At 42.4% G+C, this 288358-nt stretch overlaps 1 protein-coding gene across 2 annotated transcripts; it reads right to left on the reverse strand.

Annotated features, from left to right (window-relative positions):
* Window positions 1-7073: 7073 nt before the first annotated feature.
* Window positions 7074-233061, reverse strand: zswim5 (zinc finger, SWIM-type containing 5). 2 transcript variants are annotated; one of them, XM_078408424.1, is made up of 14 exons: window positions 232587-233061; window positions 87958-88314; window positions 64254-64402; window positions 60256-60406; window positions 45538-45717; window positions 26910-27086; window positions 26642-26788; window positions 23611-23748; window positions 18850-19110; window positions 17736-17871; window positions 15799-15956; window positions 11855-12018; window positions 10760-10841; window positions 7074-9698 (listed from the first exon to the last, which is right to left on the reverse strand). In XM_078408424.1, the coding sequence occupies exons 1-14, from the start codon at window positions 232990-232992 to the stop codon at window positions 8836-8838; spliced, it is 3369 nt and encodes a 1122-aa protein (XP_078264550.1). In that variant the 5' UTR covers window positions 232993-233061; the 3' UTR covers window positions 7074-8835. The 2 variants fall into 2 exon arrangements, with proteins under 2 accessions (XP_078264550.1, XP_078264549.1); XM_078408423.1 differs by having other exon boundaries at window positions 87949-88314.
* Window positions 233062-288358: the final 55297 nt, after the last annotated feature.

Raw genomic sequence — 288358 nt, forward strand, 5'->3', positions numbered from 1 at the left:
CATATGATTCTCACTCATTACCTCTTCCCCCTCACCTACCAAAATATTTTCATGAATTTTGTTAATCACATCAATTAAAATGGATTCATCTCACTGAGCTTTTGGAAAATAGTCAATGATTCAAATCAGCAACATTCGTATCAGATACAGGAGGATAGTTAATAAGTTAAACCAACAAAGAATATACAGAAAATAGACACAAAATGCTGGAGTAACTCAGCGGGACAGGCGGCATCTCTGGAGAGGAATGGATGATGTTTCAGGTCGAGACCCTTCTTCAGACTGAAGAGTACCTTCCTACACAAAGAAGATACAGAATGATATGTATCCTTTCTACTGAATAAAGTAAGTATGTGGTGAATAGAACAGTACAGCATGTTGGAGAGAATTACAGATGTTGGTTTATACCAAAGGTAAACACAAAATGCTGGAGTAACTCAGCAGGACAGGCAGCATCTTTGTGGAGAGAAGGAACGGGTGGCATTTCGGGTCGAGACCCTTCTTCAGACTGATGTCAGGGGAGTGGGCAGGACAAAGATAGAATGTCGTCGGAGACAGTAAGACTGGTGGGAGAACTAGGAAGGGGAGGGGATCGAGAGGGAAAGCAGGGACTATTTGAAGTTAGAGAAGTCAATGTTCATATTGCTGGGGTGTAAACTACCCAAGCGAAATATGAGGTGCTGTTCCTCCAATTTGTGCTGGGCTTCGCTCTGACAATGGAGAAGGCCCAGGACAGTAAGGTCAGATTGGGAATGGGAGGGGGAGTTAAAGTGCTGTGCAACCAGGAGATCAGGTAGGTTAAGACGGACTGAGCGGAGGGTTCAGAGGGCCAGGCAGCATCTCTGGATAAAAGGAATAGGTGATGTTTTGAGTCAGAACCCTTCTACAGTGTCTATCTATCTGTCCATAGACAGCACAGGCCCTTCGTCCCACAATGTCTGCACCAAACATGATGTCAACATCGACTCATATATAATCCATATCCCTCCATTCCCTGCATATCCCATGTATTTATCCAAAAGTCTCTTAAATGCCACTCGGCAGTTGAGCTAGCAAAGGAGACTTTCTGGAGGATCTTTGCTTACCAGAATTGCAATATATAAACAAGAGCTTTGGCCACATGTTACAATCCTTAAACAGGTGCACATCTAATATTATCAAACCACACATTACAATAAGGTTGCTTTAAACAAAGGAAAAGCTTACACATGAGGGATGGCATCTTTGTTCTGATTAACTTCCAAACAGGTAAATCAATTCCTCTCAGCTCCACATTGAAACCACAGTGATGGAGAGCAGCTGATCTCATGATACCATTGTTAAAGGGATACACACCCAGCATTACATCAGATGTCTTTCCAATCCCCAAAGTCTGCCATTCCACTGAAATTAGATCACCTTTTAAATAGTAACAGAAAATGTTGGGGATATTCAGCAGGTTAGGCAGCATCTGTGGAGAGAGAAACCGAGTTGAGGCTTCAGATCGATTACCTTTTTGAGGGAACTTTCAGTTCTGACAAAATGCCATTCACCAAAAACAGAAACTCTGTTTCTCTTCCATAGATGCTCTCTGTCTGCCGTGTCTCTAATACTTTCTACTTGTATTTCAGATTTCCAGTATCTGCAGTTGTTTTGCTTACAATATCACCTTTTGCTTAGTGGTATTAGTAGGAAATGTGACATGGCGTTATTCTCCTGTTGATGAATACAGGGCAAACTTTAGTATTCAATCAAAAACCTAGTAGACATCACTTAACTCACCACAGATTCATGGATAAATGCGTAACATTTTGTTTCATTTGCTTCTATTGAGCTATAAAAGAGAACAATCAACATTGGTTAAATTAACTGCGATCAATTTTTGTCTGGTGTATTTTTGTCCACTTACCTCTTTTTCAGTGTCCATGCCAATCACAATGCCTAATGTGCATCAGAGTGTTACTTCTCTCCCGTATACCAAAGATAGATACAAAGTGCTGGAGTAACTCAGCAGGTCAGGCAGCATCTCTTGATGGTGGAAGCAGAGTCTTTGAACAGTCCATGGCAGTGATAGATGGATTATTGAACATCAAATGGTTGAAAGCTTACTGTGCGTGGACACGACTGGGGAGTTTCATCAGAATAACTGTGATATTATTAAAGAGCAGAAAACTTGGTCTACTCCTGCTCTTACTTTATGTATACATAAAGACTAGACCGGAGTGTCCAGCTGGTACAAGATTTAATAACTCACCAGCACTAATGCAAATTATTTTAAATTGTTGCCATTTGCCCCAGGAATGCAAGCATTCCCTTTCAATATCAACGCCAATATTTTATGTAGAAAAATGTACGACAGATGCTGGTTTACAAAAACAGACACAAAGTGCTGGGGTTACTCAGCGGGTCAGGCAGCATCTCTGGAGAATGTGGATAGGTGAGGTTTGGGGTCTGGACCCTTCTTCAGACTGGAGTCGGAAGAAGGGTCCTGAACTAAATCAAAAGACGAGTCCTGACCCCAAAATGTCACCTTTCCATGTTCTCAAGAAATGCTGCCTAACCCGCTGAGCATTTTGTGTCTTTTTTCGCCAATATTTTATGTCAGCGTTCAGATGAAAAATCATTGAGCAGAAATATTAATTCTATTGTTCCCCACAAGTGCGGATAGATTTGTCAAGCAGCCATAGCAAATTCTGATTTCATCTCATCATTTTTAATCTGAAAACCATTCATACCGTCCTTTGGTGACGGAAATGCTGAAAGGTATATGTTTCAGCACCTTAAGATTGATTGTGACCACTATTTGCTGGGGAAATTGTGAAAGAATCCCAACTACTCTTTACATATACCTGGTCCTATTAAAAATAAATCTTCTCCTGTTTTGGGCAATAGTTCGTGTACTATGCAGAGATGTGCACGCGTGTATCTATTTAGTAAAATGCTTTTATCAACTCGTTGAATGCTGGTCGAACAATCTGAAGCAGACTGTTGTTATCTGGTTAAATTAACAATGAGTGCTAAACCTCTTCAGACTTGGGAATACGGTAGATATTGAACCCGGATTAATTGGCCTGCTTGCTGATCCAGCTTTTTAACAGATGACTGAATGCCTGTCAGGTAAGAAGTCAGCGTATCTCTGCCACTAGCTCCAACTGCTTGGTTTGTGCAATGGGCTGACTGATTGGAGCCATTAATTATAACATCAGAATTAGACAGTTCGATGTGCAGAGTACGTGACATGCCTCTGAAAGTGGAGTATAATTGAGAAGACTGACACATGCTGACCAACCGCCTGACAAAGCTGAATTACTTCTTTTTTTGGCACGTTAAATGTGGAATAAATCTAGCAGGGATGTTGAACTCTGACCTCTTCAACGTATTAGAATTTGCTGACGTGTGTAGCTGGGCGTCCCTCAGAGAAAATTCTCTCCGCAAATTCTGGCTGGATTGTGGACGGCACCTGTAACAAGAGTGCTGAGGCATGGCCGAGAGGTGACATCACCTGGCTGGGCCTCACCATTTAATCCAGACAGGGACTGGAAACGGTGCAGGGAAGACTTACGAGAATGTTGCCAGGACTCGAGGGTCTGAGCTATAGAGAGAGATTGAGCAGGCTAGGACTATTCCTCGGAGCGCAGGAGGATGAGGGGTGATCGTTTCAGGGTGTATAAAATCATGGGAGGAACAGATCGGGTAGATGCACAATCTTTTGCCCAGAGTAGGGGAATCAAGAACCAGGGGACATTGCTTTAAGGTGAGGGGGTGGGGGGAAAGATTTAATAGGAACCTGAGGGATAACGTTTTTACATGAAGGGTGGAGGGTGAATGGAATGAGCTGCTTCAGGAGGTAGTTGAGGCAGATACTATTGCAACGTTTAAGAAATATTTAGACAAGTACGTGGATAGGACAGGTTTAGAGGGTTATGGACCAAACGCAGGCAGGTGGTACTAGTGTAGATGGGACATGTTGGTTGGTGTGGGGAAGTTGGGCCGAAGGGCCTGTTTCCACACTGTATGATTCTATGACTCTATGTGTCAAGGAACTGAAAATTGGAGCAAAAGTGAAATGACGAAAGGAAAGGAAAATCGAATAACAACTATGATCCTGCCATGAGCTATTGTAATGGTGCAAGCTTAAAGAGCATCTTCAGTGCCCAAAAACACTCAGGTTCACCCTCAGGGCCACCTGCATCCTGCTCCATTAAAGTGAGCAACAGCTATGTTGCAGCCACATTGGGTGGGTAAAAGGAGCGGCACCAAAAATCAAGAGAGCTAAGAGTGTTTTATTGCTATATGTAGTGAAACGGAATAATAAAATTCTTCCTTGCAACAGCACAACAGGCTTGTAAACACAGTACTCAATAGATGATATAATAAACAGACATAGAAAAACAAGCTCCATGAATAAAAAACTCAATTTCGTGCAAAAAAGTTGTTAAAATTCTCCCTAATGTGTGTAGGCTAGTGTACAGGGTGATTGCTGGTTGGAACGGACTCAGTGGGCTGAAGGGCCTGCTTCCACGCTGTATCTCTAAACTTTAACGTCTAAATCTCTAAAGTCTAAATGTGGAGGGACTTCAGAACTTTGATCTTATCCCTTTGTTGTGAGATTGGTTTAAACTCAACAAGTTGTTTTTCCAGTTTAGACATACAATCTGTGTTACAGCTTCAGTAGTCTGGCACCTCATCATTAGGAATGCCAGGCATTGATCCCCAAATGCTCTTCCACATGCCTTGTTTAATTGTTTTATGCCACATGGATGTCACTATATTTTCATATAAAATATATATTATGAGTCAGACCTGAGATATTACATCAGATAATTTAAATGGCGATTCCAATTTGGCCGGTCCTAAGATACAAGGACGAAAGAAGGGTCTTGACCCCAAACGTCGCCCATCTATGTTCTCCAGAGATATTGACTGTCTCACTGAGTTACTCCAGCACATTGTGTCTTTTTTCCCCCCGAGATTTGAGAGCTCTGATAGAGACCTGATGCCTGAAAGGAATGAGATGAGGAACCAGGTTAAAAAACATTGATAGATATGGATAGGAAAGATTTAGAGAGTTTTGGACCAAATGCAGGCAAATGAGACTTGCTTTGATGGGGCATCGTGGTCGGTATGGATGAGATGCGCCAAAGGGCCGGTTTTGTGCTGTATGACTCTAAATGTACTTTTGAGTGTCCCTGGTTGTGGTAGAGTTGCAAAGGCCTTGCAGTATTGATGGGGTGGAAAAACAAAAGGGAGCAATCCTGGTATCTGTAGCAAAATATCTTTGAAGATTTGAGGCATTGTTATGGGATCAATACAGGGCCAAAGTCTGGAAGTATTGCAGAGGATGGGCCCTGAAATAGGCTGGCTCCTAACTGTGGATCTTAACTGTGCAATTTTCCTTTATCTCAACAATAATGTCTAGCCATTTGTGCCATTAGGACTCTATCTAAAACCATCAAATGGACTATTAGTATGAGCATGGTCTTAAACTACTTGTATAAAGTCTTAGAGGCTGGATAAATAATGTTCTGTGCATTTTTTGACATTGCGAATTATTTGATGAAAATAAGTTCTTCATTTATTTACAGATTGTCAAAAAATGCACGAAAATTGTGTATGCACCCTCCAAACTTTTGTATTAGTAGTTTAAGCAGCAAAGGGCAGCTTGCTTTCTTTTTCATATTTTCTGATACAATTTGGAGATGAAGCTGGAAAGGTAACATTTCAAATAAATTCATTTTGGATAATTAACCTTTGCTTTGGCTCCTACAAACCACTAGAAGAAATAATGTACTATTAATTGCAGGTTTTGTCTGAATCGTAGAAAAGTTGTTAGTTATTTTAATATAAACTTGCCTGTGAAGTTAGTCTAGGTTATTTGGTGGATGGTGGAGCAAATGAGGATGCAAAGGATTTCTGCATCAAGCTTGGTCTATTATTTAATGACGGGGTCTTTGTTCAAAGTTATTGCACATTTGCCTTTTGTAAAAGTTAACTTTATTTAATCCAGCTTGTAAGATTTGGCTTCAAGATGTGGCTTAAGGATTTAATGTTGCAGGAAGGAACAGTGGATGCTGGTTTAAACCAAAGCTAGACACAAAATGCTGGAGTAACTCAGCGGGACAGGCGGCATCTCTGGGTAGAAGGAATAGGTGACGTTTCGACCCGAAACCTCACCCATTCCTTACATCCAGAGATGCTGCCTGTCCCGCTGAGTTACTCCAGCATTTTAGACAACAGACAATAGGTGCAGGAGGAGGCCATTCGGCCCTTTGAGCCAGCACCACCATTCAATGTGATCATGGCTGATCATTCTCAATCAGTACCCCGTTCCTGCCTTCTCCCCATACCCCCTGACTCCACTATCCTTAAGAGCTCTATCCAGCTCTCTCTTGAATGCATTCAGAGAATTGGCCTCCACTGCCTTCTGAGGCAGAGAATTCCACAGATTCACCACTCTGACTGAAAAAGTTTTTCCTCATCTCAGTTCTAAATGGCCTGCCCCATATTCTTAAACTGTGGCCCCTTGTTCCCCCTTGTTTGTGTCTATCTTAAGGATTTAATGTGTGGGGGGACATACTGAGTGCAAGTAAAAATAGAGGACAAATAGTATTACTGACAATATTGACAATCGGGACACTTTCCTTTTCCTCAGATTTTCATTTTAAATCAATCTCAGTTTGAATTTTAACTTCCCATGGAGTTATTTAGACTGGGCTACAATAATGCATGTATGTGAATTCAGTAATTATAGACGAGAATGGGTTGGGAGAATCACCTGCTCGAGATGATGTAACGATGAAAAAATATGAGTGGATAGCCTGTGTTTTGGAGAGATCACCAAACAGATTCAAAACGTACCTTTTGACATTCACACAATGCTGGTGAAGAATCTCACCTTCAGACAACACAGGTGATAGTTCATTAAATTGCTTTTGACAGTGCGAGAGCTGTGTGTAACATGTCGTCTTCATGCAAGGTCAGCCTGTTTCCCGTTCATATCTTTAATATGCGCAGAAGCTGGTCTGGGGCAGGGAGGTGCTGGGAGGATCACTGTCTTTGTCAAATAAGCCCCAGGCAAACAGTGAGCAGGTTAGAGCTGTTGTGTTCCACACTTTATTCATTAAAAAAGCACTGAAATTTCTGACACAGTTATATAAAATGGTAGTAGCATTACATAAATAGTATTAAATTTCGTATTTTTTTGTCTTTTTAAGCATCAGATCAAGGGGTTACACAAAAATGAATTGTTGATGAAATTAGATACTTTGTGGCAACAATACTGAATTAAGTTTTCAGTAGCGCAGAGAGAGGCAACATTTACTAAACACTTTTTTTTTCCATATCTCAACAATAGGTACATCTAGTCAACGTTCTCTATCAGCGCATTTTTCCCCTAAAACTATGACAAACTGACACTGGTACAGTGAACACAAAGACATTCAAAATAAGTTTTTTTTTTGCAATGTAACCGGATCAACAAGATTTACAATTTTTTTTTCAAAACTGTTAACGGGAAGCAGCTATTTGTAAAAAAAGAAAAAAAACATTGGATGCAGGAACACAACAGAGAAGAAAAAAAATTAAAACACTTTCTTTCTTTCTTGAATGACTTGGAAAGGCAACAGCTTTTTAAGTTGAAACACTCCGTTTGATAACTTTTCTTTTGAATTATCTGTGGTATTAGGATATGTTAAGAGTTAAGAAACACGGTTTATTTAGCTTCGAGAGGTTTGCACGCGCAAGATCTAACAAATGAAACTGAGTGCTACCAGCTTAATTACTTCACAGTCACCCATGACTTTTTATCTTTAAATAATATTTTTTGAACCACAAAATATTGTCCCGATAGAGGTATGAGGCAAGTGTAATTAATACCTGCGTGTACTTTCATAAAGTATCAAGACCAAATTATTTTATCTACACCTAATCTTCAGCTCCTAAGAATAAAACTTATTAAAAAGTTATGACCAATTTACTCTTGGGAACCAGTTCATACCCAGGGACAGTACGTGAGTAGCTCTGCATAGAGATGCCATCTCCTTCACTCGTTTACATACATACACACAGCATGGGGGTAACCTGAGAAATGTGCTCTGAAGTCTCCCTCCTGGTAAAACATTTCCAGCCCACAGTGAATTTCAAGTATCCCATTAATGACATAGAATATTAATTATAAATTAATATACTTTACAATTCTTTCAATAATAGACACATATAATATAATATTTACAGTTTTCATAAATGCTTTTGCTACTTTTGTTTAGCATCCCTGAGAATGGTCTCTTCTTTAAGTACCTTCACACACACACAAAAACACACGGCGTATGGTCACGTGCGAGGAAGCCATCTCACTAAACTGATTTGGTGGGCCGCGAGGTTTAGTGTTGCTTTGCTTATACACAATCTTTTCTTTAAAAAAAAATGCATACTCTTTCCTTTGCTTTAAAAACCTGGCAACTCATGGAGGTTAAAGCTGACAATGGGAGACGGGCAAGAGAGATGGTGGGGGGGGGGGGGGGGAAGACAGAACGGGAGAGAGAACTAGTGAGAAATAAGAGAACTTGCTAGAGGTATTTGCCTTGTGTGCTAGGATTTGGTTTAGTGGGTACACTTCTAAAACATAAGAGACTTTGTATAACTTTGTTTTCCACAATCCTTGAGTTTTATGTACCAGAACAGGTTTTTGTTTTCTCTTGTGACTGCTGAGATTACTGAACAATGTGTGCACTGGTTAATGCTCAAATAAATGCAGACTGGCTCCACTGTTGTGCCAAGACACCGAGTACCACTCCTAAGAGACAAGATCACAGTTGAACAAAAAAAAATTGGAAACGACAAAAGTTTATAAATAGTGCATCAGCCAAAGCGTTCTCTGACAAGCATCATTAGTTTTTTCTTTCCCTTATAAATCTGTTTTAAGTTATCTATGAACTGAGCAAATTGTATATGTCCATCCTGTGCCATCAGAAACGTCTCTCTGGCTTTGCTGAGGAATTCGATGAACTCCCCATAGTGCCGCGGGCTGATGTGGGTCAGGCGGGAGTGCGTGGTGTTGATGTAGGCGCCGATCGTGGCGTCCAGGAGCTGGCGCAGAGGAGCCTTGTCAGTTGACATCAGTTTACCAGAATTCCTCCGGCCCGGTATACCCGCGAGACCGGGCGCCGTCATCGTACACCGGCGCAGAATGTCCGATAGCACCGTGGCGCACTGTACGCTCTTCACAACCAAGGGGATAATGGCAGCCAGTTCATTTTTACCCAAAGAGTGGCTCAAAGCACAGGCCCAAAGAACATCGTTGATGGCCGGGTGGGTGTCCTGGTTGTAGGCTAGGTTGAGGTGGGTCATGGCGAGGCTGGCAAGTTTGAAGGCCCGTAACGGGTACCCTCGATGCTCCATATATCGAGCTATGGTAAACAACTGGGAATAGGTCATACCCGTAGAGGCTGCATCGATAACTATTTGATAGGCCGTCTCAAAGGCAATGTGGTCTTTCTCGCACAGTGTTAAAGCAGACAGTGCACAATTCTGCGGATCCTTCATGGCACATTGAAGAGCAAGGGTGCGGGCACAGCTTGCCAGCTCCTCCCTTTGCGTGTAGTCCAGGTTCAGCCGGAGAATGGTGTTGTGCGATGTGATGGTCGCTGCCACAATACTAGTTGCTTCGGTCGGAGTGAAGAGCGTGTACCAGCTCTGCAGGATGCTGACCAAAGCTCGGACACCTAAATGAAACAGAAAGGAATGGAAAGACAGTACAGTAAGTGAACCGTTCCTTCAATCATTCAGAGACCTTTTCCAGAATGCATGGACATCATTTATATATTTTCCTTTTTCCTAAATAGATTAATCTGAAGGCCAGGAGAGGTTCTGACCTTCACAAGTCAACAAGAGGAACACTTGAAAAGAAAATAGAATGATGATAGAAAAGAGTCCGGCTGGCAACAGATACATTATATTAAGCTATTAAATTGTCCCCTGTTGCATTGCCTTCTTCTGTCAGTGTACGTTTATATGCAGCACTCCCTCTCTTCCCTACAAGCAGATCAGCAATTGGAGAGGTGCAATAATGATAGTGCACAGGGATCAAATGCAGTGTCACAAAGATGAAAGGCACATGCATGGGGTAGAGAAGGGTGAACTCTTCTTTTTCTTTCCAACAATTAGAACAGTGGGCAGTTATCTGTTGCCATCCACCAGCCTCTGTCTCGCCCCTCCCTCTCCCTGTTATATTCTAACCCTTTTTCTCTTCACTCTCAGTCCTGAGGCACCTGAAGGTATGTAGGTTAATTGGCTGGGCAAATGCAAAAATTGTCCCTAGTGGGTGTAGGATAGTGTTAATGTGCGGGGATCGCTGGGCGGCACGGACCCGGTGGACCGAAGGGCCTGTTTCTGTGCTGTATCTCTAAATCTAAAATCTAAACATCTACCATCCCTTTGCCTCTTCAGATGCTGCCTGATTTGCCACACAAATTCTTCCAGACATTCATTTCTCATGTGTTTTAACGATTAATGTCATGCTTACTAAAATGGAGCAATTTGGCGCGATAGCCATTTCAGTTGGGAAAGGTTTTTATTGTGGACACGCAGTAAATAATTATAATGCAGACGTTTTTCAGTTTAAAAAAAACCCAATTTAGAATTAGATAAACCTCTTGCAATTTGCAGTATCTTTAAAAAGGAAATCGCTAGTCTTGAAATCAAATGAATGGTGATCCTTGCTTGCAGTGATAAAATTGTTAAATGCAGATTTTGTAAAATCTATTGCAATGATTACATTGCATACCAACTTCTGTAGCACAGGTCACCAACCAGCGCACCATTTCCCTGCGTCGCCAGTTCAGGGTCGATAGGGTCATCCGCATCACCTGTGCAAAAGCAGATACAGTGCATGAGTTCATCTTCTGTTATGTCTCTCCTATTATCCACAATATCTAGTATCAGCCTCAGACCAAGATTGGTTGTCCTGGACAAGTGTGGAAGGACATGAATGAATTGTCACATGTACCTAGGTACAGTGAAATGCTTTGTTTTTCCTACAGCCTAGGCAGTATACAAGTGGCACCACGTGTCTGCTGCTGACAAAGTACCCCTGAACAGTTCTGTCTACTGCCTGCCGCTCCCTATGGCAGCAGGCCTCACCCCCCCTACCCCCCCCCCCACCCACGACGGTTCCCCCTATAGTTTTGGCGCCCCCCACCCCAACCCACCGGGTCCTCCTTTGGTCCTCCTCGCTCTCGACGTCACATGTGAGGGAAATATTTTGACCTAGAGTGCTTTGTGCCTTTTCTTCTCCATAGTGGGATATCTAAATTACGGGGCAGGGTGGGATGAAGGGAGGGGGAAGAGAAGCTCCTGTCAACACGACTCCTCTTCCTCCCTGTTCTTGAAGGCAGGATTTTTAGCAGCAGTTTGTGATCAACTGTCGTTCATCCGTGGGCCAAAAATTATCTCTTCTCTCAAGAGGTGTGCAAATCTTTGGTTCTCTCTCCCAGGGTATTGAGGATGTCTAAATAATTCAGAATATTTAAGACAGTGATGGGTATGTATCAGAACTGTAGGATAGCCAAATATTACAGGGAATGAGCAGAAAAATGAATTGAAAGTTAAAGATCAGATTGCCCATGACTTTGTTGAATGATGGACCAGACCCAAGGGGGGCATATCCCATACCTGATGCCATTTCCTATTTTCCTATTCCGTTCCTGGTCATTTCAAGTTCTCCAGATTTCAGAAAGCTGGTTTAAGACAAATAGTTTGTTCCCAAGTCTCCAGCAATGAATCACCATGGTTAGAAAACTTCCCCTCTTTGCCGCCCTGAGATTTGCTCTCTGGCGTGTGGGCTGGATTGAAAGGGTTTCACTGGGCGTGGCGAACGTACCTGCAAGCCAAGCTCCAGGGCCACATTGAGAAGCGTAATGTCTGGAGGGCTGTCTGCCGGTGTTGCTATTTTAAACGCATCCTGGGCCAGTTTGAATATCAAGGATGAGGAATGAATGTTCTTCCGAATGGCTTCTAGGACCGTCCGCAACCTCAGCATATCCCCTGTAAACAGTCAGAATAAGTTACTTGGACCCTGCCGGTCTGCCACATTGGTGCCATCACTCTGCAGTTCACGAACCGCAGAATGGATATAGACAATAGACAATAGGTGCAGAAGGAGGCCATTCGGCCCTTCGAGCCAGCACCGCCATTCAATGTGATCATGGCTGATCATTCTCAATCAGTACCCCGTTCCTGCCTTCTCCCCATACCCCCTGACTCCGCTATCCTTAAGAGCTCTATCCAGCTCTCTCTTGAATGCAATCAGTACCCCGTTCCTGCCTTCTCCCCATACCCCCTGACTCCGCTATCCTTAAGAGCTCTATCCAGCTCTCTCTTGAATATAGTGCAGAAGGAGGCCACTCGGCCTGTCTTGTTCATACTGGCTCTATGCAATAATAATCCAGACTTGTTACCGCGGCCCTGTAAATTTGTTTCTTTCAGTTTCCCTTTGAACACACCACAATAGAAATTTCCTCCGCGAGGATCGCTGATGCTTTATCCCAGACCTTAACCACTTCTTGTATTAAAAAAACCCCAAGTCACGTTTGATTCTCTTGCCTGTCACCACACTCTCGCATTCTGTGTAGGAAGGAACTGCAGATGCTGGTTTATACCAAAGGTAGACACAAAATGCTGGAGTAACTCAGCGAGTCAGGTTTCATCTCTGGAGATGCTGCCAGACCTGCTGAGTTACTCCAGCACTTCGTGTGTCTCGCGTATTCTGTGCCAGTTTACAAAACCAGGATTCAATTTTTCTTCACCTGTTTACCAACCTGCCCCACCACTTTCAATGATTAAGCACATCTACTCCATTGTTTTTTTCATTTTTATGCAATTTTTTGAACTTTGTCAAAATATTTTATATGAATTATTTTCATTTTTCTCTATCTAAACCTGTTAGTTTACATTTGCCTGCATTAAACTTCACAAATTGACCATTCCAGCAGTGTGTCCATATCTGCATAATGTCTATTTACAACCTCCTCACACCCACCACTCCAAGAAATACTTCGCTGTAATAAAACAGAAAATGACAAATGGCATCAAAAACTGATGAGAAAGAATGAATCACGAAAAGTGGAAAGAGGGAGGAAACTATTTCTGTTGTTCGTAGAATGAACATGTGCATCCACGCCAGACTTAACACTCCAATAATATTATGGGTATAAGAAAATAACTGCAGATGCTGGTACAAATCGATTTATTCACAAAATGCTGGAGTAACTCAGCAGGTCAGGCAGCATCTCGGGAGAGAAGGAATGGGTGACGTTTCGGGTCGAGACCTTTCTTCAGACTGATCACAGTCTGGGAGCTTGTTGTTGTGTAGGCATGTCCTTTCGTTGGTATTCATATTGTGGAGATTGCTTTTCCTTAAACATTTGCTATAATGTCCCCAACAAATTATTTTCCAAAGCTAAATTGCACTCTGGTTATTAATAACATGGATGGACAAAGAGGTTTGAAGATTTACTAAGTTCAATGGTAAGAACCAGCTATATTTACACTTAAAACTATAGAACATGTATCTCAATTATCTTTGGTGTTACAACTGAACCAAGTGGTAACATTAAGCAAAGAGTTAAAGCAAAGAGTGGGCATCACAGTGGCGCAGCGGTAGAGTTGCTGCCTTACAGCGCTTATAGCGCCAGAGACCCAGGTTGGATCCCGACTACGGGTGCTGTCTGTACGGAGTTTGTGTGACCTGCGTGGGTTTTCTCTGAGATCTTTGGTTTCCTCCCACACTCCAAAGACGTGCAATTGGCTCGGTATAAATGTACATTGTCCCTCGCCTGTGTAGGATAGTGTTAATGTGCAGGGGTCGCTGGTCGGCACGGACCCGGTGGGCCGAAGGGCCCGTTCTCCGCACCGTATCTCCAAACTAAACTGAAAAAGTTCTGTGGATTTCAAGCCGGAAATTAACATTGATCTCACCAAGATATTGCCTTTACATACTGACTGTTAAAACTTAATTTTATTTTAATAATCTAGATTGGTGATGCCACCAGAAGTCATTCCTGTTACACAAGAGGATACTTTTGTATCATGCAATCATCTGCGTTAAATATGGACATAGAAAAGGGAGCCTGTCCCTCTTGGGGCCATCACCCAGGTGTTGTTCATCTCTCAGCAGGAGCACCATCACCACAGAGCAGCCAAGACATAAAAGGGGATCTGGGGAACTCGTTTTGATCCAGAAAATGCGGCATAATTTGAACAATCATTCAACAACTTTCATAAGCTCTGTAAGAACTTTAATAATACATAAAATACGACACAGGCCACGTTGAGTGCACGGCGTCAATATAAAACACAAAGTATGAAATAAGGACGTCTTTAAATATATGAAGATATTTTCATATAAATATTCCAACACTCTCGAGGCATAAATAGTTCAACGTTATGAGATTTAGGCAACTTTGCAGATTCCACCCCCTAACTTGAAATATTTGGGCAATATTCTTACATTCCAAACACAAAACCAGCAACATTTTGCTCCTGGGCTTTTGGGTAACCTTGCATGGGCAAATTCAGCTTGGCACTAAATACATTATGTGTGGTAAATGAATGGCACATTTGAGATCTCCCCTTTCTCAAAAAGGTGAATTATTTTATTGTTGTTTCTCTCCCAACACCGACTGGACAGTGAACCCAAATGGCTTGCACCTTTGCAACCGCAGTCTACCATGGAGCAGACCGGTGTGGCATCTGCCCACTTTCCTGTGGGATTTGCCTTAGCTTCCCCAAGATGCCATCCCCATTGTGGCTTGGCTGGGCGGCAGATTTATGTGGAATGGTACACCGCGGACACGTGCCTCCACCTTATCATTACACAGCAAAGATGAGTAATACAGTAACGGACCTCTGCACAGCAGATTCTAGTGAGAGCAGGTCGAGGCTCCCGTTGCACTGCCCATCCCCCACTTCCATCAGTTACCCAATGAGCTGGTCACCGGTTGCGGTAGCGGAGAGAGCGCGCAGCACGAAGACGGTGTGAGTACCGAGCCTCTTCCAGGTGTGCTGAGCCTGTCCTTGGTGTACCCATCCTGTCCCTGGTGTACGCAGCCCGTCCCTGGTGTATCGAGCCTGGTCCTGGCGTACTGAGCCTGTCCCTGGTGTACCGAGCCTGTCCCTGGTGTACCCAACCTGTCCCTGGTGTACGCAGCCCGTCCCTGGTGTACCCAGTCTGTCCCTGGTGTGTACGCAGCCCGTCCCTGGTGTATCGAGCCTGGTCCTGGCATACTAAGCCTGTCCCTAGTGTACCCAGCCTGTCCTTGGTGTACCCAGCCCGTCCCTGGAGTACCGAGCTTGTCTTTGGACCATCCCTGGTGTACGGAGCCTGTCTCTGGCAGACCGAGCCTGTCCCTGGTGTACCCAGCTCATCCCTGGTGTACCCAGCCCGTCCCTGGTGTACCCAGCCTGTCCCTGGCATACCCAGCCTGTCCCTGGTGTACCCAGCCCATCCCGGGCGTACCCAGCCTGTCCCTGGCGTACCCAGCCCATCCCTGGTGTACCAAGCTCATCTGTGGCTCCCTGGCCTGTGAAGTCCCACTTGTTTAAACCCTCCCCCCCCATCTTGCCAATGCCGCATTTCTTCGCTCCTGGCCTGGGGTTAAACCCTACCCCCCTTCACTCGGTTATAATGGACAATTGGCAATAACGGACACAATCCTCCCAAACAACATCCTCCCAAACAACACCCTCCCCACACACCTGAGGTCCGTTATTGCGAGGGTTTGACTGTATTAGCAATAAAGTCCCACCGTGTTTGCACTGACTAACCTTTAGCAGCTGTTAACATTGTAGAGGCCAGCTCACATTGTTGAGACTCCAGGTGCCCGAGGGTAAACCACCGAGGGTAATGGCTGGGTACGACTGAAACAATGTGGTGAGGGTGGGACACGTCGCCTGCATGTGCTGTGGACTCAAGAACAGGTAACCTGCAAGAATAACGGCAGACATGATACAGAGGCCACTGGAAATCCCCACGTGGCAGTTAGTCCCACTAGACTAGACGGATGGCTCAGATGCACACACGTGTAGTATTGGTCAGTTTGTCGTGTCAGTGAAAGATACTTTACAAACTGCTGCATCTCCAAGGTTTCATTCCCCCTCCATCCCCCTCCCCCCCCTCGCTCCCTCCTCCCCTGACCATCGCCGCCACCTTTCTCTCCCGGAGCCGCCGACATACTCCAGAGCAGGCGGGAGAGGAGGGAGCCCTACCGTGACCGAGGGGGGCACACTGAAACGCAAAGGAGCTGGAGTGACTCAGCCAGCTGAATCTGCCTGAGGAAGGGTCCCGATGTCGCCTATCTGCGATCCCCAGAGATCCTGACCCGCTGAATTGCTCCAGTACTTTGTGCCCTTTCAGTGGGTGAAGAAGGGCTCGCTGGTGCACCGTGCGAGTCAGGAGTGGGGTCGGAAACTGGGACTCTAAACGGCCGGGGAGACGGTGTGAGCCAGGGACGGGTCGGCAGGTCATTCCACTCACATGCAGTTTACATTTTATTAAGGGGGCGCAGTGGTAGAGTTGCAGCGCTAGCAGCGCCAGAGACCCAGGTTTGATCCTGACTATGGGTGCTGGCTGTACGGAGTTTGTACGTTCTCCCCGTGACCTGTGTTCCTCCCACACTCCAAAGACGTACAGGTTTGTAGATTAATTGGCCCTAGTGCATGCAGGATAGTGTTAATGCGCGGGGATCGCTGGTTGGCGTGGACTCGGAGGGCCGAAGGGCCTGTTTTCGCGCTGTATCTCTAAAACTAAAAAAATGAACAAAATTTGTTCTGTTGAAGTTTCCGGCACTCTGTGGTGCTTGGGAGACACGGGAGGGGGTGTCATGAGCAGACCAAGGGTGCATTGTCGTATCATTATCACGTGGCTGCAGTTGGTCCAAACGGAAAATCTGTGTTCAACCTCGGTCATTGGAGTTATTCTGCAATGACGACGTATCTTATGCATCTGGTGCAACTGGCTTTGCAGTTATCACCACCCTCTCGTGCTGCCCCGAATGTGGCCAGAGAGTGGCCAATTGGGATCCAGGTAGGAGAGGGAAGCACAGGAAGCATCGGACATATCTCTCCCTCCTAACCCCATTCTCCTGTCTTCTCCCCATAACCTCTGACACCCGTATTAATCCAGAACATATCTATCTCTCTCTTAAAAATATCCACTGACTGGGCCTCCAGAGCCACTAATAGCCATCACATCTTTCCCAACTCTCTTTCAGTCACCACTATCTACTTTTAAGCACTTTCACAAAACAATGTCTATCTCCATACAGCCAATTCGCCTGCATTTAGTTGCAAGATTGATTGGTTGGCATGACAGGTGGCACTGCGGTAGATTTGCTGCCTTACAGCGCCAGAGACCCGGGTTCGATCCTGACTCTGGGTGCTGTCTGTACAGGCTCTTTACATTCGCCATGTAACCGCATGGGTTTTCTCCGAGTGCTCCGGTTTCCTCCCACATTCCAAAGACGTGCAGGTTTGTAGTTTAATTGGCTTTGGTGAAAATTGTAACTTGTCCCTAGTGAGTAGGATAGTGTTAGTGTACGGGGTGATCGCTGGTCGGCGCAGACTCGGTGGGACGAAGTGTCTGTTTCCGCGCTGTATCTCTAGTCTAAAGTATGAATTTGTATCAAAGGGCGCAATAATCTACAGAATTGCATCGCAAGCTGCATGCATCCAATACGAATTTAAAATTGAATAAAATGACAAACCTCATTGCCCTTAAAGCCAGTTTGTATGCGAGGTCAGCATCGTGCAACAGTAAAGCTGAGAAAAGGTACTTTGCAAACGTGTGCATCGGCACGCTTTCCCGATGGATGACTTCGCCCAGGCCACTGAACGGTCCTCCTGTTAATGATCAGAATCGTCATCAACTTGGTTGAAAGGGGAAAGTCCTGTTGAAAATCTTTACATAAAATAGACTTTCACGCAGTGCAATAATTTTATGTACGAGACTTTATATTTTACACATTTGTACCTGTGCACGCATCACGGCAGTTACTTTTATTATTATTTTCTTTCATTTTAGCACAGTTTATTTCTTGAAACTGAAGAGCTGTCTTTGCACACCTTGTCAATGAGCACTGATGTTTATATGAAAGAAAGGTATACTTAAGCTTCCACTTATTTCTTTTCCCACAAATGAGTCTTGCTGCAAACACAGTTTGAAAGATTACATTGCCCCTGGAGATTTTTTCCTTGCCTTTGATAACTTTGATGGAAAAGCTAGAATTTTCACCGATCTTTCCCTGGTGTCAACCTTGCATAGAATTTAACCAAACGGTTTTTTTAAATTTGGAGATTGGAGGTTTTTGAATCCACTGCCTTTATCTGAATCTTGTCAAATGTCATAACAGAAATAAATGCACAGCAGTACTTTGTAGCATATTCCGGAATAATTTACCATGGCAGCTTTATGAAATGACTGTGTTACAAATATAATGGAGTAGAATATATTTTTCGTTGGTAGCATCATGCCCAGGAAAGGTCAAAAGCCAATTAAATAACAGCGTAAATATGGAACAAGTTAACTTGGCCACCCAGCTCTCGATTAAGAGTTTATCAAAGAAATTCAGACTCCTGAAGCAGGTAATTGACTTACAACCTCAAAGAAAGCAAAGCTTTGCACTATTTCTGCCTGACCTTTGAGAGTAACAAAATCAAACCGCAGTGTATGCATCAGCTTTGTTGCCTACGTTACCACTTGTGGAGCTGAAGATGTTGTAATTCACTGCACTCTCCTTTCAAATTTGTGTTCCTCGCAAAACTGTGGCAAGTTTCCTTTCCTTTGCAAAATACTCGACCAATGTGGAATGATTACTTTACCTTCTAATAAGATAATGGACTGTTTACGCAGGACTTGTACAAGCATTTCATCTAGCTCCAGCTCCTGCAGTTTGAAGATTATTTGCTCCTCATTGCGGCAGACCTTGTCTTGCGCATACAGTCCCTCTGGCATTACTCGTTGCTGACCCATGCCCATCAACGCGACCTCCATCGCCAGTGTGAGGTACGATTCATTGCTATCCAGGCACCCAGACACAGCTACATGTTGGTAAATGGCAGGCTTCAGATCGCTGTTGGAATCTAATGAGAGTAAAATGGGCATCAGTCTCACGAAATCCTGAATAAAATGTCACCATCTTCACATTTTGAAACATTGAAAAGAATTTGACATGAATATCATCAGGTCATAAGTGATAGGAGTAGAATTATGCCATCAAGTCCACTCCGCCATTCAATCGTGGCTGATCTATCTTCCCCTCTTAACCCCATTCTCCTGCCTTCTTCCCATAACCTCTGACCCCTGTACTAATCAAGAAATGATACTCCATATTTACTTTCATACGAAAAAAAAATGTTCTTGTCACTTTTTGAAAGATAATCATGGACAGCACCTCGCCAAATGTTCTTACATTTGAATCTGGGATTAAATTTTTTAATATACTAGATGGAACAAAATTTTCTTTAACTTCTGTGATTATTAATTAAGTTAGTCTGAGAGGGACTATGTGTTTTCAAGCAAACTGCAAAGGAACATATTGCTGGAAAAGTCTTTTTTTTTTAAAGTCAAACATGCACATTTTAAAATAATTGTGTAGTTTTCCTGTCTCACTCAGTCCTGTCCTAGTTTAGACAATAGACAATAGACAATAGGTGCAGGAGTAGGCCATTCGGCCCTTCGAGCCAGCACCACCATTCAATGTGATCATGGCTGATCATTCTCAATCAGAGAGTTTAATTATATACCTCCTTCTTCTTTCTTACCAATATTATCAATCCCATGATTTGTCGATATAGAATCCAAGGTTAAGTAGCAAAACTGAGTCTACTTTGCATTATGATAAAATAAAGCAAGGATCAGGGTGACTACAGAAGTCTGGTGGTTACGATACGATAGAACTTTATGCCAGGAGGGAAGTTGGTCTGCCAACAGTCATAAAACACAAGAAACATGAAACATGACCATGTTAGGACCAATCATCATTTTCATTTATTTATGGAATATGGGTCTTGCTGGCAAGGTGGTGTCAGTAAGTTACCTTCTTGAATTACTGCAGTCTATCTGGTGAAAATATTCCAACTATGCTGTCAGGTAATGAGTTTCATTTGTTAAATCCAGTGATGATGAAGGAACAGTTGAAAACAACTGATTCATGTTTGCAACTTGTTTGTAACTTGTTCCAGGCGTACACCTGCCCCATCCCCAAACTCTACCTCCGCTACATTGATGACTGCATTGGTGCTACCTCTTGTACCCATGCAGAACTTACCGACTTCATCAATTTCACCACTAATTTCCATCCTGCTCTTAAATATACTTGGACCATCTCCGACATCTCCCTACCGTTTCAGGATCTCACCATCTCCATCACAGGAGACAGACTAGTGACCGGCATCTACTACAAACCTACTGACTCCCATAGCTATCTTGACTACACTTCTTCCCACCCGGTTTCCTGTAAAAACTCTATCCCCTACTCCCAATTCCTCCGTCTATGCCACATCTGCGCCCAGGATGAGATGTTCCATACCAGGGCATCATTCCTCATTCTTTAGGAAACGGGGGTTCCCCTCTTCCATTTTAGATGAGGCTCTCACTAGGGTCTCCTCAATATCCCGCAGCTCTGCTCTTACTCCCCTTCCCCCTATTCGTAACAAGGATAGAGTCCCCCTTGTCCTCACCTTCCACCCCATCAGCCGTTGCATACAACAAATTATCCTCCAACATTTCCGCCACCTTCAACGGGATCCCACTACTGGCCACATCTTCCCATCTCCACCCCTTTCTGCTTTCCGCAGAGACCATTCCCTCCGTAACTGCCTGGTCCACTCGTCCCTTCCCACCCAAACCACCTCAGGTACTTTCCAATGCAACCGCAGGAGATGCAACACCTGTCCCTTTACCTCCCCCCTCGATTCCATCCAAGGACACAGACAGTCTTTCCAGGTGAGGCAGAGGTTCATCTGCACCTCCTCCAACCTCATCTATTGTATCCGCTGTTCCAGATGCCAACTTCTCTGCATCGGCGATACCAAGTGCAGGCTCGGCAATCATTTTGCTCAACGCCGCCGCTCAGTCCGTCTTAACCAACCTGATCTCCTGGCGGCTCAGCACTTCAACTCCCCCTCCCATTCCCAATCTGACCTTTCTGTCCTGGGCCTCCTCCATTGTCAGAGTGAGGCCCAGCGCAAATTGGAGGAACAGCACCCTCATATTTCGCTTGGGTAGTTTACACCCCAGCGGTATGAACATTGATTTCTCTAACTTCAGATAGTCCCTGCTTCCTCTCTCTATCCCCTCCCCTTTCCCAGTTCCCCCACTAGTCTTCCTGTCTCCGACTACATTCTATCTTTGTCCTGCTCCCTCCCCTGACATCAGTCTGAAGAAGGGTCTCGAACCGAAACGTCACCCATTCCTTCTCTCCAGAGATGCTCCCTGATCCGCTGAGTTACTCCAGCATTTTGTGTCTACCTTCCATTTAAACCAGCATCTCCAGTTTTTTTCCCTACACACGTTTGTAACTTGGAAGATAGCCCCGCGGGAGGCAGGATGTCCACCTGTTCTGTCCATTTTGGCAGTAGCTGTGCAGGTACAGGAGCCTGCAAATGCTGGAGTCCTGAGTAAAAACCAAACTGCTGCGGGCGCTCAGCTGGTCAGCCAGCATCTGTGGAGGAAATGGACAGACAACCTCTCGGGTCAGGGCCCTATGAAGGGGAGCGGGGGGGTTGGAGAAAACTACCTTTCCCAGCATTCCCTCCCCAACTCCGTCAATCTGAAGAAGGGTCCTAACCAGAAATGCCATCTCTCCACTCTCACCACAGATGCTGCCTGACCACTGAGTTCCTCAAGCAGTTTGATGTTTGGCATTTGAGGTCACAAGTTTGGGAGGTGCTGTCAGAATGGCCTGGACCCAGGGCATTTTGTACGGTGCGTATCACAACGATGGTGTGCTGGCGATGGAGGGATTGAAAGAGGGCTGTGGAGGCATGTTTCATCCACAATGGTTTTGAACTCTGAAGCTTCATTAGAGTTCCACTCTTAGAGCCACCCAGCACAAACCAGGCCCTTCTGCCCACCAAATACCCACCAACCATCAAGTAGCTATTCACACTACTGATCCCATTTTATTCTCTGCATATTTCCATTCACTCATTCCCCCCCCCCCCCCCCCTGCCCCCAATTCTACCATCCACCTATTAGGGACAATTTACAGTAGCTAACTAACCCATCAACTGCATATCTTTGGGATGTGGGAGGAAATCAGAGCATTGGGAGGCAACCCATGCAGTCACAGGGAGAACGTGCAAACACCACTCAGGCAGCACCAAAGTCGGGATTGATCCAAAGTCAACGAAGACGCCAGACGCAATTAGCTGTGCTACTGTGTGGCCTCTAAATGAGGAGTTTTATTCAAATTCCTCACTTGTGCCTTGCAGGTGGTGAAAGGGCCGTTGGGGCTCAGGCGGCGAGGTGCTCACAATGCAACACCCTGCCTCTGAGGTGTTCTTTCTGTTATAGCATTTAAACAGCTGGTCCGGTTACATTTGGCGTCAATGGTAATTCCAGGTTGTTGTTGACAGTAGTAAGTGATGTTGATATGGGTGAGTATCAAAGGGTATGTGATCCCTTGTAGGACATACCCTTGTCAAGCAGTTGTATGGCACAAATGTTACTTGCCATTTATCAGTCCAGGCATGTAAGATGCCTTGATCTTACTGCAGGCAGGCACGCATGGGGCTGCCTCATTTTCTGATGGGGTGCAAAGAGAACTGAACAACAGAACTGAAGTATCACACATTTCCTCGACAATCTGCTGCTCCACATGCTGGTAGAGCATTGAAATAAAAAACATGCTTTAATGGGGTTGTTCCAATAATTAAAACATTTAATTAACTGAATTTAAATTCCCAGCTGCTGTAGTTGGATTTGGGATTCTGAAAAAAACAAAACAGGAATGCACAGTTACTGTGGATATAATTGGGACCATTTTAATATTTGACCCCAATCTGACAACAGCAAACCCGATTTCAAAGGAACAAGGCGTCCAAGATTGGAATTGCAGATCTGGTGTTAAGCTGCCCATCTGCCCACGAAAGCAAAAGATTAACAGCTTTCAATTAGGTGCTCCATCTGGTGGTTGCATGTGGATGTTGGTGACAAACCAAGTACAGTAAAGCAAACAGGCAGAAGTAATGAGCACAGGTATTGAGTGCTCCAACTTCAACTCTTACTTTCCCTCTTTCTCCGTCCCCTTCCCCCACCCTAGTTCTCTGACTGGGTTCACTGTCCTGATTAATTTTACTGTTTATATGCCTCGTTGTCACCTTCCCCTCAGCCAACAATGAACCATTCTACATTTCCTTGACCAGTATCTGCTTCGATCTGTCATTTTCACACCTTACCCTTCCATATCTCTAGTCTCCCTCTCCCCTGATTCTCAGTCTGAAGAAGGGTCGCGACCCGAAACGTCACCCATTGCTTCTCTCCAGAGATGCTGCCTGTCCCGCTGAGTTAACTCCAGCATTGTGTGTCTATCTTCGGTGTAAACCAGCGGCAGCTATTCCTTCTGCACCTTCTCTTACCTGCTGTGTCCAAACAGTTTTCGTCCTCCAGTCGACAGGCTTCGGTCAGTGTGATGAAGAGGCATCCAATCGGGTCCAGAGGATGACCCACCCACCCTTCCAGATTTGTAATTGTAGTTACTCCTCTGTGTAATAATTCTGAGAACAGATAATTCAATATAAATCAGTAATAAACTCTGAACCATTACAATCATCGTAAAATCTGGGCAGAACGAGAATTCATCGGGGTCGACCTATCTGAATATTTTAAACATGCCGCTGGAAGACGCATGGTCTTTCCGTGAAGAAGATTCAAATAAAACTCATTCAAAGAACTTGATCAGTACTGGCGTCAGGGGTTATAGGGAGAAGGCAAGAGAATGGGGTTGGGAGGGAAAGGCAGATCAGCCATGTTGGAATGGCGGAGTAGACTTGATGGACTGAATGCCCTAACTCTGCTCCTATAACTTATGAACCCACAATACTCCTTTCAAAGGTACTAAAGATGATACTTTTGCTGCCGGCATGGGCAGTTTGATTTGCTGAGGAAATGCAAGTAGAATTGATTATTGGGCAGCAAACAAACCCATGTTGGATCTCATGACGGGAGCTATATTATTGACAATGCAGCTGAAAATCATTGTGCCGAGGACATTGTCCCAAGAAAATCCTGCAGTGCTGTCCTGGGATTGGGATGATTGATCACCAACAAGCATAAGCACGTTTCATTAAGCAAGATCGGGCCCAGCCAATGTACTGTTTTCCTTTTGATACCTAGAGACTAATTTTATAAAGCCATCATGATGTCAAATGCTGCTCTGTTATCAAGGCCATTTAAGTTTCTTTGGGGCTCAGTTCTTTGATTCCTGTTTACATGAAGGCTGTGATCAGGTCAAGAGCTGAGGTGTGTAGGAAGGAACTACAGTTGCTGGTTTAACCCGAAGATAGACACAAAATGCTGGGTAACTCAGCGGGACAGGCAGCATCTCTGGAGAGAAGGAATGGGTGACGTTTCAGGTCGAGACCCTTCTTCAGACTGAGAGACAGGGGAGGGGAAGATAAAGAGATAAGGAAGTGCAAGGTGTGAGAACGAGACATCAAAGGGGGTGGAGATCAAGGCAAATGTAGAATAGATCATTGTTAGGTAGGAAAATATAACATCAAAGCAAACAGAGATAAAATGTAATCAGGGACAGTTAGACTGGTCGGAGAACTGGGAAGGGGCTGAGAGGTACCGGGCAGCATGGCGGCACAGCGGTAGAGTTGTTGCCTTACAACGTCAGAGACCTGGGGTTCGATCCTGATTGAACTTGTCTATACGGAGTTTGTACGTTCTCCCGGTGACCTACATGGGTTTTCTCCAGGATCCTCCCACGCTCCAAAGACGTTCAGGTTTGTAAGTTAATTTGGTTGGTGTAATTGTAAATTGTCCCTAATGTGTGTAGGATAGTGTTAATGTGCGGAGGTCGCTAGTCGGCATGGACTCAGTGGGCCGAAAAGCCTGTTTCTACACTGTATCTCTAAACGAAACAAAAAAACTCAAACTGATCCATCAGTGAGCTGGTTGCTGGGAAGTAAGTGCTGCTTGACGATCAATGACATCTTGCATCAGTCTACCGATGACTGAGTCGACTGATTAGACAGTAACTGGCCAGAATGGATCGTCCAACTTCTTAGAAAACAGGAGATACTTGGGCAATTTTCCACACGGCTTGGTAAATACGTGTTGAAACTGTACTAGAACGGTTTGGCCAGTAGTACTGCAAGTAATGGTCTCTAATACTACAAGTGGGACATTGGGTCGTCCCTCAGCCTTTACTGTATCCAGTCCTCTCAGCCACTACTTGATATCATGCTGACCAATTCCAAGGTGCAGCTATTATTCCGTGTAATCTTGGAGCAAGAAACAGAAGAAGAATTGTCTATTCTCCAGTGTCTGAAAGCATAAGCCCATAGTGCTCTGAAGCTGGTTCACACAGGAGAACGGCATAATTAACAGCACGAAAGAAGTGAAGAGGTCAAACACAATCAGAGAGAGGTTTGAGCTGCTTCCAGTTGGGTGAAGAGGAATGGTGTTTATTGCTGCTATATCTTCACCAGCAGTAAACACCTCAGGTGGTCACAGTCAGTGAGCAGTTACTGTTCTAATAATTTGTTTTAAGTTAAATGAAGAGGGGGTGGCACAGCAGTTGGGAGTGTTCGCAATCCGGGGTCGATGCTGGCCACTGGTGCTGTCTGTGTGGAGATTGTCCATTCTCCCTGTGGTTGGTAGAATTCCCCTGGGTGCTCGCACTTTCCTCCCACAGACATGCTGACTGGCAGTTTAGTTGGATGCAGTAAATTAACTCCAGTATCAGTGTGTGGCAGGAGAATTGGAGGTGACAGCCTGCCAGACACCATAGATTACTAGGGAAAAAAAGTAGAGGAACTGGAGATTCCTGAGAGTCTGCATAGAATTGATGGGCTGAATGGCCTCCTATATGTCATAAGGAAATATACAGAAATAAAAGTAGACCTGTTCAAAGTACACATTAAAAAAAAACTCGTGAATATTCTGATACGTTTGTGGACTACTCAAATGTTGCACTGCACTTTTAATATGTGATTAATTATAAAAATACTCTCGACAATCATTTTCAATAAAAAAGATGAGAATGCGACACTTGAAAGTTTCAATAGCAATCTTGTGAAGTTAAGCTTAATCTCCATGCTGGTGGCTTCCAATTATGGAAGTTAACTCAACCTTGGATGCCACCATGAAGCGGTTACCCCGAACAGAAGTCCCTGCACACTCTTTGGCCAATTTACATTTGTGAAGAGCATAGAGGAATTAAAAATGTGAGCGCATCCATTAAAATGACTGCACATCCCCGATTTTACACTCAGCTATTCTCCCCGCGGATGCTGGATGACCTGCTGAGCATCCTAATGCTTTGATTTGAACTTAGGTCCACCATTCTCGCGTCATTTGCATTTTGCCCCATCCACAAGTGACCTCTGCTCAAGACGGCTCCGTTCAGTGGCCGCTCGATGGCATAGTCGCAGGGCTCACCTTTCTTCTGATGTTTATAGATTTCCAGCTGGCGTTGCTGCTGCAGACGGAGTGTGTTGATGATTGCCACAGCCAGGCGCAGTGCTTCTTTGGGATAACCATGTGAACGGAGGGCATCCACCCGGGCGCAGGCAGTGGGGACATGCTCTGCACACATTAAAAGAATTCCAAGAAGGAATGGAGGGGTTAGAAAGAAGCCATTTTGTCTTTGAGGGGGCAGGGGATATGGAGAAAGGAAACACTTATAGAAGTACGTTTGAAGTTTTACCTAACCACAGAGGCTGCCCGTGAGAGTTGAAAAGGAGGCTCTCGCCCTCTCTCTGGTACGAGGGCGATGCATAAAAATCACTGCTGATTATACGCTGAAGGTGACTATCCTGCCAGTGTAGATCGCAAGCCTCCATTGCACGTGTGAAAACTGTCCGTCTTGGTCTAGCTAAAGAGTCTGTTAAGAGAAAGATGAGAAAACAAAGTTACCGTTTGTGAGAAATACAGTCTGAAAGAGCTGGAGTAACTGGAGATTTATTTACACATTGCTGATCAGCTGAACTTCACGACTTGTTTAAAAACTTGTGAAATCCTCATTTCACATTCAATATTATCTCCTGTAACTAACTACAGTAGATTTGTAAAAATGTTTTGGCCCACCATGATGACAATGACAAACCAATCATTCACTAACTTTCTCAATTTCATCAAAGAACATTAAACCAAAACATCTCATACAACCTTGAGCAATGTCGATACAATCGAATGGACAAGCAAAGCCTCTCAAAATGGAATATATCTAAGATGATTTTTAACTAGACAGGAGGCACAAGGAACTGCAGATGCTGCTTTACAATTTGAAACACTAAGTGCTGGAGCAACTCTTTACGGGCGGCACGGTGGCATAGCGGTAGAGCTACTGCCCCACGGCGCCAGAGACCCGGGTTCGATCCTGCCTACCGGTACGTTTCTGTACGGACTTTGTACGTTCTCCCCGTGACCTCCGTGGGTTTTCTCCCAGACCTGTTTCCTCCCACACTCCAAAGACAAACAGGTTTGTAAGTTAATTGGCTTGGTATGAATGTAAATTGTCCCCAGTGTGTGTAGGATAGTGTTAGTTTACGGCGATCGCTGGTCGGTGCGGATTCGGTGGGCCGAATGGCTTGTTTCTGTGCTGTATCTCTAAACTGAATTAAACTAAACTCAGCGGGTCAGGTGGCATCTCTGGAGAACATGGATAGGTCGCTTTTCAGGTCGTGATCCTTCTTGAAGACCCGAAAAGTCACCTGTTCATCTTCTCCACAGATGCAGCCTGGCACTTTGTGTCTTTTTTTTATCCATGGCTACTTTCCTTATGTTTCATTGAGATTTCCTGTTCTCGGCCAAGTTAAATGAAAGAAAAACAAACTGTGAGGGGTGAAACTAAGTTAACGTTCAGTTCAATGAACTGAACTCATGGAACTCATGAAAAGTGACCTGAAATGTTAATCCTGGGTTAGAAAATGGGGGTGGTGGCTGAGGATAAACAGAGACTGTTGCTACTCCTAATTCCTCTCTGGCTAATGCTATTGCTATGTTTGGCAAGTATAGGATTGGTGCATCTATCATTCCTTCATAGTTATGCAATTTGCTAGCACTCAGTCTTTAAACTCACAGACAGAGAGTATTTTATACTCAGGCCACCTGAGTATTCATCAACCGATTCTATGCATGATTTAATGGTTTTACGAAAGAAATGAAAACAAAATAGTTGCAGAGCTAAGGGGATTGGATGTCACTGCTAATTAGCCCTGTGCTCTTTCATCATTGGGACCCGATTCAAATCTGTGCTGAACTCATGGTCTGTAAATCCTTTTTTCTCTCTGGCTGTAGAGGTTAATGTGAAATAAGATTAGCTATCTCAACCTAGTTTCTGTCAACGTAGGTCAATAACATTCTGATTTCGGCAATTTTAATCAGACAAACCACAATAAAATGAAAACAAAATCTCAACAGGCAATCATTTTCATAAAATCAACAATATCTATAAGAAATAATTCTTATAGGAGAGAGAAGCACACACACAAATGTGCATCAATATGACTTTATTTTGCTCAATACATCTATTTATACTCAGTCTTTCAGATTGTTTAAATCGTGATCACATGGAAACTGAGTATTTGTGCCTGGGAAAATTGTCCGATCCATTAGTGAGGAACAGGTGAAGCAGATGATTACATCTCTACTGATCTAATCTTGGGTTTATTAGTCTTGATCCACCTCAGCAAGGGAGAACATCAGAGCCTTGACCCTGTCACATCCAGAACTTTCCTTTTGTATTTATGATGATCACTCACGCTGAAACAATTACTTTCATTTTAAGAAATACAACAGAGAAGAAAATTGACATTGCTAATGAAGCCAAGAATTCGATGAAGAAATAAATAAACAGCCTACTCTTAGCAGATAGGTTATATTGCTAAAGTAGGGGCGGTAGGGGCGGGGGGGCAAAGATAACTCCAATCAATGGAAAATTAAATAAAAGTAAAAGGGATGGGGCAGGAAAAGCCACAGAACACAGCAAAGAGCCATCAAATTGGATTGTGATGTGTACATTTGGAATATCATGTTGGGGGAGTCCAGAACCAGGGGCCACAGTCTTAAAATAAAGGGGAGGCTATTTAAAACTGAGGTGAGAAGGAACTTTTTCACCCAGAGAATTGTGAATTTGTGGAATTCTCTGCCACAGAGGGCAGTGGAGGCCAAATCACTGGATGAATTTAAGAGAGAGTTAGATGGAGCTCTGGGGGCTAGTGCAATCAAGAGATATGGGGAGAAGTTGGGCACAGATTACTGTTTGTGGATGATCAGCCATGATCACAATGAATGGCGGTGCTGGCTCGAAGGGTCGAATGGCCTCCTCCTGCACCTATTTTCTATGTTTCTATCTGCGATTGAAGTTCCCAGAAAGGATGGAATGAAAACTTCAATCGGTTCAACATTTGGAGCAACTAACTAAAGTGCAACATGAACAGTTAATCACTTTTAAAGATGGGTAACAGCTCATTTAAAGCACACAACACTATCATTTTCGAAACAATTCTTCCTGGTTACCAAAATTTTTGTTTCAATTCCGAATACCAGCTTAAAACTCCATCAAAAGATTAGCACCCCGATGCATTAATAGTTCCGCACTCATTTTTATTCAAGTAATGTTTACCATTTGGATATTACTGGTTTCAACAAGGAAAAGGTGGATTTTTTGTCAAAGGAAAGGGGAAAAAGCAACAGAGGAGACTCTGGTGTGAATTTCTAAACATTATTTTGGAACTCACGTGTTAAGGGAGAAATGGTTTTTCCAATGGCTTTTTCAAATTTACTCTTTTTAAAATTACATTAAAACTATTTTAATAACTGTCTTGACTCCGGCAGAGGATCCCCAAAGCGTGAATTGTGTATTTGTACTCAGTTTTGCATTCTCTTTACTCTGCATTCATCAATTAGTGACAATTCACCAAAGCAGAGGAATCTCCAAACTGCATCGGACAATTTTGTCATTGGTCTCCACCCTTGTCTCTCAAATTTGATAGTTTCTGAAAAAATCCCCATAAACTTGGAGTACAGTGAAAATATTAAATATATTACAACTACTACTGCATTTCAAAAGTGTTTTATTTGTTAAGGCTCTTTTGGAGACATCATGAAGCATTGTGGGCATTTTAAAAACACATAAAGAAGAAACTGATGGTTTCGTGAACTAAAACCTCAAATCATTTGCCTCTCTTCCAAACTGCCCAGTCAAATTATCAGGAAGACTATTTATCGCAAACAAAGCTGTTCCGCAATTGTCAACAAGTGCAAATAATGCTCCATTGTGGCTACTTACTATTTTCTTTTTCAACTACAATGTAAACGGTGAAATAAAAGCCCAGCACCTAATCTCTGGTCGTTTTAAAGGCAGTACAGTGATTTTCAGTTCAACATCGGTATGTACACGTCTAAATCATTTTACAACAGCAGCTCATCTCGCATGTTAAAGTTTTGCATGAGGTATGTTGGGACCAGCAGACAATCATTTACCGTATTTAGAAAACAGCCCTGCATCATGATAATTAAAGACAGGAATGCATATCACAATACACGCATCAATCATATTAACGTGCACATATCTCCTGAGCCAAATGAGTCCATAGCCAAACGCTGCTAAGTAATAAGCATTATAAAATGAAAGCTTGCCAATACTGTTGCATTATACTGTGGAGCTAGATGCAAACAAGTTTTATACGTGAAGCCAATGTGATGGTTATTTTCAGAGAGACTGAAAACCAAGTTAACTCTGCTGGAAAGCATTTTAACTGTTCAGTGGCCTGCAATAGTTATTCTTTATTCGTTAACTGTTCCCCAAGCTGAATAGGTTTGGAGCAAAAGGATTTTATCAGTGACAACTGGGCCTCTACTGCATCTGACTAAATGAATATGTGCTCCCATCTTTTATCTACGTAAAATTGGTTTAGCACAACAATTGTGTTCTTGGGGATATGCACCCACATCTCAAAATTTCATCTGAATATGCAAGCTGAGAAACAAGTAAAAAATAGACACATAAAGCTGGAGTAACTCAGCGGGACAGGCAGCATTTCTGGAGCGAAGGGATGGGTGACATTTCCCATTCCTTCTTTCCAGAGATGCTACCTGTCCTGCTGGGTTACTCCAGCTTTTTATGTCTATCTTCGGTTTAAACCCGCATCTGCAGTTCCTTCCTACACAAGCAAATAACAAATGTTCCTTAAAAGAAGCAATCATTTCTGGTTGGGGAAATAAGACAGAAATGTAATTTCAATGTTGTACATAATCGTTTTCATCATTCAGATTGCACAAAAGGTAGCTTTACTATATAGTCGTATTGTGATAGCCTTTTATCACTTGGACTAGACCAAGTGGACCTGTTGGGCCCAAACCTCTCCTGCATTGGTGCAGCACCCTCTCCTCCCCCTCCCCCATCCCCCCTCTCCTATCCCCTCCCCCTCCCTCACCCCCCTCCCCTTCCCCACTTCCCTCCCTCCCCCCCCCTTAACCCCCCCTTATCCTCATCCCCTCTCCCTCCCTCCTGAAGATAGACACAAGAAGCTGGAGTAACTCAGCGGGAGATGCAGCATCTCTGGAGTGAAGGAATGGGTGACGTTTCAGGTCGAGACCCTTCTTCAGACTGGTTAGGGATAAGGGAAACGAGAGATATAGACGGTGATGTGGAGAGATAAAGAACAATGAATAAAAGGTATGCAAAAAGGTTATGATGATAACGGAAACAGGCCATTGTTAGCCCTTTGTCGGGTGAAAATGAGAAGCTAGTGCGATTTGGGTGGGGGAGGGATAGAGAGAGAGGGAATGCCAGGGCTACCTGAAGTGAGAGAAATCAATATTCATACCACTGGGCTGTAAGCTGCCCAAGCGAAATATGAGATGCTGTTCCAATTTGCGTTTAGCCTCACTGCCAATGGAGGAGACCAAGGACAGAAAGGTCCTATATATTTATGTATTGCCTATTAATAAAGTGCGGTACACATGTATCTCGGAGGAGCAATATCAAAATAAAGTTCGACACCAGGCCACAGAGATAAGTGTAGGTCACCAATATTTTGGTTAAAAAGGTAGATTTTAAATACTATTTAATGGACAAAAAATAGGTGCAGAGAGGTTTGAGGGCAACGATTAAGGTGAAAATCAAAATAACGGAAGATACAGGGAGTTTAAAATAAAAACACAAAATGATGGAAATACTCAGCAGGTCAGGCTGCGTCCATGGAAGAGAAACAGAGACAACATTCAGATCAAAAACCCTTTGTCTGCACAATGGAGGGTGTCTCCAATAGTACCAAAACTGGGATGAGGCTGGGGATGTGCTGTAAACTAGGTCACCCGGTTAATGAGTGAATGGAAGCAGTTGGAAAGCAGAACAATAGGCAAAAGAATGTAGGAGTTGCAAAGTGCAGAGTAGGAAAAGAAGCCTAGCAGGTCAGGCTGAGCATTTCCCCCATTTCCAGAGAAAAAAAAAAAGAAACACAGAATAAGGAGCAAACAAGCTAGCCAATATGGATCGGCCTTGATGATGGATGACTAATACCAGAGAAATCAGGAGACCTGAAGTTATGGAATTGAATGTTGAGTCCAGAAGTCTGCAATGTGGTCAGACATTTCTTCCTCCTTCTGGAACTGTGGCTTCCTCTCTACCATTGACCAAGCCATTGACCATATCTCATGTATTTCCTCTGATCCCACCTCCTTTCCTCCGAGACAGAACAAGGATAGTATCCCTGGTCTTGGCTCTCCAGCCCTCGAGCCTCTGCATCCAACAGATCATATACTCCGGGAATGGAGGACAAACTCAACCTGACCTGCTATGCATGTATTCCTCGTCTACAACTAGGAGCGGCACAGTGATGCAGTGGTAGACGTACTGCCACAGACCTGGGTTCGATCCTGACTATGGGTTAGTATGGAGTTTGGACGTTCTCTCTGTGACCATGTGGGTTTACTCCAGGGGCTCTGGTTTCGTACCGCATTCCAAAGACGTTAAGGTTTGTGGGTTAATTGGCTTCTATAATTTGTACCTAGTGTGAAGCAGAGAACAAGTGTATGGGTGATCGTTGGTTGGCACGGACTCAATGGATTGAAGGGCCTGTTTCCTTGCTGTATCTCTTGACTAAACTAAACTAAACTCTTGTATTCTTCTCTCCGATTTTTTTGTGTGCATGTTCTCACTCTCTAAATGCTCCCATTCACTCTTTGGCCAGAAAATCTTGTTTATAGTTTCTCCGCCATGGTCACTAAAGTTTTACATTAATAAGATTTCCTCTTCCCCCTTCCCTTACTGCAGCTTAGTGGACTTATTTTTTCTGCTTCCCAGATCTCTAACCTGAAACACTAGCCCCATTTCTCTTCCCATTGATGCAAGTTGGCCTGTTAAGAATTTCCAGCATTTTCTCATTTTACTGTTGAAGAGGGTTGGCCATCAATTCTGAAATGATTTCATTTGGGAATGATTAAGAACTTAGAATTAAAGGCTTTAAATTCCCAGGGACTTTCGCGGTGGAAGGCATCAGTGAAAGGGGCGTGGCTGTGTTCTGCAGCTGCGGCTCACCGGCAGTCTCTCTGTCTTTTTTTTGTTTTTTGTCTATTGTCATTGTTTAATGTACGTTTTGTTCTATTTTTAACTCTGTGTATGTGGGGGGGTGGTGGGGGGGTTGGGGGAAACCTTTTTTCTAATCTCTTCCTCAACGGAGATGCGACCTTTACCGTGTCGTATCTCCGTTCGCGCTACGGCCTAACATCGTGGAGTCGGCGGCCTCCAGCTGGGATCGACCTTGAAGACTCCGGTCGCAGGGCCTGGACTTACCATCTCGGAGGCTTCGGCCGTGGGCCCTGCAGACCGCAACATCGGGAGTTCGCAGGTCCCTGGCTGGCGACCGGTTTTTGGGAGCTCCAGCCGTAGCAGCTTCGACCGCCCCGAAGCGCGAGGTACGATCGACCCGCTCGCAGGCCCTTCATTGCCCTGCGTGGCCCGGCCGCAGCACTTTCCATCACCCGGTGGGGGCTCAGGACTTTCATCGGCCTGCTCGGCTCGGCCCTGGAACTTTCCATCGCCCAGTGGGGGCTCAGGACTTTCATCGGCCTGCTCGGCTCGGCCCTGGGACTTTCCATCACCCAGTGGGGGCTCAGGACCTTCATCGGCCTGCTCGGCTCAGCCCTGGGACTTTCCATCGCCCGGTGGGGGCTTCAAAAAGTTGGGAGCCTCGATCACCTCGTGGCACCACGGGAGAAGAATGAGGAGGAGATAAGACTTTTCTTTGCCTTCCATCACAGTGAGGGTATGCCTGGAGCAATCGCTGTGATGACTGTTTGTGTAAAAATTGTATCTGTGTGTCCTGTGCTTTTTTGTTGTCTACTGCCGGACCCTGACGTGAGAGGACGCTGGCGTTGTTTATTCGCCGCTTTTCCGTTAGGATAGTTTGTCTGTTTGTTTTTATGTTGATTGTTTTTGTAAAGCGCTTTGAGCACCCGATAAGGCGCTATATAAAATAAATGCTTATTATTATTATTATTATTATCATGAAACATTGGGAAATATTACAGCAGTAGAAGCAGTCTGTGCTTGTAATGGCACGGGCATGTGGTTCTGAAATCTGCTGGGACCAGGGCTGTGAACTCTTTGGTTAAGTTTCAGTTAGCTGTGAGGGACAGGGGGGTGCCTGTGGAATGGAGTTTGTGGCAGGGACTGAGAACCTTTTTGATTAGATCGGGTGTCAGAGGTTATGGGGAGAAGGTATGAGAATGGGGTTAGGAGGGAGAGATAGATCAGCCATGATTGAATGGCGGAGTAGACTTGATGGGCCGAGTGGCCTAATTCCACTCCTATTCCTTATGACCTTATGAATCTTGCGTCAATCTTCTCAAGCGTTTCTTGAAGGAAATTTCTGTACAGCCCGAATGATTTAAAAACTATAAATTTTGGTGAGGTCGAGTTTGCTCTCAGCTGCCCACAAAGATTCAAAAGGAGTTCCACAAAATGTGATGATGGATTTGGCTACAGCGAAGAGCGGATGGAGACGAGGCGGTAGACTCTATGGAAATCAGAATAGACACAAAATGCTGGAGTAACTCAGCAGGTCAGGCAGCATCTCTGGAGAAAAGGAATAGGTGACGTTTCGAATCAAGACCCTTCTTCAGTCTGAGAGTCAGGGGAAGGGGAAACAAGAGATATAGACAGTGATGCAGACATAGAACAAATGAATGAAAGATATGCAAAAAAGTAACGATGATAAAGGAAACAGGCGATTGTTAGCTGTGAGCTAGGTGAAAACCGGTCTCACCCACTGAGTTACTCCAGCTTCATGTGTCTATCTTCGTTTTAAACCAGCATCTGCAGTTCCGTCCTATACTTTTTGAAGATTAGGGCCTGGTATTGGGCTGGCTGGTGATGGTAATTTTTTTAAGGAGAGGGAACTAATGCCTAAGAAGGGAAAGCAGTTAAAGTAGTTGCATTTTGGGAAGTCAAATGGAGGAGGAAAGTATGCAGTTAACGGTAGAACCATTAACAACATTGATGTATAGAGGGCTCGAGTCCAAGTCCATAGTTTCTTGAAAGCAGCACGCAGGTAGACAGAGCAGTAAAGAAGGTAAATGGTATGCTTGCCTTCATTGGTCAGGGCATCAAGTATGAGGGTCAGGAAGTCACATTGCAGCTGTATAAAAGTTTGGTTAAGTCGCATTTGGAGTATCGTGTACAGCTCTGGTTGACCCATTACAGGAAGGATGCAGAGGCTTTGTTTGGAGAGATTGCAGAAGAGGTTTACCTGGCTGTTTCCTGGATTAAAGGGTAAACAAATTGGACAAACTTGGATTGCTTTCTCTGGAGCGTCGGAAGTTGAGTGGAGGGAGACCTGATAGAAGTTCACAAAATTTCGAAAGGCATGGAAAGGATAGACAGTTAGAACCCTTTCCCCCAAACTGCAAACGTCAAATGTTAGAGAGCATAAGGTTAGGACGAGAGGGGGTAAAGTTTAAAGGAGACGTGCGAGGCAAATTAAAAAAAACCCAGTGAGTGTTAAATGCATGGAAAGTGCTTGCTGGGTGGTGGTGTTGGAGGCAGATACAATAGTGGCATTTAAGTGGCCTTTAGATAGGCACATGGATATCAAGGAATGGAGGGAAATGGATCATCTGCAAGCAGGATGGATTAGTTTGACTTTGTATCATGCTCAGCAGAAAGTTTAAGGTTAAGGGGGAAGTCTTTTAGGACCGAGATGAGAAAGTTTTTTTTCACACAGAGAGTGGTGAATCTGTGGAATTCTCTGCCACAGAAGGTAGTTGAGGCCAGTTCATTGGCTATATTTAAGAGGAAGTCAGATATGGCCCTTGTGGCTAAAGGGATCAGGGGGTATGGAGAGAAGGCAGGTACAGGATACTGAGTTGGATGATCAGCCATGATCATATTGAATGGCGGTGCAGGCTCGAAGGGCCGAATGGCCTATTCCTGCACCTATTTAAATTTAAAAAATAAAAATAAAAAATAAAATATCGTGTCTATGTTCTAACAATATCAATTAACTGGCGGTCAGGGTGGGAAGATGGGTGGTCAGCAGTTTAGTGCAAATCGAGTCATGGGAGCAAGAAGGGAGTTGCATGAACAAAATATATTTTCACTGACCAAAGGAACAAAACCAGATTTCGTTCTTGAATATGCTCAGCCTTTGAACCTCCAATACCATTCTTGGTAGACAACGTCAAAAATTCAGCATCAACTTGGCAAAAAGATCATTCACATCTCTGTCCTGAATGGCAGGCCCCTTGTTTTGAGACTGTAATCTCTGTTCCAGACAACCCAGCCAAGGGAAAGGTTATGCCTGTATCTACCCTGACAAGTCCTCTTAAGAATTTTCTGTGTTTCAATGAGTCACAAAGGCTTTTGTGGCCCATGTGCTTTGGGCCTAAATCTGGTGATGAACATCTGCCATATTCATTCAAAGTTTGTCTCATCTCTGCAGACCTAAGACAAGGGGAGCAGCCAGAGTAAGAGAGAGAAAAAATTGTTCTCACAGGAACTTTGGTCAAAGATAGAAAATACAGTGTTTGCTGAGAAACGTTAATGGCACAAACTGAGATGAAGGCTGAACTTAGAGATATAATAAGTATAAGAAAATAACTGCAGATGCTGGTACAAATCGATTTATTCACAAAATGCTGGAGTAACTCAGCAGATCAGGCAGCATCTCGGGAGAGAAGGAATGGGTGACGTTTCGGGTCGAGACCCTTCTTCAATCTGAAGAATCAGATTGAAGAAGGGTCTCGACCCGAAACGTCACCCATTCCTTCTCTCCCGAGATGCTGCCTGACCTGCTGAGTTACTCCAGCATTTTCTGAACTAGAGATGGTATAAATGCATGAATAAACTAGATTAACATTAAGTTATGTGTCCTCAGGTTAATGCTTGGTGATGAAATCATTGTTGGTGCAGTAATACACGCAAAAAAAATATCCTGGGCATTTAATCCAAACCCAGATTTAACAGATTGGCATGCATTGACTGACAAAGAGAGGAACAGAACAGATGGATGAATCTAATAGATTTTACATTTTTCCTCTGCTTACTGGTTATTCTCTGCAATATCTTTTTGAAATGAATGGAAACCAGGCTGTTGTATAACACATCATCAGTTCCTTCACTTTTTTGGTTTGCCGAACATATTATTTCATCAACTATTTATTAATAGCAAATGATTACTGACACTGCTTTAATAAATTCACAGAAAGGGTTTAACCTTAACTGGGTGCGCTGTGTGTCTCTCAAGCAGAATCTATTAGAAATGGATGATTCTGCAATCATTTGTGATATTCAATTAATCTCAAAATTAGAATTCTTCGCTTTCACAGCGTGAACTCTGAAAATAAATTGATGGTGAGCATTGGAATCACCCGTAACTGAAATGAAATACCTCCTGCGGTTTACGGTAGCACAAATAATGTTCATTAAATGATCAGCATAACTCCTTTATTTTGTACAATTAAATCAAAAAAGCATTCGGATTTTATAACTTTACTAGACCAAGTGGACTCGTTGGGCCCAAACCACTTCTGCTTTGGTGTAGCACCCTCTCCTCCCGCACTACCCCCACCCCCCCTCCCCTCTCCCCCCATCTCCTTCACTCCCCTCCCTCCCCCTCTCAATAGACAATAGACAATAGGTGCAGGAGTAGGCCATTCAGCCCTTCGAGCCAGCACCGCCATTCAATGCGATCATGGCTGATCACTCTCAATCAGTACCCCGTTCCTGCCTTCTCCCCATACCCCCTCACTCCGCTATCCTTAAGAGCTCTATCCAGCTCTCTCTTGAAAGCATCCAACGAACTGGCCTCCACTGCCTTCTGAGGCAGAGAATTCCACACCTTCACCACTCTCCCCCACACCCCCCCTCCCCTCTCCTCCCCCCTCCTCCTCCTCCTCTCTCCCTCCCTCACTTCCCTCCCTCCCCACCTTCCTCCTCCTCTCTCCCTCCCTCACTTCCCTCCCTCCCCACCCTCCCCCTCCCCCTCCCTCCCCCCCTCCCCCTCCCTCCCCCCCTCCTACCTGGGAGCAACCCGTCTCCTGGCCCGGGCAGCCGCCATTGGTGGAGCGGGGGGGGGGGGGGGGGGGGTGGTGGGTGGGGGGAGGGGGTGGGGGGAGAGTCCTGTCCCGGTGCGGTGATGTTCAGTGGTAGACGGCGGCGGCTCTCCCACTGTTGCTGGGCCGCTGGACTTTGGCTCTGGGCGTCATGGGGAAGGCGCTGAGCCGGCCGCAGAGAGGAGGGAGGACGCGGGAGCCGAGGGCGGGCCCAGCGCCAGGCCCAAGCCTCGGCCTCCACCTCCACAACGCCCAGCTTCACCACTGCTGCTGCTGCTGCCTTTCCCCTTGACCCACCTCAGGCTCGCAGTTATTCGGTCACGTCCAGGCCCAGGTTCCGGCTGCTTCCCTCAGGCACCAGGCCTGGCTCTCCCGCCCCCAAGAGACCTGCTCAACGGGCCCCAACTGCACAGGCGTGGATGCGTTTGTTCTGCGCATGCGCGGATGCGGTGGCCATCTTCCATTAGTACCAGATCAACGGAAGCCCAACTGTGCATGCGTGGTTTATTAAACTTTAAAATGTGAATAACTTTAAAAATATAACACCGATTTCAATTAAACTTCTTGCAATAGGACCGCGGGTCGACCATGAGTAAGGTAGTCCTAAAATTGTCACGCTATCGTGTACCGTTTTGGCTGCAGTTCAGGAACAAGCGAACAAATGAGAGTTTTAATATATAGATTACAAGCTGCATTTCCCAAGGTGCAGTAAATCAATATTTATGTCTATGAAAATTAAACTGAAAGCAACAGTTAATGCCTGTTTCTTCCATCCACTAGAAATTAAAAATGACATACACAGCAGAATTTTCAAAACGAAATAACATCTTTAATAAATATACTTAAACACATCTTCAATTTGCTCTTTATATCATCAGTCTGTGGTCCTGAATTAGCAAAGATTGAAAGTTTACATCCCATGCAGGTAGTGAATTATTAATTAAATAGATCTATTAATATATAGACGAGAATCATTGAGTCATACAGTATGGAAACAGGTCCTTCGGCCCAACTTGCCCAGGTCGACCAAACTTGCACCATCTACATTAGTTTCACCTGCCTGCGTTTGGCCTATATCCTTATACACCTATCCTATCCATGTACCTGTCCAAATGTTTTTTCAAACATTGTGAAAGTACTTGCCTCAACTACTTCCTCTGGCAGCTAGTTCCATACATTTTTGTGCACAACCCGCAGGCATTGCCACTTTCATTTCACTGCACATCGAGTATGTGTATGTGACAAATAAATTTGACTTGACTTGACTTGACCACCACCTTTTTTGTAAAAAAAAATGTTGCCCCTCAAGTGCCTAGTAGGTTGTCAGGGGTTATGGGGAGAAGGCAGGAGAAGGGGGTAAGGCAGGAGATAGATCAGTCATGATTGAATGATGGAGTAGACTTGATGGGATGAATGGCCTAATTCTACTCCTATCTCTTATGATCTTATTAAATCTTTCCGCCCTCACCTTAAACCTGTTTAAGATTAAATAATCATGGGACTTATCTGACTGTCCTAGACATCCATCTGGCTCATGTATCTCTTTCGAGGAAGGGAATCAACTACACCAGGCATATAGTTCACCACAAATAATGTTTCCTCACCACCCTAGTATGCTTGTAACCCTCTTAACTATCCATTCTGTTTTAGAAATAACCATCACATGGAAGAACATCTCGCGCAACCTCCTCAGAATCCAAGGGATGGGGAATAAATGACCCTGGCCTTTATTGTCCTTATCCAAGAACAAAACAAACCACCGACAAATCTTAAGAAGATTGTACTAAATATTTTTCATGAATTAATTAGTTTCTAAACTGTTTAGTGGTAAATCTGACCAGTAAGTTACAAAAAGGAATTATACTAACAGAATGCGTAACCCCATTCGTAACAAGGACAGAATCTCCCTCGTTCTCACCTTCCACCCCACCAGCCAGCGTATCCAACGTCATCCGCCAATATTTCCGTCACCTACAACGAGACCCCACCACTGGCCACACCTTCCCATCCCCTCCCCTTTCTGCGTTCCGCAGAGACCGTTCCCTCCGTAACTCCCAGGTCCACTCGTCCCTTCCTACCCAAACCACCCCATCCCCGGGGACTTTCCCCTGCAACCGCAGGAGATGCAACACCTGTCCCTTTACCTCCCCCCTCAACTTCATCCATGGACCCAAAAAAGAGATGCCGCCTGTCCTGCTGAGTTACTCCAGCATTTTGTGAATAAACAGAATGCTGATCATATATTTAGGTGAAGTTGGTCTATTGAAAGTTATTTCTACAAGGTGAATAACCAACTGAGTAACTCCAATGGGACTGTTATTACCCAGCTGGCCCCCACTACTCTGGATAGAGTGGATGTGGAGAGGATGTTTCCACTAGTGGGAGAGTCTATGCCCAGAGGCCACAGCCTCCGAATAAAAGGGCCTACCTTTAGAAAGGAGATGAAGAGGAATTTCTCTAATCATGGGGTCATGAATCCGTAGAATTCATTGCTACAGGTGGCTGTGGAGGCCAAGGCATTGGGCATTTTTATTGCACAGACTGATGGATTCTTGATTAGTTAAGGAATTATGAGGAGAAGGCAGGAGGATGGGGTTGAGAGGGAAAGATAGATCAGCCATGATTAAACGGTGGAGTAGACTTGAAGGGCCGAATGTCCTAATTCTGCTTCTATTACTTATGAACTACTCTCCAGATATGCTGAACCAGAACCACATTTGCAACAAGGTAATTTACCTTTTTCAATACGCAAAAGGGGCACAACGTATCTTGACTCTAAAAGATACCATCCACAAAAGGGCACAATATGATTTCAGAAGCTGTCCATCCTTTCTTACGACATGGAAGGAGGCCATTTTGGCTCATCAACTCTATGCTGTTTTACAAAGCTATTCCATTAGCCCACTAATTTCTCCTGTATTTGATTCTCCTCACATCCCTAATTCTACCACTCACCGATAGACTAAGGGCATTTTACAGCAGCCAATTAACCTACTAATCACATGCCTTTGGGACAAGGGAAGACAATGGAATACCTGATGGAGACTCCCACAGGAAGTCACAAGGAAAACATGCAAACTCCACCCAAACAGCACCAGAGGTCAGGGTTGTACCTGATCATGGAATAATGGAGCTGTGAGGCAGCAGCTCTCGGGGGGGAAGGGGGAAGGGACAAAATTGTTCGCACATTTAGGAAGGTACATTGAGAAGCACCTGAATGCTGAAACGCAAAAGGATTCGGGATAAAGAGTTAGAATGTGGGATTACCCAAAACAGTTCCTTTTTGGTGGATATTGACAAAATGGTACTTCCAATCTACAAGTTTCCAAGATTCTATGCACAATTAGAATTAAAATCAGGTGAATAAACAAGGTTACAATTACAGACATGTCCTTATAATAATCATCTTAGATTATGAAAGAATGACTTGTTTCAGACCAGTGGAGATGTCAACCTTCACAATTACCTATTCTTAGGATGGACAATACAGAAGACGATATTTCCACGTGCACTCTGTAAATCTGCAAAGCACTTGCTTCAAATCCTTGTCACAATGTTTTTCTGGTCAGGTCTATTTCCTGCTAGATCTTGGTTGGTTAAGTGAAGATTTCCTGATTCTCACAGCAGAAATATCGATGAAAATGGGGCACAGTTCATGTAGCTCAATTTGAAAAGTATGCAACATGCCTATATTTCTCCCCATAAAATATTTAACATACAGTGCCCTCCATAATGTTTGGAACAAAGACCCATCATTTATTTATTTGCCTCTGTACTCCACAATTTGTGATTTGTAATAGGAAAAAAACCATGTGGGTGAAGTGCACATTGTCAGATTTTAATTAAGGCCATTTTTATACATTTTGGTTTCACCATGTAGAAATTACAGCAGTATTTATACATAATCACCCCCATTTCAGGGCACCATAATGTTTGGGACACATGGCTTCACAGCATTTATAATTGCTCAGGTGTGTTTAATTGCCTCCTTAATGCAGGTATAAGAGAGCTCTCAGCACCTAGTCTTTCCTCCAGTCTTTCCATCACCTTTGGAAACTTTTATTGCTGTTTATCAACATGAGGACCAAAGTTGTGCCAATGAAAGTCAAAGAAGCCATTATGAGACTGAGAAACAAGAATAAAACTGTTAGGGTCATCAGTCAAACCTTAGGCTTACCAAATTCAACTGCTTGGAACATCATTAAGATGAAAGAGAGCACTGGTGAGCTTACTAATCGCAAAGGGACTGGCAGGCCAAGGAAGACCTCCACAGCTGATGACAGAAGAATTCTCTCTATAATAAAGAAAAATCCCCAAACACCTGTCCGACAGATCAGAAACACTCTTCAGGAGTCAGGTGTAGATTTGTCAATGACCACTGTCTGCAGAAGACCATGAACAGAAATACAGAGGCTACACTGCAAGATGCAAAACACTGGTTAGCAGTAAAAATAGGATGGCCAGGTTACAGTTTGCCAAGAAGTACTTAAAAGAGCAACCACAGTTCTGGAAAAAGGTCTTGTGGACAGATGAGACGAAGATTAACTTATATCAGAGTGATGGCAAGAGCAAAGTAAGGAAGAGAGAAGGGACTGCCAAGATACAAAGCATTCCACCTCATCTGTGAAACACAGTGGTGGGGGTGTTATGGCCTGGGCACATTTGGCTGCTGAAGGTGCTGGCTCACTTATCTTCATTGATGATACAATGCTGATGAATTCTGCATAATGAATTCTGAAGTGTATAGACACATCCTATCAGCTCAAGTTCAAACAAATGCCTCAAAACCCATTGGCCGGAGGTTCATTCTACAGCAAGACAATGATTCCAAACATACTGCTAAAGCAACAAAGGAGTTTTTCAAAGCTCCTTCTTGTCAATTCTTGAGTGGCCAAGTCAATCACCCGATCTGAACCCAATTGAGCATGCCTTTTATATGCTGAAAAAACTGAAGGGGACTAGCCCCCAAAACAAGCATAAGCTAAAGATGGCTGCAATACAGACCTGGCAGATCATCACCAGAGAAGACACCCAGCAACTGGTGATGTCCATGAATCACAGACTTCAAGCAGTCATTGCATGCAAAGGATATGCAACAAAACACTAAACATGACTACTTTCATTTACATGACATTGCTGTGTCCCAAACATTATGGTGCCCTGAAATGGGGGGACTATGTACAAACACTGCTGTAATTTCAACGTGGTGAAACCAAAATGTATAAAAATGGCCTTTATTAAAATCTGACAATGTGCACGTTAACCACATGTGATTTTTTTTCTTTTCCAAATCTCAAATTGTGGAGTACAGAGGCAAATAAATAAACGATGGGTCTTTGTCCCAAACATTTATGGAGGGCACTGTAGATGCAGATTATGATTCTCCCCGCATATGGGAGGAAACTGACATTCTTCACTTGTGATCTGAATATTTATTCCAATACATGATAATGAGAATAATTGTCTCAGTGAAAATAGATATTCAGAGGGAGAAAACAAAAAAAATAGGTTAACTGAAAAAGGAAAGTAATCAAAATTCATCGTAGTTGTCAAAAATTTCTAAAGGTCGCCAAGACTTTCCCCATGAGTTTTATTGATTGCATTTGTTCGTGAAAATGTATTCAAAATTTTCACCTTGAGCGTTTTATAAAAACATAACTGACAATGCACTGGACAGCTAAAACCGTGAATTAATTTTTCTGTGAATTTGCAACTATATCCTCCGAACCATTATTTCAATGTTGAGATATTTTATAGGACATACAACATAAATCAGCGACATTTTATATAATCTCATTTCCTCTGGCTGAAGTAACTACTTTTCTGAAATAATTACGAGTTATGTTTTTTGTTACCAAGACATAAAATGCGATTTGGTCACAAGGCTGTGAAAATTGGCAGTAACGCCTTGAGCTGCTACTGAGAGCACAAGGGCTGCTACCTAATTTCTGCATTAAAATCTGTACCTTATACCCAAACTGAAGAGGAACTCAAAATCTGATCATCATAAAATCAGTCATACAGGGTGGAAACAGGCCCTTCAACCCAACTTACCCACACTGGTCAGCATGTCCCAGCTACATTAGTCCCACCTGCCTGTGTTTGGCCCATATCCCTGCAACCCTGTTCTATCCATGTACCTGTCTAACTGTTTCCTAAATGTTGGGATAGTACCTGCCTTAACTATCTCCTCTAGCAGCTCGTTCCATACACCCAACAACATTTGTGTGAAAATGTTACCTCTCATATTCCTATTAAATCTTTTCCCCTTCACCTTAAACCTTTGTCCTCTGGTCCCCTACTCTGGGCAGCAGAATCTGTGCATCTACCTGTTCTATTTCTCTCATGATTTTATACACCTCTGTAAGATCACCCCTGACCCTCCTGCACTCCAAGGAATAAGAGTCCCAGCCTACTCTACCTCTCACTGTAGCTCGGACCCTCGAGTCCTAGCAAAATCCTTGTAAAAAAATATTCCTGGCCCAATGGGCTAATCAAATAAACGTGCCTCAAAAAACAAACCAAGGCATGGTCTGGGAAGAATTCTCATCAGTGATGTGTAAAACATAAGTTTAAATTTTATTACAGAGTTAAGAACTATGTTGCAGTTTTCCACCCCGATATTATCAAAGTTCTCTGACTAATAGTCTCATAGTTGCTTCCAGCTATCCACTGTCATATATTATTGTTTATGTAAATTGACATTCATCAGAGAAATAAACTAATCTCTTCAATTTCCCCCAACATTCAAAGACTCCCTTATAATCTGCACTCACCTGGGTTCTGGTTGGAACTCTGAGGAAGGGCATTGGTGATGTTGGGTAACTCGTTGCCATAGTTTCCATCTTCGAGAGGACAGACATCCATGTCGCTCCACTTCTTCAGTTGTCGGAGCCAGGACACTTTCTCATCTGGTTTGCAGTGAGGGTTCAGCACAATGCACACCCACAGTGCACCTGAAAAGGAAGGAGATAACTCCCAGTGATGAGGCATTTCAATCATTGCTGTGTCAAACAATGTACGCTGTAACCTAGGAATTAGACAGAATGTGGAATGTGGCCCATCGGCACAGGGGATGGAAGAAAGCAAGCAATATCAAGCATTATGGTTGAAATGTGCACAGCTAACAGCTCGTGAGACATTCATTCTTGTAGAACAGTTATCTCTAAAATTGTATCGTGGTAATTATTCCACATCCCATCCCATAACTTTCTAGGCCTATCAAAGGTATTCTTGCCACAATTTGTTTCCCCAGATTGGCAGCTCAAAATTAGTTTTATTTGCTCTGAGAAAGGCTGTTAAATGTCAACCTTCCATACTTCCACTACTTAGTCAGAGGGTGGTGAATCTGTGGAATTCACTGCCACAGAAGGCTGTGGAGGCCAAGTCAATGGATATTTTTAAGGTGGAGATTGAAAGATTCTTGATTAGTATGGGTGTCAGGGGTTGTGGGGAGAAGGCAAGAGAATGGAGTTGAGAGGGAAAGATAGATCAGCCATGATTGAATGGCGGAGTAGACTCGATGGGCTGAATGGCCTAATTCTGCTCCTATAACTTACGAATACTTTAATACCCATTGGGTCTTGGAGATACAATATGGAAGCACGCAATCTGAACAACTGAGAGCCCATTGTTCATCAAAAGGCTATTTTTCCTATGGATCCTATCCTAACCCATTTTATTTCACTTTATTCAGTCCAAGTCTTCCTATTCTCAGTGAGAATGTGCTCTTCAAGACCACATTCTTTAACATTTCACTCAATCGTCCTTCCTAATTCTCAAATACATTTTTAAATACCGGCATTGGAAGTGTAAGCAAGGATACCATTTCTTAGAGCAGAGAACAAACTGTTGGAGGAACTGCAGCAGGTCAAGTAACATTGAGGAGACAGCCGAACAGTTGACATTTTGAGCAGAGGGGTTGCAACAGGAATGAGAGGAGGGGAGATAGCACATATAAGTAGGTGAGTCCGAACCTATTGGTCTGCAATTCAAGTACCTCTACCGAGGCATTAGAGTAATCAGATAATCCCAACACTTTATTAATTCCCAATGCCTACCTTCAATATTAAAGAGATCCAAAACATCTTTGATTTGCGGCATTGCGTATCTGTTCAGCAATGAAGAAAATGCCTACTATGTCACAAAGCTTCTATTTTGATCATCTTTGCTTGCATTTAAAATTGTCCAATGTCTTTTTTTTGGGAGTCCTCAATTTAATCTACCCTTGGAGGCTACCCTTTAGCTGTCAAGGTTTAAAACTCTGGATTGCCTGTCATGATCTTATCAGATCTCCAGGTTTCTTTCTGTCTGTGGAAGCTCTTTAAAGCCTAGGTCATCTGTTCAACCTAATATGGTTGTGCGTTAATATTTGTTGGATAACTGTTAGAAGGATTCCCCTGGGTGGATTTGATGCCAGAGAAATACAATGTAAATGGTCATTTCATAGAAAAACAGATCCAAAATCTGTACCCCATTCCTGCATGATTCCGTTAGCCCTAAGGGCTATATCTAACTCTCTCTTGAATACATCTGTTCAAGTTTCTGTTGGACAATCTGCATGAAGGCAGAAGTGTGCCGATTGCAACATTGAAAACCGTGAAGGGATTTTTAATTGCCTTATTTCCATTTCTAAACGGTTTTAGCAGAAGAGCTAGGTGTGTCATGAGAAACGCTTCGCATTCAGTGAACAGTCGGGCGTTGGAATTCACTGCCGAAAACGTTGATGGTCGCGGATTCCACAATGCTTTCAAGAGACAATTAGATGCTGAGGGGCGGAGGCTCTGCAAGGCTACAGCAAGTTTCTGATGAATGAGGCTTATTAGTACAATGCCCGTGCAAAACCTCAACCTAGTCTCACAGAACTGAATGGTTCTTTCCATGCCGTAACTTTTTAATTGCATTATTATTGGTGCTTTTTTGTTGTTCCTATCAGCTACAAATTCAATATTTTAACATCTTCATCAAAATATATTATTGTATATGAGTCTCTTTAGACAGTGTAAATAGCACCATTGTTCCTGAACCTGAACGCTTATGTTTTCTGAAACACCATATATGCACATTAACGTTAGCCAATTGTCCTCCATTCATGTTAACATTTCATAGTCATTATGATTATCTGATTACTCTAATGCCTCGGTAGAGGTACTTGAATTGCAGACCAATGAAGGTATCACAAAATGCTGGAGTAACTCAGCAGGTCAGGCAGCATCTAGAAGAGAGGGAATGGGTGACGTTTCAGGTCGAGACCCTTCTTTAGACTGATGTCAAGGGGGTGGGACAAAGAAAGGATATAGGTGGAGACAGGAAGACAGTGGGAGAACTGGGAAGGGGGAGGGGGGGAAAGAGAGAGACAGAGGAACTATCTAAAGTTGGAGAAGTCATACCGTTAGGCTGCAACAGTAATTGATTTGTCCTAAAATTAATTATGCCGACAATTTTCTTGAATTCTTATCTGGCATCAGCCTTGAGAGGCGCAGAATAGACTGCAGTGTTTAATGTACTGGGAGCTAACACAATTTGTACCACTCTAATCCAGCTACAATGAATGAAAAGAATAGAATGTATAAGTACACCAAAAGTATGGAATTACATGGCAGTAGATCTTGGGGCAGCCAAGACTCATTGTATACATAACGATATAATTAAACAGATTGCATCACTAAGAGCGGTGAATTTATTAAGCCCTCATGCAATAGTAAATGCAAATAATAATGTACTTTAGTTATAATGGACGACTGAAAAGTGAACATTATTCAAGGAAATATCTGAAGCCTTGAAGTCATTGACAGAGAAGGGGGTGAAACCTAATCTTTGAATCCACGTGACTTTTAAGCAGGTTTGTTCCCAAGGACTGGATGCCTTGAGGCTGCCGGCTGCAACTCTCAAAACTTCCACGTGCTGCCCTGACAATAAAAACATGTTATTTTCACCTGGTTACTCCTGTGTCATGATGGGGTTAAACCTTTACAGTGCATTTCTGCACTGGCTGGACAATCAAATGTACAGCTGTTTTTAGTTGGCAAAATATCAAATATGAGTTTTGCCAAATTGGAACAACAATAGCCTGTATAGAAAAGATTGTACACCGAAGATAGACACAAAATGCTGGAGTAACTCAGCGGGACAGGCAGCATCTCTGCATGGAAGGAATGGGTGATGTTTCGGGTTGAGACCGTTCTCCACCAGTTCCTTCCTACACATAGAAAAGATTTAAATTCTACTCTCCTCCACAGTTGCAGAAACCCTCATCCACGCCTTCATCACCTCCCGTCTGGACTACTGCAACAGCCTATGGCGCACCCTCAAAAATCATCAGTAAACTTCAATACATTCAAAACTCCGCTGCCCGTCTACTCACCCACACCCCGATCCGTGACCATATCACCCCCGTCCTTTACAAACTCCACTGGCTCCCCATCCCCCAGAGAATCCAGTACAAAATCCTCCTCATGACCTACAAAGCCCTCCATAACCTGGCCCCATCTTACCTGACCGACCTCCTGCACAGGCACACTCCCACCTGCACCCTCCGCTCTGCTGCTGCCAATCTCCTATCCCCCCACATCCGGACCAAACTCAGATCCTGGGGGGACAGGGCTTTCTCCATCGCTGCTCCCACCCTATGGAACTCACTACCCCAAACCGTCAGAGACTCCTCCACACTCACCACATTCAAAACATCACTGAAGTCTCACCTGTTCAGTACTGCCTTCAACCACTGAAGGTCACCTCACCTTCTGTCTCCTTTCTCTGTTCGTTTACTTATTTATCTATTTATTCACTTCCCTATGTTCTCTAAATCCCTGTAAAGCGTCTTTGAGTATATGAAAAGCGCTATATAAATGTAATGCATTATTATTATTATTATTATTATAATAAAATTGATAGCAAAGACTCAGTCGGCAATATACATCAAAAGATAGCTGCTAATGAATGTTCCAGCCCTTTTTAATTACTTTTGTGATCATCTTAAATTTGTGTTCACTTATTACCATCGCACCAGTCTGTGAAAGTAATCCATCACCATTTAGTTCATTGGAACCAGTTAAAATCTTGGATATTACAATCAGGTAACGTTTAACCCTATAAACTGTAGTTAAAAAGTTCATCTTCTCAAGTCTTTGTTCATAAGTGTTACACCCAATTCTGGTGCGATGTAACTGGCCTTAGATCATTCCAATTTTGTGACAAGAAAGTATAGACAATATTCAAACAGAGGCCAAAATAAATTCTGTATATGTTTAACATTTTATGTTGTTACATTCAGTGTCATGGGACACAAGTTCGAAGATTCCTAGTACCAATTCTGTGGCCAATGTCCCTCAACATAAACAAACTACTGGAAGAAACCTGCATGTCAGTCCTACTTGCAGGGCCTTGATGCAAAGCGTCAACCATTCCATTGTCTCCGCAGATATTGCTTGACCCACTGAGTTTTACTAGCAATTTGTTTTTGCTCCCGGGTCCAGCATCTGCAATCTTTTGTGTCTTTGGTCAATTCCCCAAACCTGGGGATATAGACATCAAGATTCAACACCTCTGAATTAAATCCCTACCTGCTTCAAAAGAATATTTCCTTCTTATATTCTTCATAAGTTCGTAAGTTATAGGAGCAGAATTAGGCCATTCAGCCCATCAAGTCTTCTCTGCCATTCAATCACGAATGATCTATCTTTCCCTCTCAACCCCATTCTCCTGCCTTCTCCAAAATTCTTGACTCCAAAATCTGCTATTTTACACCTTTCAACTGCACATTATATTCCTCACCTTGATCAGTCCATTACATCAGGCTTTTCTTGATCTTTCACACACATAGTCCCTGGGTTACAGAAAAGAGCTAACATGCAAAGATCCAATTTTATAAATTACCCCCATATCCAAAATAAGTTTGGCAGCTGTTGTTCCTTTTGAAAAAAATCCATGAACTAAAAAGGACACTGAGCTTTTTTCTCTCAAACCAGAAATGGAGTGATTTCTTCTCAGATCAATAATCCACACCTGTGAAAGGAGCTCAGTGATCGTGTGTCAAAGAGCTAAACAGCACGGAAACAGATCCTTCGGCTCAACCTGCCCATGCCCACCAATTAGCTAACCAAATGAGTTCAATTTCTCTGCACCCAGCCAAGTATTTTTTGAATGTCATAATTGTTCCCACCTCTACCCTCTAAACCTTTCCTATCCTTGGACCTGCCCAGGTATCTTTTAAATATCAGAGTTGGAGCCACCTCCACCACTTCCTCTGGCAGCTCAATCTAAATGCACCAGCCTCTGTGTGAAAAAAATACCTGTCAGCTCCCTTTCAAATCTTCCCCCTTTCATCTTAAACCAACACCCTCTAATTTTAGACTCCCCTATCCCTGGGAAACAATGGTGGCTATTAACCTTAACTATACCCCTCATGATGTTCTAAACCTCTGGAAGCTCACCCCTCAGCCTCCTGCACTGCAGGGAAAAAGTTGCAGCCGATGAAGCCCCGCCATTAACTCAAACCTTCCAGACAAATAACATCCTCCTCCATTTTGTTTGCAGCCTTTTCTAGTTTGATGACATCCTTCTTACGGCAGGATGACCAGGTCTGTACACAGGACTCCAATTGTTGCCCTACCAACATCTTGTACAGCTACATAGTTTCCCAACACCTACACTCAGTACACTGACCGGTAAGGGCAAGAGTACCAAGTATCTTCACCATTATTCATAGAGTGTATCCGCACTCAGATGCTTCTCAGGACCCTATCATTTATTGTGCACATCCTGCCCTGACCTGCCTTCCCAAAATGTAACAGCCCTTATTTATCTGATTGAAACTCAATCTGCCCTGCAGCGGCCCATTGGCACGATTAATCAACGTACTGTTGTAACCCTTCCATGCTATATATAATTCTTTTATTATCAAAAATTGTACTCAATTATTTGAAAAACAATATTTACAATACAATAAAACAAAACATAACCCACCACCAGAATACAATACAAACAGATATACCAAATGAAACTATTATACAATTATATTACAATCCCCATCCAGGATACATCCAATCCCCCGCGGTGCCCAGTGGTCCCGGAAATCATTCAGGGTGCCCGTGGACAGCGCGTAGTCCCTCTCCAACACTACCTGGGCGCGGATGTAACCCCGGAAAAGGGGTAGGCAGCTGGCTCGGGCAGAGCCCTCTTCCGCCTGGCGCCGTGAGTCGCGGATGGCCAGCTTGGCCCATTCCATGCTATTGGGGGGGGGATAAGGGATTTCATTGGCATGGAAAGGTGAGAACTGTTCTTCATTGAATGCAGAGTGTTATGAAGTGACCTTTTCAAGAAGAGGAGAGGCACTGACAGGGAAAGGTTACTCATTCTGGACAGTGGCCATTGGCCAAAGAACTAAAGGGGAGACGGGTAGATTTATTTTCCCACTGACGGTTGTCAGGATCGGCACCTTTCTACGTCAAATGCTGCTGGTGCAAAATCTTGTTCCAAAAATAACTTTAAAAGGGCGGTGGCTAAATATTTAAGGATGAGAAACTCAGAGCGATATAGATAAGAGAATATGGTGTGAAACTAAACAAGGGTTACTGATTCAAATAGCCAGAACCAGCACACACGACTGATTTAGCTTCAACGACTATCCCACATTCATTGAAAGAGTTGGTGTGTATGATATACTCCAAAAAGGAGGTACTCCACTAACTAGCTACTCATGATTTAACTGACTTAAAGTTTTCCTGCTTCATTACACACTCCACTAGAACATAGAACTCAGGAATGGGCCCCTTAGCCCACAATGTTTGTGCTGATCACAATATCAAGTTAAACTGATCTCATCTGCCTTTATTCATTGCTCTTCCATGTGCCTATCTTGAAGACTCTTACATGCGACTATCGTATCTGCCTCCACCACCTCCCCTGGCCCCCACTATTCTCTGTACCCAGCAGTTTGAGATTTGATTTATCTAATTTCAATTAACCCTTACATCCCCTTTCTCTCCGTCCCTGCTTGTTTCACTGTAGTCCTGCTAGTCTCACTGTTCGTATCCCTTCATTTTTGCCTCGTTCACAGCCAACAATGGACAAATGTGGGCTCCATCTTTCCTTGGTCATTGGTGCCAGCTCTGATTTGTTCTTTTCATACCTTTCATTCATTTGTTCTTTGCATTTTTTCATACCTCTAGTTTCCCTCACCCCTGACTCTCGGTCTGAAGAAGGGTCCAGACCCGAAACGTCACCTACTCTTTTACTCCAGAGATGCTGCCTGACCCGCTGAGTTACTCCAGCATTTTGTGTCCATCTTCGGTGTAAACCAGCATCTGCAGTTTCTTCCTGTACAGAAATTCTGCCCTTTATACTGGCTGAAAGATCCATGTAATCACAGGTTCCATGGGCACACAAGGATACAGATGTATTCTCTATTTATCCCCTTGCCCAATGATTTTTTCAGCTCTATTCTATTCAGAGATGAATACTAAATAAAAGAGGAGACAGTGTGTCTGCATCAGGTTTGAGCTCACAAATGCTCTGTACATAGTGATAATAAGTCAATAGGACTCTGAAGAAGCAGGAGTAATTTTTTAAAAAAGCAGAAAGATAGACACAAAAAGCTGGAGTAACTCAGCAGGACAGGCAGCATCTCTGGAGAGAAGGAATGGGTGATTTTTCGGGTCGAGACCCTTCATTAGATTCAGGTTTAAACCGGCATCTGCAGTTCCTTCCTACACACGTCAAGATCAGAATGCTTTAGTTCAGGTTTTTTTTTAAAGGGGATGTATTCTCAGTAAAATTTACTGCAGTTTTTGGAGATTGTGCCATGCAATCCGTGGGATCAATTCCTCTGTGATTAAGAATAGAATTACTCAGAGACATAACACATCTTATTTTTCACCAACAACCTCTGACAAACGTACATAAAGTACTAAGTGGTTGGAGTTGTCTACCACTACAGCCAAGGCCAAGGTCCTCTAACTGAACCCTGCGTGACAACTCTACCAACTTCACAGGAGCCTCTTTCAACTCCTAATTCCCACATTCTCCATTGCAGGCAGCGGCTAATCTATTATCGTATTCTCGCAAAGTTCAGGAAGAATCCCAGAATGGAATGTAAGACAATATTTTGAAAAAAAAATCAAACTACTCCTTTAAATAATGTACATTTCCAAGAATATATTCATTGTAATAAATGGTCCAAAATGATTCACCCATTTCAGCTTGCACCCAACTCCAGGGATTACAGGTGAATCTATCAGCCCCGTAAGAGTCAGACTGGTCAGTGTCCATAACATTGGATGTGCATTTGCCAGAATACCTTTTCAAAATACAACCCACAAAATACCTTTTAGCCACTCAGTACTTGATTCAAATTAACACTAAATCTTTGAACTCTGTTTGATAACAGAAACTCGGTTCTGAGACTGCTTTCGAGTCTCATTATTTATTAGGTTGGTTTAGTTTAGAGCTACAGTGCAGAAACAGGCCTTTCGGCCCACCGAGTCCATGCCAACCAGTGATGCCCCACACACGAACACTATCCTACACAATAGGGACAATTTTACAATTTTGTTTACCCAGGCCAATTAACCTACAAATCTGCACGTCTTTGGAGTGTGGGAGGAAACTGGAGCACCCAAAGAAACGGTCATGGGGAGAATGTACAAACTCTGTACAGACAGCACCCGTAGTCAGGATCGAACCCGGGTCTCTGGGGCTGTACGGCAGAAACCCTACTGCTGAGCCAATGTGTTGCCAAAGGTTCCACAGAAGCAGAAGGTTCCACAGAAATCCAACAGAATACCATTATTTAGACATGCAAGATAATGACAAGAATGTGAAATGAGAGACCAAAAAATACATGTGCAGGAAGGAACTGCAGATGCTGGTTTAAACCGAAGATAGACACAAAATGTTGGAGTCACTCAGCGGGACGGGCAGCATCTGTGGAGAGAAGGAATGGGTGACGTTGCTGGTCGAGACCCTTCTTCAGACTGCCTGTCCCGCTGAGTTACTCCAGCATTTTATGTCTATCTTTGACCAAAAAATACATGTCAGGCTTTTATCATCATATCATATCATATCATATATATACAGCCGGAAACAGGCCTTTTCGGCCCTCCAAGTCCGTGCCGCCCAGCGATCCCCGTACATTAACACTATCCTACACCCACTAGGGACAATTTTTACATTTACCCAGCCAATTAACCTACATACCTGTACGTCTTTGGAGTGTGGGAGGAAACCGAAGATCTCGGAGAAAACCCACGCAGGTCACGGGGAGAACGTACAAACTCCTTACAGTGCAGCACCCGTAGTCAGGATCGAACCTGAGTCTCCGGCGCTGCATTCGCTGTAAAGCAGCAACTCTACCGCTGCGCTACCGTGCCGCCCTTTTGAAATTACTCTGTTCAATGTGAAAACAATTACTCTGTTCAATAGAGAAAATACATGTTGTTCACTTCTGCAGGAATCACATGGATATAAGTCTGTGTAAATTTAACAAATCCCAACCTTTGCAGCAATTGGGACACTATTTTGCTAGATTAGACAAATAATTTGTTTTCCAAAAAAATCAACCTAAGGTATTGGCTATTATTAATGTTTAATGAACCCAGATGGAATGTATAAGTAGAGGCGATGTGTGAACAATTATCATGTTGAATGCCAGGCAGCTTCTGCTGTTGCTTCACCTGAATCTGAGTCGTGTCAGCTGTAGGAAACATGCAAAGCTAGGGGACAGAGCGCTGTGTATTGAAGTGTCCTTTCAGATTGTTGAGTAGATCGACAGACGAGCTTGAAATTGTCGTGCCGTACCCGAGGACCGTTACACTTTCAAAAGTGCAGTTGTTCAGGATTTTATATAAAAGTGTGGTCACATCTGATCACTCCGGCGGCGATTCAGTCCTATGGAATGACATGAAGAATGATGGAGATTCCTCCCTGTTCCGTACCACCCCCTCCACACCAGCCAACATCTATCTCACAAAGTACAAAGTTTGCTGTTTGAAGGAGCGTTGCAGCAGGATGAATACTGGAGTCTCTAGGTCAATTGAAAATTGGCCATTCTTCGGTGCATTTCCTTGTTGCACAAACATTTATTTAATGACAAATGGAATGAACTGCACTTCGTGATTGATAGATGAATGTCAGAATTTATCCACAATAAAAAGTCCAAAGACGTACAGGTGTGTAGACTCATTGGCTTAAAAAAAATGCTAAACTGTCTCTAGTGTGTGTAGGATAGTGTCATTGTACGGGGATCGCCGGTCGGCGCGGACTCGGCGGGCCGAAGGACCCCGTTTCCATGCTGTATCTCTGAACTAAACTAAACTAAAACTGGAAGCTAAAGCAATGGATTGAATGTCCCCAGATTTTGAAAGGTGGGATAGGGATGGGAATCGTGGATTGTGCAGGCAAATTGTGAAGGCAGTCAATTTAATACAAGGCATCTTCCTAAAATATGGCTTGAAAACTGAAATCAGACCCCTCCAGTTTATTTCATGTAAAGCCAGACTTGAGCATGAAGTTGCACACACCATCATTTGTAATACTTTCTCCAACTTGCATGCAACTCGAGCGCAGTCATCTTGATTCAATCACTGAAATGAATGGTGGAGGGCAGGCCACTGCATCCCATTTACGTACTGGGATTACAGTAAAAGGTGACTACAAATCAAAGGCAAGTAGATTCAAGTTCTTAAAGAACATGTGCGTACAGTAGAATTCTTCCATAAATAATAAAACAGAGAGCTGCTGTGAAGCATTCCATTAAGCAAATGAAAAAAAGGGCCAAATTATCACCAGCCCGCAGACAACAGATGCAATTCGACTCTGTCCTGTTGGAACTGTAAATCCTTCAGCCCTGGCCAATGGATTCATCATATTTATGCCACAGTAAAGCTGTGTCTGCTTTAACAGAGTCTGCTGTCGGTGAATAATCACCATCTCGTCAAACTGGGTTATGGTATTAATTTTTTGCCTCTCCTTTCCCTTTGCTTGCTGACAGCTTATTCAAAAGACATTCTGAATTGAATGCGCTGCCACAGCAGAAGATTAAGGTCAGCGTTTGGGTTCATATTGAATATAGATGCCATTTTTCTCCTGTTACATGTAATTAGGTTTTAATCTTGAGCCACAATACTGCATCGACAGAAATAGGAGCTATTGGTTTCTAATCTTCACCACGAAAAATCTGGGCTGAATGAAAGGCACTTAATCCTCTTCCACAGATCTCATTTGCATTGAAGTATTATTTTATGATGAAGGTACAAGTAAATTCAATTTTCAGCTGCACAGTAATTTATGAGGATTTGGATACATTTCCCCAGCTGTACAACACAAGTGGAGTTTTATTTATTTTTGAACTCATACAGAGATATCTGGTAAGTTAACGTGTAAAGTGGTGATGGAACACTTTTTTCTGGGGTCCTTTGTGTTAATCTTTGACTGGTTTTAAAATCTCAGCTTCAAATTCATGCCTGTCCCTCCCGTTCTCACATCCTCACCCTATTACATGGATTGCCAGTGTCCCAATGAAGTCCCTCTGCACTCTCCTCAAAACCGTAATAGTAGTTTAGTTTGTTGTCACGTCCACGGAGGTACCATGGGAAGCTTTTTGTGGTCTGCTATCCAGTCAGTGGAAAGACTATACGTAATTAAAATCAAGCCACGCACAGTGTGCAGATACAGGATAATGGGAATGATGTATAGTGCAAGATAAAGTCAATTAAAGTCGGATTAAAGTCAATCTCCGATTAAAGATAGTCCAACGGTCTCCGATGATGGTAGCTCAGGACCGCTCTCTCGTTGTTGATAGGACGGTTCATCTGCCTGATCACAGCTGGGAAGAAACTGTCCCTGAATCTGGAGGGTATGCGTTTTCACACTTCAGTACCTCTTGTCTGATGGGAGAGGGGGGTAGAGGGAGGGACCGTGGTGAGACTCCTCCTTGATTATTCTGGTGGCCTTGCCGATGCAGCACAAAGTGCCACCAAGCTTTTTATCAACAAGAAGCTTGATTTTGTTACACTTGGTCCCCTTATCCAAATCATTGAGATGGATTATGAACAGCCACCACTGATTACTTCAATACTCCCCCTGTCACAGCCCCCAACCAGTAAATAACTCATTTACTCCTTCTCCTCTGCTACCTAGTTCCCGACGAATGGCCCTGGGCCAAAGATGTGAACTGTTTCTTTCCATATATGTTGCCTGGCTTATTGAGTTTTTCCAGCATTTTCAGCTTTTTTTTCCGCCCAGATTTCCAGCATTTGCTAAAATTTTGATTTTCCTATTTTCCACTCTATTTACTGTCCAAAAACCAATATTCAATCCCAAGTGCTCTAATTCTGTTCAGTGACCTCTTGTGTTGCACCTTCTCAAAGACCTTCTGAAAACCAAATACAACTCATCCACTCATTCACCTTTATCTATTCTGCTTTTATTTTATTAGATGAAAGGAATTGTATTGATCTATTCTTCCTCAAGAAGGATTTTACTGACTTTACTTTGCCCTAAACATTTTTCCCTTATCGTGTACCTGTACACTGTGAACGGCTCGCTTGTAATTATGTATTGTCCCTCTGCTGGCTGGTTTTCACAAAAGATTTTCACTGTACCTCAGTACACGTGACAATAAACTAACCGGAAACTGAGGTTATTCTTTCACAACATTGAATCATATGGATAGCATTACCTATAGATCACCATTCAATTATAACACTACTGGAATAGATCATTGCCATGTTATTTGGACACTGGACTGGTTCATGGATAGGAATGCTTTAGGGGGAAATGAGTGCAAATGGACCAAGCATACATGGGCATCTTGCTCTGCATGGACATGTTGGCCACAAGGACCTGTTCCATAGTCTCGGATGACTGAAAATGCTGGATAACATCTCACCATTCAGGTGGACTCCAGCCAACAGTTTTAAAATAGATGCCTTCGTTGAAGATATACGAATACGATTGGTGGAAATGACCACAATTTTATCTTCATAGAATGAATAATACGCCGTATTTTGTTATGGATTGTTTCTATTAACGTGACTGGTCATGCATGTTCCCTAGTGCACAAATGGGAAATAAATAGAGCATATCACATCAGCAAGGATGCGGTATGACATTTAGAAGCTTTTGACTCACATTATGTACTCTCACATTTTAGTACCGGATCTTCTTTTTCTATCAGCTTCCTTCCTACTTATGTAAATTATTTCTGTGAATTTATTATTTTTTTAAATATTAAAGAAGGATTTAAAAATCTACATTTACCCATTTCAAGAAAGCACAAAGAGCATTTTGAGAACCCCTTATCTTTCTGCTGGGCATTCTCCAAACTTTTGTTTAAACAGTCACTTTAGCATCTACAAATGGTAACCTTTCTTCTTTTCCTTTGCAGTCTTAGTTTAGTTTATTTCAGAGATACAGCTCGGAAACAGACCTTTCGGCCAACTGAGACTGCGCCAACCAGCAATCTCCCCAAACACTAGCACTATCCTACACAATAGGGACAATTTACAATTTTACTGAAGCCAATTAACTTGCAAACCTGTACGTCTTTGGAGTGTGGAAGGAAACCAGAGCACCCGGGGAAAACCCACGCGGTCACAGGGATAACGTACAAACTCCGTACAGACAGCATCGGTAGCCAGGATCGAACCAGGATCGGGTCTCTGGCGTTGTAAGGCAGCAATACCGCTGCCACCCTCGTCCTGTGATCATCTGAGGGAGATACCTGACAGCATGTGGGAGAAGAGGCTGATGTTTGGACTGAAGAACTTTCTTTCAAGTTAGGTCCTGATCGAACCCAGAGAATAGTTATGCCTTTCTTTTGTTTGTAGTAAATACATTACTTTTCACTTGGATTTTATCATTTAGTTTCATAGCAGATACGAAAGGATCTTAAAACAAACTGCCGGAGGAACTCAGCGGATCAAGCAGCATCCGTGTCAGGAAAGGAACGGCCGATGTTTCGTGTCGAGACCCTCCTTGCTTTTTCATCCATTTGCTTAATTTTCCTAGGATCTATAATCAAATGTTTGCATGCTTTTATCATCCACATGAATATTCTTTCTCCCCCCCTATTACATCCCTGGTGTTTCCACTGATTATCTTATATCATCAAGTAGATTACACGAAGTGGTCAGCTGCCTATCACCCCTTACCTCTGTGTCACTGTGCCTGTTCACTTTCTTTCCTTCCTTTCTCCTAATTTCTCTCCAATGTTATAAAAATGCATGGCTTCTGGTCTTCAGAGCTGAAGAGTCCAAACCTAAAATATGCCGCCGGGCTTTTAAAGTTAAAGTTGGTGCAGATCTCCAAAAACAAAAAGTCGGAGTTGCTTCATATCCGATTTTATACATTATCTTTTCTGAATGACTAATGCACTTTGATACCCGATCAGCTGTGTGATCAATGAGAGCAGTTTGGAGAAAGGTCAACATTCGTTTCCGAGGCAGGGGTTAAAGTACTGCATTGATCGCCCTCAGCCTTCTCCTCAAAACACTTACCCAGCTCATCCCAAAGCTGCCGGCATTTGTCTGTCATGCCTGTGCCTTGTTGCCTCCAGAGAGAAAGCCGTGGGTCAGCCATGAATTGCTCTGTTATTAATGTCAACATCCTGGCACCATTTGAATCCCTCATCTTCAGCATTTCTCGTACCTACACCAATCAGAAAGGAAATGTGAGGTTGATCCAGAGAACCAGCAGTGCACCCGGGGATATCTCCCGTCCTCTTTGCAGCTAATTATTTAAAGAAAAGTCCACTTTTTCGAAGAACTTGCAAAAACGCTGGATAGCAAGAATGTTTAAGCGACAGAATTAATGTGAAAAAATAAACGCTTAGAGATAAAGCATTGAAACAGATTCTTCAGCCCATTGAGTCCACGTCAAACATCGATCACTCATTCACTGTCTCAATGTTATCTCGCTGTCCCGTCCACTTGCTATGCACTAGGGGCAATTTACAGAGGCCTATTAACCTATTGATTTGGGTATCGGAGTAAAGAGGTCCTTCTGCAGTTGTTCAGGGCCCTGGTGAGACCACATCTGGAATATTGTGTGCATTTTTGGTCTCCTCATTTGAGGAAGGACATCCTTGCTATTGAGGCAGTGCAGCATAGGTTCACGAGGATAATTCCCGGGAAGGCGGGACTATCATATGAGGAAAGATTGGAAAGACTGGGCTTGAATTTTTGGAATTTGGAAGGATGAGAGGGGATCTTATAGAAACATATAAAATTATAAAAGGACTGGACAAGCTAGATGCAGGAAAAATGTTTCCAATATTGGGGGAGCCCAGAACCAGGGGCCACAGTCTAAGAATAAAGGAGACCCCATTTGAAACTGAAATGAGAAAAAACTCACCCAGAGAGTTGCGAATTTGTGGAATTCTCTGCCACAGCAGGGAGTAGAGGCCAATTCACTGGATGAATTTAAAAGAAAGTTAGATAGAGCTCCAGGGGCTAGCAGAATCAAGAGATATGGGGAGAAGGCAGGCACGGGTTACTGATTGTGGATGATCAGCCATGATCACAATGAATGGCGGTGCTGGCTCGAAGGGCCAAATGGCCTCCTCCTGCACCTATTTTCTATGTTTCTAACCCTCAAACCTGCACATCTTTGGGATGTGGGAGGAAAACAGCGCACCCGGATTAAATCCATGCCGTCACAAGGAGAACGTGCAAACTCCACAGACAGCACCCGAGGTCGGATTTGAACCTGGGTCTCTGGCACTGTGATGCAGCAGCTTAATCAGCAGTGCCACTGTGCTATCGACTGTGTAATAGAGGGCGGCACAGTGATGCAACTGGTAGAACTGCTGCATAATGGTACTCCTATAATAGTAGTTAACACAAAACCAACATGGTACAGGATACTCTGCTAAATCATTATGCAATATAATCTGTTTGTTTTTAACATCGACACACTGGGTGGCTACTTTCAGAAGTAAACAAATCAAACATGGAATGCAAGATAATGAGTGAACCCAGAAGAAAACTAAAAGGACTAAAAAAAAAAATTGCTTCCATTCTTTAAAGACTGAAAAAACATAATTTCTTCTCTCTATAGGCACAGAGGAAATAGTGGAAAAGACAAATCTTGATAGTCTTCCCAAAATTTAGCTGCAGATGTTACAACTAATTCAAAATGGATGTTGGCCAGGATAAAAGTCACATAACGGGGTGAATGAAGAGAGATGTCATTGGAACAGATGTGAAAGCAAACATATTTTCCAGCAGGTCATAAAGATAAAGTTACAGACCTCCTGACGTGACAACGTAGGAGGTGAGGAGAAATTAAAAATACCATGCCATCAGTGGAAGGATCAAATGGAACAACACAAGAAGGTTTATGGTGGTGTGGCACTGGAGATGATTATATAATCAATTATGTCAAAGGCTGTATTTTTGAAGGAGAATGAAAACAAGTTTTCATTATGAAATTTCTCCCCCAGCAGCGACATTTAGTTGCACCAGTCAACAAGTTTTCATTCTAACCCTGCACGCCAAGATTATTGGATTGCATTTATGACCTTAGATTGTTGTTTCGCATTATTTCAATGTTAATTAATCTCAAAAAATAAAGTCTAAGTTCCAGAGTTAATGAATGCTAGTGGGCATCAAAAATAATAAAAGCAGATTTGTAAGAATGCTACTCTTTCACAGCTATGGGCCTTACTGAGTCCCTTACTGAGGAGCGCTTACCAATTTTCATATAAACAACAAAATATATATTTTTAAAAAGAATTTCCTGGAAAGCTTGGATCGGGCGCGCGCGGCGGGAATGTCCCGCGCGGGCCTAATCCACCCGCCGAGCAAACGCAGCACCGCCGACCGGAGCGCCGACCGGAACATGCCCGTTAGGCCCGGCTCGCCCCAGAGGCCTCCTAGGGAACTGCGGAGGGGCCGGGCAGCGAGGCCTGTCTGGGCTGAAGGTGCCTCAGGGGCGGCGGCGGCGTTGGGCGTCTTGGCGGTAGCTTGAGACTCAACGGCAACAGGACCCTCGGTGGTGGTGGGGCCTCAGCGGCAACGGGGGGCCTCGGCTGCAGCGGAGCATCAGTGGTGGCAGCGGGGACCTCGGTGGAGGTGGAGACAATGGGGACCTGGCTTGGGGGGAACCGCTGTGAAGAACAATGGAGGACCCGGTATGGGGGGAACCGCTGTGAGGGACGGTGGGAGAACAAATGGGAACCCGGTGAGGGGGAGGGGGCACTCTAGTTTAGAATCCTCTGTCCAGGGGACAGGCCTGGTTCATTTGTTTGTTTGTTCATTTGTTCCGGTGAAGGCGCTGTACACACGGCAGCCAGCCAACAGTCGCTTGTCCTTTTCTTTTTTTTTTCACTTTTAATTTCAAGTTGGCAGACCAATTTCCCTCTGGGGATGAATAAAGTTTATCGTTTCGTATCGTAAAGGCTGCTTTTGAAACTTTAAGTCTCCCTGTGTGACTGAGTAGCTTTCATGTTAACTTGGATTCAATGATTCACAAATGCCTCCTTCTAAGCAAAAATGCTGTGGAAATTTAAACTGGCCAGCTCTACAGTAGATGTTTTTAATGGAAATTGGGAAGCTGCTGGAACGTAGAACCGTAGCTGAGATCAGTTGACCTTCGTGAACTGCTTTGAACACAGTTCTTGTAAATGTGATTCATGTCTCGAGGGGTTGTTGCCTGGAACAAACTTTCAGATGAATCTTTTATTTTACTGTTCCGCACTGCTCATCTTTCAGGAAATGTAGTTACTGCAGTTTTATTGAAGATGTGTCTTCCATTACTGTCACAGTAATAGTTGTTGAGGTTTTGACATGGTCAACGGGAAAACGTGCTATGATGCTATTTAAGGGAAGATCAGGCTTTACGGAAACAAAACAAAATGTAAATATGTCATGTGGAAATCTACATTTCTGTAGTTGTCAGCAATTGGTTTTTTGAGCAACAAAAAGTCTGGCCTGGTTGGAATTCTACATTTGAAATGAGGTTGCCCTAATCTTTTGTACAAACAAGCCACCTTGCTATGTTCAATAGCAAACAGCCTCACCTGTTTAAAGTACAAGCAATGTGAAGAATTACCGGCATTGCCAAGAGATAGAGTCATAGAGTCATACAGCATGGAAACAGGCCCAACTCTCCCATGCCGATTAAGATGCTCCATCTACACTAGTCCCATCTGCCTGCATTTGGCCCATATTGATCTAAAACTTTCCTATCCTAATGTTTTTTAAATGTTACCTCAACTACTTCTTCTAGCTGCACGTTCCATATACTCACAACCCTCTGTGTGGAAAAAGTAACTCCTCAGGACACTATTAAATCCTTCCCCTCTCACCTTAAACCTATGTCCTCTGGTTCTTGATTCCCCTACTCTGTAAATGTCTCTGTGTATCTGCTCTATCTATTTCCCTCATGACCTTATTTCTGCACCCCTGACCTCGCGACCCTTCAGATAGTGGTGGCTTGACACAATAACCAAACATCAGGGAAAGAAAAGTTGTATTAATGCAGACATTATCACCTTAGCAAACATGGAATTTAGCTGCTTGCCAGACCCGTAGTATCCGCCCTGCGATAGGAACTGCTTGACTTGCTCTCGGACTTGCTCTTCGTCGAGATGCCAGCAATTCTCATCATCAATGCTGGCACCTGCCGTTGGATCAGGGGCACCTAAGCAAAAGAGAAAGTAGGTCAACAAAAAAAGACTGCCCCTTCAGAATGGATTTCGCATGTCAAGGAATTTCGAAACATGGTCATGAAGCTTCAAAAAGATTCAGCGGATAAAAGTTTAAGATGAGCTAATAATAACTTGCCTGCAACAATATTGTGTCTACAATATCTTAAAACATTTCACAGCAGTATTATCAGACACAATTTGAAATTGTAACACATACATTTGGCCAGGTAACCAAAAACTTGGTGAAAGGGTGTTTTGGACCAAAAAGGCCTCAGTGCTGGAGAAACACAGCAGGTCAGACGGCATCTCTGGAGAACATGAAGAGGTGATGTTTTGATCGAGACGCTTCTTCATTTTGGACCATCTTTACAAGAGAAATGGAAGCGAGATGAGGAAGGAATAGCAACTCCATTCCTTCTCTCCCGAGATGCTGCCTGACCTGCTGAGTTACTCCAGCATTTTGTGAATTAATAGCAACACAATTGATCTCTATGCAAAAGAACAAGAAGTAGATATACAGAGTTCCTGCTCCTGAATACAATACCGTGAACTTTGATGGAAAATGAACTCCTGTGGGTGTCAAGAAATAACAGGACAATAGCCAGCTTGGAAGCTTTCCTCTGTACCTCAGTACACGTGACAATAAACTAAACTGAACTGGACAACACGCACTCTTGAATCACAGTCCAGCACTTACTGTCAAGGGTGACAAGGTTCGAGAGGATTGCCGAATCAGCGGAAATTCAAGTCTAGATCAGTATTGATAGATTAAAAAGGGTCAAGAATAGTTGTAACCTAAGAATGAATGTGATTTGTTTATTAAATCACCCGTAAAATGTGCAATTTTACTATTAAAATATCCAGTTTTCTTCAAGAACCACCATTTTAAACTACTTGACAGGCTGGCAAAGCTGCTCAGTAAAGCAAGACACCCAGGGAAAGCCCCAGGAATCAGATTTGGAAATATTTTACGCAGGGATTTTCCTTTTACACTTTTATGATCAGGTTACTGCGAGCAGGACCAACATTCATTGACCATCACCTTGAGAAAGCTGGGGGCGAGTAGTCTTTTTATACTACTGTAGACCTCCTGGTAAAAGTGCTACTCTGGCACTGTGAACAGATAATTCCAGGAATTAGGCCCAGCGAGATTAAGGACTGATGATATATTTTGAAGTCAGGAAGAGGTGCAATTTGGAGGGGACGTGCAGGTTAGTGGCAAACCCATGTGCTTGCTGCTTTTATACTTATTGGTGGTAAAGGTTGTGGGGTTGGGAGGAGCTGTTTGAATATCCTGAGCAATAATGGCAGTGCAATTTTGTAGATGATGTCCAGTGATGGTGGAGCAAATGAATCAGGGTGATTAATGGTGTGTCAATTAAATGGGGTGCTTTATTCTGTATGGTATCAAGTTTCCTGAGAGTTCTTGGCATTTTTGCATTCAGGCATGTGCTTACATGCAGGCAAATGAAGAGCATTGCACTCTGCTCTTGGCTAATGTCATGTCAATGATGGAGAAGCTTTGGGCTATCAGGATGCAAATCACTGTCCACCGGATACCCAACTTTGGACCTGCTCTTTTCACTGCAGTATGCGGCATGTCTAGTTGAAGGTCTGGTCAATGGTGACCTCCTAGATATCGGTGATGCATGATGGTAGTGCAATTGAATGTCAAGTGCAGAGGTTTTGATTCGCCTTTGTTGGAAATGGCCAGTGGCTGGTACTTTTATGGTGTTGCTATCATTTGCCACTTACGAGCCCATGCCAGAATGTGTAGCTGTTGCTGGATGCAGGCACCCGCTCGTTCACTTGCCGAGAAGTTGTAAATGGGCTTGAACATTAGCACGCATCAGTGAACATCCCTTCTTGTGACCTTAAAATAGCAGATAGATGGTTGGGAATAGGTGACTGCTCTGAGGAATTCCTGCAGTGATGCCCTAAGGAGTTGACTGATTAACCTCTGGCCACCACTGTGTGTGAGTATTACCATTCTTGACCACACAAGTTGTAAATTTACACAATTGGCACTACATGAGCATACAAGTAATCTGGCGCTTATACAGATCTTGGGTATATTCCAGTCACTTTTCTTCTTTTGCTTTGAACTCTACCTCTAACACTGATGCCAATCTTGAGTCTGCACCAAGGTGTCTTAAGGTTACAAAAATATACAAGTGCAAGAAAGTGCCCCTGACAAGTATCCAGACAAGTAGCAATGGCTTCTTTCAAATACAGTCCAACTGGTCACCTATCATGGAGAAAGTAACACCAAAACTGTTCTGTTCATGATCAATGTTGCCATTCAATTTCTCAATTTAAAGATTTATAACATTTAGTACTACTGAAGGGGCTGTGGCTTTCTTGAACTACTGCAGTCTATGTGGTGAATATTGATATAACTGAGTGGATTGCCAGGCAATCTCAAAGGGCAGTTTTTGAACTCTGCACATTAATTTGTAATTATACTTTAATAATTTGTGCAAGGCAATCTTTAGAGTACTAATGTATTTTTTTTTCTCCAGTAATGCATGAGTGAGTGCGGACTTGCTGCCTGGTTTGGAGTCATGTAAAATGCAGGCCAGCTAAAAGCAACAGTTTGCTGCCCTGCAGAACCAGGTTTACTTTTTATAACCATCCAATGGTTTCATGGTTTTCATTAGTGATAACAGTCCTCTAATTCCAGATTTAATTAATTCATTTTACTTGCCCCAGCTGCTGTGAAGGAATTTGAGTGTGTTCCTCCATTTCAGGCTCTGAGTTATTAATTCAGTAACATGACCACAATGCTGCTGCTATTGTTGTGGGAAGCGCCAACTGAACTCACTTGAGTAGAAATTGGGAAATTTAGCAGCAAGTGTAAGTGCAGGGTTTCCTCTCCAAACTAAGGTCATTTCATTATGGGTCCTAAAGCTGCAATATTCCCTTCCTCTCAGAATTATCAGTGGAGCAATTCTGCAGCCAACGCATTAGGGTGGCATAAGGTGCAGCAGTAGAGCTACTGCCTTACAGTGCCAGAGACCTGGGTTTGATCCTGACTACCAGTGCTTGTCTGTTCGGAGTTTGTACGTTTCCCCCGTGACCTGCGTGGGTTTCCTCCTACAGTCCAAAAGACATACAGGTTTATAGGTTGTAGACTGGGCGATTGTTTCGCGGAACACCTTCACTCAGCCCGCGTGAACCAGCCTGGTTGCTGGACACTTTAATTCTCCTACCCATTCCCACACAGACATTTCTGTCCTCTGTCTCCTCCATTGTCAGAGTGAGGTTAAACGCAAATTGGTGGAACAGCATCTCATATTTCACTTGGGCAGCTTACAGCCCAGTGATATATTGATTATTATCACTTCAGGTAGCCCCGGCATTCCCTCTCTCTCTGTCCCCCCCCCCCCCCCGTCCCCCCCCCACCCAAGTCACACTAGCTCCTCATTTTCACCCTACAAACAGCTTACAATGGCCTGTTTCCTTTATAATCATCACTTTTTTGCATATCTTTCATTCATTGTTCTTTATCTCTCCACACCACCGTCTATATTTCTCGTTTCCCTTATCCCTAACCATTCTGAAGAAGGGTCTCGACCTGAAATGTCACCCATTCCTTCTCTCCAGAGATGCTGCCTGTCCCGCTGAGTTACTCCAAATTTTTGTGTCCATCTTCGGTTTAAACCAGCATCTGCAGTTCCTTCTTACACAGGTTTATAGGTTAATTAGCTTGGTATAATTGTCCCTAGTGTGTAGGATAGTGTTGCTGTATGGGGATCGCTGGTCGGTGCAGACTCGGTGCCTGATTCCACGATGTATCACTAAACTAAACTAAAAAATATATTAACACACATCTTTACAAGAATCATTTGTTACTCTGGCTAATGTTTGGAGTAGCAATGCATGTATCTTTTAATTCTCATATTCATTTTAATAATATGCAGAAGCTAATATTTAGAGTACCAGTGTACTTTTTCCAGCTAAGGTTCAATATTTGTTTTATGAAATAAGTGGCAGAAGAATCATTTACCAGTATCATAAAACCATAACGTCATAAGACATAGGAGCAGAATTAGGCCATTCAGCCCATCGAGTCTGCTCTGCCATTCGATCATGGCTGATCTATTTTTCTGTCAATCTCATTCTCCTGCCTGCTTCCTGTAACCTTTGATGCCCTTACTAATCAAGAACCTATCAATCTCCACCTTAAAAATACTCCCTAGCGTTTGAGGCCCTCTGAGGGGCACTGTAAACTGTTTATGTATATGTTGTTAGGTTTGTATGTTCTTGTATGTTCTTTTTTATTACCTGCACTGATGTACAGCACTTTGGTCAAGGTGGGTTGTGTTTAAATGTGCTATACAAATAAAATTGACTTGACTTGACTTGAATGAATGCCACAGATTCACCTACTTCAATGAGGGTCTGGTTGGATAGGTATTTTCAAGTGGTCCACAGAATAGGATGGTTCTTAAAGTAGATGGGATCTGTAAAGAGTCTCCCACAATTCTATCTCAATGTGTCATAGACTTTAACTTGGAGGTTTAGCTTTTGAAGAGCTTATTGGGATAGAAATTAACATCACTGTTGCTAGGTCTAATTTATGGGATTTCCAAGCCAACAGCTGTATGCGAGTAGTTTTAACAGGACAAAAAGGCTCACAATCACCTTGCAAAGCAATGAAGGATAAGTGATAAATGCTGGTTGTGTCAGTGAAGCATCAATCCCAAAATATAAAAACACCGCTGGAAATCTGAAATTAAAACGGGAAATGATTCATAAGTTCTAGGAGCAGAATTAGGCTATTTGACCCATCAAATCTACTCCGCCATTAAGTCATGGCCGGTCAATCTTTCCCTCTCAACCCTGTCCTCCTGCCTCCGCCCCATAAGCCCTGATGTGATGTTGATACTCAGAAGGCCAAGCAGCACCTGTGGTGTAGGAAACACAATTAACTTTCCAGGTCAATGATTCTTCAACAGAACACATCCAATGAAAAGGTCATCAACCTGTTTTTCTTCGGCCTGCGGTATATCTCCGCCTTTTAAATTTTTTTAACTTAATAACCACTTCCATTGCCTCGAACAGTTCCAATAACTTTGCCAAAAGGGATGGAATATTGCTACAAACGTACAGCATCTTGGGTGGGACTGAAACCAGGAATAAATAAAAACAATTCATGCTGGAAAGAGTTACACAGCATGTGTGAAAAGTGAGTTAATGTTTTAGGTCAAAGAACTATATTCAATGTGTCATAGACTTTAACTTGGAGGTTTAGCCAAGTTATGCCTTTAGTCTCTTCATTTAAGGAGGGATATACTTGTGTTCAGAAAAGGTTTACAGGGCTGATCGCCGAGATGAAGACGTTGCCTTCAGCAGAATGATTAGAGTCAAGCCTGAACTCATTCTAGTTCGAAGAATAAGAGCTGATTTTCCTGAAAGTGTAGATGCTGCGATGATGTTTCCTATGTGGTAAGATCTGGAACTGGAAAGGATAGATCCAGTGTAAGTGTCTGACCCGAAACGTCACCCATTCCTTCTCTCCTGAGATGCTGCCTGACCTGCTGAGTTACTCCAGCATTTTGTGAATAAATCGATCCAGTGTAAGTGTTGTCCGTTTAAGATGAAGATGAATTTCTTCTCTTAGACGGGTGTGAATCTTTGGAATTCTTAACTCCACATCTGTGGAAGCCAAGTTGTTAAGCAAAATCAAGGCTGAGAAAGACAGATTTTTATTCTGAGGAGTCGAGGGTCAGACGATATTTTGGAAGACAAATAGTATGCCAACTATTTCACAAACGGACCCGAGTACCGGAGTAAAGAGGTCATCCTGCAATCATAGATGGCTTTAGTGAGGCTGCACTTGGAATACAGTGTTCTGGTCTGGTCTGCCTGTTCAAACATTTACTTGTGGCGGCATGGTGGCGCAGCGGTAGAGCTACTGCCTTACAGTGCCAGAGACCCGGGTTTGATCCTGACTACGGGTGCTGTCTGTGTGGAGTTTGTATGTTCTCCTCGTGACCTGTGTGGGTATTCGCTGAGATCTTTGGTTTCCTCCCACACTCCAAAGATGTGCAGGTTTGTAGGTTAATTGGCTTCGGTAAAAGTATATAAATGTAAAATTGCCCCTAGTGTGTTCTGGTCTGGTCTTCCTGTCCAATGTGTGTGGTGTTAATGTGCGGGGATTGCGGGTCGGTGCGGACTCGGTGGGCTGAAGAGCCTGTTTCTGCGCTGTATCTCTAAACTAAACTAAAAATAGGAGAGAACGCAGCGGAAGTACATCAGACTGATTCCTGGGATGGGAGTATTGTCCTTAGAGGAGAGATTAGGCAGACTGGACCTATACAGACTGGAGTTTACATTACAGGGAAAAGGCAGGAAAGTGAAGCATAGCCAATATCAGATCAGTCGTGATCTTATTGAATGGCAGAGCATTCTCGAGGGGCCATATGGCCGACTCCTGTTCCTGTTTATTTTCTCCATATGTTCTTTAATTAGGTTGTTTCCTGAGTAAACTGACTTTGCTTTTTAGTAGACTTTTTTTTTGCTGTGTACCAAGGGCCCACCCCACATACAATTCATTAGCTGATACGATGCCATCAAGGAATACTGTAAATTTTAATTTGCCTTTAGTTAGCAAATAATTTGTTGCACACAGTCTTTGGGAAGCTTTTGTGATTTTTATGTATTTCATACCACCATGGTAAAAGTTTTCCAGACGTTTTTACAGAAGCTTTACAAATTTCTGTCAGCACTTACGAGACGACATCCTTTTCAATGCGAGGCTGTCAGTAATACTTGAAGAGCTGCTGATTTGTAATTTCTCATCATTGCACATCCTTGGCAGGTTTTTAATAGCAGGTCAAAAAATGGACCAGGAGACTCAAATACGGCATATTAATTCATTTGAGCATGGAAAATTAAACATAATCAGTGTCTGCTGTGGTTTTCCACTGAGCTTGATGACTGCTGAATTTGAGTCCAGACATTATAAGCACTCCTCTCTGGATGCCGGTGCAATCCTCCATTTGACTTGAGAGAGTATTGTGAATTGCTGAGATGGGCTGGTACCACAAACCACTCGTACACTGTGCTGTAAACTACCTTTTCAATAACCTTGGGGATGTGCAAGAATTAGCTTCTGTGAGTAGGAAAGAAATGGAGATGCTGGTTTAAACTGAAGATAAGACACAAAAAGCTGGAGTAACTCGGCGGGACAGGTAGCATCTCTGGAGTTTTGGGTCGAGACCCTTCTTCGGACCCGGAGGGGAAGGGATGGGTAACATTTCGGGTCGACTCCCTTCTTCAGATTGGAGAGAAGGAATGAGTGACGTTTCGGGTCAAGACCCTTTGTCTGAAGACCCTTCTCTCCAGAGATGCTGCCTGTCCCGCTGAGTTACCCCAGCTGTTTGTGTCTAGCTTCTGTGAGTAACCTGGATAAGGAAACAGATTGGTCACCCGTAACCCTCTCAGCAAAATAACAATGAGAAAATATTGCACAACGCGCTGGTTTTAATCACACAATCTTCCAAGTTACGCAGAAACTCAAAATGAACTTTTCTTTTGTACCATTTTGTCCTTACCTCTGAACCTCGCTAGCTATATATATTTGAGAAATTATTAGGACGCTGCAGCATTAATGGAATTACTGTACAAATATATTTTATGTTTTTGAAATACAGCTGTTTCAGCCGAATGCAAGGGGATGTGCTCAAATCAAACTGACAGCATCTCACCATGCACAATCACACTAAATTACCCTGTTTATATTCTGCAAGGAATGCCTCATTGCTTGCTGAATATCTGCTGATACTGTAAAATTCAGACTGCATTTCACAGTTTTGTTTTGATGTTTCCCCTCTTGGAACAGAACATGACTTCCAATTACCATGCTTTGTGAAGAATCTAGTGCTCACACACCACACAAAAAGCACGGTGTCCGTCCGGTACAGAGAGTCACACACTGCTGATCTGAGGAAGCAGATGAGCTCCCATGTGACTGCATGGAGTCAGTGGACGGGTCCATCACCAAGAACTTGGGCACCAAGCTAAACCAGTGCAGCACTGCTGTCACAGACTCCATCAGTAATCGGGTCTGAAGAAGGGTCTCGACCCGAAACGTCACCCATTCCTTCTCTCCCGAGATGCTGCCTGACCTGCTGAGTTACTCCAGCATTTTGTGAATAGACTCCATCAGTAATGTGTGTAGAGCATTGCGTGCCAAAGAGGTGAATCTGAGTGTTCCCCAACCGAAAAACTATGAGATTCAATAGACAATAGGTGCAGGAGTAGGCCATTCGGCCCTTCGAGCCAGCACCACCATTCAATGTGATCATGGGTGATCATTCTCAATCAGTACCCCGTTCCTGCCTTCTCCCCATTCATTCTCGGCTGAAGACACGAAATCTAGGTATGACCTTAGCAACTCTATTGGGGACGTCAATAATTAATTCCAGAACTAACCACACCGACATCCGTCAAATACACTTCTGACTCCATTTACTAGCTTGCAGATTACACCACCAGAGCGGGCTGCATCTTAAACAATGGCAAGACGACTTGCAGGACGGTAATTTAAAGCTTAGAACAATGTCCCCCTCAATGTCGACAAAATGAAGCATCTACTCATCAACCAGAAAGCAGGATAGTCTGTACCAATGGTGTTGAAGCAGATTTCATATGTGTAAACTCCAGGAAAGCACTCCGATGCTTCTACATCCTTAGAAGGCTCAGGAAATCTGGCATGTCACAAAGTCACACAGTGTGGAAACAGGCCCTTCGGCCCAATTTGCCCACACCAATCAACATGTCCCATCTATACTAGTCCCACCGGCCAGAGTCTGTCCAATATCCCTCTATACCTATCCTATCCATGTACCTGTGTAAATGTTTCTTAAACGTTGCGATAGTACCTGCCTAAAGTACCTCCTCCAGCAGCTCATTCCATTCACCCACCACCCTTTGGGTGAAAAAAGTTACCCGTAAGGTTCCTATTAAATCTATCTCTCCTCATCTTAAACCTATGTCTTCAGGTTCTCAATTCCAGATTTTCCAATATACCACTCCAATACCTCTACACCCTTAGAAGGCTAAGGAAATTTGGCATGTCTCCAATTTACCAATCTTACAGATGCACCGTGGGAAGCATTCTATCTAGATGCTTCACAGCTTGGTAACTGCTCTGTCCAAGACTGCATAAAATTGCAGAGAGCCCAGAAACAGCCCAGTCCATCATGTCAACCAGCTTCCCCCCATTAAACCCGCCCTCCTCCACCCACTCGATTCTATCTATACTTCATGCTATCTTTGGAAAATGGACCATTTAGACCCTTGTCATTATCTCTTCTCCCCTTTCTCATTGAGTAGATACAAAAGCTTGAAAGCATACCACCAGATTCAAGATCAGCTTCTTCCATGCTGTTATCAGCCTTTTGAACAGACCTCTCTAATGTTAAGGATTAATTTCCAATCTTCCATTCCATCTCTTTTTTTAAAGGGATATACTTTGTTTGTAGACATAAAGGTGCCAGTACGTACATCAATTAAAAATTAAGCTAAAATTATCAACAATTATTTTCAATCAAAAAATCTTCTTTGATTTTCTTACAAATCATCTTCTAATTTAATAAACAAATAATTAGAATGTTTAAGATCAACGTGTTGACAAATAAACATATTAAACTTAATCTAATGTTTTACTTTTTAGTGGTGCCATTATGCTGTACTGGCACATTCCATCACAAGAAAAAGCACTGGATGTTCTGATATTGGAGAAACCCTTCAAACACAAGCTGCTAAAAAAAGATCTAAGACAAAGGTGGGCTTGAAATGTTTCCACTAGTGAGAGATTCTCCAACAAAGGGATGCAGTTGAAAGATTAGGGGATGGTCATTTAAAACTGAGATGGGTAGGACCATTTTCTCACAGAGAGTGAAGAATCTTTGGAACTGTCTACTCTAGAGATTTTTGGAGGCGAGATCTCTGGGGGGGGGTATTCAAGGAGCAATCAGATACTTGTGATGCAATCTGATCACCCAGCACAGGGGAGCTGAGATCCCCCCGATGCAGGAGCTTAATCGCCTGGATGCGGAGGGCCCGACTGCCGGCTAAGGGAGCCAAGATCGTCCTGTCAACGGAAGCTCGAGGCCATCGACCGCGGGAGAACAAAGAAGGGTAGAGATTGAACTTTTTTTTCGCCTTTCATCACAGTGAGGAATGTGGAGGAGTCACTGTGGTGGATGTTAATGTTAAAATGTATTTTGTGTGTCTTGTTGCTTTTTGTTGGTATGACTGTATGGCAAATCAAATTTCTCACATGTTGCAAAACATACTTGGCTAATAAAGTATGATTATGATTATTATGATTATGATTTTTGAAACATTAGGGAATTAGGGAGCTATGGGGAACTCGCACAGAATAGGAGATCAGGCCTCTGTCAGATCAGCCATGATCTCATGAAATGGTGGGGCAGGCATGAGGGGCTGCTCAATCTTCATATGCTCTAATGTTCTCAGCTGGCCTTCACAATCCACTTAAAGCCCTATCATCAAAATAAACATACACGTTTGCAGATTATAGTAGAATTAAGCCATTCGGCCCATCAAGTCTACTCCGTCATTCAATAATGGCTGATCTCTGTCTCAGGATTCAATCCTGCCTTCTCCCCATAACCCTTGACACACTAATTCTTCTAATCAAGAATTTGTCTATCTCTGCCTTAAAAATATCCACTGACTTGGCCTCCACAGCCCTCTGTGGCAACGAGTTCCACAGATTAACTACCCTCTGACCAAAGAAGTACCTCCTCACCTCCTTTCTAAAAAAGCACCCTTTAATTCTGAGGGTATGACCTCTGGTCCTCGACTCTCCCACCAATGGAAACATCCTTTCCACATCCACTCGATCGAATGAAATGTTATTCTAATGGGAGTTGAAACAAAGCCCAATAACATTGGCACATGAGTTAATAAATCCAGGATTCAGTGCTGTCACCCCTTCTTCCCATTTATCTAAATGTACCGCAGGAAAAAACAAGCACCTATTTAAATTGCCAGGAGCCACACAATGACAGTAAATAGAGCTCCCCATGACAGTGGGTATTGTTGTTCTGGTTATGTCCATCTACAGCATGCATTTCATACAAGTTCCAGGGGCTTAAGTGCACATCACACAATAAAAATAGGAACTGATCAGAAGGTATTGTCCAAAGTGATTTTTGTATCCAACGGAGATGAAAAACTGGGGTAAACTTCTGCTTGAATAGAACTGATACGATGGAACCGCAACTGATTAGATTGCCGACCAACCAACTCCCACAGTCCAAGGCAGTCAAAAGTAATTTCAGATTGTCCAGTCGGTAACTACTAGTAACATTATGATCAATCATCGTGGTTCTTCATAAGTTCATAAGTGATAGGAGCAAAAGTTGGCGATTCGGCCCATCAAGTCTATTCTGCCATTAAAGCATGGCTGATCTATCTTTCTCTCTCAGCCCCATTTTCCTGCCTTCCCCCCGTTATCCCAGACACCTGTACTACCTGCTCTTCTTTGTCCCTGCTGTTTTAATATTTTTCTGGCATCAAAATTTGTTCCTAGCCTCTCTTCCCCCCCTCTACTTTGGGCAATATAATGTGACTTCACAGAAATTCCCATGTACCAATGGCCAATTGGACAGAAAGAGGACGCCAGAGTACGCTCAATGCTTACATGTGGTGGTGGATGGAGGAAAACTACCACTGAGTTATTACCGCTAAACCCAAACATGCTAGTCCACACACAATTGGGATGAAAATTCTGCAAATTCAAGGCCACTGTGCTCAATTTTTCCATTCTGTTATTATGATCTTGTTCCAGTGGGAGTGACATAATTTAGTTCATGTGTCCTCCCCCATTCCCGTGATTCTCTGCAGCAAACTGCACTGTGGCATCCAAATTTCATTCACTGATCACCATTATACTTTGAATTTAGTTTCGAGATACAGCACGGAAACAGGCCCTTCGGACCACCGAGTCCGCACCGACCAGTGATCCCCGCACATTAACACCATCCTACACACACTAGGGATAATTTTACATTCATACCAAGCCAATTAATCTACAAACCTGTACGTCGTTGGAGGGTGGGAGGAAACCGAAGAACTTGGAGAAAACCCATGCGGTCATGGGGAGAACGTACATACTCCACACAAACAGCACCCGTGGTTGGGATCGAACTTGAGTCTCTGACGCTGTATGCATTGTAAGGCAGCAATTCTACCGCTGCGCAACCGTGCCGCCGAGCCTTAATCTTGCAGATCAATTAATGGTAGCACAATGACAACCATGAAAACAACAGGGCTACAGAAGTAAATATCTGGTACGGAACATTAGTATAAGACAATAACTGCAGATGCTGGTACAAATCGAAGGTATTTATTCACAAAATGCTGGAGTAACTCAGCAGGTCAGGCAGCATCTCAGGAGAGAAGGAATGGGTGACGTTTCGGGTCCGCGTTGGCCAAACTGGTCTCCCAGTGGCCAAGCACTTCAACTCCCCCTCCCATTCCCAGTCTGACCTTTCTGTCATGGGCCTCCTCCAGTGCCATAGTGAGGCCCACCGGAAATTGGAGGAACAGCACCTCATATTTCGTCTGGGCAGCTTGCAGCCCAGTGGTATGAACATCGACTTCACCCACTTTGGATAGTTCCTCTGTCCCTCTCTTCCCCTCCCCCTTCCCAGATCTCCCTCTATCTTCCTGTCTCCACCTATATCCTTCCTTTGTCCCGCACCCCTGACATCAGTCTGAAGAAGGGTCTCGACCCGAAACTTCACCCATTCCTTCTCTCCTGAGATGCTGCCTGACCTGCTGAGTTACTCCAGCATTTTGTGAATAAATATGGTACGGAACATTTGTTAATTAAAACTACTCAAACCTAACCGCACAATTTGATGTGACCTTGACCAGGGTGCATAACAGACAAGCTCAACCTACACCAATTTTAGTAGTTTTCTCTAAAAACTCAAAACTCATCAGCCCGATTTAGGTCCAAATTACTCTAATTTACAATGTAATTCAATTTTACATAAAGCCTGGTTTAGATGTGGATTTTTGTATAAGAAATAATTTTAAAAATACCAAAATTAGAAGATAAAATACCTGGAGCTATAAATAGCACGTGTCAAGAGCTACATGAAACCACGGCATCCTGGTGTGCATAGGGAAAAATATGAAAGCTGAAGATGTAGTAGATTATTTAACGGCAGAGAGATGGTGCAAAACTGTCACAACACATTTAAAACCATTCCCATTAGTATACTGGGTTACTCAATCTCATCCAAAGCAAAGGGCGGCACAGTGGCATCGCTGTAGAGCTGTTGCCTTACAGTGCCGGAGACCTGGGTTCGATCCTGATTGTCGGTGCTGTCTGCACGGAGTTTGCACATTCATCCTGTGACCACGTGGATTTTCTCCGGGTGCTCCGCTTTTCTCTCCCAGACGTACAGGTTTGTAGGTTAACTGGCTTCAGTAAAATTGTCCCTAGTGTGTAGGATAGTGCTAGTGTATGGGGTGGTCGGCACGGACTCGGTGGGCCTGTTTCCGCGCTGTAAGGCTAAAGTCAAAGATCCGAGCTCCGGAGCCAGCAAAGCTGTTCCGATCTAGCAACAACATTGGCACCCACCCAACAGTGCAGAAGATATCCACATTTTTCTTGCGTAAAAAACCCAGGGCAAAAACAACACAGCCAGTTAGAGCCTGATCCTCGTCTTCTCAATCACCAGTGGCATGTTGCTGACAATGCTATTACCCAGCGGTTATTCATCAATAGGCTGCTCACTCCGTGTTCTGTCTGAAGCACTCAACACCAATCTTTAGAGTTTTGGTTCAGCCATAAATAAAGGTGAAAGTCAAGGAAAATGTCCAATTCGAATTCCTAATCAGGAAAAGTGGAAAGTGCAGATGCTCTGAAGAAAATGCTGCATAGGGTTTTTTTTCGGAACTAGCTGGTAATTTCAGCTGTTTCTCATCCTCACCCTTCACTGATGGATGCACAAGTCTGAGAGTGCATGGGAGGGGTAGGGAGTGAGAGAGCGAGAGGGAGGCGGGGGATGGGTGGGTGGAGGAGGGTGTTGAGAGGGGGGGGTGGCGGGGGGAGGTTGAGAGAGGCAGGGGGGAGGGGGGTTGAGTGAGGGAGAGGAGGAGGTTGAAGGAGGCAGGGGGGTTGAGAGGGAGGGACGAAAGGAAAGATACCATGAGGGTTCATGACTGACCGAAATAAAAGGAAAGGATTTGCATTTATCTGGCGCCAGCAATATTCAACATATTTAGTGGCATATCATTTGCCAGAAAAAGTGGACCAGAAAATAATTTAAGCCACCTGGAAAATTCCACCATTCCCATTGTTGTTGATATTGTCTGACCACTTTCATTTATCTGCGTCATCTGGATTCTGACAAGATCATGTCCAATCAAGCAACTCTACATTGACTATTAAGTAAATGAGACAGCTCAGATTCCAGCTTCAACATCACCAGCAGTACAACAAAATGCATTACAGCAAATTTACCAGTCTCAGGAAGAATAGGTTCGGAATGATTGAAGAGAAAGATTTTTACAATGGAATGTTTATTTGCGTAACGGTATTATTTAACACTACTGAAGTCGTCTTCTCTATCTGAAACATAGACTTTTGTCACATGGATCAAAGCAAAGGACCAACGGCAACATTTAACAGGAAATTCAGTGAGCATTTAAATTGAAAGTGTACAAAATGTTATAGGGCAAGAGCTGGAAATGGTAGGAGAGTAGATATTGCCAGATGTAAAGCTCCAGTAACATAATAAAAAGGGACTGATAATCTCCTTGTGTTCCAGGATTTTCTTCAATTTATATATTCAAGTATTTTGAGGTGGGTCTTGTACAGTTTAGTCATGTGATGAGCCATGATCACAACGAATGGCGGTGCTGGCTCGAAGGGCCAAATGGCCTCCTCCTGCACCTATTTCTATGTTTCTATGTTTCTATGTGATGAAGTCAATAAATATTACCGGAATACCACAGTTAATATAAATGGGTCAGAAAGTTCTGCAGAAATCATCTTCAGAACCAGGAATCTGCTCAAATCCTGACCATTTAATAATTTTAAAATTTAATCAGCGAGTATTTCAATGCAGTGTGCCAATCTTGAAAATTGATGCAAAAGATGTGAAGTTATAACGGGAGCTCGAACGGCAAAGATGCTCAGACTCCAAACTGAAGGAACGTGTAAGAAGGAACTGCAGATGCTGGTGTAAACCGAAGATAGACACAAAAAGCTGGAGTAACTCAGCGGGACAGGCAGCATCTCTGGAGAGAAGGAACCGGTGACTTTTTGGGTCGAGACCCTTCTTCAGACTGAGAGTCAGCGGAGAGGGAAACTAGAGATATGGAAGGGCAAGTTGTGAAAACAACAGATCAAAGCAAACGATGATCAAGGAAATGTAGAATGGTTCATTGATGACTGAGTGGAAGGTGACAACGAGGCATACAGACAGTAAAATGAATCAGGAAGACACTGAAACTAGTAGGAGAACTAGGGTGGGGGAGTAGGAAAAAACTGCAGACGCTGGTTTAAATCGAAGGTAGACACAAATTGCTGGAGTAACTCAGCGGGTCAGGCAGCATCTCTGGAGAGAACGAACGGGTGACGTTTCGGGTCGAGACCCTTCTTCAGACTGATATCAGGGGAGGGGGCGGGACAATGTATTCGGAGACAGGAAGACTAGTGGGAGAACTGGGAACAGGAGAGGATAGAGGGAAAGCAGGGACTATCTGAAGTTAGAAAAGTCAACGTTGATATCGCTGGGGTGTAAACTACACAAGCGAAATATAAGGTGCTGTTCCTCCAATTTGCGCTGAGCCTCACTCTGACAATGGAGGATGCCCAGGAAAGAAAGGTCAGATTAGGAATGGGAGGGGGAGTTGAAGTGCTCAGCCACCGGGAGAACAGGTTGGTTAGGACGGTCTGAGCGGAGGTGTTGAGCGAAACCATTGCCGAGCCTGCGTTTGGTCTCGCCGATGTAGAGTAGTTGACATCTGGAACAGCGGATACAATAGATGAGGTTGGAGGAGGTGCTGGTGAACCTCTGCCTCACCTGGAAAGACTGTTTCGGTCCTTGGATGGAGTCGAGGGGGGAGGTAAAGGGACAGGTGTTGCATCTCCTGCAGTTGCAGGGGAAAGTACTGGGGAGGGGGTGGTTTGGGTGGGAAGGGACGAGTGGACCTGGGAGTTACGGAGGGAACGGGTCTCTGCGGAAAGCAGAAAGGGGTGGAGATGGGAAGATGTGGCCAGGAGTGGGATCCCGTTGGAGGTGGCGGAAATGTTGGAGGATAACTTGTGGTATGTAATGGCTGATGGGGTGGAAGGTGAGGACAAGGGGGACTCTATCCTTGTTACGAATAGAGGGAGGGGGAGGGGTAGCAAGACAGGAGCTGCGGGATATTGAGGAGACCCTAGTGAGAGCCTCATCTATAAAGAGTCACTCCAGCATTTTGAGTCTATCTTCAGTGTAAACCAGCATCTGCAGTTCCTTCCGACACTGAAAGACAAGCCTTTGTCATGCTTTGAGCAGTGCGGATTAACGAGAGGTGTGGGCGTTGATCGGCAGAGGTAGCATTATTTTGGCTTCCCTTCTCCTAGCTCTTTCACTGTAGCCACATCCATGGCACTTACTCAAGGATAAAAGCTGTCTCATACTCAGTAGCTGCCTTGGTTTTGGGAATTTCCTAGTGTAAATGCATGCAGGGGATTAATAATTCAATGTCCCCAGCAGTCTCCCATTTTTGTAAATAATTACTTGCCCTCAATTTTACTTCAGCAACACTAATGGGCAGTCCCCAGGCCCACAGACAAGAGATTTGTTTGCAGCTGAATGCACATCATATGTGTTAAGTGGTAGATTCTCAATTACTAAAAGGTGTCACTGGCACAGTTACACATAAATGGTCATGTTGTCTACTTCCAGTATGTCCTATCAGCTACAAGATAAATGTGAAGGCAAAGATGAGAGAAAAAAATCCAATTTTTATTATTTCTTAATGCAGTATATGGTTTTTAAATTTCTTAAGGTACTGTGTACTATACTGATTTAAAAGGAAGAGTTAGAAAAAATACTGTATGAACTGTTTAAATCTGCCTATTCTATTTTTAAAAAGCCATCGTGACTTTACATCTTCGGTTTACAATGAACCTTTGCAATTGCAGAAATACTTACTGTGTTGTGCCTCACCCAAACAAACAAGGCTTATAATATTATATTCAAGCACCCCTGTCTGCAGTGATCACAAAATCTGAATTTTTCTTTCTCGCACATGCATGCACTCCACCGATTTAAATATCAAGAGGGAAATGATGCACTGTACATGAGAACTATCAAACATTACAAGTTTAGTTTACTGTAAAGACGTTTAGAGCAGCTAATGCAGTTCCTTTATTTAAGAAGGGAGGTACAGAGAATCCAGGGCATTATGGGCCAATGAGCGTCACTTCAGTAGGAAGCTATTGGAGAGGATTCTTTGGGGTACGATCTACTCCCATTTGAAAGAGAATTGGTTAATTATGGACAGTCAGCATGGCTTTGTACACGGCAAATTACTCGATCGAGCTTTTTGCAGAGGTGACACAGGTGATCAATGAAGGTAGGGCGGTGGATGGTGTCTATATAGATTTTAGTCAGGCATTTGATAAATATCCCCAAGGTAGGCTGATCCAGATGATTAATATGCATGGGATATCAGTGACGGTCACATGGATTCAGAACAGGCTTACTGATAGAATATATATATATATATATATATATATATATATATATATATATATACACACTGTATATATATATATTTGCAGATGCCGCCAAGATTGCTGGTTTACAGACTGTGAGGAAGGCTGTCAAAGTATACAGTGGGATATCGATCAGCTACAGAAATGGGCAGAGAAATGGCAGATCTGCCCAATTGTCAGCCGCTGCACCCTGGAAGGTCAAATGTAAGGGGAAAATATACAACTAATGGCATAAACCTCAACAGTATTGATGTTCAGAGTGATCTTGTTTTGCAAGTCCATAACTCTTTGAAAGTCAATAGTCAATAGTCGTTTATTTGTTACATACACATAAATGTGTAGTAAAATGAAACATTACCCGCAGTTGAACAATAAGACCAATAAGATTAATCAATAAAAATGCAATAACACATACAATCACAACTAACACCAAACAAAAAGAAACATCCATCACAGTGAGTCTCCTCCAGTCCCTCCTCACTGTGATGGAAGGCCAGAATGTCTTTTTCTCTTCCCTGCCGTCTTGTCCCGCGGTCAGGCTGTTGGAGTTGCCACGTCGGGGCGGTCGGGGCTCCCGATATTGAAGCCCCCGCTGGGCGGTGAAAAAAAATCCCGCGGCCTATTTCAGGCCGCGCCGGATGGTGAAAGGTCCGTGGCGGGCCGACCCAAGCCCCGCGATTCGGGGCGGGCGGACACGTTGCCTCTGCCGCTGCCGGAGCTCCCGATGTCGGCCCCCATCCAGGGGCCTGCGGGCTTCCGACGTCCACGCGGCCCGCGCCGGAGCCTCCGGAGACGAGTCGCAGCCGTTCCCGCAGCATTCGCAGGCAGCCAGCGCCGCAGGTGGTGAGTCCGGACCGCGGGCTCTGCGGACCAGAGACCCAGGTGGTCCCAGGTGCATGGCCGGTGGTAGGCCGCAACGGGAACGGAGACACGATACAGAACACAGGTCGCGTCTCCGTTCTGGAGAGAGAATGTTACAGTTACAGTTCCCGTTCCCTCCCACCCCCCCCAAAACATAACATACAACACTACATCATATTAACACTACAATTGAGACAAAAACAACAAAAAAACACAAAAGACAGACGGACTGCAGGCAAGCAGAGGTAGAGTGGTAAAGAACAGCATGCTTGCCTTCATTGGTCTGGACATTCATAAGATCATAGGTGATAGGAGCAGAATTAGGCCATTCGGCCCATCAATTCTACTCCGCCATTCAATCATGGCTGATCTATTTCTCCCTCCTAACCCCATTCTCCTGCCTTCTCCCCATAACCTCTGACACGGGTACATATCAAGAATCTATCTATCTCTGCCTAAAATATATCCACTGACGGCCGCCACAGCCTTCAGTGGCAAATAATTTCACAGATTCACCATCCATGACATTGAGTATAAGAGTCAGGAAGGCATGATGTAGCATGGATATATTTTAGGCAGAGATAGATAGATCTGGATCAAGGGTATTAGCTACAGGCAGCAGCTGAACAGGCTTGAATTGTTTTTTCTGGAGGTTGCAGGGAAACCTGAGAGAAGTATATAAAATTATGAGAGGCATAGATAGGATAGACAGTCAGAACATTTTTCCCAGGATGGAAGAATGTAATATTAGAGGGCACAGCTATAAGCTAAGAGGAGCAAAGTTTAAAGGAGATGTGCGAGGCAAGTTTTTATTTAAACACAGATGGTGGTGAGTGCCTGGATCGCTTTGCCAGGGACAGCGGTTGAGGCATATATGGTAGTGGCAATTAAGAGACTTTTGGAAAGGCATATGGATATGTGGGGAATGGAGGGATATGGATGATGTGCAGGCAGATAAGGGCATCATGTTTGGCACAGACATTGTGGGCTGAAGGGCCTGTTCTTGTGCTGTACTGTTTCTAGTGTGTAAGAAAGAACTGCAGATGCTGGTTTAAATCGAAGGTAGACACAAAATGCTGGAGTAACTCAGAGGGTCAGGCAGCATCTCTGGAGAGAAGGAATGGGTGACGTTTTGGGTCGAGACCCTTCTTCAGACTGAAGGGTCTCGACCTGAAATGTCACCCATTCCTCTCCAGAGATGCTGCCTGTCCCTCTGAGTTACTCCAGCATTTTGTGTCTACCTTCATTGTTTTTTTAACTTGATCAGATTGTACACAAAACTGCCGAATTAGTTTTGACAGAAAACCAATGAACTATATGTAACAACGTGGAAGCAAACAAACCTTTGTTTTTTTGGATTTTGGGCCCAAATCACCCCGTTTTTCATCTTTGATACGAGAAAATAATTTTGATACTATATTGTTTTGGCCTGAGTTCTTTTACACAAAAAGGCTTGTTTTATTCAAAGGAAGGAAAATGTTTAGGAAGGAACTGCAGATGCTGGTTTAAATCGTAGACACAAAATGCTGGAGTAACTCAGACTGAAGGGTCTCGACCCAAAACGTCACCCATTCCTTCTCTCCGGAGATGCTGCCTGTCCCGCTGAGTTACTCCAGCATTTTGTGTCTACCTTCGAAGGAAAATGTCACCAGGTACCGAAAGGAGAAATGTCTGATGCTGTCCAGATCTATGACTTGGATTAGTGAAAAGGACTGCTCACTAACCTGAGACGTGTGTTCAACCCTGGCCCTAGGTCTAGAATTGATAACGCACTTCCTTATTTTGCAATCCTCACCTTTGTAAATGTAAAATCACTCTGTAAAATGGAACGCTTATGAAACAGACAATTCTCATCACAACAGACTTTGGCACCTCTCTTTCACTCCCTTCGCCTACTTGATATCCGGAACTGGTATGCAAGATGTCAAAAACCATCAGCTACTCCTACAGATCTGCTAATGATTTCTGACACCTATAATGACAAATATATTAAGCTACACAGCACAATCTAATATGATCACCTCTTTATTAGCCGCAGTGTCATCCCACACTATCGGGCTCCCCACCCCCATCGCATTCTCCTGAAATCCATTCATCCTCAGTGAATGGCCACCTAGGCAAACAAAGCCAACCGTAGGAGACAGTTGTGCTGCCAAAATCAGACAGCACCTTCTTACAACAACAGCTAGGAGGCTCACCGCGGAACGCTACATCAAAACAAAGCCTGATCAAATCAAGAAATAAAGAAATAAATCTTAACCAAGTGTGCAGATCTTACTATATTATACCGACAAGGTAAAAATGTATTTATTCACAAAATGCTGGAGTAACTCAGCAGGTCATGCTGCCTGACCTGCTGAGTTACTCCAGCATTTTGTGAATAAATACCTTCGATTTGTACCAGCATCTGCAGTTATTTTCTTACAGGTGAAAATGTATGGCACTGCGGAGAAAAATTAAAATCAACCTAACTTTCACTGAATGTAAGATAGACACAAAATGCCGGAATAACTCAGCAGGGCAGGCAGCATCTCTGAAGAGAAGGAATGGGTGATGTTACAAGTCAAGTCAAGTCAAGTCAATTTATTTGTATAGCACATTTAAAAACAACCCACGTTGACCAAAGTGCTGCACATCTGACTAGGAAAAAAAAGAAACCGAGACCCTTCTTCAGACTGAAAGTCACGAGAAACGGAAACGAGAGATATAGACGATGATGTGGAGATATAGAACAAATGAATGAAAGATATGCATGAAAGTAACAATGATAATGGAAACAGACCATTGTTCACTGTTTGCTAGATGAGAATGAAAAGCTGGTGTGACTTGGGTGGGGGAGGGACAGAGAGAGAGGGGATGCAGGGCTTACTTGATGTTTCACTGAATGTATCTGTAACATGCAAACAAGCTAATATTCCATATCAGTCTAAAAGCCTGATTAGTTTGTTTGACAGACTAGAACTTGGGAGCTTTTCCTTGTAGATTTCAAAGCTTTCACTAGAAGATCAAAATCGTCACCTCTCAGAAGATGGGGCATGAGGTTACTTTTGAACAGGGGAGTGTTATAGTAGAGTCAAGAGTGTTTAATTGGCATATGTACTCACAAAGGAACAATGAAATTGTTACTTGCGGCCGCCTTACAGGCCTGTAAACATAAGGTAACATAAGGTAACAATTTAACTACTGTTTATAATGTATTTAATGCAGACTTTACTGGTGTGAAATAATTTTCCTGTAGAAATATACAAAATCTCATTCCACTAACGGTATTATGTATTGTGTTTCAAGCCCATTATTTTCCCAAAATTGGAGGTCCTTCCACTTTGGGTGACGGTGCTTGGATTGAGACTGCTCGACTTCCTATCAAACCGTACAAATAAAACCTGCAGGTGGAAGGGATGGGTGTGTCACCTGCTCTTTTGCTTATATCTTCTGTGTCGATGTCATGGCCAGGTTTTTCTGAACAGTGATTGTAAACGTCTACAGTGACACAACTTGCAAGCAACCTCAATCACAACTCCACGGCATCGAAGAGCTCATGTCTTTCAGGACACCTCTGCAAGACTGGCCAAATTAAATTTTTGTTTATTTAGTTTAGTTCAGAGATACAGCGCGGAAACAAGCCCTTCGGGGCCCTGAGCAGCGAGCACCGCACATTAACACTACCCTACACAAACTAGGGACAATTTTACATTTGATACCGAGTCAATTAACCAACAAACCTGTACGTCTTTGGAGTGTGGGAGGAAACCGAAGATCTCGGAGAAAACTCGCGCATCACGGGGAGAACGTACAAACTCCATACAGACAAGCACCCATAGTCGGGATCGAACCCAGCTCTCTGGTGCTGTAAGACAGTAGCTCTACTGCTGTGCCACCGTGACACCCTTCATACTTTCATCTCTGCAAAGCAACATTTATCACAGACCAACTCTCTGAAAAGCAACTGCAAGAGCAGAGAAAATTGGTGCCATTGCATTACTATTTTTCCATCTTAAATGAGGCTGCATGCACCAGGTTACATGATTAAAACTAACAGAATTGTGTAATACATGCCCATATAAATATAGGGAAAATTCAATGTCAACTTTAAAAACAAAGTAAGGGAGATTAATTCAACTTTGATTTTTACATCTATTTTGGAACAATTCCACCGTAGCAACAAAAAAAAGAACTGAAAAAGGCATAGAATAGATTCCTGCTTTAAGATGCAAGTGATCTGCCACTGCTTTGTGCATTCAAAACTGTACTGGTTAAACAATGACACCACTATTGGACTCTATTGGTCATGATCCTAGTTGCAGCCAGGTTTTAGCACAGTGGAACTATTCCTGCCATGTGCACTTTGCATTCAAGAGCAAACTAACATTGGTATAATTGCAGTCTTCATTGGCTTTGTGCTGCTCGTCAAATCCCAGCTAACAGAAGAATGAAATCGGTTCAACGTCTCTTCTCAAGATACCAGGTGACAAGTGCTTGTGGTACTGTAGGAATCAATACCTTGCAGAGGAATGAGAATTGTCAAAAATCTGAAATACATTGCATTGCGCTTATACTTTCCAATAATTGTAACCAAGAATGAATTAAATTGCATCAACTCAAATCATGTTAGAATTGGACATAATAAATAATACTTCTTAAAAATGAATTGGACTGTATAGTAAGTGCAAATTTAATAGAAATGTATTTCCAAAGACATTATTTTCTTCTTCAGAAATTCAAATCGTCTTTTAATTTTCATTATGTCTTGCATATATTTTGTGTGCATCAGCAATTTACTTCGACATGATCACATGAAGTATTAGGAATGGAGTTCCGATCCCGCATTTGGTACCAAATGCAGATATCAACACATCAAAATACAACGAGGTTCATTAACGGGGGAAGGGAAAGGACCCTTACAATAGTTACCATGTACTTGGTTGATCTCCGAATTGGACGAAAGGATCTCATCAGCCAATTTCTGTGCTGTGGGGAGTACTTCTGTGTGGTGAGCAGTGATCAAATACTGGATAAATTTCTGGAGCTGGTCTCTGTTCATTTGGAAAAGTGTCTCAGAGATGGGAAGACGCAGTTTGACCTGCTCCGCTTTCCGGATTCTGTACAGAGAAAGTGCCACTACATGGGCGCAGTAAAAAATGTCTTTGTTGCCGCAGCCACACGTCACGGAGGTGATCTTGCAACGGTCAAAACTGATGGCCACTCTGTAGATCATTTCAGGTTCCGACTGGGTGCCTGGTTCGGTTACAGTTCCACTCAGATGAAATCCTGCCCAGGAAGAGAAAAGAAGAGTGTATTGATTAACACCAGAGGCAATATTCAAATGAATCTCTCTCCAACTAACTACCAGTGACAATACTGTGCACTGCCATAGCTCAGTCCCCACCATACAACCGTGCCTCACCAGTCATCAGTTGTTTGTTTTGTTATCCACCTGGGACCCATCTTTTATGAACGGGTTTTAATGAATGTGCTGGTTTGTTATTTGTCATTATGTCTAGATCTTTACTTTAGCTGCCCTAACTGAAAAGTTGGACACAATTCCCTTGGGTTTGATGAAGTTTTATTTTAAGGATTAACTGACAAGGCAGTTGACAGTCTCCTTTACATCTTTCTAGTTCCTTTCTTCAAAATAGACGTGTGGTATCTGTTGGCCTCTTTTACAAGAGCATAATTGCCAAGGAAGTTTCATTTACTTGCAATCACCATCTATCTTTGTCTTTCAACTAAGAGGCTGCATCATCAATTTCTGACCATTGCACCTTCATAAGGCATCTCGCCAGGGGAATTCAAATGAGCATTTCTTTTTGGATTCTGGACCTCAAAACTCTTCTTTCCCCTTTTTAAATGAGTACTTCAGTTCGCTCTTTACGCAGCAACCTGCACAGAACAATTATTCTGATGTATGAAAAAAAAAAACTCAATGCAGAAATTCTACTCTTAATGCTCAAGGCGCATCAGAAAAATAGCCGATGCCCACTCTGGTGGAATAACACTGGTGCTCAGTTTTGGCTGCAAAGGTTTAGCTGTGGCAGAGTTCTGTGGCTCAACCAAAGTAGGAACTCAATGGACAGCTGGGCCTTGCAAAGGGGAACTGGGGATGTGAGGAACAAGCGAGAGAAAGAGAATTGAAGGTAAGGATGGCACGCAATGCAGATCAGCAATTGTGTTAAAATGGGCTTAACACTGAACAGATGCACTCTTACTCTCCTGCCTCCAGGAGAACACATGTATTTAATACAGACAATAACAGGACCAAAAGCAACAGTAAGCTCCTGCATTTATATACATAAGATGCTGGCATTAATTTAGTTCTTTCCAACTTGTATGCAAAAAGAAATGCAACCAATCTAGTGCTAGATCAACTTTGGCAATTTCAAGACTCAAAATATTAATCCCTGTAAACTGGGGATCTGTGCCTTTGTTTTGTGGCCATTGCACTGACACAAGCAGATTCAATTCTTTCTCATGAATCCTCTTATGCTTCCAAGCCTTATTCCCACTTCCCAAAAGGAACTATTATTTTTTCTCACCTGCAAGGATATTTTTCTTCCCTTTATTGATAAAGAGGACGTGTGCATTGTACAAGTATGAATCACTCCAATTTATCTGGAATTTTTGTGCAAATGTTATGCTGAGATCTGCTTTTCATTCAGGTGCAGGTAATGCCCATAAGAAGCAATTTCCTTGTGGAGATAGATACAAAGTGCTGGAGTAACTCAGCGGGTCAGGCAGCATCTCTGGAGAAAATGAATAATGACGTTTTGGGTCGGAACCCTTCTTCAGACTGAAAATAGAGGGTGGGGAGGGGACACTTTCAGCCTGAAGAAGGGTTCTGACCCAAGTCATCAGCTATTCCTTTTCTCCGGAGATGCCCCGCTGAGTTACTCCAGCACTTTGTGTCTATCTTTGGTATAGCTCAGCATCTGCAGTTCCTTCCCTACACAATTTCCTAGTGGAGGCTACAGCACAGCCTTGCAAGAACACAACGCCGCTTCAGAACTAAGGCATTATCTGCTTGGACTTCTTACAGGATCAATAAGGACAGGTTGAATTTCCGCAGATCTCCCAGCTCTTGACTGGCACATCTATTTACTGAACCTGTACCAGGCTCATCTGGTGCAAGTACAGCCATTCCATTGAACTCAAATGTTAAAAAAATGGCTGCTCGGAGGAAAGAGAACAAAGGTTTTTATTTGATTTAACTAAGTTAGCTTAAATGCTTTAATTGCCTTGTGTGTGCTTTCTTTTTGCTTGTCTCTTTTTCAGTAACTAAATTTCTTAACATTATTTTTCAATTTTGACAGGACCTGAATAGAAGACATTCAGAAGTCTGACAGCAAGTGAGCTGAGGGCAAAGCTTCACCATTGTCAGAAGTCATACACAATGGAATCAGGCCCTTTGGCTCACATAGTCGACGTCGACCAAGTATCTATTTACACTAATCCTTTACTAATCCCATTTTATTCTCCCTATATTCCCATTGACTCGCACAGATTCTACCACTCAAGTGCACAATGGGGCCATTTACAATGGCCAATTAACTTACTGACCCACGCATCTTGAGGACGGACGTGGGAAGAAGCGAGAACACCCAGAGAAACCCCAATGAAACAGTCACGGCGAGAGCATATAAATTCTACACATTCAGCATCAGAGGTCAGGATTGTAGCCAAGATATAGGTGCAGTGAGGCAGCCATTTTACTAGCAGTGACACTGACAATGTCATGCTCCACACTGCACCCCTTCACCTGCGCTGGTTTGCCAGCGCCTCCCCAACATTGGGGGGGACCAGGTTCCCAGCGGACGTGGAAGACTGGTTCCCACTGGAAGAAACGGCAATGAGCCAGGCCACAAGGTGAACCCAATGAACACATATCTGCCCGACATGCCGTGACAGAATGTGATAAAGTGACCACATTATAAAAGGTTCATAATCACACTCATTCACGAAGGCTTTAGCCAGGTTTGAAAATTGTTCCGATGTACAGAAACTCGCATCTGTACAGAGTGCAACGTTATAAGCCGTAGGTCAATTAAGAAGAAAACAATGTTCATATGCACATTAGCGTTTCTCTTTATTATTAAAATAACACATTAAATCAGGCCATTGCAGTAAACAGACATACTTCCAGCAAATTTTCAATTTCAGTCAAAGTGGATGTTTAATTTAAGATAATGCATTGCACATTCCCAGTTACCCAGAGATTGGTTTGATGTAACTGAATGCCCTGCTTGACTACTTCAATAGAAGTTCAGAATGGAAAAATATTGGTGTGGTACAATCGGTGTGCAGATTGGATCAGGCAAGGATAGGATACTTTATTTCATGACCAACGCCAACTTGACATAGGATACATTTGCTGTTATTGATAAAACATCAAATGGTGGGCAATATTACGTAATTGTATTGACAATTGATAACTGCACTTGCTGAAAACCTTAAATAAATACAGAAAACACAAGAAACCCTCAGCAGTCAAGGAGTACTATCTGTTGAAAGAAATGCAGTGTTTCACACAGAGTGGTGAATCTGTGGAATTCTCTGCCACAGAAGGTAGTTGAGGCCAGTTCATTGGCTATATTTAAGAGGGAGTTAGATGTGGCCCTTGTGGCTAAAGGGATCAGCGGGTATGGAGAGAAGGCAGGTACAGGATACTGAGTTGGATGATCAGCCATGATCATATTGAATGGCGGTGCAGGCTCAAAGGGCCGAATGGCCTACTCCTGCACCTATTTTCTATGTTTTTCTATGTTTCTATGTTAACATTTCAGCTCAAAGCCTGTTCTTCGAACTGAAATGTTACCTTAATTTCTGTTTCATTTGCATACACTTTTTTTTTAGGGCCCCCTTGGTCATGGCTGACCATAGGTGATGCATCCTAGTTGGCTGCTTGTTTTTTGCGGTGATGTGTGGTCGGATGCAAGCCTGGGCGAGGTCATATGAAGGACAGGCTGTTGTCCATGCAGCACGTCCCCCCTCTCCACGTTGCTGATCGATCCAAAGGAACAGCAGAGCCGTTACAGTTTGGCACCAGCGCCGTCGCAGGAGCTGCCAGAACGAGGTTGTAGGCAACGACGAACTGCCTTAGGGACTCCGACTCCGGATTTTTCTTGAGGTTTACTCCTGGAGCCTTTTCCATGACTGGATATGGCCACAAGGCAGTGGAGGTTTCAGATCAGAGATTTCCCTCTCCTAGATGGACTGCCTTCCCAGGCTGATGAGCCTCATCTGCCCTCTTCAAGTTGGGGACATTGGCTTTGGGGTGAAGATGAAGTCGGCTATAATACGTCGGAAGGGGCTGCAGATGCCAGGTTTTTAATTTATTAAAAAAATTTTTTTTTTTTTAGAGATACAGGCCCTTCGGCCCACCAAGTCCGCTCCGCCCAGCGATCCCCGCACACTAACACTATCCTACACACACTAGGGACAATTTTTACATTTACCCAGTCAATTAACCTACATACCTGTACGTCTTTGGAGTGTGGGAGGAAACCGAAGATCTCGGAGAAAACCCACGCAGGTCACGGGGAGAACGTACAAACTCCGTACAGACGGCGCCCGTAGTCAGGATCGAACCCGAGTCTCCGGCGCTGCATTCGCAGTAAGGCAGCAACTCTACCGCTGCGCCACCGTGCCGCCGTTTAAACCGAAGATAGACACAACTCAGCGGGTCAGACAGCATCTCTGGAGAAGAGGAATAGGTGACCAAAGCGTCACCCATTCCTTGTCACCAGAGATGTTATCTGACCCGCTGAGTTACTCCAGCTTTCTGTGTCTATCTTTGATGTAGGTTGGACAAATTCCCATTTTGGCCTGTAGATCAGTGCCACTCCAGCAGAAAGCTTGGCGAGATGGAGCTTTGCAGTGCGAAAAGATTGAAGAGCACTGGACTGCACTGACATTGTCCTTGTGTGGGGCCCACTGGTTGTGATCATGACTTGCAGCGCCATTATGCAGCAGACACAAGATAGAAATTAATGTTTGTAGAGCAATCAAATTGGAGAATGTTCCTTAGTCCCTCTTCATTGGTGAGGTCATGATCTTTAGTGTGTTGAAGAAAGATCATGTATAGTGGTTGATGTTACACTCTCCATTGCCCTTGGAGGGTGGCTACACGGCCCTCCATAATGTTTGGGACAAAGACCCATCATTTATTTATTTGCCTCTGTACACCACAATTTGAGATTGGTAATTAAAAAAACACAGGTGGTTAAAGTGCACATTGTCAGATTTTATTAAAGGGTATTTTTTATACATTTTGGTTTCACCATGTAGAAATTACAGCAGTGTTTATACATAATCCCCCCCATTTCAGGGCATCACAATGTTTGGGACACATGGTTCACAGGCATTTGCAATTGTGTTTAATTGCCTCCCCAATGCAGGTATAAGAGAGCTCTCAGCACATAGTTTTTCCTCCAGTCTTTCCATCACCTTTGGAAACTTTTATTGCTGTATATCAACACGAGGACCAAAGCTGTGCCAATGAAAGTCAAAGAAGCCATTATGAAAATGAGAAACAAGAATAAAATTGTTCGAGACATCAGCCAAACCTTAGGCTTACCAAAATCAACTATTTGCAACATCATTAAGAAGAAAAAGAGCACTGGTGAGCTCATTCTCTCTATAATAAAGAAAAATCCCCAAACACCTGTCCGACAGATCAGAAACACTCTCCAGGAGTCAGGTGTAGATTTGTCAATGACCACTGTCCGCAGAAGACTTCATGAACAGAAATACAGAGGCTACACTGTAAGATGCAAACCACTGGTTAGCCACAAAAATAGGAAGGCCGGGTTACAGTTTGCTAAGAAGTACTTAAAAGAGCAACCACAGTTCTGGAAAAGGGTCTTGTGGACAGATGAGACGAAGATTAAGTGGTGGCATGTGCAAAGTATGGAGGAGAGAAGGAACTGCCAAGATCCAAAGCATACCACCTCATCTGTGAAACACGGTGGTGGGGGTGTTATGGCCTGGGCATGTATGGCTACTGAAGGTACTGGCTCACTTATCTTCATCGATGAGACAACTGCTGATGGTAGTAGCATAATGAATTCTGAAGTGTATAGACACATCCTATCTGCTCAAGTTCAAACAAATGCCTCAAAAGTCATTGGCCGGCGGTTCATTCTCCAACAAGACAATGATCCCAAACATACTGCTAAAGCAACAAAGGAGTTTTTCAAAGCTAAAAAATGGTCAATTCTTGAGTGGCCATTTCAATCACCTGATCTGAACCCAATTGAGCATGCCTTTTATATGCTGAAGGGAAAACTGAAGGGGACGAGCCCCGAAAACAAGCATATCCTAAAGATGGCTGCAATACAGGCCTGGCAGAGCATCACCAGAGAAGACACCCAGCAACTGGTGATGTCCATGAATCGCAGACTTCAAACAGTCATTGCATGCAAAGGATATGCAACAAAATACTAAACATGACTACTTTCATTTACATGACATTGCTGTGCCCCAAACATTATGGTGCCCTGAAATGGGGGGGACTATGTATAAATACTGCTGTAATTTCTACATGGTGAAACCAAAATGTATAAAAATGACCTTAATTAAAATCTGACAATGTGCACCACATGTGATTTTTTCTATTATAAATCTCACATTGTGGAGTACAGAGGCAAATAAATAAATGATGGGTCTTTGTCCCAAACATTATGGAGGGTTCAGTGTCTTTAGATGGACAGAATCCTCATTCCAATATGAGGAGCAGATCTTCATCCATTTGGATGGATTATTTGTTGAGATTCCTGATAATGACTTTCCCTATGGTAAACATCAGGGACAACCGTCCTTTCCTGAAAACAGTCACAATGATAGCATCTGTGATGTCCTCTTGAGGTTGTGAATTTGTGACTGAAGTCTCTACCCGCCAAGTTTCAGACCTTCAGCGAGAAGATCACCTATTCCCAAGGTGTTGTTGTTTTTCAGATGAAATACTCAGGTCAAGCACAGGCACATCACAGCAGAGGAATTTTTCAAGGCACCCCTTCCAGCCTGTACTGACTGACTGGTTTTCAATCTCAAAAAGTGCACCTCCAATTATTGCTGTTGGAGGGGTGGTCCGTTGAGTATTTGGGTCATATTGAGTTCCATTTGAACCTTGAAAATGCAGAAGAATCAGCACAGGTCATGATTATCAGAAAGCTGTGGAACTCTTTCACACTTTACTTATTCTTCAGGTTATGAGTTTTCGATTGGATTTTGGCCTGCAAGTGCCTGTATAACGGTTTCTTTTCTCCCATGGCATGGTGAAATTGGCAATCCAAGAGCATTTTGCATCTGCGATTAATTAGCTGCTGAATCCCCTCATCCCTTATCAACCCAGTCCTTGTGATAGGGAAATCAGGGGCTTTTGTTCATGGGTGCCAATTATGTTGGGCATCGGGGCATCCCAAGTTCCGTGGATACTCTATGGCTTCTGTGGGATTGGGGTGATCACAGTTTGTTGCTTGAGATTAGTACATTTAGAGGTTCCTTGAGACCTTCAACTTTGTTAGGCGTGACCAGAATCAAGGGCAAGAATGGGGCCAGGAGCAGGGGAAAGTGTATGGCAAGAGTTGGGGGAAAGACCACGATGCTGCAATTTAATTGACTCTTACTTGCCATCTGAAATGGCCTACCAATCATTTGGCGAGGAAGTAATTGGGGGTAGGCAGTAAATGCTAAATGTCATGAGCAAATAAATGAAAGCACAAGAAATCTTAACTTGCCTATTAAATGTCGATGTAAAGAATGTTGAGACTGTAGCTTGTAAATGATGTTTGATTCCCAGCAGATAAAATATTGCGAATGGGAATGCATGAATTACTGTGATGTTCGCTTCTATATTTTTGCTACCAACCACATCATATCGAATCTTGCTGTCACATTATAAAGGTGGCAGGCAAGATTATTAATCCATTTCTTAAGTTAATTTTCATGTTTAAAGTTCTCTGGAGCAGGTTTTTTTTCCTGTTGTAGCTTGATCTTAAGTTAATTAATTATTTGTTCTCTGCTGTACAGAAGATATAAAGAAAGTGAGCAATTCGTCATTGATATTGAAGGAGAACACCACATTTTCCCTGTGCTTTTTGTAGGATTTCTGCATGAACAACATACATGGAAATCTGTAAGCAATTAACTGCTGCATACTGCTTTTTTTTAAATGGCCATGTGCACAACAGGCATCCAATAATACTCTGTTGGCATAAAATTCAGGTGGCAGGTACATAAGAAAATACATTTTGTTATCACTCATTCTTTTGAATGAGAAAGATTCTGGTTTACTTGATAAATAAAACAGAAACCGTAAGTCTACATTAATCCACATTCAGCAAAATATCGTCAAAAGCTGCAAGGCACACATCATCCTGTAAAATGCTGAGATGTCAATAAAAATTTACCAGGCCAAAGAATTGAAGGAGCAATTCTGTCAGCAACGTAACATTTTTAATAAAACTTTTATATATTTTGTTCATTACGAAGATTATCATATATATAGGGCAAAAATGGTCCTACTGTTCTTTGCAAAAATCGGGTAATAAATTAATTGCTCTGCTAATCACTATTAAAACCATTGGCTCCATCAAGATTACCACAGTGCTTCACAGAGCCATGACAAATCTAGTATGATGACAAATCTATTACTTAAATGGAAAGAAAAAGATATGCAAAATGAAAGAGAGGTAGTTGAGGGAAAGGTTGGGCTTTGCTAATATTACTGTTGCAATAATGTTGGATGACAAATAAAGGAAAGTTTCAAGATGATAACAGGTATTAAAGAATTAATGTTGCGCTGCAGTAATGAGATAACTCTGCCGTTTTATAAATTAAGTGTGAAACCACACTTTGGAATAGTGTGCGGTTTTGGCTGCTACAAGCAGAAATGCTGTGGCAGCTTTTAAAAGCATAGAGAAGAGAGCAACCAGAAAGACTGAGGGTATGGACGCTTCTGTTCAAGAGAATTGCAAGGTTTGAAAGTCATTAACGCATCTCTAAACAAGATGCAGGGCTGTGAAAATAACCTGACTTGCTGTGGAACAATTTTGTACGCATTTCCTGCTGTTTTACCCACTGGCAAACTCTGCGTCTTGCGTTTTAGATTTTTGTCTTCTCAGCACCTTTCTTCAAATATAAAACTCTTCCCTAATGCCACTAAACGTAACATACAATGATCATCTCCAATTAAATTTTAGGGTCTGGAAAACAATAGTTCCTACTTACACAAAGTACAACCAGTTTTTACTAATCCCATTTCCCATGACACTAAAGAGTCAATGTTCAAGTTGCATCCTTTGCACAGAGGCTTCCTGTGAACTCTGATACAATCTCACAGGTGTGCCTTAAGTACTTAGCCCAGTGTGGTCAGGGTCACAGTAACTCTGATTTCAAGGCTGTTAATGCTGCTCTCCACATCTTACTACTGTACCCAAACCCACTCATGAATTGCATTTACCTCCAGTGTAGCCTTCCCTAAAGAGACTGCTCTCACATCCTCAGAGATATCTCTGCACGATCCCGCCAGGAATACTTGGCTGTCGACCTGTAGGGTCTCCATGACATCACCGCCCCTTGTCCCACGTGACCTCACCCAGCCAGCGGCCATGTGCTCCCGCTCCACCAATGGCAGTCACCCGGGCCTCCGGCCTACAGCGGCCCCCAGGCCTACAGTGTCCGGGCCTATAGTGCCCCCCGGGCCTACAGTGTCCGGGCCTACAGCGCACCCCGGGCCTAATACGGGACAAGGGCGGTCCCATACGGGACAAACCAATTTAGCCCAATATACGGGATGTCCCGGCTAATACGGGACAGTTGGCGACCCTATTCGCAAACGACATGCCAACTGCAGGGACTGTTCCTTACCAGCCCTGGTGTAGACCCCATTCAGCTCCCTTCCCCAGCATTGCTGCATCTTTTTGTTCTCCGGGAGCTGGAAGAATGCTGCTTGTGTTGTGTTGGTCTTGTTAAAACCTAGCTGCAAAGATTGTATCTGGTGTTCGAAATACAGAGACTGTAAGGATTTGCAAAACATATTCATTGGCCACACCACAGTGAAAGCAACAATGTCTGTTCCAGAGTGGCCTTTTGCAGGGGAATGCTTACAAAAACACTTAAGAGCCACTTCACAATTAAAATTGCTATCATTTTTGACTTTCACAAATAGCATTTTGCATGACCCATAATGCTGTTTAATTTTAAAAAACTGACATGAAGAAAAGACTAGACAACTAAACCACAGAAGTGCAAGGCTGGAGGCCATTCAGCCCATTGACTCTGTGACACCTGTAGGACCAAATGGAAAGGCCAAGTGGAGGTGATGTTCGAAGTAACGGGCGATTGATTAAAACTGGTGCACAGCAGGAGACCGGTCAAAGCTGATCTCCTGAGCGCGACTTTGGTACAGCTTTTACATTCTCAGCTGACAAGATAACACAGCAACAGTAAAACTAGGCCTTGATCGCAGAATGGATGTTACAGAAAGACATTAGATAACAAAGTAGGTCTTGATGACAGAATAAACTGATCATCCACATCTACCTTAGTTGGCAGCAGATCAAGTTTTCTGTTACAACGACGAGTGCAAGCTATAACATAATCAATAAAGGTTCTGAAACTTGGGTGTTATCAATGTTGGATTTCATGTCTCTACCTTCAAGCTTGGTCTGCGGTTCCCTATTACCACATTAGCACCATCCACATCATTAATTACTGGTTATTAGCCCTCACTATACTTTCCCCTACAACACAGCCAAACAAGACTTATCCCATTTCTATATCTGTTGCTTTGTGGTTATGACAAATCAAATACATCTTCAGCTACTGTAACCATCTTTTCAAAGAGTGATGTTTGAACACCATCACCCTGTAAATGAAAATAAATTCTCATCTCTCCTCTATTCCTTCCCTCAACTACTTTCAATAGATATTGTTGATTATTGACCTTCCTGCTAAGGAAAATAAATATCTCGCTCCTTATAAATTTAACATGTTCCATGAAATCAACTTTTGACCTCCTCTGCTCTTAAGAAAGCAATCCCTGCAAATTAAATATTGTTCATAAGTAAATTCCTCCAGCCCTGGCGACATTCTTGTACATCTCCCCTGTCAAATTTGATATAATCATTTCCTTCTATAATGCGATGGCCAAAACTGTACAACATTCGTTAAGTGTGGCCTAACTTTATATAGTGCTCATAATACCTCTCTGCTCTTGTATTCAAAGTCGCAACCTACTCTTTGCCTAAATGGAGATAACAAGACCAGAGGTTATAGCGAACGGTAGGTTCCAGAGAGGCCCATAAATGTACAAAGGAGAGTTTTATCTGAAGAGGCTGTTAGAAACAGTATCTCATTGCTGTCATTTTCAGCTCCAACAGCATCTCTGACACAAGCATCTCTCAAGTTGTGGCAGATTCTCAACCTGGATTGTGTGTGTAATTATCTGACAGTGGCGCATGATTTTACAACCTTCTGAAAGGCAAGAAAGCAAAACCTACAAAGCCATTGTTGCCCTAGTTGGCAGAAAACGGGTGTGAAATATTTAGTTTCTCAAAACTCCTTCTAGAATGAGAATGTTACAACTGGGGCTTCATTGTATGCTGTCTACTAGTAGCCAACAAAAAAAATGATACATAATTAATTGCATTAGACATACACACCCAATAAAATATGTTACAATCAGAAAAGTAAATGCCAATCATTTCTGAACAGAAGTTTACTGGTCAGGTTTTACAGAGGCCAGATTTTAACTTCCATAATTTGCATTATTTATCCATATGTGCATGTGTAATTATTGTATGAATGTGTAATATATATTTATTATATAAAGTGTGTGTCTGTCTGTGTGTGTCTGTCTGTGTGTGTCTGTCTGTGTGTGTGTGTGTCTATGTGTGTGTCTATGTGCGTGTCTCTGCGTGTGTGTCTGTGTGTGCGTGTCTGTGTGTGTGTGTGTCTCTGTGCGTGTGTGTGTGCGCACATGCGAGTGTGAGTGTGTGCGTGGATCACAATAAATCCCTGGTCAATCATTGCAAATCAGTGCACCATAGAGGTTACAATTCAATTTGTTGGTTACATTAAAATATTCTGAAGTACACACAGATTTTGACGGTCATATGGCAGTTCCCCCTATTGCGACCTTGTTACCTGTGTAACTTACAGATCGGTGCTGATCACATAATTACATTCCACAGGGGCACCAGAAGACGGTTATAATGCATTTTCTCCTGAATTTGTAATTGCTGCAGTTAATGACCCATCACAGTGAAACAAGTGAAAGCAGAAAGCCGAAGCAATATTTGTCCCTGCAATTTTTACAACTGCACTAGTTGACATCAGTGGGAAGAGCAACTCTTGGGAAAATAAATGCCTGTAAATCAAAGCTCAGATTGTTTCATTAAATGGCACCTTTTGATTTTCCCGCCCTTCTGAGAACTTGAAGTTGATTTTTTTTAAATTACATCTGCATAAGGAAGGAATACTGATACAGGTAGTTCAAACATAAATGGAAGATTTCCTACATCAGCAAAAGATAAATCAAAACGAACACAAGCGTCAAATAAAGTCCAACTAAAATTATATATGAAAATCAGTGCACTTCTTTCTCAGCTTAATACACTTTTGAGTACAGAAGGGGACATAGATTTAAGGTGAGAGGGGGGAAGATTTACTAGGAATCTGAGGGGTAATTTTTTTACACAAAGGGCCGTGGGTATATGGAATGAGCTGTCGGAGGAGGTAGTTGTGGCAGGTACAATCATAGACACAAAAGATGCTAGAGTAACTCAGCCGGATAGGTAGCATCTCTGGGTAGAAAGAATGGGTGACATTTTGGGTCGGGACCCTTCTTCAGAATGAGAGTCAGGAGAGAGGGAGACACAGAGATAATGAAGGATTAGGTGTGAAAAGACATAATATTTTAGAGACCTTTGGACAGGTACATGGACAGGATAGGTTTAGAGGGTTTGGGGCCAGATGGGACTGTTGTAGATGGGGCAAGTTGGTTGGCGTGGGCAGGTTTGGCTGAAGGGCCTGTTTACACACTATATATGTCTCGATGACAATTTGCAGCAGGGAGCAGAAACCTACTGTGAAACAATCAACTGTATATTTGGTCTAGGATTAGTGGGAATAAGTTATGTTTAGTTAAGAAGTACAGAAGTAATTCTGACACAGCAGTGCTCTTTGCATACTTTGAGAAAACCCAAATTTAATGTTCTCCTGCTGCCAATGCAAATTAAAGCCGGGGAGTGGAAAAAACAACGCAGCTGAAAGAGGAGAATGAGACTGGTGAAAGTGACTCTGATATCATCCTGTGAAAAGGCACTTATTTCTATCAAAGTGGAAGTATAATGATCTGCCATTGCCATCCCAGCATTTCTATATAACAATCTACCAGGTAGATATCATAAAATGCCAGATTGTCTGTACACCTTGGGCATATTAGCAGTGGCTGCTCACTTCCCACATTCTGCAGATCTTAATAACTAGAAGTGTTTTCCTCTATACCAATATTTGAATTATCCCATTTCAAAACATCAATTTGAGCTTTTACAGTGTCAGTCTCTTCCTAGCGGCCACACGGTGGCACAGCGGTAGAGTTGCTGCCTTACAGCGCTTGCAGCGCCGGAGACCCGGGTTCGATCCCGACTACGGGTGCTGGTACGTTCTCCCCGTGACCGCGTGGATTTTCTCAGAGATCTTCGGTTTCCTCCCACAGTCCAAAGACGTACAGGTATGTAGGTTAATTGGCTTGGTGTACGTGTAAATTGTCCCTAGTGTGTGTAGGATAGTGTTAATGTGCGGGGATCGCTGGTCGGTGCAGACTCGGTGGGCCGAAGGGCCTGTTTCCACGCTGTATCTCTAAACTAAACTAAACTAAACTAGGTTGCCCAAGGCTCTACTAATTTAAAAAGAATGTGTCCATTTTTCTCTGATGCTTTGCACTCAATGTGGTCTAATATCCACAAGGGTTTACTCAACTAAATTACACTCTGTAAATTACCAACTCTGAAAAAGAGATAAAGTGTTAACCAGTAGCTTCCAAATTTGAAAATCTACTCAGCAATGAGTCACCATATAAAATCACATAAATAGCTTTCGCCAAAAAAGCTATCACACTGTACCAAGGCCTCGGTGGGGCCCAAATCACCAACACCTTCTAACACTAAAGACAGAAAAATAAATTACTTCATCAAATCACTGAACAAATCTATAAAACGTTATGTTTTTAAAAGCTCATAAGCCTGCTGTTTCCTCTAGGGCCTAAAGGCAGGAGTTCTAATGTGTAGGAAAGAACTGCAGATGCTGTTTTAAATCAAAGATAGACACAAAATGCTGGAGCAACTCAGCGGGTCAGGCAGCATCTCTGGAGAGAAGGAATGGGTGCCGTTTCGGGTCGAGACCTTTCTTCAGACTGAGGGACAGAAGGGTCTCGACCCGAAATTTCACCCATTCCTTCTCTCCTGAGATGCTGCCTGTCCCGCTGAGTTACTCCAGCATTTTGTGTCTATCTTCGGCAGGAGTTCTAACATGCATTTATGCATTACCATGGCTTTTCTCTAATATAGCCTGCTAATATAACCCAACCTGACCTTGACTGATCCAAGTTCAACCAGAGGCTGAACACTTAGAATTAGAAGAGCAGTGGACACATTCAGTGATTCAATTCCAATCATCTTGACCTGGATAAAGTACAGCATTGAGCTCCACAGTATAGCACAGCCTGATCTGACCTGAAGGTTTTGTCAGGATGCACACGATCCCGGATCAATGTAGGAAAGTGGCGTTAAAGTAAAAAATTACCCATGATCTTATTGAACTGCACAGTAATTGCAAAGGTACAAATCGTCTTCACCTATTTCTTACTTAGAGTTAGATCTGGTGGTCTTCAATCATTTGGGGCATGAAGTAGAAGAGTCAGGAAGTCACACTGCAGCTTTGTTGGACTTTGGTAAATTGGAATTTGGAGTCTTCAATGCAATTCTGGTTGGCCCATTGCAGGAACGATGTGGAAGCTTTGGAGATGGTGCAGGTTTACTGGAACGTTGCCCTGGATTAGAGGTTATTAACTATAAGGAGAGATTGGATGAACTGGGCAGAATCCTGATATTGTGAGAGGCATAGACAGGTAGACAATCAGACCCTTTTTCCCAGCATGGAAATGTCAAAGACTAGTGGGCTTAGTTTTAAGGCGGGTGGGAAACGTTCAAAGGTGATATACAAGGCAAGTTATTTTACACAGCGGTATGTGCCTGGAACTCGCTGCAAGGGGTGGTGGTGGAGGCAGATACAATAGTGGCATTGAAGAGGCTGTTGGAAAGCCCCATGGAAATGCAGGAAATAGAGGAATATGGGTCATGATCAGGCAGAGGAGATTAGTTTAACTTCATCATGTTCGGCTCAGACACTGTGGGACAAAGGGACTGCTCCAGTTCTATGTTGCATAAGACACTATCCATTTCCAAACAAGGTGCAAGCTTGTATAGGAAAAAAAAGGTAGACGCTTAATCTACTCATTTAATCCATCCCCCTTTCACCATCATCGGCATTAAAGCACATTTCCAAAACTCTATCCTCCTCTCTTAGCAAGCACACGTGGCAGTAAACTCATCTTGCATCATTATTTCACTTGTAGTCTCCAACTACCTGCTTCCAAACTACTGAAGGACTGTTACCATTTGGTTGTGAACCACTACTTATAGCAGCAATGCATAATTTAAATTGTGTGTGCGAAATATGAAGTAAATACAGGCAAGAAATACAGAAGATGGAAGACACTTAAATAAAATGAGGAAGATAGACAAAAAGGAATACATTGGAAAAATTATATTTTAGTCAGTAAGGTTTCAAGGTTGCAAGGTCAGTTTATTGTCACATGTACCAATTAAGGTACAGTGAAATTTGAATTACCATACAGCCATACTAAGAAAAAGCAACAAAGCACACAACTACATAAAAGTTAACATAAACATCCACCACAGCGGATTCTCCATGTTCCCCACTGTGATGGAAGGCAATAATGCCCAAGAAGGAAAAGTTTAGGGAGCATTTGATAAGACCACACTTGAGTTCTGTGTGCAATTTTGGACACCCTGGAGGTATGTCATTACGTTGGAGATTCACCAGGATGTTACCAGGCCCTGTGGGCTTGAGTTGTAGGGAGAGGCTGGATAGGCTGGGCCTTTTTTAGTCGGAGTGTAGGAGACTGAGGGGATGACCTTATTGAAGTATACAAAACTATAAGGGACATGGATAATGCTATATTTTTTCCCAGGGTAGAGGATATAAAACCAGAGGGCATCGGCTTTAAGTGGGATGGGAGAGATTTAAGTGGAACACCGGGGCAAATGTTTTACTCACGGGGAATTTTGCAACTGGACCAAGCTACCGGAGGAAGCTATAGAAGGGGATACAATTATGACTTAAAAAAAACATTTAGACAGATATATGATAAAATCAAGAGTGTTTAAGTATCATTTATACCAGCAACAGAGCAATGAAATTCTTACTTGTTGCAGCTTAATAGGCCTATAAATCCAATACCCAGATAAATATACAATAATGAATAATATAATAAATTATTAAGCATAATGATAGGTAACCATAATAGTGCAAAACCCGAATCCATAGTGCAACCAAAGACAAAGTCCATTGAAGATCATAGTTGCTGTGGTTAGTGTGTGTAGTGTTCAAGAGCCTGATGTTTGCTGGGAAGAAGCCGCTCCTGAATTTGTGGCCACAGTTTTCAGGCTCCAGTAACTTCTTCTGAAGGTAGTTGTGAAATTAAGGGGTGGACAGGCTGGTATGGGTCTTAGGTGATATTGCCTGCCTTTTTGAAAAAGAGTTTCTGGGGTATGGGCCAAATGCAGGAATGGCAACTTGGTCAGCATGGACAGATTGGGCCTGTTTTCATGCTGTGTGTGTTTATGACTCTCGCTCTAAAAGCTGATGAAGTAAAGTAGTTGTCGGGTTTTTACAGCAGCTGATAGAAATAAAGAATAGGTGTATTTGTACATTAAATAATGCCCTACAGCAATGCTCTCAGAATCTCTTTAACTATTTTATAAACACAGGAGTATTTACCATGTACACATCATGTGACATTCTACTGCAAAGGTGAAATTGTGCCACCTCAACATGGCAACCAATTGCCAATGAGCACTGGTTCTGACTAATCAAAGTTTTTTTTTGCTGCTTGAGGTCTTTGCAGATTTGGAAACTGCTGGTAAATTTTAGCTTGATAAAGCAAAGTTTAGATGTTAAAAAAGAACTGCTCTTACCATCTCAATTTTTAACAAGAATGAAAACAGCCATGTTAACTCTCCTGTTTGATATTGCAACCATTAATTCCATGTGTTTTCGTGATCAACTTTCATTTCTAATTTGAAATACATGCGACAAGTGAAAAAAAGCAAAGTCTATACTTTCCAAAGTAATTAAAATAAATAAAACTGAAATCTGTATTTTTTTTTGTTGATACATTCATTATTACAGATTACATGAATAGCTTACATTGTAGAGAACAACAAAAAGCAAACGTCACAAAGTGGTTTATTGACTGTCCCAAGAACATATTCTGAGAACCAGCAGTTACTGAAGCCATTATATATTTTTTTGTGATGACAGGCTGTTCTACTTGACATTGTGTGACATATATACTTCCCAACTCAAGAAATTGAATCCATTTGTGCTTATTTTAAATGCACAAAGCATACCAGAAACAGGTTTATCTGGGATTAATTGTATCATTGTCATGTCCAATCATACCATGGTACTGTGTGGATGATTCACCTTAGCATCAATAACGTCTTCATGGCATTAGTCAGCACCTAATAACCGAATAACATTACTTGACATACAGAACATAGTTTCACGAACTGCCAGCAGAAATTGGAGCTCCACACGGCAACCTTTGACTTTCATTAATCATACAAGGAAAATGTTGGAGCACAGTATTGGCAATGAGTTGGCAATGAAAGACTGTGGCATTGATGTCGTACACACAGCCTCAGTTCTCAATGGGTAGGATGATAACTCAATCTGCATGTCTTTTTGTACAATCACTTCTGAGGTGTGTGTTGCAAGCACTGTCCCCTACATCAGTCTGCATCTCGCACTGACGTGAGGCCACGTGTGGTTACTGGACTTGATTGGGGCACACAACATCTTGATGTGCTGCTGAAGCAGCACCCAGGAGATTGCAGGATCTTTCTTCCCCCCCCCCCCCCCCCCTGGCTTTTCCTTCATTTTCATGGCGATCTTTTCTACAGCTATTCTGTGACTGCCATGGGATGATTAAACGCAGACTCATTTACCATTGATCAGCATGGCAGTAATTTGGCAATTACAAATGCCTCACGCAGCTCCTAATGGGAACCTATATAGGATGTGTTTAAGTTCATCGCTCCTCGTGCAGACACCATTGCGCTGCTTTTGAAGTATTTTTGTTCAATTTTTCAATTTTAAAGGTTACATGTGAGCAACATCGAAGCGATGGCCAAGAAAGCACAATGGCTCTACTTTTTTGGAAGACGTGGGAAGTTCCAACTTCTGCAGATGTGCCATTGAAAGCCGATTATCGGGAGGCATCACAACCTGGTTTGGGAACAGCTCCATCCAAGACCACCATGAATTGCAGAGATTTGTGGACGCAGTCCAGACCATCACACTAACCAGCCTCCCTTCCATTGACACTTCACACTGTCTCAGCAAGGCCGCCAGCATAATCAAGGACCAATCTCACCCCGGTCACTCCCTCTTCTCCCTCTCCTATCAGGCAAGAGGTACAGAGATTTGAAAACAAATATCTCCAGTTTCAGGAACAGTTTCATCCCAGGTCTTATTAGGTAATTGGATGCCCCCCATCAGCTAGAGTGTGGTCTTGACCTCCCATCTATCTCATCTGGATTGTTAAATGTAGTCCTCTGGATTAAACGTCTGGTAACTTAACCATGCACCATCATAATATCCACAGACGCTCTTAAGAAGGTAGTAGTACAATTTAGAAACTCATTCAATGTTTTCCCCTTTTTTCACACTCTTAAGTTCTTGGTTTGAAGTATCTCTTACTGGGAAATATAAGTTAAGGTGCCACATAACGGTTAGAGGTTGTGAATGAAAAGTCAAATATCCAAAATGGATCTTTTGATGGTTCACACCGGAAATATGAAAACTAATCTATGGAGTCCTATAAAATATTAATCACCTCTCTCGCCTGTAAAGTTAAAGCGGTGGGTTAGTTTTTTTTCCATCCAATCTCTTGTGAGATTTATAAATGTTTAGAGTTTGAACAAAGGAACGATAAAACAATTCTAAAAATATAATAAATGTGATAAGCACATTCAAGCAAGCAGAATGACAATGAATGGAAAACTAAGAATTACTATGATGAGGTTCAGCTTTTCGCTGTGGTACAGGCATGAAGAGGAATCTATTTATGGTATTTGGTTTTATTTTCGTCAGGAGGAAGAGCATTATGTCACTACTCAGGATTCTAAAAATATGAAGTCTGATTTCAAATTAAGTCTGAAAGATTGTGAGGTCAATGATTTTTGTCAATTCTTGAAAGATAAGACCGTAATTTCTCCTTGTGGGCTTCTTGAATGTTACACTCATCTCAAATGGGGTGGGGGGGGGGGAAGCTCATCCTTCATTTCTTTGCTCTCGTGTACTAATCATGTACTTCTATCCAACTTAATCTTGTCCAATTGTTCAGTTCTTTAACTCAGTTAATAATAATAATAATAATAATGCATTACATTTATATAGCGCTTTTCAAACACTCAAAGACGCTTTACAGGGATTTCTAGAACATAGAGAAGTGAATAAATAGATAAATAAGTAAACGAAGAGAGAAAGGAGACAGTCTTCTCTTTTCACATTCTAAAATTAGAACTTAAGAGAAAAGATCTATACTGAGGGTCCAATGTCAAACAGAGAGATAAGTTGAAGTACCAGGTTTCAGATATTGAACAGAGACTATCTTCTGACGTGAATGCAAAAGAGCCCATGTCACTATTTTTAAAATAGATACAAAGTGCTGGAGTAACTCAACAAGCAGGTCAGGAAGCATCTCTGGGGAAAAAGTATGGGTGACGTTTCGGATCGGGACTCTTCTTCAGCCCATTATTTTAAAGAATGGCTGGTGGAGGCGAGTGAGGAAGGTTGAAGGGAAGGTGAACCCCAGTATCCAGATCAGCATTTATTCGTCTATTGACAATACCAAAAACTAATTATCAAGTTGTTATAGCATTGCATTTTGTGAGAGCCCGTGTGTGCCTGTTCGCTGTTGTGTTGATATATTACTACAGTAAACATCTTTCAAAGAGAAGTATGTCATTAATTGCAAAGTGCTTGGAGACAAGTTGTTGCCACAAAAGGTACTGTATGGATAAATCATCAGGCATCTTAAAGGCAAAATCATCAACACATAAACACTGCTTGATGCAGGTTTTGCTTCTGCACCCCTTCAACTGAGTTTTCCAAGTACAATTTTCTAAAGTACATATTCTGAAGTATCAAAAGGTTCCCATTTTTCTCAGGCAAGAATTCCAAGATTATTGTGAAAAAGTTTACATTATTTCCGTTTACTTATCAAATTGGTATTAACCACGGAAATCTTACTTCCAGGAAAAGGGAACAGAGAAGTGAAGATCAAAGTTAAAAGGCAAGGAAGGGGAGGCAATGTTAACAGAAGGCAGTGGCACTTCAAAGGACAGAAATTGTGGCTCTGTTAGATCATCGTTCTTAACTGTTCGTGACAGGTTTACATTTGGCTTGCAGCAGCATCCCAACAATTGTACATCAGGAAGTGTGCAAAAGCAGCACCAGTCTCACTCTCAGCACAGTTTGGGCTCAACAGCGCACATTAAACAGCCCCCCAGAGGAAGTTATCAACACAAAACAAAATGACAAAAATAACTTACGGGGAGCATGGTGGTGACAGCGTAGGCATTACAAACTGCTTCACTCGTTGCAATCACACTATTTCTGCACCAACAGCTCAGACAGCAGGGTTGTTATGACCTCTCTGCCTAGAAAGTTTAATGCAGTCACACAACAGAAGCTTACAAACAAGTTGCAGTTCAGAATACTAAACGATTTTCATAGCATGAAGTAGCTTAATGAGGCTTTATTCCAAAGAATGCAAATGAAGGAAATTAGGAGAGTCATCCTTAGCTGCTGTCATGCACCTTCATGTTACATGATGTGAATAGCAAAGCCCAAGGTCTCGACCCGCAACGTCATCTATTCCTTTTCTCCTGAGGTGCTACCTGACCCACTGAGTTACACCAGCAATTTGTGTCTATCTAAGGCCCTGGACAGCCTCCTTTAGTGTGGTTTATGAATGGAATAAGGGAGAGATTTTACATACTGCCTGTCATCACAAAAGAGGCTTTTGTCAAAAGGTGAAAGTAGCAATTAAAAAAAAAAAAATCCACTGTTTCAATAAGACCAAGCATATATCTATATACTATATAGGATATCCACTTGACTGAGAATTGCTTCATGACCTTTCCATGACATGACATGACATGACATTATGGTTCATCCTAAAGCCGTTTGTGAAAGTCCCATAAAAACAGAAACAGAAACATAAAAGCACAATTTAGAGTTTCATAGACGATGTTCTGAATTTTCGTGTGTTACGCCGCATTGTGTCAGTTTTGGAAAATGCGCATTCAATTAATCAATACCAAGTTCCCACAACAATCCCAAGGTCATAGGTTTGATCTCTGCTGTCAGTATTCAGAGACATCTTTGAACAAGAAAGCATGTCCAGTCGTGGAATATTTTGTTATTAAAGGGGCATGTACTCCCAAGGAGTAAAGCTGATCCGGATAAACTGGTGAAGAATCTTTTGTACCTGGGAGCCTCGGAGATCTTCCTGAATTATAGTCATGTCCTCTGAAATTTTATTTTCTCATTTTGATTTTAAGAAACCAAAGTACATTGCTTCAACATTTCTCTCCAAGTTAGAAGGACTTATTTATGACAAAGTTTTCACTATCCACTCAGTTCTACATATACACTCTGGCCATTCTTCATGCAGATCAGGTACCATCATATCATTACCAAGTGCAGGGCAGGGTTAGCGGGTGGATAGATGATGTGATCAAGGTGGAAAAGAGAAGCAAAGGAAAGATGAAGGTGGGTGGAATGAAGGGGAGGAGAAATAGCGGGATGAAGAATTTGAGAAATAAAAATGAAGATAGGAATGGGGGTTGAGAGAGGACGAGACAAAGGAGAATGATGAGATAGAGGTAAAGAGCAATGAAGGATAAAGAGCAATCAGTCGGATATGAGAAGAAAGAACAGTGGCCAAATGTATAAAGATGTACAAGGAAAAAAGTGACATGAAAAAACACAAAAGGAAAAATAGTACGAATGGATTTACAGAAATAAAAAAAAGGACAGGTTAAATAACAAGTTTGAATCCCAACAAAGAAAAAAGGGAATCAATAAGAAAGATGCAGAGAAACTATTTCCATGAGTCAGGGAAACCAAAACAAGAAGGTTAAAAACTTAAAATGTTTGTCAGGCCATTCATGAAGCACATTTTCTACACAAATGTGGATCGACGTATGGATCTGAAAATAGGCAAATTGTTCACGAATGGGTAGATATTATTTGCCCCTCAGTGCCTTTACCAGGAGGCCTCTCTCTTATGCTTCTTCAAACTCCTCAAGGCAGTCACTTCCAGCTCTAATAGTGGTGAACTTTGTTAAATGATCAAATAAATGTCTTTAACATCAGCTAACTGGTAGTTATGTGGAATGAAGTATGACCCCAGTGTGGCCAATGTACCTGGTATTAATCATGCTGAAAGTAACTCGGAGATCACACATGATTTTCTATGTACAACATAAAGATGTATATATGTACATAAACACATCGCTCTTGTGACATAGTCCCTGGTGTTTTGTGATAATTGTTTGTATTAAAACAACAAGGCACAACATTGCACTATTAATTTATGTGGACTGGTTTTCAAGGTTATTTAATTGTAACTGATGCTTAGGACATTCAACCTCATAATTTGTCGAGAACCATTAATTAGCTCATAAAAATCAAAGAACCGCAGATGTTAGAACTCTAAAACAAAAACAGAAAACGCTGGAAACATTCAGCAGGCTGGGCAACATCTGCATAAAAAGGAAAAGCGGTAATGTTTCTGATCAAAGATCCTTTATCAGAACAGGAAAAGAGAGAAAACAAATTAGTCACCGACCTGCTATGTGTTTCCCACATGTTCTCTCCCTTTGTTCAGATTTTCTATTGTTCAAAGATGGTTTTCTTAATGGTTGCTTATTAAAAAAAATCTTGCTCTCGGGGTTTTTCCATCGTGAAGAACGCACTGAACACACTCATACATTGAGGCTCAAGAAAAACATGGGCCAACAACCAACTGTAAGGCGTATAGATGATTAACGTATTAGAGAGGCTTGCTCGGGACAAAGGAGAGCATTTTGACAATATTTGTGTTACCTCCGAAGATCAGACACAAAAATCTGGAGTAACTCAGCGGGTCAGGCCGCATCTCTGGAGAAAAGGAATGGGTGACGTTTCGGGTTGAGACCCTTCTTCAGACTGAGAGTAGGGGAGGGGGAAAACGAGAGAGGTGGGGGCAGAGGGGCCCCTATTCTTCTTTTCTAATTCCTATGTCGGCTTCTGCTTTCTCCTTTCTCCTCCGCTGGCCCTTTCCCTTCCATGCCTTATATAGATGCCACATTTTTTAAATAGTAAGATGAAGTGGGAACGAGAGTCAAAACAGAACATCTTCTGGTAGAGCACAGCCGTAAGCTGAAACAAAAGACAAACTGCTGAGGGACTTAGCGGGTCAGGCAACATTGATGGAGGCAGAGGGACGGTTGTCGCTTCAGGTCGAGATCCTTGCATCAAGGCATGAACGATAAGCTGAATCTGTTTGCAAGGAAAGACCAGGGCACTTAAATTTACCTTAAAGTAGCTAAAATGGAGGCTCTTTGTCAGAGGGGAAAAAGCAGTGCAATCTCTTTAACAGGTGCTCTTCCAGGGCAGATATGGTGCAAACAAGAGACAGCTTCGCTGGTCCAACAGATATGACAGTAACTGGGCTTATTAGGCCAGACGTACTTCACAAGGAAGCAGCATGGAAAGACAAAGAAGGTGGCATGAGCAGACTTGGGAAAATCGTCAAAATTTTGGTGGCAGTTAGCGGCAACCCACACAAAGACAACAAAGAGGAACATGTTGCAGGTTGATTTTTCAAATGTAGTAGAAATAGTAGAAAGAGATGCAAGGCACAAAACTGCACCAACGTGGCTATGAGGAACAATTTTTGTTTTCCAAGGGAACAATCCCAATGCAGAGCAAGTTTAACTGTTGAAGATCAACTCAGCAAGAAGCAATTAAATATAAAGCTGTGTACTGTTCCGGTCACTCAGCTATACGAAGGACAGCTTATCAAAACATATAAAATCAGGAGGGACGTAGATAGTCACAGTCTTTTTCCCAGGGAGGGGAGTCCAAAACTAGAGGGCATAGGTTTAAGATTTAAAAGCAATCTGATGGGCAACTTTGTAAATGCAGATGGCGGGTATATGGAATGCTTAATTTATAATTATAATGCTTAAAAGACATTTAGATAGGTAATGGATTGGAAAGATTTAGAGGGATGTGTACAGAGGGATCTTGGCTTCCAAGTTCATAGCTCGCTGAAAGTGACAACACAAGTAGATAGAGTGGTATAGATGGCGTATGGTATACTTGACTTCATCAATCGGCCACTGAGTGTATGGGTCATGAAGCAATTTTGCAGCTTAATGGGACTTTGGTTAGGCTGCATTTGGAGCACTGTGTGCCACTATGGTTGTCCTATTACCAAAAGGATGTGGAGGCTTTGAAGAGGCTGCAGAAGAGGTTGACCAGAATGCTGCCTGGAGTAGACAGTGTTAGCTTCAAGGGTAACTTGGACAAACTAGATTGTCTCCTCTATCCATCCATCCATCTGCAAAAAGCTAATCTCATCATGAGCAACTCCACTACCTAAGGTGCTCCATTGCTGAAGAGGTGTTTCAAGGAGTGGAGACACAGTACCTCATCCAGCAAAGGAGAATGGGAAGGTCAGTCCCACAAAAAGAGAAATATAAGCTTATTCCACATAAAGAGTCCTATCAAAACTGGAATCTCTGTAGCCCTGATAAAATGCTGGAGGCTCCAAGGCAAATCTGGAGAGTTCTGAGGCCTGGCCACATTCTCATTAAACCCATCCCATGGCGATAAAAAGTCAGGGTTTAGTAAAGCTTTGCACTTGAAAACCATCTGGGAAATAGCTATTAACACAAAAAAAATGTCACCAGCACTCACATCGCACCTTCGCTGTTATCAAAAACATGGCCATTGTGGTATTTTTGAAAAGCAGCCTCAGTGTAATGAGATAACATGGCAGCTACTTTGTGCACAGCAGGCACTAACAAACAGAAATTTGACAATGTTCAAATAATCTGATGTTATTAAATAATACTAATAATATGCTTAGTACTGGACACGACTGTCTGCATACATCTGTACCCAGCGGAGCTGGAAACAAGTGTTACAGATTCAGATCGTGAACTCTAAACCATCTATTTTGAGATAGCACTGCTGCCAATTGTACCATTGTCATCATAACTCCATGGCTGTGATTATTATACTGGTTGGATCTGACCCTAACATTGCTAAATCCTAAACACAGTGGGCTTTCATCAGTCAGCGATGTTATGGATGGTGGTGCTGGCTCGAAGGGCCTCCTCCTGCACCTATTTTCTATGTTTTTATGTTTCTATGTTGTGCCGGCCCCCACATCATCGATCCAGTGCCACCAGGACACTAGGCCTTGTGGTGAAGCAAAGAAGAAATGCATATCTCTTTGGGCTAAGATCAGACTTGATCTCAGAGGCTTGAAAGTTGAAAGATAGCACTGGACGTGATGACTCTTTGCCACTATTATCCACTACAATCGTTCCACTCTTATACTTGTGTACGATTGTACTCATGGTATGATTTGACTGAACAGCATGCTAAACAAAGCTTTTCACTGTCTTTCGGTACGTGTGACAATTGTAAACTAAGCTCAACTAAAATATTAATCAGGTCCATTCTAACTGCTGGTGTGCATAAGTCCAAGAGGCCTGGCAATTTATTGCAAGTTCTTCCTCTGGTCACCACATTTTGAAAGAATAGCTGCAAAGTTTTCTTCCGAAGATCCTCGAGAGGAATGACATTTTCAAAGTGTATTGGAGTGCTTAGCACCACTGGAACGGTCGGTTTCCAAAATTAATCCACCTTCATCTTCCACTCACTGAGATCCAATCACACCACAAGTGCCTCAATGAAAACAAACATTACGCAGACTACCTTGGCTAACTGAATAGGGAACTTCTCTGCAGGCTGCAACAGCAGCTTTCATCTCTTCTGTGGGAAAACACAACAAACATGCTGAATGGAACACCAGTGCTTCTTAACCTCTCAGAAAAGACACTGCAAATATTAACCTATCTCGCAACGGTGACCTGGGTTCGATCCTGACTATGGGTGCTGTCTGTACGGAGTTGTACGTTCTCCCCATGACCACGTGGGTTTTCTCCGAGATGTTCAGTTTCCTCCCACGCTCCAAAGCTGTACAGGTTTGTAGATTAATTGGCTTGGTATAACTGTAAAGTTGTCCCAAATGTGTGTAGGATAGTGTTAATGTGCGGGAATCGCTGGCCGGTGTAGACTTGGTGGGCCGAAGGGGCTGTTTCCGCGCTGTATCTCTAAACTAAACTAAACTCTACAGGTAATCCATCCTATCTTCCAAAAGACAGTATCAATTATAATCATGTAACGGTGATAACAAAAAAACTGGTATTAACGCTGGGATCTGAGGATGTAGAAAATCCAGACTGATAATTTATAAACCTAAAATTACTTCATATAAAAAAAACAATTTTGTCTACTGAAGTAAATGTCAATCATATTGAAATTGCCTTTGTTCCTGTTCCCCACTATAATAAATGCCATCATTTAAGAACTTGTCAGCATCGAGACGCATGGGATATAATTTCATTAAACTGACACCTTTTAATCAGAATACCCTTATAGGCCATTTTCTGGGGCTTCATGTTTTTCCAAAATTAAATAACCTAAAGGAAGGAATCATGCTTTATGCAATAATGTTTCCCCTACACTGTCTATAAAAAATACACACCACTCTAATTCCTCCCTTGCAGCTCACCAAGACTGATACGTTCCTGCAAGTGCCGTTACAGACGTTATTTTCATGCACAAATGCTTGAACCTGCTTCAAATACATATGATCAACAATATAATGTATTAATTCATGATATACCAATATCAATATGGTACCAATGTCACATTTAGTTTGCAACAGTGGCAGTGTTGGCAACCCTAACTCCGATGGCAGCACTATAACATGCGGGGATGTAGAGGTGAGGGAAGGCCATTAAATGGTGGCCATACTTGCTACATTCACATGACATAAGGGAATGAGGGCAAACAACTGTGAATGGGGTTCAATGCATCTGACCTAAACACCATCGCGTAAGATAACACAGAGCACCCTTTCAGCACAACGGTGCATTTTCCATTTTCCACCCAAGTTGCCTTCCCTGTCCAACCATCAGGGAAGGTCCAGAAACAGGCTTATACAAATTATTAACTTCTCATTAACTCACTGTTGCTCCAGAGTTGGGGAATGGAGTAACTACAAATAGGCAGCTTCCTCAGCTCCATAGTCTGATATTGTGTCTTTGTGAAGTTCTGCAATGTAAAGAGAACATATAATTGTGGTCCAAGTGGATGGGAGCATCTAAACCAGCATCATGATTCAAATTTTGCAAACGTTTAGCTTTAGAAAATAAGTGACTAAGACCGAATTTCCTGTGGAATTTTCTCATACTGAGTTAGATAGAGCCAGTGCTGATTAATGACAGTAGTATCATCTCTTGCAGGCCTAGAAACAGGCCTAGTTGTCCACTGTGAGTCATTTGGATACTAACCACTGTTTGGTGGTTGGTTCAAGGCTATTAATGGATCTCCATTTCATATTTCCTTTGTGCTGCCCAAAAATCTAGGTGGAGATGGGTTTGGTGCAGGGGAGGCTGGGGTGCAAAGCGGGCCAGTATTCAGAGGGCTGGATGGAGGGGGCAGGAGTTAGTGATTGAGCAGGTAACTGACGGTAATTACTTGGAGTCGCAGTTCGAGAGAGTCAAGAGTGTTTTTATTGTCATATGTCCTGAAACAGAATAATAAAATGCTTACTTGCAACAGCAATGAAATGCAATGGCAACATGTCTTTTGCCCGAGGATATTGTATGATCCATGTGGTGAATTGATAAACCCTCGGGTTGTGTGGCACAGGAATCTGAAGCATTCAACCCTCTCCACTCAGCACCATTCGTACAGAGCGTGTCCCCACCCTGCTGCTTCATGATGACCAGCTCCTTTGTTTTGCTGACATTGAGAGAGGAGTTGACAACGGTATAACCTCAGTTCGGTTGCATAATCCTGCTTACTTTCTTGCTGTGCTTTTGAAGTTGGGCTTTTCTTGGAGGGAAACATGCTGCAAAGACGATTTCCGGGTTGTTTCACCCACCCACACCGCTTGCATGATATAATGGGCGACAAACGAAGCTGGGCGGTATCGCTGCCAATGGCGCATTCTTCCCAGGCGAGTTCAATGCATTCTACGCTCGTTTTAAACAGAAAGCCAGTGCAATAACATCACCTGCACCAACTGCCTCGGCTGCACCTGTGCCCATAGGCACCATCATAGATATCAGATTGGCCTTCCTAGGAGTGAGCCCGCAGTAAATGACCAGCATGTGCGGAGTCCCTGGCCACGTCCTCAGAATCTGTGTGGACCAATTGGTAGTGGTAATCGCGGACATCTTTAACCTCTCCCCACTCCAGTCTAAAGTTTTCACCTGCGTCAATACCATAAATATCCTGGTGCCAAAGAAAAACGAGGTTATGTGCCTTAATGATTACCGTTTGGTGGCTCTGACATCCACCATCATGAAGTGCTCTGAGAGGCTGGTTATCCTGCACATTAACACTAGCCTCCTTCAGCCTTGATCCACTGCAACTTGTCTACCCACGTAAAAACGTCAAAAGCAGTTGACATCTCCCTGGTCCTATATTCATCCCTGCACACCTGGGTGGCAAAGGCACTCTAGTCAGACTATAGTTATGCCTTTAACACCATAACGTCAACTAAACTTATCTCTAAATCCCAGCATCTCCCTCTGCAACTGGATCCTGCAGGCCGCAATCGGAAATAATAACAATGAAACCTCAATGATAATCCATGATCACATTGAATGGTGGTGCTGGTTCGAAGGGCCGAATGGCCTACTCCCGCACCTATTGTCTATTATCTATTGTCTATCCTCAACACCAGTGCTCCACAAGGCTGTATGATCAGCCACTTACTGTACTCTCTACAGGCACATAACTGTGTGGTTGATTTTTACTCCCAACTCCATGCACCAGTTTCCAGATGACACCACCATAGTGGGCCAGATATCAACAATGATGAGACAGATTGCAGGAAAGATATAGAGAACGTAATGGCATGGCATCAGGACGACAACCTCTCCCTCAACGCCAGCAAAACAATGGAGCTGGTCCTTGACTTCAGGATAGAGTAAAAGCCCCTGTCTGGATCAATGGTGCTTCAGTGTGAGATGGTCATGTTCTTCAAGCTCCTGGTTGTGAACATTTCCAACAATTTGTCCTTGTCCAACCACATTGATGTCATGGGCAAGAAAGCATACCGGCATCTCCACTTTCTTGGGTGAGGAAATTCAGCATGTTCCCCATGATTTTTACCTACTATTATAGATGCACCGTGGAAAACATCCTATCTGCACAGATCACAGCTTGGTACGGCAGCTATTCTGCCCAAGGCCACAAGAAACTGCAGAATTGCAAGTGCTGCCCAATCCATCACTTAGATGAGCCTTGCCTCTGTTGACTCCGTCTACAACTCCTGCTGTCTTGGAAAAGCAGCCAACACAATCAAGGATCCCTCCCAAACCGGTCATTCTCTCTTTCTCTCCTGTCAGGGGAAGATATAAAAGCTTGAAAACATGTACCACCAGGCTCACAAACAGCTTCTTTCCTGCTGTTATCAGACCTTTGAGTTGTCCTCTCACACGCTAAGAGGAAATCCCAACCCACCTCTTTTCATCCCTTGCGCTTTTTAATCTGCACATGAGTATGGGATAATCTGCCTGGCTCTCATGCAAAACAAAGTTTTCCAACTTTTCTTGGTACACATGGTAATAAAAATAAACCTAAACCAGTAAATGTCTTACGGCATTATCTAAAGATTATTTAACAGCATGTAACATGCTAAAGTGGGCATTCGGCTTAATTGTTACTCAGTTAGATACAGCAGTTTATTCAGTCTGCCTAAATTGGTGGCATAGAAAATTTATGAAGGGAAAAGTTGAGTACTTAACTGAAGTAACCTGGACAACTCCTTGTATCTAGATCTCTTAACTGTGCCACAGGTAATGATACTCCAATTCAAGTAACGTTATTTATCTGGTCTGTTTTCTGTGAACTGAAAAACTTTCTCTTCATGCTTCCACATTTCTTCTTAAAATTTATGTCAAGATTTATTTTAAGCTCACCTTTTATTGATACACCTTATTGGACTTCTGAAGACTATAAAATAAGTTTAGTTTAGTTTAGTTTAGAGATACAGCACAGAAACTGGCCCTTCAGCCCACCGAGTCCGCACCGACCAGCGATCCCCACACATTAACACTACCCTAGACACACCAGGGACAATTTTTTAAAAACATTTCTACCAACCCTATTAACCTGCAAACCTGTCCGTCTTTGAAGTGTGGGAGGAAACTGAAGATTTTGAAGAAAACTCACGCTGGTCATGGGGAGAACGTACAAACTCCGTACAGACAAGCACCCTTACTCAGGATCGAACCTGGGTCTCTGGCGCTGTAAGGCAGCAACTCTACCGCTATGCCACAGTATGTGTAATAATTTAAAGTCACCATATCCAAGAATGAGATGATGAATACCTCTCGCATTTGATTTGGAAAGAAACCGCTGGTCTGAATAAAATTTGGCTGGATGGAAGTATTCCTCTCCAAATAACTCCCACAACACTTTCACCAGTTTTTGTGGAGAGCACCACCAGTGGGAGCTATGTCACTCGAAATTCTATTATGAGAAAAGGTGGAGTCAAATTAAACCACCACTTTGTTCTACTTATGAAAAGTTTAAACTATAAGCTTCTATGGGTATTTTAACTTGGTGTGTACACACAAACTCTTAAATCAACAGCTCATTCATTCAAATATCAACTTTACTATAATGATAAATCCAGGTGCTACAATAAAACATTTGTTCATTTCCAGGGATCAAGCCACGAAACCAAGTCTGCAACATTAAAAAATGCATCGCAGTCCCAGATGCAGGAAATTTGCAAGCTCTTTCTCAGCTAAAATAATTATTTAAAGGAAATTCAGTTTAGATCATCAGCTGAAAGTAGCATGTCTTTGTTGAGCTTCATGTACCAAAGGGAAGGGATACGCAAACTATTGAATTCTTTGATCAACAATTCAATTTAGTTCACAAGACTCATCAAGGTGGTGCAGCAGTAGACTTGCTGCCTGAGAGTGCCAGAGACCCGGGTTCGATCCTGACTACGGGTGCTGTCCGTATGGAGTTTGTACATTCGCCCCGTGACCTGAGTGGGTTTTCTCCGGGAGCTCTGGTTCCCTCCCGCACTCCAAAGACGTACAGGTTTGTAGGTTAATTAGCTTGCTAAATTGCCCCTATTGTGTGTAGGATCGTGTTCATATGCGAGGGTCGCTGGTCTGCATGGACTCGGTGGACTGAAGGGCCTGTTTCTGCGCTGTATCTCTCAACTAAACTAAACTAACATGTTTAGTGCTAAAATATATATTTCTGGCACAGAATAAAAGGGCCGCCGAGACTACTGCAAACTCAACACAAACAGTAAACATTAATTGCCCGGTTACTATCAGTGGATGCAAAGGATTGCAATATCAAAAATTGAATAAGTAATGATTTCCTCTTGCAACCCTCCCAGTTTTCATGATTTATACCACATTAATCACATTAGGGTAAACAAAAAACAAATAGGGGGAAGCCAAATTGCCCACATACTTAATCAGACAAATATTGTGCACAGGTTTCATGAACACTAGAAAATAGGAACAGAAGCCACTCAAGTCTGCCCTGCCATTCAATATTATGTGCAGGAAGGAACTGCAGATGCTGGTTTACACCAAAGATGGATGCAAAATGCTGGAGTAACTCAGCTTATCGGGCAGCATCTCTGGAGAAAAGGAATAAGTGACGCTTTGGGTCGAGACCCTTCTTCAGACAGATCTATGAAGAAGGGTCTCAACTCAAAATATTATTCCTTTTCTATTCCTTTTCTCCAGAGAGGCTGCCTGACCCGCAGCATTTTGTGTCTATGTTCAATATTATCATGGCTGATTCAACCAAAGGCTTCAACTCCCATTTTGTCCTAGTTCCCCGCAGCCCTCAATCCCCACATCTTTCAAAAAACAATCTACCTCCACTCGAAATACTTCTAGCAAACACAACTCTTTGAAGTCACGAACTCCAGTCTGAGAAGACATTACTATGCCCCTCAATTTTAAATGACCAATCGCTTATCTTAAAACTATGTGCTGTCGTTTGAGATTTCCAAAAGTGAAAACATCTCAATAACTATCCAGCCATGCCCCTTAAGTTTCAGCAAGATCATCTTCTTCAAAGAACACTGCGCCAACATGTGCAGTTAATTTTCTGGTCAACAGCGACGCGCTGAGATCCACTACGATTCTCCTCACGATCATGCCCGCGACACCCCGGCGAACTGTCGGCGACAGCCTAGTCGCCGGCAGTCGCCTTAAAATCGCCTGTGGGACAGGCCCTTAAGTCAATGAAAATTCCGTAATCAAAAAGATTTAACTGGACTAAAACCATTATTTTGGAGGCGTGTATGTATTTGGAGGCCACAAATTTTATCCTATTTTACAGAAGTGACTGTACCTCACAAGTGCTAATTGCCTATGAAACGTATAAGATTAATAAGATTATTAAGGGGATGGACACGTTAGAGGCAGGAAACATGTTCCCAATGTTGGGGGAGCCCAGAACAAGGGGCCACAGTTTAAGAATAAGAGGTAGGCCATTTATAACTGAGATGAGGAAAAACTTTTTCAGTCAGAGAGTTGTGAATCTGTGGAACTCTCTGCCTCAGAAGGCAGTGGAGGCCAATTCTCTGAATGCATTCAAGAGAGAGCTGGATAGAGCTCTTAAGGTTAGCGGAGTCAGTGAGGGGGTATGGGGAGAAGGCAGGAACAGGGTACTGATTGAGAATGATCAGCCATGATCACATTGAATGGCGGTGCTGGCTCGAAGGGCCGAATGGCCTCCTCCTGCACCTATTGTCTATTGAAACACTGTGGGATGCCCAAGGCACTATACATACACATGCACAATTTTACTTGAATTACATGCTAAGAAACTAAATACCACATGCATTTTCTCTTTTGAATTCCAAAAAGGAAAAAAATATATATGTTAAAGGGGCAAATAATGTGCACATTCTGGAATGCAGTTGGCAGCATAATAATTTTGCTGCAGATCAACAAGTCAAGTCCAGTTGAACTTCAATCAACCTTTCCAGTTTGTTGCTTGACATTTTCCCGCTGTGATCATGAAACTGTAATACTTGGCTCAATTTCTGTGAAATTTTATGGTGTGCAGGAGAACGAAAAGTTAATCAGATCTCACTGCCCAACTCATCATTTAACGAAGCTGGCAAGAATCAGACAGAAAAGAGGCTGAAACCTCCTGTTTAAGACTTCTCCAGAGGAGCACATGCTTCGCAAGCTCAACCTCCTTTTGAGTATTTGACAATGAGTAACTCATTAATGCAATACCGAGGGGCAGTTATATTGTCTAATATACAATCTTTTACATGTGTTAACAAAACTGAAGAAAAATCGAAAGACTCAATGACCATAATTTAGTTTACACACGAAAAATAATTTAACCCTTGCTGACATTAATAGTCTATACTTGCGACACATTTAACTTCAAGGGATCATTTTGCTTAATAACAAAGAAAACTAAAATGCTGAGAACATTTTGCTTAATAACAAAGAAAACAAAAATGCTTGAAGGATGTTTCCTTCACACAACTCACAGTCTTTCTCTACCATTCCCCCCTCCCCGAAGCACTGCGACCTTTGTCACAATTCGTGCACCACGCAAGCTAGATAATCATTTTTTTTTTTCAACTTGCACAGATGTACCTTTAAAACAAAAAGCCGAGGCAGAGCAGCGGTATCGTTAATGCTGCCAACAGTGAGAGCAGATGGGGAGTGGGGCAGCAAAATAGCTTGGAGGTCCTTCCTGAACCCCAGAGTGTGAAGAAGATAAATTAAAACACAGTTGGAGTGACAAGATCACTGAATCACCCTCAGGATACGAGCAGAATTCATCAGTGCTCTGATTCAGCTCACTCGCACAGTTCGGCTCAACGAATCATTTATGCCAGTCCCTCCAATGAGATTAACACCCTCATGTATTTTTGTTTGAAGAAAAAAGTAGTATTCTATTTTTGACAAAAGGAAAATAAATCAGATACCATGAGCTCTCTAATGGGGTCAGCACAGGGTTTCCAAGACATTATTTTGTGGCGACATTATTTTGTTTTTAAAGCCCTACTGCACACAAACAAGGGTGAGGTATGACAATAAATCAAACAGTACACTGGCACTTAATCCTCGTGCAGTCAGCTGGAAACTAGTCACTTTAGCCACGTGCCAAACACAAAGGACGCATTGCGCAGCCTCACTCAGATGTCAACACACAAAAATGCAGTCACATTCCAGATACTCTCACCAGCCTTGCCATGACAGTCGGGAATGATCTATGGCAGCTTGCACAAAGAAACTCAAAGGAAAATACACAAAAGGCACTGTGTACATCATGTGCCCTCACACCCAACACACACTGGCAAATTATCCGATGATCACTGAAATGTCATCGAGGAAATAAAGTGCGAATCTAACGTGCATATATCCCAGAACACCCCAGTTGCACGTGTTCCAGGTCAAAATCGCATCGTGTTAAGGTCGAGGGCAACATCGGTAAAGTTGTATTTGTTGCCAACCTGAATTACTCTCCTCAGAAATCAGTGCTGAACTGTCCCAGCCCACCATTCCATTGTGATACATGCCCAATAATATTGAGGCATGATTTTCAGAATACTGTCTCAACAACTGTCTCTGTCTCAGGGCGGCACGGTGGTGCAGCGAAGTTGCTGCCTTACAGCGCTTGCAGCACCGCGGACACGGGTTCGATCCTGTATGGACTCTGTATGGAGTTTGTACGTTCTCCCCGTGACCACGTGGGTCTTCTCCGATATCTTCAGTTTCGTCCCACACTCCAAAGACAGACAGGTATGTAGATAAATTGGCTTGGGAAATGTAAAAATTGTCCCTAGTACGTGTCGGATAGTGTTAATATGCGGGGTTCGCTGATCCGAGCGGACCCGGTGGGTCGAAGGGCCTGTTTCCTCACCATATCTCCAAACTAAACTGCGAAGGAACAGTTTATATACACAAGTCAAGACAGGAACCTAGGGTGCTGCTCCTCCCTCATATCTGTTTGTTGCTCATATCTTTCATGTCCATTGAAGTTTCAGAGAAAGCTATCACTAATATAGCTTAGCCAGTTGGTGAAATGCATCCTGTAGATTATATGCAATTTATCACAGTTTGCCAGTAATGGATGGGCTTGATGCTCAGTCCAGCGCCAGGAATACTGACTGAGCAAACTAACTTTGATAGAGTTATTGCAGTGAGGCTTGAAGCAAGTATTGTAAAACATTGCTTGAGCATTATGGATGCTGCAGAACCTCTATAGAGTCAATAGATGGATAAAACGATCCAGAATACCAGGGCTATGCCCTATTCTTGAAGTTACAATATTGATACACCCGGTGCAGTTAATTTTCTGGTCAATGCTGGCCTTTCTTTCAAGAATAATGGGTGACTCAGTGATAAGTGTTGCCTTTGAATATCAAGGTGACTGACTTGGATGTTATTGTGCCAGGTTGTCATGACCCACTTTTACATAATGTGAACATTTCCTGTCACTTTTCAGGCCAATCTAGATCCTTGATTGTTGAAAAGAGTTGCTAATCCTATCATAATGCGGATGAAATGTCAGTTATGAAGATGCGAAAGCTTGGGCCAAAAATACATTCCTGATGAAATCCTAGAAATTTGTGAACAGTCTCCTATTTGCCAAGTATAGCCCCACTCGTTGCAAGGTTCACCATTAGTCACAAATGGCCTCTAATGTATGCAGGAAATTTAACATTAAAAAATCAGTTTCCTTTTGTCACCCTTCTTTTCAAAAACCCTTCAAACTATGCTGCCTAGCTTGGAGCATTTCACTTATGAAGAGAGTTTGGATAGGCTGGAGACACAAGAAACTGCTGATGCTGAAATCTGGAATAAAAAATAAACCCAGTGGGTCAAGCAGTATGTGTGGAGGCAAACCATTTGGGCCATAATGGCACATAATGAGGCCCTTCAGGCTACTCTGGCACTATATCCAACCCGTGTCTACTTTCTTCAAAAGACATTCGGACAGGTAAACGCACAGAGTCTCTTGCCCAGAGTAGGGGAATCGAGAACTAGAGAACATAGATACATAGAAAATAGGTGCAGGAATAGGCCATTCAGTCCTTCGAGCCAGCACCTCCATTCAATGTGATCATGACTGATCATCCACAATCAGTACCCCGTTCCTGCCTTCTAACAATATCCCTTGATTCCACTAGCCCTAAGAGCGCTATCTAACTCTCGTTTGAATGCATCCAGAGTTGCCTGAATGGCCTCAATATGAGGCAGAAAATTCCACAAATTCACAACTCTCTGGGTGAAAACATTTTTCCTCATCTCAGTTCTAAATGGCCTACCCCTTATTCTTAAACTGTGGCCCCTGTTTCTGACTCCCCCAACATCGGAACATGTTTCCTGCATCTAGTGTGTCCAATCCCTCAACAGGACATAGGTTTAAGGTGAGGGGGGGGGGATTTAAAAGGGACCCGAGGGGTAAATTTTCTACGCAAAGGGTGGTGGGTGCAAGGAACCAGCTGCCGGAGGAGGTAGTTGAGGCAGGTACTATCGCAAAGTTTGAGAAACATTTAGACAGGTACATAGAGAGGGTAGGGTTAGAGGGGAATGGGCCAAATGCAGGCATGTGGGACTAATGTAGATGGGACATTTTGGTCAGTATGGGCAAATTGGGCCGCTGGGCCTGTTGCTATGCTGTTTGACCCAAGATACACGGATAGGAAAGGTTTAGAAGGCGGGCAGGTGCGACTAGCATAGACGGGTGATCTTAGTCGCCATAGACGGGTGATCTTGGGCAGTACAGTGCCGCAGCGGTAGAGTTGCTGCCCTACAGTGCCAGAGACCCAGGTGTCGATCCTGACTATGGGTGCTGCCTGTATGGAGTTTCTATGTTCTCCTTGTGACCGTGTGGGTTTCGTCCGGGAGCTCCGGTTTCCTCCCATATCCCAAAGACGTGTGGGTTTGTAGGTTAATTGGCTTCTGTAAATTGCCCTAGTGTGGAGGTTAGAACTAGTGTACGGGTGATCGATGATCGGCGCGGACACGGTGGGCCGAAGATCCTGTTTCCACGCTGTATCTCTAAACTAAACTAAACTAAAGCCATAATCAAGTTGGGCTGAAGGATCTGTGCTGTCTGGCTCTTTCTCTCCGGGGGAAAAGAGCAGTGGAAAAGAACAGGTGTCTAGGCGATAAACCATCTTTCAACTTCAATTTACAATGCATGACCTCGGAGAGCAGCATCCTATGTGAACAAGGGCAGCGTGGATGAAGTGTGTGGAGGGGCTTGTATCTGGGCTCTGTGACTCTACCACTCGATGGAGTCATTTTGAAGGTTTGCTCTATTTTCTGAATCTTAAACGGGACATAATTTTGGTATAATAGATTTATGTATAAGCATGACCTACAAAACACACATGATTAAAACAAAATTCAGAATTTTGGAGCATCCATGCTCCAGAATCTAAGCAGGCCAAACCATTATGCAGAAACAAGGAACTGCAGATACTGGTTCACAAATAGGGAAACAAAGTGCTGAAGTGACTCAGCAGGTCAGGCAGCACTCCTGGAGAAGATGGATTGGTGATGGATCTGAAGAAGGGAAACAGCCCTAAACCTCACCTATCCATGTTCTCCAGAGATGCTGCCTGACCCGTGAGTTACTTCAGCACGTTATGTCCTTGTGCCTAGTCCAACAAACCATTTCACAATCACTCACACTGCTGAAACCCACTAGGCTAAAGCTCTGTTGTATAATATTACGGTTTAAATAAAAGGCTGCACCTCAACTGGACCAAGACCAATATCTTGTGTTGGAAGGAACTGCCGATGCTGGTTTAAACCAAAGATAGACACAAAAGGCTGGAGTAACTCAGCGGGACAGGCAGCATCTCTGGAGAGAAGGAATGAGTGATGTTTCAGGTCGAGACCCTTCCTCAAACTCAGGAAAAAGTCTTGAAGAAAGGTCTCGACCCGAAACATCACCCATTCCTTCTCTCCAGAGATGCTGCCTGTCCTGCTGGGTTACTCCAGTTTTTTGTGTCTATCCAAGACCAATATTTTTTCAGGTAGGTTTGCAAGTGATGCAAGAGAGTGTTTAAACTATTTTGGTAGGGCATTGGAAGTTGTATTAAGATTCAGAAGCAGAAAGAAATGTTTACGCAAATGAATGTGTAATACTAACAGGAGAGTTTAGAGAGCAAAGAAAACAAAAGTTAGGAAAGAGACAGAATATGGTGTCCAATTAGGATTGCCAACTGTCCCGTATTAGTCGGGACATCCCGTACTTTGGGCTAAATTGATTTGTCCCATATGGGACCACGCTTGTCCCGTATTAGGCCCGGGGGGCACTGTAGGCCCGGACACTGGAGGTCCGAACAGTGTAGGTCCAGACAGTGTAGGTCCAGACAGTGTAGGTCCAGACAGTGTAGGTCCAGACAGTGTAGGTCCAGACAGTGTAGGTCCAGACAGTGTAGGTCCAGACAGCGTAGGTCCAGACAGTGTAGGTCCAGACAGTATAGTGGGAAAAAAACTGCAGGTGCTGGTTAAAATCTGTGTCTACCTTCCGGACAGTGTAGGTTCGGACAGTGTAGGACAGGGAGAAGATGAAAAATAAAGAGGCACTGATAATCTTCAATCTTCTCATGCCACAGGAGTGTTGTCAGACTGGGGATTTGCTAACATTGTACTGTCATTTAAAATGGAAAGCAGAGACAAATCAAGTCACAAGTCGGTTAGTTTAACTTGACTGAATTATTTATGAGAGTAATGATGAGGGCCAATGACAGCAAAGTGTGAGATATATCTACATGGATTTTACAAGGTTTGTGACAAGGTCCTGCAAAAAGACTGGCTAAAAAAAGTAAAAAAATCATGGGATCCAAGGGAAACATAAATTAGACCTACAGCTGGTTCTGGAAGCATTGGTTTTGTTGTGTGTGGTTTTGTGGCTGTAAGGCTGTTTCCAATGGAGTTCTGTTGGATTCCATGCTTTCTATAATAATGATGCAGGCTGAAGTGTAGGAGATATTGTAAAGAAGTTTGTAGTTGTCACCTATATTATCATTGTGAATGACAGCAAAGACAAAGTCTTTAGGTTGCAAAAATATATAGATAGGCAAAAAGCACAAAGTGCTGGAGGAACTCAGCGGGTCAAGCAACATCTGTGGAGGAAATGGAGAGGCAATGGTTCGGGTCAGGACCCTTCAGTCTGAAGAAGGGTCCGGACCCGAAACATTGCCTCTTCAGACTGAAGGGCCCTGACCCGAAATGTCTCCTGTCCATTTCCTCCACAGATGTTGCTTGACACTCTGAGTTCCTTTAGCACTTTGTGTTTTGCGCAAGATTCCAACATCGGCAGTTCCTTGTGTTTCCAAGATGTAGATAGTCTTGACAGATGGGCAAAAATACATAGCAATTGGAATGTAATTCAGCAGAATATGAGATGATATATCCAGATGTAAGGTTATAAAAATGCAAGAACAGTGAAGTTATGCCATAACTGTGTAAAGCTCTTTGAGAGTACAGCTTGAGTACGGCACAGTTCTGGTCACCACATTTCAGAAAGGTTGCAATTGCATCATAAAAATTGCCAAGCAGACTTACAAAGATGTGTACAGGATTAGAAAAAACTGAGCACAGATTGGCTAAGGGAGGATAGTAACACAGAACCGCAGATGCTGGTTTACCACAGAAAGGCACAAAGTGCTGGAGTAACTCAGCAGGTCAGGCAGCATCTCTGGAGAACAAAGATTCTGGTCGGGACCCTTCTTCTAAAGTGAAGTTGCTTCCACTGAGTTACTCCGGCACTTAGTGTCTATCTCTGGATAAGATAGGCTTGTTTTCTTCAGTAAAGGATAAGGAGATGTGGAATTGAGGTATAAAATGTTTATAAGGGACCATTTCCCTTAGCAGTGGGGTCAAAATCAAGGGGTAGTAACTCGTGGAAGGGAGATGAGGAAAATCAGTTTCACCCGCAGGATAGTAGAGGAATGGAACATAGAGTCATCGAGTGATAGTGTGAAAACAGGCCCTTCGGCCCAACTTTCCCACACCGGCCAACAATGTCCCAGCTACACGAGTCCCACCTGCCTGCGTTTGGTCCATATCCCGCCAAACCTGTCCTATCCATGTACCTGTCTCACTGTTTCTTAAATGTTGCGATGGTCCCAGCCTTCACTGGCAGCATGTCTCATACACCCACCGCCCTTTGTGTGAAAAAGTTACCCCTCAGATTCCTATTATATTTTTTCCCCTTCACCTTAAACCTATGTCCTCTGGTCCTCGAGTCACCTACTCTGGGCAAGAGACTGTACATCCACCCGATCTATTCCTCTCATGATTTTATACACATAGAACATATTACCTAAAAGTGAATTAGAAGAAGAACAGTACCTGGATGGGCACTTGAAATACTGTGACCAAGTGGCGATTTGGTGAGCAGCTCTTTTGTGCATCACCACACGTTCAATAAACAAAATACCCTCCTCAGCAATATTATTTCATTATTCTACAAAGTCAGATTATTTAGTACTTGTACAACACTCTGAGCATGGCAATAATGTCAGGAACCCTCTCTTGCATGGAACAAAATAGGCTCATAACAAATGATCTGAAGCAGTGTTTGTCAATTGGTTTCATGAATTTCACGGTCGACAATCGGTCCATCGATGATACCTTGAATGGCAAACTTTCTTCAAGGACTAATTTTCCTGTTACAAATTCACATTTCATTTCAAAGTTAATGTCATGCCAAAATTACTCATAGCCTCTTAAAATTTACAAGTCAAACAGCTCTATTTAATGGCCCAGAACCAGTGATTTCACCATTGGAATTGCAGCTGGCATTTCTTGCGATGAGAGATAATTCCGTGCAAGCTGCATAACTCGCTGTCCACCTTTTACTTTGCTCGTGACTTTATTTTATTCATTTAGAACAGCTCTTCACTGTTCCCTTTCCACTTTGATATTTTCTCTTTGGTTCTTTTATTGCCGGGTCTATTTTGATGAGTGTCAGCAACTATCATTCTTCATGTGCAAATTTAGACGGTATGTATCGGCCAGGGGAGTTGACGAGTGAATAACAAAATTATAGTCAAGCCCACTCCTGCTCCTCAACCTATACGTGCGTCTTTTTCAACAGGACTGTTAGACAGCAATGTAGATAGGAATCTTCAATGATTTATTTTCTCCCTGGATGAGGGTTACAACAGCCAAATGTAATCACGATGCTGTTACACAGAATGAGTCTTTCAGTACCTCACTCACAATGCATTTACAAAGTCAGTTATCAGAATAAATTTACCTATATCTATCTAGCTGGTTTGACCTGCCTGAATTTTGTGCATCCGAAGGTGTGAAAAGAACATTTACTTTTAATGCTGCTTTCGCTGCGGCGGTTAAATTAGTGTCAGTTTGGTTTAGCCGACAGTGTTTATCCATCTGGATTTAAGCCCAACCACAGATTGTTAGATGGCAAGGCTGGTGGGGATGGGGGTAGGGGTGGGGGAGGGGGAGGAGGGTGCAGTTATCTTTTAGGTAAGAGGGTCTGTCTGCCTTTTTAGGAGGCGGTAAATTGCAAATCTACTGGACGACTCAAAGACAAGCTGCAAAGCCTCGGTGTCCTGTGCAAGCATTCCCACTCGCAACCATTGCCATTGCGTAGGAAGCAAATGCAGATGCTGGTTTAAACCAAAGGTAGACACACAAAGCTGGAGTAACTCGGCGGGTCAGACAGCATCTCTGGAGAAAAGGAATAGTTGGCTTTTCGGGTCGAGACCCTTCTTCAGACTCAGTCAGGGGAAGGGGAACAAGAGATATAGATGGCAATACAGAGAGATACAGTCTAGAACAAATGAATGAAAGATATGCAAAAAAGTAATGATGATACAGGAAACAGGCCATTGTTAGCTGTGGGCTAGGTGAAAACAGGTTACAGACAATGACAAGCCGACTGAAGTTAGTACAAAGATTTGGGCGTGGGAGGGACGAAGAGAGAAGGGATGCAGGGGTTACTTGAAATTAGAGAAATCAATAATCATACCACTGCATTGTAAGCTGCCCAAGTAAAGCCAAGACTTCTTATGGAACTTACGGCCACGTTTTCAATAATTTAGGACTATCTTGATCATGTGGCACTAAATAAATGCAAATTCTTCCTTTCTTAATTTCAACTTGTTTGTCGTACTGTATTACATTAAAAAAAACTGAAGGAAACATAGTATATCATGGAGGTATTCTCTCTTCAACCTATACTAGTCTGGAGAATAGTCCACACATCGGGACATAATAGAAGCACATTTCCTTGGTATTAATAAGATTTACCCAGAAATTTGGCTAGGATACAAAATATTTCAACTACAATGCAAAATGTCATTAAATACGCTCACAAACCTTTGATGAATTGACTCTCCTCTTTCAGCTCATCTCTTTGTATTTTTAATGCAATCCAACCCCATAGAATAATTGGCACAAGTGTGACATCATTTTAACTGTCAAAAACATTGTTAAAATGTCACATTTTCGATCTAAACAACTTAGCGAGTAACTTTTGCTTAAAGTATGCTTGCATCAAAATCTTATCAGCAAAATACCTTAACAAATATCACAAGCATGCTATTCTGACAAATGTCCCTCTCCTCTTATCATTTTAATAAATATCACGTGATGTTAAACAACATGATGCAAAACTGTGGACATTCAGTGGACAGCAGGCGTCTAAAGAATGAGTTTTTCAAAATGGAGGAAAATACAAAGGGAAAGAAAGATATTGCAACTGTGCTCAAAATGTAGTTGATTAATGCCAAAACCTTCACAGGTCAGATAGTGCTTTCCCAATACTACCACCAAAATTAAAAATTCACTATTGTATCAACATTTTATTCATCGTTATCCCAAGAGAGTCTCAAAGGGCGAGTGGTTTAATCAGTACCTGACAGCAAATCCATCAGATATGCTAATAAGGCATCTTACCTGAGCAAACACCCTCAAGAGCAGATTAATTTATCGTAATTGCTAAATGCTTCATTAATAATGTATCTAAGCCCTACAAAACACAGTCTCCAAATATCTAATCTTTGTCTCAGTAATGCTGCTCTGCCATTTCCAGAACCTCTGGTAACGCTGCTCTTTGGAGGCTTCCTTCAAACATTTTATTGATGCGTGGCACAGCCACGGTCAAAGTGGGTTTGTTGATATTTTAAAAAAAGAAGCTTAAAAAAAAAAGCGTAAGTAGCAAATTCACCCCAGAATAGGGAGTTCAGCACAAGCACAAATACAGGGCTTTCTTCAAATGGAGAGCTACCCATCCATGTTTCCTGTGGGAGACGGCACAGATACGTATTTCTGGAGTACAACAAATCCCACTTTTGCAATTCCTTTGCATCCTGGCATTGGTCTTAAGTCCAGGTATTCTGACATTTAAATAGCACGCATTTCAATTCTTATTTCCGCGGTGGCTTGCAAAATCCACTTGGTTAAAAGCCAAGAATGCGACCAACACACCATGCAGTATGGTGCAGTATGGTAGCTGCATCTGTGCGGTCATTTGCTGCAAGGTTCCCCACCAAGGTTACCCACCAAATTATAGACCTCTTAAGTAACCAGTTGTGCTGGGACTTCAAATTTATTCCAGATCATAGAAATAAATATTCAAGAATGACAATGTAAACGAGCTATTGAGAAGTCCCTTGAGGGTCTAATGGTTCCTGGTCCAAAACTCATCTGTTCTTTTCCCTCAAGAGATGCTGCCTGACCCATAGCAGTTTGTTTTTTTGCTTTAGAAGTCCCCATTCAGCAAATGCCAGAGAATGATGAGGCTCGTGGGGCATTTCTGCTACCTCTAACGTGATCTCACCACCCATCACATTTTCCCATCTGTACCCCTTCCTACCTTCTGCACAGACCGCACCCTCCTTGGTTCACTCATCCCTTCCCACCCAAACCACCCCCTCCCCAAGTACATTACCCGGCAACCACAGGACATCTGTCTCTTTACCACCTCCCTCACAACCATCCAGGGACATAGCAGCCCTTCCAAGTGAGACAATGGTTCACGTGCACCTTGTCTAACCTCATCTACTACATCCGGTGTGCCCAACGTGGCCTCCTTTACATTGGCGATACCAAGTGTAGACTAGGCGATCTTTTCACCGAACATTTGTGCTCGGTCTGCCAATCCCTCTGGATCTCCTGGTTGCTAACCACTTTACCTCTGCTTCCCATTCCCATACTGACCTTTCTGTTCTGGGTCTCCTCTATTGCCAGTGAGGCCACATACAAACTGGAGAAACAGCATCTCGTATTCTGCTTGGGTACCTTACAACCTAATGGCACGAACATTGAATTCTTCAATTTTAGCCAACTAGGCTACAAACAACCCCCCCCCCTTTATTAAATCCCCTTGCTTCCCTATGTCCCACCAGAATTTGTACCCACTTCTTCCCGGCCCCTTCCCACTGCCTCCTTCCACCTAGATTCCTTCCCCTGGCTTTACGACGTGCACCTCTTCTATCCTTATCTCGCACTTTTTATCATTTGCCCAATCATTTGCCTATCTACCCCCCCCCCCCATTTATATATACCTTATCACTTGCTAGGCTTTGACCTGCCCGCACCTCTCTTCCAGCTTTCTCCCCTCCCTCCCCCACCAAAATCATTCTGAAGAAGGAACACAACCTGAAACGTCACCTATCCATGTTCCCCAGAGATGCTGCCAGACCCACTGAGCTACTTCTGCACTTTTGTGTCTTTATTTTTAAACCAGCATCTGCAGTTCTTTGTGTCTCTCTTTATTTATGAGCCCTCATTACCTGAGAAGGTATTGGTGAGCTGCCTTCTTCAATCACCGCCACCCTTTTTCTGCGGGTGTACATGCAGTGCGAATGAGCAGGAAGCCCCAGTGATAACGAAAGATGATATGCATCTTGGAGGGGACTGTGCCTTGTTCTTCTTGAGTATGGCTTTGATAGGTGATAGCACAGCAGAGCTCACAAATGAGTATCTCATTTACCTCACAACCCATCCAAAAACCTCACCATTGCTACCCTCTCCCTCTGTAGTTCTGCAGGGAAAATTCAGAGTTGAGAGGACCTAGGGATCAAATTCACCAAATTGTCATTTGCTGAATACTCTCTGAAAACCAAGAGATGGTCTTGACATCATGTTCGGCACAGGCATTGTAGGCCAAAGAGCCTGTTCCTGTTCGGTATGGTTCTATGTCTATGTTCTATGTCTAAGTAAAGTTTATTTGGCAATGTTGGTTTATCTTGGACAACATTATTTAAAGGCTTCATTGGACAAGCCTCAGATCCAATTCAGATAAGAGCCCTTTATTTTATGTACACAACTGCTTTCCTTGGGAGGCTCTTCTTAACTGGGCAGCCCCTCACCCCACAATAACTCCAAATCTTTGCTACCACCCAACTCACAGCCTCAATACTCTAACATTACCCTCCTCCCACATAAGGTTCCTGAAATGCCGATCTAATCCCATATCCATCCCCATCCCTACGATGCTTGAATCCTTCACCCATCACAACTCTGATCCTCTCAGTTCATACCAACTTCCAATCTTTACCCTTGATTCTCCAATGAATCCCAACCACAGATCCAGGTCCCAACTTGATGATCCAATGCCTGACCGTTGGTCCTCTCTCATCTCAGCACCGGACTCAGGGCTGGCCTGGTCCAGACATGAACTTTACTTCATATACTCTGCAGTGGCGCAAGGTACTCCATCCAATGGCTATTATCTCTTCCTTTTTGAGCACATATATTTTTTAGACCTTTAATTATATCTACAGAAATTAAATCCTTGTACTATTTTAAGAACAATCAAACAGAGCCTGCTGAAAGACATTAACGAACACAAAATACAATAATTTAAACTTTTCAGTTTAAGGGAAAGAAAGCAGAAGCAAAGCAGCTTTGTTTGTGAAGGTGGCATTTTATAAAAGTGAACAATACAAAAAAAAATTTTCATTGATTAATTTTTCTAAAAGTAATTGAATTAAAGTTAAACTGGGTAGATGATAATCTCCTTGAACTCCATGTTAAAAAGACCTTAGAACACTGTGGTTACTCGTTATCTTTATCAGATATTCAGTTTCCTTTGTTGTCAGATTGTCGCCCAATCCGATTCCTGCTCAGCTACTGTGCTCAGTTCTAAAATTCTTCTCAATTTCATCCCTTGTGGTCACCACCACCTCTTCAATCCTCACTCAGATCGCTGTGATTTCCCTATTTAGAACATTTGGATATCTATAATTTACATCACTCCACCACCTTGCATTCAGTTTGCAAAAAAAGTGCAAGTTCAAAAAACCATTCTTGAATCCTATCCCCATCTAGTCCTCTCACAGACAATCCCCAAAACCTCTGACAATGCCTCTGCTCCCCTGCCCTAATATACACTTGCAGAGCTTGATGTCCTCCTTACAGTTACACAAGATACCCAAACTATAAGATAGACACAAAAAGCTGGTGTAACTCAGCGGGACAGGCAGCATCTCTGGAGAGAAGGAGTGGGTGATGCTTCGGGTCGAGAAAGAAGGGCCTGGAGCAGAAACATCACCTATTCCTTCTCTCCGAGAGATGCTGCCTGTGCCGCTGAGTTACTCCAGCTTTTTGTGTCTATCTTCGGTTTAAACCAGCATCTGCAGTCCCTTCCTGTCCAAACTATAAAATGTTCTCTCTACCATGGGGGGAGCGGGAAGTCAATAAACATCAGCATTAGAATATCCCAGAAGTGTACAAAAATAGGAAAACTGAACACCAGTTTGCAGTTGCTTTGAGCAGTGCTCCAAAACAAATGTTATTAAAAAAACATTCTAAATAATTGGTAGTTAAAATGACGACAAGCTAAATAAATGCCCCAGTATAATCTATTCCATTCCTCCTCCCACCCAAGAAAAATAAAATAGCAAAGCAGGAAAAGAGAATAGAATAAAATAAACTAAAGGAATTACTAAGAACTGCTAGACAGCTTAATACACAGGGAATTACTGAAAATATAAACAATAAAGAAAGCAATCAAGTGCAAATACAGCTCGAGGCTACTAAGGGGGAGGGGAACAAAGGTACATAGGCAGTGTGTCTGCACATCAAAGCTGAAGTCCAATGGCTAGCAGGACAGCTGTGAGACTGGCATCTTTTGAAGGGACATTGTTCTATCATTCACCCTGATTGAATAATAGCATATTCATTTAGATGCACAGTGTAGAGAAATGAAGATTAGAGAACATAGTTTTTTATATTGTATGGTCAGCACTAAATTTGTGCAGGGATATATATAACTGTTCAATATAACTGTACCTTGGAATAGATGGATGCTCTCTACCAAAGGCAGCAAAGCAAAGCTTTATCAGAAGTCACAGGCACAAACTGAATACAAAGCGAATTACAACAATGACATTCATTTATACGGCGACATTAACATGGAATCGTTTCACAAGAGCACAGCGAGACAAAAACAAAAGTAAACATTAGGGAATAGACACAAAATACTGGAGTAACTCAGCGGGACAGGCAGCATCTCTGGAGAGAAACAATGGGTGACGTTTCGGGTTGAGACCCTTCTTCGACTCAAAATGTCACCCATTCCTTGTCTCCAGAGATGCTGCCTGTCTTGCTGAGTTACTCCAGCATTTTGTGTCAATCTTCGGTTCAAACCAGCATCTGCAGTTCCTTCCTAAACATTGTGGGAGTCAGGAAGTAGGATTAGTCAGGAGGAAGGCAGAAGGGTTCGGGTGGGGGGGGGGGGGGAAATTCTAGAGGCAAGCGCAAAGATAGTTGACTATACAGCACATAATGTGATGAGAGATATTGAAGAGACAGAATCTTGAAGGAATATTGAGTTCTTCATAGAGACTTATCGTACAGAAAAGGCCTTTCAGCTCACCGAGTCTGCACCAACCATCAAGGATACTCAAATCCCATTTTATTCTTTCCACCTTCCAACTCACCCAGATTCCACCTACACACAAAAAGCAATTTACGCTAACCAATTAACCTACCAACCATGGCGACGTCTTTCCTTTCATTTTCTCCAATCAGGGATTTAAACCCAAGAATAATCATATTAAAACTGAGCTGCTGGTGGGCAGAGAGCAAATGAAGGTAAGGAAGTATTGAAGTTAGTATGTGAATAATTGAAGCTGAGAGCATACTACCATGTAGGCTGCAGAATTTATGTGAGGTCTTTAGCGAGGGGCCGTTGGCCTGTAGAAGAATAAATAGTTGAGTTTGGAGATTTCAATGGGTTTCAGCAGTAAGTACAACAAGGCTAGGGAGGAGATGGGTGACCCTTGATGTTGAAAAATGCAAGGAATAAGAAGCAGAAGCAAGGAACTGCAGATGCTGGTTTATTTTTTTAAATGACACAAAGTGCTGGAGCAACTTAGCGGGTAAGGTAGCATCTCTGAAGACCTTCAGACTGATTGGGGGGTGGGGAGGGGTAGGAAATAGAAAGTTGGAAGAGAGGTGGGACGAGACAAGCCTGGCCAGTCATAGAGTCAGACAGCGTGAAAACAGGCCCTTCGGCCCAACTTGCCCACACCGATCAACATGTCCCATCTACACGAGTCCCACCTGCCTGCGTTTGGCCCATATCCCTCCAAACCTGTACCTTTCCATATACCTCTTTAATTGTCTCTCAAAAATTGCAACAGTCCCTGCCTCAACTACCACCTCTTGAAGCTCGTTTCATACACCCACCACGCTTTGTGGAGGCAGAGACAGGTGAGGGGGTTTGTGTGTCCACCTATTACTTGCCAGGCTTTGTCCTGCCTCTCCTAGCTTTCTCCCACCCCATTCCCCTTCAGACCCCCCACCATAATCAGTCTGAAGGAGGGTCCCAATCCAAAGCATCACCTGTCCATGTTACCCATGATTCTGCCTGATATGCTGAGTTACTCCAGCACTTTGTATCTTTTTTTTAAGGAGTAAGAAGCACAGTTTTGTTTTAGTTCTAAGATGGTGGTGAAGCAGAGAATGAAGCCAGTCAGTGTTTAAGAAAAGTACAATTTAAGAGAGGGTAAAGGAGATACAAGATTGAAGCTCATTCGGCTTTTACCATTCCTGCAGGCTGGCTTCATTGGTGATTAAACAAGTCTTGACCTGGCTTGTGCAGACAAAGCAATTGAGAGCAAGATTCTTCTAGCTGCAGTGCCCTCCATAATGTTTGGGACAAAGACCCATCATTTATTTATTTGCCTCTGTGCTCCACAATTTGAGTTTTGTAATAGAAAAAAATCACATGTGGTTAAAGTGCACATTGTCAGATTTTAATACAGGCCATTATTATACATTTTGGTTTCACCATGTCGAAATTACAGCTGTGTTACACATAGTCCCCCCATTTCAGGGCACCATAATGTTTGGAACACATGGATTCACAGATGTTTGTAATTGCTCAGGTACGTAATAATTGCTTCCTTAATGCAGGTATAAGAGAGCTCTCAGCACCTGGTCTTTCCTCCAATCTTTCCATCACCTTTGGAAACTTTTATTGCTGTTTACCAACATGATGACCAAAGTTGAGCCAATGAAAGTCAAAGAAGCCATTATGAGACTGAGAAACAAGAATAAAACTGATAGAGACATCAGCCAAAGCTTAAGCTTACCAAAATCAACATTGAGAAGAAAGAGAGCACTGACTGGTGAGCTTATTAATCGCAAAGGGATTGGCAGGCCAAGGAAGACCTCCACAGCTGATGACAGAAGAATTCTCTCTATAATAAAGAAAAATCCCCAAACATCTGTCCGACAGATCAGAAACACTCTTCAGGAGTCAGTTAATGTGGATTTGTTAATGACCACTGTTTGCAGAAGACTACATGAACAGAAATACTGAGGCTACACTGCAAGATGCAAACCACTGTTTAGCCGCAAAAATACGATGACCAGGTTACAGTTTGCCAAGAAGTACTTAAAAGAGCAACCACAGTTCTGGAAAAAGGTCTTGTGGCCAGATGAGGTGAAGATTAACTTATATCAGAGTGATCGCAAGAGCAAAGTACAGAGGAGCGAAGGAACTGCCCAAGATCCAAAGCATACCACATCATTTGTGAAACACGAAGATGGGGGTGTTATGGCCTGGGCATGTATGGCTGCTGAAGGAACTGGCTCACTTATCTTCATTGATGATACAACTGCTGATGGTAGTAGCGTAATGAATTCTGAAGTGTGTAGACACATCCAATCTGCTCAAGTTCAAACAAATGCCTCAAAACGCATTGGCCGGCGGTTCATTCTACAGCAAGACAATGATCCCAAACATACTGCTAAAGCAACAAAAACGTTTTTCAAAGCTAAAAAATTGTAATTTCTGGAGTGGCCAAGTCAATCACCTGATCTGAACCCAATTGAGCATGCCTTTTATATGCTGAAGAGAAAACTGAAGGGGGCTAGCCCCCAAAACAAGGATAAGCTAAAAGTCACTGCGTTACAGGCCTGGCAGAGCATCACCAGAGAAGACACCCAGCAACTGGTGATGTCCATGAATCGCAGACCTCAAGCAGTCATTGCATGCAAAGGATATGCAACAAAATACTAAACATGACTACTTTCATTTACATGACAAATTTGCAGATGATACAAAGCTGGGTGGCAGTGTGAACTGTGAGGAAGATGCTATGAGGTTGCAGGGTGACTTGGACAGATTGAGTGAGTGCATGGCAGATGCAGTTTAATGTGGATAAGTGTGAGGTTATCCACTTTGGTGGTAAGAATAGGAAGGCAGATTATTATCTGAATGGTGTCCAGTTAGGAAAAGGGGACGTACAACGTGATCTGGGTGTCCTAGTGCATCTGCACTGAAAGGAAGCATGCAGGTACAGCAGGCAGTGAAGAAAGCCAATGGAATGTTGGCCTTCATAACAAGAGGAGTTGAGTATAGGAGCAAAGAGGTCCTTCTGCAGTTGTACAGGGCCCTAGTGAGACCGCACCTGGAGTACTGTGTGCAGTTTTGGTCTCCAAATTTGAGGAAGGATATTCTTGCTATTGAGGGCATGCAGCGTAGGTTTACTAGGTTAATTCCCGGAATGGCGGACCTGTCATATGTTGAAAGACTGGAGCGACTAGGCTTGTATACACTGGAATTTAGAAGGATGAGAGGGGATCTTATCGAAACGTATAAGATTATTAAGGGGTTGGACACGTTAGAGGCAGGAAACATGTTCCCAATGTTGGGGAAGTCCAGAACCAGGGGCCACAGTATAAGAATAAGGGGTAGGCCATTTAGAACAGAGATGAGGAAAAACTTTTTTAGTCAGAGAGCTGTAAATCTGTGGAATTCTCTGCCTCAGAGGGCAGTGGAGGCCAATTCTCTGAATACATTCAAGAGAGAGCTAGATAGAGCTCTTAAGGATAGCGGAGTCAGGGGGTATGGGGAGAAAGCAGGAACGGGGTATTGATTGAGAATGATCAGCCATGATCACATTGAATGGCGGTGCTGGCTCGAAGGGCCGAATGGCCTACTCCTGCACCTATTGTCTATTGTCTATTGACATTCCCATGTCCCAAACATTATGGTGCCCTGAAATGGGGGGGACTATGTATAAATACACCTGTAATTTCTACAAAATGTATAAAAATGGCCTTTATTAAAATTGGACAATGTGCACTTTAACCACATGTGATTTTTTCTTTTACAGATCTCAAATTGTGGAGTACAGAGGCAAATAAATAAATGATGGGTCTTTGTCCCAAACATTATGGAGAGCACTGTATCAATGGGAATGCAGAATTTCTTGAGACCTTTCTTGTCTATAGCATTTCTCGGCATTTTGCATGGTTCATATTAGGCCCCAAGTACAGCCTTAGACAAACATATTGAAGCGTACATTGCACCTAACGCAACCACCAAGGCTTGAATGAATCAATAGACCATAGGCTGTTTCTCTTAAGGATTTAATTGCTGGTGATCTATTAGTTTCAAATGACTGCAAAATGTTTATTGCAGGAGCAGATCAAATTCCAGTTCAGTTCAGGGTACGTGACTCACCTTTCAGAGTCACAAAGAAAGGGTAGTCTGGCCAGAAGTCTGACATATGGATACCTCTGCGTTTGGGGTTTCAGCTTGTTATTCCAAACATGTGAAGTCAAGTTTGTTAAAGATATCAGAGGTTTTGCTGATTCTCGAATCAGGTTCTCTATCAAGGTGAAATGGGCCGTTAAGTGAAGCAGAGATACAAGCTATTGATGTAAAAATTATTAATTAACTACATTGTAACCAATTCACTTTACAGCCCATCTTAGAAGTATGTGTTTTCAGATTACTCCTAATTTTTAATAATGCATGGCTGTACAAGCTTTTATTATGCTTTTTTCCCAGCAACATTAAGATTTTGAATGACTTCCATGTGGCTGGTGCACAATGACACTCACACTGAGGAACTCTTGACAAGAAATGCTTTATTTTATGTAAAAAGTTGTTTTTTAAAGGTATTAAGGAATATCTTTTGAATAAGGTGCCAAATCCTACCTTCCCCTGCGATGGACATGTAGTCCAAGGTTTCAACTGTTCATCGAGTTACCTGACCAAAGTCACTACACCACAGCAGTAATTGGAGTCGTAGAGACGAGAGTCAAGAGTGTTTTATTGTCATATGTCCCAGATAAAACAATGAAATTCTTACTTGCTGCAGCACAACAGAATATGTCATACAGCACAGAATCAGGCCCTTGAGCCCAACTTGCCCACGTCAACCAACTTGTGCCATCCACACTAGGCCTGCGCTAGGCCTATAACCCTCTAAACCTATCCTACCCATGTACCTCTCCAAATGTCTCTTAAATGTTATGATAGTACCTGCCTCAGCTACCTCCTCTGGCAGCTCGTTCCATATATCCGCCACCCTCTGCATAAAAAAGTAAATACTCAGGTTCCTACTAACTATGTCCTCTGGTTCTCGATTCCCCTACTCAGGGCAAAAGACTGCATTTACCCAATCTATTGCTCTCATAATTTTGTACACCTCTATGAGGCCTCCTGTGTTCCTAGTTATAATTAATTAATTAATTAATTAGTTGTGGGACATCTTAGGGGATCCCCAAGACATTGAAAGCACAAAAGAAGAACATAAGGACAGTAATAGGCTGTATGGCCTCATGAAATTACTACCCTGCCATTCAATATGTTTACGGCCAACCTGATCTTAGCCTCAGTTCCACTTTCCTGTTAAATCCCAATAACTCTCAAAGTCCATATAGGCCCAAACTCTGTCCATCTCAGCCTTGGATATATTTAATAACCAGAGTCCACAATTTTCCAAGGATTCATGATCCTCAGAGGAGAAATTCCTCTTCAACTCTGTCTTAACTAGATGACCCCCCCTTTTCTGGAATTGTGCCGCTTAGATCTAGATTCCCTGAGGCGGGGAAACTTCCCCTCAATAATACCTCACAGAATCATAAACGTTACAACATTTCATATTCTATTGAACTCCAATGAATATAGGCCCATTTACCCAACATTTCCATTACAAGACAAATCCTTCATTGCTGGTAAGAAAGTAACCGAGCAAATCTTCTTTGAAATGCCAGCAATGGGAGTATATAACTTCCCTTAAATAAGGACACCAAACCTGAAAAATACTCCTGGTGTGGCCACACCAATGTCCTGTACAGATATAATAAGACTTCTTGACATGCCCAGGCTCCCCCCCCCCCCCCCCCATAATCACCCAATTTATGGACAGCGTACATATGAATAGTTAAATTCATAATATTGTTAAATTCAAGAGTCTAATGTATGGAAATTTGTTCCTTCCTACAGAGAACTGGTGCTCCTCTCTCTCTACTTTTAGTGACTGCTCTTTCAAATGCTTTTGATATCAGTCATTAAAATCAAATGATATATGTGTCATTTCCAACCTATGTACAAAGTTGTCTTATGCACATCTGAGGAAATGGAAACTGTTATCCAGACTCGGTACTCCAATTACTTTGCAATATGGGCCTTCATTGCATTTGCCTTCCTGGTTCCTTGGCGTACCTTCGTACTGAATTCATGGTCCAGGTCATTCTGTGCCTCAGGATTTTGTGGCCTATTTTGCTTTATTTCTCTTTAAGCAAGGAGTACAATCTCATATTTCCCCACAATATTCTTCATCTGCCATCTTTTTTGCTCACTGGCTTAACCTATCTAAACAGTTTGGTATTGTTCAGAGATACAGCATGGAAACAGGCCTTCCGGAGTCAAAGCCAACCATCAATCACCCGTATAGACTAGTTATGTGTTATCCCGCTTTCTTATCCACTCCCTACACAATTGCAATTTACAAAGGCCAATTAACCTACAAGCCGGCACGTCCTGGGGATGTGATAGGAGGAAACCCATGCGGTCACAAGAATGTACGAACTCCGCACTGACAGCACCAGAAGTCAGGATCAAACCCGGGTCTGTGGCACTGTGTTTTTTGAAATTTCTTAACCTATTTTTCTATCCATCTTTGTCCCATTACTAAATTTGGCTATAATACAGTCAGTCGCTACATCCAAATCGTTAATATATAATGTAAATAGATAAAGCTCGAGCAATGATCCCTGCACAAACCAATTAATTATCGCTTACTAACATGAAAATGAATCATTCATTATGATTCTCTATTTTTATTTGTCAATTCTCTACTTGTATCATTACATTATCCCTAATGCCATAAACTCGTATGTAGTGCTGTAAAAAAACTTTTTTAGATACTCTCTTCAAATCCAAATATACTTTTATTTGCCCCATTTAATACATCGACAAAATATTTCAGCAAATTTGTCAAAAGCACTTTCCCTTGCATGAAACATTCCAGCACAATGGTGCACCTGGTTGAGCTGCTGCTTCACAGCACCAGACACCTGGGCTTGATCCTGACCTCAGGTGCTGTCTGTGTAAAGTTTGCACGGTTTGGCTGTGAATATGCGAGTTTCCCCCAAGTGCTCCATTTTTCCCCTCATCCCAAAGCACTGTGGCATCGAGGGCAGCACAGTGGCGCAACGTTAGAGCTGCTGTTTCGCAGCGCCAGAGATCTGGGTTTGATCCCGACTATGGATGCTGTCTGTACGGAGTTTGTACGTTCACCCGGTTTTCTCCGGGTGCTCCAGTTTCCTCCAACGCTCCAAAGACAAACAGATTTGTAGGTTAATTGGCTTCAATAAATTGTCCCTAGTGCGCAGGGTAGACCCGTTGTTAGGGTGATCCTTGCCTGTGCCTCCACTTTCTAAGAAATGTAAAGAAGTTCGGCATGTCACTGAATACTCTACCAAACGTCAACACATGTACTGAAGAAAGTATCCTCACTGCATCATTGACCTGGTACAGGAATTCTAATGCACACATAGTGGTAGATTCGGCCAGGGCCATCACAAGCATAGCCCTTCCTACCATCAAGAGCATATACATGAGGCACTGCTTCAAGAAGGTGGGATGGTTCATCAAGGACCCCACCATTCACCAAGGATCCAGAGCCATGCCCTCTTATCGCTGCTGGAGGAGTTAAGAGGTACATAAGCCATAAATCTCACACTACTGGGTTCAGGAACAGCTATTTTCCTACAAACATTTGGTTACTGAACTGACCTGCATAATCCTAGTCCTACCACAGTAACGGATCACCACAGACCACCTCCAAATCTACTATGGACTTGTTTTCCAATTGTGTACCAGGCACTAATGTCTCATTTTTTGCAGTCTTTTTTCTCTTCATTGCCTTGTGTAATTTAAGTATAATTTATGTTAAGACATGTTGTCCAAGTCTGTGTGCCCGCAATGCTGCCACGGACAACATTTTCAATGTACCTGTACTTCACCGTACATGCACAAATGACAATAAACTTGACTTGCTGGCAGTGGATGGAATGATCTTCTTTTGCCTATTTTTTGGAAATAAATTAAATAAAAACAATGAACAAAGACATTTAACTTTGGCACAGTGAATTTATAAGATAATATAGAAAATAATGAGAAAATTGTGTGTTGAAAAGTGTACATTGTACCATGAAAAGTGTACATTGTACTTCATGGAATCTGGAGTGCAAAGCTTTCCATTCCAGAAGTCATTTAAGAATTAACAAACATGACTATTGAGTTCAACTTGGTGAACATCAGTGCCTTTAACATTATTTAAATACAGAAGAATATTTTAATAAAACATTTTACCTTAGTTAAATGGAAACCGGGATGGTTTTGCACTACGAACAATGGCAATGATTTATGAATAGTCAAGGCTTCAAAATAACTTCCACTATTTAAAAACATTCATGAAGCATTTTTAATTAAGATACAAATATACAGTGCCCTCCATAATGTTTGGGACAAAGACCCAGCATTTATTTATTTTCTTCTGTACACCACAATTTGAGATTTGTAATAGAAAAAAAAAATCACATGTGGTTAAAGTGCACATTGTCAGATTTTAATAAAGGCCATTTTTATACATTTTGGTTTCACCATGTAGAAATTACAGCTGTGTTTATGCATAGTCCCCCCATTTCAGGGCAACACATGGCTTCACAGGCATTTGTAATTGCTCAGGTGTGTTTAATTGTCTCCTTAATGCAGGTACAAGAGAGCTCTCGGCACCTAGTCTTTCCTCCAGTCTTTCCATCACCGTTGGAAACTTTTATTGCTGTTTATCAACATGAGGACCAAAGTTGAGCCAATGAAAGTTAAAGAAGCCATTATGAGACTGAGAAACAAGAATAAAACTATTAGAGACATCAGCCAAACCTTAGGCTTACCAAAATCAACTGTTTGGAACATCATTAAGAAGAGAGCACTGGTGAGCTTACTAATCGCAAAGGGACTGGCAGGCCAAGGAAGACCTCCACAGCTGATGACTGAAGAATTCTCTCTGTCATAAAGAAAAATCCCCAAACACCTGTCCGACAGATCAGAAACACTCTTCAGGAATCAGGTGTGGATTTGTCAATGACCACTGTCCACAGAAGACTACATGAACAGAAATATAGAGGCTACACTGCAAGATTCAAACCACTGGTTAGCCACAAAAATAGGATGGCCAGGTTACAGTTTGCCAAGAAGTACTTAAAAGAGCAACCACAGTTCTGGAAAGTCTTGTGGACAGATGAGACGAAGATTAACTTATATTAACTTTCCTGGAGACCGGCCCGGTGCTTCAAGCTGCGGGCACGGCACGGACCTTAACATCATGGAGCTTGCGATCCTTTGCCGAGGATCGACTGTGGTGAGCTCCAACCGCGGGGCCCGTGGACTTTAACATCGTGAAGCCCGTGGTCTCTGGTAAGAAGCGGCCGACTCGGGAGCTCCAATGTCGCGGAGTGTTTCAACTGTCCCGACACGGGAGTTTTGATCATTCCGACGCAAGGGCTTCGGACAGTCGGCAGCAGCGACTGTGGATGGTTTAACAGCCCCGACCGCGGGTGAACAAAGAGGAAGATGTTTGAACTTTACTACCTTCCATCACAGTGAGGAATGTGGAGTCCGCTGTGGTGGACGTTTATGTTACATTTTATTTTATGTGGCTGTGTGTCTTGTTGCATTTTACTTAGTATGGCTGTATGGTAACAAATTTCACTGTACATTAATTAGTACATGTGACAATAAATTGATCTTGAAATCTTAATATGGAATATTTAGAGCTTTTAGGTCCTTTTATTTAATACAGAACTATTTACCGAACAAAGTTAGGGTCCTAGCTTAGCTGCCCTACATTGTTGTTTTTGGTGACTCTCATCAACAAATGCCAAAGCATTTATCGTTTAGAATACTTCATGACTATTCCCTTCAACTAGTGTAAGAAAATAACTGCAGACCCTGGTACAAATCGAAGGTATTTCAGTCTGAAGAAGGGTCTCGACCCGAAACGTCACCCATTCCTTCTCTCTTGAGATGCTGCCTGACCTGCTGAGTTACTCCAGCATTTTGTGAATAAATTCCCTTCAACTATGTGAGTTTACTTCCTTTGTTTCATTTAAGTAATTTTTAGACTGAATTGCAACCAAAACTATCTGTTTCTTCTTAAAAGATCAGCCCCTTCTCATGGGGTGGTTATTGAGACAAATTTGGAAAGTATGTAGTGAGTTCCAACAGCCAAATCATTTATAAATAACAAAACAAGCAACACTGGACTGTTGCAACAATAACCTCTTTCCATTGTTGAAAAGTTTCCATGAACATGATGACCTATCCAATGCTGTAGACATTGCAAACAGATTCTTATGAAGCTCACCATCACACAACAGAACTTGTTTTCTCTGTTTCCTTCAATGTCTTGTTAACAAATTAATCACATTTCAAATGGTACACTATGTACATGAAAGCATTACTGAAAGATATGTAAATATTTGCTCCAATGTTAATTGTAATCATTGTTAATATTTTTTTTTCCAAAAGTGCTTTAGTACACAGTCTGCTCAAATTAAATTTCAAATGCATGCTTTACCTATAAGAGCAATATAGGGCTGGATCTCACCGCACATGGATTACCAGCTACTGCAGTAGTTCCAATGATGTATCTTCATTTTCAGTTTTAATACAGCCAGATTAACAGAATGGTTTGTTGATGGCCAAATTGTCTGCCTCCTCTCAGACAAAGCCAGTTCCTCACTACATTGTTGGGAAGTGCTTCTCTCGACCTTCATGTTGCTGGCAGCCCCTGCCATTGAGCAAACCAGCTCCCTGGGATAGTTTCAGTTCAGTTTGGTTTATTGTCACATATACCGAGGTACAGTCAAAAGCTTTTGTTGTATGCTAACCAGTCAGCAGAAAGACAATACATGATTGCAATCGAGCCATTCACAGTGCACAGATACATGATTCGGCAATAACTTTTAGTGCATGATAAAGCCAGTAAAGACCAATCAAAGATAGTCCGAGGGTCACCAATGAAGTAGATAGCAGTTCAGGACTGCTTTCTATTTGTGGTAGGATGGTTCAATTGCCTGATAACAGTTTTGAAGAAACTGTCCCTGGGTCTAGAGGTGTACATTCTCACACTTCTATCCCTTTTGCCCGGTGGGAGAGAGGAGTGGCCAAGGTGAGACTCATCCTTGATTATGCTGCTGGCCTTGCCGAGGCAGCGCGAGGTATAAATGGAGTCAATGGAAGGGAGGATGGTTTGTGTGATGGCCTGGGCTGCGTCCACTATTTCTTGCTGTAATTTCTTGCGGTCTTGGATGGAGCTGTTACCAAACTAAGCTGTGATGCATCCCAATAAAATGCTTAATGCATAGTTTAATGCAAGTGAACTGCTGAATGTCGAGCAAATCCAGCCAAGTAAAACTCCAACCTTTCCCAGAATCTCTGGTTCTGTTAGGGATTCCTGAGTGATTGAGTGAAATTGGTGAACTTTGCTTTTCTATCTTTTTTGTGTCTAAAATACTAGCTGACAAGGAAGAGGTGTTTTGGACAGATAATAAAATGAAGGTGGGAGCAGGTCCTACTATATTGTGGTTTATATACAAAAAGACATTTGAAGCATTTTTCAAATTCTCACTTGTCTCAGATTACGGATATGGAATCAGCAGACAAAAAGCATCAACGTTTTGCATGTCTATCACCTGCCAAAGGAAGGAAGCAGTATCATCAGCTCAGTTGGGAGTTAAGCAGGCTCATTGTCTGACAGCCATTCATGTGCATTGCAACCGCAAACTATCAGGGACTTTGGCAGATGTTCAATCAGATGATCCAGCCCATTGTAGAGATGGATTCCTTCCACACAGATTATAAAACGATTACGAATGCAATGGAAGCCCTGGGCACGTTAATCTAGCACCATCGTCTAATGGGTTAGTTGCTGATCACCAACACTGCCCACAGTGAGAACATAAAGCATTGATTGCATATTACAGGTTTTTGTTTAACTATGCTCATTAGGGGAGGAAAATCAACTTTGGTGATCTGCTCAGAAATACGTGTATGCTGCAAATAGCCAATGTTTTTAAGTCTGGGTCGTCACCTGTTTTAAAATAAAGAAAATTAGATATTTGGTGGTGATCACACTGCGATTATCTAATTGTGGGGTTTATTTGATGACAAACTATGAAAGAAATTCAAAGGTATTTGCATCCAAAATGGATTAAATGTCAATTTTTCTTTAAAAAAACCCTCAATTTCATTATTGCAAGTCAAAAAACATTTTTGTTGATATCCTGACATTTTTTAAATTCATAGTTTTCTATTCAGTTTACAACTGCACAATTGTTGCAAAAACAATAATCGACAAATGCAGAATGAGTCGAGAACAAAGTGTCACTCTTTACTAATTGCTTGTTACACTTCCTGCCATCTAAACAGAGGACACTCAGTAAGCAATATCAAGAAGGTGTCGACCTGAAAAGTCACCCATTCCTTCTCTCCTGAGATGTTGCCTGACCCGTTGAATTACTCCAGCATTTTGTGTCTACGTTCAATTTGAACCAGCATCTGCAGTTATTTTCCTACACTCAGGAATGATAATTTTATTACTCAGAAGGTTCATAAGTTTGAATGCAGAGTTTTAACTCGTAAATAAACTCATGTCCTACGCACAGAGTGTACTCTACTGTACTCCTGTTTGGCAATGTTGCATCATTTGGGATTTTTATCACCCATGTTTAGCAATGACCTAACTTCGCTTACACACAAAACATCTAGTAGCGTTAAACACTGGGGATCTGATTTTATTCAAAAGAACTAAAAATAAAACCTGACATGAACCTCAGAGGCATGCTGCACACTTCCACAGTTCACAGGCTACACAATATATTGTCTTGCTGCAAACGGCATCCTCTGACCAGTGCCCTGACAATAGATTTGGAAGGCAGAATTTTGCCACAAAATCGTAGTTTTACATGAAAGGAAAAGCCTATTTCAGCCATCATACCCGTGGGCTTCAGCTCCCCCCCCCCCCCCCCCACTTAATGAACAAACCAGTAACGCCCTCCTCCTCTTGAAAATAATTACACCCGTTAATATTCCTTTCTTGGAAGCAACTCGTCTCTAATTTTGAAGTTTATTTTGCATATGTACCTTACCAATGCCGTCCTATTTTTAACTCAACAAAAAACCATGGCATTTGCTCAGGCAATGACATTTTGACATATTGAATCTTGTAAACAATGGAAATTAGTCTAATGTGAAGATGCTTTTGGAAATTAATAGATTTTCTTTGAATAGACTGTGCAATTATTCGACAAATAAGGTGCTATAATGCATGTGGGTGAAGTCCTCGCCCTGACCTGAACGAAAAGAACAGACAAGCACTTAATTTTATAAATAAAGTTTTCTGAAAATTGCTACTTTCTGTGTCCTTTTTATTTTTAGGGGAAGACATTCAAGTTTCCAGTTGCATCACACAGGATTCACATGACATATTACACTGCTTGATGTCATTCTATCCTTGCTTTTAAATGTTCCTCAATATCTATCTGCTCATCTCCAGCTAATTCTCGACTGGATCAGCTGCTACGTCACTTGCAGTGCAGAGCAGAGAGAAAGAGGCTCATTCAAATGGATAAAGTATGGTAACCAGCGGGAACATAATAGTTGTGCCAATATTAAGCCAAGTCCTCTCCACTTTGTGAAGCAGTTAAATCTCCTCAAAATATCACTTCTTCACTCAGGATTCAACTCATTACAACCTTTCTTACTTGAAAGAAGGTGTCACAGTAGCCCTAACCTGAATGTAAAGAACTGACAAGCACATCATAAAGTTCTCTGAAAATTGCTACTTTACATATCCTGTGCCGAAGACCCGGGTTCGATCCCGACTACGGGTGTTGTCTGTATGGAATTTATATGTTCTCCCTGTGACCGGGTGGGTTTTCTCCGAGTCTTCAGTTTCCTCCCACACTCCAAGGACGTACGGGTATGTAGGTAAATTGGCTTGGTAAAGGTAAAAAATCGTACCTAGTGTGTGTAGGATAGTGTTAAGCCCCCCTGACATCAGTCTGAAGAAGGGTCTCGACCCGAAACGTCACCCATTCCTTCTCTCCCGAGATGCTGCCTGACCTGCTGAGTTACTCCAGCATTTTGTGAATTAATATGCGGGGATCACTGATCAGCGCGGACACAGTGGGCCGAAGGGCCTGTTTCTACCCTGATCCTACCTAAACAAACATGATTGAAGGTAGAAACACGGAACTGCAGATGCTGATTTATACAAAAGGACACCAAATAACAGCATCTCTGGAGAACAGGGATAGGTGACATTTTGGGTCAGGAGCCTTCTTCAGACTGAGTGCATGCTCTTAGTGTTAAGAGCTTCCAATGAACCACTAATGCAGAACCTGTTACCAGGCCATGTATTTCAAGACAGTAAACGCTCGTTATAACGGACCATAAGGGGGCTGCCACAAGGTCCGGTTGACACAGCTGTTGTTACGGCTCATGTTGTAGCCCCTGGCCAGGAGCTCTTTCTTCAGGCCGCTGCCACTGACAGAATGCGCTCGGTCATGGTGGGGCTCCCTCCCCCCTCACCAGCTTCTTCCTGTCGGCCGTCGCTTTGTCTGCTCTGCTCCACGGCCGTCTCCTCATCCTCCTTCCCCTTCGCTTTCTCCACTCTGCCCCTCCTTTCTCCACCGTCACATCATCTCCTCCGGAGTCCATGACATCTTCGAAGGTGAGGTATGTTGGTGGTTCCAAGGGAGAAGGCGGAGGAGGAGGGGCGGTGGGGGGAGGGGTAGAGGCCCAGTGGACAGAGTGATGGGAGAAGGAGGAGGAGGAGGCGGCGGTGGAGTGGACAAAGCAACGGCTGACTAGAAGGAGATGGTTGTGGGAGGGAGCTCCACGTTTACTGACCATATCTGGTCGGTGGCGGCTGACCGAAGAAAGCGCAACTCCTAGGGGCCAAAATGTGAGCAGCAGCACCACCTGTCACGTGAGCCAGTCCGTGCAGTGGGCTGGAGGTGCACCTTGCAAACTGGGGATGGCATAATGTGCAGGAAGGAACTGCAGATGCAGGTTTAAACGGAAGCTTAGCGGGACAGGCAGCGTCTCTGGAGAGAAGGAATAGGTGACTTTTTGGGTTGAGACCCTTCTTCAGTCGCCAGAGATGTTGCCTATATATATATACTAGATACTAGATATATATACTAGACCAAGATGACCCGTTGGGCCCAAACCTCTCCTGCATTGGTGCAGCACTCTCTCCTCCCCCCCTCCCCTCTCCCTCCCTTTTCCCTCCCCCCCCCCCTCCGTCCTCCCTCCTCTGCCTCCCCTCTTCCCCTCCCTACCCCCTTCCTCCCGAGGAGATAGATTTAAACTGTAAAATGTGAATAACTAAAAGTATAACACCGATTTCAATGAAACTTCTTCCATTAGCACCAAAGAGGCGACGGCGAGAAAGGTGGGCCTAAAATTGTCGCGCTATCTGGCACCTTTTTGACTATAGTTCAGGAACAATCAAACAAACAAACGAGAGTGTTAGTATATAGATATCTACATATATATATATATATATATATATATAGTTCTGAATAAAATAAAAATACAAATAATCTTTCCTCAGCTACAACTTGCTGTCAAGACCATCAGGAAACCTGAACTGTAATTTTATTGCAATGAACGGGCTGTGCCAAAGAGGAAGCCTTAGACAAACGGCCAGTGATAATGGATATGCATGCTGCAGACCAAACTGAGAAAGTAAGAAAAAAAACAAAAGTTTGTCTTAAATTTATTATTTTTCCTTCAAAATTTCATCCAAATACCACATAATCAACATTAATACTCTGCTCAGAGCGTCAAGATGCTCCTCTCCAAATAAATCTTTTAGAATACATTGCTATATTAAGTCCAACTGTGCTCACATTTGGAACAAATGCACTCAGGCAATTACCCATGAAAGATCTAAATCACTCAAACAGGATGGGAAAACACACAACCCTTCAAGCAGTTTTAAATATGTAAATGAAATTCCTTCCAGACAAAATAAACTCATTATAATGAAAGAAAAACTAATAATCTGGCTTTGTATTTGCAGCGCAAGGAAGAGACGAATTAGAATGAAACGCGTGATGAATGTACAAGTTTAAAGCCATAAATCTGGTTGTAGAATAACAGGAAGTGCACAATGCTAATCAAGTATAGTGCAACCAAGCACTTTGCAGCCCCAATTTACATTTTCCTATTGTCCTGTTGGAAAAGAAGGCAACACTCGCTCTCGCTGCAGTTAATCACTGTGTGGAAGGGAAGTTTATGTCCATAACTGTGATACAATTGAAATCAAGAATAAAAATTGGTTGACTGAAAAAGTGGATCTACACATCAACTTGAACAGATTGAGATTTGCTGTAAACGGGCCAGTCTAAATAACATAAAACAATGAGTGGGGATTAATGGGTCCCTATAGAACCGAGTATTTAAACAACGGTGGAGCATTCAGAAAGTTTACACGGTTTTGCAATATGGAATGAATGTTATCAACTAATAACATGCAGACAAATAATCTAGTTTAGTTTAGAGCTACTGTACCGAAACAGGCCCTTTGGTCTGACAAGTCCGCAATAACCCAAAGTTAAGTAGTTCTATGTTATCCCACTTTCCCATTCATTCCCTACACATTAGTGGCAATTTACAATTATCCTACAAATCCGCATGTCTTTGGGAAGTGGAAGGAAACCGGAGCACGCAGAAAAAACCCACGGGATCACAGGGAGAATGTAAAAACAGGCAGACAGTTCCCGAGGTCGGGATTGAACCCGGGTCTCTGGTACTGTGTGGCAGTAGCTCTACCAGCTGCGCCACCATGCAACCTAACCTAATGATATAATATACTATTGTGTAGGGTTAAGCAGTTGAACAGACAAAATATTTGGAATTTGCAGATATGAATAACATTGAAAATTTTATATGTGACCCTTAAAATATATATATTCCTTTATTCGTCCCACACCGGGGAAATTTAGTTTTGTTTTTTAAAAGCCTTTTTGAATTTTCATGGAATTAAGTCTTCTCAAATCATCCCACGTTTCTTTTGCAAAGAAGTGTAAATACACCGATAAGCCAAAACATTATGACCATTGACAAGCGAAGTGAATAACATTGATTATCTTATTACAATGGCACCTATCAAGGGGTGGAATATATTAGGCAGCAAGTGAACAGTCAGTTCTTGAAGTTGATGTGTTGGATGCAGGAGAAATGGGCAGGAGTGACCTGAGCGACTTTGACAAGGGCCAAATTGTTATTGCCAGATGACTGGGTCAGAGCATCTCTGAAACGACAAGGCTTGTGGGGTGCTCCCGGTCAGCAATGGTGAGAACCTGCCGACAGTGGTCCGAGGAGGGACAAACCACAAACCGGCGACAGGGTGTTGGGCGCCCAAGGCTCATCGCTGCGCGAGGACAACGAAGGCTATCCCCTCTGGTCCGAACCAACAGAAGGTCTACTGTGGCACAAATCACAGAAAATTTTAATGGTGGTCACGTGAGGAATGTGTCACAATACACAGTGCATCACACCCTGCTGCGTATGGGGCTGCACACGGAGGACCAACAGCATATTAAGCTGTGGTCACAATGTTTTGGCTCATCGGGTCATAATGTTTTGGCTGATCGGTGCATATTGAGTTTCAGGGTTTATGTAGGACTGCACATGCAGACTACATTTGCAGAGTGGATTGGGAAAATCAGGGCAAAATGAACAGGGTGTGGTCAGGGTATGGGAGCATGTAAACACTAAGAATGTTGAAAATCTACCCAAAATCCTGCTCAGATCCCTCCTCCACCGATCATCACAAGGCCCTTGTAGAACAACAGCATAACTGGCTGAATAATTACATTTTGATCTGTGCGTCTACCAAATATCTTATCAACAGCATGAATTGGTTAATAAAAGAAACTGTGAACTGATCAGTGTCCCAGTCTGAAGAAGGGTCTCGACCCAAACCTTCACCCATTCTTTCTCTCCAGAGATGCTGCCTGGCCCACTGAGTTACTCCAGCTTTTTGTGTGTCTCCCCCTGTTCCCTATCTGGTATACATCTAGTACTGCAAATTGTGGCCTTTAGCTTGATCGATATCATCCAAAGATAGAATTGTTGATACCTGTCCAATGCTTCTCAGATTCAAACCAGACACACAAATCCTATCCAGACAGGATTTGAATGAGACCGCATCACCGATGCAATGATTTTCTCTGTCCTTCTCAGAAATCAATATTTCTGGGGGACCAATATTAAGATAAGAGAGACAGAGGGGTGGGAAGTAGAGCAGTAGGTCAGAAATTGGACAGAGTAATGGGAAGATGGGGGTTTGGACCAGTAAGTTTCAACGGAAGAACTATGGTGACGTTGATGGGTTTATGTGTGTTTATTTCTATGCAAGGAGTACTGTGGAGAAAGCAGGCGAATTTAGAGCCTGTATCAGTGGTTGGGATTATGACGTAGTGGGCATTGCGGAAATGTGGTTGCAACAGGAACCGCACTAGCACCTCCTGCAACCTCATCTACTGTATCCGCTGTTCCAGGTGTGGACTCCTGCATATCGGCGAGACCAAGCACAGGCTTGGCGATCATTTCGCTGAACACCTCCACTCAGTGCGCCGAAACCGACCTAATCTCCCGGTTGCTAAACACTTTAACTCCCCCTCCCAATCCCACACTGACCTTTCTGTCCTGGGCCTCCTCCATTGTCAGGGTGCGGCCCAGTGCAAATTGGAGGAACAACACCTCATATTTCACTTTAAACCAGCATCTGCAGTTTTTTCCTAAGAAACTTTTACAGTCAGTTTTTATATTCCCCGCAAGCTTTCTTTCGTGCTCTCCCCCCCCCCCCCCCCCCCCCCCCCCTCTTACATAACCCTTTTGTCCTCTGTTGAGTTCTAAATTTCTCCCAGTCCTCTGGTTTGCCGCTTCTTCTGGCCAATTTATATGCCTCTTCCTTGGATTTAACACTATCCTTGACTTCCCTCGTCTGCCACGGTTGAGCCTCCTTCCCAGTTTTATTTTTTCGCCAGACAGGGATGAACAATTTTTGGAGTTCATCCAGGAAGTCTTTAAATCTTTGCCATTGCATCTCCACTGTCAACCCTTTAAATATAATTTGCCAGTCTATCCTAGCCAATTCCCGTCTCATACCTTCAAAGTCTCCCTTATTCAAGTTCTGGACCCTAGTCTCTGAATTAACCGTGTCACTTTCCATCCTAATGCAGAATTCCACCATATTATGGTCACTGTTGCACTGTTGCCCAAGGGGCATTGCACAACAAGATCACTAACTAATCCTTCCTCATTTCACAATACCCAGTCTAGGATGACCGGCCCTCTAGTCGGTTCCTCTACATATTGGTTTAAAAACCCATCCCGTATACACTCCAGGAAATCCTCCTCCTCAGCACTGTTACCAATAACACTGTTACCACAGACATTGTGGGCCAAAGAACCTATTCGTGTGCTATATTGTTCTATGTTCTAATATTGCACCTCACTCAAACAAACTTCCCACTGGTGTTGAATTAAGCCACATGACATAAAAACTCTTTAATCTATATCACCTCCTTTACCCTCCTCCCACTGGCACACAGTGTTACAAGCATGATCTCGCTCTTCTGTGGCATTCTGCAAATTACACGTTAAGCTCAGTAAGTCACTTCTGAACCCCCAAACTGGAGCTGTTGAGTATAGGAATAAAGAGGATGCATCGGGATAGTGGAGAAGGGAGGGCTTTAATTTTATGGATCACTAAGACAATTTCAGGGGAAAGTAAGGCCTATACAAGTTGGACATTTGTGCTTGAAGCAGAATGAATTCAATGCTTTTGCGGGGTTTGCTACGGCTCTTGGGAAGGGATTAAACTAATTTCCCTTTTAACAGTTAGCAAGAGATAGACGAACAGATGCAAGTGTAATAGGGCTATGGTAATTGTGGATTTCAATTTGCTCAATATTATCTGAGATCAATTTAATGTTACAAGCAGAGAGGATGTGGAATTTCTAAAGTGCATCAAGGAGAGTGCTTCAAACTCCTGTGCAAATAGTCCTACCAGAGTGGGGGTAATCTTAGGGAATATGATGATACGTAATTTTAGTGAATAGTTGAAATGCCAATGGAATTATCATTTTGGAGATAGTGACTGTAACTCTGCAAGTTTCCAGGTAGCTACGGAAAGCGATGACGATCCAGAAATTAAGGCCTTTAATCGGGGAAAAGGGCAGATTTCAACATCATAAGTTGGGACCCAGCAAAAATAAACTGGGTGAAGCTATTTACAGTGTCTGCAGCCTGCAAATGGGAGACATTCAAAGTGAATTAAAGGGAATTCAGGGCCAATGTAGTGCTAGAAGAATGAAGTCCAAGGAAGCATGGATGCCAAGAGACATCAAGGGCTGAAAAAAACCCCAAAACATGTGGCAGGTGCAGAGAACTGAAAATAGGGGGAGGCCATACAATGTCCATCGGTACATGATGGACAAGATTATGGAAAATGCCAAAGCATTATATAAGCATATTAAGATAAGTGGGGAAACAGAGATAAACATGGATAAAACAGAACCCATTGGAAATCAAAATGCCCATCTCTGGGAGTGTGTTGGTGCTTTGAAACAGTGCAGCTGAAAATCAGTTACAGAGATTTTCTATAGAGTGTGTAAATGCAGTCAATGGGAAATGTGGCTTTTAGGCAGGATTTTCATTATCCCTTGCATTATTTTTCGACGTGAAAGTTTCCCCAAATTGCGCGGACTGGTTAGCACACAACAAAAGCTTTTCAATGTACCTCACTCAGTACACGTGACAATAAACTAAACCAGAAAAATACAGTTGTGCAGCATGTAAAATTAATCTACAATTAGATGTTCAACTTCTTTGATCTGGAAAGCAAAAGCTCATTTATTCACAGAACAACTGGGTTTTACTAATCCAATTTCCCCCCCCAAACCATATTATTTTTAACAGTCAATGATTAAACTGTATTCATTGTCCTGGCTGGGATCATTGATGTGTGTTCAGAAAAAATTGCTCCCATGTGTGTATGAACCATGAAGGCAAGGCCGCAGTCAATCTTTGCTTCCGAGCCTCATGTGTGTACATTCCAGGGCCCTGCCTCTGATCTCAGCCACATTTCACAGTTTGCAACTTTCAGCTACGTTCAAATGTTCAACCAGATTCTATACCCCAGGAAACAAGGTTCCACCTGCTTTGTTTTCAGTCCACTGCAGTCAGTCTGAACATGGCAATTGTCTGCATTACGGGCTTCCCCAAAGTTCGGGCATTCAGGTACATCATTCGTATCCTCAAAGTCATCCCCAGTAACCGGGAACATATGGATGTAGCTCAAGTGGACCTCCAGAACTCCTTTGGACAAAGAACATATCCCGTGGAGGCACTGTTCTTCAGCAGCTTGGCCTGGTCTAACTCCCAACCTCACCAGCACTTTTATTTCTCAAAAGAGCTTTCCCTTCAGTATTCTGCATATCTCCGTCAGCAATTTAGCATGTCAAATGCTCTAGATTATCATCCCCTGCTACTAAATAACATCGCCTAGAAATGCGAGATGCCTGGTGTCTCAATAGAACACAACTGAACAATCCCTGATTAGCAGAGGAGCATGCAATTGCAACAATTTTTGGAGTCTCATTCCATTCTAGAAATAAGGCTTGAAACTTTTAGTTGAAAATTATCATCTTCTTCAGCTTAAGGAGTTTTTCCAGAATCAATTTGCTCCATTTTGCAGATTCTGAGGTCAAAGTGGGAAATGCAGATTCTTCCACAAATGTGACAGATGATGGCAATGGGTGGCTGTGTAGTTTGTGAGGGGATGCACTCATTCTGTGTCTTACGCAGAGCATCTGTGCAATCCTAACATACATTCTCAAGGTTCTCAATGTCATTCTGAATGCCACCTCTCCAATTTGAATGATCATGGGCCAGAGGTGTTATTTTTTCTCTCTCTGTCTGCTTGGTAATCTCCTTCCACAGAAGAGCTTGGAATTGAGCATCAGGTTTTCGACCCGAAACGTCTCCCATTCCTTCCCTCCAGAGATGCTGCCTGTCCCGCTGAGTTACTCCAGCATTTTGTGTCTATCTTCAATTTAAACCAGCATCTGCAGTTCCTTCCTACACATCAGGTTTTAGACGTCTGGTAACTGGCTTGCCTACAATATGTAGAAAGAAAATGCAGATGGTGGTTTATATGAAAGATGGACAGAGTGCTGGAGTAACTCAGCGGGTCGGGCGGCATCTCTGGATTTTTTGTTTAATTAAGTTTAGAGATACAGCGCGGAAACAGGCCCTTTGGCCCACCGAGTCCGCGCTGACCAGCGATCCTTGCACATTAACACTACACTAGGGACAATTTACACTTATATCTAGCCAATTAACCTACATTTGCGTACGTCTTTGGGGTGTGGGAGGAAACCGAAGATCTCGGAGAAAACCCACGTGGTCATTGGCAGAACGTACAAACTCCGTACAGACAGCACCCGTAGTTGGGAGCAAACCTGGGTCTCCAGCGCTGCAAGCGCTGTAGGGCAGCAACTACCGCTGTGCCACTTTGCCGCCCTTTTTCTCCGAAGATGCTGTCTGACCCACTAAGTTACTCCAGCACCTCGTGTCTTGCCTACAACGTGGCCTGCCCAATATAACCAGAGGACAGCAACTAGGTGTCTTAATGCTGCGCAAGTTGGTTTGGGAAAGATGGAGAAGATCGTTCTGGTGAATTTCACCCATGTAGTCACAAGAAGTAGGTCACAAACGGGTTGATTGTTGCCCAGTAAAAGAGTACAGATTGGGATGACTCAAGCGGGATTTCCATCAGCCTACATGATCCCAGGCGAGCCACACTTCTCTACGCAAAGAGAGGGTAGGATGAGCTGACAATTGCCTCCCTCACACCATCCCAGCCACCTTACCATACCCAGGATAATGGCAAGTCTTCAGGCTGCATAGTTTGGCTACTCTCCATGCCACTTTGCAAACCACCCCCTGCCACCAGTGTGCCTTCTCCATTCCATCACCAACCCAGTAGCATCCCGCTCTCGCCAGTCCTGATCTTTGAACTCACATCATGATGTTCAGAGACCCCTTGCACACTCCATGGTCACATTACCAACTAGCCATGCACCACATATTTCGACTGGGCAGCTTACAGCCCAGTGGTATGAATATTGATTTCTCCCAACTTCAAGTAACCCCGGCATTCCCCCTCTCTCTATCCCTCCCCCACCCAAGTCGCACTAGCTTCTTGTTTTCACCCTACAAACAACTAACAATGTCCTGTTTCTTTTATCAACGTTACTTTTTTTGCATATCTTTCATTCGTTGTTCTTTATCTCTCTACATCATCGTCTCTATCTCCCGTTTTCCTTATCCCTAACCAGTCTGAGGAAGGGTCTCGGCCTGAAACGTCACCCATTCCTTCATTCCAGAGATGCTGCCTGTCCCGCTGAGTTACTCCAGCTTTTTGGGTCTATCTACTGTTCTTCTCCAGACCCTGATCTCTGACCTCCTATACCTCCAGCAGCACGTCGACTCATTGATGTGCTGCACACCATACAAGGATTAATGTCAATGATTAACACTCAGCATCCCTCTCCCCATCAGAACTGCCCTCTCCATCGACTCCTTTAAAGTCCAGGCTCAAAACCTATTTCTACTCCCTAGCGTTTGAGGCCCTCTGAGGGGGTGCTGTGAACTGTTTATGTATGTGCTGTTATGTTTGTGTGCCTTTGTATGTTCGTTTCTTAGTACCAGAACTGATGTACAGCACTTTGGTCAATGTGGGTTGTTTTTAAATGTGCTATATAAATAAAATTGACTTGACTTGACTTGACTAGCCTAAAAATACCACAAATACTTTCATAGAATTTATAACAAGAGTATGATTTTTCAGTTCAATTTTGTACAAAATTCCCTTCATACATTGTACCACATGCTACTAAATAGCACTTCATTTCCCCCAAATCACCAGCAAAGTCACAATTTTGAAAGCCCGCTTCCCCCTTGCCCACCCCACGGCTTCTGCATTCAGCACCACTGAAGGAAATACAGGCCATTATTGCATGCTTTGTTCTGCCAGTTAACCCACAACCAGAAACAGAATGTAGAAAGGAACTGCAGATGCTGGTTTAAACTGAAGATTGACACAAAAAGCTGGAGTAACTCAATGGGTCAGGCAGCCTCTCTGGGGAAAAGGAATAGGTGACGTTTCAGGTTGAGACCCTTTCCCCATTCACAAACGAACTAATGATTTTGAAAGACCTACTCCCCAGAATAGCAGGTTTCCCTTTCTGTTAAAATCACAGTAACCTGCATTTCGCGAGCTCGACCCAATGTTTCTGTACTGGAGGCTTTTTGAATTAACTTGCCATGTAATGTTTCTCTGCCCTCTTCCAATATTCCTGCGGCATTTAGAAAATCACTTAACTAATTGGTCAAAACAGAATGTTCTTCTGCTGCCCTTTCAGGTCTCAATTCACAGCATTAAAGACATTAATATTTTGCCAGTCTTCTCCTTCTTTATAATCAACATCATCTCCTATGATGAACTGTGGCCTTAAACCTTAGAATTTAGAGATATCATGCAGAAACATACCTTTTGGTCCACCGAACCATGCCAACTAGCGATCATCCTGTCCACTAGCACTTTCCTACCCACTAGGGACAATTTACAATTTTTACCAGAGCCAATTAACCTATAAATCTGTACATCTTTGGAGTGCAGGAGGAAACCAGAGCATCTAGAGAAAACCTACGCAGTCACAGGGAGATCGTACAAACTCTGTACTGACAGCACCCATAGTCAGGATTGAACCCAGATGTCTAGGTTTGTAAGGCTGCAACTCTACTGCTGCACCACTGTGCCACAGTTGCCAGCTCTTAATCTCTAATTAGTCTGAAACAAGGTGTCGACCCAAAACATCGCCTATCCATGTTCTCCAGAGAGGCTACCTGACCCGCTGCCTAACTCCAACACTTTGCGTTTCTTTTTGTAAACCAGCATCTGCAGCTCCCCATTGTACAGCTCGAAATGTCCCGCAGGACATAGATTCAAGGTGAAGGGGAAAAGATTTAATAGGAACCCGAGGGGTAACTTTTTCACACAAAGTGTGGTGGGTGTATGGAACAAGCTGCCAGAGGATGCAGTTGAGGCGGGGCTATCCCATTTAAGAAACCGTTAGACGGGTACATGGATAGGACAGGTTTGGAGGGATATGGACCAAACGCAGGCAGGTGGGACTAGTGTAGCTGGGACATGGTTGGCCGGTGTGGGCAAGTTGGGCCAAAGGGCCTATTTCCACACTGGATCACTCTATGACTGCAACTTTAAATGCATCCTGAGTGCTGGTTGCTTCACCGACTTGGATCCTTCAATAGACAATAGACAATAGACAATAGACAATAGGTGCAGGAGTAGGCCATTCAGCCCTTCGAGCCAGCACCGCCATTCAATGCGATCATGGCTGATCACTATCAATCAGTACCCCGTTCCTGCCTTCTCCCCATACCCCCTCACTCCGCTATCCTTAAGAGCTCTATCCAGCTCTCTCTTGAAAGCATCCAACGAACTGGCCTCCACTGCCTTCTGAGGCAGAGAATTCCACACCTTCACCACCCTCTGACTGAAAAAGTTCTTCCTCATCTCCGTTCTAAATGGCCTACCCCTTATTCTCAAACTGTGGCCCCTTGTTCTGGACTCCCCCAACATTGGGAACATGTTATCTGCCTCTAATGTGTCCAATCCCCTAATTATCTTATATGTTTCAATAAGATCCCCCCTCATCCTTCTAAATTCCAGTGTATACAAGCCCAATCGCTCCAGCCTTTCAACATACGACAGTCCCGCCATTCCGGGAATTAATCTAGTGAACCTACGCTGCACGCCCTCCATAGCAAGAATATCCTTCCTCAAATTTGGAGACCAAAACTGCACACAGTACTCCAGGTGCGGTCTCACCAGGGCCCGGTACAACTGTAGAAGGACCTCTTTGCTCCTATACTCAACTCCTCTTGTTACGAAGGCCAACATTCCATTGGCTTTCTTCACTGCCTGCTGAACCTGCATGCTTCCTTTCATTGACTGATGCACTAGGACACCCAGATCTCGTTGAACTCCCCCTCCTCCTAACTTGACACCATTCAGATAATAATCTGCCTTTCTATTCTTACTTCCAAAGTGAATAACCTCACACTTATCTACATTAAACTGCATCTGCCATGTATCCGCCCACTCACACAACCTGTCCAGGTCACCCCGCAGCCTTATTGCATCTTCCTCACAATTCACACTACCCCCCAACTTAGTATCATATGCAAATTTGCTAATGGTACTTTTAATCCCTTCGTCTAAGTCATTAATGTATATCGTAAATAGCTGGGGTCCCAGCACCGAACCTTGCGGTACCCCACTGGTCACTGCCTGCCATTCCGAAAGGGACCCATTTATCCCCACTCTTTGCTTTCTGTCTGTTAACCAATTTTCTATCCATGTCAGTACCCTACCCCCAATACCATGTGCCCTAATTTTGCCCACTAATCTCCTATGTGGGACCTTGTCGAAGGCTTTCTGAAAGTCGAGGTACACCACATCCACTGACTCTCCCTTGTCAATTTTCCTAGTTACATCCTCAAAAAATTCCAGTAGATTTGTCAAGCATGATTTCCCCTTCGTAAATCCATGCTGACTCGGAATGATCCCGTTACTGCTATCCAAATGCTCAGCAATTTCGTGTTTTATAATTGACTCCAGCATTTTCCCCACCACTGATGTCAGACTAACTGGTCTATAATTACCCGTTTTCTCTCTCCCTCCTTTCTTAAAAAGTGGGATAACATTTGCTATTCTCCAATCCACAGGAACTGATCCTGAATCTATAGAACATTGAAAAATGATCTCCAATGCTTCCACTATTTCTAGAGCCACCTCCTTAAGTACTCTGGGATGCAGACCATCAGGCCCTGGGGATTTATCAGCCTTCAGTCCCATCAGTCTACCCAAAACCATTTCCTGCCTAATGTGGATTTCCTTCAGTTCCTCCATCACCCTATGTTCTCCAGCCCCTAGAACATTTGGGAGATTGTGTGTATCTTCCTCAGTGAAGACAGATCCAAAGTAACGGTTTAACTCGTCTGCCATTTCTTTGTTCCCCATAATAAATTGCCCTGCTTCTGTCTTCAAGGGACCCACATTTGCCTTGACTATTTTTTTCCTCTTCACGTACCTAAAAAAACTTTTGCTATCCTCCTTTATATTATTGGCTAGTTTACCCTCGTACCTCATCTTTTCTCCTCGTATTGCCTTTTTAGTTAACTTTTGTTGCTCTTTAAAAGAGTCCCAATCCTCTGTCTTCCCACTCTTCTTTGCTATGTTATACTTCCTCTCCTTAATTTTTATGCTGTCCCTGACTTCCCTTGTCAGCCACAGGTGTCTCTTACTCCCCTTAGAGTCTTTCCACCTCTTTGGAATAAATTGATCCTGCAACCTCTGCATTATTCCCAGGAATACCTGCCATTGCTGTTCTACCGTCTTCCCTGCTAGGGCCTCCTTCCAATCAATTTTGGCCAGCTCCCGCCTCATGCCTCTGTAATCCCCTTTGCTATACTGTAATACCGACACTTCCGATTTTCCCTTCTGCCTTTCCATTTGCAGAGTAAAACTTATCATGTTGTGATCACTGCCTCCTAATGGCTCTTTTACCTCTAGTCCCCTTATCAGATCAGGATCATTACACAACACTAAATCCAGAATTGCCTTCTCCCTGGTAGGCTCCAGTACAAGCTGTTCTAAGAATCCATCTCGAAGGCACTCTACAAACTCTCTTTCCTGGGGTCCATTTCCAACCTGATTTTCCCAGTCTACCTGCATGTTGAAATCTCCCATAACCACCGTAGCATTACATTTTTGACACGCCAATTTTATCTCCTGATTTAACTTGCACCCTAAGTCGAGGCTACTGTTTGGGGGCCTATAGATAACTCCCATTAGGGTCTTTTTACCCTTACAATTTCTCATTTCTATCCATACTGATTCAACATCTCCTGATTCTATGTCACCCCTTGCAAGGGAATGAATATCATTCCTTACCATCAGAGCAACCCCACCCCCTCTGCCCACCTGTCTGTCTTTTCTATACGTTGTGTACCCCTGAATATTCAGTTCCCAGCCCTGGTCCTCTTGTAGCCATGTCTCAGTGATCCCTACAACATCATACTTGCCCATGACTAACTGAGCCTCAAGCTCATCCACTTTATTTTTTATACTACGCGCATTTAAGTACAACACTTTAACTTCTGTATTTACCTCCCCTCTCACATCGTTCACAATTGGCCCTGCCCTTAATTTCTTTTCCGCTCTAGAACTTCTGTTCCCATTCTTCCGAGAGTCTTTTGCAATATCTCCTGTATTCCCTTTTACCTCATCTTCATATTCACAATTTGTTAACCCCTCCCCCCCACTACTTAGTTTAAAGCCACAGGTGTCACACTAGCAAACCTGCCTGCCAGAATGTTTGTCCCCCTGCTGTTAAGATGCAACCCGTCCCTTTTGTACAAGTCACCCCTAGCCCAGAAGAGATCCCAGTGGTCCAGAAATCTAAATCCCTGCTCTCTGCACCAGTCCCTCAGCCATAAATTCATACCCTCTATCTCTCTGTTCCTGGCCTCACCAGCACGAGGTACCGGTAGCAGTCCAGAGATAACTACCTTCGACGTCCTACTTCTCAGCGTTTTTCCCAACTCTCTAAACTCCCGCTGTAGCACCTCCTTCCTCTTCCGCCCGACGTCATTCGTGCCCACGTGCACAACGACTTCAGGTTGATCGCCTTCCCTCGCTAGGATTTTCTGAAGCCGGTCTGTGATGTGTTGAACCCTGGCACCAGGGAGGCAACAGACATATCCTAAATTCTGTGACTAAAAAGTAGAAGCAGTTGTTTGTAAACAGCGTAGGGAAATGAGTCATGGTGATGGGCTTGGATTAGTTTAGTCTATTATCATACAAACTCTGGTGCAATAAAATTCCTTGTTCAAATGAAGCTCAGAGTAAACAGTATGCATACAGCAATGATAAATACAACAATAAATACAATGACGAGTGCAAACGATAGATTGCTTCAAAGATTGCAGTGCAAGGCATAGAAATATTGAAGCTCAATAACAATTAGATACAGTTGAGAGGATGTGGCAGCACCTCTGGGAAAGGGATGTGAAAGAAATGATTGGGTCTGGAGTCTGACAGCAGTGGGGATGAAGCTGCTCCAGTCTAGACATTAGTGCTTTCAAGCTCCTGCACCTTCTCAGAAAGTAGAAGAGAGAAAGGGAACGGTCAGGCTGGTGGGATTCTGGAATTGTGTTCTTGCAGGAATTACTGAAATAGAACAAAATGGCTCCTGCCCCCTATCAAACCCCCAGCACCACCACCTTGTAAAATTCAAATACCTAATAAGTATCGCTACAAAATGTGCAAAGCTTAAACCTAATTTTTTTTAAATCAGATTCTTCACAAATGGAGAAAAGCTGAATCTAATAGACACAAAGACCATGAAAGACCATGAAAGACCATCAACATATATGAACAACATGACAATTTGTTATTAGAAAATTCTACGTTAGAGCGTTTTATAGATTTCATCCATTTCTGTGTGCAGTCATGAATGGGTTACATTAAATAGAATACTATCAATCAGAGCTGGACAATTCCGTTTACATTGCCGTCTACCTATTCTAAATGCTTTGTTGAGCATTGTATTATGCCTCCTTTGTTTTGCAAGGTACAAGTGCAGATTATAACTTTTGGGCCAGTACATTTAATGCTTTTGTCACAGTTAAAAGTGAGTTGAAACAGCAGACAAAAACCTTTCATGAAGTGTATTGCAATCCACTTCTGTGGCTTTCAGTAACATTCATCTCCACACTACAATAGCTCTCCATCCACGACAAGAAGAGCTGTTATATCGTTTTATATACACAGAAAAGAGAAAGTCTCTCATTCACTCCGCAGCCTGCATTTATTTTGTTCTTTTCATGACATTGAAAATCCACACTGATTCAATATTAAAAGGAATGTGGAATAGAAGAGTGGTTTTTTTCTAAATAGAAGGTTATTCCAGAAGACAATCGCTGCAAAGGTTTAGGTTTACCGCAGTACGCAAGCTTCTGCCCACTTTAGATGAAAGTGTTCAGTTTGGTCGTAAAGATGCAACCTTGGCTTAAAGTCAAGGCATTATCACTTCAAGAGAATAACCCATTTCAACAGGCAGCTCGAGATTTTCAAAAGGTCTCAGAGAGATAAACAGTTCATTTCACAAAAAGTCAGCATGGAACACTACTTTCAACCAGGCAGTTTACAATTAGAATAAAGCACTACCATTCAATTTAAACTTAAGTTGGAATTACGGCTTTAAAAAAAAGAACAATAAAAAGAAACTTTTTGCAGGAACAGTAAGAAACTAAATGATGCTGAGATATTAGCATATGGATGTTTAGCATTTTAGCATGAAAATGCATTATTTACTTTTTTACAGTTGTTCGGATACAACTTCCCAAAGGAAGTTCCCAAAGAGGATTTACGATCCTCTTCGGATCGTTCACCTGGTCGTGGTGAAGAGGCTTGCGTGCCCCCATGATTCTGAGAGCGATGCTGTCGGAAGCACTAGCTTCTGGTAGGGTCACCCATGGCGGTAAGGTCGAGGATGAGGCTCCAGACTAAGAACGATCCAACCTACAAGACCTCAACGGCGGACCAGGTGGACAAAGTTATTTCGAACTCAACGGCTGTGAAGGCGGATGAAGGCTGCAACAGATCTATCAGCTCCAATCGTCTTGGCTCCATTGCCATTGGAATTAGTTGATTGATTTGTGAAGGACCGTGTGCTTCTTGGAGTGCAACATAGTACACGTTAAACAAACGCACGCACAGGCAATCTTCGTTCTGTGAGCAGCACAAAACTTCATCCAAGACTTTTGGCGATGGGGGAAGGGCGACAGGAGCAGGCTACGTGATGGCTGGAAGCTCCTAGTCAAGAACCGGCACGGAAACGGTGTACACTTGTTTCAATCGCTCAACTTTGGACTCGTAAGCCACCTGAGAGTTCATAAAAACAACGGAACGTAGACCATCATCCTCGACCCCGAGGGATAGCCACGACGACAGTTGTTATCCCATTTCAAAATGATATAATGTCGGATTTTTTACTCCAGAAAGTTTATCTCTAAAACCAACAATGAGGACCATTCTCTCCAACCAGCACAAGCACCACGTATTTTGGGAAATCTAGCACCAAATGCGTGCAGGTTAGGATTATTATGACAAATCACATTAAAGTCTACAAAGACACAGCGCCGGAGACCCGGGTTCGATCCCGACTACGGGTGCTGTATGTATGGAGTTTGGACTTTCTCCCCGTGACCTGCGTGGGTTTTGTCCAGGATCTTCGGTTTCCTTCCACACTCTAAAGACTTACAGGTATGTAGGTTAATTAGCTTGGTGTATGTGTACATTGTCCCGAGTGTGTGTAGGATAGTGTTATTGTGCAGGGAAGGACCCGTTTCCCTGCTGTATCTCAAACTAAACTAAACTCCATTATCACATCAAGAACTTCTACCTCTCACTTATTGCTCTCTTTCCTAACTTGCTCATTAAATTGTCCACACTGAATTGGCTTCTCTCCAGTCCTTCAGTCCTCACCTGTGGCTAGAGAAGATGCAAAGATCTTCATCAATGCTCCTGCAATCTCCTGTCTTCCCTGTCTCAAAATCAGGGATAGATCGCATCAGGCCCCGAGGACTTCAAGAACCCCAGCACCTCCTCCTTAATCTCCACTGCCCTTCCATATAAGTATTCGCCACACAGATCTCACTGTCCGCCATGTCCTACATAAATACAGAAATACATTCTCCCTCATATTTTTGGATTATGGAGTTAACAAATTAACTGCAAATCATTCATGATATCATTTGCAATAACAATGTTAAATTACCTACCTATCTCTCTTCTGGATAATAACATACTTCTGAAAATTAAAAAAAAGTGAACAAAGTGTAATCTCTGGCTGATTGGGGTTGCCAGTTCTGATTGTCACATCTTTGAGATTTCATCACACGACCTCCCACTTCTATCCACACAAATAAAACAAGTACAATAGTTTTATGCATACTTGATATCTTCAAGTACCACTCTTTTCATATGCAAAACTAGCTAATTAAAAAGTTACATGCAAAAATTGGTACAAAACCAAATATTATTGTTGATCTCAAAATCCCATGCCACCATTTCTTAAGCAAGCTTCACACATCTGTTTCCCCAGGGTTACGGGCTCCTCTTTCACTTGGAAACCTTGGTGGCATCTTACTACAGCCCATGGCATTACATCTTAACTTCCCTTCCAGTTGAAATATGAAACTGTACAGCAGACGAACAATGCAGCTTTGACTACAAAAGAAAATTCATTTCAGCGGGGTTATAAACATAGAGCACGGCAGCACAGGATCAGGCCCTTCAGCCCATACTGAACATTATGGTGTTAGTCTAAACTCCTCTACCTGCACGTGATCCATATCCCTGCATATCCATATGCCTATCATAAAACCTCTTGCACACCACGATCATACCTGCCTTCACCACCACCACGTTCCCAGCACACTATGGGTAAAAAAATTGTCCCGTTATATCTCCTTTAAACTTTGCCCCTCTCACCATAAAGCCCCCGGTCTTTGATATTTTTACCCTGTGAAAAATGGTTCTCACTTGTTTACTCTATCAATGCTGTATTCAACATCTGTATATTAACTGACTGACAAAAACCAACAGGTAGGTTCATGGCCAAAGGTGTAAATGATACATTACACATGGGATCCAGGGAGAGCTACAAAACTGAATACAGATTGGGCTTCATGGAAGGAAGCAGAGGATGGTGGTGGAAAGGAGTTACTATGACTGGAGGTCTGTGCCAAGTGGCATGTCTCAGGGATCGGCCCTATGCCCATTGCTGTTTGTGGTTTCTATCAATGATTTGGATGAGAATGTACAAAGGATGATTAGTAAATTAGCAGATAACATTAAAGGGTGGCATCGTAGGTAGGAAAGTAGAGCGAGGAATGGCTAATGGGAGTTTAATGCCAGGGCAGTCAAACCAGGACAGGACCTTCATCGTAGGTCCCCGGGGAGTGTGATAGAGCAGAGTGATCTTGGAGTACAGGTACATAGTTCCCTGAAAGTGGCATCACAGGTAGATAGGGTGGTCAAGGTGCTTTTTTTTGGTACATTGGTCTTCATTAGTCAGGGTATTGAGTATAGAAGTTGGGACATTATGTTGCAGTTGTACAAGACACACTTGCAGTACGGTGTTCAGTTTTGGTCACCCTACGACAGGAATGATGCCATTAAGCTGGAAAGAGTGCAGAGAAAATTACAAGGAAGCTGCTAAGGCTTGAGGGCTGAGCTATAGGGAGAGTTTGGGCAGGCTAGGACTTTATTTCTTGGAGGCAGGAGGCTGAGAGGTGATCTTATAGCGGTATGATACGATACAAAACTATACGATAGAACTTTATTTATCCCAGGAGGGAAATTAATCTGGCAACAGTCATAAAAAACACAAAATACATGAAACATGTTTATATAATCATGAGGGGAATAGATAGGGTGAATGCACAGTATTTTACCCAGGATACCCAAAAAGGACACATGTTTAAAGTGAGAGGCGCAAGATTTAATACAACCCAAAGGGACAACTTTTTCCACTCGGAGAGTGATGGGTATATGCAACGAACTGCCAGAGGAGGTATATAAGGCAGATACTATCACGGCATTTAAAAGACACTTGGACAGGAACATGGATAAGAAAGGTTTGGAGGGAGATGGACCAAAGGGGATTAGTTTAGAAGAGGAATCTTGGTTATCATGGCCGAAGGGCCTGTTTCTGTGCTGCATGACTCTATGAATCTATAATACACATGTTTGATTTTACATTCTTACTCCACTCCAAAAATGTAGGCAAGAATCAAAGCTTCATTACAATGTACAGCACTAGAGCATCAGATTGACTGTAATGCCTGACCCGAATGAAACACTTAAATATTAAAAGTGATTCACAATAAACATCATATGTAGCAGTATCATAAGTGAGTAAAACATAAATAGTTTCTATTTCTTTTGCCTCCCGAACCAGAAGGAAGAAATACTGTGCACTCCAAACAGCTGAACAGGTGGTATTGAGCTGCTTGGTTAGTGGGCAATTTGTGGCATCAACTTTAAATCCGAGCTGAGGAAAGAAAATCCAATTCTTATAATTTTTCATAATAGATACTAATTGCTTTGGTTCTTCTCATCTATTCACCACATCACTTTGATAAACTATTTAAATTATAAAGACTTTGAATCAAAATAGCTTTCAGGTGGGGAGAAAGGGAAGAATGGTTCACTGCAAAGTAATCTGAGGGTAAAGATACATTAAGGATCAGTTTAATTGAAAGAGCAAACTGTTTTACTATGTTGCCAAAAAGAAAGCTTTTCAAAATCTTCAAATCGTTTCTTCACTGATGACTCAAATTAAAAAGGTTAAGGTTAATTCAATTTATGTCCAAAACATGCTTGATAAAGATGAAAGAACTATAAATTAAAGAAATACTGAAATTAATTCCCATCCAATCTGATGGATTGCTTTTCTACATTCTCAAAAAGCGTTGACTCGTGGTGAAAGCTTACAGTTTAATCCAAGCTCTTCTTGACATTCTCCCTATTGAAATGACAATCATTATTCCTTCCCACTAAATCTAAAACTAAAGGAGGAGTTTGAAAAACGTATAACTCAACACTGCAACTGTAAAGCACTTTCAATCAGAAACAAGGAATGTGTACAGGCTTCTTGCAAACCAAACCATGCTTACTTCATCACTACAGGATAATTTTACGAACATATGCAGATAAAATATTCTGAGCAAAATACGACTGTTGGAGGATCTCAAAGTCAGTGGATCAGGTATCTTCTCTAGAGGGAATGCACAGGTGACGTTTTGGATAGACAATAGACAATAGGTGCAGGAGTAGGCCATTCAATGTGATCATGGCTGATCATTCTCAATCAGTACCCCGTTCCTGCTTTCTCCCCATACCCCCTGACTCCGCTATCCTTAAGAGCTCTATCTAGCTCTCTCTTGAATGTATTCAGAGAATTGGCCTCCACTGCCCTCTGAGGCAGAGAATTCCACAGATTCACAACTCTCTGACTGAAAAAGTTTTTCCTCATCTCTGTTCTAAATGGCCTACCCCTTATTCTTAAACTGTGGCCCCTGGTTCTGGACTCCCCCAACATTGGGAACATGTTTCCTGCCTCTAACATGTCCAACCCCTTAATAATCTTATACGTTTCGATAAGATCCCCTCTCATCCTTCTAAATTCCAGTGTATACAAACCTAGTCGCTCCAGTCTTTCAACATATGACAGTCCCGCCATTCCGGGAATTAACTTAGTAAACCTACGCTGCATGCCCTCAATAGCAAGAATATCCTTCCTCAAATTTGGAGACCAAAACTGCACACAGTACTCCAGGTGCGGCCTCACTAGGGCCCTGTACAACTGCAGAAGGACCTCTTTGCTCCTATACTCAACTCCTCTTGTTATGAAGGCCAACATTCCATTGGCTTTCTTCACTGCCTGCTGTACCTGCATGCTTCCTTTCAGTGACTGATGCACTAAGACACCCAGATCACTTTTCCTAACTTGACACCATTCAAATAATAATCTGCCTTCCTATTCTTACCACCAAAGTGGATAACCTCACACTTATCCACATTAAACTGCATCTGCCGTGCATCCGCCCACTCACACAACCTGTCCAAGTCACCCTGCAACCTCATAGCATCTTCCTCACAGTTCACACTGCCACCTAGCTTTGTATCATCGGCAAATTTGCTAATGGTACTTTTAATCGCTTCATCCAAGTCATTGATGTATATTGTAAATAGCTGCGGTTCCAACACCGAGCCTTGCGGTACCCCACTAGTCACTGCCTGCCATTCTGAAAGGGACCCATTTATCCCCACTCTTTGCTTTCTGTCTGTCAACCAACTTTCTATCCATGTCAGTACCCTACCTCCAATACCATGTGCTCTAATTTTGCCCACCAATCTCCTATGTGGGACCTTGTCGAAGGCTTTCTGAAAGTCGAGGTACACCACATCCACCGGCTCTCCCCTGTCAATTTTCCTAGTTACATCCTCAAAAAATTCCAGTAGATTAGTCAAGCACGATTTCCCCTTCGTAAATCCATGCTGACTTGGAACGATCCTGTTACTGCTATCCAAATGCTCCGCAATTTCGTCTTTTATAATTGACTCCAGCATCTTCCGCACCACTGATGTCAGACTAACTGGTCTATAATTTCCCGTTTTCTCTCTCCCTCCTTTCTTGAAAAGTGGGATAACATTAGGGTATGGACCCTTCAGGATCCCGAGAAGGGTCCTAACCTGAATTGTTGACCATCCACTCCCTCTACAGATGCTGCCTGACCCGCTGAGTTACTCCAGCACTTTGTGTGAGATTCCAACATCTGATGTCCCTTGTGTCTTGTTGGAGGCACTTGGTGGGTCAGGCAGCAATTGTGCAGAGACATGGACAGACATTTCTGGTCAGTCCCCCTTATCAGACTGATGGAGTAGAGGGCAAGAGGTGGAACAGGAGCTGGCAAGTGACCGTAATATTTTCCAGCTCTCACCCCACCCCTTCCCCTCACCTCTTTCTATTAGCTGTCTGTACAGAGTTTGTACATTCTCCCCGTGACTTATGTGGGTTTTCGGGTGCTCCCACACTCGAAAGACGTCCAGATCTTAAGGCTAATTGCCGTGGTAAAATTGTAAAGTATCCCTAGTGTGTGTAGGGTAGTGTTAGTGTGTGGGGATCGCTGGTCGCCACGGACTCAGTGGGCCGAAGGGTCTGTTTCCATGCTGTATCACTAAACTATCTCCACGCCACTCCATCAGTCTGAAGAAGGTTTCTACCCAGAAAAGTCACTATCCACCCGCCACAGATGCTGCATGACCTGTTGAGTTTCGCCAGCACTTTGTTTTTTTGCTCAAGATTCCAGCATTTCGCAGTCTCTTACATCTCCACTGATGGAGAACTTGGTGATGATAAGGTTATTGAATGTCAAGTGGGGGGGGGAAGAGTGCAACTAGCCCGTGGCTGGCACTCATGCTACAGATGTTGATGACATTTTGCACCTCGTGTTTGAATGTTGCCCAGTGATTCTGCATGCAGGTACAGACTATTTGAGGTGTAAGTTTATTGTGGCCAAAGACACTTTCCCCATTAAATTATCTCCATTATGCGAGAGAAATAATGAAATGAGAGAATTGCCTTTGGTTGGTTATTTTAAATTAGAAGTGCAGCTGAGGAAGGTTTAGGGAATGGAATTCATTGCCATCTCATTCCAGTAAATGCATCTAGAATTTGTTGCATAAGTATATTTGTTCTGAACAAAACATCAACTCTACTCAGAAAATCCTGCTTCCCTGTGGCTAATTCAGTATCATACGATGCACCTTGTGAACAATAATCATCATCTTCCATTTCCTGCAATCTACATCTGATTAATCTATTTGACTTCGTTGAGCCTTTGCATGAGGGATTATTAGCAAAACAAAAACGAGAGCACAATTGGAATTAACCTTGCAATGCCTTAGGAGGTAGATGTTGCACAATGGAAATAAAAAGACATTTTCAGATTGCCGGGATGCAACAAGTACTATTTATTCTCTGAGCATCTTAATTGTGGTCACAGCTTTTTAACTAAATATTTATATATATATATATATTTGAATGAAAGCATAGAGTTGCCTGTCCACGCTTGGAACCAATACTAAACTAAATGATAAGAATGGGAGGTTATAAAGGACCACCGACAGATTGTATGGGTAACTTTTGGCACCAGGAGTAATACTTGAAGGGCTAAATTATGGGGATATGTTGCATAATTGTACTGGCATTCACAAGATGAGATGGATGGTACGCCAAATAGTTAAGCGATTTAACTAAGGTAGATGTTGTCACTGATGGGAAAACCTGAAAAGGGTATTCAATTTTAAAATAGCTAGGTCTTTTAGGATAAACCTGTCGTGTTTTTCAAGAATCTTAGCCAGCATTTTGAACATCACATTAACAAGTTCTGTCCAGTCTGTTAAGAGTCATAGAGTCATTCAACATGGAACCAGGCTCTTCGGCCCAACTTGCCCATGCCAATCAAGATGCCCCACATATGCTGGCCGCACTTGCCATGGTTTGGCCCATGTCCCACACACCTTTCCTATCCACTTACCTGTTCAAACATCTTATAAATATTGCTATAGTATCTACCTCAACTACCTCCTCTGGCAGGTCGTACCACATACCCACCACCTTCTGTGTGAAAAACTTTTCCCCTCAGGTTCCTATAAAATCTTTCTGCTCTCATCTTAAACCTATGTCCCCTGGTTTTTGATTGCCCCATTCTGGGTAAATTCAAAGCTGGGCCTTCGCAAAAGGTTTTTAGGTGGGAAGGAAGCAAGATCGCAATACTGAATCACACAAAACGTCTTTTAAAACTTGTTTATTAAGTTATTTTTTTAAACGCACCAGCAAATGGAATAAGATGTCATCTATATACTAAAACACTTGTTTGTTTGTTTGTTTGATCCTGAACTACAGCCAACATGGTACACGATAGCGCGACAATTTTAGGCCCACCTTATTCATCGTCTTCCCTTTGGTACTAATGGAAGAAGTTTCATTGAAATCGGTGTTATATTTTTTAAGTTATCCACATTTTAAAGTTTAAATTTATCTCTTAGGGGGGAGGCAGGAGGGACGGGGTTGGAGGGAGGGGGGATAAGGGAGATTGAGGGGAATGGGGAATGGTGAAGGGGGATGGTGAAGGGGAGGGGGAAGGTGGGATGGTGAAGGGGAGGGGGAAGGGGGCAGGGAGGGGGAAGGGGAAGGGGAAGAGGGAGGGGGAGGGAGGGGGGAAGGAGGCTGCACCAATGCAGGAGAGGTTTGGGCCCAATGGGTCAACTTGGTCTAGTGCATATTTAAAATGGTTATAAAAAAATATCAGTGTCAACTGTCATGCATATGAACTTTAGTAGCAAAGGTAAAAATATGAAATGAATGATCAAATACATCGTGACAACTTGAAAATGAGAGATGACTTCAAGTGCCAAACTGGTCAGCTCTCCGAGATCCTCCAAATATGATTAATGGAAAACAGAACAATCTGCAAAGTATAATCTTTTAACTGTTACTGAGAGAGCTCTGCCCACACAGCAACCCACCCTTAATGAACATCGAACAACACAACACAGGAACAGAGATAGATAGAGATAGAGCTATATACATCCTTATAGAGATGTATAAAATCATAAAAGGACTGGACAAGCTAGATGCAGGAATAATGTTCCCAATGTTGGGAGAGTCCAGAACCAGGGGACACAGTCTAAGAATAAAGGGGAGGCCATTTAAAACTGAGGTGTGAAGAAACTTTTTCACTCAGAGAGTTGTGAATTTGTGGAATTCTCTGCCACAGAAGGCAGTGGAGGCCAATTCACTGGATGAATTTAAAAGAGAGTTAGATAGAGCTCTAGGGGCTAGTGGAAGCAAGGGATATGGTGAGAAAGCAGGCACAGGTTACTGATTGTGGATGATTAGCCATGAGCACAATGAATGGCGGTGCTGGCTCAAAGGGCCAAATGGCCTCCTCCTGCACCTATTTTCTATGTTTCTATGTAGATTCTTGATTAGTGCAGGTGTCAAAGGTTATGGTGAGAAGGCAGGAGAATGGGGTTAGGAGAAAGAGATAGATCAGCCAATGGAATGGCAGAGTAGACTTGATGGGCCTAATGGCCTAATTCTACTCCTATTCCTTATGACCTTATGAACAGGCCCTTCAGCCTGCAATGTCTGTGCCAAACATGATGCCAATACCAACGCTTATCCACGAGCACATAATCCATATCCTTCCATTCGCTGTATATTCATGTGCCTATCCAGTAGTCCCTTAAATACCCCTTAGTTCAGTCCAGAGATACAGCATGTACTTGCCTCCACCATTGCTCCTGACAGCACATTCCAGGCACTCACTCCTCTCTATGTAAAAAAAATGCCCTGCACTTAAACCTTGTACCTCTAAACATTTTGTGGCCGACTACAAATCTAACCTGAAGTAACATTTTATTGCTCTGATCATTCAACACAAGCAGAATGGCTCTGAATAGGTTGCAAGCAAGCAGATGCAAAGGTGAAGCCACCAATGATTTCAACCATTTATTCACAAAGTGCAGGAGTAACTCAGCAGGTCGGGCAGCATCTCGGGAGAGAAGGAATGGGTGACGTTTCGACCCAAAACGTCACCCATTCCTTCTCTCCCGAGATGCTGCTCGACCTGCTGAGTTACTCCAGCACTTTGTGAATAAATACCTTCGATTTGTACCAGCATCTGCAGTTATTTTCTTATAATGATTTGAACCAAGTTTGTGCAGATTATCATGTATAACTACACTATTTGGACATTAATTAATATGATGTAATTTTCCCAGCACAATTTAATCCATTTTTCAACAAACTCTACCATTTAGGTGAAACAAAATTACATTTGGCTGCAGCTCTTTTGCATTCCCACGGTGTGGATCTTGACAACACTGAATATTTTTTGGACTACATTGAATATCAAGTCCCAGAAAGTTTAATGGTTAATGTAAAAAGGAATAAGAAAAAGACAAAAACGCCACAGCTCTATTTTACTCACCACTCAAACCTCAAGCTCCACAGATGGAGGCACACCATTTTCCTGCATGAAATGCAAGACAGTTTCATTTCACTAGAAAACTTCCTTTTATGCCAAACCATAACTCAATTGGCCAACGGATCAACATACACAGTGTTGTTGCTGTTAGTGGCAACTGATCCAAGAAGTGCGGTTTGCCAGTTCCCTTCTCTCTGGCTTTGTCAAACTGTTTAAAATCTTAGCTGACCACAGCTCAAACGCTGCAATTTCAAACCCTGCTTCAGACCTCATCGCTTACAGAGGGAGTTTCTTCTGGTACAAATTTACCGTACAAAATTAGCAATTTCATCACAACCTACTGCTTTCACATTATGCAGCTCAGCAATTCAACTCAAAATGCATGGCTGAACTTTAACAGGAAGCCCAAATCTGCAAACTCGGCACCTGCCAGATAAGCACAGGTAGCTAATGAAAAGCGAGTAATCACTGAAGCAAGTACTTCCTCCTCCCTTTTATCCTGGAGGCAGGGATTCACATCAAGATATGGTTCCACAAATGGTATCAATCCATCAGCAATTTACCAAAGCAATAATTAATTTGTGAGCACAGTTATTAGTAAACTGTCAAATTGGGGAGCCTTATACATAGAAACATGGAAAATAGGTGCAGGAGTATGCCATTCAGCCCTTCGAGCCAGAACCGCCATTCAATATGATCGTGGCTGATCATCCAAAATCAGTACCCCGTTCCTGCTTTTTCCCCATATCCCTTGATTCCTTTAGCCCCAAGAACTAAATCTAACTCCCTCTTGAAAACATCCAGTGAATTGGCCTCCACTGTCTTCTGTGACAAAGAATTCCACAGATTCACAACTCTGGGTGAAAAAGTTTATCCTCATCTCAGCCTAAATGGCCTACCCCTTATTCTTAAACTGTGACCCCTGGTTCTGGACTACCCCAACATTGGGAATATTTTATCTGCATCTACCTTGTCCAATCCTTTAAGAATTTTATGTTTGTATAAGATCCCCTCTCATCCTTCTAAATTCCTGCGAATACAAGCCCAGTTGACCCATTCTTTCATCATATGTCAGTCCCGCCATCCCGGGAATTAACCTGGTGAACCTACGCTGTACTCCCTCAAGAGCAATAATGTTCTTCCTCAAATTAGGAGACCAAAATTGCACACAATACTCTAGGTGCAATCTCACCAGGGCCCTGTACAACTGCAGTAGGACCTCCTTGCTCCTAAACTCAAATCTTCTCGCAATGAAGGCCAACATGCCATGAGCTTTCTTCACTGCCTCCTGTACCTGCATGCTTACTTTCAGTGACTGATGTACAAGCGCACCCAGGTCTCATTGAACCTCCCTTTCTCCTTATCTGACACCATTCAGATAATAATCTGCCTTCCTGTTCTTGCCACCTCACATTTATCCACATTATACTGCATCTGCCATGCTTCTGCCCACTCACCCAACCTCTCCAAGTCACCCTGCAGCCTCATAGCATCCTCCTCGCAGCTCACACTGCCACCCAGCTGTGTGTCATCTGCAAACTGTTACATTTAATTCCCTCGTTTAAATCGTTAATATATATAGTAAACAACTGGGGTCCCAGCACCGAGCCTTACGGCACCCCACTAGTCACTGCCTGCCATTCTGAAAAGGACCCGTTAATTCCTACTCTTTGCTTCCTGTCTTCCCCACTACCGATGTACGGCTAACTGGTCAATAATTCCTTGTTTTCTCTCTCCCTCCTTTCTTAAAAAGTGGAGTTACATTGGATCAGTTCCTGTGGAATGTAGGGCAGCCAGAGTCAAGAGAACATTGGAAAATGATCACCAATGCATCCACAATGTCTGGGGCCACCTTTTTGAGTACTTTGGGATGCAGACCATCAGGCCCTGGGCATTTATCTGCCTTCAGTCCCAATAGTTTACCTAACACCGTTTCCTGACTAATGTGAATTCCCTTCAGTTACTCCCTCCCACTAGATCCTCAGTTCCCTGGTATTTCCGGGAGATTGTTTGTGTCTTCCTTAGTGAAGACAGAACCAAAGTATTTGTTTAACTGTTCTGCCATTCCCCATTAATTGTTTCCCATTATAAATTCACCTGTCTCTGACTGTAAGGGACCTACATTCGTCTTCACTAATCTTTTCCTTTTTACACACCTAAAAAAACTTTTAGTCAGTTTTTATATTCTCCGCAAGCTTTCTTTCATGCTCTTTTTTTCCCCTCTTAATTAACCCCTTTGTCCTCCTCTGTTGAGCTCTAAATTTCTCCCAGTCCTCTGGTTTGCTGCTTCTTCTGGCCAATTTGTAAGACTCTTCCTTGGATTTAACACTATCCTTCACTTCCCTCGTCTGCCACGGTTGAGCCGCCTTCCCAGTTTTATTTTTTCGCCAGACAGCGATGAACAATTTCTGGAGTTCATCCATGCAGTGTTTAAATCTTTGCCATTGCATCTCCACTGTCAACCCTTTAAGTATAATTTGCCAGTCTATCCTAGCCAATTCCCATCTCATACCTTCAAAGTCTCCTTTATTCAAGTTCAGGACCCTAGTCTCTGAATTAACCGTGTCACTCTCCATCCTAATGCAGAATTCCACCATATTATGGTCACTGTTGCACTGTTGCCCAAGGGGCCTTGCACAACAATAGACAATAGACAATAGGTGCAGGAGTAGGCCATTCAGCCCTTCGAGCCAGCACCGCCATTCAATGCGATCATGGCTGATCACTCTCAATCAGTACCCCGTTACTGCCTTCTCCCCATACCCCCTCACTCCGCTATCCTTAAGAGCTCTATCCAGCTCTCTCTTGAAAGCATCCAACGAACTGGCCTCCACTGCCTTCTGAGGCAGAGAATTCCACACCTTCACCACTCTCTGACTGAAAAAGTTCTTCCTCATCTCCGTTCTAAATGGCCTACCCCTTATTCTTAAACTGTGGCCCCTTGTTCTGGACTCCCCCCACATTGGGAACATGTTTCCTGCCTCTAATGTGTCCAATCCCCTAGTTATCTTATATGTTTCAATAAGATCCCCCCTCATCCTTCTAAATTCCAGTGTATACAAGCCCAATCGCTCCAGCCTTTCAACATACGAGTCCCGCCATTCCGGGAATTAACCTAGTGAACCTATGCTGCACGCCCTCCATAGCAAGAATATCCTTCCTCAAATTTGGAGACCAAAACTGCACACAGTACTCCAGGTGCGGTCTCACCAGGGCCCGGTACAACTGTAGAAGGACCTCTTTGCTCCTATACTCAACTCCTCTTGTTATGAAGGCCAACATTCCATTGGCTTTCTTCACTGCCTGCTGTACCTGCATGCTTCTTTTCATTGACTGATGCACTAGGACACCCAGATCTCGTTGAACTCCCCCTCCTCCTAACTTGACACCATTCAGATAATAATCTGCCTTTCTATTCTTACTTCCAAAGTGAATAACCTCACACTTATCTACATTAAACTGCATCTGCCATGTATCCGCCCACTCACACAACCTGTCCAAGTCACCCTGCAGCCTTATTGCATCTTCCTCACAATTCACACTACCCCCCAGCTTAGTATCATCTGCAAATTTGCTAATGGTACTTTTAATCCCTTCGTCTAAGTCATTAATGTATATCGTAAATAGCTGGGGTCCCAGCACCGAACCTTGCGGTACCCCACTGGTCACTGCCTCCCATTCCGAAAGGGACCCATTTATCCCCACTCTTTGCTTTCTGTCTGTCAACCAATTTTCTATCCATGTCAGTACCCTACCCCCAATACCATGTGCCCTAATTTTGCCCACTAATCTCCTATGTGGGACCTTGTCGAAGGCTTTCTGAAAGTCGAGGTACACCACATCCCCTGTCAATTTTCCTAGATCACTAACTAATCCTTCCTCTTTACACAATACCCAGTCTAGGATGACCGGCCCTCTAGTCGGTTCTTCTACATATTTACAACCCATCCCGTATACACTCCAAGAAATCCTCCTCCTCAGCACTGTTACCAATGACACTGTTAGAACAGACATTGTGGGCCAAAGAACCTATTCGTGTGCTGTACTGTTCTATGTTCTAATATTGCACTTCACGCAAACAAAATTCCCACGGGTGTTGAATTGAGCCACATGACATAAAAAAACTCTTTAATCTATATCACCTCCTTTACCCTCCTCCCACTGGCACACAGCGTTACAAGCATGATCTCGCTCTTCTGTGGCATTCTGCAAATTACACGTTAAGCTCAGTAAGTCATCTCTGAAGCCCAAAATTGGAGCTGAAGCACAATCTCCAAGGTTGAAATATTAGGATTATTTCTGGTATAAAGTGCTGTTGAGTGTAGGAATAAAGACGCATCGAGATAGTGGAGAAGGGAGAGCCTTAAATTTTTGGATTACTGGGACAATTTCGTGGGAACTATGGCAATTGCTTTGTTATGGACAACACATCCATACAAATGATCCAACAGGGGCACTGTCCAGTGAAGGCAAGTTGTTAATCTCCAGCAGTGCAGAATTTGGCCGTTCCAACTGAGACAACGCATCATTCAGCAAACACGAGAACCATGCAGACAGTGCAGCTCGATATCAAGACGGCAAAGTGTTAAACCACTGAACAACCAAGGCAATTGAAAAGTACACTGATTTTAATTTTAGAAACCTGGAGCAGTAGCTTTTGTTTTTTTATGTGGTCATTTAAAACAAACGAGCAGGTGCTTTCTACTTGGCAGCACGAACAACCTTCTCAAATTTTAATGCTGCTGGTTCCAGGTTTGTACTTATTGATTTATTGTTTTGGGGGAGAGGTGCTGGTGGGGAATTTAAAGGTTGGGAGTAAAGACATTTTTTGAATGAGACACATTTTAAGAATAGAAATAAGCAAAGTAGAAAACCAGTTATTTGCTATATTTCCCCTGCAGGAAGATACATTGCAGCACACTCAGGACTTTGGTGGTGACGGGTTAGCAGATTTTCCAGATTATTGAATGTTATTCACGTTAATACTTCAATACAATTTTAATTAGTTGTGTGACATTACACAGTATTATAATGAGCTTCACCATGAACCAGAAAGCTTCAGGAAAGTGTTGGGAACTGGGAAACCAGTGAGACTAAGGGTGGGGGGGGGGGGGGGGGGGGGGAGCGGGGGAGTGGTCAACATTACCTGGTGAGCTAGATAATGAGCCATCAGGATTTCTGAATGGTCAGAGAGCAGATTGCCAGCTCTTTGCTGTATTAGGTTTCATTGCACACAACACATTCACGAGATCTCTGTATTGGGAGGCATCCTTCATTCAGCCTCAGCAACACATTTACCATGTTACAACTTGCATGTGCATAACTAAGAATAAAAGCATAATGACAGAGAAGGTGGTTGGAATGGTGAAATGCAAGAGCAAGGCATTTTTCAATGTGATTACTGGAGAATCAAATTATGTTCAGATTGCAAGAATAAAATGTACTACTCCCTGTTTGCTACAAGAGCCAAATGTCTTTCCTTGTCTCATCCTAGTTTTCAATGCACATCAACTTGAGACAAAACAGATCTAGAAATCTCACTCTCCAGCCTTCAAAAGCAAATTGTGAAAAATGGAAAAAAATTACACACAATTGTTTTTCTTTTGAATATTCCATGGGAGGAGGTCACATCAGAGGGATGGAAAGGCTTTACATAATTATGAAACAAAAGGAAGTCACTTGGTTTATGCCAACTCCCAGCAAAACAATCCATCAACTCCATTCATATTTCTTCATGCAGTCCTGCAATTTACTCTCTCACACGCCCATGAACTTGATTCTTTTGTTACTAATCTCTACTGGGGATAATTTTTTTAAATAATGGCCAAATAATCTTTGGAACAAGGAAGGAAATGGACATCCGAGGCAAACTGTTATGGTTTCGGGGAGATTGTGCAAACTCAACACAGACAGAACCTTAGGTCAGGGTTGAACCCAGATCATTGGCGTTAAGAGGCAGCAGCACTCATTGCCGTGCCAATGCGCCAACCCCCTGGCTTTAGTGACTTAATTAACATGAGAATGTTCATAGCTAGGAATTGGGGTGGAAGTGGAACGCAAGTGGAAAATAGTGAATAATAAAATACTGGTACTTTATAATGCCTTTCAAAAAGAGCGATGCAACCATTGAAACATCTGAAGAAGGGTCTTGACCCGAAACGTCACCCATTCCTATCCAGAGATGGTGCCAGGCCCGCTGAGTTACTCCAGCATTTTGTGTCTATCTTTTGAATATAATGTCCAGGGTCAAAATAGGACAAGTTTTTCATTACACGGTATGTATAACAGAAAATTAATCTATGCTTCTGAAATGAATTTACAATGACCGTACATGTAGTGTACGAAATTGTACCTCATGAAGTGTTCTGCTGGAAATGTCTCATTCTGTAGTCTGACATGTGACTGGGAGGGTGGGGGTAGAAAAGAGTGCAATTTTATTTTCACCTTTACCTGCTACACCTGCAATCCAATAAGTAATCACCACCCCAATTTGTAACTTCCTGACTTATTTGTAAATCATGGAGATTCTACATCGAGAGACTGAATACAATTAAGTGAATATCACTTTAGTCAAGAGTAATATAAGAAAATAACTGCAGATGCTGGTACAAATCGAAGGTATTTATTCACAAAATGCTGGAGTAACGCAGCAGGTCAGGCAGCATCTCGGGAGAGAAGGAATGGGCGACGTTTCGGGTCGAGACCCTTCTTCAGACTGATGTCAGGGGGGCGGGACAAAGGAAGGATATAGGTGGAGACACGAAGATAGAGAGAGATCTGGGAAGGGGGAGGGGAAGAGAGGGACAGAGGAACTATCTAAATTTGGAGAAGTCGATGTTCATACCACTGGGCTGCAAGCTGCCCAGGCGAAATATGAGGTGCTGTTCCTCCAATTTCCGGTGGGCCTCACTATGGCACTGGAGGAGGCCCATGACAGAAAGGTCAGACTGGGAATGGGAGGGGGGGTTAAAGTGCTCGGCCACCGGGAGATCAGTTTGGTCAAAGGGACAGGTGTTGCATCTCGTGCGGTTGCAGGGGAAAGTGCCCGGGGTTGGGGTGGTTTGGGTAGGAAGGGACGAGTGGACCAGGGAGTTACGGGGGGAAAGGTCTCTGCGGAACGCAGAGAGGGGAGGGGATGGGAAGATATGGCCTGTGGTGAGGTCCCGTTGTCGGTGACGGAAATGTTGGCAGATGATTTGTTGGATACGCTGGCTGGTGGGGTGGAAGGTGAAAACGAGGGGGATTCTGTCCTTGTTACGAGTGGGGGGAGGGGGATAGTCCCCACTTTAGTCAAGATAAACAATGGTAGGATTAGTTTTCCAACAATCAAATGTCAATGTTTTTAAGGTTACTCTATAAATGCAAATTTAAGAGCATGGAAGAAACACAACTTTAAAAAAAATTGCTTTGAATCTTTCAAGTATAATAAAAGCTTAAGCTACAAAGAATACATAACATATTGGCAAAACTACTGAGAATCAAATAAAAGATTGTGGGAAGAATCTGGGGAAAAAAGTGATATCAGATTTTGCACAATGCCTGTTTAACTAATACGTCTGGTTAAAATTGTTTCATTGGTGTTTATTTTAAGAGGCAATTATAATGGTATTCTTAATGTTCAAGGGCCTTATTGTATTATTTATGTAATTTTCAGCACCAGAGCATACAAGCCATTTGACCCAGGGTGACAGGAATCTTTTTGCATTTAAAACAAGAATTATTATGCCTGACTAACAACTACAAGATTTTGTTTTAGAGATCTTCTCAGCAAACCTATTTTATTTGAATGGTCTGTTAATTTGAATTAAAATAATGCAAAAATACTCTCCACTGAAACCATGTTTAATTCAGACATCTTAATTTGAATTACTGGTTAATTCATATTCGAATTCCCACTGCAAGTGGGCCCTGACAAGTAAAAGTCAATGTTGGAGGCAACACTTCCCCATCCCCTGAGAGAAATCATGAACCAGTGACCGATGAAGACAATTTTATAATACAGGACCCTGGAATTACATAATCTGACATAAAAGCAGAAATGATGCAAAAATGTAACATGTCATGCTCAAACCATCCATCTGCCCCCAAAGCAGGAAAGGAACAACCATTAATTACTAGAACTATTGAAGAGAAATAATACACAAGTAGGTCTCACTGAACTTGCCACGTCAAGCTGGAACAGGTAACCTTCCCCAGTTCTCTGGCTTCATCGCCCTCAAAAAGGTAAATTAATTCAGTAAAAGAATTAGAATTGTTCCTGAATTTGCATAGTGGATCAGTTGCACAAATAGCAAGACAAATATCAAACTGAGATACACAAGCAGGGAGACAAACAACAGCAGGTTGGCGGCAAGTGACAACATTGCTGATATTTCTGGAATTTCTTTTCTTTCGTGAGCCAGCGGCATTTTTAATTCTGAAAGGAAAATGACCCTTTGACAAGCTGCACTGCAAGCAGAAAGTTAACATTCAATGCAAAATAATCAGGGAGACATAATTCTAAGTTGCATATGGTCTGTGCCTGTATAACTCGGTGAGGAAAAAGTCAATTGTGATTTGAAATTCTGTAAAGAATGTACTGTTACTTTGCCTGTTGGCAGCTGCTGTTGGCAATGTAAACTGGCTGCACTAGCACAGCAAGAGGCTACAGAAGACACAAATCAAAGATACACAAAGGCACCATGACCAACTCCGAAGCAATAAACCCACTTGAGTGTTCGTCTTCTGTTCCAAAAAATCAGCAGACCATTGTACAATAGAAAGCGTTCTCCCTGATTGCTGATCAACTTGGAAATTGCTGAGGTATGTGAAAGGGTTCGAAAGCTAGTTAGCACGTGAGTAAGAGATCCAAGTGACGTGGGCTCGTCCAGCTATCAGACGGAGGTAAAAAAAAACAACTCTCCATCAGTGCCAAGGTATAAAATTACACGTAATTGCCAAAGCATTGGTCAAAAACTCAGTCAGATGTCCCAATGGAATTTAAGATGTGGTGGATGGAATTACAATTCATTTGGCCAAATACACCATTGGCAGGGACAATCATGAGCATTTTATGTAATGGCTGAACCTACCACTTCACTAAAATTATCAGAGAGACCAAAATGACTACAGATGCTGAAATCAGGAGCAAAAAAAAACTCCAAACTGCAGGTGGAACTGGGGGAAAATGGACAGTTGATGTTCTGGGTCACTATGCTTCTCTGGATGCCCTGAGGAAGGCTATCGATCTGAAACAATGACTGTCCATTGGCCTTCAATGGATTCAGCCTGATCTACAGAGTTTCCTCAAGAACTTTGTTTTTGCTTAATTTATTATCGTATAGCGTTGCTGTGATCCTTGGAGGTGCTGCTTCAATAATAATGCTTAATCCACACCGATGGATAAATCAGTTTTTTTATTTGCAAATGTCACAATTAGAAATTTACATTTATTCAATAGCTTTAACACTATTTCCTAAAGTTTTACATGCTGTGACTCGGCTTGCTCTTGTCATTCAGGATTCAAAAGGTTTCTATTAATTCAAATACAAAATGAATCAATTAACAAGGAGTATGTAGTGTCCATCACTAAACACATTATTGTGTCTCATCACAGTTTGACGTGGCTTTAATTCAGGTACTAAAATGATTTTTCTGAAAGCATTGGTATGTTCTGCTTCATTTCAAGTTTAAGATGACTAAAACACAGCAAGCTGTACTAAAAATGTTTTAAATCTGCCCACATCATCAGGACATAAAAGACTGAAAAATGCAAAAGAACTAGCTTATACAAATCCATGAAAGACTTTGGCAACCACCAGAGGATTTTGCAGTCATGTTCAATACAGTAGCATTTTGATAATCTGGCACCCTTTTGTTCGTCCTCTTAATATCCAAACAGTTAGATATTAATAGTGCAATACATTTTTCAGTGACCCCAGCACATTGAAAGGGAGCTGCAAATCACAAATACTCGAGATTTCAGCTCCAGCTGCAATTCTACCCCTCTTCCTGATGCTTGGTGATCCCGAACACAGCCCTTGTGCTCACTGCACTGCACAGCTCAGCCACACTCCAGACCCCAGGCTCACATTCAGGATTAATGTTCAAACCAAACATTAAGCGGTTAAGCAGATGCCAGATTATCGTTGCTTTATTGCGAATGAATACGTTCAGTTCAAACATTTCATTTTCTTTGTTTTCAAGGGACTTCTGTAACCATACAAAAGGATAATAGTTTTGATCGTATATACTGCATAGCAATTGAAGCTCAATCGGTGACACACCTCTAGATTTTGAATGTTTGAAAATTGAACGAGCTTTTATCACCCTAAAATGTTCAAGTGAAATCTGATGCATGTACAACACTTGTCCATTAAATAAATAAGGAGTTAATTCTTTGCATTGTCCACAAGGTTTTGCATTGGGTGGAAAATAAACCATGTGGAGTTCATGCCTACCCTTTCTATTAAATCTTGCTTTATAAGGTCATAAGTGATAGGAGCAGAATTAGGCCATTTGGCCCATCAAGTCTACTCCTCCATTCAATCATGGCTGATCTATCTCTCCCTCGCAACCCCATTCTCCTGCCTTCTCCCCATAACCTTTGACACCCATCACCTTCACCTACCATCAACATACCCAGCTTCATGATAACACTATTTATCCATCAAACTAAATTTATTCGGGTCACAGTGTTGCCACCCTTTGCTTTCTAAATTCAATATCAGCAGATGCAATCACAGTGAAACAAAGAGATGTTTGATTCGGTGGTGGTGATGTTATGGGTTGAAGTCACATGCATCTTTTGAGCATCTGGGCCTGATCAAAATACCAAAAACAATAAAAAAATTAAAAAAGCTAAGACGGCATGTGCTATATCAGCCATTCTTCACATAACCTATCCAGTATGGACGAATTACACAACATGCATAAACAATGCATCATCATTTTAAACTCTCTCTCCATCCCTCCTTGCTCAATCCCACCTCTTATTTGAGATGAATTGCCGATTCTATTTGTTTGTTGGTTTATCACCAATGATCACTTTGGCCAAATTAACCTCTGTTTTAGCATCATTAAAAAATAAACAATGCTAAACAATTGGATAATGGAAAATGTTGCACCTTTATTCAAAGAGGAAAAGACATGGCATAAAACGGGGAAAAGTTACACAGATATAAAGACAAACAAACAGTGTCAGGCATTTGGGTCAATGGCTTTCTATCAAAACTGGGAATCGTTAGAGAGTAAGCATGTCTTTAAGATGCATAGCATAAGGCATCTGGTCCTACTGTGAATCTAGATAAGCCCGAAATGTTCCATAACACAAAATGAATTGAAAGGAATTAATGGAACATGTAGAAATGCATGGGCTAAATAGAAACACCATAAATTGGTTTGCCACGGTTAATTTGTGTATTTTCCACAAAAATAATGGAACTACCAACATACTAGAATAGGGTAGATTGTTATATGTGGCTTTTTTTAAAAAACCGTTTAAGATGATTATTATATGCATGACATACAAAGGGAATGTAATGGAAGAGATAGCAAGAGAAGAGAGTAATGACCTGGGGCACATTAATGTTTTTAGATGGGTGGAATATAGGCAAAAATATTCTAAAATCCCCAAGATCGAGACATGACATAAGAACAATGAAAGTCAAGTTCAATTATGGTGCCACTTTAGACTAGATAGCACCTGTGAAGAAAAATGCAGAAGGACTTGGATTAACTAAAAAATAAATGACTACATAAATGTTAAACCTACATTATTCATAGAACAGGTGAGCAACTCAAGTATATTGAGTTGTGATGAATAACTTGTGCATATTGTGCAATGCTTATGCATTATAATTCAGAAGAATGAGGGGAGGTTTAATTAAAACAAGACTCTGATGGTGCTTGACAGGGTAGGACTGTGATAACAATCCAAGGGGATAACCAAAATTTGAAATGTGGGACCTATTCTTAAGATAATGTCACACATTTAGAAATGAGATAGAGGGATTACTTCAGAGGCAACATTGAATGTCTACCCCAGGGAACTGTGAATGCCAAACAAGATAAATTATGGTTTAAGAATATTTGGAAGGAGTGGAGGCCAAAAATCAGAACAGTCATAACCCGATTAAATGGCAGATCAGGATGCTATCCCCATTTATCATGTTCTGAGGAAGGCCATCTATTTAATTTCACTTCATTCTTTTTTTCAGCTGATGTGATTTCATAAGGCACCCACCTCCTTCTATCATATTTATTCCCTACATTTTGCAAGAAGAAATTTCTAGGGACTTTGGTAGTGTATTGGAAGCCAGATCGTAATAGGTATTTAAAGGGGATAAATGTAATAGATCATGAAATAGAGGGGCCTGGATAAATGGCCAGATCACCCATACTTATGTTAAGTGGCAGGACAGGCTTGAAGGGCCTAGACGCCTAACTCTGCTCCTATTTTCATGTCTTCTTTTTTTTTTTTTAGATTTAGATTCTACAGCGCGGAAACAGGCCCTTTCGGCCCACCAAGTCCGCGCCGCCCAGCGATCCCCGCACATTAACACCATCCTACACACACTAGGGACAATTTTTACATTTACCCAGTCAATTAACCTACAAACCTGCACGTCTTTGGAGTGGTGCTGAGATAATTTCCTTGCCCTCATTCTAACATTTTACTTTGATTACCACCAGGTTTGCAACAAACGTACACAATAAGTGGTGATCTCAGTTCCCTCCTTAAACTGTAATTTACAGAAATGGAAATCAAATCAGGAATATCACCCACAATTCCAAGCCATGCAGGCACAGGAAACAGAACAATGTAAAAAACAGCAGAACACACAAACTTTTTTTCAATACTTCTCATTTACAATCTATGATGCAGCGATCTATTTTGTAGTGCAGTATTTCATCTTATTTACGAGCATTAAGTGCACTGCAGAAATAACACTGGAGGAAATACCCATATAAATTTCATCCTCAACTTCTGTCATGTTATCTATTCTCAAGCAGTCAATGATCGATGCTCTTCAACGAATGTCATCTGACATTCCAATTGGGTAGGCGAAGCCCAGGTCTACCATCCATACTACTCTGCTTGGATTGGATTCCGCCATGTATTCTCTTGACAAAACAGCTTACAGGCATTTACAAAGGCGATTTGAGCGAGCTAGCCAAAAGTGACTGATTGTAATAAACCTGTATGATATAAAGAAATCAAGAGTTATTTGGGCACCAGGTTAAACTAGTGGTATGCACAAGGAAAAATCCTATATATATTAATATTAATACCTAAATGTCAACCATATGCATTCTTTACAATCAGAACAGTAAAGGGGATTGTGTCATTTTTACTTACCTTGTCTTTGAGGCAGTGAAGAGTGATGCTTAAAGGCTTGGTACATCAAAAAGACAGGGCACTGGGGCTCAAATTCTAGGTCTTAAAATATTGTATGCAAATAATTTTGAGCGGCGAGTCTTACGAGAAAACAATACTCTGCTGAAGAATAGTGGTATTAGGTCTAAGCCCTATCATTGTATTTACAGCCAAAATATTATTAGTTTACCAATGATTCACTGACCAACTTTTTCATTTTAGTCAAAACTTATCTCAAGTCTTTTTGAAAAATTATATGATAAAAATTCAGATTATGAACTGCAGTGGCCAAGAGGTGGCAGTTATTAGCTAACCACAACCATCTCTAGTTGAATGCAAAACTGAGACTGACTCAAACTTTCCACTCAAGTTTAACAGTAGCTGAAGGACTAATAGCGTCTGGCTTTTAACTGTGTTAAAACCACAGCCGAGTTATTGATGAACACTGCTGTTGCAATTCATAACCAAAGCGCAAGAGTTTTGGACAAGTTTAAACACTACAGAGTATTCTTGGCACAACTGTACTTTCTTCTACATTGTGTTTACAAAACAGCCTTAATTGGGGTACAAAGTTTGGATGATGTGATCGTTTTTTCTGAACCTAGTATGAAGGGTGTATTTTGCATAAGTTGCTATGCTGCAAGAAAACTGGAATTTAAACAGTACCTGGGTTCTAATCCTTATCAACCAAAGTTCACTTTTATTATCTTCAAATGTAGTTCGGTGCAGCGGTAGACTTGCTGCCTTACAGCGAATGCAGCACCGGAGGCCCGGGTTCGATCCCGACTACGGGTGCTGTCTGTACGGAGTTTGTACGTTCTCCCCGTGACCGGCGTGGGTTTTCTCCAAGATCTTCGGTTCCCTCCCACGCTCCAAAGACGTACAGGTTTGTAGGTTAATTGGCTTGGTAAATGTTAAAATTGTCCCTAGTGGGTGTGGGATAGTGTTAATGTGCGGGGATCGCTGGTCTGCGCGGACCAGGTGGGCCGAAGGGCCTGTTTCCGCACTGTATCTCTAACCTAAACTAGTTTTCTGTTATCCTAAATAAAATCTTCCCAAGAATAGTTTCATTGAGGGCCCTATTGCTTCATGTTCTAAAAATGAACCTTTGTGAAATAAAGTTAGGTGTGAAACACATTAGTGGAAAAGAAGATGATATTTAAAACACCTTCTATAAACCCGTTAAACACCAGTCATTATCTACTCTTTTCTCTCTCAGTTTCCTGCCACATTTCAGCAGTTCATAACTAGAAGCTTAAACAAAAACAACATTTATGGAGCATCAAGATATGTCTGAAGAAGAGTCCTGATGTGAAACGTCATCTATCCTTTACCTTTGACAGATGTTGCCTGGCCTGCTGAATCCAGCAACTTCTGTTTTGCACAATGTTTATGATTTCTACAATGTACGAAAAAAAGAACTGTAATGTGTTTTCATGACAGTCACAGCATTTCTTTGTGAAATGTCAAAAGGAAGTTATACTCTGATAAGACTTCAAAGTGAACCTCAAAAGAGTCCCATTAACATTGCTCACCAAAAAATAGGTTGAACCAGGTTTATTCTGAAATTTAACAGAGTAAGAGGTGGTTTCACTGAAGCTTATAAAAATCTAATGGAGCGGGATGCAGGGCGGATATTTCCCCGGCAGAGAAGTCCAGAATGCGGGATTAACATCTCTGAATTTGGGATAGGTTGTTGAAGACTGAGATGAGTAATGCGAGGAGAAATTTTCTCAAGGAGGGTGAATCTTTGTAATTCTCCGTCCCAAAGGGCTGAGAGTTATTTCAAAGCAGAGATCAATAGATTTCTGCATATTAAGAAAATGAAGGGATATTGGGATACTGTAAGAAAATAACAATGAGCATGAAATGAAAGATCAGCCATGCATCTTTTTGAATGATGAAGTAGGCAAGAGCAGCTAAATGCTCTAATCCTGGCCCTATGCTGAAGATAATGAAGGCATCTGTATGGACGTTCAATACAGGGAGGATGTTCCCTCTGACTGAGGATCTAAGGTTGAGGGCACAGTTAAACCACTGTCCCACTTAGGCAATTTCTTAGACGACTACAAGCGATTAGGCTGTCGCCACACAGTCGCCAGGGTGTCGCCTATATGGTCGTGAGTAGTCTCCAAAGAGTCGTAACGTTTTTTCCTGGTCGCAGCTGGATTTTGAAATGTTAAAAAAAATTTGGGCGACTGTTCGTTTGACGCCAATGATCATAGCTTGACGTCTCCTGACGTAGGCACTGTCGTAGGTTGTTGCTAGGTGACCTAGGTTGTCACCGGTGCTAACTTCGTTGAATTCCATTGGCGACTACCTACGTCAACCGGCGACAGGTACCGGCGTCAAAACCGGAGGCCAAAATGACGTGAATTGTCTTCAGTTGTTGCCGACACGGTCGTAGCTTGTTGACTTCGGTTGTCGCAGGTTGCCGCCTGTGTGGTTGTAGGTTGTCGTAGGTGCGGTCGTAGGTGGACGTCCTAAGTCACGATGATAGGGTCGCCGGTTGTCAGTAGCTTGCCGTAGCTTGACGTCGACTAGGTGGTAGGTTGTTGTAGCTTGTTGTAGACATTGCCGTAGGGGGGTCCAGTCGCCGTTTTTTCAGCGAACTGCGACGACTGTTGCAGTCGCCTCAAAAAACGCCCAAGTGGGACAGGCCCCTTAGAGTCATACAACATGGAATCAGGCCCTTTGGCCCAACTTGCCCATACCAACCAAGATGCCCCATCTACACTCGTCCCACCTGACAGCGTTTGGCCTGTATCCCTCTAAACCTTTCCTATCCATGTACCTGTTCAAATCTCTTTTAAATGTTTTATAGCACCTGCCTCAACGACCTAACACAAGTCAATCTGTATCATTTTGTAGATATTACAGGTGAAACGTTGCTGCCTTTCTTTCATGAAATCTATCACTTAATTAAAATAACTCCATTGCAGATATCATCAATAGCTTTGGTTATGGTGGGATTGAAGCACAATATTGTGGGTGTATGTTAAAGACAGATTATGCAAATATTTACAATAACCAGTCACTGTTTTGGCCCCAAGAGGAACCAGTGAGAGAAAAAATGCAGTTGCAAAATCAACCACACAATAATTTAAGCTCGTAATACGAATAACACTAAAGCAGATAACAAAGAACAATTTTTTTTAAATCCAAGTTATAAGGTCATAAGTGATAGTAGAATTAGGCCATTCGGCCCATCAAGTCTACTCCTCTATTCAATCATGGCTGAGCTATCTCTCCCTCCTAACCCCATTCTCCTGCCTTTTCCCCATAACCTGACACCTGTACTAATCAAAAACCTATCTATATCTGCCTTAAATATATCCACTGACTTGGCCTCTACAGCCTTCCATGCAGATTCACCACCCTCTGACAAAAGAAATTCCTTCTCATCTCCTTCCTAAAAGAACGTCCTTTAATTCTGAGGCTATGACCTCTAGTCCTAGACTCTCCCACTAGTGGAAATATCCTCCCCACATCAACTCTATCCAAGCCTTTCACCATTCGGTGTGTTTCAATGAGGTCCCCCCTCATTCTTCTAAACTCCAGCGAGTACAGGCCCAGTGCCGACAAACACTCATCATTGGTTAACCTACTCATTCCTGGGATCATTCTTGTAAACCTCCTGGACCCTCTCCAGAGCCAGCCAGGTTTGATTAGTACAGGTGTCAGATATGGTGCCTAAAATTGCTCACAATATTCCAAATGTGACCTTATCAACGCCTTATAGAGCCTCAACATTACATCCCTGTTTTTGTATACAAGCACTCTCAAAATAAATGCTAGCATTGAGTTTGCTTTCTTTACTACCGATAGTCGATGGGAAAAGGAACTTTTCTCAGGATTTAAAATAGTGCCATATATTTATCACCATTTATACTGACCTTATTCATTCCGTCTGTATTTCTCACTAGAACAATAGTTCTGTAATTGTTGCAAAACTGTACAAAACATTATTTATACATTAAAAAAGGATGCTTGAAACACTCAGCACATCTGGAACACAATCTGTCGAGGGATTCATGAATTCAGTCTTTTATCAAAATCAGAAAATGTTACAAATAAACTGGCGAAGGAGCAAAGGAGAGAAAAGAAAACAAGTACAAGCAAACAGGACGAGGTGATGGTTAACAGAAGCGATAATCGCAGGAGACAAAAGCCATGATGAGAGGTAGCATGAAATTAAAGCATGCATCACACACTCTTCCAACCTGCTGCACTGGTAAGCAACGGATGCATTTGTTTAATAAAATATGGTTTTAACACTCAAAAACCTACAAATGTTCATGGCATTACTTACAGAAAATTTGTCTTATATCATCAAGAAAAGGTATTCAGATTAGGAATGGTTCAAATATCTAACATTCAGGAAATAACCCACAATGACAAATTAACCTTGAAAGATATGCAATTTGAGGCTAATGTAAGTCATTTGAATGAGGTTTTAGAAGTAACTAGATGACCCGTTGGGTCCAAACCTCTCTTGCAGGCCCGGCAACACTCCCCCAACTGACGACCTGTGAACCCGTGCCCAGCTGGGGAGTCTCCGGGGGAGGGCGTGGGGGGAGAGGAAAGGAGAGAGGGAGCCACTCTCCCAGACTCCAGACGGCCACCACAGCGGCCAGCAGCAGGAGAGCGGCCGCAAGGCACTGCCACATGTTCGTCCTGCCGGTGGCCATCTTCTTTGGTCTTCTCTCTGACGCCGTACTGCACCATGGGAGGAAGGTCCGTGCTGCACCATGGGAGGAAGGTCAGGCATGGGGCACGCCAGGACGTGCGCCGGTCCTCCCCGGCAACCCTCCCACAACTGCGCACACGTGGATTCAGTGGCCATCTTACCGTTGTGACGCAAGATGAACACGTAAGTATTAGGTCAACAGGCCCCAACTGCACAGGCGCGGCTGCCAGGCCCATTCACAGTATAAAGTGAATAACTTTTAAAATAACTCAACAATTTGAACGAAACTTGCTACTGCACACTGCAGGCCAATGATGAGTAAGGTGCCCCTAAAATTGTTGTGCTATCGTGTACCCATTTGGCTGTATTTCGGGAACATACATACAAGATGAGTTTTGGTAATATATAGATATCAAGAATACGTTCACCAATCTCGATACAAAAAGCAAGCAATTTCACATTTCCTAAGACTACAATGATTTTGAGTGATCTTCAAGCAGTTAACGTCCTTGTTAGACTCACCGATGCGAACACAAATAATAGGTCCTTTGATACATCCAATTCTCATTTCACACTACTATTACGTACTCAGTAACTTAAAACAAAAGCTTCAATGTTAGAATATTTCTTCTATTAAAAATAAGTTCAAACACGCGTTGTGCATCATTAACATCATGGGGAAACAGGAGAAAACTAAATATCAGCAGACATACAATCAAGAATCGAGAGGTGAGGGCGTTTAATTGTCAATTGAAAAAGAAACAACAAAATTCTTACAGTGGCATAACAGTATTCATAATAAACAAAAAATAAGTCAGCTATCTTGGGTTCCCTTATAATACATTTATTAATTCATGACTTAGATGAAGGGATTAAAAGTACCATTAGCAAATTTGCAGATGATACTAAGCTGGGGGGTAGTGTGAATTGTGAGGAAGATGCAATAAGGCTGCAGGGTGACTTGGACAGGTTGTGTGAGTTGGCGGATACATGGCAGATGCAGTTTAATGTAGATAAGTGTGAGGTTATTCACTTTGGAAGTAAGAATAGAAAGGCAGATTATTATCTGAATGGTGTCAAGTTAGGAAGAGGGGATGTTCAACGAGATCTGGGTGTCCTAGTGCATCAGTCACTGAAAGGAAGCATGCAGGTACAGCAGGCAGTGAAGAAAGCCAATGGAATGTTGGCCTTCGTAACAAGAGGAGTTGAGTATAGGAGCAAAGAGGTCCTTCTACAGTTGTACCGGGCCCTGGTGAGAAAGCACCTGGAGTACTGTGTGCAGTTTTGGTCTCCAAATTTGAGGAAGGATATTCTTGCTATTGAGGGCGTGCAGCGTAGGTTCACTAGGTTGATTCCCGGAATGGCGGGACTGTCGTATGTTGAAAGGCTGGAGCAATTAGGCTTGTATACACTGGAATTTAGAAGGATGAGGGGGGATCTTATTGAAACGTATAAGATAATTAGGGGATTGGACACATTAGAGGCAGGAAACATGTTCCCAATGTTGGGGGAGTCCAGAACAAGGGGCCACAGTTTAAGAATAAGGGGTAGGCCATTTAGAACGGAGATGAGGAAGAACTTTTTCAGTCAGAGAGTGGTGAAGGTGTGGAATTCTCTGCCTCAGAAGGCAGTGGAGGCCAGTTCGTTGGATGCTTTCAAGAGAGAGCTGGATAGAGCTCTTAAGGATAGCGGAGTGAGGGGGTATGGGGAGAAGGCAGGAACGGGGTACTGATTGAGAGTGATCAGCCATGATCGCATTGAATGGCGGTGCTGGCTCGAAGGGCTGAATGGCCTACTCCTGCACCTATTGTCTATTGTCTATTGTCTATTGACTTATTTCAACCCTGGGTTCGTTTTCCCCCAGTAGCTAATTCCTTGTCCCAATAGATGCAAAATACTTCTGAAAACAAATCATCCTATAGCATTTATTAAAAGAGAAAATTGAGAATATTATAATGTTGACAGTAAATATAAAATGGGATTTTTTTTTTTTAAGGTTGAGTCCCATCATTTATTAAATGTTGGGACTCAACCTTTAAAAAAAATTATCCAAGAGCACTCATTAAAAGTGGATATTAAATGCTGGGACTCGACCTTAAAGCAGAAGTTGTCAATATTGAGAATATTATAATGTTGACGGTAAATATAAAATGGGATTTTTCTTTTTAAGGTTGTGTCCCAACATTTATTAAATGTTGGGACTCAACCTTAAAAAAAATCATCCAAGAGCACTCATTAAAAGAGGATATTAAATGTTGGGACTCGACCTTAAAAAAAAAAAATCCCATTTTATATTTACCATCAACATTATAATATTCTCAATATTGACAACTTCTGCGTGTAGAATTAAAAATTAAGGCAAGGGTACATTTAAATTGTTCAATCTATAAAATCATAAATAAGCAGAATTAAAAGAGGTATTTCAAATAGCAAAAAGGAATAAAAACAAATTTTAAGTACAGCCGATGGTAAAAAGGCATGGAGAAATTTGAAACAATTTATGATAGATGCTAGGATTTCTGAACAGGAATTGTTTATCCATAATTTTTTAGTTACACCAGCAACGCCATAATGCATTAAACGCAAGTGTTTTCATGGTGTTCAAGGAGTTTCATGTGAACTATTTTCCATTTGGCACCTGAAATTATCTCTGTGACATATTTCTCCCATCAGTAGAAATCATATTTTAACTCGGGGCCTTCCATCGCCCGGTGCGGCTCGGCCGCAGGGCCTAACATCGCCCGGCACGGCTCGGCCGTGGGACTTAGCTGCGCACGGCTTGGTCGCGGGGCCTTCCATCGCCCGGTTCGGCCGCGAGACGTCTCATCGCCCGGTGCGACTCGGCCGCGGGGACTTCCATCCCCTTGCGGGGACTGTGCGGGTCGGTCGGGGACGAGCTGTCTGTCCGTGGGCGTGGGGAAGAGAGTGGAAGTTTTGTTGCCTCCATCACAGTGAGGGGGTGTTTGGAGTCACTGTGATGGACGTTTGTGTTGGGGTCATGTGTCTTGTGTTCTTTTTTGTGTGTGACTGCTATGTAGTTTCGTTCGGTACCTTGGTACCGAATGACAAATAAAGCTCTGTTGAACTGTTGAACTGTATGTAAATTTAAAGTTAGCTTTTAAATTTGAAAGGACAAAATCTAAGTAACACAAAATGCATTTCCACACAACCCCATTTCAGATTTCTTAATTCCCAAGCAACTACACTGGTCAAGATTGACTATGCGATGGAGTTCAATCGTAATGTCTTAGTCACATTTATGCCTCCATTCACGTCCGCAGGATGTTCCAAGGTGCTTGACTGCACATAATTTATTTTCTATTGTGGAAATATTCTTACTATAAAGGTAAATAATACAAAACTATGAAACAATGATGGATTTCTAGTCCACACAGTCTAGACTGCAAAACTATGATATTTTGTGTCACATATAAACATAGCACAAAAAGTAAGGAAATTTGTGTTTGGTAGATTATTTCTTTGTTGTAACAATGCTTCTTGGCAATAAATCTTATACCGTTGGAAAGCCTGTTTATTTCCCTTTTAAATGGTGCCACATTTGTAAGGAACATGCATTTGTGGGATGAGCAGCAGAGCTGAGTATGTGGGTTGCGCCCATGAAAAATCTGCCAAATCTTCTCTGCCAATGCCAAACAGCTTATTCTGCCATTAACTCTTGTTCGGTGTTGTTTGGTGGATTGGATGATTGAAGTCTGAAGAAACAAGACATATTGGCAATTTAACAATTTATTCATTTAATAAACAGGAGCCTCAGTAGCGTGTGGAAGAACCATACACAGCCACAACAGCCTGGCACCTCCTCCTCATGCTGGTCACCAGCCTGGTCACACACTGTTGTGGGATGGCATCCCATTCTTCAACCAGCATTTGTCGCAAGTCAGCCAACGTGGTTGTGTTGGTCACTGGCACAAACAGCACGCCCAAGCTGATCCCACAAGTGTTCAATGGGGTTGAGGTCAGGACTGCTGGCAGGCCATTCCATCCTCTCCACTCCCAAATTCTGGAGGTAGTCTCTGAGAAACCCTGCTCTGTGGGGGCGAGCATTGTCATCTTGGAGGATAGAGTTCGGTCCCAGACTGTGGAGATATGGGATTGCCACTGGTTGCAGAATCTCATCTCGATATCTCTCTGCATTGAGATTGCCTCCAATGATGACAAGCCTCTTTTTTCCAGTGAGGGAGATGCCACCCCACACCTCTTTTATGCATGCCTGCAACCAGCTTGAAGTTGCCCTATCGCACGGGCCCTATCCAGATCAGTCAAACGTGGCATGCCGATTCTTGGAGCAGACACCTACTGACCACTGTAGCAGGGCCCATGCTCACAGATGCTGCCAATCAGGTGCCAATCAGGCACCTGATTGTCAGCACCTGGGGGTACCAGAAGCTCAAAACAAGAGTCAATAGCAACAGCAGAATAAGCTGTTTGGCATTGGCAGAGAAGATTTGGCAAATTTTTCATGGGCGCAACCCATATACTCAGCTCTGCTGCTCATCCCACAAATGCATGTTCCTTACAAATGTGGCACCATTTAAAAGGGAAATAAACAGGCTTTCCAACAGTATAAGATTTATTGCCAAGAAGCATTGTTACAACAAAGAAATAATCTACCAAACACAAATTTCCTTACTTTTTGTGCTATGTTTATATACCGCATCCGCATCCGCATCCAACACTAAAATTTTGGTGAAAGGGGCAAAACAAAATTGAAATTGCAATTAATTGCTGCCCAAAAATAATCTAGAAAAAAAAAACACTGAATTTTCTGACATGCCTATCTTTTCATAACATGTGATTCCCACAACAGACAGGTCGATATCCAACTTGGAAGGAATTTAGTGATTTTGTTTCTCTTGCAACCAGTTCCACGTACTAAGGTCACTTGAACAACAAGATGTTTGAAAACTCAATTATTTTGGTAATGTTAGTTGAAGAATAACCATTGACCTGGACATGAGAAGATCCACCCTTTCTTTTCCCCAAACAGCACCTTATGGCTTTTGCTTGCATCAGATAACGTCCTATCTGAAGAAAACCATCTTTATTAATGTAATACTTCCTCAGGGTTTTTCCATAAAATGGCTGACACAAGTAGCTGCTCAGATACTACTGAATCGATAAGCATTTATTCCATCTTTAGCTTTACTTAAGAGTTTCACTTAAAGTAAGATAATAATATTTTTTTAAATCTCTATCCATTTGTGAATTTTGCCTCAAATTGCCAGAGCAAACAATTGCTAAAAGAAATTTTATACAGTGCAAATTTACATAAGAGACTACATGTCTGCCCAGGAATTAAAACACAGGAAACCAACAAAATATGCTTTGAAAACTATTATTGCAGCCATCAAAAGAAGTATTGCATTCTGGCATTCATTGCCATACAGGTAGATCAACATTTAAACTTTTACCTTGTATAATAGAAAACATTTTCGAATGTATCCACATTCCCTTGGAGTATTTTCACAAATATCATCTAGAAATATTTCTAGTCACTTACTCAAGGAAACAAAAACTGTGAAAGATGGGGGGGGGGGGGGGAATGCAATATTAAATTGAACATGGATCAATAATTGCAGTTTTTTTTTAATGTAAATCAAATTTCACAATCAACATAAATAAATCCTTACTAATTCCTTATTTTGTTTCAAGGATCACATGTAGTTCATACTTGTATCAACTTCCTGGTGTTAGAGCAAGTTCCATTTTCTGAACAGATATCCCCTTGGTATTCTTGCTATTTAATTTAACGGTTTACATGCTATTGCCAAACTAAGATCTCAATTATTTGATTTTGTTTTTAGAAAGACTTGCCAATTTGATAGAGGAGTGAACAATGGAGCACAGGAAATAGAAATACAAGAGAGGAAATGGCATCCGGCCCAGAAGCCTTCTCCACAACTAAAAGGTTGCAACACAGAAAGCTAATCCACCCAGCATTCTGTGTTTTAGAAAAAGAGCAGTGCCATTTAATCCCATCTCCAGCATTTGATCTGTAGCCCTGTTGTCATGGTTCTTCAAATATAAATCCAGGTACTGCTTAAATGAAACAAAGATTCGTTGACTTCCAGATCCTCCCACCTACCACGTGAAAATATTTTTTATATCCATAATTGTTTCCTTTGATAAGTAAGATTATAATCTCATTTTGCTCATATAATCTCATTGTCTATTTTGCAACCATAATTCCTAAAAAAATGTTGTGACAATTTAACCGGGCTAGAGTCCTACACTGAGTAGAGGAAGGAACAAGTTGTTTCCTACTCTGAGCACAAAAGGGAGACTGAGGAAAATAAAATGACTCAATGATAATGTCTGAGTGAGACACAAAATTGTTAGCTGTGGCTGGAATACAATTTGGCTATCGTTGTTAATGCCTGATAATGTCTCAAGGATGTTCAGTTCTGTAATCTTTTCAAAATCCAAGGCTAGTTGACATGGTTGCAGGGCCATCTAGTAACACTGAACTACAAGAGTGCTGCTAGTGCCTATAAAAATACACAACGGTCAGTATCTACAGTTCATTTAATGTCAACATCAGAATTTAAGGAAGCACAAGAGCCTGCAGATGCTGAGACCTGATGCCAAAAAGCAAGTTGCTGGAGGAGCCAAGCATATTGGACAGCATCTGTGGACAGTTGATGTTTAAGGGATGTTCCCAAATATACAATTCAATAAATTTTGCAATGAATACAAGAAGAAGAATTAGAGGAATAGATAGATCCCAGATGTTTGAATGATGTATCTTGGTGAGGCCTTTTGGATGTGCTGCGTGGGTCTGTGTGGGTGCTGGGAGAGAAATCCCTCTCCACAGAAGGAAGATGCAGCAAAGGTACATCAAGGAGATCAGCCTTATTCATGGAGTCAATGCTAAAAGCAGGACAGAAAAGGCAAATACAATAAATAGTACATTGCATACACATCTATGAATACTTAAATCTGCTTTCTTGTGCCTTTTCCAGTATGCCACTTCTCACGGCTTCTTATCTTGCAGGTATTCTTCCATTTTTGTACTCCCTCACATCTACCACTCTTCATCACATATGCTCGCTCATGTTTATCTAACGTCATGCTTTTCCCTCACTCTCAACAAATGCTCACCACCCACCATCATACATTGTAACTATCATTCCTTGAATCTACCTTTTCCCTTCTTTGCAGAGAACAAAGTATAAAGAGCAACAGAGAACTGGAAAGGGCCCTCCAGCCATCTGGTGATTACCTATGGATAAGAATGTTTTAGAAAGCAATGGGATTTTATTTTGCTTGGCCATTTGAGAAGGGGAGCATCTCACGGTTACCTAATGACAAAACCAAATATAATATCAGTCGGTAACGTGCTACCATGTAGATATTATGCTGGCAGTGTTTGAAATATGATCATATGAATGCTGATCACTTAAAAATATCAAATGCCATCGGCAAATGACTGATCACAGGCTTTCACCAAACGCTAAACAGCTACGAAAGCCAACTTGAGGATAGCCTGACTTTGGCTGTTTGTTTCATCGCTGGACTGTGGGAAAGTGCTGAAAATATCACATCTGCATCACCTAACCTCACAAATCCAGCCACATACATTCCAGTGGCGAAGTTTCCCCGGCACAGCGTTTTGCCAAGAAACACAGGAGACTGCAGATGCTGCAAGCTGAAACACAAAATTGGAGAAACTCAGCAGGTCAGGCAGCAACTGTGGAGGCAGAGAGATGGTCATTGAATTGAATGGAATCAATTTTATTGGCCAAGTATGTATACATACAAGGAATTTCCCTTGGTGCTTTGCTTGCAAGTAACAACATGATATACAGTAAACAATTGAGAACAAAACATTATAATTTACACATGTGAAGAATGAAATAAAATACCAGAGCAAAAGGAGGCTACAGACTTTTGGTTGTTGAGTAGAGCTACTGCTCATGGAAAAAAGTTGTTTTTATGTCTGGCTGTGGCGGCTTTGACAGTCTGGAATCACCTTCCAGAGGGAAGTGCTTCAAAGAGTTTGTGGCCAGGACGAGAGGAGTCAGAGATGATCTTACCCGCTCGCTTCCTGGCCCTTGCAGTGTACAGTTCATCGATCATCGATGGGGCGGGGGGGGCAGCCAACAACCTTCTCGGCTGATCGAACGATGCACTGCAGCCTCCGGATGTCATGCGTGGTGGCTGAGCCAAACCAGACCATGATGGAGAAGGTGAGGACAGACTCTACAATGGCAGTATAAAACTGGACCATCTTTGCCTGCGGCAGATTTTGTTTTCTCAGCTGCCGCAGGAAGTACATCCTCTGTTGAGCCTTTTTGACGGTGGAGTCGATGGTGGCCTCCCATTTAAGATGTCTTAGATATTGGGATCTTGACCCAAAACCTCCACCATCCCTCCGCCTCCATGGTTGTTGTCTGACCCACTAAGTTCCAATTCAGATGGTAATACTCTAAATGCTCTTCATCACTTCAAATATATTTAGTGATTTTTAATACTTAGTTTTTTCCTGCATGTCAAACCAGTCAAAGGTTGGTCACAAATTTATTCCAAACCACAATTCAAACAGCAGGGAATATAGAAATTACACCGCAGTGAAAAGAAAGTATGAAAACAGTGAATCCCACTGCAGATAACAAGTTTGTTCCTTGCACAGACCGGATGGTTGTGTATCAGCAGTGCTGTAGTGAACCCTCACTGTGCTCAGTCTTGGCAGAGGCTAAACACCTTTTTGTATTCTTGAATAACGAAAACCAATCTAGTTGGGTGCCAACACCCAGTTATAGAGCAAGGCACAAAAAGAACAATATACTCTCTTTATCTTATCTTTTAAAAATTCTGACAGCCAACTCTGTAAAAAATCACCATGGATGCCATTTGATTTGTTGAGAGCTTCAGCATTTTCCATTTTGGTTTCAGATTTTATTCTTTTTTTCTGTACATCTATTCCTTACACTGTTTGGAGCCTTAGAGGGAGTACAGAGAAGGTTCACCAGATTGATCCCTGGAATGGCAGGACTTTCATATGAAGAAAGACTGGATAGACTAGGCTTATACTCGCTGGAATTTAGAAGACTGAGGGGGGATCTTATTGAAACATATAAAATTCTTAAGGGGTTGGAGAGGCTAGATGCGGGAAGATTGTTCCCGATGTTGGGGAAGTCCAGAACCAGGGGTCACAGCTTAAGGATAAGGGGAAATCTTTTAGGGCCGAGATGAGAAAACATTTCTTCACACAGAGAGTGGTGAGTCTGTGGAATTCTCTGTCACAGAAGGTAGTTGAGGCCAGTTCATTGGCTATATTTAAGAGGGAGTTAGATGTGGCCCTTGTGGCTAAAGGGATCAGGGGGTATGGAGAGAAGGCAGGTACAGGTTACTGAGCTGGATGATCAGCCATGATCATATTGAATGACGGTGCAGGCTCGAAGGGCCGAATGGCCTACTCCTGCACCTATTTTCTATGTCTATGTTTCTATGTTTCTACAATATCCTTCAACCCCAACAGTCAACAACATCCTGATACCTGCCAATAGTTTCTTCCGCAAATGATTCATCTTATCCTTGGACCACCTCAGAGAAGTTTCATGGAATCAAACTCTTTCTCTCTCTCTGGAATAAAATGCCTGGTCTTGTTAATGTTTACAGAGTACTTACTCCTTTCTTTGCTAATGCTTGGGAATTAAAAACATATTCTGATCTCCAACCTTTCTTGGAAACTTCGTAATATTAAGCTTCTGTCTTTTGGTTTTTGTGCTCACGTACACTAAAGAACATAAATGAACTGGAGAAGCCTGCACAGCTGGAGGTTTATATACAGATTTATCTTCTAATGTTACATGGGTTTTCTTGCTTGGCAGAACAAAAGTGGATATACACTCATCTAAGGCTGCAGAATATCATTCTAAAATAATGAACGGAGAGTTAAAAAATTGATCCTCATCCGTTTTTGTTTCTACCGTGAGCGCCAATGACAATGGGGAGGGGGAGAATCGCACTTGGAAAGAATTACCAATATTATTATGTGAGAGTTAAACTAGCTGCAGAAATATCCAGTTCTCAGAATGATTCTACTCTGTTCCATATCACTTAATAAAGAGAACAAGCAGAAAGCTTTTTTTGTCAGAGAACAGGAGACAATGCAATAAGACACACTAATGAATGAAAAGGAAAGAGAACAAAAATCACACTTTGTTCAATGTTGCAATGGTGCAAAATGAGCCACTCAAATCATTCAGATTCCTCTCTGAAAACCCACAACTTGACCAATAATGAGAGTGGAATGAATATGCTTAATTCTTAATTGGTCTTGTAACTGATTTCCTCTAACCAGACCACCGTTTGAAAACATTGCTGATAAAAAGAGAGAGGAAGAGCTTCATGAACAAGCATGAACTTCCACAAATGTATTGAAACACTGGACCGTGTTGGGCCCAAACCTCTCCTGCATTGGTGCAGCACCCTCTCCTCCCCCCTCGCCCCCTCGCCCCCCCCCCCTCCACCCACCCCCTTCCCCCTCCGTCCCTAGGAGATAGATTTAAAGTTTAATATAAGAAAATAACTGCAGATGCTGGTACAAATCTGTTTATTCACAAAATGCTGGAGTAACTCAGCAGGTCAGGCAGCATCTCGGGAGAGAAGGAATGGGTGACGTTTCGGGTCGAGACCCTTCTTCAGACTGAAGTTTAAAATGTGAATAACTTCAAAAATATAACACCGATTTCAATGAAACTTCTTCCATTAGTACCAAAGGGATGACGGTGACTAATGTGGGCCTAAAATTGTCACGCTATCGTGTACCGTTTTGCTGTAGTTCAGGAACAAACAAGCAAACGAGTTTTAATATATAGATTGCAACATTTATATCTATGTAAATGATGGAAGCATGTGGACATGATGACGGTTTACAAATGTTCCTCTCATATCCCAGCATCTTTTCTCTTAGGTTAATTCTTTCACTTGCAGAAAATTGGAAGAGTAACCACAATGGTAGATACTTTATTGCAAATACTTTATTCACAAAAGAAAATTCAACCACCAGAAATCATACAAGTAATGAAAACAAAACCTGTTGCCTTTTCTTCTCCTAATTGTATGCACAGCTCCCATTCACAGCATCGTTATACTCAATTCTATGTCGCAGGCCAGGGAAGCAGGGTGCCAAGAAGCACAACAAAAAAAACATGCTTTCAGTAAATGTAGGAAGGAACTGCAGATGCTGGTTTAAATTGAAGATAGACTCAAAATGCTGGAGTAACTCAGCAGGACAGGCAGCATCTCTGAAGAGAAGGAATGGGTGACGTTTCACGTCGAGGCCCTCCTTCAGACTGATCTGTCTGAGGTCTGACAGTCTGAAGAAGGGCCTCGACCCGAAACATCATCCATTCCTCTCCAGAGATGCTGCCTGTCCCGCTGAGTTACTCCAGCATTTTGTGTCTATCTTTGCTTTCAGTAAGACTGTTGGCATTTTTTTATTATTCCTTGCATTTCCAAATCCCAACTAATTTGATCTATAACATTTGATCTTGGAATAAGAGGTTGCTCACAAATAACACGTTCGGATAGGCACAGGAAGAGGAAAGGTTTTGAGGGATATGGGCCAAACGCTGGCAGGAGGGACTAGTTTAGATGGAACATCTTGGCCAGCGTGGACACGGTGGGTCAAAGGGCCCGTTTCCGTGCTGTACGAGTCAAAATAACATATGACTAACGTATACATACTTTTCTCAATTCCTGAACAATTGTGCAACACTGACCAAAATTACAGATTTGTGGAAGAGGAACTGAATGACTGTCATTGAAAACTGGGATAGTAAGAGTTAGAGGGGGAGGGAGAGAGGCAGAGGGGGAGGGAGAGGCAGAGGGGGAGGGAGAGGCAGAGGGGGAGGGAGAGAAGCAGAGGGGGAGGGAGAGAAGCAGAGGGGGAGGGAGAGAGGCAGAGGGGGAGGGAGAGAGGCAGAGGGGGAGGGAGAGAGGCAGAGGGGGAGGGAGAGAGGCAGAGGGGAGGGAGAGAGGCAGAGGGGGAGGGAGAGAGGTAGAGGGGGAGGGAGAGAGGCAGAGGGGGAGGGAGAAACAGAGGGTGAGACAGAGAGAGAGGGAGGGACAGAGAAGGAGGGAGACACAGAGAGGGAGTAGGAAATTGAGAAACTAGTTTCTACATACAGGAGGAAAAGAATTCCTTAAATGCTTGTGCTAGGGAGCATGCACAATGTATAAGAGAATGATTCCATGCAGAGGGATTTAAACATGAAAGAAAAGGCAGGCAGAAAATTGCATACACAGAAAATACAATATCAAAACAGTACCAAAGAAACAGAGAAAGATAACACAGAGTAAAAGGAAACAAAGAACTCCTTTCCCTTGAAACGAAGGAGAGCGGCTCAGAATGCAAATCTATGGGAAATTGTGGGTGATAAACGAGGAAAAGAATAAGGATTAATAGGAAGACCAAACAAAAGAGCAAAACACAAAGCAAAATCAGGCCCGCTTTTCACAATTTTAATTAGGCGTTAACACGGTCTAATTGGGGATAGAGGGGCGAGTGGAATACTGGGATGCTGAATTGGATGAGGAAGAGACATTTTTGGAGCGATTCCTGACTTTTCCCCCAATAGTTTTTATTTATTGATAAGCTGGGCTTCATAACAATGCCACGCATATACAGCTCAGCACAAATATCTGCCAACCATCTTTATTGATGAGCTTTCAGCACAGCTTCCTTTGTGAAACGCTTTTCATCCACTAATTTTCGTCTGACACAAATCTAAATGTTAAGCATGTCTGCATACCATTGAACTCAAAGCTTCTTCGAAGATTCAAGTGGCTATATTGTATATTTAATTTCAAGTTAATAATTGAAAGAGTGCATGGTGTTTAATTTATGTATACTTTATGTACAATGTGTGTTTTTGTGTGTTTGTCTGAGTCTTTGTGCTTGTGATGCTGCTGCAAGCAAGATTTTCATTGTACCTGTACCTCATCGTACTTGTGCACATGACAATAAAGACAACTTGACATGATTTGAAATTTAAATTGTGAAATTAGATTGGTCCTCAGAAAATTTAACGGGCAATTCAGTTTTACGTCCCAAATGGCTGACAGACGTGCTAATTAATCTGCATAAATCTGCCTGAAACTGGATGGTGAAATAGGGGGGAGGGAGAGGAAAGAAAAATGTCTTAATCAAAAACACAACCGCTAATCAGTTTGCGAACTGCATGTAGAGCAGTGTGTGCTGCTAATTAAGGTTAAACAAGCAGCGTTTTGAGCCCATAAATATATTCATTTTGTTCCATTGCCTCGAAGCATTATTTCATACAGCAAACATTAATGACAACCAAAATGGGAGAAAATAGCTGTCCAATCCTCAAAACACAAATATCCAGAGATGGAGGGTATGAACAAGGTCCCCACAGTAGGTTAGATTAGGTACACTTTTTTTTTTTTTTAAACACCTTTGAAAAGAGTTGATATTCACTAATCCAGCATATTAAAAGAAAGATTTTTTTTTAAGTCTTTTGTACGGAAACTAGAAATTTATGCTTCAGCTATTTACACCAGATGAACTTTCAATCATGTGAGCATAATAATGACAGGGGCATGCTATCAGAGCCATGCCACATAATGGACTGTCACAACTAAAAACCATTATGCCAAGAGAGAAATTTTCCCCATGGCTCACTGTGTGAATGAATCATGTGGGCTGAGCCCCACAGGCCAGGATGGTTCCATCTGTTAAATCCATATTGGCTTCAGCCTCCGCCAGCTAGAAGCAGGGCACTATGACCAAGGCTTCTGGTCCTTTTCATTATTCATTGTATTCAGCTGTAAAAATGAACATGTAGGTAGGTGGCAGCTTCGCATAGGACTGAACTCGGTTTCAAAGAGACACACACACACACACACACACAGTAAATATCGGAAACATTCTTCATTTCGGTACACGGACAACTCCTAGTTTCTGAATTTCTGCGCTAACTAACATCGCTTGTTCAGGCCGAATGCAGCCGTTCATGATGTCAGGGGAAGAAAAGAAAATCCCCAAAATAAACAGTCTCACATAGGGCTTTAAAAAAGGTTTGTTGAATACAAAGAATAATCTGAACAAAATACAAGGGAAACATTCTGCCATCACTCAGTGATACTGCAATCTGATTGCATTAGTTATCTACGCCTCCTGCTATTGCAGCCCCTATGCAGGTTCCCGGCAGCAATACAATGTGGAATATCTGTAGAGGTACAGAAAAAGGGAGAACTAAACTGCACAGGTATTGAATGACATAACTAGTAAAACCAGGCAGATACAAGCATAGACCCGACAACTATTTTGCCAAGCACTCGCACTTGGCCCACCAAGACCTTCTGGGCCTCCTGATTGCTAAATCGTTTTAATTCCTCGTCCTATTCCCATAGTGACCTTTCTGTCCTCTGCTTTGTCCATTGCCTCATGCAAACTGGATAAACAACACCTCATATTCTGCATGGATACCTTACAACCCGATGATCCGAACATTGAATTCTTAAATTATGGGTAACTACAAACTACCCTCTCTTCCCCTACACCCCACCCCTCTCCCCTCCTCTCCCCTCCGCCCCCTCTCTCCAGTGCCCTACATCACACATGTTTCTCCCCTCACCCTCCCTTTCCACCTACATTCATTTCTCTAGCTTTGTAACTCGCAAGTCTTCAATCTTTTTGCCTCACACCCTTTGTCTTTCCATCTCTGACCTTTGTCCAACCATCTGCCTATCAAAACCCCACCTCACCTGTAACAACCTATCTCCTGCCAGGCTTTGTTCTGCCTGTTGTCTCTTTCAGCTTTCTACACCACCCGCCACCCCACCCCCCACTCACCCTCCACAATCAGTTTGAAGAAGGGTCCCAACCCCAAAAGTTATCTATCCATGTTCTCCAAAGATGCTGCCCGATCCAATGTGTTACCCCAGCACTTTGTGTCTTTTTTTTTGTTGCAGTTCCTTGTTTCTAGCACAAGATAACTAATCTCAGGTATTGATTGGCATAACTAGTAAAAACAGACAACACAAGATATTTAATCTATTCGGGTACTGAATGACACAATTACTAAAGGTTGACAGCCCAACTTCAAGTTCTACAGTTGTTTTAAAGAGATTCACCACAGTGATTCACATGCAAATTGTCTAAAGTTCAGAAGAATGAGGCAGGAATCTCATTGAAACTTCAAATTTTTACAGAGCTTGGCAGCAGGATACAGGGGGAATGTTTCTTCTAGCTGAGTTATCTATATCAAAGTTAGCATTACAGAGGGTATTGATCAAGGGGTGTCATTCTAAATAGATATCTATGACCAGTGGTGTTCCACAGGGAAAAGTGCTGGCATTTCTGTTCTTCAAGATTCAAGATTCAAGATATCTTTATTTGTCATCCAAAAAACAAGTCACCTATGTCAAATTATCTAGATGAAAATATGTGGGCTGATTGGGAAGTTTGCAGACAATACAAAGAAGGTTGTCAAAATAAACAGCAGGATATAGATCAGCTAGAAACATGGACAAAGAAGTGGCAGATAGAGTTTAATCCGAACATTTTGCATCCGAACAGTAAATGGCAAGGAATGGGTGACGTTTCGGGTCGAGACCCTTCTTCAGACTGAAGAAGGGTCTCGACCCGAAACGTCACCCATTCCTTCTCTCCTGAGATGCTGCCTGACCTGCTGAGTTACTCCAGCATTTTGTGAATAAATACCTTTGTTTTGTACCGGCATCTGCAGTTATTGTCTTATAGTAAATGGCAAGGCACTTAGGACCATTGATGCACAGAAGGATCGTGGAGTGCAATACCAACTGAGAGAGGGTGTTTAGTTTAGAGATACCACATGGTAACAGGACTTTTGGCCCACTAAATCCATGCCGACCATTGATCATCCTTACAGTAGTTCTATCCTGCACACTAGGGACAATTTACAGAAGCCAATTAGCCTACAAACCTGCTCATCTTTGGAATTTGGGAGGAAAACAGAGCACCCAGAGAAAACCCATGTGGTCACAGGGAGAAAGTACAAACTCCGCACAGACAGCATCTGTAGTCAGGATCAAACCCGGGTTTCTGGGCCAGTAAGGCAGCAGCTCTACCGCTTCGCCATTGTGCCACAATGGTAGCGACAGAATGTGGCATGCTTTTTTTCATCACTTGGGACATTGGATATACAAGGTGGGATGTCATGTTGCAGCTGCATAAGACTTTGGTTAGGCCACATGTGGAATTATTTTCAAATAAATAGAAAGTCGATGAGGATAAGGTGCAATACTAAGCGAGACTCTGCAAAGCACCATTTAAACTTGCTGGATAAGTTACTAGACTAGCTGCTGGGGTAAAGGTAGTTCTGCTAAAAATACTTTTTCATAACTAAATTGGATATAATGCCAGTTGTACACCAGTTGTAATTTGCAGGCCAAATTGGTTAAAATGCGATTTCAATCGAAAACTAGAGAACTACTTCAATAAAACAAAAATAATCGAATGAAAATAAACTGTTCTGATGTAACTACCCCCAAGTAGCAAGGCACTGTTGTCTTTTGAGAACACAGTTTGTCAGTTTCACCACAGGTGGTCATTGAAATTGACCAGCAATTGTTTCGATTATACTTGTACAATAATGTTTTATTAAACAATGTAACATACAGTCCTTAGACACAAAATGCTGGAGTAACTCAGCGGGTCAGACAGCATTTCAGGAGAGAAGGAATGGGTGACGTTTCGGGTCGAGACCCTTCTTCAGACCCTCCTACTCTCCACAACATGCTCTCCTTAACATACAGTCTTTAGTATTTTTAGCTTGCAGTAACAAAAATAAACACAGCTCTTAAAGAGACCTTTAGTTTTGAAACTCCTGTGGGAGAAATAAGTTTGTTATTGCTAGCCTGAGACGCAATGGTTCCCTTTTCCACATTGCACAATTGCTTTCGTATTGCGATTTTCTACAATACAAGGATTTTTAGGAACATGACTTTTGTGTACTAGTAGAACTGCCTTTACTGCACCATTGATCCAGAAACCATATTCAAATAGTTGAACTTTAATTCAAGTAAATATATGAATACTCTGGAAGTTTAAGTAAGAGTCACTGTGAAAATGATGGTTTGTCGTAAGAAATGGACCAGCTTACTAATGATTTCCAGGGGAGGAAATCTGCCATCCTCACTCAGTCGGATCTTTATGCAACTCCAGAGCCACCAGTGCAATTGGCTCATAACTGCCTCCTTATGTCAGGGGAAATTAGGGATAAATATTAGCATTGTCTACAATGTCCACGTCCCATTCTCCCGGCGACACCATCTCCATGATATATGCTCTGATGACAAGACTTTCCACACTCGTGTTCAAAATATCTTCCGCGGCTTTCCATCATTAAAAAGGTTCTTAATTGTGCCTCCTCCATTTCTGGCACTTCTGCTCTCAGCCCAGAATACAGATCATCTCCATCAACTTCAACAGAATTCCACCAATAGACAGTGTTTACCCTTCTCTCCCCTTTCAGCTGTACAAAGGGGCCGCACTTTCCATGGCCCCCCGGTACATTCTTTCACCTCAAGCAACTGCTCCACCTCTCAGAGCATTTTCCAAAACAATCATGGAACACGTTGGCCTTTTAAAATCCATTTTCTGCCCACCATCTGGTGACTCAATCAGTTTTTGCCAAGCAAAGCAGCAATTTTCCAATGCAGTGTCAAAATAAAAACACAAATTACCAGAAAAGCTCAGCAAGTCAGGCCACATCTGTGGGGAAGAGAACCAGAGACAACATTTCAGGTTGGAGATCCTCTGTCATTTCTGGTTTCCAACCTCTGCAGTTTTGTTTTCATTTTGAGTCTTGTCTACTACATACACTGCTCATCAGCAATTCCTCAACATTGGAAAGCCAAATGCAAATTAGGTGACCACTTTTCATGTGGCTATCCCTCAGCTTCCATTCATCCCACTCCCATTTTGTTTTAATGTAAGATCGAGAAACAGCACCTCTTCAGTCTATGGATGTTGAAACCTTTGGGAAATGTAACAATTTCAGATAACCACTATATTTATTTTTTTCTCTCCCCACAAATGTGGTTGTATCTCTGTTTCAATTTTTGTTTCTCTTTTCTTTGCTATCTCCAACTGCGCATTTAAAAAAGTATTTGACAATAGACAGTAGACAATAGGTGCAGGAGTAGGCCATTTGGCCCTTCGAGCCAGCACCGACATTCAATGTGATCATTGCTGATCATTCACAAACAGTACCCTGATAAAACTTATCATTTTATGATAACTACCTCCTAATGGTTCTTTTACCTTGAGTGCCCTTATTAAATCCGGTTCATTATGCACTAAATCCAGAATTGCCTTCTCCCTGGTAGGCTCCAGTACAAGCTGCTCTAAGAATCCATCTCGGAGGCACTCCACAAACTCCCTTTCTTGGGGTCCAGTTTGTTACCTTGATGACTCTAGTAAGCACAGATATCCTCTTCAGTCCTCTCCTCCTCTTCTCTGCAAACGACCAGGCTTGTCTCAATATGACATCTGATGAAGGATTGTAGGCACAAAAGGTTGTCTGTTTCTCTCCCCAAGAACACTGTTGAGAGTTCTGAACAGGTTTTGTTTCCATTTTTTTTAAAGGTAACAGGTGCCCTCATTTTGGAGATTAGTTTCTGGTCAGGAAGACCAGACAAAGGTATTGGAGAAGCATTGTGAGAAAGGCATGGAGGAAGGGTTTGAAGTTCAATCAACACATTATCAAACACTTTGAATTAGTTGATACCTGTCCAAATAGCCAAAAGGCCATTTGAGGCAAAATGCAGGAAGAAAAAAAGGAATTGCTATGTAAAAAGCTGCAATTTTAAAAGAAAATCAGTGACTAGAGATCTTACCAGTGTTATTTCTTTCACCAGATGGTTCCTGACCATGTACATTTTATTTTGCATCTGCACACTTTTCTTTTGTGACAATTGTATTGTGCTTTAAAAATATATGCGAAGCATTTCAGCAGATATAGTACATTAGTAGGTAACAAAGCAAAGATGAAATATTAGAATGCAAGAACTAGAAACGAGAAGGGGAAAGAATGTCAGAATCAAGCTGATTAGAACTGTACCCAATTGGCTTTACCGCAGTGTCTGGCTATAGAGGCAATTAGATACATCAGCTAAAAATCAGCGAGTTCAAAAGTCCCCGATTTGTCCATCAGATTCAAGACACTGAATCTGTCAGTTTGATCTACTGCTGAACTCTTTCAAGAATTCAGAGAGTTCTAAATTCATGGGGTGGAACACTCTCCAAGACAGACGTAAAGCCCACCTTTTGACCTGTTTTTACAAAATGTTAAATGGTCAGCTCGACATAGATTACCACATCTACACCAAACCTATCAGGAGTAGACGAGGGGATTAGATTCAATATGAGATAGCAGCTATCAAGACAGATGTGTATAGCAATTCATTCTTCCCTCGCACAATTAAAGCATGGAATAGTCTTCACCCCACTATAGTTATTCAACCAGACGCAACTAAATTTAAGGCAGCTCTTCTCCAAGAAGCCCTTCTTGCTTAAGTCCATACTCTGCCACTTACAGTTTAAATTCCATTTGGAATATTTTGGAGTACCAAGAACCAATAGTTTTAGTGAACCTCACAGCATTTCGTTGGTGTGGGGAGAAAAATTCCTTCTCATACACCATGCCAGGTAAGACCTCCAAGACTTTACGACTTTCAATGAGGATTGCAGAATTTCACGTGAGTAGACAAAGCGAAAGGCAAATAAAAATTAGTCTGCATTTGTTAAAACCCGTTTGTATAATTGGTAAACTCAAAATCTGACTAATTCCATGATCGGTTTTCCCCTTAAACAGTTTCTACAGGAGTTTTTCCATCACCTTTTAAAATTTAGATTTTAGAATTCAATTGTTTCAAGTCTCCCCAAATGTCTACAACCTTTTTAAAAGTTGAAAAACACAACTTTTGCATTCAGAGCGGCTGGAGGCAAGGTTTGAGCATCAGAGCTTCCTCGTAGCAGCACTTTAAGCCCCTTTGCAGCAGGACTCTGGGATGCTTTAAAATGAGGAAGGTTGGCCATCCTCATCTGAATAGCTCAGCATTGGCATGGGAACCTACGTGTGGAGATTCTAGGCAGGCGACAGAAAGATCCAGCTTGTTAGTGTTTGTAGCATAAACAAGAAGCCGCAAAATATGACCAATTCAAGAAAATGCCAATGAGCAGCTTTGTCCTGCTAAATCGACTCCTCTTAATAAATAGGTCCAACAGCACCAAAGCGAAACTCTCTAAAGTCCACCGATTGAGAGAATCCCAACTTCAAATCAGCTTTCACAGTTGTTAGCCGCAAAGATATTTTGATTTCAATGCCCAAAAGAAAATTATTTTCCCATAACTTGCACTTTTTTTCTGATTTTCCTGAAGCCAGTGCCAGCTTGCTGCAAAATGATTTTGCAGACAATACGAGCCACAGCTACTTACCCCAACAATGATATTAATGTGCAAGTCTCAATAAGGAGCATCTGCGGGCTATTTGGCCCCAGGTTCTACACATCCAAGCCTTCTCTGCCAGGCTCCCCATTGTGCAGGGGTATCTAGTTTTCCCATGCTAACCCAGAGGCACTGCAGTAATTGTGACATTATCATCCTGCTCCAATGGAATTCAGCTAAAACTGCACACAAAAAAAGGGGCAGGTTTTGTCCTGGTTTGGATACCACAGCTATTCTTCTAGAGTACTAAATTAGCCAACTGTTAAGTAATATCAGAACAATAAAGTATAAATATTAAATACTGTAAAGTTTTGCGTCAGATTTCAAAAACAATGCTTAAATAGTGTACAAACGGAAAAGGGGGAGGGGTGGGGAAGGATGCTGCACCAATGCAGGAGAGGTTTGGGGCCAACAGGTCCACTTGGTCTAGTTTATACTAAAAGCACGACATAATGTTGAAAACTATACTGTAAAGTTTGGAAGAATATTTGGATTGCAAAAGAATTCCATGCCAACATCCTAAAAAGAATGTAACAAGGTGGTATATTGCACTTTCTCCTCTCTGTCAATAGGTTTTAATGAAATGCCCATTCAACATCAGAACTAACAAGTCTTACTTGCACACAAGTTAAATTGTAAAGAGGATGATATGCTGACCAACAAGTATTCATCCATACTCATCCCATTTACGAGCACTTGGTCCATAGCCTTCAATGCTTTTGCAATTCAAGTTCTCATTCAGATACTTACTAAATGTAGCGCGAGTTTCTGCTTCCCCTGCTCGATCAAGCTGTACAATGCAAATTCCAACCACCTTCTGAGTAAAAAAAATCTTCCTAACATCACTTCTAAGTCTCTAACTGGTTACCTTAAACCGATGCCCTTTATTTTTACACATATTTGCTATGGGGAAAGTTTGCTGCTGTCTACCATATCTATACCCCTAAAGTTCTGTTGCAAAAGTAGAACACATCTCAAATAAATAGTGTGGCTTCAGTAGGAATTTACAAGCACAAAAGTCATCCAAAACAAAATACCTGTGGGTTAAATTGGACGGTGTTAAAAAACAGATGCAGATATCACAATCAATTATTAACACATTCAATAAAACACAGGCACCTTGCCAACTAGTTTCATTAAAATATCCACAACATTCTGTCAGTAGTATTTAATTCATAATTCATTGTCAGAACTGGCCAGCAACTGTTAAGCTAAACAACTAACCTACATCACTTCATAGTCTACAACATCCCCACTGCAACATTCCCATGACCAGCTAGGATATTTTGCAGGCATGTCCTCCGGCTTGGGAAAAAAACAACACAAAAGTTAATGGCCACCATCACCTCAATAGTCACTGGCCGAGTGAACCTCATATGACTCGAGCATGTGGCATATTTAAGCGAGAGGATACTTATTGAATCACATGCGGCTCATAAATTGGAAGTGCAATAATTGCTCCGTCAATCATTCACAAGTTCACGTTATAGGAGTAGAATTAGGCCATTCAGCCCATTGAGTCTACTCTGCCATTCAATCATGCCTGATCTCTGCCACCTAATCCCATTTTCCTGCCTTCTCCCCATAACCCTTGACACCCGTTCTAATCAAGAACTTGTCTATCTCTGCCTTAAAAATATCCACTGACTTGGCCTCCACAGCCCTCTGTGGCAATGAGCTCCAAAGATTAACTACCATTGAAAGGTACACCCTCCTGCCAAGAACATTTTTCACCTTCCCCTACTTGCAGTTTGTCTTGCTCTGCATTCCCTCTTTGTTAATGCTGCCACACACAAACTATGGCTACTAAAGCTTTCGTTTCTGGGAAGGTTCGGGTAAATGAAAAGGCTTAGCTCCTGGCTAACCACACCCTTTTCAAACTTGGAAATCATCCAGAAGCTCAAATTCTAATCCTACCTGGACCATACATCACAACCATAATCAAAAGCTAACCTGCAAATTATTCACGATCCCTTTTCATTGACCTGACGTCCAACATTAAATCTTTGATCATTTGTACTTCACATGTGGCATTAACTGCAACACTGAGATCCAGTTTAGCAGTTCTGTCATGAAGACAAATTTCTACACTGATCAAGCCCACAAGTTGACTACTCTCCATAAATGGGAAGGAACATTCTACACTCTTGCACTTTTCCCCATATGATGGGCAACATGACTTCATTTACATCACATGCCAAACAAAGAACAAATCAGGTTTCACAAAATGCTGGATTAATTCAGCGGGTCAGGCAACATCTCAGGAGGGAAGGAATGGGTGACGTTTCGGGTCGAGACCCTTCTTCAGACTGATTTGTACCAGCATCAGCAGTTATTTTCATACCTAAAGAACAAATCAGCAACCATAGTGCTAAAGCAAGATGGACGCTTGTTGCCACTCAATTAATCTCCCATACGCAGTGTTAATTGCATGACTAAGCACCATGAAGCTTTGGAAACTTGGTTTAAAAATGAGTTTCCACTCTCCAGTATACATTGCTGGAAAGGACACGAGGATTTGGATATTGAACAGAATAAACATCAGACCTGCACTTAATGCCATAGACAGAGATCCTCATTCTCTCTGTGCAGAAAATATATATATTTTACAAAGATGCTCAAATATGTGGAACACCCCTACAAAGACTAGCACCTTCACAAAACACTTGAGTTTACATGAAGAAAAAAGTAATACTGTGAGATAGAGGTTATTTTACAACAATGAACTGGAGAAACATTTTTGGAAAGAGAGAGCACTAAGGGAGATCCTATTAGATTGTCTGAAAGAGGTAACAGCTACTATTATTTTTCTCTACTTCCGAGAGGAGTTATGCACTGTAGCTAAACGAGAAAATCTCTTCTGAAGATCCCGCCGCCCCCCCCCCCCCAGCATTGTTTATTAAATCCATATTAATGTACATCATATTTAACATGTCAATTTATCAAAGGGCAAAGACGTAATATAATTGTTGAAATTTAAATGGGGCATAAAAGGGATGTACCTTATTTTCCAGGACTCCATTATTTATAAATATATATAGCCAACAATAAAGATGACCTCCTATACAATTCACATGCTGATTCTTTAATTTGTGTATGGCCAAATCATCCATCTCTCGGTCACTTGAAACAATACTTTACCCTCCACAGGATTTGGGTCAGCCCCGCCAAAATCCCATTGAAATGCTGCAATGAGCCTACTCATTGGTCGTTGTCAGGACTCATTAATAGACCACTGCAGACCGAAGATCAAATGCATGCTGTATGTGACAGCTGATCCGCTGTGGATTATTCACATAATTTAATGGCCATACACAGCATGGGGTGCAGCTGTCATGCATGAGAACAAGAATCTGTTTTAGAAAGCCAACCCAAGTTAAAACATACATAAAATATCAATATCTAAGAACATGGCATCATTAAAACAGAGCCATGGAGAGAGTGAATCAGTCCATTCCTAGCAATAGTTCTGCTCATATATCGCCGTGCTTAAAAAGAAAAACACAAAGCAAAACAAGGATGAGACAAAGCTACATTCCCAACTATCTCTCACTTTTTTACTGTATAAAAGACCTCCATGGCACAACGTTCCATTATCTATGAAAACAGGAGAAACCTACACCCAAACTCTGCATATATTTGGTATTAAAATATGCATTTAATCACAATGAAAAATAGTATAACTGAATCAAAATGTTGCCACACTTTCTCATACTGTCCCCAATAGGAATTTTAGCAAGACCAGGCCATTCTACTGGTGTGTCAAATCACACCAACTATAACCAACAGTTCCAAAGAGAACAACTAGAGTTCAGTTTAACAAAGTCATTGACTCGGGTAAGTCTGGGATGTTTTGAGTGAGACAGATATTGTTGGTCTCTATCCAATCAAATATGGAATTGCCCTGAAGATAAGAGGTAAATGTGTATTTTTTTAAACCTAAATCTGTTTGATTATTCCTTAGTATTTTAATTGTTCCTTAGTTAGTTATACTTTAGAAACATAGAAAACATAGCAAATAGGTGCAGGAGTAGGCCATTCGGCCCTTCACCGCCATTCAATATGATCATGGCTGATCATCCAGCTCAGTAACCTGTACTGCTTTCTCTCCATACCCCCTGATCCCTTTAGCCACAAGAGCCACATCTAACTCCCTCTTAAATATAGCCAATGAACTGGCCTCAACTACCTTCTGTGGCAGAGAATTCCACACTCTCTGTGTGAAGAAATGTTTTCTCATCTCGGTCCTAAAAGACTTCCCCCTTTGAAGCTATTTTTCGTTACAGATCTTTTAATGGTATCTAAAGATTTCTATTGGCAGTTTGTTAGAACAGGGATATGGTTCTTGCTTAAGGTAGCAAGTGTTGTGGAGTACAGCCCATGGATGTAAAAAATATATACATATTTAAAGGCAAGGTTGATAAATTTGGAAAGATTTGAGAACTGGCACAGGGGAGTTGAGGGCTGGGGCTGATCAATCATAATCATATTGAATGGTGGTATAGGCTTGAGGGGCCACGTGACCTACTTCTGCTCTTATATCCTTGTGATGTAGGATGCTACCAGAAACCTATCTGCCACCAAGGCCTCAGTACGTTCCATGGATGCCTCCTAAGTGCAGAGAGCGAGGTCACTCTGCATAAGCCCAGGTTTAATAAGCATAAGCTTAAGGTTAAGTGCAGATTGAATGGGACCGTAGATGGCAAACCAATTCCAGATCTCCTGTCCCAACAGCACCAGGCACCCGGCAGAGATCTTTCAACAGCTAGGACCCACTGTAAACCTTCATCAAAATACAAGAATGGTATAATGGTGAAATTTACTGCGAAAGATTGTGGAAATTCAGGCATTTGTGACTTGCCCATTTTAGTACAACCAAATTTTCTCTCTATACGTGGACACTGTACAACTTCCAAATCAATTTAACTTTAAAATTACCTCTTGTTATTTCTTCCAATGGAAAACTTATATACTCTATTATCTGCACTAAAGTTTATAGCATTAAGATTATGGATTCATTATTGAAATAGTTCCACAAATACATATTAAGTAATCCATATCTAATTTGCATTAACAGCGGCTTTGATTCTTTACAACGGACAACTTGAAGAAGGAATGTGGCACACCACTTGACACTTTTTTGTTTCATCTTCCTGTGAAAATTATTAACATGAATATTGGTGTGACTCTACGTGTAAATGTTGATGTCATTCAAGAAGTTTCAGGATCTGCAAATTTAAAATTCCTAGAAAGTGAAAATATTTTCCATAAGTGGTGCAATACAATCAGATTAATTTCGAAATAGTTATTTCATCTTCCCGACTCAACACAGATTCTGATACCCAAGTCCAATTCTCACTTTCAAAAATACAGGGGGAGTGCTTTGTGGGGGATGCGGAAACAAATGTTGAATATGTCAACTAAACCACTTGACAGCCAAATTAAAACAAGTTTTTACAAAAAGTAAACTTGATAAATCACAATGTTTCAAATAAATCTTGTTCCATATATGTAGCACCCTCGGGGTGCAAAAATTGCCCCTCATGTTCCCACTGAAGCATTCTCCTATCACCTTAAACCTATGCCCGACAGTTCTTGATATACTATCCTGGGAAAAAAAAGACTGTACATCCACCTTTTCTGTGCCCCTCTTGATTTTATACACCTCTACATGATTACTCCTCAGGCTGCTTTACTCCAAGGAATAAGGTCCCAGGCAGCCCAACCTCTTCCTCTCACTCAGCCCTTCAAGTCCAGGCAACCTTCTTGTAAATCTTTTCTCCACCAGCCAATTAGAAAGGAATAAGACTTAATTATCACCCAGATTGTTCATTCCGTATTGAAGGAGGTAGTGCAAAAATTAATTCCTTTCTAATCATTATTCTCCTCCATTAAAAACTAAAAATCAGCATTTATTTACAGTCCTCATCACCAGTCTTCTGCTTCAAGTACTCACCAATTCAGTCTTCATGGACTTACTAGGGTATCCAAGACGTGGAACTCTAACATTCTTTCCCTCGATATTGCTTTACGTTCAACAAGACATTGACAGCCAAATAGAATTATTAATGGTTTTGAAATTTCAAGAATAGTATCCCAACATTAATCTAATTCAGTATGGAAGGCAGGAAGGGAGAACTGTCAGTATTTGGTGAGAATGTGATTAATTCAATAATTACTCCGAGTGGAGTTAAACCCATTTCATCCAAACAAAAAGATGGCACAAATATTAACACAGGACTTTGTCTCCATTGCGAAAAGCTAAAAATTACCTGCAACAAGACATATTAATCCTGTAGCTCAAACTTAGCAGGCATCAGCACCATGTTGACCATAGTTATTTTGAAGTCCATCCCAAAATTGGATTTTATTGAATAAGTAAATTGCCTTCCTGTCAAACATTGACCTAATCAAGGAATTCAAAAGATGATAAATCATTTGAATTGTGCCAGAAACTTGAATGGATGATACAGTTTTTACGTACAGCAATGATTCAACGGTGCTTTCGTTGTCACATGCGCCAAGTGCTAACACGGTGAAATACTTTTCCTTACAAACAGTTCAGTACAGTATTTCCATACCCGTATCCCCGATTAGCTTGTGTACAGAAAGAGTCTCCTGGGCCCGCTTGCAAGAAGCATCATGTTTTGACGCCAATTTCTAAAGTCCACGTTCCAGTTCTTAAGAGCAGTGCCTGTTCCAGGCAAGTCCCAGGGTGTTGCGGGCTTCCAGCCATCTCCTTCCTCAGACGCCATGTCCCTCTCTTTGCCAATCCACATTTCCTGCTTTTCGCCAGGGGTGCCTCCTGCAGCTGGCCACAAGGGCACGGTTGGCCAGATCCCAGTTCCCTCTCCTACCGGCTGTGCTCCCACCCAAACGTCACTGGCTCCATCCTCCTGCTCCCCATCGAATTAGGTTAAAAGTGACCTGCAATTCAATGCCATTTTGCACCCCATTGCTTCCTAACTCTTAATACCCATCTAAACAAAAAAAAATCTAAGTAGTTCTTCCTCCTCCCAATCTCATCTTCCATTCACTTGAGCAAGCTTCAAGTTGCCCTTCACTCCAATTTTCCAAGCTACTTGCATTTTTTCGATCTCCTACATTATTTCAACAAAGATCAACTCAAGCTTGAGAAATAGCACATATCTTCCGATGAGGCACATTAATCTTCCTGACTCAGCTATTTCATAAAATCTCGTTTCCAGGCTTGCATCTCAATTTTTCAGCACTCATAGTGTTTTCCTCCTTCAGATTTCATTCATCTTCTCCAATTTGCCGACAGGTTCAAGGTGCACCTTTTATTATTCACAAACCTTTGCCACCTTCCTGCAAAAAGCTCCACAGCAATTTTTCATGCAGTCTCCTGTCCTCCCACCCAAACCTTACCTTTAACCCTCTCCTCCCTGCCTCCTTCCCATCACTTTCTCTGCAACTTTGAACTTTTCCCATTCTGCTGCAAGGTCATTTACCCAAAATGTTAATTCTATTTCTCTCTTCAGAGATGCTGCCTGCCTTGAGTACTTCAAACATTTTGTGTTTCATGTAAAATATTTATCTAACAACATTGAAAGTTGCAATTAAATCAGTATCCTCAAGCTTTTGGCAGGAGAGACCCAAATTTCAAACACTGCACGAAAAGGAACATCAAGTAGATACCGACCAACATTAAAAACAAACACCATCAACCAGGCTGTATAACAGAGAAAATCATTTACAATTATAATCTGTTTGTTAATATTTTGAACAAGAAGATTCATTGCAACAGCAACATTACACCATTCCTTGAAAAGTGCAATAATTGATTTGGTACATTGCAATAGCTCGTCAGCAAAAATGAATTGAATAAGTTACTGCGGAGTAAGTCAAGTTTGAACCGTGGTGAATTAGTCCTCATCTGGACTGCTTAACAGGTATGATAACAGTCCTCAGCAAACCCCCCCCCACATTGGATGAAATAAAAGCAACTAAACAAGCGACCATTCCTTGTGGCTAACCAGTGACCCCTGCTGGGAGTCCATGTGCAGACAAACTTACATTTGGCTGCAATTCCCAATCACAAACACAACCAAAGATACTACTCATATTCACATGTGGAAAATTAACCACACGATGCAATTTTTCTTTTCTTAACAAAAGCTTCCTCAGTTGCGGCTTAAGATTTAAAATAAATTTACTTTGAAATTAAGCTTTTATATATGAAGATCTGCAATGCACAATTATATGCAATTCTTTTTAAATGCCATAGGCTTTTATTAGCTTTGAAAGAGTAGCACAAAAGACACCTATTTACTTGCACAAAACAACTGCCTGGTTAAATTCAACTGTTAAATTCCTTATGCGAACACCAAGCGCCACCATCCCAAAAGAAAACAATTTAGTCACAAGCTTTGTCATTTTGCCTCTTCCCTTTACTTAAGTGGAATTCAGTTTGAATGATGCTGCTTGATCCTATCCCTATTGTTTGTTCACTCTTACCTCCAGCTGCAAGTTTGATTTGATTTCCCAGTTTTTATTTCTTTTTCCTTCCCCCACACTTTGCATTTTTACGCAATTACAATGTAATGATGCATTGCACAGAGGCTCTCGAGTTTAAATAACCATTTCTGCTATTCTACTGGTTCAAAGAAAAATGCAGCATTTCTCCCCCCCCACCCCCCACCCCACCAATGCAGTGCGTTGCTGCTTAGGGTAAACTGTATAATTCTTCTCCTCAGATGTCCACCTCCCACTGCAAAAATAGAACGACCCCCTCATTTGTCCAGATACCAATCACATTCAGAAATCACTCGTATTTGGAAATGAAAATAAAGACACAGCAAATGGATCACCAATTCATGATTTACACTATTTGCAACAATCAAGATAATTAATTCAGCAGAGATGCCCCTCCCACACAAGTTATTTTTGCCCCACTCTGAATTAATTTGGTGTCTTTCATTTTTATTTAGATAACAGTAAAACTATTGCACTACCTTACCATTCTTAGTATGATAATAAACACAAATTGGCTCAATAGGGTGGTGATTTTTAAAAAATCAAGATACAATATGTTGAGTGGTTTCACTCAGAATGTTAACTGAATTTCTACTTTCAAATATCAGATGATCCATTATATTTTTCCATGTTTTAAACAATCGAGGCCATTTATCAAAGCTCTAAGGTAATGGGGGTAGCTTTCATTTGGGCTCTGTTGTAAATCCACATCCAACACACAAATTGAAGTCAAAACTGTACCATTTGAGGGAGTAGATGATTTCTTTTTGCTCCAGTTTCCACTTATTGATGACTAATTTTGTACCAGGCAATAGACAATTTATTTGCCAGTTACCAAATGCCAAATTTTCACGCAAACATGAAAGTACAATTATCCCTCTAAATTACAAATTCTACGGCACGGTAGCGCAGTGGTAGAGTTGCTGCTTTACAGCGAATGCAGCGCCGGAGACTCAGGTTCGATCCTGACTACGGGTGCTGCACTGTAAGGAGTTTGTACGTTCTCCCCGTGACCTGCGTGGGTTTTCTCCGAGATCTTCGGTTTCCTCCCACACTCCAAAGACGTACAGGTATGTAGGTTAATTGGCTGGGTAAATGTAAAAATTGTCCCTAGTGGGTGTAGGATAGTGTTAATGTATGGGGATCGCTGGGCGGCATGGACTTGGAGGGCCGAAAAGGCCTGTTTCCGGCTGTATATATATGATATGATATATAATATTTGGCAAGCGATATAGCTTTATAATTCCGTAGAAATAGGCACATCATACAAAGAAACAAAAGCAGCATTTATGTGGCAAATGCACCATCCAGGAGCAACATTATTTTACATTGTAGAAAATGAATTGAAGGAATTGAAAATTCTTGATATGTTATGATTTTCAAATGTACTCAAATTTGTTCTACTTTTTTTAAAGTTTAAAAATAATTGCCTTGCACCCAAAAATAAAACATTAAAAAATTTCCTCAAAAGCTCACAAAATAAGCACATTGTGCCAAAACTTGCCATGGTATATAATATGATCTAATTGTGCATCCTTCTTGTTTTTAGGCAGAACTGGCTTCCAATACAATTTTAAACATAAAGGCACCAGAGATTCGTATTACATTTGAAAATTCTTTCATCTTTCTCACAGGTTTTGCCAATCAGTCAAATTGCATGGAGATAACGGCACACTGTCCTCGGCACTCTGTCACTGTGTCGAACGTATGCCTTACATGACCTCGCAATTTGTGCCATTATTATATTTTTCAATTAGAGGACAATTTAGAAGTTGATCGCATGATGATAAAATTGCAGAGGTTATTACAAATCCTTGAAATGCATTTATCACACACTTACTGCATAAAATAATTTCTAGCAAGCCACATGTTCATCTTGAAGCATTGGATGTAATATTAAATTCAGACTAATAAAGTTCAAAGTTTACTTCATTTTTGAACCAGAATGCCTATACTAAATTAGCAATTGACTGCAATGTCATTAATTGCTGGGCTTCCATCAGTCAGGTGAACCTGTAGTTTGCAACATGGACACATTTTAACTGATCCAAATTCACTATTGCACATCTTCACTGCAATTAAATTCACCATCACACCACAAGAACGAATTTTGCACATTTGGAAATTCAGTAGATAATCATAAATAAAACAAAGCTTTTGAAAAACAATGTTGTGATCGGTTTCAGTTTTAAGCATAAAGTACCAAAAGGAAGTAAGTATAATTTAGTTCACAGAATTGTGATCATGTGCTTATACTCCTCAAAAGAATCAAACTTGTTTCCTGGTGCGTTTAGGCAATGCCTCAAAATTAGAATCTTTTATATTTCAAACTGTTCAATGCTTTAATTATTCATGATATGTTAAACTGCATGCTTCTTGCCTATTGAACAGTTAGCACAATGAACGCATTTCATGCTTTTAACTACAAATAATGAGTCAGGTTGCAGAAATGTAAACTGCATTATACTTCTTATCAGATATGTCATGATGCAGGACCTGCAAGATAAGAGATATCACTGGGCAATATTACGCTGCTCGGAAAATGCATTTTGTGCACAGAAAGGTTCCTTCAAACTCTCTCATTGAGACTGGGTGCCATAAACTAGCGTGTAATTCCAGTATAACAATTGCAACCGGGAGGGAAAACCTCCAATAAATGATACGCACAACAGTTCAAACCCAAGAATCTATTCCCAGTATAATTCAGAAAATCGTACCCAAAACATGCCTTGTATCCAAAAGATTATTATCGACACGTTTACTAATGTCGATGTTATTTGCACAAAGCTGGATTCTTCGACAAGTTCATTTAAATGTGTCGTGCAGATCAAAAGACTTCTAGGTTCAATCTCAGGTTTGTGCTGACTTAGCAAAACTTAGGCAGGACACCAACAGTGACACTAAAATCAGTTGCTGCACTTCAGGAGGAAAAATGAGCCTTAATGAAGGTATGCGGGCACCAACCTCCTCTTTCACTCCCTCCCTAACCCTCTGCCCTTGCTGTCAAATAGATTGCAAAACTGCATACGTTGTCACTCGCATGAAATACTGGAGGACAAGCAGATTCTGGGAAACAACCACAAGGTAATATTCTCCAGGAGAAATAGGGAATTAAAGAAAAGCTTTTCCTTTGACTATTTTATGATATCTGCATGTAACTGCACAAAGCAAAAAATATTTCCGTCACTGCCCAAGAAAAAAGTCACAGTCACTTACACTCGCCCAACACAAAGTATCCTTACAAATTTTAAAATGTCTCTGTTAAATCATCATTTTTTTAATGTTTAATCAGTAAGTAAGGCTTGTGAACGTCTCATCAATACCTACTTACGCATACTATTGTAGCGGGACGAGAAGGAGTCCCGCCAAAAACTAATCGGACACGGGTCGCGTGCACTAGACGTGTTTATTCTCTCCAATACAGCTCCCTATTCCACTCTGGGCCCATGAAAAGAGCCACTAGTCTGGTCTGTGGCTCTTGTGGACGTGGTCCTGGGTCGCTGGGCCTGCCAGGACATGGAATCAATCCGGTCCAGCGATTCCGGGGATTCCAGCGGTTCCAGGTATTCCAGCGCACCCGCCTGCTGCTGGGCGGACAGCCACAGCTCATCAGCGCGGGCCGCTAGCCGGATGGGATCCTTGAAGCTCCCCCCCCGTGAGCTGCCAGCGGATGTCTCGCGGCAACTGCTGCAGGTAGGTAAATTCAAAGAGGGGGCAGGGCTGGTGGTCGCCCATGAGCGTAAGCATCTCGCTCATGAGGGCCAAGGGCATCCGGTCGCCGAGCCCGCCCATGTTAAGGACGCGCTGCATTCGGCTCAGCCCGTAGATCCGGAGCAGCAGCTTCTTGAGGCCTGTGTATTTATTCGCCGCTGGCGGATTATCCAGGTAAGGAGTGACCCGACCGGAAGTCTGCTGGTCCAGGGCGCCTACCACACTATAATTATAACAACCCAAGAAATTTGGTGGATACACAAACAAAACTTCCTGCAAAATTTAGAGGGGAAAAGAGAGGGTATGCTCCTTCATCTATTCACAACCTTCTCTGAGAAATAAAAAAAGCTAAGCGATGCTGTTGAACGTTACAAATGAATGTGCTTGCTGTTTTGCACGTATTGGAAAGAAAGCATTCCTAAACTTGAGGATGATAACCAGAGCAATCACATCTACAGTGCCCTCCATAATGTTTGGGACAAACACCCATCATTTATTTATTTGCCTCTGTACTCCACAATTTGAGATTTGTAATATAAAAAAAAACACATGTGGTTAAAGTGCACATTGTCAGATTTTAATAAAGGCCATTTTTATACATTTTGGGTTCACCATGTAGAAATTACAGCAGTGTTTATGCATAGTCCCCCCATTTCAAGGCACCATAATGTTTGGGACACAGCAATGTCATGTAAATGAAAGTAGTCATTTTTAGTATTTTGTTGCATATCCTTTGCATGCAATGACTGCTTGAAGTCTGTGATTCACGGACATCACCAGTTGCTGGGTGTCTTCTCTGGTGATGCTCTGCCAGGCCTGTATTGCAGCCATCTCTAGCTTATGCTTGTTTTGGGGGCTTGTCCCCTTCAGTTTTCTCTTCAGCATATAAAAGGCATGCTCAATTGGGTCCAGAACAGGTGATTGACTTGGCCACTCAAGAATTTACCATTTTTTAGCTTTGAAAAACTCCTTTGTTGGTTTAGCAGTATGTTTCGGATCATTGTCTTGCTGTAGAATGAACCGCTAGCCAATGAGTTTTGAGGCATTTGTTTGAACTTGAGCATAGGATGCGTCTATACACTTCAGAATTCATTATGCTACTATCATCAGCAGTTGTATCATCAATGAAGATAACTGAGCCAGTACCTTCTGCAGCCATAGATGCCCAGGCCATAACACCCCCACCACCATGTTTCACAGATGAGGTGGTATGCTTTGGATCTTGGGCAGTTCCTTCTCTCCTCCATACTTTGCTCTTGCCATCACTCTGATATGGTAATCTTCATCTCACCTGTCCACAAGATCTTTTCCCAGGACCGTAGTTGCTCTTTTAAGTACTTCTTAGCAAACAGTAACCTGGCCATCTATTTTTGCAGGTAACCAGTGGTTTGCATCTTGCAGTGTAGCCTCTGTATTTCTGTTCATGAAGTCTTCAGCGGACAGTAGTCATTGACAAATCCACACCTGACTCCCGAAGAGTGTTTCTGATCTGTCGGACAGGTGTTTGAGGATTTTTCTTTATTGTAGGGAGAATTCTTCTGTCATCAGCTGTGGAGGTCATCCTTGGCCTGCCAGTCCCTTTACGATTAGTAAGCTCACCATTGCTCTCTTTCTTCTTAACGATGTTCCAAACAGTTGATTTTGGTAGGAGGAAGGTTTGGCTGATGTCCCTAATAGCTTTATTCCTGTTTCTCAGTCTCATAATGGCTTCTTTGACTTTCATTGGCACAACTTTGGTCCTCATGTTGATAAACAGCAATAAAAGTTTCCAAAGGTGATGGAAAGACTGGAGAAAGACTAGATGCTGAGAGCTCTCTTATACCTACATTAAGGAGGCAATTAAACACACCTGAGCAATTACAAATGCCTGTGAAGTCATGTGTCCCAAACATTAGGTGCCCTGACATGGGGGGGGGGGACTATGTATAAACACAGCTGTAATTTCTACATGGTAAAACCAAAATGTATAAAAATGGCCTTTAATAAAATCTGAAACAATGTGCACTTTAACCACATGTGATTTTTTTCTATTACATACCATATCTCAAATTGTGGCGTACAGATGCAAATAAATAAATGACGGGTCTTTGTCCGAAACATTATGGAGGGCACTGTATAAAACCCTAGTTTGGCAGGATATGAAACTATTGCAGCTAAATAGATATGAGAATTTGTATCAAAACTATACGATCATATTCTGAAACAGCAGTTTTATAAACATACTTCCAGATATGTTAAGACCTTCAAGACCAAGTTGGAAACAATCGATATAGAGACGTTGATCTTTAAGGCCCACTTTAATATTTAATTGCGTCTTGGTACATAACCCTCCCAACCTATGCGACAACCAGTGATGGTGATTATACGTCAAGACACAGATACAGATAAGCAAACAAACAAAAAGAGTCCAGCCACTGAATTTTTGCATTGGTTTCGTATATAGTGCAAGTTTTTTTTTCTTTCGTGATTGAATCTGGGAATAACCACACGAAAAGAGTTGTATTGTTGATGTATTAATAAATCCACGTCATCATTCATTTGTCTGCATTCGTTAAACGCTCTCCCTCTCCGCCGTGCACATACAGACGCAGACAAATAAACACACGTCAATTCGATGACATTACTATAGACCTCCCGGATACACTGATCAGAAATTTTAAAAGGTTAAAAAAAAAAGTGGTGTTTTGTGCTGCCTAAACACTTGAAAGGCGATAAACGCAGACTTGATAATGATCTGCCAAGTCACCAACACTTTCATCAATCTACTTTTCGAGCTGGTCAGGCTGGAGCCTCAGGTGGCAAATATCCAAGTTGCGAAGTCGTCTACCTTCATGGAAGGAGTCGAGTCGATTGAATACTGTCAAGGCAGCGCTGGCAGACTCATTTGGCGGAGCTTCAACGACAGACTCCGCGACTCGGGATTAGATCTCAAACAGAAGTGGCGATTGATGGTACAATGGAAAACAAACATAACCGATTGCCCTTCCTGGCTGGCTTCGTCTAGCTCCTTCGGAATCAAAATATTAATAATTTAAAAAGTCGGGGCTTTGTACATGTACAAACTTGTATGAATTGTATGGCTCCAATCGTGTTGTTTCACCTCAAGACCCAAACAGAACTCGGAGTTTTTTTCCGAGGCAGTAAACACAAAAGCATTGGATTAGGAAAAGACGTGGAGAACATTTAAGATGCTAAAATAGCTTGATTGCGAAGTTCTTTCAAATGAAACCTCGCATTAACAAGGCTAAGCTATAGTCTTGAATGATTACAATTTACTGATACGGCGCAGGATTACGAGAAATTATTAAATCAATTTTAACAAGTCCACAGAGCCTCGGGTGATGTGTCATCTCGGGATTTACCCAATTTTGGCTCGGTTCCCTGATGTCTGTGGGAATCAGGGGTGAAAGATGAAGAAAATATCAAGGGCATATCGCGCTCTGAAAAAAAATGCATTAATTTCCACTGGAAATGTATCGAAGCAGGCAATTTATGTTCAGTTCGAAAATTGCATAAAATAAAAACAAATAATGCCGTCCATGAAACAAGCAAAAAAAAACCGTGTTCCCTCTTATTTTACCACTCTTTCACCCCACCTCCTTCGCTTGGCATCACTACAGAGAGACAATCCTTATTATGGAAATTGTCTGGCTCTCTTTCTCCGTCTCCCTTCCATTTCCTTTTATCCCTGGTTTCGCTTTGCTTGTATATTGGATATTTCCTTTAGAAGGGAAAAAAGTAAAAACGCTACATTGGTCTGCGTATTAAAATACTTTTGCGACTCTATCCAAAATGTAATTGTCGTAACCATTTGCGCTTGCTCCTGTTTAGGATTTAATTCATAGATTGGTATTTCCCCCTCCAGTCAAGAACATTCCTGACAGGCAACTCCCGGCGTTATCCTTTCTGACAGCTCAATACAATTAAAACCCACGGCAGATTATGGTTTTGTTTTCGCGAAAGAAAACAGCGAGCTGCAATTTTTGCCTTCTCATCAAAGCTGCAATCCAAACAGACAGAATAAATACGTCAATTACCTTATCTAAAATGTAACACACACCTTTCCCTGGGACAACAGAGTCGCTCTCATTTATTTCTCCGCCCTCTCCTAACCCTAAATCAACACCCACCCTCCTCCCCCCAGAAAAAAACACTTCCCACGATTAAAACAAAACAAATCGACATAAACAAAGGCTATAAATACATTCTTTTGTGGCATGAGGCAGAGGACTATTTTATCAAATTCCTCGATTTAACCGAGCCCAAACTGAAAAAGATATCTCACACCAGCAAACTATCCAAATGTCCGGGGGTAAAGTAGCATTTGTTTTCCAGATAGTTGGAAAAACATTGCTCCACAGTGGGAAAGAAGGCAATTCAAACGGAAGTGTCACTGGACCGAGTCCATTTTTGTGGGGATTGGGCAACTGTAATTTTTTTCTCTCTTCTTTTTTTTTCATCGCACTTACCTACTTGAAGAACATTTTCCACATAGCCACTCTCCAGCAGTTTAATACCCCTCCTGAACGGCAGTCTGTTATCATCGTCCCCGGGCACGGTTGCACCTCCTGCCGCGGCGGCTGCCGTCTCCTCGGGAGAGTAGTAGTTAAAGGACGAGTACATACAGATCTCCCTCTCGTTCCTCGGGAAAGACCAGTAAACAATCCGTCTTTGGACGGGCTCGGGGATGCGGGAAAAACGTTCCTCCACTTGCTGGAAGGGCCACTTCTCCGCCACCATTTTAGCGCTGGCATCCAAGAGAGACTCCGGGTTGTGGACTCTCCCGGTCAGTGCGGGTTTCTGGGACGATCGGGAGACTGGGAAGGGCCTGGAACAGAGACGCTTGGCGGTCGGCTGAGCTCTCTCCTCCGCCATGCTGCTCCACACAGTGTAAAGAGAAAAGTATCCACCGCGCAGCCCGCACCGCTACAATGTTGCTTTTTCTTTCCTCACAGCATTCGAACCCAGCAGCCAGCCGCTCCGCACCGCGCAACCTAACCCCACTCGGCGCCCGCCCCCTCCCTCCTCATTGGCCACAGCTGACTGCCCAGAGGGCGGACCCTTCTCTCATTGGGCAAGCCCGGTGTCAGTCACGCAGGATGACGGCCAGCACGTTTGTCTGGCTCACGCATCGTTCGGACCCACCCCCCCAGAGCGGCATCTGCGGTTCGATTGGTCGGGTCGGATGTCAGTCAAGGAGTCGTCACAATGCCGGCAGCGCGCAGCCGCGGCCTCTCACGCCATGTAAGGAGCGCACGGCTGACCAGGGGGCGGGTCCTGGGGGACCCTGGGGGTCCCGGGTCCCGGTCCCGCGCGCTCACGGGCAGCAGCAGCCCGGACTCGCACAGCTACTCACCCCAGCACTTTGTGTCTATCCCCACTCTGTAACTTTTCGTTTAAATGCAAATATCTAATTTTACTGACAACAAAGCACTAGGAGTCTTCGAAATTAAGCATTTACAATTCCAAACGAACATGTCGTGTAACTCGAATGTGCAGGAAGGAACATTAGATACTGGTGAAACCAGTTTGAAGAAGTTTATTCACAAAATGCTGGAGTAACTCAGCATCTCAGGAGAGAATGAATGGGTGACGTTTCGGGCCCACGTCACCCATTCCTTCTCTCCTGAGATGCTGCCTGACCTGCTGAGTTACTCCAGCATTTTGTGAATAAATACCTTCGATTTGTACCAGCATCTGCAGTTATTTTCTTATACTACCAGTTTGAAGAAGGATCTCGACCCGAAACGTCACCCATTCCTCCTCTCCAGAGGTGCTGCCTGTCCCGCTGAGTTACTCCAGCTTTTTGTGTCTATCTTTGCTGGAGTAATTCAGCGGGTCAAAGGCAGCATCTCTGGAGAAAGGGAATAGGTCAGCAGACCAGCATTTGCAATTCTTTACACATTTAGAATTCCAAACTAAGTTGGTATTTTGTTGTTGTAAGTTGATCTTTAAACTACATAAAGTGTCTTAATGTAGTTTAATTTCTAACGAAGATGGACACACAAAATGCCCGAGTAACTCAGTGGGTCAGGCAGCATCTCTGGAGAGAAGGAATGGGTGATGTTTCAGGGTCGAGACCCTTCTTCAGACTTTAAACGTCACTGATTCCTTCTCCCCAGAGATGTTGTCTGACCCGCTGAGTTGAGTTACTCCAGTATTTTTGTCTATCTTCAGTGTAAACCAGCATCTGCCGTTCCTTCCTACCTATCAATTTCTAACGATATACGTTTCTCGATAGTTCAGCGCATACTGAAATGCTTCGTTGTTTCTTCATAAATTTGCACCTTTTTATGCCATATTATCAAAGACAACGGCTTTCATTTGTTTTGTTTTTGAAAACGTGAGTTGTGTTTTAATTTTAGAATCTAAAGTATCAGTTTACTCTCGGTCATCAGTGTTAAAGATTTGCACAATCACCACGGTTTGTTCAACGATGACATATATTAGGTATCAGCGCCGTTCGATGCTTCCACACTTAAAAGCAGGAAGCTTTGAGAATTCAACCTTGATCAAATTAACATTGAGAGAGAGCTGCGGTGACGATGGGCCGGTGTGTTTTTGGAAACATTTCAAACTGACATCTCCGTTTTACTCCTGAGACGGGATTAGAAAAATCCCGCTGGACAATTCAAAGTACTCTCTCCACCCATGCCAACATTTACTTCTCAACCAACTTCACTAAAACAGGTTGAGCATTAAATTGGCTGCCGCATTTTCCACATCACAACAGCAGCTCCAATAATATTGTTTGAAACCTTGCAAAATCACACATGTGTGTTTCAATTAGACCATCCCTCATTCTTCCGCCAGCGTAGGTCCTATTCAACCTTTCTTCATAAAACAATCTTTCCATCCAGGAATGAATGGAGCGAACCTCCTCTGCGCTGCCTCCAATGCAGGGACATCCTTCCGTAAATAAGGTGGCAACAACCATATGCAGTACGCCAGAGATGCTGTCTGACCCGCTGAGTCTCTGCAGCACTCTGCGAGTCTGAAGACGGGTCCGGACCAAAACGTTGCCCATCCATGTCCTCCGGAGATGCTGCTTGACCCACTGAGTTACTTCAGCACTTTGTGTTCTATGCTGTCCTCAGTGTAGTTTCACCAGTACCCTACGATCTTCTATCAAAACATCACTACTTTTATACTCCACACACCTTACAATAAAGGCCAGCATTCCATTACCCTTCTGGATTACTTGCTTACCTTTCTGCTAACATTTTTGTTTCATAAACTAGGACTTCAATCCCTCTGCTCTACAAGATTTGGTAGCTTCATTCTATTTAAATATTTGTTTTTATAATACTTCCATCCAAAGTGGATAACATCTCTTTGTTTTCCCCACTATACTGTACCTGCCAACTCCATGTATGGACAATGAACTTATTTATACCTTTTTACAGGCTCTTGGTGTCCTTAAAATTTGGTAACCATCCTTTCTTTGTATCTTCAGCAAATTTGTCAATCCAAACCGTTAGTATAGACTGCCAATAATTGAAGCCCCTGCACTGATCCAAATTAATCCCACACCGGTTACTAATTGTCAATTGAAAAGTGATACATTTATTCCGACTGTCCATTTTCTGTTAACCATTGTTCTATCCATACCAAAATATTACACCCCCAACTCCATTTTCTCTTCTGCATTATGCCCAGACCATAGCATAGCACAGCACAAGCCACAATTACTCCACACATGCCAGACCACGACACAGATAATAATTTCCCATCAAGCATTGAACACATCGTCAAATGCACCTTCTGTTTCCTTCCTCCTTCACAGTGAGGGTGTTAATACCTCCAACTCCCAGTGATCCAGCCATAACCCAGAATTTAATCACACTTCTTCCCTAATCCCCTTCAAGGTAGTCTGCAGATAAACCATCATCTGGTACATTTTCCTTCAAGAAACAGTTGTTGGCTCAGCTAGAATCACCAAATGGTACTTTTTCATAAGATTTTTTCAAATAAACACTTTATTCAGAATAAAAGATATATATGAAACAAAAAAAACTTTCACACAGTTTCCATATATTCAATAGTTTCATACTCATTAGTGTGCATTAGTGATAATTTTTCAAAACTCTTTAGATTCTGGAGTAGTTCCTGAGGACTGGAGGGTAGCTAATGTAATCCCACTTTTTAAAAAGGGAGGGAGAGAGAAAACGGGGAATTATAGACCAGTTAGCCTAACATCGGTAGTGGGGAAAATGCTAGAGTCAGTTATTAAAGATGTGATAGCATTACATTTGGAAAGTGGTGAAATCATCGGACAAAGTCAGCGTGGATTTACCAAAGGCAAATCATGTCTGACGAATCTTATAGAATTTTTCGAGGATGTAACTAGTAGAGTGGATAAGGGAGAACCAGTCGATGTGTTATATCTGGACTTTCAGAAGGCCTTCGACAAGGTCCCACATAGGAGATTGGTGTACAAACTTAAAGCACACGGTATTGAGGGTTCAGTGTTGAGGTGGATAGAAAATTGGTTGGCGGACAGGAAGCAAAGAGTAGGAATAAACGGGTCCTTTTTGGAATGGCAGGCAGTGACTAGTGGGGTACCGCAAGGCTCAGTGCTGGGACCCCAGTTATTTACAGTGTATATTAATGATTTGGACGAGGGAATTGAATGCAACATCTCTAAGTTTGCGGATGACACGAAGCTGGGTGGCAATGTTAGCTGCGAGGAGGATGCTAGGAGGCTGCAGAGTGACTTGGATAGATTAGGCGAGTGGGCAAATGCATGGCAGATGCAATATAATGTGGATAAATGTGAGGTTATCCACTTTGGCGGCAAGAACAGGAAAGCAGAGTATTACCTGAATGGTGACCGATTGGGAGAAGGGGAGATGCAACGTGGCCTGGGTGTCATAGTGCACCAGTCATTGAAAGCAAGCATGCAGGTGCAGCAGGCAGTGAAGAAAGCGAATGGTATGTTGGCATTCATAGCAAGAGGATTTGAGTTTAGGAGCAGGGAGGTTCTGCTGCAGTTGTACAGGGCCTTGGTGAGACCGCACCTGGAGTATTGTGTGCAGTTTTGGTCTCCTAACCTGAGGAAAGACGTTCTTGCCTTGGAGGGAGTACAGAGAAGGTTCACCAGATTGATCCCTGGGATGGCGGGACTTACATATGAGGAAAGACTAGATAGACTGGGCTTGTACTCGCTGGAATTTAGAAGACTGAGGGGGGATCCTATAGAAACATATAAAATTCTTAAGGGGTTGGAGAGGCTAGATGCGGGAAGATTGTTCCCGATGTTGGGGGAGTCCAGAACCAGGGGTCACAGCTTAAGGATAAGGGGGAAGTCTTTTAGGACCGAGATGAGAAAACATTTCTTCACATAGAGAGTGGTGAGTCTGTGGAATTCTCTGCCACAGAAGGTAGTTGAGGCCAGTTCATTGGCTATATTTAAGAGGGGTTAGATGTGGCCGTTTTTGCTAGAGGGATCAGGGGGTATGGAGAGAAGGCAGGTACAGGCTACTGAGCTGAATGATCAGCCATGATCATATTGTATGGGGGTGCAGGCTCGAAGGGCCGAATGGCCTACTCCTGCACCTATTTTCTATGTTTCTATGTTTCTATGTTCACACCTATCTTTAAACAAAACACTCTTTCCTTCTCTCCAGAGATGCTGCCTGTCCCACTGAGGTACTCCAACATTTCTGTGTCTCCCCTTGCTACTCATGCTGTCCCTTGGGGAGATATCCCTTCCCTTGTTTGAGATGTGTCTCCACCAGATTCTACCCCGTAATGTTCTGCAATGTTAGAACTCTAGATTGTGGTCCTCCCCCGCAGAGCCTTGGCATTGGCTGCACCAAACTTGGTCTCTCAGCATGTACTCTCAAGTGCGTCTCTCAGCATGTACTCCTGCAGTCTGCAATTGGGGCAGCCAATGTTAAAACTCTCAAGTGGATATAAATCCTGTGAGAAAATCAGAGCCAGAATGCTTTGGCCAAAGATGTCAACATCTACTTTTATCCTCCATAGACACTGCCCTCCTACTGCATTCTTCCAATGTTCTTCATCTGTGAGCTGGAGAGAGAGATATTTTGGCTAACATTTATCCTTTTACATTTATTCCTTAATCAACACTTAAAATATGCACTTTGAGCATCTAAGCCATGGAAGATACTGGGTCCTTCTTTAATATAATCTGTTTAAATGCCAAAACTTTCTTCACCGTTCTCTTATCACACTGTGTCACAGCAGAGGAGATCATTTGCCAATGTCTCTGTGGTGACTTTTAATCCTACTGCCTTGCCCTTACCTTTAGCACTGTAAAGGTTTTCCTTTCAATTATTTATAAAATTCCTTTTTGTTACTAGCGAATCTATGTGGGAAGAGTGCATTTTATGATCACGAGGGTACTTGAATATGTTTTCTGACTTCTGGCTGTTTTGCCAATTGCCTTAAATCAACATCCTCTTATTACCAGTCCCCCGCCACAAAAATGATATATCTTTATTTATTTAATCAAAGCCATTGATGATATTCAACACCTCCTCTGGTTTCACTGTACTATGGAGAACAATCCCAGCTTCATTAGTCTCTCCAAGTGACTGAAGTCCCTCAATCCTGGTACCATCCAAGTAAATCTCTGCCACATCCTTTCTGAGACCTTGAGATCATTCTTGAAATTGCTTGAATTGAACAGAACTCCTGCTGAGATCTCCCCAGTATCTTTTCAAGGCTTAGCATGGCTCCTTGCTTTTTTGCTCTAATGCCTCTATTAATAAAGAAAGGATTCAGTATGCTCTTTTGAAGGCCTCAACTCGTCCTGCTACCTTCAAAGATTTGCGCACAGATTAAAGATTTGTGTATTCACAAAATGCTGGAGTAACTCAGCAGGTCAGGCAGCATCTCGGGAGAGAAGGAATGGGTGACGTTTCGGGTCGAGACCCTTCTTCAGACTGATGTCGGGGGTGGGACAAAGGAAGGATATAGGTGGAGACAGGAAGATAGAGGGAGCTCTGGGAAGGAGGGGAAGGGAGGGACAGAGGAGCTATCTGAAGTTGGAGAAGTCGACGTTCATACCACCGGGCTGCAAACTGCCCAGGCGAAATATGAGGTGCTGCTCCTCCAATTTCCGGCGGGCCTCACTATGGCACTGGAGGAGGCCCATGACAGAGAGGTCAGACTGGGAATGGGAGGGGGAATTAAAGTGCTGGGCCACCGGGAGATCAGTTGCGTTAATGCGGACCGAGCGCAGGTGTTCAGCGAAGCGATCGCCGAGCCTGCGCTTGGTTTCGCCGATATAGATAAGTTGACATCTAGAGCAGCGGATGCAATAGATGAGGTTGGAGGAGGTGCAGGTGAGCCTCTGTCTCACCTGGAAAGAATGTTTGGGTCCTTTGATGGAGTTGAGGGGGGAGGTAAAGGGACAGGTGTTGCATCTCGTGCGGTTGCAAGGGAAAGTGCCCGGGGTTAGGGTGGTTTGGGTAGGAAGGGACGAGTGGACCAGGGAGTTGCGGAGGGAACGGTCTCTGTGGAACGCAGAGAGAGGAGGGGATGGGAAGATATGGCCAGTGGTGGGGTCCTGTTGTAGGTGACGGAAATGTTGGTGGATGATATGTTGGATCCGCTGGCTGGTGGGGTGGAAGGTGAGAACGAGGGGGATCCTGTCCTTGTTGGGAGTGGGGGGATGGGGAGCAAGAGCGGAGCTGCGGGATGTAGAAGAGACCCTAGTGAGAGCCTCATCTATAATGGAGGAGGGGAAGCCCCGTTTTCTGAAAACGAGGACATCTCGGAAGCCCTAGTCTGAAACACCTCATCCCGGGCGCAGATGCGGCGTAGACGGAGGAATTGGGAGTAGGGGATAGACTTTTTGCAGGAGACCGGGTGGGAAGAAGTGTAGTCCAGATAGCTGTGCGAGTCGGTGGGCTTGTAATAAATGTCCGTCACTAGTTTTTCTCCTGTGATGGAGATGGTGAGGTCCAGAAACGGGAGGGAGATGTCAGAGATAGTCCAGGAGAAAAACTAGTGACGGACATTTATTACAAGCCCACCGACTCGCACAGCTATCTGGACTACACTTCTTCCCACCCGGTCCCCTGCAAAAAGTCTATCCCCTACTCCCAATTCCTCCGTCTACGCCGCATCTGCGCCCGGGATGAGGTGTTTCAGACTAGGGCTTCCGAGATGTCCCCGTTTTTCAGAAAACGGGGCTTCCCCTCCTCCATTATAGATGAGGCTCTCACTAGGGTCTCTTCTACATCCCGCAGCTCCGCTCTTGCTCCCCATCCCCCCACTCGCAACAAGGACACGATCCCCCTCGTTCTCACCTTCCACCCCACCAGCCAGCGGATCCAACATATCATCCACCAACATTTCCGTCACCTACAACAGGACCCCACCACTGGCCATATCTTCCCATCCCCTCCTCTCTCTGCGTTCCGCAGAGACCGTTCCCTCCGCAACTCCCTGGTCCACTCGTCCCTTCCTACCCAAACCACCCTAACCCCGGGCACTTTCCCTTGCAACCGCACGAGATGCAACACCTGTCCCTTTACCTCCCCCCTCAACTCCATCAAAGGACCCAAACATTCTTTCCAGGTGAGACAGAGGTTCACCTGCACCTCCTCCAACCTCATCTATTGCATCCGCTGCTCTAGATGTCAACTTATCTATATCGGCGAAACCAAGCGCAGGCTCGGCGATCGCTTCGCTGAACACCTGCGCTCGGTCCGCATTAACGCAACTGATCTCCCGGTGGCCCAGCACTTTAACTCCCCCTCCCATTCCCAGTCTGACCTCTCTGTCATGGGCCTCCTCCAGTGCCATAGTGAGGCCCGCCGGAAATTGGAGGAGCAGCACCTCATATTTCGCCTGGGCAGTTTGCAGCCCGGTGGTATAAACGTCGACTTCTCCAACTTCAGATAGCTCCTCTGTCCCTCCCTTCCCCTCCTCCTTCCCAGAGCTCCCTCTATCTTCCTGTCTCCACCTATATCCTTCCTTTGTCCCACCCCCGACATCAGTCTGAAGAAGGGTCTCGACCCGAAACGTCACCCATTCCTTCTCTCCCGAGATGCTGCCTGACCTGCTGAGTTACTCCAGCATTTTGTGAATAAATCGATTTGTACCAGCATCTGCAGTTATTTTCTTATATTAAAGGTTTGTGTACACTGGTTTTGCAAGCCCATTAAAATTGCCATATTTGGTTCATATTACTACAATGAAAGTAGTTACATTTCAGCTGCGTTATTTCCGTATGTCCATCCTTTCCTCCAGTCTCTTCACATCTTCCTGAAGTACCGTACAATCGTTTACAACATTTCAAACTTTGTATTATCTGCAAACTTGGAAATTATTAACGTAATTTCTTTAAGTCCAGCTCATTAATGCATATTCCAAAGAGTTGAGAGCACTAATATTGATTTATGAGAATGCCACTGTACATTGTTATCTGGCCTAAAGAAAACCTGTTCGCGACCAGTCTGGTTTCCCCACTTCTGTGTCGACACAATCATTGTTGTTTAATCCCATTAGATTTCATTTTGCTAAGAAGTCTATTTAGTGGCACTCAAGAGGCTTTTGTATACAATGTCAACCCCAATTCCGTTGGTTCTCCGCATTCCTTCTGTCAAAGAATCCAACCGAATTACTTAAACAAGGATTTTTCTTAAAAATCCATGTGAACTTTCATTTATTATTCTCTGCCATTCCAAATGTCAATTAATTTTGTAGTGAATTATTGCTAAAATTAAAAGCTGCTGACTGTACAGTGTGGTTTCCACAAGTATGTCTGCTTTCTCAATTCCATTTGCTGAGTGTCTCTTCCTCAAGCACAAGCTTAGTATTAATAGATGGCAACAGCCTGATTAGAGAAAATAGCTACTTTTGTGAGATACCAGACAGTTATCAGGACTGTACAATTTACGATACGATACAAAACGATACGATAGAACTTTATTTAACTCAGGAAGGAAATTGATCTGCCAACAGTCATAAAAACACAAAATGCACAAAACACAAAATACATGAATCATGAAATTAAAGTGATGAGTGGAAAGGTTTGGGGGATGTGCAAAGATGGGGGGTGGGGGGGGGGGGGGGGGGTCAGTCTCAGTCCACCCCATGACAGAAGGGGGAGGAGTTGTAAAGTTTAATGGCCACAGGGAAGAAGGATCTCCTGTGGCGTTCTGTACTGCATCTTGGCGCAGATGGAGTCACGTAACAATATTGACAAACTGGTGCAAATGACCCGGTGTTTATTGGTTTCAACAGTCAGAAGAGAATTGAAACAATTACATTTGTAAGATCTCTAAGGCACTTTGGTTTATGATTGTATTTTTATTGATGTTTATTCTTTGGGCTCAATAAGGCCACCATTCAATTATCTATGTATACACTCATTGCTTTAAGAAATATAGTTACTGTATACACATATGTAAAGCTGGAATAGAAGTGGCACCAAATATTATTTTGCTAAATACCTGTTGTGGCAATCCCTCTTTAAGTATTGACAGGGACACTTCCATTGGAACCAGGTCAGGTAGCACATTTGCTTATGAGCTAGTAGCTTGAGGTTTCATGATCTATCACAGAGACTTCAGCGTTAAAAGCAAAGATGATATTCCAGGAATTACCACAGAACTATTGTCATGTCAAAGGGAATGACTGTTGAATGACAGGTTAAATTGAGAAACTATCTGCTTGTAGGTATAAGATCCTGTGGCACCATGCTCAAGAAAGATAAATTAGTTATCTCCAGAATGTTAATTAGTGAGTAAGTTAGTTAGTTATTTATTCACAAAATGCTGGAGTAACTCAGCAGGTCAGGCAGCATCTCTGGAGAGAAGGAATGGGTGACATTTTGGGTCGAAACCCTTCTTCAGACAGAAGAAGTTAGTTAGTTAGTTAATTCATTAGTTAGTTAGTTAGTTAGTTAGTTAGTTAGCTAGTTAGTTAGTTAGTTTAGTTTATTGTCACGTGTACAGAGGTACAGTGAAAAGTTTTTGTTGCATGTTAACCAGTCAACGGAAAGACAATACATGAATACTATCGAGCCATTCACAGTGTACAGATGCACAAGTGAATAATGTTTATGCAAGATAAAGCCTGTAAAGTCCAATTCAAATATAGTCCAAGGGTCTCCAATGAGGTAGATAGTAGTTGAGAACTGCTCTCTAGTTGTGGTAGGGTCGTTTCTCTCTCTGTGGCATCCATCCATCTGCGGGAGATGATGGTGCAGCTTGGCGCTGTCCTGCTTGGAGAGGGGGATTTTTTTATCTGTGGTTGCATAGTTTAGTTGCTTGATAACAGCTGGGAAGAATATATGCCCCTCAAACACTGTCACGGAAATAGATGGCGTTATCTTGTTGCTCTGTGGGGTCTTGTGCACAAATTGGCTGCTGCATTTCCTGCCACACAGCTGTGACCACATGACAACAGAGTACTTCATTAAAGCGCTGTGAATCACCTGAGGTTGTGAAAGGTGCTACATAAATGCCAGTCTTGTTTTCCTTTCTTGGAAAGGGAGGTTTGATGTAAATCTCATGCCCTTCCATGACTTCTACACTGCTTTTAATCCTCAGGGCAAGCTATATCTCCTCCCTCCCTTCACAACCATCCCGCAACTGTTAGTTTCTAATCACTGAGGCTTTCAAATAGAGTCTCCTCCCACGATCATCGATCCAATAAAGTAACTTCAATGGATAAAAGAGAGAGATAAAAGTAAAGTCATGTTTAAAACATTAATAGTTGCTAATTAGAGTGCACTGTCATGTGAAAAATCACATTCCTTAATCAATGTCTGGAGGACTTGGAAAATGAAATAACACTTTGCTTCCATATTCACATGTTTTGACGTTACACAAAAAGATTGTGATTGTTGCATCTCTAAATCGCTCTAGTTTTTAACACTCAACATTGAATCTAACAAAAAAGAGAGAAAATAAATGTGACAGAATAGGACAAATTAAAAATAAAATTCCATTACTGTGTCTCTGGAGTACAGGGCTGAATGAATAAGTACAATTTTATCCTCAGTGCTGCTGCTTGTTCATTCTCTGTAGGACACAACTGCAGCCTGCAGGATGTTATGACTGCACATAGACTCCATTCAGACCAATGTTAATCATTCCCTGCGACTGGTTGATGGGAAGTGACCACTTGGAATGGGTTTAATTGTGTCAGTTAATTTCCTTTACATCGAGGGGAAGGGAACATTAGATGCAAATCACATTGGGTGTTATACAAATCACACCTTTTTTAGTTTAGTTTGGAGAGATATAGGCGGGAAACAGGCCCTTCGGCCCACCGAGTCCACACCGACCAGTGATCCCCGCACATTGACACTACCCTACACACACTAGGGACAATTTTACTTTTACATATTTTTATACCAAGCCAATTAACTGACAGACCTGTACATCTGGAGCGCGGGAGGAAAACATACAAACTCCGTAGACAAGCACCCATAGTCAGGATCGAACATGGATGTCTGGCGCTGTAAGGCAGTGGCTTTACAGCTACACCACCGTGCCGCCCTAGTGACCTTATTGACTGACTGAAAACATACCACTGTATACGTGTTCAGGCCTTCCGCCAACTGTTCACACAGGCACTGCCTCAAACTCTCCCACCACTCCCTCCCCACAACTATACTTAGCTGTATTTTTCCAACCTATCCAGCTTTTTGTTCCCTCATATAAAATAGTAAAGTCACGGCACACGTTTCTACCACACTGTAGCACAGTGGTGCAGCTGTGGAGCTGCTGCCTCACAACACCAGAGACCCGGGTTCGATCCTGACCTTGGGTGCTGTCTGTGTGGAGTTTGCACATTCTCCCTGTGACTATGTACGTCTCCTCCAGGTGCTTCAGTTTTCTCCCACATTCCAAAGATGTTCAGGTTTGTCAGTCAGTTAGCTGTTGTTTCTGAGCCCATCGAGCTTATGCCTCATGTTCTCCAATTCAGAATCATCTGCTTTTCTCCTACCATTCCTCAACTCCATCTTTAAGAGCAGTCTCTTCACTTGTTTTAGGCCTACTCCTTGTACATCTCTAATTGAGTAAATATTACTTTCAATTATAGATTGATAAAACCAAAAACCATCTCTGTGGCAAAACACAAATTGCTGGGGTGACTCAACAGGTCAAGCAGTATTTCTGAAGGATATGGATAAGCAACGTTTTGGGTCGGGACCCTTCTTCAGAGATGCTGCCTGACCCATTGAGTTACTCCAGCACTTGCAATTCCTCATGTCGCCATTTCTATGGCATCTATCAGCATTTATATGCCTCTGATGTTTTCTGGCTAACTCTTAACATCAGAATGGAGGTAACTTGTTCAGTGTCAATCAATTCCCACCCACAATCTTCACCACTCTTTGCTCCAAATCTGTTGGAGGGAAAGGTTACCATTTGGTCGGATAAAGAATGAAACGATAACAGGACACTTGGAAAGTTGTTTATAGGTTTGGACGACGCCAAAACCTTTGACAAATCTGTTGGAATTTTTACGGTCATAAGTAGCAGAATAGATAAGGGCAAACCATTTGATGTGGTGTACTTGACTTACAAGAGGCCTTCAATGAGATGCAACACAATAGGCTGGTAGTCAAAATTAAAGTGTAAGGTATTGCGAGTAATATATTGGTGTGAATTAAACATTATAGAAACATAGAAAATCGGTGTAGGAGTAGGCCATTCGGCCCTTCGAGCCAGCACCACCATTCAATATGACCATGGCTGATCATCCAAAATCAGTACCCCGTTCCTGCTTTCTCCCCATATCCCTTGATTCCATTAGCCCTAAGAACTAGATCCAACTCTCTCTTGAATATATCCAGTGAATTGGCCTCCACTGCCTTCTGCAGCAGAGAATTCCACAGATTCACAATTCTGTGGCTGAAAAACTATTATTTAACGGATTCAAAAAAAGGAAAATGGCTGCTTTTCAAGTTGGGTGGTTGTGACCAGTAGGGTGTAGCAGGGATCTGTGCTTGGGCCCCAGCTATTTACTCATTATATTAATAATTTGGATAAGGCAATCAATTCTAATATATCCAGTTTTATAAACTTTGCAAACCTGGGTGAAATATGGAGTGTGAGTGAAATCAGAGAAGCTTCAGGGGGGATACAGACAGGACAAATGAATGAGCAATGTGTGGCAGATGGAATGAAATATGGAAAAAATTGAGGTCAGCCACTTACTGAGAAAAAAAAGGTGAGGCATAGAACGTTTCATTTATGAGAGATTATAACTGCCAGTATTTAGAGGGACTTGGTGTTGCACGTGAAGCACTAAATGTTAACATGGAGATGCACCAAATATTTAGAAAGGCACAATAGACAATAGACAATAGACAATAGACAATAGACAATAGGTGCAGGAGGAGGCCATTCGGCCCTTCGGCCCTTCGAGCCAGCACCGCCATTCGATGCGATCATGGTTGATCATTCTCAATCAGTACCCCGTTCCTGCTTTCTCCCAATACCCCCTGACTCCGCTATCCTTAAGAGCTCTATCTAGCTCTCTCTTGAATGTATTCAGAGAATTGGCCTCCACTGCCCTCTGAGGCAGAGAATTCCACAGATTCACAACTCTCTGACTAAAAAAGTTTTTCCTCATCTCTGTTCTAAATGGCCTACCCCTTATTCTTAAACTGTGGCCCCTGGTTCTGGACTCCCCCAACATTGGGAACATGTTTCCTGCCTCTAACATGTCCAACCCCTTAATAATCTTATACGTTTCGATAAGATCCCCTCTCATCCTTCTAAATTCCAGTGTATATGCACATGATATGCTGGCCTTTACTGCAATTGCTCCAATTATATAGGGAGTTGGTGAGATGGCAGCTGAAGTATTTGGTGCAGATCTAGACACCCCCACCTGCACAAAAACTTCACCAGATTGAATCCAAGGATGGTGAGTTTGTCATATGAGGAGTGGTTAGGCAGATTGGACCTATGCTCTACGGAGATGAGAAGAATAAAAGGTGATCTCATTCAAATATGCAGAATTCTTAAAGGGCTTGACAGAGTAGATGCAGAGTTGTTGTTTCATGCTGGGTGTCTAGAACCAGGGGCCACAGTCTCAAAGTAAGAGATTAGCCTTTCAGGATGGAAATGAGAAGAAATTTCATCACCTAGAGTAGGGGGAATATTTAAAATTCTTTGCTCAAGAAGGCTGCACAGTTTAGGTATTAGAATCAATGGATACAAGTCAATGAAGGAAAGTGGTGCTCGCCATGATCTTTTTGAATGGTGGAACAGACACAAGGGGCGAAATGACTCACACCTATTTGTGTTTATGTCAACTGAATTTCCACTCAACGCCAGATGGAACTGATCAAATACAATATAATGAATGGATGAATGGATGAATGAATGAATGAATGAATGAATGAATGAATGAATGAATAAGTTTATTGGCGAAGTATGTGCATATACAAGGAATGTGCCTTGGTGCTCCGCTCACAAATGACAACACAAACATACAGTTAACAATTAAGAATCAAGCTTAAACACATCAAAACATAATTGAAGCTTGTTCCAATCGGCCAAAATTGCTCACTACTCTTATGTCATTGCGGACTATGAAGGTTAACGGCTTTCTTTCTCAGCTGTAAACCATCTACAATAACTCTCCCTTCACTGTCTATACTTTCTTCCAATGCAGCAGATCTAAGGAACCCATGCATCTTGCCCTCATCAAAAGGAAGACTACCCAGTCATCAACCACTACCTTCCTCCAATGCAATCAACCTAACTTGTAATATTCCCTCCAACCCTATTCTCACGATCTCAGCATTTATTAGATTCTTTCCAGTCTCCTCCCATGTCCTCTGCAGATTGATTTTATCAATGCTTCCAAACTCTTGCTCCCTCAAAATTGCAACCAAGTTACTGATCATTCATATGCCCATACTGGTCCCCATCCCCACTCCTCAGGTAATGTCCCCATCATCAAATTTACCTTTATCACCCCTTTCATCAAAAATAATCTTTTTGACCAAGTTTCTTCAGCTACCACAGAAGTGAAGCAGCTTTGATTAAAGCCACTCTTGTTATCTAATGTCATGGTGACAAAGTATGTTTTCTTGCAGCCTTTTAAGCGTTTGTCCACATCATCTTCCTTAAATGTTTTTCCACTCGTCCAACTGAATGAGACAGTATTTGTGTGATTCAATTCATATTTGTCATGTCATCAGAGAATTACCAGAATTGAATTTACTTTCCCAATAGGTGATATTACCTCTGACTTTCTCCAATAATATATCACGATCCAGTTTATTTCTGATCTGCTTGCTGCTCCTTAGCAACATCATGAGGAAACACTTGATCAATTGCTACATGTATACTGATGACACCCAGTATTACCTCACCACTATCTTCATTGTCTCCAAGTCAGCAAGCTATTTGCCCGAAGTTTAGTTCTGTATACACAGAACTTTAGCACAGTTCCATACTTGGAAAAGTAAAGTAATTTTCCTAAACTCCCATCATAAATCTTGTTCAAAATCTTGTCTGCCTCCTTGATTCCTCTCCCTGTCATCCATCTGAAACTAATCTAGCCTGTTCACAGTCTTGAAGTCATATTTGACCTTGAGTTATGCTTTGGATTTCATATCCCTGTTCCCACCATACCAGCTAATTGCACCTCAACATCTTTTCTTGGCATCAGCTGATCATCTGCTGCTGAAAAGCTTGTCCACAATGTTACAATCTCTAACTTGTTTATTCCATTGCATTCCTGGCTGCCATTTCCTGTCCCACTCTCAGTTAACTTGATTCAAAATTTGACTCCTTATGTCCATACTCACACTAAGCACTGTTTGTCCATCTACGCTGCCTCATAATAAGTAAAGTTTGCTTCTATATTTTGAATCCCTGCTCTAAATCACTCCTTGGTATCGCTCTTTCTTATTTCCGCTCCTATAATCTTCAATGATAACGGTGGCGCAGCGGTAGCGTTGCTGCCTTGCAGCACCAGAGACTTGGGTTCGATCCTGACGACGGGTGTTTGAACGTTCTCCCTGTGCCCGCGTGGGGTTTCCCCGGGTGATCCGGTTTCCTCCCATACTCCAACAAAGTACAGATTTGTAGGTTAATTGGCTTCAGTTAAAATTGTAAATTGCACCTAGTGTGTAGGATAGTTCAGGATCGCTGGTCGGCGCGGGCTTGCTGGGCCAAAGGACCCGAGTCTGCACTATATTTCTAAATAACTAAACTAAATATGAAGAAGGGTCTCGACCCGAAATGTCACCTATTCTTTTTCTCCAGAGATGCAGTCTGACCCATTTAGTTACTCCAGCTTTCTGTGTAAATCTCAACATACCTCCATTTATCTTCACCAAAACCTTAAGCTCTAGAAATCCATCCTTAAACGTCACAATCTTTCCACCTCTCTTTTCTCATTTATTATACTCCTTAAAGCCAACTTCTTTTGTCAAAGCTAAATATAAATCCTTATGAGGCTCTGCATCAATGTGCTGTTTAGTAAAGCCCCAGTAAATGCCTGAGGACTGTCTTGCCATGTGAGAGTGCTATATAAATTGGGCAGTCCTTTTTTTAAATATAGGTCAGTATAACTTCAAGACATTGCATCTAATGCAAAATTAATCATATAATACTATATTAATGATTTAATATAGGATTTAATATATATATAATATAGGCAGAAAAGGAATAGGTGACATTTCAGGTCGAGACCCTTCTTGTGATTCCAACTGTCCCTGTCCAATGTCAATTTTCTTTACATGAACAGTCTCAACCCGAAACGTCGCCCATTCCTTCTCTCCTGAGATGCTGCCTGACCTGCTGAGTTACTCCAGCATTTTGTGAATAAATACCTTCGATTTGTACCAGCATCTGCAGTTATTTTCTTACACTATATATATATATATATATATATGTGTCATTTCCTTGATTTATCCGTGAGATTCAGGGTATATTTCCTGTGATTTCCCTTGATATGGCTGCTCTTGCTGTGATTTTGATGAAAGCACTCTCAAAGTGCTTTTAGGAAGCTCCTGGATGTTGATACAATATTGCATGACTTGGAGGAAAACTAAAGCAGAGGGTTCCCACGCACCTGCTGCCTTGGGTGGGGGAGACTGTGAATCTGGGAGTTGTTGTCGAGCAGTCCATTCCCCTAAGTTGTAATTGCCAGGTATTTCACCGGCACAGAATGATAAAATCCTTTATTCAAGCTGCACTGTTGGTGTTGTGCCCCAGCGGTAGGACACAGAGAGCATGTGTACTCCACTTCCAAACCGCATTCACCTCACAGACAAAAGAGTTAATTATCCCTCATCAAAAATGTATATGTCTGTCTGTTCCTGCTCCTCCCCCTCATTCCATATCATTGTTCCCCCTCCCAATCCCTCAGCCCTTATCACCGTCGGCACGCCCCAACCCCCACACTATTCTTACAGTCAATCATTACGTGGGCTGCTGAACACACCACAGGCCATTTATACCCCTTTGAATAACTCCAGCATGCCTGAGGGATGTTAACCGAGGCCTCTTTGCAAAACAAATGGCACTCTTCAGGTAAGACTGGTCAGTAGTAAAGGCTGCTTTTGTTCCCGACAACAACACTGACATCTAACCTAATGCCAGGCACCAATGCAGAGGTTAAAATCCGTACACAGCACAACAAAGCCTTCTCAGGCTGGAAGGACAAGGCACGACACCACTGGCAGGGTTTAAACAGAGGATGCGGGATTTCATAATAAAAGAGGTCTATGTAAGTTTCCCTAATTGTCCAATGTCATAAATCAGTTCAGTTTTCTTCCTGATAGGAATTGTATCGTACAAAAGGCACCACAGAAACACAGAGGCTTGTTTTGCTCGATTCAGGCAACGACTTTGCTGTAAAATGTTCACTGCACAGGAACAATGATGCCTTGAGCACATTCCTGTATGAAATGTTTTACATAGCAAAAGTTCTGGGAGTGTGTCCTTGAGATAAGGTTTTCAAATTATGGCCAGTCTGCGATGTTCGATGATGGTGACCTTTGTTGTGTTGGGCATAATAGTGAGCTATTCACTGGGGGAAATATAAATGCTACAAAAGCCAAAAAATTACATTGTTTGGTGTGTGCCAAGAAAGTACAGGTTGAAAGTGGGTAAATATAAAAATGATATATTCCCGAATATTACCTAGAAATCCATGTGTGTATGTGTATTTAGCATGTGCATGTATTTGGAGAGTTAGCAAATGCAAGATCAGATTCAGCTTCAGCGTTCTACAAATTGAATAGTTTATCACACAAACATGGAAAAGGGAATAAGGTCATTTAGATTTTAGAGATACAGCGCAGAAACAGGCCCTTCGGCCCACCGAGTCCGCGCTGCCCAGCGATCCCCGCACATTAACACAATCCTACACACACTGAGGACAATTAGAGTGTGGGAGGAAACCGAAGATCTCGGGGAAAACCCACGCAGGTCACGGAGAGAACGTACAAACTCAGTACAGACGGCGTCCGTAGTCAGGATCGAACCCGAGTCTCCGGCGCTGCATTCGCTGTAAGGCAGCAACTCTACCGCTGCGCCACCGTGCCGCACGATTAAATCGTGGCTTATTTTCAAAATTTAATCGGCAACATAGCTCACTGCCTAGATAGCTTGATAGTCATGTGTGCCGAGGTACAGTGAAAAGCTTTTATGTTGCATGCTATCCAGTAAATGAAAAGACAATACATGATGTTGATCAAGATGTCCACAGTGTGCAGATATAGGATAAAGGGAATAAGGTAATACAGGAAGGATTACACAGCAATTAGACAAGAAAATAGGCCATTTGGCCCAATGGGCTCTTATTAAGTGATTGTCCTCCAGAAATATATTGTCTCACCATTCCTTAAACCCCTTTTAGCATGGCCTCCTATGCTTCTCCTTACGTGTTTATTCTGCTTTTTCTGGATACATCATGCCACTCACTTCAATCCTCTTTGCGGTAGTGAGCATTACATTCTAACTGGTTTGTAGTTGAAGATACACTTCAAGAAGATTTTTTTTGAGTGTGACTGTCTCAAATGTATTGCACCTAATTCTGGATTTTCCCCACACAGATCTTCGCGGATATCAATGTCCCTTAACACTTGAAAGATTTCTATCAGGTGGTCCCTCGGTCTCCTTTGGCTGGAGACTAACTAAATGAAGCACTTCATTATTTTTACCTTCTCAATGAAATATAGTCTGGCAAGAATTGGCACCCTTAGGAGAGGAAATGTAGGAGAAACTACATTGATCTGTGGGGGAAACAATTATCTTTTTTGTTCAGCCACCTGTCGATAAGCGAAAAGCATTTTCACCTATTCCATGCAGTTCAGAAACTGGAAAAATGGTACTTTGCTCAATGTAGCCTTGATGAAATAAGGACATAGATACAGAAGTCAATGCACCATAAAAAAGTAAGCCTTGAAGTTTAGACCCATAATTTGTTATAGCATAGGCAAAAACAACCTTTTATTGATAGGAAAGACATTTTTACAATACAATACAATACAATATATCTTTATTGTCATTGTACAGGGGTACAACGAGATTGGGAATGCGGCTTCCATTCGATGCAATAAATTAATTAGTTAATCAACAGAAATTTAGACAGCTCAGAGAAACAAAATTAGAAACAGTTAAAACAGTATAAAGTGCAAATAGGTCTGTGCCGGGTCGTTGGGCGACGTGACCATCCGAAGGAGACAGTTCATGGGGGGGGGGGGGGGGGGGCACTCAGCCGGACCGGTTCAGAGCAGCTATAGCTCTGGGGATGAAGCTGTTCCTAAGTCTGGAGGTGCGGGCGTAGAAGGCCTTGTAACGTCTGCCGGATGGTAGAAGTTCGAACAGACTATTGCAGGGGTGTGAGGAGTCTTTATGAATGCTGGTGGCTTTCCTGAGGCATCGTGTATTGTAGATGCCCTCCAAGGCTGGAAGCTGTGTCCCGATAATCCTCTGAGCTCTGTAGACTACCTGCTGCTCTCCGCCTCCATGCAGCTGAGATACCACACAGAGATACCATGCGTTAGGATGCTCTCTATTGTGCAGCGGTAGAAGGTCGTCAGCAGCTGTTGGGGCAGACCAGTCTTTTTCAGTATTCTCAGGTAGAACAGTCGTTGCTGTTCCTTCTTGACCAGCGCAGCGGTGTTAGTGGACCATGTGAGGTCCTCCAAAATGTGTGTGCCTAGAAACCTGAAGCTGGACACTCTCTCCACACTGTCCCCATTGATAAAGATTGGCGTGTATTCTCCATTATGTGACCTCCTGAAGTTGATGATCAGCTCCTTGGTCTTAGAGGTGTTTAGGGACAAGTTGTTATCTGAGCACCAGTCCACCAGGTTCTGCACCTCCGCTCTGTAGTGTGTTTCATCACCGTTGGTGATCAGCCCGATCACTGTTGTGTCATCTGCAAACTTGACAATGGTGTTGGTGGCGAATGCAGGAACACAGTCGTGTGTGAAGAGGGAGTAGAGCATGGGGCTCAAAACACAGCCCTGTGGTGTGCCAGTGCTCAGGGTGATAGTGGAGGACAGGTGCGGGCCCAGTCTCACTGCCTGCAGTCGCTCCGTCAGGAAATTCAGGATCCAGTCGCATAACGACGAGCTGAGGCCTAGCTGGTGGAGTTTGGTGATGAGCTTGGTGGGGATGACCATGTTGAAGGCAGAGCTATTGTCTATGAATAGCATCCTCACGTACATGCCCTGTCTCTCCAGCTGAGTCAGGACAGTGTGAAGCCAGAGAGATGGCGTCCTCTGTGGATCTGTTTGCCCTGTATGCAAATTGATGCGAGACCAGTGAGGCAGGGATGCTGGATTTGATGTGTGAGAGGACCAGCCTTTCAAAGCACTTCATGATTATAGGAGTTAGGGCAACCGGACGGTAGTCGTTCAGGTTGGTGATTTTTGCTTTTTTCGACACCGGCACTATGGTAGCTGACTTGGGGACCGTTGCCAGAGATAAAGACAGGTTAAAGATCCTGGTGAATACCTCAGCCAGCTGTTCGGCAGAGTCCCTAAATACCCTTCCTTGATAGTCCTTGCCGGTTTAAATGTTGATGATATTTTGCATCGCAAGTTACTTGATGATACATCTTATTGAAATAAACTGGGCATCTGGAATCTGAATAAATAGGCAAGGAATCAGCTGCACATAGGAATTGTGGAATTAACAGCACAAGGAACAATTAGACATTCTAAATGGAAATAGATGGGAATAGATGAATTTTATACAAATTCAGGTGTGGCAGGAGAACGAAAGACGAAAGAGGAAATAGAGAATTGATTATGAAAGAGAGACTGAGAAAAGTGAGAATGAAAAGTAACACAAATTCTAAATGTTACCATTTTGAAAATCTCATGATTAAAACATGAAAGAATGAGACCAAGAACAGTTGGCAATTGTCAAACCTTATCATATTGTTTTAAAGATACTTAAAGTGAAGTAGACATGACAAAATCAGAAGTGGTGCCGTTATACTGTTTCAGTTGATGGTTACAAAGCAGCTTTTGGAGAACATTGGGAGCAATCATCCACTTGCCTTCTCTTGACTTAGATACATAGATACATAGACAATAGGTGCAGGAGTAGGCCATTCGGCCCTTTGAGCCAGCACCCCCATTCAATGTGATCATGGCTGATCATTCACAATCAGTACCCCATTCCTGCCTTCTCCCCATACCCTTTGATTCCACTAGCCCTAAGAGCTCTATCTAACTCTTTTTTGAATGCATCCAGTGAATCGGCCTCCACTGCTTCCACTGTCTCTGTGTGAAAAAGTTTTTTTACTCATCTCAGTTCTAAATGGCCTACCCTTTATTCTTAAACTGTGGCCCTGGTTCTGGACCCCCCCCCCCCCCCCCCCCGCCCCCCAACATCGGGAACATGTTTCCTGCATCTCCCGTGTCCAATCCCTCAATAATTTTATATATTTCTAAAAGATTCCCTCTTATCCTTCTAAATTCCAGTGAATACAAGCCCGGTCGCTCCATTCTTTCACCATATGACAGTCCTGCCATCCCGGGAATTAGCCTGGTGAACCTACGCTGCACTCCCTCAATAGCAAGAATGTCCTTCCTCAAATTAGGACTTGGGATGTGGAAAACGGACAGAGACTCCAGGAAAATGATAGGAAAGAAAATCAGGGTTACACATTATCATGTGTCCGACCTCTGGTGTATCAATCATTGATTCTTGAAAATTTACCTTTTAAAGTTTAATGAATCTAACCCATAATTTATGTGAGATTTCAAATCCACACAACAGAAGACAGATCAGAAACACATCAGCTGTTCAGATAAAGAAAATGAAATTATATTGCCTTTACAGTTTGGCCTCATACAATAATATCTATCAGAAAAGACCAATTGATTTTTCATTGTGTACCTCATAGTTATAGGCAAGTTCACAGAATCAACACCAAGGCAACTCTATGTTTCATGGGATTCTCTGCCAAGGATTTTATCCTCATCTGTTTAAAATTTTAACATTTTTACATGGCTTGCAGGATTCAGCTGTTCTTGCCAGTATTTCAATGTGACTCTTATGGTATGGTCTGATGGGACCAACTAATAGAACCAACCTTTCCTGGCCTTACTATGCATCAGTGAATCCATAATGATGAACTTAAAAGATTATTAACTGAAGCAAGAACACAGCGTGGATGTGTGATTTACTTCTGAAAAATTGTGTAAGATAAATTGTAATGTGTGTTGTTGGTTCTTGTGCATGAAGCATTTCTCACTGATCTCCTTCTGAATCTGAAGGAAAATGCCATATTTGCATGTGTGTAATGGATTTTTTTGCCCTTGTCAGTTTTCATCAGGGACAAAAATGGACCAATTCATGATGCAGGACAATTAGGAAAATTTAATGAATATGTTTTTATTATGTCCACATTAATTTCAGTTAAGAACCATCATAGAAAGCAAATATTCAGTGCATCAAATATCAATGCTCCAACAATATCTGAAGAAGGGTCTCGACCCGAAACGTCACACATTCCTTCTCTCCTGAGATGCTGCCTGTCCTGCTGAGTTACTCCAGCATTTTGTGAATAAATACCTTCGATTTGTACCAGCATCTGCAGTTATTTTCTTATATTATATATAATGCTCCAACAAAAGTCTTTTTGTTCTTTTCAGGCATCAAAGATCTTAAATTTCAACAGTTCTTGAATTCTAATATCGCTCTGGACCATTCTTCCCCCCACATTTTGTACTGACCTCTGTCTCTTACTCCTTGAGACGTTTCCTCTGATCCTAAACAATCAATCCTCAGCAATGGTCTCACTTTCATTCTCCTGAGGCCACGTCACAATAAATTCCAAGCATGACCATAACATTGGGCTCCTTTGCAAACTTCACCCCACTGCCCATTTTTTGGTCAGGATTCTTCACTGCAGACTACAGACTTTTTCTCCCATCTTAAAGAAGTTGCAGAACCCTTCCTTCTGACCTCTTAACTTCTCTGGATCTACTGATCACTAACTGCTGATGCAATATTGATTGTCTCAATTTTCCCACTGCCCTTATTTCTAAGGTATCTCCATCCAAGCCTGAGCCAGGTGATGTTTTAATCTGGAAGCAGCTACTTTCATACCCCTCCCCTTTCGGCTCCTTGGCTGGAAATCTCTCTGCATTTGGCCTTCCACACAATTCCAACAAAGGCCAACAAAAAGTTAATGAAGATAGACACAAAAAACTGGAGTAACTCAGCGGGACAGGCAGCATCTCTGGAGAGAAGGAACGGGTGACGTTTCGGGTGGAGACCTTTCTTCGGACTCAAATGTTAATGAATATTACATCATCTGCCTGAGCCACCACCAGAATATAATGTTGAATTTAATAATTCCAGTTAACTAGCCTTTCCTCAGTGTGAGAGATCCGGAAAGTTTTCATGCATGTTCCTTGTAATGGGAACATTTACCCTATTTAATCACTGCCTCGGCCAATGTTAACTAATTCTCCAACAGGAGTTATATTTCCTCAAGGTAGGATTAATAATCTAAATAATAAAAAATGACTGATATGGTTCAATTAAGGCCATGTCCCAGTTCGGCGATTTTTTAGGCGACTACAGGTGACTAGGCTGTCGCCGCACGGTCGCCGGGGTGTCGCGGGCATGATCGTGAGTAGTCTCCAAAGAGTCATAGCGTTTTTATGGTCTTCGCTGGATTTTATGAAGACTTGAAATTTTTCGGCAACTGTTGGTTTGACGCCAATGAGCGTAGCTTGACGTCTCCTGACGGGGGCGCTGTCGTAGGTTATCGTAGGTTAGAACGGAGATGAGGAGGAACTTTTTCAGTCAGAGAGTGGTGAAGGTGTGGAATTCTCTGCCTCAGAGGGCAGTGGAGGCCAGTTCGTTGGATGCTTTCAAAAGAGAGCTGGATAGAGCTCTTAAGGATAGCGGAGTGAGGGGGTATGGGGAGAAGGCAGGAACGGGGTACTGATTGAGAGTGATCAGCCATGATCGCATTGAATGGCGGTGCTGGCTCAAAGGGCTGAATGGCCTACTCCTGCACCTATTGTCTACTGTCTATTGTTGTCACCTGGTGATTAAGGTTGTCGCCGGTGTTGACTTCGGCGAATTCCAAGTGTGGACTTGATCTGATCATCCATCAGTGTAATGCGTCCATAAATGATGTTAGGTTTTGTATGTTTTTGCACTTGTATTCTGTTTAAAGTTTGAATGATAAAGTTTGAAGTTTATTGAAATGTATTGAAGTTTATTACAATATTTTTGTATGCACTGTTGTATGTTCTTATCAACCTTTTAAAAATTGTTGTTTGTATATCAATAAAGGAAATTCTTGACATTTTAACGGAAAATTGAAGTATGAAGTTATTGTTTTTCAGAGTAGTTTCTCATGGCATCACTTTCAAATAGTCATGATGCAGAATGATTGGAAACCCTACTGTACACCCCCTTTTATAGGGAAAGTGGGTGAAACGTGAATTGTCTTCAGTCTTCAGGGTCATAGCTTGTCGTAGCTTGGCGCGGGTGAACGTAGGTTGACTTCAGTTGTCGTAGGTTGTCGCTTCTGTGGTGGTAGATTGTCGTAGGTGCGGTCGTAGGTGGACATTCTACTTGCGACGATTGGGTCGCCGGTTTTCGGTAGCTTGCCGTAGCTTGACGTCGACTAGGTGGTAGGTTGTTGTAGCTTGTCATAGACATTGTCGTCGTGGGGATCCAGTCACCGGTTTTTCGTCGACCTGCTACGACTATGACAGTCGCCGGCAGTCGCCTTAAAAAACGCCTAACTGGGACAGGGCCTTTAATGTGTTATATTTTCACTTGTTTTCAAAGTTAAATTTTCATTTGTTGGATATCTTCTGGTGTCCTCCTGAAGGAGGTTGCTTAGCAGTTGGCTGGAACACCATTTCACAAAGGAGCTTCCAATGACTTTAAGCAAAGTAGCATAAAAGGCAGAGATCAGACTTTCCTAAATCCCAACCAAAACTGGAAATTGTCACAGTTATAAGGGGCTGTAAGCAAGCTCAGTGTGAGGGGAGTGTCAGGGGAGAGATGTGTTTAATGAGGGGGTAGGGTGTGTGACTGAGTCAGGGTAATGAGGGGGCAGGAGGTGTGATTTGAGGCAGGGTAAGGAGGGGGCATGGTGAGGCCTGGGGATTTCCGGAGGCAAGGTAATAAGGGGGCAAGGTCTGAACTGAGACGAGGTATTGAGGGGACAGGAGGTGCAACATAAGGTAAGGGTAATGAGGAAATGTGGTAAGAGCTTCGGGTGGCTTGCCATTTTAATTTCTGGACAACTTCTACTCCTTTGATGTTGCTCTCAAAGCTCCGTGTAAAAAAATCTCCTAATTCTTCAATTAGGCATTATACACCCCTCCCAAACCCCACAATGTGAACAACAATTTCAGATAGTTATAGAACTCCTGTTGTTTCCTGCCAGTTGCAGCTCTGTGCACTTTTACCATTTTTGTGATATATACAGATATAGAGAAAGCATGGAAACAGGCCTTTTGACCATCAACTACCCATTTACACTGATCCTACACTGATGCAATTCAACTTTATCATCTTCATATTGGAGTGTACTCCCAGATTCCATCACTCACCTACCCACAAGGGGCGATGTACAGCTGTGAATTAACCTGCGTGTCGTTGGGATGTGTGGTGAAACCGGAGCACCTGGTGGAAACCATATTCAGTCACAGGGTGAATGTGCAAACTCCACGCAGGCAGCACCCGAGGTGAGGATTGAACCCAGGTCTCTGGCACTCTGAGCACTTCTGGCACTCTGAGGCAGCGGCTCAACAAGCTGTGCCACTCTGGTGCCCCGACGCCACTGTGCCGCCCCACAGTTGAAACATGGTTGTCTTCCATGCTTTAAGAACATTGTTCTATTCTGCCTTCGCCCCTCTTTCCCTGAATTTGTCTTTGCTTAAAATCTATTGCATCTATAAGAATATCCACTCCTGATCCAAGTCACAGACAATAAATGTCCACTGTTTACCATTTCACAGATGCCACCAGGTTGTTCCTTGCCTACCAGGCACGAGCCCAGTAAAACTCAGCAGTGATAGTAAATAGGTATGGCCCAGTACGGTGCTTTGGGTTGAAAATTGTTAATCTGCACAAAGGAGTGAAATTGGTAATGCCAGTGAGACAACTTTGCAGCCAAGGAATATATATTATTTACAGCCCTGATGGGATATGACAATGCATTGGGCCTGGGTCAGCTTGGCTGCACATTCCGAAAAATATGTAGGTTTGGCTTGGATCCGACTTGGTTGCACCATGTAACCTGACTCAGCATGATAGTTTGTGTCCTCATTCTTGATCAATAGCATTGTCCAAGTAAGTCTTTCTTCCGTTTTTGTAAAAATACCTCTGGGTTGGGTCAGATTGGGTCACATATGGAAACATCTAAATGCTTTGGTTGGCTTCACAGTGGCCATGGTTGGGTCAGATTCAAGTCCGGTTTTGAATTTATATAATACTCTTCGATCTGACTTGCTGAATATAAATGTGCCTGATGTTATTTTGGATTCCTCAGTTCACAATGTAATATGTTTACAGTACAGTTTTACATACAATTCATTTTCTTCCCTATGGGAAACAAACAGTGTAAATTACATCCCTCAAAGGCCAGGCTGAAAAACATTTAGTGAGCCAAGTCTGTAAAATGTACAAACATTGGAACTTCTCATCATTTTTTACCTTAGCGCCAACATATCTTCATGTTGCCACAACCATTCTTGCACCAAAGCATGCAAAATAAATAACTATATCAAATGGACATTTCCTAGCTCCAGTAGACTTGAAAAATGAATATGTAGTTGGTAGCCAAGATGCTGACAAACAGCAGTAGTACAGCCCAGAGAAATATTGCAATCATTATGCTGTTTGACATTATGTGATTGGAAATTGTTTTGGTGCTTCCCAACTTTCCCTTTGTTAGCTGACCAAACTCCTCTCAGTATGAAGACGGATATTAATTTTAGATTTCCATTTCGAAAATTATGCTCCCAGCTCTGTAAATATATTTAAATCACATTGAGACTAACATTTGTGAAACATGACTGAAAAAAACTCCTTTGGTTAAAAAGCTCAAATCTAAAAAGCATCATCGGTGGTGAAGTGGTAGAGTTGCTGCCTTACAGAGCCAGAGACCCGGGTGCTGTCTGTGTGGAGTTTGTACGTTCTCCCCGTGACCTGTGTGTGCTTCGCAAATTGAATTGCTAAATTAACAGATGTAGTTATAGTATTTGTTAACCAAATTACGGAGATTTAAAGGACTTTCCAAAAAACAAATCTATCCAAACACAGCAACAGTTAACCTTTCTTAGTAAATGTGACATGAATCATGATAATTAGGACAGAATTTAAAAACAATGAACAGTGTGTATTGTTACTGAATTTTACAATCTTAGCTCATAGGTAAGATTGGTAAGAAGCTATCTTACCAGTAAATGTCAATAAATATCAGTTTTACTTCAAATTCACAGATCAGTGAAAAATATTAATAATCGGTCTTCTTTAGTACATTGACCACCAGACAAACCTTTTAAAAATGAAACAGACAGTCCCAGAGGTCATATATTTTAAAACATATTTTTCAATTCTCTTCTATTATTGTAGCGTAACTGTGAAATGGATGAATTGATTTAAAGCAGGTATGATTTATTTTATTGATTGAATATATTTACTTTTTATATTTTGACATGTGATTACATGGCACTTTTAATAGTATATTTTCATTGATAAATTGTCTGCCTTCATAGGCCTAATTCTGCGCAATCCTGAAAAAAACGAATCCATAAGAATTGAAATTAATGGTAAAAATAAAAATTGATTTTATCTGTTGAAATTATTTAAAAATAAACATAAAATCTGCAAGATCACCTGGCCTATCAGGCTCATTCCAGCCAAATGTGTAAACTCACCCTGTCACCACACAATTTGTCTTGAGCCACAAAAGTAGAGAAAACATCCAATTTTGGAAATCTTTACAAATTTCTCTTCAGTGGTCCCATGGAAAATAGGTGGATTTTTTTTGGGGGGGGGCAGTTTGAGGGGGAAATATACTTATGGATTTGGGTCGACTAAGGATATGGCCTTTTGTTCTTCCTGGACTAGAAGCCATTTCAAGACAGTCTCTGATGAGGCCATAGCAGCCACTGAAGAGTCCGAGTCTACTGGGTCTCATTTGCAGGGGTCAAAACGAGGCCTTAGGCAACTCTATTAAAATATAACAAAGACTCCATACTTCTAAGCATGCTTTGAGCATAGATCATTGTTATTAAACATTTTATGCCCGTGAAATGTGAATGATATGAAGTTTCATTTCTACTCCAATTATTAACATTGCTCATTAGCTGGAAATTAGGTGTAAGAATAATCAAGTATAAATCTGTAATAATGTTTGTGATATTTGATGTCTTCACTGCATTCCAAATCCCGTCATTGAAATATTTTTCGAATCAAAATGAACACAGTCCATTGTTTGGTTTCACATTGGAGAACAATGATCCAGAATGCAGAAAACAGTTTTATTTATGTTATATTTGATTATATTTAATTTCTGCACATTTATGTATTAGCATTTAGCATCTGCACACATTTGCTTCAAAGCATATTTTATTAGATTATGGATTCAATGACACAGACAAATTTAATCTTTCTCGATGCCATTCATTTCAATGAGCACAAAAAAATGTCGCATAGGTTGCCTTCAAAGAAATTGGTAACAAATGAGGAAGCGTGTAATATTTTTAATAGTAGTGAGCATACATAATGTACAATGTACAATCTGTACACATACCATTATTGACAAGGCTTTCTTGTATCCTTCTTTATGTTTAATTCATATTTCATTCTCAAGCTTGTGCATTATATGGATGTATAAAATATTCACGTCTAAGAATGTACATTTTTACGGTACAATTAAGAAAGCAGGTCAGGGATCAGAAGTATCTTCTTTAGTTTTGGTTTCTATGAGTTAAGGCTGGTGAGAGAAAAATAGGACCATGGAGTTGCTGCTAAATCATGCTCAGGTAGGTAGATTGTTGGTTATTTTCATGGGAAATCCATTTTCTTTGAGTATAAATACAAGTAAAATTGTAATTCGATTTTCAATCTGCTGCATGTCTTAAGCTATTATTTTGTGATTAGAAATGTGCTTAATTGGTGAAACCTCCCAAGGAAATCTACATTGGAAAAATATATTGTGAGAGTAGTTTTTGACTCACTTCCAAATAAAATTCACCGGGAGGATGATTTCAGCAGCCCTCAGATGTTGCCTGTGCAATCGTCAATTAGTATCATACATGTAACACTACATATTTTCAGAAAATGTACAATGCCCTTCACTTACCTGTTTCTCTATTTCTCTAATTATTTCCTTTATCCCTGGCGTAATAATACGTGTATTGATATTGATACAATCTTCAGACCCGTCTGAAGAAGGGTCTCGACCCGAAACGTCACCCATTCCTTCTCTCCCAAGATGCTGCCTGACCTGCTGAATTACTCCAGCATTTTGTGAATAAATACCTTCTCTATTTCACAGATCATTTCTCCTGCTCCTTCTTAATTAATCCTTGATCCTTCATTCCAAACTGGGAGATTTTCTTCTTTCATGTTCGTACATGCCCCATTATTCTTACTTATTTACTTTAATGCCTTTTAATTTACAGCTCATTCATTAAATGATGTGGTGCCCAGGGTTCCTTCATTTCTGCTCAATCTTTCACAAAACCTCTATGATTTAGTTCCACTTAGTTTTTGTCCATAATTATATGTTATGATCTAATTCAACTTCAGGATCTACAACAGCACATAATCACCCAAAGGCACCTGTATATCAATATCAATACACGTATTATTACGCCAGGGATAAAGGAAATAATTAGTCCTCTGTCTGCATTCCCACAGTGTCAGTTTGTAACCAGCGACCAGGATATGTACAAGTAGATCCTCCCACTTTTGCTTGCTCCTTTTTGAGATTCTACCTTCACTGTACATTTCTCCATTTATCACTGCAAGGGACAAATCACCAGACGGAGTGTAGGAAGGAGATCGAGAACCTTGTAACCTGGTGCCAAGACAACAACAACTCCCTCAATGTCAGCAAGACAAAGGAGATTGTGATTGACTTCAGGAAGTAAAGCAGTACATTCACCCCAGTATGCATTGATGGCGTTGAAGTGGAGATGGTCGAAAGCTTCACGTCTTAGGAATAAATATCACCAGCAATTTGTCCTGGACCAGCCACAACGAAACTATGGCCAAGAAAGCGCACCAATGGCTCTACTTCCTGAGAAGGCTGGGGAAGTTTGGTATGTCCCCAACAACCCTCAACAACTTCTGCAGATGCGCCGTAGAAAGCATTTTATCGGGATGCATCACAGCAGGTTTTGGGAACAGCTCCATCCAAGACCGTAAGAAATTGCAGAGTTGTGGATGTCGCCCAGACCATCACGCAAGCCATTGACTCCATTTACACTTCACACTGCCTTGGCATGACTTCCAGCATAATCAAGGACCAGTTTCACCCCAGTCACTCCCTCTTCTCCCCTCTCTCATCAAAAGTTTGAAAGCACATACTTCCAGATTCAGGGAGAGTTTCTTCTCAGCTGCAAACAGGCAATTGAACCATCCTCTTACCAGCTAGAGTGCAGCCCTGATCTCTTGCCTACTTTATGAGAGACTTTTGGCCTATCTTTAAATGGACATTATCGAACTTTCACTTGCATTAAATGTTGTACCCATTATCCTGCATCTGTACACTGTGGGCAGCTTGATTACTATCATGTATAATCTTTTCTTTGACTGTATAGCACACAACAAAAGCTTTTCACTGCGCCTCAGTACACGTGACAATAATAATAAACTAAACTAAACCAAACTAAGAAGAAACTAAGGGTATGTAAGGTCATAATTCACCATTCAGGAATAAGACCCACAAACATTTTTTGTTATATCATAGAACTGCTTATTGGAATAAATGTCAGGATTTTATGCTGAAAATTTAGGATTTCAGGTATGCAATATTTTGAAAGAGGAAGAAAATGTTGGAGGATCAATTGCAGGGCAAAGCAAGTGGAAGTCTGGAAGCAGGACATTAATCTGTTCTTTCAAGGAGGAAAATATTTGAGATGAGTAAATATTCAATGGGCAATAGGAAACAAAATGAGGAAGGTTATGAAATGAATAATCATTTGTTCTTTGTACCTTGAATTATTTGTCAATTTTTCTTCAGTAACATTTGTCAGAACTCTCCACTGCCTAGAAGGATAAGGACAGTAGGTTCATGACTTTGAAATAATCACCATTCTCTCTTTCTTGTTTGGTCCAAAATATGTACGATGGCGCACTGGTAGAGTTGCTGCCTTACAGCACCTGGGACCTGGTTTCAATCCTGACTACGGGGGGGTTTGTCTGTATGGAGTTTGTACATTCTCCCAGTGACCTGCGTGGGTTTTCTCCGGGATCTCTGGTTTCCGCCCACACTACAAAGATGTACAGGTTTGTAGGTTAATTGGCTTGGTGATTAATATAAATAAATACTTATAAGTAAATAATTGTAAATTGTCCCTGGTGTGAACAGGATAGTGTTGATGAGCAGGGATAGCTGGTCGGCGTGGACTCGGCAGGCTGAGCGGCATGTTTCCGCGCTGTATCTCTCTAAAAAGATTTGAATTCACCACCAGTAGATCTGAGGGAAGTATCATCACACAGACTGGAACAATTAAAGAATGCAGCTCACCATCACTTCTTTTAAGGGGAATTGGGAATTGATAATAAATGGCTAAACCAGCAATATCCACCTTTAAGTGGCTGCATTTAAAAAGAACATCGAGGGGGGTTGTTTTGGAATCTAGAAATGTTGAATGGTAAATTTATTACTTACATTTTACATATATATTTTAACTTTCTTGGGATGTTGTCAGTCAATATTTGACTGTCAGTCCTGAAAGTAAAGTCTCAATAAAGACATATAAGAAGGGTCTCGACCCGAAACGTCGCCCATTCCTTCTCTCCTGAGATGCTGCCTGACCTGCTGAGTTACTCCAGCATTTTGTGAATAAATACCTTCGATTTGTACCAGCATCTGCAGTTATTTTCTTATACTATTTTAAAAGTTAGTAAGTATTTCAGGTTGTGTTTTTTGGTTCTATTGTCATCCTCGCCTATACACGTTGTTCCCTAATAAAGTACAAAAGGCAGGGAAGCAGCAAACACACGTTTTTGTCAATTCATTAATGGATTGGATTGATGTAATGAAATCAATTGGGGTGATCCATCACTATTGTTGTCACACCCCTGCTGAAGTAACGTCTACCCCTCAACTTAATGTCATGGGCAGAACCAACAGTTTGTTTTGTGGTAAATCATAGATGGGAGTCTAGAAACCATTGAGTCAGGGTGACAAATTCACTTTCGCAAGTTGTAGGAATAGAATTAGGCCATTCGGCCCATCAAGTCTACTCCGCCATTCAATCATGGCTGATCTCTGCCACCTAATCCCATTTTCCTGCCTTCTCCCCATAACTCTTGACACCCGTTCTAATCAAGAACTTGTCTATCTCTGCCTTAAAAATATCCACTGACTTGGCCTCCACAGCCCTCTGTGGCAATGAGTTCCACAGATTAACTACCCTCTGACTAAAGAGGTGACAAACCTCTGATATATTTGTATCTAAATGTTATTTTGTTCCCCAAATAATGTTTATCCTTATGGAACTCACTGAGAACCCTAAATGATTATAAAGAAAACTTCAAGAAAGTGTCAACCACATGTTCTTACCTTTCCAGCAATATTCTGAGATTGAAGAAAGAAATTGCTTGACACCAGACATCGCTTACTTAAACATCTATATTCAGTGTACTGTAATTTACATGGAAATATTGACTGCTGTATTTAGCCAGTTAGTCTCTAAAGAAATCTAGTTGGAGGATTATTGAATAAGGAAACAATTCATTATCTGATTTGGTGTTGTTTGCAACATGTCCAAACTCTGAATTAAATGCAATAAGCTCTCACATTATAACATAATCCATTACCTTTTCAGCTCATTCACTAATTATCTTGTTTGTTTTATTTTTGTTTACAAATAGAAAATACACCCCTGCGGTCTTTTTCTCTTCCAGCTGCTCTCAATACTGTCCTTTAGTTGAAAGAATAAGCAGGTGATCCAGCCCCTTGCCTCCAGCAATGTTGTTCTTGAACATGCTGCAAAAAGGTGCTGAGAGGGATTTTATCCTGGGGGTGATTTCTATTTCTTCCATGTGGAGAAGCACCTGGCCTTCAGTCTGCATCTGCACTTTGGCCCGACAGCGCAGCTGTTGCTCAAAGCAGAAGAAAGCAGATAGTATGTTCACTGACTGTGTGGAAAGTGTTTCACCATCACGCCCCATTCTAAACGTCAGATCAGAGGATTGTGATCAATTTACAATCATTCTTTCTCTCAGCGCTTGGTTTTTTTGGAATATTTTTATTTCATCGGTCAGCTACTGTTAATATTAATGAGGAGAATTATTATTTACATTTACATGTATCATTTATATTTCCGATGCGATGTAATTTTCCAAGTAACTAGACCAAGAGAATGGTATTTTCTGCCACGATAAAAAGATTATGCCCTGTTACTGAATTCCAATCTGGAATTGGATCCAGGTTGCTTCATTCAGAAAAGGCACATCTTTCCTAGTTGTGTTGGAAGGAACTGCAGATGCTGGTTTAAACTGAAGATAGACACAAAAAGCTGGAGTGACTCAGCAGGACAGTCAGCATCTCTGGAGTCTTTCCTAGTTGTTGGCGGGATCTGCACAATAAAATAAATGTTCGGGCCACATAATATTCCACAATAATCTTACTTAAAAAAATCAAGCAAGACTTGCCTCATAATCAATATGGCAAAACCTTGCATGGTCCCATATTTAACCCTGTTCTTTGATGAGTCAAGCCCTCCCACAAAATGTGGCCCAGTGCCTCTCATTTGTTTGCTCACTCATCCAATTCCCTTCTATCTTTCAAGAAGGTGTAAAGCTTGGAGTTGGGGTAGGACACTGGGCCTCTCAAGCCTGTGGCACCATTGAATGTCATCACGGCTGATCGATGCCGGCTTCAACTCCTTATCTGCGCCAATTCCACATAACCCACAGTTCTTCCATCTTTTCAAATATTTATCTGTCTCACCTTAACCATATCTAATGATCTGACCTCCAACGCCTTCTGGCACAGAGAATTCCAGAGATTCACTACCATCTGAAAGAAGAAACTATTAAGCCTCTCACACCCACCATCGAAAACAGCTGAACATCTATCCTGTCAAGTCGCCTGAGGATCTTATGTTTAGTTTAGTTTAGAGATACAGCGTGGAAACAGGCCCTTTGGTCCACTGAGTCCACGCTGAAAAACCATCACCCGTTAACACTGGTTCTACCCAACACACTAGGGACAATTTACAGAAGCCAATTAACCTATGCGCACGCATGTTTTTGGGATGTGGGAGGACACCAGAGCACCTGGGGAAAACGTCATGGGGAGAACGTACAGTACATCAACCATTGTTCTCTGGCAGTGTGAAGCAGCAATCCTACCACTGCTCCACTGTGACACCCTATATGTTCAATTTCTGTCTGTCTGTTCCCCCTCCTGTGGCATTTCATTTTTCTTTTCACAGTCCCATTTTTGCCTCATTCACTCTCGCTCTCTGGTATTGATTATAATTATCGATACAACATGGAAACAAGCCCCTTGACCCACCGAGTCCAAGCCAACTATCGATCACCCATTCACACTAGTTCTACGTTAGACCACTCATTATACACTAGGGGCAATTTACTGAAGCCAATTAACCTAAAATTTTGCACGTCTTTGGGATGTGTGAGAAAAAAGGAGCATCCACACGAAGCCCACATGGTCACAGGGAGAACGTACAAACTCCACTCAGACAGCACCCGTAGTCAGGTTCAAACTCAGGTCTCTAGTGCAGAGAGGCAGTAACTTTACCGCTGCGCAACTGTGCCACCCCTATATGCCCAAGGGATACGGGGAGAAAGCAGGAAGGGGGTACTGATTCTGGATGATCAGCCCTGATCATATTGAATGGCGGTGCTGGCTCAAAGGGCCAAATGCACCTATTTTCTATGTTTCTATGTTCCCTCTCTGTCTGTCTGTTCTCCCTCCTGTCAGATTTCCTTTTTCTTTTCACAGTCCCATTTCTGCCTCATTCACCCTCTCTCATCTGATTGATTTTCGCTCTGGTCCATGTTTGCCCCTCTACGATTCTTCTTTCAGAAGGTGCTCCCTTTGGAAGGATCACCAGTGGAGCAGCTATGGCAGTGCCTCTCAAATCAGACAAATAGCAGGACAGAATGGCACAACACTTGAAAGTACCTAGGCATGAAGCACTGGTTGATGTTGCTTTCTGAGTGGTCATATCCCCCAACTAAATGTTTACCGTCTCTCGAGCCTGGGAATGTATAGAGCTATCTGTGTATAACAATTCTAAAGAAGGAAGCCTTCAGGAGATTATTGGGCTGCCTCAGGGAAATATGTGGGCTATATTTGGTGCCATTGATTTTGTACACCTTACATTAGGAAGTTGCTGCACCAGTTGGACAAAAAGAAGCAAAAACATTTCATCCTTAAACCCCTGTCCCACTTAGGTCATTTTTTAGGCGACTACAGGTGAATAGGCTGTCGCCACACGGTCGGCAGGGTGTCACCTGTATGGTCGTGAGTAGTCTCCTCAGTCACCAAAAGAGTCGTAGCGTCTTTCTGGTCGCCGCTGGATTATCAGAATGTTGAAAAAATTTTGGCGACAGTGGGTTTGAAGCCAATGAGCGTAGCTTTACGTCTCCTGGCGTGGGTGCTGTTGTAGGTTGTCGCCAGGAGACGTAGGTTGTCGCCGGTGCCGACTTGGCGACTACCAACGTCAACTGGCGACAGGTACCGTCGTCAAAACCGGAGTCCAAAATGACGTGAATTGTCTTCAGTTGTCGCCGATAGAGTCGTAGCTTGTCGTAGCTTGTCGTGGGAGGACATAGGTTGACTTTGGTTGTCGCCTGTGTGGTCGTAGGTTGTCGTAGGTGTTGTCGTAGGTTGTCATAGGTGCGGTCATAGGTGGACGTCCTACTCGCGACGATTGGGTCGCCGGTTGTCGGTAGCTTGCTGTAGCTTGACATCGACTAGGTGGTAGGTTGTTGTAGCTTGTCGTAGACATTGTCGTAGGGGGGTCCAGTCGCCGTTTTTTCAATGGCCTCCTACGACTGTGACAGTCACCGGCAGTCGCCTTTAGTTGACCCTACAAGAAAAATAAGATACAACTTTTTAAGCATTGTATAAACATAATTGTTATGAACCTTAATGAATGCCTTTACTGACCCCCCCTTTGATCCAATTACTTATTACTGACCTGGAGAAAGGAACATATTAATGGTGCATTCTGCTGATTTTTCCCAAACAAAATCATAGACCGTAATATTAACCAAAAGATGCTGAAATAAAAAACAGGAAATGAGGACCAAGCTTCTTCCGAAAGGCTAGCAAACAGTAAAAGGTTTTGCATTCAACGTTTGAAGAGAGCATGGCACGAAGACGGCACATGGTTAAATTTAGTTTAGAGATACAGCATGGAAAAAGGCTCTTCAGCCCACCAAGTCCAGGCCGACCATTGATCACCCATACACTATCCTACAATCTAAGGACAATGTTTATAGAAGCAATTAACCTACAAACCCGCACGCCTTGAGATGTGGGAAGAAACCAGAGGTAATTTCTGGAGGAAACCAACGCGGTCACAGGGAGTATGTACAAACTCCATAAAGACAGCACCCGTAGTCAGGATCGAACCCGGGTCTCTGGCGCTGTAAGGCAGCAAATCTACCACTGTGCCACGGTGCTGACCTAACAGCATCACTAAGCTGCTCCAATTGCAGAAAGGGGCATAGAATTTGCCAGGTGCATAGAATATACCATAGAGCTTCACCTAGATTTTACAAAGCCTATGCATGCTAGGCCTGGAATGTGGCTATCGAGCCTGGAACATAGCATGCCACATATTATAAAACGACAGGCTATCCAAAAGCAAACAGGTGGTATTTCAGCTGTCAGAAAATCTGTGAGATCTAAATAACAAGGAAAAGAATTCTGAGACTTCAATAAAAACACTTTAATGAGAAGACAGCCATCCAGTTATTATTACTGTTAACAGAAAGAGGAGACTACCCACATAGCATGTTTCAGAGTTGCACAATCTCTGTAGCCCATCAATAGGTGGCAGACCTAAGCAACATTTAATCTCACTGAGTAGTTGTGCACAAGATGCAACTCAGGGGCACAAGAATCCATAAACAAGCCAAAAGTGAATTTCAAATTTCATAATATCTGATGAGAAAAGAGGTACAAAAAGGTGATGATGCTTGCATTTTTTCCCCGTAAACCCACAGGGTTTTGCAGCTATTCTGTCAGTGCGGCTACAATTTCACACACGGGACGAGACTGCAGACGTGCAAAGCAGAATTTGCAAAGCAAGATTTCAGATTTAATCAGGCAGCAGAGTGGCACAACAATGTGATTTCTGCAGAGAGGAGGTGAAAGAAGGAGACGTCCAGCATGTGAATCAAATGTAGAGATTATCACAGAGAAGGGAAATGCTAGAAAGCATGGCAAAGTGGCAAATAAGAATCTGTCAGTGGAGTCTGATATAGGTGGAGTCATCTGTGTGGATTCTATGGCTGCAATATATGTGGATAGCAGTTGTTGACAGGCCAGAGTTCTTAAGACGATGACAGGCAAGTGCATATTGAATCCAGATTCTTCTTGGCAACTGTTGGAAATACAACAAAACAGAAGGTGACGAACATACTGGGGAACCAATGTGACAGGTAGCAGCTGAAGACTTCCTATAATTATTCACACAAATAATCTACAATTATACTCACTTATTTAGGTGCTAAAAAATATATCTGCAGGCAAGGTCATTTTAACGTATGCAAGCTATGAGTATGAATGCAAAAATATTTGACTGTCTAAAATTACTGTAGAAAATAATAATTCATTGTTGCTATTTATTTCTATTTCAAGAAAACAATAGCAACCTGTAGAGAACTATTACTGTCGTAATGGGTTGTAAGAAATTCCACAGGAGTATTATCAAACAACATTTTTACATTCAGCCAAAGAAGTATATAACAGGACAGGCAATTCCAGGTTTAGTCAAATCAGGAGCGGCACAGTGGTGCAGCGGTAGAGTTGCTGTCTTACATCGCCAGAGACCCGGGTTCGATCCAGACTACGGGTGCTGTCTGTACGGAGTTTGTATGTTCTCCCTGTGACTGCGTGGGTTTTCTCCGGGTGCTCTGGTTTCCACCCACACTCCAAAGATGTACAAGTTTATTGGTTAATTAGTTTCAGTAAAAATGGTGAATTGTATCTAGCTTGTAGGATATTGGGTTAGTATTTGGTGCATACTTGGTGGGACGGAGGGCTGTGCCTCTCTAAAGTCTAAAGTCTAATGTAAATACAATTGAAGGACCATCTTAAAGGAAACAAGAGAGATAGAGGGAAAAGGAGGCATAAGGATCTTACCACTCAGGCAGATTAAAAACTGAACAACTCATAGCGGAGTGTGTAAAATCAAAGATCATAAGAATTAGCAGCGCAAGGGCAATGGAGGACCTTTCAATGGAGTCATAGATTTAAGGAGTTATATAGTACAGAAAGGGGCTCTTTGACCCAACTTCTCCACGCCGACCCAAATGTCCCATTTGCTCTAAACGGCCAAATGGCCCATGTACTTCTAAACCTTTCCTGTCCATGAACCTGTCCAAATGTCTTTGAACTATTGGAGTTGTATCCAAAGATAGACACAAAATGCTGGAGTAACTCAGCAGAGAAGGCATCATCTCTAGAGGGAAGAAATGGGTGACGTTTCGGATCAAGACCCATCTTCAGACTAGTCAGGGGCAAGGGAAACGAGAGATATAGACAGTGACAGAGAACAAAAATAGAACAAATTAATGAAAGATATGCAAAAAAGTAACGATGATAAAGGAAACGCCATTGTTAGCTATTTGCTAGGCGAGAACGGGAACCTGGTGCAACTTGGGTGGGAGAGGGATGGAGAGAGAGGGTACTACTTCCTCTGGCAGCTCATTGCATATACCCATCACCCTCTGTGTGAAAAGGTTGCCCTTCAGTTCTTGCTCAAAGGACGCCCGTTTTAAACCTTTCCGCTTTTACTTTAAATCTATTCCCTCCAGTTCTAGAAAAAATGGGTGGGATCGTATCAAGGGTGGGATCATATCAAAGCTGGCAGAAATGTCAGAGATCGATGTGTTGGATGCAGTGGCTGATGATGTGCAAGATGAAGTCCAGTAAAGTCCGATTAATTGTGCAGGAAAGAACTGCTGGTTTAAATCAGCAGCATTAAAATGCTGGTGTAACTCAGTGGGACAGGCAGCATCTCTGGAGAGAAGGAATGGGTGGTGTTTTGGGTCGAGACCCTTCAGTCTGAAGAAGGGTCTCGAGCCGAAACGTCACTCATTCCTTCTCTCCAGAGATGCTGCCTGACCCGCTGAGTTACTCCAGTATTTTGTGTCTACCAAGTCCGATTAAAGATAGTCTGAAGGTCTACAATGAGGTAGATGGGAGGTCAGGACCCTTCTCTAGGAGGTGAGAGGATGGTTCAGTTGCCTAATAACAGCTGGGAAGAAACTTTCCCTGAATCTGGAGGTATGCATTTTTAAACTTCTCTACTGCATTACACTCATGCCTACCACTTTGAAATCATTTGCTAATTTTTCAGAAGACTCAAGCCTTACTACTCTGGAGCAATGGATTTGTTCCTTATCTCCGACCTCCCCTTTCCCCGCTTCCCCCCCACATGCAGATTCTTTGGATTACTGGTGCAATGACATAACTATGATACTTTACAGCATCCTGCGATACTTCACTGGAATCTGTGAACAGTTATGCCACAGTGATGCCTGCCACTCACTAAAAGGATTTAGTAGCAATAAGTTTAATCGTTACTGTCAATTTTATAGATGATATCTAGAAGAAGACACAGTTTATCAATAACTCCTTTCAAGTCGAGACTGAGTAACTCTTGGACATGATCCATGACATTTTCAATACAAACGGAACCATTCAAGAGTCCAGAGGTTAGTCCTTTTATATTTGCATACGGACATATATTTTGCGAAAGATAATGTAAATAAATGTAAAAAGACCACGCGAGGGTTTGGCGAGAAGACTGAGCAATGGGTGACAGCAACATAAGGTAAGGTTTAGTTTTTGTAGCTTTCTTCTTCAACCTTCGTGTAGTTGGATTGGCAGTTAGAACATAGAACTACAAACAGTTTTGGAAAAGGAACAGGCCCTTCGGCCCGCGATGACCGTTCCGAACATGATGACAGGTTAATCTAATCTCCTCCACCTGCATGTGATCCACATCCCTCCATCCCTTGCTCATTCATGTGCCTTTATTAACTGCCACCATCATCTCTGCCTCCAGCACCACCCCTGGCGACATGTTCCAGGCATCCACCACTTTCTGTGTAAAAAGCACATCTCTTTTAAGTTTTACCCCTCTCGCCTTCAAATGATGCCCTCTAGTCTTTGACAATCCCCACCCACAGAGAAAGGTTCTGACCGTCTACCCTATCTATACCTCTCATCATTTTATATACTTCTATCAGGTCTCCCCGTAGCCTCTGATACTCCAGGAAACAATGGGCATACATCTGATCTGGGCAGCCAGGTTCTTGCAAATACCTCCGTGAGTCTAAGAAGTGTAGGAGTACATGTAGGAAAGTAACCAAGAAAACAAAAAGAGGGCAAAAATGGAACTTCCAGGCAAAATTAAAGGTAATCACAAGAGATTCTACAGATATATTAAAAGGATGGCAAGGCAAATAATAGGTTCCCTTAAAGATCAGCATGTCTGTCTTTATGTAGAACCACAAGAGATGGAAAATATATTAAATAAATACTTCTCATCTGTTTTTACTGAGGAGAAGATACCGGATGCTAAGGAATTGAGGCATCGGCATTTCACTGTACCTTGATACGTGACACTAAAGTATCATTGAATAAGGGTTGTGATGTTTGAGATAATATAAGAGTTACCAAGGAGGAGGTATTAACTGTTTTAAAGCACATTAAGGTGGATAAAGCTGCAAGACATGACCAAGTACATCCTTGGACCTTGTCGGAAGTCAGGGAGGAAATGATGGAGGTCCTTGCAGAGGTATTTGCATCGTTGTTGGCTACAGGTAGAGTTCCAGAAGACGACCATTGGCTAAGAAGTTCAAGGAGGACAAGGCAGAGAACTGCAGGCCAGCGAGCTTGACATCAGTGGTGGAAACGTTGTTGGAGGAGATACTTAGGGACATGAGCTCTTAAGGATAGCTGAGTCAGGGGGTATGGGGAGAAGGCAGGAACGGGGTACTGATTGAGAATGATCAGCCATGATCACATTGAATGGTGGTGCTGGCTCAAAGGGTCGAATGGCCTACTCCTGCACCTATTGTCTATTGTCTATTGTCTATTGACCTACCAGCATTTGGCTTTGTGCGTGGGAAATTGTGTCTCACAAATCTAATGATCTGAGTTTTTCCAAAGAGTTCACCAGGAGGATAGATGAAGGCAGGGCATTGGGCATTGACTATATGTACTTTAACAAGGCCTTTGACAATATCCACTGGTCGGCTGGTCTGTAACGTTAGATTATATGGAATCCAAGGTGAGTTAGCCAATTGGATTCAAAATTGGGTTGGAGGAAAGAGTAAAAGTGTTGTTGTGAAGGAATGTTTTTCTGATTGGTGCCTTGTCACCAGTGGAACGTCACAAGAATCAGTGCTGGGTCGAGTGCTGTTTATTATATACATGAACGATTTGCGTGACAAATTAGTTAACATTGCTGGTAAATTTGTAGGTGACAACAAAATAAATGGAAGAGTAGATAGTGAAGAATGTTACCTTGGTTTACAACAAAATCTAGAACATTTGGGAAGGTGGATCAAGGAATGGCAAATGGAATTTAACTCTAACAACTGAGAGGTATTGCATTTTGGCACATCAAACCAGTGCAGAACTTATGCAGTGAATGGCGGAGTCCAGGAATTAGTTGCAGAAAAGAGTACAGGTGCATAGTTCCTTAAAAGTGATGAAGCAGGTGGACAGTGTGGTGAAGAAGCAAGCTTGCCTTTATTGGGAAGGGTATTGAATACAAATGTTGGGATATCATGATGCAGCTGTACAAGTCATTGGTGAAACCACATCTGTGCAATTCTGGTTGCCCAGCAATAGGAAGGATGTTATTAAGTCGGAAAGTGTGCAAAAGAGCTTCACCAGGATATTACCTGGGCTTCTGGGCTTGAGTTATAGAGAGAATGGATTGGTTGGGTCTTTTTTCTTTTGGTACATAGGAGGCTGAGGGGTGACCTTCTTGAGGTTCACAAAATTATGAGGGACATGGATAAAGTGAATGCTCATGGTCATTTTCCCAGGGTAGAGGATTCAAAAACCTGACAACAGAAGCTTAAGGTGAAAGGGGAGAGATTTAAGAGGCTCCTCACAAGCTATTTGCTCAGATGGTCGCATATATCTGGAATGAACTGCGAAAGGAAACTATAGCAGATACAGTTACGATGTTGAAAAGACATTTGAATAGACATATCGATAAGAAGGGCTTAGAGGGATATGGGCCAAATGCATGTAAATAGGACAAGCCCAATATGCCAACTTGGTCAGCCGGGACAAGGTGGGCCAAAAGGCTCGTTTCAGTGCTGTACTGATTTTATGAAAAGAGCAGGCAATGGAAGCTAACCAGGTTCAAAGTAATTTATTTATTTTCAGAACTGGGCCAACAATCTGGCAGCCAAAGTTTAATGTAGATAAATGTACAGTAATTAGTATGAGGTTATGAAGCAAAAGGGAAACGCATATTGCATGTAAAATAAACATCATGACAAAACAGGAGGTGGCTTAAGTCGACAAATCTATGGAAATGCTTGACTGCACAACAAAGGCTGAAGAATGCATTTGATTTGCATTGGGAGGAATGAGGAATATAAACCAAAATGGCTGCCGGTTTTGTTTCCATAAAGAGATATTCTACATTTTTTTTTGTCATATGCAATTCCTTTCTTGTGAAGGCATTGATTTTTTTACAGGAGTATGATTTGATCCCAAGTATTTGAATCTTCTGAGTCTTTCTGATTAACAAACACCTCTTCTAGAAAGTTGACCTTATCTTCCAGCGCTTCTGCATTCCAGGGGTAGCCCGGTGGTGTAGCGGTAGAACTGCTGCCTTATGGCCCCAGGTTCGATCCAGACTATGGGTGCTGTGTGCATGGAGTTTGTACGTTCCCCCTGTGACTGCGTGGATTTTCTCCGGTTTCCTCCCACACTCCATAAACATATAGGTTTCTGAGTTGATTGGCTTTGATGGAATTATAAATTGTCCCCAGGATGTAGGACAGTGTTAGTGTTAGTGTTAGGTGTGATCACAGGCTGGCGTGGACTCGGCGGAAGGAAGGGCTTTTTTCCATGCCGTATCTCGAAAGTAAAGTCTTCTGCCAAAGTTATAGTGGGCAAGTGGGTAAACCTAACTCGTGTAAGCTATGTATTGGCATCTCTCCTTTCATTTTTTTTGCAGAGGAATTTGAGGCCATATTATCAGGGAGTAATACAGTTATTACAATTAGTAAATAATTTTCAACAATGGGCAAAGTAATGCTGGCACAAATTGATGGCATCTATTTTTTATTCTATTTTCTCCCTTTTCCTCAAGAATCCCTCAGCTTCGGCTAAAGTAAAAAGGGCTCAATTTTTGCAGTGAAGCATTAATAACCATGTTGTGTTTTATGCTCGATATTTTCTGGGTGTTCAGTATCATCAACCACTAGCACTGACCTTACATCAAACGTATAGGGAAGTGTACCATGACCGAACCAATATCAAAGTAAGCAGAAGTGAGATACAGCCATTCCAAAGAGAACCCTGGCTAATTTAAGCTGGTTTACTGGAATGTATCAAACCGTTGTCGCCTGTTCCTTCTTATCTTAAACCCAAACTTGGCGATAATATTTTGTTGAAAGAAAGCTGTTAAATGTTTAAAAAAAACGAACAAGATGCGTTCCTGTTATATTTATAAACTTTAAATTTACCACTGTAAAGATATTTTTCAATGTAATCTAAAAAGGATGTGCATTTCCTTTGTGGTGATCATTGCTGCAGTAACAAAAGCAATCGATGAGCCAACACAGGCAGAATTACATTTTTGTTGTACAGTGCAGGAACTGACCTGGGAATGATTCATGTACAGATTAGGAGCCAGAATTAGTAATTGCATTCCCCTTCAGTACTGGTATTATTCAACTTGACAAATGCAAAGAGGAAATCATTTTTGGAAGGACTGCAGCAACAACTATTTCCATTTATGTCGAGTCTTTAACATGGCAGGATATCTCAAACTCACACACAGGAACATTTCCACAGGAGGTTTAATGCTTAGTGGTGTCAGGAAGTATGCATCATGGCAAACGATGAAAGCTTTGGTCAAGGAGGTTTAGAGGAAGAAGTGGAAGAGGCTGGTAGAGCTGCAGTCTCATAGCAGCAGAGACCTGGGTTCGATCCCAACCTTGGGTGCTGTCTGTGAGGTGTTTTCACGTTCTCCCTGTGACTTTGTGGGTTTCCTCCGGGTGCTCCGGTTTTCTTCTCCCATCACAAAGGGGCGCAGGGTTGTAGATTAATTGGCCTCTGTAAATTACCCCTCGTGTGTATAGTGGGACAGCATGGAATTAATGTGAATGGATTGATCAATGGTCGGCGCAGACTCGGTGGGCCGAAGGGCCTGATCCAATGTTGTATCTCTAAAAACTAAAACTAAGAAAGGGCAGCATCAAATAAAATTATAGATGCTGGAAACCTGAAATAAAAACTGAAAATGCTCGGAAACACTAGGCACACAATGCAAATCTTCTGAAAGAGAAACAATTAGAATCTGGAGTGTTAGAGAAGAAGAAAATGAAGAATTTGCAGAAATCAATACTATCTCTATCTCTGTCTACATCTTTATCTCTCAGGCTATGGGGCTGATTGGCAATGGAGCATGCCAAGGCTATGGAGAAATTTGACAACTTGAGTACGTTAAAAATCAGGGACTTGCTAAATCAGGAGCCATTGAAAATCAGCTAGTGCAGAGGTGATGGAAAAATGAAAATGAGCATGAGTTAGGAGATGGACTATAAAGGTTTTGTCGAGCCTCGACAAAACCTTTATAGTCCATCTCCTAACTCATGCTCATTTTCATTTTTCCATCACCTCTGCACTAGCTGATTTTCAATGGCTCCTGATGGGAGGTTGGCCAGTTAAGCCAAAAGGTAATGATGTCATGATGGGAGGTTGGCCAGTTAAGCCAAAAGGTAATGGTGTCATGAAGGGTAGTTAACCTGCCACAGAGATTTGTGGAGGCCAAGTCAGTGGATATTTTTAAGACAGAGATGGACAAGTTCTTGTTTCAAATGGGTGTCAAGGGTTATGGGGAGAAGGCACGAAAATGGGATTAGGAGGCAAAGATCAGCCATGACTGAATGGTGGAGTAGACTCGATGGGCCGAATGGCCTAATTCTACTCCTATAACGTGAACTTGTGAATGGGGATTTCTGTCTCAGCTACTAAGGTGAGGGGAGAGTCGGATACCTGCAATGCTACAGAAGGGGAAGAAAGCTGACTTAGTGATGCCGTGGAAATGACCAAGAGCATATCTGAGACAAATGTGACTATGAATATTACTGGTTCGGCCTCATAGTAGAGCCAAACAGAAGGATGGATTCAGTGGTCAGGAAATGGAGTTTTAGCTGCAAATAATGACAGAGGCTTTAATCTCACCAAAAATTAAAAGGAATAAGTCTACGTTCATCCAGAATTGGTTGACAGGTAAGCACACTGACATTTTGAAGACAATGTTGGAGGTCAAGTTGGGTACCATGAGTATAAGTGTGGAGACTAATACTATATATATGGATAATGGAGATCCTTGAGATGTAGAATTGAGAAGTTATTGCAGGAAATTTTATAGTTACCATGAACTAGATAAGAATAAAGTCAGGAAAGTGTACTCCACCTCAGAAAAGATGGAGGAGGACGCTGCAGTTAACCGTGTTAAACGCTGAGAGGGGCTGAGAAGGACCTGGAGAGAGATCAGTTTTATACATGATATAGCTAATGATTGATGAAACCCATCCTTGTAACATAGAATGCCCAGACGCTTGATGGAAGAATTTGAACACAGAGTTCTCGGTTCGTTAGGGACAGTTTTACGAGGGGAAAACAAATTTGTAAAGGAAAGATAGTGTGGGAACGGGACTCCGGTTCACAAGGACAGAAGTTTCAGATATTGGAGCACTTCTGAAAAGAAAATTAGTGTCAGCAAATTTGAAAGAAGCGGAAAGAAGCGGTCAGTACTGTAATCTTTCTGCGTTCACACCAAAATCGATAATGGATAAATTTAAAACACAAGAAAATATTCAGGCAGTCACATTCATGCCAATTATGTCGGCCAAATGGCTGCTTTTAACTTCTCGCAGAAATCAACTAAGTCGGGCTCTGTGACGATAAATAGAGATTCCTCTCTTTAAACAGGGCGTGTTTTAATGAGAGGCAAGTTGGCTGTATATGCAACGGGGAGCTTAACATTAAACAATAACAAACAGCCCTGACAGATAGTGGCAAGCCCCTGATAAAAGCTTCACCCAGCTGAGGCCTGCTGTGAATCAGACTCCGCGGATGCTGATAGATAGTCAGCAGAGACAGCAGAGGAGAGCTCTTGGATCAGCGGAGCTGAAGTCAACAGCAAAAATACTAAGAGATCAAGAGATGTGACACAAAGCAAGCCTTGTCACGTATTCATTCCCTCTGCTGCATTTACTCCACGTTACATATGCTTCCAGAATTTAGTACTAGCATTGAATAAAGCCTGTGGGTAGGATAGTGAGAAAACCAACTGCATGCATGGCAGAGGGATTCCAGATTGTACTTATAAGTTATCACTTAGTTTACTGTATTTGTGATCATAGAGAGGTCCCTAGACAGAAGCACTGAGCAAACCCGGTTAACTCTGCCCAGGAATGAACAGAAGGCCCTAGGATGGGATCCACCCTAATATCATAAACTATTAGGGTTGCCAACTTTCTCACTCCCAAATGAGGGACAAAGGTGATGTCACCACCTGCGCCCCACGTGACCTCACCTAGCAAGCGGTCACGTGGTCCCGCTCCACCAACGCGGCCGTCCGGGCCGGGAGGTGGGTTGCTATGCAACCTCCGTTAGGCGCCGCCCGGGCCTCCGGGCCTACACTGTCCGGGCCTACAGCAGCCCCCGGGCCTACAGTGTCCAGGTCTAGAGTGTCAGGGTCTACAGCACCCCCTGGGCCTAATATGGGACAAGGGCGGTCCCGTATGGGGGACAAACCAATTTAACCCAATATACGGGATGTTCCGCCTAATACAGAACAGTTGGCAACCCTATAAACTATTAACATCAGGCCCTCTTCCATTACAAGTGCTTTCCAGAGCAATCTTTCCCTCACTTACATTAAGAAACTACGAACTAAGTTCCGAGTTAAACTTCATTACATTAAGAAGCATTTAGGCAGGTACATGGATAGGATATGTTTAGATGGATAGGGGCCAATCGCAGACAGGGTGGGACTAGTGAAGATGGGACATGTTGGGCCAAAGGGCCTGTTTCCATGCTGTATGATTCTATGACTTTGACGACACACATAGGTTTGCCAAGTATTTATTACAGTGTGAAACAGAGGACATGTGTCTCTGGGGAGGAGGCCAGATCATTAGATATATTTGAGGCAGAGATAAATAAATACTTGAAGGATTGGAAATTAAGGGTTATGGGGAATTGGGTCGGAAGAGGGGTTGAGGCCAGCATGGATCAGGCATGGCCATATTGAATGGCAGGGCATGCTTGAGTGCCTGGTAACCTACTTCTGCTCCTTGTGATAGGGTGTGATATTATGTTTCTGACTTTCATGGCCCTGAGGTGGGATTCTCAGTTTAAACTTCACAAAGAAAAACCCTTCCACAGTATTTTACACCAGAGGCTGCTGCTGTCTCAGCTACAGAATGTCAGTCAGGAAAAAGGAAACTGGCAATGTGGTGGTGACTGGATTTCTGCTTAATTTTGTTTATGCTGGGAATTACAGTAGTTCATCATCGAAACACAAACAGAAATACTGTTGGTGCTGAGGCCTGTGGAATATCTCCATCACTTCCTATTTGCATTTCAGATTTTCCATGTTTTGGTTTTGCATTCATTGCAGACCTATGTATGTTGCCAATGCATAGGGTTTTCAAATATCATGAATCATTCCAAATTATTTCAAAAATATGCAAGGGAATTTTATGAGAATGGGATACATTTTTCCCAACACTGCCAAGATATGCCATTGACATCAGAATTCAAACCACTCAGATAAACAAAGGCAGAGCGAGGAAGAGATGAATTTTAAAGCTTCATTATGATTTTTAGTTTAGTTTAGAGACACAGAACGGAAACACGCCCTTTGCCCCACCGCGTCCGCGCCGACCAGAGATCCCCGCACACTAACACTATCCTGCACACACAATGGACAATTTATAGTTTAACTGAAGCCAATTAACCTACAACCTGTACACCCTTGGAATGTGGGAGGAAACCAGAGATCCCGGAGAAAACCCAAGCAGGTACAAACTCCGTACAGACAGCACCCGTAGTCAGGATCGAACCAGGGCCTCTGGCACTGTAAGGCAGCAACTCTACCGCTGCACCACCGTGCCGTCCCCGATGGCATTGGGAATTTGAAAACAATGATTATTTTGAATTATGTAGCTGTGTTAGCTTATTAATTGTACAGCTGCAGCAAAGAGGAGGACATTAATTATTAATTTTTGTAAGGAATCAGTCAGGAAGCAATCATTTCTCTGCTGCTGTCCAGGAGTTGATGGTGAGTTATTTTCCCCCTCCTTTTCCCTCCCAAACGGCAAATATTGACCCTTTTGTTCAATTGGGCCGAATCATTACCCACACCAGGTGGCTAAACAGGGACGATTGCTGACAGATTAGATTGGCAATTTCTTGAGCCAATCCGCAACAAACCGTAGAGACGCTGGTTTAAGCTGAAGATAGACACAAAATGCTGGAGTAACTCAGCGGGGCAGGCAGCATCTCCGGAGAGAAGGAATGGGTGATGTTTCGGGTCGAGACCTTTCTCCAAGCCCTCGGGATGGACAGTCATTCAGCTTTTAGTTTTTTTTTGCCTCTCTCCGGTTAAAACAGAAGCATTTTGCAATAAATATGATGCCAAAACAATCCAAAAAGCAGCCAAAGCTCCTTTACTGAGCAGGTATTGATCAACGATATAAAATAAACTAATGAAATGAAGATGGCAAATATTAAGGGCGATGTTTGAATTATTTATTCTTCTCAGCGCATAAGTAACACTGAGAGATCAGCAAATCACATTCTGGTAATGATATTCTGAATGTTGCATGTTTGACACAAAATAAACTAATCCATTAGCTTTGCCTTACTGTATTCTTCATGATAAGCCTTTCAGAAGATTGGATAAACGCGAGGAGGTTGCAGCAAGGTCACGAACAATGAGGGATCTCACTTTTAACAATCGGCGGGTCATTCCAACTGGTAATAAGCATTTACTTCTGACCATGGGGGCATGACACCTGATTATGGCAGTGGACCGTGATGGTGAACCTCCAACAACATCAAGTCCAGCACTCGCAATGAGTGATATGATAACATAAATTGTCAGCCTTCCGGTGAAGAGTGGAGTAAATACAGAAAAGGGGAAAAGTAAATCATTCAGATAAGGAAAGAGACGGGGAGCTGAACGTGGGAGAGCCAAGTCTAATGAGAAGGTAGAGTTAAAATTAAAAAATAATAAAAGTAAGAATGAAAGGGTCATAAGTAATAAATAGTAAAAGTAATAAATAAGCGTGGCTCAAATATGACAAAGGCATGACGCGGGTGCAAGAAAATTATAGTATGGGAGGAATGTTAATAAAATGGGTTTAAAGACACAAGGCAACAGAAACAACGGCCACAATATTTCCTAACAGCAGTGAGACATTCATGCTTACTATTCCCTCAACTACTGGGTCTGCACTTACCTTGAGTGAATCTTGAAACCTCATGAATGAAGGCAACTCCACTTTGGTCAGTGAGGCTTTCTGAACGCAAATGGCCAGGGGGACCAAGCCTTGAAGCTTAAAGGGCTATCAAAATTGACCAACAGTCAAATGGTTATGAATATCTCCAATATTTAAAGGCATTTGAAGACTTTTTAAATCCATCCATAATTACTTGCATCACTGAAATGTATTGAAATTAAAATTAAATAAACAAAAAAATAGAGGGGTGACTTTTTCACACAAAGGGTGGTGGGGATATGGAACTGCCAGAGGAGGTAGTTGAGGCAGGGAGTATCCTGATGTTTAAAACATAATTGGACAGGTACATGGAGAGGACAGGTTTGGAGGGATATGGGCCAAAGGCGAGCAGGTAGGACTAATGTAGCTAGGACTAATGTAGCTAGGAAATGTTGGCCGGTATGGGCAAGTTGGGCCGAAGGGCCTGTTTCCACATTGTATCACTCTATGACTCTATGAGTCTAAGACAATTAAGTAGCTATTAAGAATGAAAAGAACCAATCACTGAACTTCAAATTAAAATGGGAAATCATCACCTGAGAGGTCAATCAAAGAGCTGAAAATATATGTGGAAATGATTTAGATTTCGACATTAGACTTTAGAGATACAGCATGGAAACAGGCCCTCGAGCTCACCAAGTCCACGCTGACCAATAATCACCCCACACACAAATGCTATCTCATACACAAGGGACAATTTACAATTTTATCAAAGCCATTTAACCTGCAAACTTGTACATCATTGGAGTGTGGGATGAAACTGGAGCACCTGGAGAAAAACAGGGAGAACATACAAACTCTGTACAGACTGTACTGTATTTCTGTACTAAGCTGCTGAAAACGACATTTCCAACATAAGCAATGTAAAACCCAAGATAAAATCAGATGGATAATAACTATATTCAGCTTACAGAGTTTGAGTTTAGTGTCGGTAACATCGTTTTCTGCTGCACTTGCATGTCAATAGGAGAAGCCTAGTATATAGAGAGTCCTTTATTAGTAGCTGTGGAGAATAAAACAAGCTGGCTACAATTCATGAAGCATACCTCCGTGTGTACAACGTCTACAGCCTACCAGAATGTCTGGTTTTGTAAACCTTGCCTGGTCCATCAAATGGGTGTGCAAATGAAAAATTACTAAAACCTCAAAATTGTCAAACAAAATGATTGCAAAGGGAAAAAGAACTGGATTGATTTTGCACAAGACGTCAAATAGAATCCAAAATCTTGGTTTTATCAGAGACGGGTTTCCTGAAAATCAATGTAGGTCACTCCATTAAGGGTTGTTCACAATTAATTTTATGTATACAAATTGAACCTTAAATAATAAGTATTAGCGGTGGCTCACTATCTGCGCTCTTGTTGTTCCTACAAGGGTTCAATCAACATCTGACAATAAATGTAGCTGGACCATGTGAACAGACTCGGACGACCAACAAATCCTTCTCATTTGTTTCTCACCTCCATGGGCTGAAGTGCCTCCTTCCAAGCTGTATGTCTCTCTGACTCCAAGAATTTAAAGTCAATTGCTAATCTAAGATGCAAAAGAGTTGTAACAAAAACAAAATTGTGGTGTGAACACAGAGCAAGTTGACCAGTATAGCGCAGATAGACACAAAAAGCTGGAGTAACTCAACGGGTCAGATAGCATCTTTGGAGAAAAGTCTGAAGAAGGGTCTCGACACAAAAACATCACCAATTCCTTTTCTCTAGAGATGCTGTCTGTCCCGCTGAGTTACTCCAGCTTTTAGTGTCTATCTTCGGTTTAAACCAGCATCTGCAGTTCCTTCCTACATAGTATGGTGCAGAAATGGATTTCATAGCACCTGTTTGGTTGGGTATCATGTGATCCAGTTTCAACCACATTACAAAGGAGATAATTTCTAAATTAAGCCATGCCACACATGAAAGGCATGGTGGAACTCCATGCTCTCTTTGTATTTGCATGCCTCCTGATTTCCTGACATCAGGCGGACGCAAAATGATGTGATTATTGGCCTCACCTTCATTGTCAACTGGAGTAGAAAGCTGCACTTTATGACCATCATCGAACCATTTCATGAGAACTAACTAGTAGGACCTTCTGCTGGTTTGTTGCTTGTTCTTTATTTAAAAAAACACTGAGAGAGTCCTGTCAAGGCATGTGGAGAAATGACCATTTCCCCTGAGTCCACATGGTGCTCTAACTGAGAGTGAGTGGGGTAGGGGGGGGGGGGAGTTTCCAGCACTTGGTTGTTGAAATACTCATTCAATGGGTATTTCAATTGTGATCCTTCTCCCAGCAGTTGATCAGTAGAGGCATCACTATGGCTGCAACTGTGTACCCAAAATTGGTCAGTAACCTTGAGGACTGAGGCAAGGACAAGCCCCATCAGTGCGGAACATAAAGAACCCCTTGGATATGCTTCTGGTTTAAACTGATTGATTCATATACTGTATCAGAGAAACCCTTGATGAAGATCCTGAAAGTTAGTTTGAAAATAATTTGGAATGTCATCTTATGTATTGGCACTTGCAAAACAATTGTTAACGTTGTTTTGGTTATGGTATCAAGTACCTGCCAATGAAAAAAAAGAAAAAGATATTCTACAACTTGTTTGATTTGTGTGTTTTTTATCCCAGAACCAGAGCCTAGAATCTAAATTAAGACTGAAACAGCAGTCAAACTCAGTAATTAAGCGTCCTGATCTTAGCATCACATGTAGAAGTTATTGTAAAGTTGCCAAAAAAAAGATTGTTTGTGAAATCTTTCATCTCGGGAAGTAGTTGAAGATGCTGCAGTAGTCTGACATAGTGGAATGTACATGACCACACGGATAGATCATGATTATTCAAACAAAGAGCGGTTGCAGATACATTGATATGAATGGTCTCCATAAACCTGTATAGCCTGATTTATCTTTCCAAACTAGACACAAAATGCTGGAGTAACTCAGCGGGACAGGCAGCATCCCTGGAGAGAAGAAATGGGTGACGTTTCGGTTCGAGACCTTTCATCAGACTGATGTCAGGGGAGTGGGAGGTACATAGATAAGGAAGTGTATAGATATGGAGGCGTAAGGTGTGAAAACAGGACAAAGGGAATGGAGATCAAGGAAAATGTAGAATAGATCATTTAGTTGGGAAAAGGTAACAACAAAGCAAAAAGAGATAAAATGTAGACAGAGACAGTAAGATTGGTCAGAGAACTGGGAAAGGGGAGGGGATGGAGAGAGAGGGAAAGCAAGGGTTACTTGAAGTCAGGGAAGTCAATGATTATACTGCTGGGGTGTAAGCTGCCCAAGCGAAATATGAGATGCTGTTCCTCCAATTTGCACTGGGCCTCACACTGACAATGGAGCAGGCCCAGGACAGAAAGGTCAGTGTGGGAATGGGAGGGGGAGTTAAAGTGTTTAAATCTTTCCAATCTTTGCCTTTTGCAAATTCTACCACTTTGAGCTGCATTGAGAACATTCATAATATTTTGTATGACCCATAGGTTGCAATTGATTAGTGATACAGGCTGCACTGTGTGTTTTGAATCGGTAGCAAAATTCTGTTACGGGGTTAAAAAGACGGCAGCTGTACTCCAGGAAGACTAAGAAGCAGTATTAAAACTGAGAGGTGCAGAACAATAATTTTATACCATGCTATTCTGCAGCCATAGATCTATATAAGGCATTTGGTACTATAATATATATGCTCATTCATTATATTTATTATCCCAAATCCCTTTTTATAGTTTTCATCATTGTGTTATTTAAAATTTGATTACAGGCTCATTGCTGATGCTCTTTTATCCAATCATTCCTTCTGCCCATGACATGCATCCATGCTGCAGCTATCGATATGGCGGCTAAATGCTGTAAATCTCTTACTTTCCTGTCCTTTTCCATCATCATATCTGTGTTATCAGCCACCATTCTATTAGTTATGTACATTTATCTATATATAAAAGCATTAATCCAATTTTTATTCTATGCATGGAAATCATTGCAGAATATATCTGAGACCTAACTATAAACCACATTTCTTTCTATTGATTGCTATTTACTCTTGTAAACAGTATGAGGGTGCGTGCAAGAACCGAACTGATCTATTTGTATGGCTATCATCCCCTTTGTCTCTTTTGGAAACAGAGCCTCTCTGTTCCTGTTCCTATATTCACCTATTCATATTCATTTACTCTTGTCATTGCCAATCCCTGGGTCTCTTTTCCTGCTTCTCTGTGTCTCTGTCATTTCCAGTGACTATCAATCTCTTTTTTTCTATTTTCTTTGTAGTTTTCTTCTCAATCATTCTCCCCTTCTCTCTCTCCCTCACTCTTGGCTTGGAAAGCTATGTGTTGTCTGATATTAATTCTTTCAGGTTCACAGGTCAAGGGCTATACACAGAGCTTAATCAAAGTATCAGAGGCCTTCCTAGCCTTTCTTCAATAAAATATGATTGTGGCTCCAATACAAAAAAAGAGATTGGGAAGCACTGAATTGCTCTATCGTTGCCTCTAATGTTAGGCAACTGAGGAGCACAAATATAAATAAAAGTGAGTATTTCTCTGGATAATAGCATAGCCTGGAAATAGTATCAAAACAGCAAACTTAA

The sequence above is a fragment of the Rhinoraja longicauda genome, chromosome 11 (genome assembly GCF_053455715.1).
Source record: "Rhinoraja longicauda isolate Sanriku21f chromosome 11, sRhiLon1.1, whole genome shotgun sequence".
NCBI classification, from domain to species: domain Eukaryota; kingdom Metazoa; phylum Chordata; class Chondrichthyes; order Rajiformes; family Arhynchobatidae; genus Rhinoraja; species Rhinoraja longicauda.

Excerpts from the sequence above, each read along its gene's own strand:
- zswim5 (XM_078408423.1), bottom strand. The coding sequence starts at position 232,992 with ATGGCGGAGGAGAGAGCTCAGCCGACCGCCAAGCGTCTCTGTTCCAGG. Across the intron at positions 45,718-60,255 it reads GCAGCTTTGGGATGAGCTGG|GTGCACTGTGGGTGTGCATT; the intron begins GTAAGTGTTTTG and ends CTTCCTTTTCAG. Across the intron at positions 23,749-26,641 it reads CTATAAACATCAGAAGAAAG|AATTATTACACAGAGGAGTA; the intron begins GTGAGCCCTGCG and ends ATCTGTTCTCAG.